Source organism: Musca autumnalis, unplaced genomic scaffold, assembly GCF_047663935.1.
Source record: "Musca autumnalis isolate F117 unplaced genomic scaffold, ASM4766393v1 scaffold_2, whole genome shotgun sequence".
NCBI classification, from domain to species: domain Eukaryota; kingdom Metazoa; phylum Arthropoda; class Insecta; order Diptera; family Muscidae; genus Musca; species Musca autumnalis.
Window position 1 is genome coordinate 69,320,062 of NW_027411755.1, and position 288,358 is coordinate 69,608,419.

General features: G+C 38.0%; 8 protein-coding genes, 1 long non-coding RNA gene and 1 pseudogene across 20 annotated transcripts in view; 6 read left to right on the forward strand and 4 right to left on the reverse strand.

Annotated features, from left to right (window-relative positions):
* NTPase (ectonucleoside triphosphate diphosphohydrolase NTPase) overlaps positions 1–4,667 on the forward strand; it is a 12,412-nt gene extending 7,745 nt beyond the window's left edge. For 2 of the 3 annotated variants that reach the window (XM_073967861.1, XM_073967862.1), the window contains exons 3-6: positions 2,740–2,890; positions 2,952–3,095; positions 3,155–4,140; positions 4,210–4,667. In XM_073967861.1, the coding sequence (XP_073823962.1) occupies positions 2,740–2,890; positions 2,952–3,095; positions 3,155–4,140; positions 4,210–4,299 (1,371 nt within the window). In that variant the 3' untranslated portion in view covers positions 4,300–4,667. Of the gene's footprint in view, positions 1–2,169; positions 2,583–2,739; positions 2,891–2,951; positions 3,096–3,154; positions 4,141–4,209 lie in introns of those variants that run through there. The other variant, XM_073967863.1, reaches the window with a different exon arrangement.
* A 3,361-nt stretch (positions 4,668–8,028) lies between these two features.
* Positions 8,029–10,027, reverse strand: RabGGTb (geranylgeranyl transferase type-2 subunit beta). The gene is made up of 2 exons (XM_073965785.1): positions 9,234–10,027; positions 8,029–9,170 (listed from the first exon to the last, which is right to left on the reverse strand). The coding sequence occupies exons 1-2, from the start codon at positions 9,850–9,852 to the stop codon at positions 8,743–8,745; spliced, it is 1,047 nt and encodes a 348-aa protein (XP_073821886.1). The 5' UTR covers positions 9,853–10,027; the 3' UTR covers positions 8,029–8,742.
* Positions 10,028–25,614: 15,587 nt separating this feature from the next.
* Positions 25,615–30,024, forward strand: LOC141394053 (uncharacterized). Of its 4 annotated transcripts, XM_073967866.1 has the most exons (5): positions 25,617–25,776; positions 25,848–26,059; positions 26,110–26,467; positions 26,528–27,075; positions 28,689–30,024. In XM_073967866.1, exons 3-5 carry the CDS (start codon positions 26,414–26,416, stop codon positions 29,341–29,343), a joined length of 1,257 nt encoding a protein of 418 aa, XP_073823967.1. In that variant the 5' UTR covers positions 25,617–25,776; positions 25,848–26,059; positions 26,110–26,413; the 3' UTR covers positions 29,344–30,024. The 4 variants fall into 4 exon arrangements, with proteins under 4 accessions (XP_073823965.1, XP_073823967.1, XP_073823966.1 ...); XM_073967864.1 differs by having other exon boundaries at positions 25,615–25,776; positions 25,848–26,467; XM_073967865.1 differs by having other exon boundaries at positions 25,637–26,059.
* Positions 30,025–56,105: 26,081 nt separating this feature from the next.
* Positions 56,106–113,829, forward strand: Gart (trifunctional purine biosynthetic protein adenosine-3 Gart). Its single transcript, XM_073967873.1, has 10 exons — positions 56,106–56,836; positions 106,434–106,681; positions 106,744–107,393; positions 108,120–108,342; positions 108,434–108,596; positions 108,672–108,930; positions 109,009–109,260; positions 111,462–112,265; positions 112,327–113,435; positions 113,513–113,829. Exons 1-10 carry the CDS (start codon positions 56,657–56,659, stop codon positions 113,690–113,692), a joined length of 4,068 nt encoding a protein of 1,355 aa, XP_073823974.1. The 5' UTR covers positions 56,106–56,656; the 3' UTR covers positions 113,693–113,829.
* On the reverse strand, positions 79,188–80,094 carry Pcp (Pupal cuticle protein). Its single transcript, XM_073967875.1, has 2 exons — positions 80,023–80,094; positions 79,188–79,846 (listed from the first exon to the last, which is right to left on the reverse strand). The coding sequence occupies exons 1-2, from the start codon at positions 80,032–80,034 to the stop codon at positions 79,274–79,276; spliced, it is 585 nt and encodes a 194-aa protein (XP_073823976.1). The 5' UTR covers positions 80,035–80,094; the 3' UTR covers positions 79,188–79,273.
* LOC141394057 (dnaJ homolog subfamily C member 28) lies at positions 113,719–116,648 on the reverse strand. Its single transcript, XM_073967874.1, has 2 exons — positions 116,310–116,648; positions 113,719–114,875 (listed from the first exon to the last, which is right to left on the reverse strand). Exons 1-2 carry the CDS (start codon positions 116,403–116,405, stop codon positions 113,898–113,900), a joined length of 1,074 nt encoding a protein of 357 aa, XP_073823975.1. The 5' UTR covers positions 116,406–116,648; the 3' UTR covers positions 113,719–113,897.
* Positions 116,649–125,084: 8,436 nt separating this feature from the next.
* LOC141392816 (uncharacterized) lies at positions 125,085–128,177 on the forward strand. 2 transcript variants are annotated; one of them, XR_012409884.1, is made up of 6 exons: positions 125,085–125,274; positions 125,328–125,665; positions 126,872–126,991; positions 127,076–127,258; positions 127,840–127,878; positions 127,945–128,177. It is a non-coding gene; the product is annotated as an uncharacterized lncRNA (long non-coding RNA). The 2 variants fall into 2 exon arrangements; XR_012409883.1 differs by having other exon boundaries at positions 127,840–128,177.
* Positions 128,178–131,297: 3,120 nt separating this feature from the next.
* On the forward strand, positions 131,298–160,632 carry Trp1 (translocation protein 1). Of its 6 annotated transcripts, none has more exons than XM_073967880.1 (4): positions 131,298–131,501; positions 148,545–149,384; positions 149,448–149,737; positions 158,870–160,632. In XM_073967880.1, exons 1-4 carry the CDS (start codon positions 131,469–131,471, stop codon positions 158,949–158,951), a joined length of 1,245 nt encoding a protein of 414 aa, XP_073823981.1. In that variant the 5' UTR covers positions 131,298–131,468; the 3' UTR covers positions 158,952–160,632. The 6 variants fall into 6 exon arrangements, with proteins under 6 accessions (XP_073823981.1, XP_073823984.1, XP_073823979.1 ...); XM_073967883.1 differs by lacking the exon at positions 158,870–160,632 and adding an exon at positions 149,819–150,080 and having other exon boundaries at positions 131,327–131,501; XM_073967878.1 differs by lacking the exon at positions 131,298–131,501 and adding an exon at positions 143,635–144,038.
* A 13,480-nt stretch (positions 160,633–174,112) lies between these two features.
* LOC141392268 (sodium channel protein Nach-like) lies at positions 174,113–193,297 on the reverse strand (annotated as a pseudogene).
* A 21,055-nt stretch (positions 193,298–214,352) lies between these two features.
* Positions 214,353–216,388, forward strand: LOC141394059 (uncharacterized). The gene is made up of 4 exons (XM_073967876.1): positions 214,353–214,626; positions 214,681–215,110; positions 215,741–215,865; positions 215,933–216,388. The coding sequence occupies exons 2-4, from the start codon at positions 214,881–214,883 to the stop codon at positions 216,232–216,234; spliced, it is 657 nt and encodes a 218-aa protein (XP_073823977.1). The 5' UTR covers positions 214,353–214,626; positions 214,681–214,880; the 3' UTR covers positions 216,235–216,388.
* Positions 216,389–288,358: the final 71,970 nt, after the last annotated feature.

The following is a 288,358-nucleotide window of genomic DNA, read 5'->3' on the forward strand; positions in this document are numbered from 1 at the left end:
TTTGTGTAATTGTGCTATTTCGAGAAAAAATCCGTTTTGAGTTTCTATGTTACACACAAAACACAACTATTTTCCATTCCGGTCGATTTGCAATTTTTACTTTATGCTACTATACTACTTCAAAATAAAGCAAATATTTTTTCTGAATTTTTGGAAATTTACTAGTGGGTGTTACCCATGAACAGCTGGTTGTTAAGACGAGGTGTTTCTATTTCTCTCATTTACAATATTTGACATAAAACAATCAAATCAACACCAAATAAGCTTCGTTCCCGTGCTTTTTAATAGTAAAACTCGTAAAAGAGAGAAATGCAAAAACTTTGTTCTCAAACACAAGTTTTTTGAAATAGTTCGGGAACGGATAAATGGAAAATATGTCAAAAAACTGGAAGAAATGACAAAGTCTGCGTATCAGCCAATCAGACGCCTGCAACCATGTTACAATTTTTTTACTCGCCCAAATTTGTCGTGTAAGAACCCGCTTCGAGATGGGCTAGTTCGGCATCGGAAACTCTTCGATACTCAGCGTTACAGTAACTAGTTCCACTTCTGAAGAAGAGGGCGATTTGCATATTTCCTTCGTATTCCTTTTTTATACCAATATGAATAATATGTATGAAGATAGTCAGTCCATCAACACTAGCTTCTGTTATTGGATACTTCATTTATATTAAAGTTATGAAGAAAATGTAAATGTGAATTATTTATACAACTCGTCGTTTAAGTTAAGTTAATTAAGTCGCAACTGAGGCCTCCTCGTTTACTTGGGGATAAAAAGGTGACAATTGATTCCCTTCGCATTACTTAGGGGACAATATTTGTACTAGTACTGATTAGAACTAGTTCTGGACTACTTAAATTGCGACAATTGGAATTTTCGTCGCAAGCGACGAACGCTTTTTCGAGTAAAATGTGTAAAAGTGGTAAAAATTGTAAGAACTTTTTAGTTCTGGAACAAAGCTATAGTGTCTAAACAACTTTCACACCTTTTCGTTTACCCAACCTTTACTAGGCGTTTACACACAGACAGTATTGGCAAGGCAATAGCAAAGTTACAAACCATTTTCAGCAACACGTTCATACTTTTCTCTATACATATTTAAACATGTATAAATGTATTTGTGAAAAAGGTTTGTATTTTTGCTATTGTCTTGCCAATACTGGCATTTGTAAACACAGGGTAACACATGCTAGTGACAGTTCGAAAAATTCAATACATACACAATATTTTACTACCACAATTACATTTTTTGAATTGTCGACTCCACTGGCACTAGATTTTTCATGCCAGCAAAATTTTGAGCTGGCTGCCAGCATGATACAATAAGAAGGTAGCATTATCAGCCCAGCTGATGGTAACATAATGTGTCAATTGCATTGAATTTATGTCAAATTTTGACATCTTATGTTACCAAAAACGGCAGTTGCTGCTACCTTCTTATTGTATCATGGCTGCCAGTGATATGTCGAAAATGAAAAAAGAGTTGCCAAGACTATTTTTTAATCCATGTACATTTTTGTTTCTTTTAAGAATGCAAAGATTTAATGCATAATTTCAAAAAGATTATGAAACACAAATAATACATTTCGGTAGCTGCAATATATTAGTGGCAAATAAAGTAATAATTTTGATGTTTTTCATGAAAATATAGGTTGACAAATAATTTCCCCTCTGGGATTATACAATACTGAAAAGACGGCAATACAAGATTCACTATGTTTATGATTGAAAACAATCTTTTTAAAACGAAATAAAATATGTTGTGAATTGTGTTTTAAATCTGAAATATAATGCAATTTTGTGTGTTATATGCGGCTTAAAATAATTTTGAAATTGAACTTGCACTGGCTTGTGTAAACACACAAGAAAACTGCATGCCAGTCGAACACTTTTTCGGCATTTTCGAGTATAATACATGTACTCAATTGGCACCAATTTACTGGCATGTGTAACTGCAGCGTTAAACACAAAAATCGCCAAAGTATAAATAAAACCAACGAATTGACATCATTGTTTTGAATGGCAAACGAATCAATGTTTTTATCTCTCGTTCTCCGATGCTCTCCGTCTTTCCGACGGAAACCAGAAAATGAGATTGTTTTTGCAGAGATGGATATGATGTAATACATAACGAGGCAACATTTTGTTATTGACACTATTTACCTGTTATTTCTTATTAGAATTCAGGCTTAAACAAAACATTTGAATTAATATTTGTTTAGTTTTAATTTAAACCCTGCTCACAATTGTTTAACGCATTAAAATAAATTACTTTTATTCGTATATGAAACGTATCAAAGCTCCCAACTCTGTTTTAATAACATAACATCGCAAAATAAACACTTGACATAACATGGGAAGTAAAGTCGTCGATAAGAGCAGAAAGACGGCGGACCATCTTTTAGTTTTGACGTGTTAATATAACGAAAAAAGTACATTGTTTGTAATTTTTGGTACAAGGAAAAACTTTTAAATTTAGTAAAAAGGTTATACCAACGTCATGATATTTTAAAATATAAACCTAGAGACGAGGAATAGACCAAGAAGACGCAAACAGAACATGAAATTTGACTACATTTTGGTAAGATGCAAAGAAGATATCTTGAAATGGAGAGGAGGGGATGTTGAGACAAATTGGAAATAGAAGCTGAATGTTTGAATTTTTATATACATATCTTTTTCAATAAAAAAATAATTAGATTCGTTTGTAGCTTATACAAATATTTTTCTCATTTTAGCTAAGCTCCGGCGATGACAAAAGTGCTTCAGTTACCACAACCCGCCGTAAGTCGCCCAGCAGTGGTAATTCTGGTGGAGGTTTACCCAGTGGCCTCAAGCTATCTTTCTTTTGTTTAATAATATCCGTTTGCCTGCTTTTGGTGGTGTTTGGTAAGTTGAATTCTTGGGAAAATATATTTGATTGGACTAATGTTTCATTTTCCTTCTTTAGGTTTATATATTGACACAACCAGTCCATTTTTAGTGCAATTAGCGTCCAAACTAGGCTACAACAAAAATCAATATGCTGTGATTATTGATGCAGGTTCGACTGGCAGCCGTGTATTGGCCTATAAATTTGATCGTAGTTTTATAGGTAGCTAAAATTCAATTTTTTTGCCTGAAAATAGCTTTGTTAATATAATAATCTTTCAGATAATAAATTAGTGCTTTCCGATGAACTTTTCAAAGAACGTAAACCTGGTCTTTCATCATTTGCTGATGCCCCCGAAAGAGGTGCCCACTCCATTAAGTTGCTATTGGACGAGGCCAGGGCTTTTATACCCAAAGACAAATGGGCTTCCACACCATTGGTACTTAAAGCTACAGCCGGCTTACGTCTTTTACCCCACAGCAAAGCTGAAAATCTACTCAACGCCGTAAGAGATCTTTTTACCAAATCCGAATTTAGTGTTGATATGGATGCTGTTGAAATAATGGATGGTACAGATGAGGGCATATTCTCATGGTTTACCGTGAACTTTTTGCTGGGACGTTTATCAAAATCAAATCAAGCTGCTGCATTAGATTTGGGTGGTGGCAGTACACAGGTTACATTCTCACCCACAGATCCCGAACAGGTTCCAGTATATGAAAAATATATGCATGAAGTCAACACACTTAATCAAAAAGTTAATGTATTTACTCATTCCTATTTGGGATTGGGTTTAATGGCAGCCAGACATGCTGTCTTTACCAAAGGTTATGCCAAAGATGAAACTAATTTAGTATCGATTTGTGTTAATCCCATTATCTCGAATCGTACATGGATCTATAGCAATGTTGAATATAAGATCTCAGGCAAGGATCATGCCAAATCTACACAAGAAAATCCAATTGTTGATTTTGATGCTTGTTTGGATTTGATAAAGAGTAAGGTGATGCCATTGGTAAAACCCAAACCATTTACACTGAAAGAACACACAATTGCGGCATTTAGTTATTACTTTGAAAGGGCCACGGAATCCGGCTTAATTGATCCATTTGCTGGCGGGGAAATTACCGTTGAGGCTTATCGTAAGAAAGCGCAAGCTGTGTGTGCCATACCAAATGATGAGCAGCCATTTATGTGCTTTGATTTGACCTATATCTCAGTGTTACTACACGAGGGCTTTGGTTTGGGAGAAGGCAAGAAAATTAAGGTATGTTTTTTTTTTTCTTCTAAGAAGAGATTTCAAATTGTGATTAAATGTTTTCTTTCTTTTTTATAGCTCTACAAGAAAATCGATGGCCATGAAATCTCTTGGGCATTAGGCTGTGCCTACAATGTTTTAATGAGTGATGATAAATATAATTCATAGACATTTATTTGTTTTAATTTAATTTGTTTGTAGAATAATTTTTAGTATTTCCCTCCAAACTTTTTTGTTTTGTTGTAGTAGTATGGTGTGCTAATATGCTATAGTGCCTTAGATCTTAGCTTTTTTTATTTGTCATTCTTGCACATATCACTTCTCTCGTTCATTCTAAATTCTAAAACTATTGGATATTAAGATATTTTGCGTTTTGAGCTGCAAATATAGTTCAATTTGTAATGATATTATTACTATATTATTGTAAATATAGTATTTGAGTTTTATTTTTAAACAAATCACAAATTTTGTTTGTAAACAAGTATTGGTAAATTAATTTAATTCAAGAAGCTAATAAATTATTATTGTAATATAAAGGTGTTTGTTTTTTTGGAAAAACCACAAGAGGATTCCTAAACAAGATGAATGCGTGGATTTTTTAAAGATGTTTAAGACGTTCCCAAACAAGATGGAGGCGAGGATTTGTTTAAGATTTTAAAAGGTTCCCAAACAAGAAGGAGTGGTGGATTTTTTAAAGATTTTTAGGAGGTTCCGATACAAGACGGATGATTGGATTTTTTTAAAGATTTTTAAGAGGTTCCCAAACAAGAGGGAGGCGTGGATTTTTTAAAGATTTTTAAGAGGTTCCCAAACAAGGTGGATGCACCGATTTTTTTAAAAATTTTAAGAGGACCCAAACAAGATGGATGCGTGTATTTTTAAGAGGTTCCCAAACAAGATGGTTGCATGGATTTTTTAACGATTTTTTAAAGGTTCCCAAACAAGGTGGAGGCTTGGATTTTTTTAAAGATTTTTAACAGGTTCCCAAACAAGATGGGGCGTGGATTTTTGAAAGATTTTTAAGAGGTTCCCAAACAAGATGGAGGCTTGGATTTGTTTAAAGATTTTTAACAGGTTCCCAAACAAGATGGGAGCGTGGATTTTTAAAGATTTTTAGGAGGCTACCAAACAAGATGGAGGCGTGGAGTTTTTAAATATTTTTAAGATGTTCCCAAACAAGATGAGGGCGTGGATTTTTTAAAGATTTCTAAGAGGTTCCCAAACAAGATGGAGGCGTGGATTTTTTAAAGATTTTTAAGAGGTTCCCAAACAAGATGGAGGCTTGGATTTGTTTAAAGATTTTTAATAGGTTCCCAAACAAGATGGGGCGTGGATTTTTAAAGATTTTTAGGAGGCTACCAAACAAGATGGAGGCGTGGAGTTTTTAAATATTTTTAAGATGTTCCCAAACAAGATGAGGGCGTGGGTTTTTTAAAGATTTTTAACTGGTTCCCAAAGAAGATGGAGGCGTGGATTTTTTAAAGATTTTTAACTGGTCCCCAAAGAAGATGGAGGCGTGGATTTTTTAAAGATCTTTAACAGGTTCCCAAAGAAGATGGAGGCGTGGATTTTTTAAAGATTTTTAACAGGTTCCCAAAGAAGATGGAGGCGTGGATTTTTAAAGATTTTTAACAGGTTCCCAAAGAAGATGGAGGCGTGGATTTTTTAAAGATTTTTAACTGGTTCCCAAAGAAGATGGAGGCGTGGATTTTTTAAAGATTTTTAACAGGTTCCCAAAGAAGATGGAGGCGTGGATTTTTTAAAGATTTTTAACAGGTTCCCAAAGAAGATGGAGGCGTGGATTTTTTAAAGATTTTTAACAGGTTCCCAAAGAAGATGGAGGCGTGGATTTTTTAAAGATTTTTAACAGGTTCCCAAAGAAGATGGAGGCGTGGATTTTTTAAAGATTTTTAACTGGTTCCCAAAGAAGATGGAGACGTGGATTTTTTAAAGATTTTTAACTGGTTCCCAAAGAAGATGGAGACGTGGATTTTTTAAAGATTTTTAACAGGTTCCCAAGAAGATGGAGGCGTGGATTTTTTAAAGATTTTTAACAGGTTCCCAAAGAAGATGGAGGCGTGGATTTTTTAAAGATTTTTAACAGGTTCCCAAAGAAGATGGAGGCGTGGATTTTTTAAAGATTTTTAACTGGTTCCCAAAGAAGATGGAGACGTGGATTTTTTAAAGATTTTTAACTGGTTCCCAAAGAAGATGGAGACGTGGATTTTTTAAAGATTTTTAACAGGTTCCCAAAGAAGATGGAGGCGTGGATTTTTTAAAGATTTTTAACAGGTTCCCAAAGAAGATGGAGGCGTGGATTTTTTAAAGATTTTTAACAGGTTCCCAAAGAAGATGGAGGCGTGGATTTTTTAAAGATTTTTAACAGGTTCCCAAAGAAGATGGAGGCGTGGATTTTTTAAAGATTTTTAACAGGTTCCCAAAGAAGATGGAGGCGTGGATTTTTTAAAGATTTTTAACTGGTTCCCAAAGAAGATGGAGGCGTGGATTTTTTAAAGATTCTTAAGAGGTTCTCAAACAAGATGAGGGCGTGGATTTTTAAAGATTCTTAGGATGTTTCCAAACAGGATGGAGGCGTGGAGTTTTTAAAAATGTTTCCAAACAAGATGAGGGCGTGGATTTTTAAAGATTCTTAGGATGTTTCCAAACAGGATGGAGGCGTGGAGTTTTTAAAAATGTTTCCAAACAAGATGAGGGCGTGGATTTTTAAAGATTCTTAGGATGTTTCCAAACAGGATGGAGGCGTGGAGTTTTTAAAAATGTTTCCAAACAAGATGGAGGCGTGGAGTTTTTAAAAATGTTTCCAAACAAGATGGAGGTGTAGATTTTTTAAAAATGTTTAAGATGTTTCCAAACAGGATGGAGGTTTAGATTTTTGTTAAGACTTCCAAACAAGATGGAGGCGTGGCGTGGAGTTTTTAAAAATGTTTAAGATGTTTCCAAAAAAGATGAAGGTGTAGATTTTTTTAAGATTTCTAAGAGGTTCCCAACAAGATGGAGGCGTGGATTTTTTAAAGATTCTTAAGAGGTTCTCAAACAAGATGAGGGCGTGGATTTTTAAAGATTTTTAAGAGGTTCCCAAACAAGATGGAGGCGTGGATTTTTTAAAGATTTTTAGGAGGTTCCCAAACAAGATTTAGGCTTAGTGTTCTTAAAGATTTTGAACAAGTTCCCTAACACGATGGAAGCGTGGATTTTTTAAAGATTTTTAACAATTTCCCTAACAAGATGGAAGCGTGGATTTTTTAAAGATTTTTAAGAGGTTCCCAAACAAGATTTATGCTTAGTGTTCTTAAAGATTCTTAACAAGTTCCCTAACAAGATGGAAGCGTGGATTTTTAAAGATTTTTAAGATGTTCCCAAACAAGATTTAGGCTTAGTGTTCTTAAAGATTTTTAACAAGTTCCCTAACAAGATGGAAGCGTGGATTTTTTAAAGATTTTTAAAAGGTTCCCAAACAAGATTTATGCTTTGTGTTCTTAAAGATTTTTAACAAGTTCCCTAACAAGATGGAAGCGTGGATTTTTTAAAGATTTTTAAGAGGTTACCAAACAAGGAGTGGAGGGTTTTTTAAAATGTTTTAGCAGTTCCCAAACATGAAGGAGGTGTGGGTTTTTTAACGATTTTTAAACGGTTCCGAAACAAAAAGGAATGGTGTATTTTTTAAAGATTTTAAGAGGTTCCCAAAAACGAAAAATGCTACTAATGGATAAATTAGCCCCATGACATTACAAGCATTAGGATTAGCTCGGCTTGTCGAAGCTATTCAAGATCATCTGATAACTTTGGTGACTCTTCTGAGTAAATTTGGTCTCACTTCGAGTCTGAAATATCACAAAATAATTATCATAATAACATTAGGCAGACCACCCAATTCAATTTTGATATTATAAAATGTTTTTTTATTTTGTATTTTTTTTTATACTAATAAAGTTATAATGTAAATAACTTATTCTTTGTTCATTTACTATTTTTTTGTTTAGACTTATGTTTGTAAATGCAAAAATAATAAAGCTATAACATATATGTTATTTTCTTATATTTTTCTTGTGAGTGTGTATACAATTAAAAATTAATAATAAATTGTCTATAAAATTTTACAAAATATAAATAGAGAAAAAAAGAAGAATTATAGATTTAAATAAATAAGGTATAACCTGGAGTACTGAAAATGTCAGGGCATCAAGCTCTCTCATCAAGAGTTGTAGAAAGCCCCTTGGAATAACAAAATTCCATCACACATCCAGGTCTGACTATATAAATATTGAATATAGTTTGTATATCATTAGAATTCCAAAAAAATATTGTTTATTTTGTCTGACATTCCTTGTAGAAAGAGTAGTAATAATAGGGGGAAGAAAAGCTGTGGTCATCCGTAGAGAAGTAGAGAAAAGAAATGCAAATATTGAGGAAAACGTTCTAAAAGTTTGGTGCACCAAGTTGAGATAGAGTGAGCGTGTTTTGTAAGAAAACTATTTTTATGTTTTTCGTTTCTTTGCATTTGGATTTCTTTACACTTTAAAATAAAGCTTTCTTGTAGCGTCTTTCATGTAGTTGATCTCCTACAGGGACACAGGGTTGGTTTCCACAATCTTAAGGTCTTTCCAAAATTTGAGGCTTAATTTCCAAACGATCCATAACATATTGTGGCATACAGAGAGTGGCATTAATGGGTTTCAAACCCTCAAAACCCAACAAGGATAGAGCTCCAATACCAAACAATGTATGGAATATATCTGGCAAATTGCCAGTACGATCAGCAAAGCCACCAGTTTCATTATCTTGGCAAGATAGTATAAATTGTTTGAGTTTATCGGCACTTATCCAATGAAGGCGTCCCATAATTGTCAGGGATGCCAGTACCCACCAAGAGTAACATACATCGGGCAGTTTTTCAGGACGACCATTTAGACCACCAGAAGGCAATTGACGTTCGCACAGCCACCAACCAAGTTTATCAACATCCAAAAGATGCAAACGATGTGTCAACGATAAAAATCCCACACAACAATATATAAGACCTGTAAGAAAAAAACTTTGTTCAATTTTTAGATCTTAGATATGTAGAATTAATTTCAATTTACCCGCATGTGATTCTGCCCCAGGCTTAGAACCAAAACCTCCATCGGTTTGATTACAGCACGACATTACAAACTGTACCGCCTTCTCGACATCAATTGTTGCGGCCAAATCTTTTTTCAACAGCGTCAATATGGCAACAGCACAAAATGAGAATCTCGTATCCACTTCACCCCAACGATCACCAAAGAAACTGCCGTCATGCTGTTGCAGTGACATCACATATTTAACTACGGCCTCACAGTCAATTTGTTCTAAGGCATCATAAATACACAATATCTGCACTGCAGATAAAGTGTATAGTATATGGGGGTCGTGACCTTCACACGGCGCAAAACCACCTGTCGTCGGACACTGGCAACGTTTAATAAACTCAATTATGGAGTTGCGGTCAAGGCGTTCCAATTGATTCATAATATCCAGCGCCGTAACACCCCAATATATTCCAGACATGCGTAAAAATTCCGTCATACAATATTCATAATCATCCTGATCTTTTCCATGATTCTCTATATATTCGACATGCTTCCAGAAGTGTAATTCTTCGGTCTTGGAATTATCTGCTGCTGGTGTACTGTTTGTATCCGATGAATTTGTTGGCTTTGCAAACGATGCGAAATCCATGGCTTAAGGGTAAGGTATGGTTAAATTTTTCTTTTGGAGGGGAAGGATATAGTATTAAATCACAAAATCGTCTCTTTGAAAATTGTGGCGTTTTATTATTGCAAAAAAAGAATACAAAAAAATGACACTTCTGTCCAACCAATTAATCAATTGAAATTGAGTTAATGACACATACGGGGAGAACAGCTGATGTTTTCACAATACTCGCAGCGACCTAATAAAGAGCGTTGCGTATTGCGTTCATACGGAATGCGCATGGTACAATAATACAGGTAGCATTATCATGCCAGCTGATAGTAACATAATGTGTCAACTGCATTGAATTGATGTCAAATTTTGACACCCTATGTTACCAACAATTGCCGATGCGGCTACCTGTATTATTGTACCATGGTGTTTACCCTGCGTGCATGGTAGAACAATATAAGGTAAGAGCAATACCCAGCTGACTGAACTGGGCTCATGGCACAATTACCAAGGTAGTAGCAAGTTAGTGGTATCACACAGCTGTTCGAATATGAAAAGTCAAATCACTTTATAAAAAATTATTTTTGTTGCAATTTCCCCAACAACATAAAGAAAATTTTGACATAATATTTTCAAAATTTTACGATGCTACTACCTGGGTTATTGTGCCATGACTGGGCTGTAATGTTAGTGTCAAATTCCATACGACATTTTATTTTTTATTTATATTTTCGATGTATAATAGGGATATATTTTTTTTGAGGAGAAAAATATAGGCTTAACTCTAGTTTAGTAAAAACTCTCCGATTTTCTTGAAATTGCAGTAGTAGATATTGCTGCGCTGATCACGGTAATATAAAATTTTCTTGGGGGTCGGACCCGGTTACCCGGTTCTTTGACCCGAAAGTCCGGGTACCCGCTAGACCCGGTTTTAATGAACCGATGTCGTTGGAAGGCTTATGAAGATACCTATCCTGCTCAACTTATTCATACCATGTTATAGCACATACTTTAACCTTTCCAAAATGGTGCTATTTGTTGTTATATCTTCTTTGGATCCAGAGATATTGACCTTATAATCTTCACATCCCGGTTCTAATGGTTTCGTTTCTTTAGAAGATGCTCAAGTTTTGAAATGAATGTTAGAAAAACGTTACTTTGATACTTAGAAAAAATGTCGAATTTAGAAAAACTTTGGATCGCGTAGCCGGTGTTAGGTTAGGTTAGGTTCAGGATGCGTGACTGCCAATACTGACAGCCACTCCACTCGGAGACCTTGAGGTCCATTGTGATCATCCAGACTATTGTTGTTATTGGTGATTGATGGTGTTTTTGTTGTGATGTACTTAGGTGAATCCGGTTATTGTGTTGAATATATGGTGATTGTGTGCATGATGGAGATGATGATTGTTGCTGGTTAATGTGTTTGTTATGCTTGGTTTACATTCGGCGTCGTTTCGTGATTTCGAAGGCGTTTCGTGATTTCGCGCGGAATCAAGCAAAATTTATCATGATTTCGCATACAAAAATGAAATCATCTCATTTCGTGATTTCAGCGAAATCAACATCGAAATCACAGTACACATGATATACAACCTTGCTTTTGCCTAAAAAAGTACCAAAAGTGGCAACACTTTTCACGTATCACAATAAACAAGGTAGATGTGCGAATTGCTGGAACAAAAAAGTTAATATCAAAATTTGTAAACAATGTGAAAAAAATATTAAATTACATTGTTACAATGCTATTTTTCATTGTGTTCCCGTACTTTTTTAATGGTAATGTTCAAGGCAAATATAGAAGGTAGCCGATTGGGGAATTGCTACAACAAAGCAACTTTTGCCGTAACATAATACGTCAAAATTTGTAAAGAGAATCAATTCGCCTTGGCGCTTAAATTTGCAGCGATTTAGCTTCGGCCAATCAGAACAAGATGTTTGTTTACATTTCACAATTACAACAATTTTATTTGACATTTCATATTCAATCAGCTGATACGAGTTGGCTACCTTCTTTAATGTGCCTTGGTAATGTTAGAAAATAGACCGAATTGTCAAAAATTGCTTCCCCATACAAATTTCGTAAGAAATACGGGAACGGAAAAACTACGGAAATTGCAAAAACTCCAGAAATGTCAATATCAACGTATCAGCTATAATATTAGATACCAATGAACATATGAACATGCTTGCTGCTAGTTTCTACTAGGCCAAAATTTTATGGCAGAAAACAGGAGAAGAGGGTGTTATTCGGCGCTATTTTTGTTTAAAGAGAAGTGCAAGTCTTGCTAGATTTCGGAGTACGGGAAAGCATTTTTAGCACTAAATGGAAAAACTACTGCAAGTACTAATATTTTGCAGGTTCTGAGCAAAACTTTTATCTATCAAAATTTAATATTATGATGTCTCAACGATAAAATAATTTTTTTATTTCATTTGTTAGTTTCCAAATAAAGTTGTAAAGTTCTATATTGTCGTATATTTTTGACGATTAAATCAATTTACAATAAATTGTTTTGAAAATTCATGTTCGATCAGCTGCGCATATGCATCTACCTTTATCATTGTGATATGTTTGAAATCAACAAAAAATAAGTGTAAACACCGGGGTGTATTTCAGGATTTCGTGAAATCCAGTGGATTTTGGAGCGCAAGTGTAAACTTGGCATTATTGGTGATTGCTGGTGTTGTTGTTGTGATGTAGTTAGGTGAATCAGGTTATTGTGTTGAATATATGGTGATTGCGTGCATAATGGAGATGATGATTTTTGCTGGTTAGGGTGTTTGTAATGGTGATGCCAAAGATGATGATGTGAGAGTTCCAATGCTATGTGTTTGGGATGTGGTTGGTTATGTAGGGGGTTTGGATAGGAAGGAGAGGGAGAAAATGGAAATGTACAGAATAGATGAGAGGAGGGAAAAGAAAATAAAGTAATTAGTAATAATCAAGAGTAGGAGAAGAGTAAATGAAAGTAAGGAAAATATGGATATAAGTAAATATGTAAATATAGGTATACTACATACGGATGCAGATTAAGTCCGCACTGTCCTGCCCCAGAGCCACTTAAGGCTCTTGCAGTACGCTACCAAGATTTTTGGGTTGACAGAGGAAAAGTAGGAAAGAGATTCAATCACGTGTACACCAAAAAGTAAATGCCTTTTGACAATTAGTCTAGGACATTTACATAAAAGGTGCTCAATTGTCTCCGTTTCCTCCTCATCCTCACATAGTCTACAGTACTCAATGCTGTTGCCATCCCACTTGCACGTCATAGATCTAATGCCGCAGTGGCCAGTTATGACTCCTGTGGCGATCCTGATCTCCGACTTGCATAGTGAGAGAAGGGACGCAGTCCTACGCCTCGAGATAGCCGGCCAGATAGACTTTGATACCTTACAACCAGGTACGTCCTGCCATATCCTTTCGGTTTTCTCTGCGTAGAACTGGCTAAGCTTGCCGAGAAAATAGCAAAGCGGGGGTTTGACGTAGTCCTCTACCATAAGGTTAGAGGACTGGGAGCCACGTCTTGCTAATTCGTCAACAATCTCGTTTCCCTCAACATTGCAGTGCCCTGGTACCCAGCATAGCCTAACACGTGAATTACAAGTTTTTAACAAGGACCTACAGTTTTGAACAATCCTAGATTTAATAGTATAAGACCTTAGCGCCTTAAGGGCGGCCTGACTATCTACATAGATTGTGACTGACCTACCTGTTTCGTCCGTCAGTCCTACTATTAATTCTAAGGCCTTCATTACTGCGAAGACCTCCGCTTGAAAGACACTGCAATTCGTATTAAGCTTGTAAGAGCGTTTAATGTTTAGCTCATTGCAGTACACCCCCGCACCAGTACCTTCGACCATCTTAGAGCCATCAGTAAAGATGGAGAGGCTATCGGGTAGTGGCCTGCCATGCTCCCATTCACTTCTGTCAGGGATATAGACCTTCGCTACATCAAAGTCCAGCGAAGGCGAGATGTAGTCTGTTACAGACCCACCGCCACATAGTCCGATCTGACTGCTAAGATGTAAAATGCTAGCATGTCCAGACCCTGAAGTACGCCATAGATTAAGCTCCTTGAGCCTCAAGGCACTACGGGATGCTAGATACTGAACAGAAGCATCCAGAGGGTGGATGTTCAGTATTGCACTTAGTGCTGCTTGAGGGGTGCTCTTCATTGCCCCCGTAATAAGAACTGAGGCTGATCTTTGCACACTAGCTAGTCTAGACAAATTTGACTTACTATTCAGGGCCTGCCACCAAACAAGACACCCATAGGTCAAAATGGGGCATACCACTGTCGAGAACAACCAATGTACGACATTTGGTCTCAGACCCCAACTCTTACCTATCGAGTTCTTACAAGAATAGAGTGCAATTAGACCCCTTTTGGTGCGCTCCTCTGTGTTCCTTTTCCATCTAAGTTGATGGTCAAGAATCACACCCAGGTATTTCGCCTCCGTAGAGAGATTCAACTGCACTCCATCTAGTGTTGGTGGTACGAACTCGCTGATCTTTCTTTTCCTAGTAAAGAGCACCAGCTCTGTCTTAGCCGGATTCACACCCAGTCCATTGTTGTGAGCCCAGCGTGAGAGTTTAGCAAGTGCCCTTTGCATTAAATCAGATAATGTGGTTAAGAATTTCCCACTAATCAGGATTACCACATCATCCGCATAAGCAACTACCTTTGTTCCTAAATTGTCGAATTCCAAGAGTATCCCATTTATCACCAGTAGCCAGAGCAAGGGGGATAAGACTCCCCCTTGAGGTGTGCCCCTGGTGACAGATCTCCTAATAGAGCTCTCCCCAATATTAGAATTGATCAGTCTGCTTCTAAGCATACTGTCAATCCAATCTATCAAGATAGAGGGGACACCCAGTGATTCTAGAGCGAGATGAATGGATTCGAGCTTCACGTAATTAAAGGCACCCTCTATGTCCAGAAAGGCAGCCAAAGTGAAGTTCGAATCCCCCATATTCTTCTCTATACAACCTACGACACAGTGTAGCGCTGTTTCTGTTGATTTACCTTTAATATAAGCATGTTGAGAATTGCTTATGAGGTCACTGCTGAAGAAAGTTCTAATTTCTAAGTCTAACAACCTTTCCAAAGTCTTTAAGAGAAAAGAGGAAAGACTAATCGGCCTATAGTCTTTAGGCAGCGAGTGACTTGGTTTTCCAGCTTTGGGAATATAGGTCACTGTCACCTCTTTCCATAGTGCCGGAATGTGCGATAGTAGTAAACATGCCTTAAAAATCTTCTGAAGGATGGTTATCAGCACAGCCGGTGCATTCTGAAGCATCGCTGGAATGACACCATCAGGTCCAGGAGACTTATATGGCTGAAAAGTACTTATCGCCCATGAGATTTTGGGATAGCTTATTAATCTGTTGACAAGAGCCACCTCCTCGGGCGTGCGGTTCCTGCTTTCATACACACCCAGTGCACTCGAGCTGGCATCCTCACTACCAGGGAAGTGTGTTCCTGTCAGCAGATCTAGAGTCTCCAGAGCGGAGTTAGTCCAGGTACCGTCATCCCGTTTGATGCTCCCGAAGGGTTTTGGATCCTTCGAGATCACCTTACGGAATCTCGCCGCTGCATTAACCCCTTCTATCGACTCACTAAAGCTTTTCCACGAGTCCCTTTTAGCTTTCCTGATTTCACTCTTATACCGATTGAAACTCTCTTTATAGAGATTCCAGTCGGTATCAGACTTTGTTCTGTTAGCTTTATTATATGCTTTCCTACAACTTTTCATAAGCTTAGCCAGCTCCTTATTCCACCAACACAGGAGGACACGCGTGAGATCTTCAACTTGGCCATCTATTTCCTCCGTTGTACGTGGTTCGGAGAACTCGCACAACCTCGAGGAAGCAAGGGAGTTGTAGATTTCCCAGCTTGCTCTCCTTGGATTCCTATGAGGTAGTTGCCTTTTACCTCCAAAATGCACTCGAAAGTGTATCGCCCTGTGATCTGAAAAAGAACACTCATTCGATACTCTCCAGTCCATTATGGAAGTATCCTCCAAATTTGTAAGAGTGATGTCTAAGACCTCCTCTCTTACCCTATTATGAAAGGTGGCGGTGTCACCCCTGTTGCATACTCTCAGATTATTAACTAAAATAAAATCGAATATGGACTCACCCCTCGTATTGGTGTCTCTGCTTCCCCAGTGAAAGTGGTGAGCATTTGCATCACAGCCCATCACCAATCTGCAGCTGCCCGCCGTCTCCTCCACAAGTTTGCGCACCAATTCGCTAGGTGGGTCGGGTGCCTCATACGGCATATAGACTGAGGCCAAGACTAAAGCCCTATCGGTAACCTCATCCAGTCTCACCACAGTCGTATCACCATCACTGTAATTGTAGAGTTGAATAAGATTTAAACTTTTTCTAGCTACAATACAAGTTCTTACTTTATCTCCATTATTCGCATGGAATAGTGAAAAGTGCTTATTGTTTAGCCCAGAAACCCTATTTTTATACAAATAGGGTTCCTGAACCAAAGCAATATCCACAGCAGAGTCTGTGAGGGAGAGAAGGAGTTCAGCAGCTGCGGCCTTACAGTGGTGCAGATTAATCTGCAACACCTTGAGACCGTGCTGCTGAACAACCTTACTGTGACCCCGAGAACCTGAACCGAAGTCCACCGGACCCGAAGTACAGCACTCCCCCACAGTCTCTGATGTATTCAGCACTCTCACTGTCTATGGTGAAACGCATCACCATGCCGTCTCTCTCTCTGAAGCGCTTCAAAAGCCTCCAGCCGTCTACCGACAGACCCCTGTTTTGCTTCCGCAGCATCTTAACAACTCCCCCTGCGTCAGAGTCAGGAGGCGGCACCCACGTAGTGGCCACAATCCTCCTGGGAATCTCCTCCACAGGGACAGCAGCTAGTTTACAACCTTCCCAGAGGTTACCAGAATCCCCTACTAGCTGGACAAGGAAGTCTCTCGACTCCTCGTCCTGGCAGTAGATAATTCTGATTCCCCTTTGGATGACTGCTCTGCCGAAGCCGGTCTTGCTGGCGTCAACCTCATCAGAGGTGATGGCCTCTCTCAACAGGCCTTCCACTGCAATCCAGTGCGAATCGCTGATCCTCCCATCCAGATCAGCCTTGTCAATTATCGCCACCCGGAGATTCTCCGGGGCGATCACGCCTTCCCGGTTAACTGGCAACGGGGTCTTGTCCTTGGAAGTCCGTGGGTATGACATGCCTGGGTCGGCTTTACTAGCCTTCCCAGGTTGAGCCCCTTCAGACTTCCCCTGACCGGTCGTCCCTTGTGAGAGCGGTCCCATGTGGTTGCTCGGTCGACGATCCACCACCCTCTTAGCTAGTCGAGTCGACCTGTTTAATCCTGCCTCGGTCGTCGCAGACGCTCGCAAGGGATTAGAGCAGATTGACAGCACTGGTTTTGTGGTTCTCCCCATAGAGGTTGCCTTTTTCTCAGCCGCTGAGCTGGAAACTGCAGCCTCCACAGGGGTCGGGATCTGGTCAATTGGCAGGGAGATCCTTTCAAAGTGAGGGTATTTCTTTTCAAAACGCCTCACAAATCTGGCCTTCAGGCCAATTTCCCTAAATTCCGACGGGGTCACCTCGGATGGGTCCTTGCCAATAAATCTACGACAGTAGTAGATGGCTCTCCGGTAGTTATACCTGTCCTTCTTCTGCCGAGATTTATTGGCTTTGGTAGAGGGAGACATGGGGGAGGCCGTCGACGTATCCTCCTCCACAGCATCCTCAACCAAGGCGTCTTGCCTGTTCAGGGTTGGTTTGTCGGAACCGACCGACAGTTTAGCCCCTGAAGGAGAGGGAGCCTCGACCGTTAGGTTAGAGCTCTCCAAAGCACGAGAGAGAGTAGCGGTGGATGATTGAGATGGGATAATTGTGATATCCATCTCATCATCCTCCCAACTCTCCCAGTCCCATGGAGGGGGGCTCTCCTGACTGAGTCGGAGACTCTCACTGTCCCTCAGGAGCTCGAGCAATTCCCTGCTCTGCTTATTAATTGCGTCACTGACATTGTCCAAAGTCGGTTCGTTGACGTCCCCGCCCAGGGGTTGGGTGTTCGCACGAGGTGCGTCATTGTCCGGGTTCGAAGCAAGGGTCGGTAATGGAGATGGTTTGGGATTGTTGTTGTGGTTTTGTTTTTTAAAATTTGAATTATCCATAAGAAGTTGACGGTAATGGGGGAACTGAGTACAGCCATGGCATAGCCCTCCACTACTATGACTGGGGCACTGACTACTCGCTGAGGTGCCCAGGTATCAGCGAGGCTCCGTACGAATACAGTTGGTACCCTAACTGCAAACCTTGGAACACCGATAGGCACGAGGTCGCATAACACCCCGGTGTTAGGGGATCTCTCAATTACTTTGGTAGGAGATCGCTACCAAATATATGTCACTCAATCCAAGGATACACTTTGACTTTCAGTGCACTAAGTTGGTATCTGACAATGAGTGGATAACCTTTGGTCGATCACAGCCTCCCAGTTCAACACTACAGGAAGTTGAATGAGAGAGCTGCGACGTCTAGCCCTCGCATCGCGCCAAGATTGTTATCCCCGGCGAGGTGTTGGACATATCCCAGAGGAGAGAATTTCAAGCCCCGGCCGAAGGCCGGCTACATAGAAAAAGTGTCAAATTTAGAAAAACTTTGGATAGCGTAGCTGGTGTTGGACATACCCCAGAGGAGAAAATCTTAAGGCAGAAGAATTTTATAACTGGATGCAATGGTTCTAAGGTCAATATCTCTGGATCCAGAGAAGATATATAGCACCACTTTGGAAAGATTAAAGTATTAGCTATACTATGACATTATTTAATTCAGCACCCATAATGGGCCCCTTTTCGACTTTTTGAGGGTTTTATGGAAAAACCCGGGTCCAAAAATCGATATTTGCTATAACTTCTGAACCTATAAAAATAACCCAGTCATGTCACCACTTGTTGGATAGGTATTTTTATAAGCTTTCCAATGATTTGTCGGTTCAGTAGAACAGAGTCTAGCGGGTACCGGGTACCCGGAATTTCGGGACAAATAACCGGGTAACCGGGTCCGTCCCCCAAGAAAATTTTATATTCCCGTAATCAGCGCAAAAATACCTACTTCTGGAAAAAAAAATTAAAAAAATCGGAGAGTTTTTACTATACTAGAGTTGTTCCAAAATATATCATCGCAGCTAGCATTTGGAAGATTGTTTTTTTCATAACTCATATTGCGGAGTCTTTTTAGAGTCCTTTTGGTGATCAAAAATTGATTAAATCGCTTGTGTGATCAGAAAGAGACTCGAAAGTGACTCCCTGTAATTATTAAAAAGAGTTCAATCATGGTATAAGTAAAGAGGTAGATTTAAATGAAAAAAATCTATAGAACCCTTGTTTTTCTTGAATTCCTAAAACTTCAAAATAAAAGCAACAAGTGGGTTTGTTTACAATGCATTTTTTGAGCATTTTATAAAAAACGCGAAAAATTAATGAAGAGTTAAGTTTTCTCCACATAATCGAGTTGTGAATAAGATAAACCGATTGTTTCAATGCGTTTCTCACCAATTTCTTCCATACAAATGGTTTAAAAATAATTTTAAAAATCATTGAATTCGATTGTTTTTAAAATTGTTTGGCATATCCCAACATACCAAAAAAGCTTGAGAATTATATTATAATAAGCTTACCAACATAAGCCTTAAGCTTATAAAAGACTTGAGAAATCAGTTGTTAAAAGCTTATGCCATAATTTTAGAAAAATCGAAACGGAACCCTTGTTTATAAGCTTACCCTTGTAATTGTAGAACAAGCTTATGCAATTAATATTATCTTAAGCTTACCCTTGTAATACTAGTAAAACAAGCTTACATATATTTTTTTTAATTTTTTATTAAAATTTTATAAAATCAGTTCATATTTTGAGATTTAGTTATAAATTAACAATGTGTGTAGTGTATTTTATAATTGTTATTTTTTAATTTAAATTAAGTTGATTAGTGATTTAAGTTTTCACTCTATGATATAATTAAAATAATTATATTTACAGTTACGTTTTTTGGTTTTATAATTGTTTCGCATCTTTATACGATTTTTCGCGAACCGTCTTGAATGAATGTGTCGTTGGAGTTGCGGCATCTATGAAAAGTAGAAATTTAGTGATAATTTTTTCAGTTAATTTTGTAAATTGAACTTACTTTATATAGCCGTTCTTGTGCAATAGTTGTGCGCCTTGCACTCTGTATGCACGGTTTCTCAGGTCGGGCAAAAACATCATACTCTCCAACGGTGGCAAAATATCCCTCAGCGTAATGTAGACGACATTTCCTGATCAACCATAAAAACTTTTATACAAGTGGTGTCGTAAAACACTCCATTCGGATTCAGCGATAACAAGTTGGTCCCATATAATTAAGTCAATATGAAGCGGCGTGGACTGATTGATATGAGATAAATCTCCCGTGTCTATTAGGGGATGTGTATGGGAACATATGTATGAATGTCAATTATATAATTATTCAAATTTTCATCACTTTCACTCTGTTCGCTTTCACTTCTACTTTCATCAGAACCGCTATTTATGTCACCAATCCTGAAAACTTCTTCGGATTCGTAATTTTTTGGTTTTTAAGAATTCAACCGAACTTCTTCAATGACTTTTTTGTCTTTCAACACTTTTTAAATTTTTTGACATTGCAATTATATTTTAGCACAACACGGATATTTATTTGTTAACACAACGCGGATATACATTTAATTACATAAAAACTAAAAGATCACAAAAAAGTTTGATTGTAAATTGATTGTAAATTTTCTATTTTTATAATATTATTCTCAAGTCCTATTACTTTTTATTTTTATTTGGTATGTTGGGATTATTCAAACACCACACATACATACACAGTTTGTTTATATTGTTTTGAAGTTTTAGGCATACTCGAATGAAAAAATTTAAATTGACATAAAGCTTTGGCTAACCTTTCTTATTAAAACATGAGTTCAATTTAAAATACAACAACAAAAGTGTAGCAATCACAAATAAATCATTGAGGCGTTTAAAATGTGACTATTTTTTCGTTATTTATTGTCACATTTTGATCTTCATGAAGATTGAAAAATGCTTAATCAAAAAAGGGCCATGCAGGCGTTTGAAAAGTGATTATAATTATGTATCTTCTGATCATATTTTGAACAGATAGGTGATTAAAAACTGTTTGTTTTGTTTTATGTTTATTTGAAAATTTTGCCGAAGGTCATTTTTTATTAATTTTTAATTAATTTCTCGTTAGAGACGAGCTTACTGACCAATACTATATTTACATTTACGAAATACACTCGATTTCATCTGTCAATTCCTTTGTGTATACGTCAAATGAAAACTCATCTGAAATCGATTGGATTTCATTTGACGTTTGAGCAATGGAATTTACAGTTGAAATCGAGTGATTTTCGTAAATGTAAACATAGTATAACATGCTTTTTTGGTCCCGGTCCACACTAGAGTGATTTCATTGAAAAAATTACATGAAATTGTGCGTTTCTAAATCGACCTCCATGGTAGAGTAAAATCATAAAATTACTGTAGTGGGGAATTCGATTTAAGAACACCTAATTTCATGAAATTTTTTAATGAAATTCACGCTAGTGTGGACCGGGACTTGAAAAAGGAAAGCCGACGATACGAACCCACACAACCACCACTGTGTGACGTGACATGTTTCGCCTTTGGTTTAGGAAGACACATCGATAGTGGGGCGGCTTCGCTATCATCTAACTTTTTTCCTATTTCAAATGCAATTTGTTTTTTACAAAGTTAAATTTTTTGTTCAAATCTTTGTATGGCTTTCTTGACAAACGCTTAGCGTAGCCTTTAAAAGTTATGAGTTTGGCTCTGAACACTAACACGCCGTGACAACACTTTTTTCCATGTGTTTTTCAAGGACGTGGGTTCGAACCCCAGCCTGGCTCAAGCTGATTTTATTTTTATTTACAAATTTTCGAAAAAGAGTCCCAAATAAATCAAGAAATCGCCAGTAAATGATTGAAATACGACTCGAAAAAGACATTATATACCACCAGAAAATGGGCGAAAATGACTCGAAACTAATACAAAGGAAGACTCATTTGTGATTTGTTTAAAATAGTCGCCTGAGGTTACGTTTTCCTCCCGACAAAGGAGTCATTTATGATCCGAAAATGAGCTCATATTCCAGCTTTTTAATCGTGCAGCAGGATCAAAAAAGATTGTAATTTGATTAAAATTTTCAAAAAATGCTGGCTGGGATGCAGATAAAAACTATTTCCCGTAAAGACTTCTTCATATCATTTATGATCCGAAAATGAGCTAATATTCCAGCTTTTTAATCGTGCAGTCGGATCAAAATAGATTCTAATTTGATTAAAATTTTCAAAAAATGCTGGCGTTACAAGAACCACATGAAAACTTCAAGAACAAACTGGGCATCACTTACACATTTTTCATGTGGTTGTTGTTTTCAACGCGTCGCAGAACGGACCGTATGTATTAGGCCCGTAAAATTTTGTTAAATTTGAAAAAATTAAAGCCCTAAAGGGGTGAGTACATAAGCTGCCTTGCCTGCTTACCTTGCTTGCTTCTGATAAAAGAATAAAAAGGAAAAGGGCAACCCAGTTCGAAATTTGCTCGGCCTTCTTTATTCTTTTATTTTTATTATGTCAGAAATGAAGCACAAAAGCAAGGCAAACAGGCAAGGCATCTTATGTACGCAAGCCTTTAAGGCCTGGGTACATAAACTGCTTCGTAATAATATTCTGGAGCATAACTGAAGTGATTTTTATTTTTTACTCTATTTGGTACTTTTAAAACAAACAGTGAAGTCATGGTAGAACAAATACAAGGTAAAGTTAATACTACAACAAATACAACTCGAACAACAACCACAAAGGAATTTGTTTTTGTTTGTAAACCTTAGTGTCAACGTAAATGTAAACAAAACAAGGAAATGTCTATAAATTATTGGAATTTAAAAAACTAATAATTTTTCACATTTGATTGAATATTTTGGAAAACATGAATGAAAACTCGTTAGATTTTCAATTTGAATGTTTCCATATCATCCCACTAAATGCATAATTTCTCGCAGAAAGTAGAATACTTGCAAAAATGTTTCGGGTCGCTGGTAATTCATTGAAAAAAGAGAAGCTGTTTCAATCATTTGCTTTTGAAAACAAAAAAGCACATGTTTATTAGGGCTTTATTCTTTTCAAGTTTAACAAAATTCCACACATATTAACAAATATTGTACCGCCTCTATAAGCTGTGCTTTAGTGTGCGGCATGTCGTTCGGACCTGGAGGAGGTTACATGTCAATGATATGAAGCCGTCTTTATGGGAAATAGTTTTTTTTTTCTGATGAATAAATGTGTTCTTCAAAAATATATATCCCTAATATACATCGAACATAGAAATAAATACATAAAATGTCGAATGGAATTTGACACTAACACTACAACCCAGTTCAGTCAGCTGGGTATTGTTGCTACCTTTTCTTGTTCTACCATGCAGTGAAGTTCTAAATTTCATCACGGTGCGCATTAACTAAATTTAAATGAAAGGTGCTTACACCTAATGGGTACTTTACACGATATGTTTTTTACATATGAGTTGTCACTTTTCATATACATTTAGTACGGGAGAAGTGACAACTCACATGTAAAAACATATCGTGTAAAGTACCCATAAGAAGTTTTTGCGGATTCTAAATGTTCATAGATCAGAAAAAACAAAAAAAAAAAAGTTCACATACTAAATTGTATGCTAGTGTGAACGCAAAAACTAAAAGTGGTATGGACTTTGACAAACATAAAGGATGTCGAATTGATAAAAGAAGTGACATCTCATATGACATTGATAGATAGTGTAAACACCCCTTAAGTAATTGTACCATGGCCATGGCGAATTGTTTTGTTTTTCGGATTGTTTACAAATTTTACATTACAAAAAAAGTTGATTTGTTGTAGCAATTCGCAGATGCATCTACTTAGGTTATGCTTGGTTTACATTTACGAAATCCACTCGATTTCAACTGTCAAATAGGTTAAACGTCAAATGAAATCCAGATGAGATTTCATATGACGTTTGAGCTATGGAATTGACAGTTGAAATCGAGTGGATTTCGTAAATGTAAACTTATGCTTAGTTTACATTCGGCGTCGTTTGGTGATTTCGAAGGCGTTTCGTGTTTTCGCGCGGAATCAAGCAAAATTTATCATGATTTCGCATACAAAAACGAAATCATCTCATTTCGTGATTTCAGCGAAATCAACATCGAAATCACAGTACACATGATATACAACCCTGTTTTTGCCTAAAAAAGTACCAAAAGTTGCAACACTTTTCACGTATCACAATAAACAAGGTAGATGGTCAATTTCTGCAACAAAAAATTTTAGTATCAAAATTTGTAAACAATGTGAAAAAAATATTAAAATACTTTGTTACAATGCTATTTTTCATTGCGTTCCTGTACTTTTTTAATGGTAATGTTAGAAAAAAGAGCGAATTGTCAAAAATTGCTTCCCCATACAAATTTCTAAAAAATACGGGAACGGAAAAATGACGGAAATTGCAAAAAATCCAGCATAAATGTCAAAATCAACGTGTCAGCTATTATATTAGATGCCAATCAACATGCTTGCTGCTAGGCCAAAATTGTAATATTGTGCAGGTTCTGAGCACAACTTTTATCTATCAAAATTTATTATTATGATGTCTCAACGATAAAATATTTTTTTATTTTTTTATTTGTTACCCTGCGTTTACAAATGACAGGACAGTTGACTTCATGTATTGATTGTCAAAATCCCACAATTTGCCTGTGTGACGTAGGCGTCCAGACAACTGCGAAAACAGTTGTAAAATTATGAATGAAAATCACCGATTTCTTTTTGTTTTCCGTTTACATATTTTGTTTTGTACATATTCTTTTGTTTTCAGCACATTTGAATTATCATCTCACTTCTTTTTCACAAAAATGTCAAAAATTTGTCAACCCGGCTGTCTGTGACAAACTGATGGACAGCTGAGAGACAAACGACAAATGTATGCATGTGTTAGTAAATCAGAGTTGTATTTGAAGACAAACTGTCTGGTGTAAACGCCTAGTTAGTACTATACACAAATAATACGATATATAGATAATTTTACGATAATTTTCCAAAAAAAAGTTGTAGTTCTATATTTTCGTATATTTTTAATGATTAATTCAATTTACAACAACATGTTTTGAAAATTCATGTTATATCAGCTGCGCATATGCATCTACCTTGATCATTGTGATATGCTGGAAATCAACAAAAAAATAAGTGTAAACACCGGGGCGTATTTCAGGATTTCGTGAAATCCAGTGGATTTTGTAGCGCAAGTGTAAACTTGGCATTAGCATAATAGTGCCATGCATGGTACAAATACACAGGTTGCCGCATCGGCAATTGTTGGCAACATAACATGTAAAGATTTGACATCAATTCAATGCAATTGACACATTTGGTATGTTCCTTTACTTTTGAAAGTGGTAAAACCGGCAAAAGTAGCAAAAGTTGTAATCTGCTTCCATATGAATTGTATGGTGTCTGAAGTAAAGGAACGCTTTTCGAGTGAAAAGTTGTAAAACTTGAAGATTCTTGCACGTAAAGGAACAGAGCTATTATGTTACCATCAGCTGGCATGATAATGCTACCTGTATTATTGTACCATGGTGCCATGCTCTACACACTTTCCAATTCAATGTGTGACCATACAACCTCACTTCAAATTTTGGCATAACAACGTGAATGACATTTCTTTCTGTCACTACTCTTGGTGTGCAACTCTGCTAAAAATATGTAAAATTAAAAAGGTGTAAGAACATCATTTCGCCTCGTTTTCTTTTTTCACACAAAATATTAATCAAATTGTTCGTGGCAAAAGTGTGTGTGTGTTTTTTTGGGTGGTAAATATCCAAATAATAAAAAGAATTTTAATTAAACCAAAAGCAAACACTTTGATATTTTGTAACGCAAGCTGGCTCTATTATTGCATGAAGAAGAAAGAAAATACCATAACGAAGGCAGGGCGAAAAAGAAGAAGAAAGCAACAGAGACATCAGCAGTAGCAGCTTTGACGGAAAAGAAGTGGTGCTGGACTGTGATTGCTGCGATTGATCGAGAAGTTATCTGCGAACAGGAGGATACCATTTTTCGCGGACAACAAAATCATTGGCATTTAATAGATAGGTGAAGCTTGTTGACATTTTCTACTCCCACCTTTCACTATCTCTGTGTAGGTTGTGCGTGTTCTGTGATTTGTTATTGTTGTGTTGCTAGCATAAATGCTTCAACATTGATTACACAAAAGGTTTTCAAAACATCAAAGAGGAAGAAAAAACGAAGAAGTGGTGAAACTAATTTTGCCATATGGAAGGTAATTGAGTCACAAGCAAGACAGACGAAACAAAAAATCTCTGAGATTTTTGTGAACTCAGCAAAGTGTTGGAAGTTAATACAGGGACTCTACCAGCCTGGATAGTTGGTCGCGTTGAACTTCGACAAACAATTGTTGATTTGCATTTTGTGTGAAAGTAAAAGGCCATGTCAAATGGTGACGATGTGCTAGACAATTGGGAAGAATTTGACGAAGCAGGTGTAAGTATTCCCCTCATTTAAAAAGGTGTTTGCAATGAAATATATGCCTTTTCTTATTAGTTACAGACTTCTTTGAAGAACTCCAACTCCTCAACACAAGACACCTCGTCCGCAACAGAGAGAATTGCGTCCTCCAAAACGAAAACATTGCGAAGTACACAACAGAGTCAAAATTCTTCTACTGCCTCCACCACCACCACTACGTCATTGTCGCTGTTAACAAAAAATTCAACACAACAACCACAAATGAAATTATTACAGCGCTCCTCATCTCAGGCTCAGGATTCTTCCGCATCAACTCAAAATACGACTGCAGGTAATAAGAATTTTGTAAAATCACCATTGGATGATATGGCGGCAACATTTGAACCGGTCATGATGGTTTTACATAAGCCAAACGATGAATATTCATCAGCCACCTATACTCAGCCGACTGTCAATCAAACGGTAAAAATTTTACGGCGTCCCACTCAATCGTCAGAGCCTCGCAATAATGGTATGCGTCCGAAACAACCAATTAAGACTTTGAAGCAAAGGGAGCAGGAATATGCCGAAGCAAGGCTACGGATATTAGGTTCGGCGAAAAATCCCGAAGATGATGAGCAGCGGTAAGTTGGAATTTATGGTTTTCTTTCCTTTATAGATGTAAAAAATGTGAGGTTCTCCGGTCTCGGATCAGGTTGATATATACACCACAAATAGTCCTTGGGGTCCTGATCATAACGATATAAATGCTGTCTTGCTCTAGTTCATACTTCCCGAGATATGGGCTTTTACAGTTCTGTAAAAATCAACGATATTTCTCATAGTTTTAAAGCCGAACAATATTGGTATCATTGTAAAGCTCTGAAGGTCTTGATTGCAACTAGAGTGTGTTCCATTCTTAAGGGAAACATCTAACATCAAGTTAGTGAGGAAGTTCGAAAGGAATTACCCTCACGCAAATAAGAAGTTGAGTGATAATGAAATTTCTACGTCAAGAGCAGGAGCAACCCACATTGAGACTCCAAGGAGGTGACGACGGGAGAAACCTCCAGCACAAATAAGTATAACTCTTCATCCAAAGCGACAAACTCACAGCCATCAAAGAAAGCTGAGAAGAAGCCAAGAAAAGGAAAAAGACGCCATGTCCAAGTCCTTCAGTAAGGTTTTGATCGATTCGAAAGCTGTCTCAACTTCTAAACCCCAGTTATTCAGCTGATGAACAAATAGAAACCAAAGAAACCATCCGACTCAGGTGCGAACGGCAGCAGGAGGAATAATGATGGGCCTGTGGAGGCATCGACTGCTTCAAAGGACGCCGTTTCTCGGTCGACCGATCCAAAATCACAACCAGTGGTTGTGAAGAGGGTGAGGTCGTCCAAAGAACAACCTCTTGCTGCAAAAAAGCTTATCTCTTCAATAGGTGCATCTTCTTCGAAGTCTTGTACTTCTGCTTTGTGGATCCAGGCCTCCCTGTGACGTATGCTTATATTTATTCGCTCGGAGTTCATTTGTGGTAGATGTAGGATCGGGGCGTAACCGTATTCCAAGCTCCACAATAATTTTAGCTCCCGTACTACAAGATCGATTGGAGGGAGATCAAGTAGCACATTGAGGATACCCTGTGAAGTGCTCTTTATGGCACGTAGCATTTAGCAAAATATTTGAAGGAGGAGCTATTAAACCTCTCTTGGCAAGTTCCTCGACATTTCTTTTTACGTTAATTGTTGATTCAGAATGATGCCGAGGAATATGGCTTCTAAAGAGGTCTCTGAGGTTCAACTTTTTTCTTCTCCCTTAACGGAACCGCCTCTGTCACCTCATTGTTGTGTGCTCATCTCGGTAGTTTGATTAGAGCTCCTTGCATAAGTGCCCATAAAGTTTGTAGGAACGTCACGCTAATTTTGTGACTGTTATAAATGCTACGATACCTTTTACAACGATTTGTACTTCCCCTATTATGGATTTCCAAGATTTTTGGCTAAATATCGATAATCCATATCATGAAATGTATATCTCCGCAATACATAAAAGCTAATAGCATGCATTTTGGAACTGCGGTCACGCACTTGCAATCAATCAAAAAAAAAAAAAAAAACTAAAAATAATATAATCAAACTATTGATAAAGGTCCAATGTCATGGCCTTGGGATGTGGTTTTGTTTGACGTGCGATATTTTGAAATATACAAATCTGAAATATTTATACAATTCTGAAATATTTATTTTCTTCATTTTAGCACTGCATCATCACCAACTGTGGCAACATCTACCAGTAATTCAACACCTTCGACACCCACTACGGGGTCAACAGCACCCACAGCACCACCAACATCTTATCCAACAACTCCCATAAATAATGTTGGGCCAACGAAAATAAATTCACCCAAAACTCAAGGTGGTGGTGGGCCACCACCCTATAGTAATCACTATCAATATCAGCAGCAACAACATCAACTTCAACAGCAGCAGCAACAACAACAATATCAAGCGCAACCACCGCCGCCACAATATCATCCGAATTATCAGCAACAACAGCAACAAAATTTCTACTACAATAATCAGCAACCACAATCACCTGCCTACAATAATAATAATCGCACATTCAACAGTATGCCACTGTTGGGGCATGGACCCATGGGTGCCATTGGACAGCCAGCAGCACCATATCAACAAACAGCAACGGTGCCGGTCATGCATCAGCAGCAGCAAATGCAAAAAATGCAACAGCATTATCACAAGTCATCACAGCAACAACAAAAGCAGCAACAGACCTGGTCTCCCGTGGTGGGTGGCAGTGTTTCTTCAGCTTCGTTGAGACAGCAACAAAATGAAAATTTATTACGTTTACCCAAAGGCCCGGATGGTACCATTGGCTTTCAAATGCGCCGGTAACGCGATGATAGGCCTCTGGACTAACGCCTAGCGGTGGTCAAACGAATTCAAATTCAAAATCATCAACCTTAATAACTGCTAAATTGTACATTTTTAACTCAATATCTTTATTAAGCGCATGCACACCTTTTAGATGCAAACATTTGTTTTTGTGGGTGGAACTGATACTAGATAGATAATGGCGTTTAATAGATGTATTGAGATTCAAAGAAACAAAAAAAAAACAACATCTAATCTATTCCCTCGATGTCGCTGCCGTTTTTTTCTACATCTGAAAAGAAGAAACACACACACACAAGCCACTTTTTTGGGGAACCAACAGATCTAATTTTTTGGTGTTTTATAAAGAATGAAGGATGGAAGAAATTCCCTAAATAAAACGAAAAAAAAATTAAATAAAATATTTTACATTTATAAATATTTTTCTTCTAACCACTGACGCTAATGATGAGTCCCTCTTTCTCGACCACTATCCTTTTTTATGCTGCTTCTCTGTTTTACTAACATAGACCCCTCAAAACGCCCAAGACCCCAGCGCGCCTTCTATACACATTTTTGTCTCTGATATTGTTTTTTGGTGAACATATATAAACAAATTAAATTACTTTATTGATTTAATATTTGATTTTTTAACTGTATGGAGCATATTAATTATATATATGATGATATTTTACAAACAAATCATTATTTTATTGTTGTTTTTATTTATTTTTAAAGTTTTCCAATTTTCAAATTTATATTTAGATAAAACAAATTTAAGCTGTGTCATAAAGTGATCGGATATCAATGAACTATATTTCTGGTTCTAGAGTTCAAGGGCTTTTGAGCTGAATATTTAACAGGACTTTGAAATATTTATTTTGTTGAAAAAAAAAACACTCCACATGAGAGTTCAATAAGTTATTAAAGGCCAGACTTATGCAAACATGCTTGCAGTTAGAATAAAGGTAATGGTATTTATAAACAAACAATACGAAAAGTTAAATCGCTGTTATCTTGGATAAGGCAACATACATAATTTTTTTTACAAACTATTTTGACGTTTCTATAACATTTACATGTTTTGTAGATAACTCGTAAGTAAAGATAAGGTACATAGATATGTATGTGAAAGGCGTAATATGCTGGCGAATCTACATACAATATCATAATGGTTCATTCATAGAGAATAGGGAAATGTCCAGTATATATACATAGTTTGTAAATGTGCTTAACATAATCACGGCTATAAAACGTGTAAAAACAAAACAAGTGAAATTCCCATGATGTTGACGACCCAGTAAATATGACGAGATTCTTTACAGAGAAAGCACTGTGCCTTACGCGCTGGCGGATTATACCTGAAAGTACTATGTCGACCGACTTATTAAAATGGTAATAGAATGAGAAAGACATCACAACAACAACATAGTTCACGCCTTGAAATGTGACATGTGTTTGGCTGGGGATGAGTGTTAGTCGTAGTCTTAAATATCTCTATAACTCGGATAAATTCCTCAATATTAGTTATCAGCCCAATTATAAATATCATCTCACCGTGATGATTTCTCATACTAGTCTCCTCCCTTATTGTAAACATCATATCGCCGTGAGCGCTGTTCACACTCTTACCTTACTATAAACAACAAAGGGATGAGCAAAACTCACGTTCGTGAGAAAATTAGATATTATATTATATATATTATATTATAAAAAAGTGAGAAAAAGAGGCTAGTTTCTGGTGAGATTTCTCATTCAAGAAACCAAAGTGAGTTTAACAAAAATATGTAAGTATGGACCTTTTTTACAAAAACTATAAACGAACCTTTTTATATTTGTAACTAGCTGAACCCGGCGCGCTTTGCTGCCCCGACTACGATAAAATATAATGGAATGCCATAATTATATTAACGTTTTTAATATTTTAACGAATAAATATAGGAGATATGAAGGAGTTATATACCTATTCAGGGTTGTTATGGAGCTACTACGGTATTTTTTTAAGTTTCAGGAGGTAACACTCCTTCGAAAGCCTTTCCGCCTATAAGTATTCCTAATGATTTAGATATATCATAATAAAACATAAATCTTAAGAAGTCTCTCAAAGATATGATACTTAACAGACTTGGTCAATTCCTTCCCAACTATAAGTACTTCTGTAAATAATGATGACTTTTACTGACTGCTAAGTCTTCAAAATTTCATTGAAATTGAACATATGTAACAAAAACATTAAATCGACCGAAAATATATATGGGTAGCTATATTCCTATATGAACCGCTCTCGATATAATTTGTCATATTTATTTTTAGACCAAATCCCGTCTTACATTCACATTTTGTGCATTAAATACGGAAAATCAGCCGAATATATATATGGGAGCTATATTTTAATCTGAACCGATTTCGGTATAATATGTCCCATTTATTTCTAGAACGAATTGCGTCACGCTTTCCAAATTTCAGTGAAATTGGACATATGTAGTGTGTCCAAATCTGAACCGGTCTCGATAGAATTTGGCACATTTATATTTAGAACAAATTCCGTCAGACATCCCAAATTTCAGCGACATTGGACACATATAGCGTGTTTAGAGCATCAAATACAGAAAATCGGCCTAAAATATAGATAGGAGCAATATCCAAATCTGAACCGATTTCGATATGATTTGGCACATTTATGTTTAGACTAAATCCCGTTACGCATTCCAAATTTCACAGAAATTGGACATAAATAGCGAGTTTGGTTCATAAAATACAGGAAATCGGCCGAAAATATATACAGGAGCTATATCGAAATCTGAACCGATTTCGATATAATTTGGCACATTTATTTCTAGACCAAGTTCTGTAACACATTCTAAATTTCAGCGAAATTGGACATATATAGCGTGCTTGGTGCATAAACTACAGAAAATCGGCCGAAAATATATATGGGAGCTATATTCAAATCTGAACCGATCTCTATATAAGTTAGCACATTTATTTCTGGAACAAATTCCGTCAGACCCTCCAAATTTCAGCGAAATTGGACATATACAGCGTGTTTGGTGCATAAAATGTGGAAAATCGGCCGAAAATATATATTGGAGCTATAACCAAATCTGAACCGTTTTCGATATAATTCGGCACATTTATGTCTAGACCAAATTCCGTTACACAGTGTTTGGTGCATCAAATGCGGAAAATCGGCCGAAAATATATATGGGAGCTATATCCAAATCTGAACCGATTTCGATAAAATTCGGCACATTTATGTCTAGACCAAATTCCGTTACACTTTTCAAATTTCAGCGAAATTGGACATATATAGCGTGCTTGGTGCATAAAATACAGGAAATCGGCGAAAATATATATGGGTGCTATATTCAAATGTGAACCGATATCTATATAATTTGGCACGTTTATTTCTAGAACAAATTCCGTCAGACCCTCCAAATTTCCGCGAAATTGGACATATATAGCGTGTTTGGTGCATAAAATAAGGAAATCGGCCGAAAATATATGTGTATGGGAGCTATATCCAAATCTGAACCGATTTTGATATAAATTGGCACGTTTTTTTCCAGACCAAGTTCCGTCATACATTCCAAATTTCATCGAAATTGGACATAAATAGCATGTTTGGTACATAAAATAAGGAAATCGGCCGAAAATATATGTATGTGGGAGCTATATCCAAATCTGAACCGATTTGAATATAATTTGTTAAATTTATTTCTACATCAAATTCCGTCACACATACAAAATTTGGGGATTGTATCTGTAATACTTCTAAAGATATTTGCATACAAAATCTAAATTTTTTTGGAGGTACCTCCGGTTTTGATGCTATATCTTCAGATCAACGCGAAATTTCAAAAAATTATATAGCCTATTTTCATTCCAGGCCATGTAGCAATGTACCCTAAACATTTCAGTAAGATCTGTTCAGCGGTTTTCGAGTCTATAAGGCACAAACCAACAAACAGACAGACAAACAAATTTCAATTTTATATATATAGATGAAAGTTAGTTAAGTTAAGTTAAAGTTTATTGAGACTCATAAAAAAACATACAATGCAATGCATACAATTTAAAACATTTACAAGAGGACTTAAAACTATAATGTATTATTTTAATTTTAGTAATTTGGGTGAATTAACAAATTGAAATTGTGGTAAAAGTAATATTTTAGTTATTAATTATCATAACAAATGCTAAATTATGCTTGCTCCCGGCATCCACCATATTTTGTAGAGCTCTTGGTCTACAGATAAAATCCTTAAAAACTACATTTAAATTTTTACCTTACAAACTATCTTACAAACTAAAAATAACAGAAAAAAACTAACCTCTGTGTGTACCAGGAATAGTGGATGCATAAAAGGAACTGCCAGGAATGTTGTTTCGATCCACCAAAATACCAATGGGAGACAAATAATTTGTATTTGTCCAACTTAAATTTTGTTCTGCACTTAAAATATTTTGCATAACGTTTCCTTCAAAATTTTGGAGACTCTGTACAAATTTAAGAGTACAATTTTGGGCGTAATCTGCAATGCGCACGACTGATGACTTTTCATAAATATATTTATTTGAAAATCTCCTGTTTTCCGATTTGTAGTTCTTCCTTATGCATTTCCGAATAATATTTCTTTCAAAAACTTCCATTTCTTTCATAACGGTTGGTGAAATGGTGAACCAAATCGGAAAAGCATAAAGAAGGACTGGTCTTATACTAACCTTGTATAGGAGTAATTTTGTTTCAGCCGATAAGAATTTGTTATGAAATAATGTAGCAAACGATCCCTTCATTCTGTTAGCTTTTCTAAGGTTTTCCCTAGCGTGCTTATTAAATTTTAACAATTTATCGAAGTTAACTCCAAGGTATTTAAATGAGTTTTCAAATGGAATTTCGTTCCCATGAAGAAATAATTTCAAATTTTTGCTTTGTGGAACCACGAACCGTTTGCATTTTCCGGATGCGTTTCGTAAGCATAACGCTTTACTTTTCGCCACATTGATTTTAATTCCCCAATCCAAATAAAAATTATTCACTTGCTCAAGGTGAGAAGATACCTGACGGAGAGCTTCGACGGGCGATTCATGGTGCGCGTAAAGTAACGAATCATCGGCATATAATATTCCCTTCGAATCACCAAATTCGTGAGGAAAATCGGATAAAAAAATGTTAAACAAATAAGGGGAAAGTATTGAACCTTGTGGGACTCCACAGGTTATATCCCCCATAGATGACAATTCATTGTTATGCAAAACACAGAATTTCGTATTTTTAAAAAAACTTTGGACAAGCTTGTTCAAAGAATTTGGAAAACCTATTCTTATCATTTTATACAATATGCCCTTATGATCGGCCCTATCAAATGCTTTTTCAACATCAAGTGAAACCGCAATTGTACACTTACGTTCCCTCAAATGTTGAACAACATCGCTTGTAAATTTAAGAAGAGGATGTAGTGTTGAATTTCCTTTTTTAAACCCAAATTGACATTCTGGAATAAAACTACTGGTAACACTTAAGTCCAATTTTATTTTAATAATTTTTTCAAATAATTTTCCTAAATTTGGAAGCAGAGAAATGGGTCTCAATGCAGTTACGTCATTGTTACCACGTTGTTTCTGAATCGGTAGTATTTTAGCAATTTTCCATGAATTTGGAAAATAGGAGTTATTAAAACAATTATTATAAATAATAGCTAAAAATTCATACGCCTCTTCTGGAAATTTTTTAATTACAAAATTCGAAATGTTGTCTATACCTGCAGATTTTTTATTGTTCATAGAATTTACTATGCCCATAACTTCACTTTTGGAAGTAAACAAGGAACTAACAAGGTCGTTTGCCACGTCACACTCATCGTTAAATGTTGCAATTGAAAGTGGAATATTTGACATGACTTGATTAATAGTATCGTCAACAACATCAGCATTTCTGACGCGAGATGGAGAATTAAAAACGGCTTGAAAATGGTCTTTTAAAGCAACTAGCTGACGATCAGTACCTTCGATTTCTAACCCATTGACGGCTACTGTTTTAATAGAAGCGCGATTAGAACGACCAATAATATTGTAAATGTCTTTGTATGTCGAGGGACCAGGTTTAATTTTAGCAAGGCGGTTATTAAACGCTTTGGCTTGCTCTATATTTATTTGCTCTTTTATTATTACCGAAATAAGTTCAATTTGTTTTGAAGTAAGTAGATAATCAGGATGCCTGCGATTAAGGGTACGAGAATAAATATTTTTCAAGTCCTTTTGCCACCTATATTTAGTTTTTAAGAGTTTTTTAACTTTCTCAGATGGAACAAATTTTTTATTGGAAATTTCAATTTGTTCGGAGTGGCGGGAAGAAACTAAATTTACTGATGTCTCAAATTTTTCTATATAATAATCAATCTCCTGGTTAGACAAATTTCGATTTTTCGGAGGCATGATCGCTGAAATTGCGCTACTAACATCATTTTTGAAAACTACCCAGTTGGTGTTCATAAAAGAAGTAAACGTTCTTGGATTTTTATATATAAAATCAAAGTCTGGTAAGACAATATTAATACTCAATGGGAGATGATCCGAAAAAGTAGGCAATGTTGACGTTTTATAGTTTATACTCAAACTGTCAATAATGTTATTACTTATTACGAAATGATCTAAGTGCGAAGAACCAGAGGGAAAAGAAGGATGCAAATCACAAATCCTTGAAACAGAAAGGGATTCGTTCTGCAACCAATTCAACAGAATGCAACCATTGTAATTGTTATCAGCATCACCCCAGGAAATATTTTTCGCATTTAGGTCTCCTCCTAAGATTAGACCATCAAAACTCTCGGCATATCGTAAAATTGCATTCAAACCATTTACAATTTCTAAACGATTATAATTGCTGGGGAAGTAAAGAGAACCTACAATAAATTTCTTATTGGCTCCATTGTATTTGACATCCACAACTGCAAAAACGCTTAAGAAGTTATGTCCCGGGATACAAATTCTTCTAAAAGAAAGGGATTTTTTAAATGCGATCGCAACTCCTAAAGGGCTTTTATCGTAAATTACTGAGTAATTATCTAAGAGTGAAAAAGTGTTATTACGCAAGTGTAATTCTTGCAAAAAAGCTATATCTACTTTGTAGTTAGTCATAATAGAATTTAATTCAACTCTTCTAGAACGATCTATTAAAGATCTGACATTAAATGTAACAATATGTAAATTTCTACGAGCCATATTGAGACTCAATAGTCTTCAAGATTCTTATGCATTCAGCTTTAGCTTCCTCTTTAGACATTGTCTTATACTTCTTCATAAATGTCATTATCTGTTGCTCCAAAGTAGGTTCCTCAGGCTCAAGGAACTGTTTAGCAATACTCATAAAATCCGAAATTAGTGACGAATTGAGATTTTTGGACTGAGACTGGTTAGAGTCAGATTTTTTAAAAAAACTTGCATATGATTGACCTACAGCATTTTGACAAGCCTTATCTACAATATTAGTTGCTGCCAGGTTACGCGACTTTTGCTCATTTATATGTTTATTACGCATAGCACAGAAATTTTCATAGGCTTTACAACCTCTGTAATTAGAAGGATGCCCTCGTTCTTTACAATTAACACAGAATGGTTGAAGACCGCCATCAGATTTAAATGAGCATTCACCAGGGGCGTGTGATTGATCACACTTAAGGCAAGCAAAAGGCCTGTTACAATTTTTAGAAAAATGACCCCATTGTTGGCACCTCCAACATTGGGGAATTTTCGAATTTACTTTAGGTTTCTCAAAAGTAACCGTTTGACCCAAAATTTCCTTAATGCTTGTGATATTAGTAAGCAATGCTCCTGCGTTTAAGGTGATCAAGAAAAGGCCCGTGTCAAACCCTTTTTTCCTTGAATAATCGGTAGAAAATTTCGTAACTGACTCTGCAGTGTTAGGAGAAATTTCGTCGATATCTTGTTTAATATCTATAGGGTTCGTTTTATAATATAAACCCCTACAAATAACAGTTTGGCGTTTTAACTCTTTAGGAGTGTAAGAATATGAATCAAAGCCCTTTTCCTTAAGCAATTGCATCATTTCAGTGTGCGCATTGGTATCAGTTAAATATAGTTTACTTCTACCTCCTGATTTATTCTTAATCCTGAAGGCAACGTTCTTGGCTTTTAAGTTAGCAATTAAGGAATTAATATTAATATTTCGCATGAAAATAGGCGGACAAAACGATTTCGTGGCGGATCCCTTTACAATTGAGGGAGAGGTTTTTTGAGCATCACTCGTATTGGAAGTTACAGGAAGTGTGTTTTTAGCTATGTTATTATCAGATTCAATATCCATATTGCCTAATATAGAAAATCTATTAGAAGAAGTTTGACTCACGGAATTCCCCTCCATGTTAACCTTTCGTTTTCTAGAAGTAACGATTTTGCCAGCATCATCCCGTTTAAATTTCTTGTGTTTGACAGTTGTAAACGTTTCATCACCATTGATTTTCAAATTATCATGATCCATAGCTTCAGAAGACAAAATGGAAGTTATTGTATCCGTACTTCCAAAATTCGATTTACTAGACAGATTCGTTGGAAAATAATTTCCTTCTTTCATCAACTGAAAATCTCCTGAATTTTCCTTTTGCAGTGATTTAGAGATAATTGCATCTTTTTTAGCAATAAGTTTTTCCACTGATTTGCCAGATGTTAATGTGCCACATTGGGAAAGAAGAGCAGGAGAATTCTGATCTTCAATATTAGTCGGATGTACACAATTGATGGGATTTTTTGCAATTATCGATTCAATTGGGGGCCGTGCCCCCGAATGCGGGTCCTTGACAAGTTCTTCCATATTGGAAAAAAGCCAAATTAAAGAGAAATAAGTCCTTTTTGATAATTCAGAGGATTTCTAGAAATTTTTTTTTTCCACAAAAATTACAAGTTTTTCAAATTATTTTTTTCCGACTTTTCATATATAGATGAAAATGAATTGTGTTTATTTGTATTATAGGTTGAATGTAACAAATAAAAAACTATTAGAAGTTATTTTGGCATCCAAATTTTTGTTCAGTTTTTCAGCATTAAATGGTCAGTTCCAGTACTGCAAGAATTTACTAATTTTTACTATTTTTCAGCATGGTAGAACAAACCAGGTAAAGTAAGTACTACAACAAATACAACTCAACAACAACCACATAGGAATTTGTTTATGTTTGTAACGTTAGTGTCAAAAATAAATGTAAACAAAATAAGGAAATGTCTATAAATTATTGGAACTTAAAAATCTAATATTTTTTCACATTTGATTGAATATTTTGGAAAACATGAATGAAAACTCGTTAGATTTTCAATTTGAATGTTTCCATATCATTCCTCTAAATGCATTATTTCTCGCAGAAAGTATAATTCTTGCAAATATGTTTGAGGTAGCTGGAAATTCATTGTAGTCATTCAATCTCTTGTTTTTTTAAATCAAAAAACACATGTTTATTAGGGCTTTATTTTTTCAAACTTATCAAAATACCACACCATATTAACAAATGTTGTACCGCCTCTATTAGCGGTGCTTTAGTTATGAAAAAATCTTTATGGGAAATAGTTTTTTCTGATGAATATAGTTTTTCTTTAAAAAATATACATATATCCCTAATATACATCGAACATAGAAATAAATATAAAAAATGTCATATGGAATTTGTCACTAACATTACAGCCCATATCAGTCAGCTGGGTATTGCTGTTACCTTTTCTTGTTCTACCATGATTTTTCAGGAAAAAATTTTATTGTAGTAAAAAGTAGTAGCTTCTTGCAGGTTGTGGAACAGAGCAAAAATGTTATTCATACTCCGAACAAAACACCTATAATTACCTTAAAACGGTGTTCCACGTTTAAAAGCGTACTTAAAAAAATATATCCCATATTTTAGCAAGACAAAACAACTGCAACAAACTCCATCGCTATATAAATAACTTTTTACATTCAGCCCTATTCTGAACGCATGGGAGTTGTAAAATATGTCATTATAAGACTTCGAATTTTGCATATTCTTATATGATGGAAAATTATATACTATGACAATTGTTGTAATTTTTAGCGTCTTAGATCCATAAAATATCGAAAGAAACAACTTCATCATTCCGAGGACGGATTTCTTGGGTTAAAAAGAGATTTCTTTTTTATGTATTGAAATACGAGAAAAAGAGTCATGGTTGATTCTATTAACGCCGCACAGCAAATACAAACAAATCAATTTTAAAAGAAATTTTAGGCAATAATTACACTGTGCAACACTGGAAATGCAAACAACTTGTAATGGGCATTTTCTGAAAGTACATATACTTACTTACTTAGCTGGCCCATTACAGAACATTTGTTCTATAGGCCGAACTAAGAAAAGATCTCCAATTCTCTCTATTTGTTGCTTTCTGGAATACCGCGCCTTTTCATCTCATCATCCACTTGTTTGCGCCATCTATTCCTTGGCCTGCCAATTCTGCGTGAAAGTACATATTACGACTACAAAAACCTTAATTGGGTTTCGTGTTCTTAGATTTTATGGCCTCATCTAAACCGACCTAAAATGAGCCTTTTTTCCAGTGATCTGACCTTTATCTCCGAAACTAATAAGAATTTTGCTTTGCAGTCTTCAGCAATATTGTAGCCCTAATGTGTGTCAAACAGATGAACTAGGAAAAGCTGCATCTAGCGCATCAAACTAGTTAAAATATAGAAAAGTTTACATAATTTCTGAAATTCTGGTCAGTAACAACTAAACTGTTGGGAGTTGAAACAAGTAACCATTCTAAATATTTTCCAAATAATGTGACCATCAATTCTTCAGAATATTCTGAAACTCTAAAATGGTTATTTCACGTTGTTTAAGGGGTATTTCATAACATACCTTTTACAAAACTTATTTCAAACAATAGGTGTGCCTTTTTACGTGATAATTTGTAATAATTATTATAATTACTAAATGGTGTCTTTTTACACAAAAATTCAGTAAAAGAGAGCGAAGTGAGAGAACAATTTTGACAGTTGTTTGCTGAGAAATTGCTAAAAGTTGCTGAAAGAATTTTTCCCAGCAACATTTAGCAAGTTCGATCAGCTGTTTCTTAATCATCTGCTAATGGTCAGCTGCTCAATGTTTATCTTATTTTTATGGAAATATACTATAAATATTACGATTCAGGTTTATTTATTGATTATTTTATTTATATTTTAATTATTTGTTTGGTTTTGTATCGTTTGCCTTATTCATTTTGATGCTTTTGTTATCGTTTGGCTATAGGCTTTTTATAAATAAAAATCGATGTTGTGATTTTTAATGATTTCTTTTATTTCCAATATTTCGATTTTTTTTTATTTATTTTGCTTAAAATTGAAGAACTTTTTCATTGCTTTGGAGTTATGTATTTTTTCTTTCATGCATTGGCGCCAATGTTTTTGTTTTGGTTATCAACTGTTATCTTGCTAAAGTTTACTAAATGCTGTCTTTTTACTTTTTTCTCTATTTTCGTATCAAAGAGCAAAATCTCTCTTACTCTCTGAAAAGAAGTTACTGAATAATTATTACTAAAAAAGTAAAAAGACACAACTAATGTTCACACAGGCTGTTTATTCTCATGTTGGGGATTTCAATGAATTATTGAAATATTTACCAAATTGTTGTTGAAAAATTTGCTATAAACTGGGCGATAGAGGCATTTTACAACAATATAATGTTCTGAAGAGTTGTGTATTACATTCCAGAGAATATTTTCCCAAAAGTTAACGTTAAGAAGAATTTAACATTTTGGGAAATACGCTGCGAAATATACACAAATTATATAATTTTTAGATATATTATAAAATTTGAGGCAATAAATGCAGTTTTTCGAGTTCACTATTCCTCCAAATATTTTCTTCTTGCTCTTATCTACAAGTTTGCTGCAGATGTCAAAACAAGATTCGTGTTGGTTTCAGAGACACAGCCCAGATTTGTTTTAAAAATTCGATCTTTAACCATGTTTAGATGAGGCCATAAAACCCGAATCCGATCTAAGAAAACAAACCCCAAATATGGTATTCGCCTATTGGTCCTCTACTTTCATAAAATTCTGGACAAAAGTTGTTTGCACGCGATTGGCTCGAAAATGTTGCACAGTGCTATTAAAATATATTGGAAAATAGCTATAATATAAACAATTTTTACAACTTTTATTCATTTTCGTAATATAACCTTCGAGTTTTTATCAGATGCCTGATCCAGAACCTGCAAGAAGCTACTTCTTTTTAATACGATAACAATTTTTCTTTTATGATATTGAAAAAATTAGTAGATTCTTGCAGTTCTGGAACAGCCCATTGAATTAAAGGTACACAAATGATCTCTTAACAAAGATCATAAATAATTTTTAAAAACTAATGATTTTGTTTTTCATAATACCGATTAAGCGTAAAAAATATGTCAATACAATAAATATGAATATGTAATAATACACAAAAATATGTAAAAATCAAGAAAAATATTCGAAATTATCTTTTTGATTTTGTTTTTAAAAATATGCAAAATACGATAGCGATCATTAGGAATAAGTAAACTAGCGATATATTCGTTAAACCCCTAACTCAAATTATTCCGAATGGATATCAACATACAATTTTTAAATTCGTTACAAACTTCAAAAGTTCCTATTATTTTATACAAAAAGTCATGGTAGAACAAGAAAAGGTAGCAGCAATACCCAGCTGACTGAACTGGGTTGTAGTGTTAGTGTCAAATTCCATTCGACATTTTATGTATTTATTTCTATGTTCGATGTATATTAGAGATATATATTTTTGAAGAACAAATTTATTCATCAGAAAAAAAAAACTATTTCCCATAAAGACGGCTTCATATCATTGACATGTAACCTCCTCCAGGTCCGAACGACATGCCGCACACTAAAACATCGCATATAGAGGCGGTACAATATTTGTTAATATGTGTGGAATTTTGTTAAACTTGAAAAGAATAAAGCCCTAATAAACATGTGCTTTTTTGTTTTCAAAAGCAAATGATTGAAACAGCTTCTCTTTTTTCAATGAATTACCAGCGACCCGAAACATTTTTGCAAGTATTCTACTTTCTGCGAGAAATTATGCATTTAGTGGAATCATGTGGAAACATCCAAATTGAAAATCTAACGAGTTTTCATTCATGTTTTTCAAAATTTTCAATTAAATGTGAAAAATTATTAGTGTTTTAAATTCCAATAATTTATAGACATTTCCTTGTTTTGTTTACATTTACGTTGACACTAAGGTTTACAAACAAAAACAAATTCCTTTGTGGTTGTTGTTCGAGTTGTATTTGTTGTAGTATTAACTTTACCTTGTATTTGTTCTACCATGACAAAAAGTATGTTTGCCTAATAATTAAAAAAAAGCTTACACCAGTTCGAATTTTAAAGAAAATATACTTATTAGTACAACAACACACAACTTTTGACTCCATTCACTTAAAAAATCCATAAATTAATGCACGGTTGTTGAATTAGGTTTACTTACCTAATTCAAAAACCGTGAATTCAATGCAAATATCCATTTTGTGTTATAAAACAATAGCTCTGTTCCTTTACGTGCCTGAGGGTACCATTTCTTACCATTTAACCTGCAAAGTGTTCCTTTACTTTAAAAAGCATACATATGAGACCAGTTCACCACTTTTACCATTTTTTGCCACTGTTACCATTTTTAAAAGTAAAGGAACATACCAAATATTACATCCCCCAAAAGTATGCTATAATAATTTAGTGTAACTAATTTCGAATTTCGAAATTTATTCTCCCATTTTTTGCTGTTCCCACGTCGTTGAGAATATGGAAAGCGTGGGAATGGGAAATTTTGCTTCCGTGGGAAACAGCTCCCATGGGAATGTTCAGAATAGGGCTGTATGTAAAAGTTTTGTTCCTTTACGTTAAGGTTTCTTCAAGTTTTACCATTTTTCACTCGGAAAGTGTTCCTTAACCACAAAAAGTAGTAAAACTGGAAGCAATTTTAAGAGAGTGAGAGAGGAGAAAGCCAAAATGTCTTTCTCTTTTACTACTTTCTGCTCGACAAATTTCGTTGTGTAAAAAGTGGAAAATCTGTCAAACTGCTGATGTGACATTTAAGGTAAAAGGAAAAAGAAAACTACGCGCTACAGCCATGTTTGTTTTTTGACACTGCTGCCAGATCTACTATTTTCCATTTCTTTACTTTTGTGCAAAGCTTGTTACGTGAGAGCAATTTTCACAGTTTTCTGAGAGAAGAGAGAACTTCTCTCTTTTGCTAGTTTTACTATTAAAAAGGTAAAGGAACAAAGCTAAAGTTAGAAAAAGTTAGATAATAAGTCTGTCTGGTTACTTTTCCAGCAAGAATTGTCCAGCAAAAACTTTCTCAGAGAGTAAGGAGTTTTTATTCGCTTTTGCAAGAAAATTGTAAAAAGTAAACAGACACCTTCCCAGCAAAAAACCAGCAAGCAATTAGCTGACTTGCCAAAACAGAACAATAGGTGTGTCTTTTTACGTGATTATTTGTAATAATTATTACGAAATGTTACTAAATGCTGTCTTTTTGCACAAAAGTTCAGTAAAAGAGAGCGAAGTGAGAGAACAATTTTGACAGTTGTTTGCTAAGAAATTGCTAAAAGTTGCTGAAAGAATTTTTCCCAGCAACATTTAGCAAGTTCGATCAGCTGTTTTTTAATCATCTGCTAATGATCAGCTGCTCAATGTTTATCTTATTTTTATGGAAAAATACTATAAATATTACGATTCAGGTTTATTTATTATTTTATTAATATAATCATTATTTTTTATTTATTTTGCTTAAAATTGAAGAACTTTTTCATTCATGCATTGGTGCCAATGTTTTTGTTTTGGGTATCAACTGTTATCTTGCTAAAGTTTACTAAGGCCGCCATCAGACCATCTGCTTTTTCACATGTATGTTGTCACTTGGGGTATACTAATGTACAGAACAGCTGATGTCATACATGTGAAAAAGCAGATGGTCTGATGGCGGTCTAAATGCTGTCTTTTTACTTTTTTCTCTTTCTTCGTATCAAAGAGCAAAATCTCTCTTACTCTCTGAAAAGAAGTTACTGAATAATTATTACTGAAAAAGTAAAAAGACAACTAATTTGTCCGCCAATGAAGGAACCAAAGATTTTATATTTTAATAAAAATAAAAACGAAAATGACCCAAAAAAGGATTTTTTCCACTGAGTGCTGAGTCTAGTCACTCGCCACCTCAAAACACACTCGGTCACTCCAGACCCCCATGATACCCATGGTCTGCTGACCAAGAAATTCCAGCTCAAACGACTCTCCTTCAATCATGATAAGCAGGTTGTCAGCATACGCACAGATCTTAAAAGTGACCACTAACGCCCGATGCAGGGAATCAATCCATCATGAGGTTCCAAATAAATGGATCACAGATGGATCTCTGGGGGCAGCTTTGCTCCACATCTGCCCAGATCAGTATCAGTGAATCCCATGACACAGCATGTTTAAGCCGTCCGGCAAGATTAGAAGTAGAAATAAGTCGCTGGCCTGTAGTAGTTCAAAAAAACCCTTGTTGACCTCAAATAAAGCAATAGACCGGTCTGTGTTAAGCTGTTCGGCTCCAGTGTGGTATGAAAATATTAGCATTACGCAGTGGAACCTCCCTGAATGCCGAACTGAGTACTGCAACTGGGTGCCTCCCCCAAAGGCACGTCAGTAGAGATCTTCATGATCTGGAGAGGGTATTTCAAAGGTCAAACGAGAATATAGACCAAGGAATCTATCAGGCAGGCTTGGATAGCATTGACAATGGTGCAATCGAGCGGGCGGTATGCCGTACTTGGGTACCACCCCCATTCATCGCATCAGAAGAACGACAGCTGCCAAGGCAAACAGGAGTGGTTTTCGCCCAGTTAAGATCCGGATGATGCACCCACCTCGTATTAAGTCCGAATTGATTCCACTATATCCAACACATGCCCGGTATATGGACTGGGACCACACGACACTCTGCATTTGTTTAGGTGCCCAGCTAATCCCACTCACCTATCTCCTATTTCTTTATGGACGCAACAACTGCAGGCTGGAGAATTTTTGAGTCTGGATACAGAGGAACAATGAATACACGTTTACGCGACAATAATTTTCTCCGAGCCAAAGACTCATCTGCGCCATACTATACAGATGCATCACATGTTTCACAACGTGACCGCAAGACCCTTCTTACCATACCAGTAACAGCTCTCATCTTGTCCTTCAATGTATTTGACTTGACTAACGTACTGTCATTCCATGTTCACCAATTCGAATGTGAGGAGGACGACTATGGGTTAACCTGTCTGACGGTGCTGAGTCTTGTCACTCGCCACCTCAAAACACACTCGGTCACTCCAGACCCCTACGATACCCAAGACATTCCAGCTCGATACGAGTCTTACCTTCAATCATGATAACCATGTTATCAGCATACGCACAGATCTTAAAAGTGACCACTAACGCCCGGCGCAGGGAATCCATCCATCATGAGGTTCCATATAAATGGACCACAGATGGATCTCTGATTGCAGCTTTGCTCGACATCTGCCCAGATCGTATAAGTGAATCCCATGACACAAGTCCTTCCACTAAAATAAACTGATCTCTCCACTGGATTTCAAATGCCAATTCCATTGCTTAAACGTCAAATAAATCCTCATAAAGAAGGTTCATCCGACAAAGAGAACTAATGTGTATGGACCAGAACTAGTTCTGTAGTGGGATTCTCTAACGCATTTTTTGGTTATCGACAAAAATCGTTAAAATTAAAATGCTTATAATTTCGGTAATTAACGATATTATTCGGTAAGTTAGCGACCAATAAAAAGTAATCGCAAAGACCAACGAATCTATCAGGCAGGTTTGGATAGCATTGACACGAATGCAGTCGAGCAGGCGGTACAGAGATACAGCGTGAATGTGGTACTTGGGCACCACCCCCATTCATCGCAACAGAAGAACGCCAGCTGCCAAGGCAAACAGGAGTGGTTTTCGCCCAGATAAGATCCGGATGATGCACCCACCCCGTATTGGGCCCGAATTGATGACACTATATCCAACACATGCCCGGTATATGGACTGGGACCACACGACACTCTGCATTTGTTTAGATGCCCAGCTAATCCCACTCACCTATCTCCTATTTCTTTATGGACGCAACAACTGCAGGTTGGAGAATTTTTGAGTCTGGATACAGAGGAACCATGAATACACGTTTACGCGACAATAATTTTCTCCGAGCCAAAGACTCATCTGCGCCATACTATACAGATGCATCACATGTTTCACAACATGACCGCAAGACCCTTCTTACCATACCAGTAACAGCTCTCATCTTGTCCTTCAATGTATTTGACTTGACTAACGTACTGTCATTCCATGTTCACCAATTCGAATGTGAGGAGGGCGACTATGGGTTAACCTGTCTGACGGTGCTGAGTCTTGTCACTCGCCACCTCAAAACACACTCGGTCACTCCAGACCCCTACGATACCCAAGACATTCCAGCTCGATACGAGTCTTACCTTCAATCATGATAACCATGTTATCAGCAAACGCACAGATCTTAAAAGTGACCACTAACGCCCGGCGCAGGGAATCCATCCATCATGAGGTTCCATATAAATGGACCACAGATGGATCTCTGATTGCAGCTTTGCTCGACATCTGCCCAGATCGTATAAGTGAATCCCATGACACAAGTCCTTCCACTAAAATAAACTGATCTCTCCACTGGATTTCAAATGCCAATTCCATTGCTTAAACGTCAAATAAATCCTCATAAAGAAGGTTCATCCGACAAAGAGAACTAATGTGTATGGACCAGAACTAGTTCTGTAGTGGGATTCTCTAACGCATTTTTTGGTTATCGACAAAAATCGTTAAAATTAAAATGCTTATAATTTCGGTAATTAACGATATTATTCGGTAAGTTAGCGACCAATAAAAAGTACTCGCAAAGACCAACGAATCTATCAGGCAGGTTTGGATAGCATTGACACGAATGCAGTCGAGCAGGCGGTACAGAGATACAGCGTGAATGTCGTACTTGGGCACCACCCCCATTCATCGCAACAGAAGAACGCCAGCTGCCAAGGCAAACAGGAGTGGTTTTCGCCCAGATAAGATCCGGATGATGCACCCACCCCGTATTGAGCCCGAATTGATGACACTATATCCAACACATGCCCGGTATATGGACTGGGACCACACGACACTCTGCATTTGTTTAGATGCCCAGCTAATCCCACTCACCTATCTCCTATTTCTTTATGGACGCAACAACTGCAGGTTGGAGAATTTTTGAGTCTGGATACAGAGGAACCATGAATACACGTTTACGCGACAATAATTTTCTCCGAGCCAAAGACTCATCTGCGCCATACTATACAGATGCATCACATGTTTCACAACATGACCGCAAGACCCTTCTTACCATACCAGTAACAGCTCTCATCTTGTCCTTCAATGTATTTGACTTGACTAACGTACTGTCATTCCATGTTCACCAATTCGAATGTGAGGAGGACGACTATGGGTTAACCTGTCTGACGGTGCTGAGTCTTGTCACTCGCCACCTCAAAACACACTCGGTCACACCAGACCCCTACGATACCCAAGACATTCCAGCTCGATACGAGTCTTACCTTCAATCATGATAACCATGTTATCAGCATACGCACAGATCTTAAAAGTGACCACTAACGCCCGGCGCAGGGAATCCATCCATCATGAGGTTCCATATAAATGGACCACAGATGGATCTCTGATTGCTCGACATCTGCCCAGATCGTATAAGTGAATCCCATGACACAAGTCCTTCCACTAAAATAAACTGATCTCCCCACTGGATTTCAAATGCAAATAAATCCTCATAAAGAAGGTTCATCCGACAAAGAGAACTAATGTGTATGGACCAGAACTAGTTCTGGACTAATTTAATTGTGACAATTGGAATTTTCATTGCTAGCAGTCGTTCCGTCTACACCTGACGATTTTCTACTCCTGTCGATTTTCTACTCCGGAAGATCATCCAATTTCCACAAAAGCGGATTAATTGATTGAGTCTTCGTCCTTGGGAAGAATTTACCTAACAAAGGTCTGACCCATAGTTCCTTTTGGGGATATATGTACATATAATCACTTTCTGAGTCGATTTGTGCATGTCCGTCCGTCTGTCCATGTATTTTTGTTCGCAACGTACAGGTCTCATTTTTTGTCCGATTCCGCTGAAAATTGGGGATTACAATTTTTTTAGCCATAGGAAGAAAGTTATTGCTTTTGGTGAAAATCGGCCCAGATTTGGATATAGCTCCCATATATATTTTCGTCCGATTTCACGTATTTGCTGCACCAAACACGCTATATACGTCCAATTCTGATGAAATTTTGAATGTGTGACTGAATACGGTCTACAAATAAGTGTGCTAAATTATATCGAAATCGGTTCAGATTTCGATATAGCTCACATACATATTTTTGGCCGATTTCACGTATTTGCTGCTCCAAACACACTATATATGTACGTCCGATTTTGATGAAATTTGGAATGTTTGACTGTATTCGGTCTAGAAATAAGTGTCCCAAATTATATCGAAATCGGTTCAGATTTGGATATAGCACCCATATATATTTTCGGCCGATTTCGCGTATTTGCTGCTCCAAACACGCTATATAAGTCCGATTTCAATGATATTTGGAATGTGTGACTGAATTCGGTCTGGAAATAAATGTGCCAAATTATATCAAAATCGGTTTAGATCTGGATATAGCTCCGATTTATATTTTACATATGCACAGTGGTGTAGGGTATCATATAGTCGGCCACGCCCGACTTTGATCCTTTTCTTACTGGTTTTAGTTTGGCTTATGAAAAAATACGTTAGTATAAAAGCATCTAAGTAAGTAAACTAGTAAGATGTCACGGTCGCTAACGCCAGAAGGAATATCACTGGTATCCGAAGGCCCATTTAAGATATCCAAATCCCTCGCTGACACCCATTCCCTTAGATAATTTCCTCTCGTGCGATTCTGATGGATATGATATGTGGCTGATAATCTTGGAAAACCACCACCTTGGATTAGCGAACAACTACTCGCAAGGAGTAGAACCGTATCCAAGATAAGGCTCGAACGGTAAGCTAACAAATGTCAACCGACCACAAATCGAAGAACCAACTAATTCAAATTATTAATACAAGGGTCGACTATTATCATTTCAAATATGTACAGTGTTTCGCGCAAAATATCCTCTCTTAGTAGACCATAGAACTGTATTCCTAAAAATATTACTTGTGCTCCTAAATACTTAAATTGGTTTATTGACCATTTAAGTTTATTTCATGATGAAATTATTAGGTGGCGTAAAACGCCAGCTTCGTATTTTCAATCTGTCAAATTTTTTGTTTTTGTGAAAAAATTGTATGAAAACGTAAACATTTTGTAGAATTTTCGGCTAAAATAGAGCTGTGCTACTTACGTGTTTATTCTAAACTCTTTAAGAACGACAATTTGGTATTTGGATGCATATAAAAACAAGAAATATTTGTAAATTTATAGTACAATCATCTGATGTAAAAATTCTTATCAAAAATTTGCGCAAATAATACTCACTTGAAAACAAATTTTTGTGGTGGTGGTCATTGATATTTTTACAATTTTCGTTGTTTTGCCCTGCAAAAAAGTGCAATGACAAACAAACATAATCATTTTTTCCAGTCTGTAATCAACACCAGAATTTTATAGCAATATTTTTCAGACCCCCAGTCAACCCAAAAGTAAAGGTTATCAGTTGGAAACAAAATGAGCATAGCGATTGGATGCAATTACGACAAAAATGCAAATTTACATCAATCAATAAAGTAGAAAATATTTTTCAAGATTTTGAAATACTTATTTTATTAAAATGGGAAATAAAGTTTTTGTCTGTATATTTCAAAATATATTGGATCATAAGAAACCAAAGAACAAGAATTCCAATATATCCTTATTTTTGCATAAATTTAATAACACTATTCGTGTTAAATTAAAATAATATTTAAAATAAAGTATCCCAACATGTTGGTCATGTTTACAAATCCTGCGGAATCTGGCCCAATCTCCATCTATTTACATGGAAACTTTAATATGAATTTACGGTTTTATTTTTTGCAAAAATTATAATTTGTTTAAACAATTGTAATATGAGTATATAATTGTTACGCAATTTTACTGAATGTTGTCTTTTTAAATATATTCTGACAGATTTATAATTGAAAACTTGCTAAAAGTTACTGAGAGAAATTTGCTCAGTAACATTTAGTTACTAAAACCACTTACTAAATTTTAATAAGTAAAAAGACATACCTATTATCTCTCCCTCTTTCACTGTAAAAGTGTCGTGAGACCCACTTTGAAAAAATATCAAAAAAGGCTGAGAGGCCAGATTCATAAATATGTACATATGTATGTACTTCAGCATAAATGTACATTAATGGTGGGCATAGTTGGATTCTGTTGTTGTGGTTTCATATCAAGCATTTTCAAGAGAGAGTTCATAAACCATACATGTCGCATTATACACTGTCGGTCAAATTTTGTGGAACACATTTGCAATCTTTAAACAGCTTTAAAATTATGAGAAGTTGTTGGGTGAAATAGTATTGGACTGTAATTATTTTATCGTAGACTAAATACAAGACTGTATCCATTTCGGTTGGATAATAACACTTAAACCATCAAAATACAGAAGATCGGGAGGGATTTATACAACCTTCAAAACACTAAAAATCGGGAGACACGCTGCTATGGGCACTATATGAAAACGTGGACTTATTGTAGCTCTGTTCCTTTAAGTGCAAGAATCTTCAAGTTTTTACTCGAAAAGCGTTCCTTTGCTTCAGACACCATACAATTCATATGGGAGCAGTTTACAACGTTTACTACTTTTGCCGGTTTTACCATTTTCAAAAGTAAAGGAACAGACCATGTGATAATTATTTTCTGGAATATTTTATATCACCACCGAAATCTAATTACTAAATTTCAGTTATTGCAATTGAATAAATTGCCCAGAACTTTTACAATACTGAAAATCGAGAAGGCGTGGATCTATACCGACAAATTTCTGGTGGAAAGTTTTATACCACGAAAGAAGACTTAATGCCAAATTTTAGTCGCTGCGGTGGGATATTGAGGCCACAAACTTCAAAATACCAAAAATCAAGAGGTACCCTTGAATGCTTAGCATAATTGAAATTGAAAATCGTATCGAGCTGGAACGTCTTGGCCAGGAGGTCAATCTTTCGCCATACATTCGAATTGGTGAACATGGCATACTGTACGTTAGTCAAGTCAAGTGCATAACTATGGTTGTGAGGATGAACTTTCTGTCACATTTTGATCGCTTGTTTCTACGGGACTTGAACTTGTTGTCCCTGAATTTCACGTACGACTGGCGTCCACGCATATAATTGATTATCCAACGTTTCAAACTCGGCCGGAGGGTTGTCTGCTCAATGTTCTTAAACAGCTTGGAGTGCTTGATCGTATCAAAGTCCTTTTATAAGTTAAGCACCACTAACACTGTCCTCTCGCTAGGCTTGCTGTGGTTGAGTCCTTGACTAATATGTGTGGAGGTGGTGTGCAACGCTTTTGTCGTGCTGTGTTGCTTACGGAACCCATGCTAATGATCGGCAACTGGATGGCAATTTCTGACGCTACGGGCGATAAAAGCGAAATCGGTTTGCATCTGTCATCCTTGCCAGGCTTCTGTAGAGCGAACATACTGCCATTTGTCAGACTTCGGAACGATGTAGGTGGCTAGCGATAGGCTGAGAACTTTGGTGAGATACCCTATTCCCGGCTCATCCAGTTTCTATCTGGGCTGTTATTATAACTATTTCATACTGTAAACAAAATACTTTGTTATTTGAATTAATTTTATGTCATAGCTTGCCATGAGTTAATAGTTTTTGTACACATAGAAAATTTGTATTTTTTATTAGTTCGTTCAAATAAATCCAAAGAAAATATAAACTTTTTTTAACTGGTTATGGACCCAGTTTGAGAAAAAAATAAAGGATTGTTTTTCAAAAGGATATTTATGTGAAGTCCTGTGAATAATAAAAATAATATTTATTGCGGCGCCGTAGAAAATAAAATATCAAGAGGAATTAATTGTGAGAGACACCTGGAAGAACCAATAATTTATATTGCCTGGAAATTGAGCTGGAAACAAAAATTGAAGATTTCAAGATTGAAAAATTACATGGAGCTGAGAATTGGTCTTCTTGGACGTTCCAGATATGTATTATTTTGAAGTCAATGGATCTCTTCAAGGTTGTAGATTGAATTTTAAAAAATTGACGAGCCGTGTTATGCTAGAACAAGCTCGTCTGAATCGTGACAAAATAGAGTCGAATGCAGAGAAGTAAAGAAGCAAAACCAACGTAAGCAAAAGGAAAACAAACAGCCTGGTAAATGTTTTAAATGTCATCAAGAGGGACATTGGAAAAAAGATTGTCCATTGTGGAAGAAATGTGAAAACAGGAAGCCAAACAGCAATTTTAAATCTAATGCGTTCATGAGTGAGGGTAAAAGTGTTGTAAACGCCTATGTGAAATGGATTGTCGATTCTGGGCCTTGGATCATATGACATAAAATCGGGAATGGTTTTCAATTTACCAAAATTTTCAGAGCCTTCAAACATAAAAATTGGAGATGGTTCAATATTGAATGCTGTAGCTGAGGGGAACATGGACATTTTTTCAAGCAAAAATTCCTTGAAAATGCTTTGTACGTTCCAAATCTGAAAGTAAATTTATTTTCGGCGACAACAGCAATGGATAAAGGATACAAGATGGAGTCAAATAAAGAAGTTTGCAAATTTATTAGAGAGGCATTGGCTTAACGCAGTGGTAACCTGTTCGAGCTGAATGTCAAGTTAATACAAGACACGGATAATAATTTTATGGCAGATTCTAAAAACAAATTAAAATCAAGGAGCCAATAAAAGCATCAAAACAATATATGTATTGTTAATGAGTTGTTAAATACAAGTAATATTAATTATTCTGATGTACCAAATGAGATATGTGAAGGATGTTGCTTGGGTAAACAACATCAACTACAATTTTACACAAATTTTTTCCCTGGAGAAACTATTATTGCCGATATATGTGGTCCTATGGAACAAGGTAGATCCAGATATTTCTTACTATTGAAGGATGATTTTTCTCGTCAAAAATGGGTATATTTCCTCAAAAATAAATCTGAAGTTTCGGAATACCTAAAGGATTTTCTCAACATGGTCGGAAATCAGAAAATTACTATAAGAAAGTTTAGAACAGACAATGGAACAGAATTCGTTAACAGAAATGTTCAGATGATATTCAAGAAATATGGCATAGAACACCAAAAATAAATTCCTTATACACCTGAACAAAATGGATCTGCGGAAAGGTAATTCGAACTGTTGTTGAGTTGGCAAGAACTTTACTACAAGCTAAACAATTGAATAAAGTCCTTTGGGTCGAAGCTGTTCATCATGTGGTTTATGTCTTAAACAGAACTGGACCAAGCGCAGTGAAGAATAAATCACCATGTGAATTGTGGAACAAAAGTAAGCCAAATGTAGCCATTCGGGATCTTAAGGTATTTGGAACTGAAATTTTTGTCCATATTCCGAAACAAACAAGAAAGAAATGGGATGCAAAGTACAAGAAAGGAATATTTGTTGGATACGATGACAACGTTAAAGGTGTACGTGTTTATTTTGCAAATGAAAGGAATGTTGCAGTTTATAGAGATGTTATTTTCTGCAATGAGTTGAACGTAGTAAAGAGAGAGGAAGACAATGAAAATGCTGATGTGGTAAAAATATCATTTAAAAAATCTCAAGATTGCAGCACAATAAGAGCAAACCAGAATGATATTTCCCCAGAATCTAATATTCAAGAAAGGCAAGATAATCAAGATGAAATTGAATATTTTCCAGAGAATGTTGTTCAAGGGACAGAATGTTTGGATAATATTAGCGGAAGCAGATCAATAGAGTCTGAGTTGGTTTCCAATAATTCAGAATTGTCTTCATCATTGGAAATAGTAAAAAATAGTAGTGAAGTCTCCAGAGATGAGCGCACAAGATATAATTTGTGGCAGAACCCAAGGAAGTAAATAAATATTGATGAACTTTTCTTATCCGTAATGGAGGGAAGAGAACCAAGGACTTATGAAGATGCTTTAAAATCAGATGAAGCAAATAAATGGAAGGATGCCTTGAATGAAGAATACACATCGTTGGTCTAAAATAACACATGGGTTCTTTGTGATTTACCTCCCAATAGAAAATTAATAGATTGTCGTTGGGTTTATACAATCAAGACAAATTCAGATGCTTCTAATCACCGCTACAAAGCTCGACTGATGACAAGGGGATTTACCCAACAGTATGGTTTTGACTATGAAGAAACTTTTAGTCCCGTGGAAAAGTATGACTCAATAAGAATGCTATTATCTACAGCAGTTGCTGAAGGATTGTCAGTAAAACAATTTGACATAAAGACAGCTTTCTTGTACGGTGAACTCCAAGAAGAAATTTTTATGAGCCAGCCACCTGGGTACGAAAAGGACAACAATAAAGTTTGTATGCTGAAACGCAGTTTATATGGATTCAAACAAGCTCCGAGGTGTTTCAATGAAAAGTTTTTAAATATAATGGACAAATTCAATAAATTCATGTTTATATTATAGCCTTTTGCAGGGTTAACCTTCATAATAGGGATTTATTTGACGTATACGCAAAGGTATTCCACTATTTACTCGATCTTACCTAGTAGTCCATAGCAAATAAATTCCAAAAAGGATGTTATTCAGGAATTGGAACAATAAAGGTTGGTGTTAAGTGCTGTGGCTGTGTCACTGGCTGCGTTAACGTTGCATGATGCAACATAGTCTCTGTCGCATGGACGAGTCCAGAACAACCCCTACTCCCGACATCTATTGCATTTCACCGAAGTTTGAATCTGCTGGATGCGGATGTGACAAACTAAGCACATCAAAATTGGTCCTGGGTTTTCCTCCATCCCGGCACGCACCTCAAGAACACGAATCAGGCTTTCCGAGATATGCTGATCCCAACACAGAAAAACGATACACATATGGGCAGTTCCCGTACTTTATAAAGTGGTAAAAGTCGAAAACGATTTTCATATAAATTTTGTGTACGGGAACGCAAAATGTGTAAAAGTCGTAAAAATTATAAAAAACTTTTTAGTTCTGGAACAGAGCTATACAAACATGTGTACCCTGAGGTGGCAGGAACACGGGTGTTGTGTGGTTCCGGATCAATACGGTATCGTTGGACTGCGCTATAATTTTATCGACGAGGTAAAATGGCGTATGCATTTGAGCTTTTTCCCGGGTTAACCTTCTTTATGAGGATTTATTTGACGTATACATTATGGTAGTAGCATTTGAAATCCAGTGGATATTTAAATCCGATTATACGCAAACGCACTATAAGTGCTAAAATTTCAAAATATTTGACCACCATTGCAAATTTCTTTCTAGAGCGCATCCGTAAGGACTTAAGATGACTTCCAACGGACGCCAACCAACTGTTAATAGTGAACTCTCTGAACACCGTGCATTTACAGACGGTCTCCAATGCCATAAAGTAAGCGACTTCTTCCAAGGCAAACATATTCCATACAACGCAAATGATACTACCATATGGCCAACAATTTTGTTCGCAACTGTACGTTTTCCTTATTATCAGTAGCTGTTGGTGCTGCTGTTGTTATACGAGGAGTACAGTTGTTGTTGACAACATTTGTATTTGAACGATCACTTAACAGCAGCATTTCGAGTCTGTGTAACTTAAAATGTTATTTTCAGTATTTGTCTCCACAATCGGTGGGTTGCGCTCGATCGTCAATCAACCGTGGGCATATTGATTTCTATAGGAAAGCTGTCTGTCTGTCCGGAATTCTTAACAGAACTGCTACTACAGATTTGCCTGGTTAATTGACTCCCTTAGAATTGAATAAAATTTAGTAGAAATTTGAGCATTGCTCAAACCGGTACTCTCGTGCGCTAAAAATCTTTTGGAAACCGTTCCCTCTGCGACAAGATAAAACGTGTGTATCTTGCGGCGAGACTGTGTAACATAAGCACGTGGGTTTTTTGATGTTTTAGAAGCCGGTTGGTTATTTCGTAGTGACAAAATAGAAAAACTAAGTGTATTTTTTACATACGAAAAATCGTTATTGATCTCGGAAAAATCCATAAATTTCCATAAAGAAAAAAATATTTGAAATCAAAGAAAATGCCTGCTGTAGGTAAACAAGTTTTGGTCATAGGCAGTGGTGGTCGGGAACATGCCATTTGCTGGAAATTATCCCAAAGTCCATTGGTTTCGAAGATCTATGCCTTGCCCGGTAGTTTTGGCATTGATAGCTTGGATATTTGTCAAAATCTAGAGGGTGTTGATGCCAAAGATTTTAAGGTAAGTTCAAAATTACGTTAATTATGAAAGAAGTCGTCGGTGAACTTCTTCATTATTTATTATTTGTTTTTATGTGAGACCATGCTGTGCCCACTGACTGGCTGTCTGCTGTCTGGTGGCTCTCTCCACTGAAAAAAGAACCGGTTTTTTGTTGTATTCTTATTTATATGATTTTTGTTGTTGGATAAAAATGTGTCGCAGAACGTTATGAGAACACATTACGTACCGGTCTCATTCAATAACAAAAAATTGCCAATATGTGGGCAATGGCATATTTTGTTGTTGTTTAGTATGTCGGACTGTTAGCTACAATGCCCAATTTTGAAGGTCGTCTTAATGGATTTAATAATACATTTTTTTGTAAATCTTTTATGGAGTATGTATTTAAGTAATTTGTGTCTTTATGATGGTAAATAATCTTAATAACATTATTAAAGGTTACTTTAGCGAATTAAGAATCAATAAGAAGTTAATGTAAGGGATGGCCTTTAAAATTATTAATTACTTTATTTGTGATATGAGGACTTTGGTTGTGATTTACACACTTAGGGGGTCCATAATATTCCGAAATGGAAGGAATCAAAATCGAAAAAAAAACAATGTCCACAGTCCATAGCAAACCAAAATATGAAAGTTCGAACAGAATTTGGTACTACTTTGGACCAATTTCGGACGCTGGTTCTGATGTTTTTGCCAAATCCTACCCGAACTCTAAAAGAAATTTGTAATGGTATTTGGGGTTTCTTCTGAAGTAACGTCGTACAAAATTATAAATGATTATGCCAAGTATATCCGAAACTACTAGTTACGGGGGTTGGAATGGCGATCAGCCCAAATTATTCACGACTCCGAAGATACATTCTTATACCACTCAAAATGAAAAAAAATATATATGTATTTAAAAATTCCCTATACCTATATTAGAACATGTGTATCTGTTAATCTGTTGTGTTTTTCTAAGGTGTTATTTAGAAACGATGTCAGTCAAATGTACATCTTCCAAATAGTTTCTGTTGTATCTTAAATATGAAAAATAGCACAGTATTTGTACTCAAATAACTAAAAATTAATTCAACAATTGCTTTTTAATGGTTAAGCTAGCAAAAGTGCAAACTGTCTAAACTTTCTTTGTCATAGAAAAAGTACGGGAACACTAAAATGGCAAAAATTGCAAACAATCTGACCGAAATGTCAAAATCAACGTATCAGCCAATCAGATGCCAGCAAATAAGCTACTTGTTTCTACTCACCCAAATTTGTGTAATAACAAGTAAAAAAGCATCAGTTGGCTTTGCCGACAGAGATATACCCTCAGCCTGTATACGTGTATGTATGTGTTTAGGGATTTTTATAAATTTTGGGAATTTGAACCGACAAAAATGTTCATTAGGATTAGGGATCAAAAGTTTTGCGGAGGAGATACTAAAAGGAATGGATCTACATTGACCATTATGGAAGTGGATCTTCAGCCACTACATATGGAGCAATATGTGGTTTTTACACACTTCGGGATGTTTACTCAAGAAGTATGGACTTGCCCCTGAAAAAAAACGTTTACCATCGTAATTGAGGCAGAGAATGCAAGTTGCTTCAACAAAAATCAAAGTGATTCGATAGCAGGTTTTAAAGTGAACTTATCCGAAATTTTGTGTGGGAGGTACCGGATGGATTGGACAAATATAGTCCATATTTGAACCTGTAATATATCTAGTAGATATATTAGGATGTGTAAAGTATAGACCAATTCGGCCACTATCTTTAAGAGTTACCGTATGAACAAATTTTCCGAACATTTTTGAACTTTTGTGGGGGAGGTACATGAAGAAGTGGACCGATATGGCTTATCTTCAAACTTAGACTATGTTTGGCAGATCCGTTCTAGAGTTATTTTGCGCTCCAACCACCTCACACGGTGTCATAGGGGTTTTTTTTACAACTTTCAGGTTATTTTCTCAGGAAGTATGGACTTGCCCCTAATGAAACTTGTACCGTCGTATGGAGGGCAGTGAATACAAGTTGGTAAAACAAAAATCATAGTGATTCGAGAGGTGGCCCTAAACTGAACTTTTCCGAAATTTTGCGTGGGAGGTACTCGAAGGAGTGGATCGATTGAGGCCATATTGGAACCTTATCTTCCTCTTGTAGAATGTTTACGATATACAAAGCATGGACCAAATCGCTTACTCCCTTCAAGAGTTATCGTGCGGACAATTTTTCCGAACATTTTTGAACTTTTGTGGGGGAGGTACCTGAAGGAGTGGAGCGATATGGCCCATCTTCGAACTTAAATCAAATCTGGACAAAATATTTCGATACCCAAAATTTGAACCGAATCTATTGATCCGTTCGAGAGTTATCGTGCGCACCAGCCAGACAGACAGACGGACGGACATTGCTAGATCTACTCAAAATTGTCTGAAACGGATATCGTACAAACATACTTGGAGTCTAAAACCATTATTTCGATGAGGCACATTTTTGGCCGTATCAAAGTGTAAATACCCTCTTTAGCCTAAAGGCTGAGGGTATAAAAAATAGCAGAAGAGCCGCCATTTTGTTTGGAATACGGGAACCATTTTCTAGCACAAAATTGGAGAAACAGTACTACTTTGCAGGTTCTGTAACATTACTAAAATCTCATTGTGTTTTCGCTATTCTGTAAATATTAATAAAATATATTTTCGTGTCACTACTAACTGCATCAAGCTCGTATCTTAATACCGAGCAATGATAGGTCTGTCTGGTTACTTTCCCTGCAAGAATTGTCCAGCAAGAACTTTCTCAGAGAGTAAGGAGTTTTTATTCTATTTTGCTAGAAACATGGTTTAATAAGAAAGGTTAGCCAAAGCTTTATGTCAATTTAAATTTTTTCATTCGAGTATGCCTAAAACTTCAAAACAATATAAGCAAACTGTGTATGTGTGTGTGGTGTTTGAATAATATGCCAAACAATTTTAAAAATAATCGAATTCAATGATTTTTAAAATTGCTTTTAAACCATTTGTATGTCCGTGTTTACACACACGGGAAAGTAAATTCAGTTTTTAGGCAATAGGGGGTAGGAAAGAGTATTGAGGAGCTCTTTCCTCTCCGCTCTCTCCCAAAAACTCAATTTACTTTCCCGAGAAATTTGTGTGTCTAAACACAGACTAAGGAAGGAATTGGTGAGATTTGCATTGAAACAATCAGTTTATCATATTATTATGTGGAGAAAACTTAACTCTTAATTCATTTTTCGCGTTTTTTATAAAATGCTCAAAAATGCATTGTAAACACACCCACTTGTTGCTTTTATTTTGAAGTTTTAGGAATTCAAGAAAAAGAAGGGTTCTATAGATTTTTTTCATATAAATCTACCTCTTTACTTATACCATGCTAGAAAATTTTAAAAAGTCAACAGACACCTTCCCAGCAAAAACCAGCAAGCAATCAGCTGACTTGTCAAAACAACAATTTGTCCGCCAATAAAGGAATAAAGGAAGCAAAAGGTTTGTATCATGGTATAAGTAAAGATGTAGATTTAAATGAAAAAAATCTATAGAACCCTTGTTTTTCCTGAATTCCTAAAACTTCAAAATTAAGCAACAAGTGGGTTTGTTTACAACACCAATTTTGAGCATTTTATAAAAATCGCGAAAAATGAATGAAGGACAAATATTTCTCCGCATAATCAAGTTGTGGATATGATAAAATGTTTGTTTCAATGATAACCTGACGAATTATATCCATACAAATGTTCCAAAAATAATTTTTAAAAATCATTGAATTCGATTGTTTTTAAAATTGTTTGACATATTATTCAAACACCACACACACATACACAGTTTGTGTAAATTAACTTCACTACTATTTGTTTAATTAAAAAAAATATTTTTTTATTTTTTTATACGGAGCGACCTCCGTGTTTATTGATTAAGTAGCAAAGTAGAACTGACTTAAAATTAAATACAATTTTATGAATTCTTACAACTATGCACTAGTCAGTCATATCACCTGATCTTCTTCACCTGATCTTTGTTGCATTATGGGAACGGAAGTTCCAAAAGCTAAAATATTGCAAACCTATAGTCATCAACTTTATTAATTTTTAATTCTGTTACGAAATTTGTAGCATTATGGGAACGGAAGTTCCACCTGCCAAAATGTTGCAGACATATCGTCAGCAACTTTATAATTTTAAATTCTGTTTTACATTGTTTGTTATTATTTGGTATAGTTTTGCAACTATGAATGTGTTAGGTGTTAACTCCTCCCCTCTTAAGTACAATTGTCCCCAATTGTTTTCATTTTTAGAAATAAGGTATGTTGTTTATTCGAACAATTGGTGAAATGTTATTTGCAGGTTGCACATATGTTCCTGTTCCTAATTCTGAGGGGGAATATGATTGTCCCATACTTGTTTTGTGAGAGATTTTATAAAGGTGAATGATCAAGGAACCAATGGTAGCAAGGAGTACTAAATAGATCAAGGTCGACACGCCATTGACGATAGTTCCCACTCTTAATGCTCTAATTTTATGGGTGTTATCCAGGTGTGCTTCTCTTAAGCTTTCAATGGTCAGGATGTCTTCTAGGTTCTTTTCCGATGGTGTAGGTTGCAATACAGAGGGAACAGTTTTTATTTGTGGGGCTTCCAGGTTGCGGTAAATTTTGTTCTGTGCCATTATTGTAGAATTCGAAAATTTTATCAGAAACGTGCCAGATAAATGATGTGCAACTTCATCGATAAGTATGGTACCATTGTAATCATTAAGCAGGATTACCCCGGGGAATATATATTCAATTAACGGGATATGCTGACTGTTTGTGTAAGTGCAGTATGAAGATTGGCTTTTAACAATATTGGTTATACATGTGTTATTCCTTAAGTCTATTAATTGGTTGTTGTTACAAATTTGGACAAGGTTATATTTCGAACAATTACTCTTAATTCCATATATTTCATTTGAGTTCTTTACAATGTTATTATAAGATAATTTCACAATTTTTTTGTTTTTCTTAACAGGGTACAATAGCAGATTTTGATATATTTCTTCTTTGGTCATTGGGATTTTGATTACATATAATATAATTGCGTTTCGATACAAGACGTTTACGGTGGCATATTCTATAGCCTCTTCGTTTGTCGCAAATGGCATTTTTTCTGTTCTCAATTTTTCCAAAGCTAATTTAATTTCTAGTTTATCCAAAATTATAGAGTTTATTATTCCGCTCTTTGCCCATTGAATGGCGTAATGTATATTAGTTAATTGTTCTTTTATGAGTCTGATGCGATTTTGTAAAGTTAAAGCTATTTCACTATTGAAGTAATTGTTCTTGCCTATGGCATTGGAAACCTCATTAATTATTTTTGTTACATTATTCAATCTGTCATTTAACATTTGGTTAATGACGACCTGTTTGTTATTATTTTCATTTAGCTCATTTAGATTAAATTCTATCATTTCGAAGTCATCATGGTCTGGACTGCCAGCGATGTACTTCCAAGCGGTTCCAATTATGTTAAATGATCTTTTATTTCTTTTATAACTACTGTTTTCATTATTAATATCCTTATTTTCATAGTTATCATTCATATTATTATTATACTGAGGAACAATATTTTGAATTAAGTCCAAAGCTTGAATAATTTCTTCATTTAGGATGGGATAAAAGGGATTGGTTTTTGGGATGTGCCGTTCAACAAATATTTTGGTATCTGTAACAAAAGCCTCATATTTTTTTATGTCTATTGGATGGATTATTCTGAAGATTCCGTCTTGAATTTTACTTTGCCCATTATTAATTATTATAATATGAGCAGATGTATAATCAATAATTTGAAATTCCGCTTTTGAGAATATTATAATCGATCTGAAAAAGAGAAACATGAACAAATTTTATTTTTTTATAAGGCTTTTATGAACAGTCCTTCCAGACCTGGTTTTAACAGTAGAGTTTTGATTGCTAGCTACTATTTCCTTTTTGTACCTTGGAGTAAGTTTATTTCCGCGTCTTTTATTAATTTTGACATAAATGATATCACCTTCTGAATAAGTTTTCGGCGGTTCTTTTTCTTTGTTATGGTAACTGAGATCAGACACTTGCTTGTCCTGTAACTTGCGTATTGTCTCGTTACGGGAATTTTCAAGCATCTCTGGATCACTACTCACATTGCGACCAAATAAAATGTCAACGGGTTTACTATTTGTTGTCGAATGAACTGACAAATTATACTCTTTGACTGACCTCTCTAATAATTCCTCAAAGGTACGGTGAGCTTTTTCCGCCTTGAGACATCTCATGATCTCTTGAAGTGTCGAGTGGAAACGTTCCACTTGTCCGTTCGAACAACTTGTATAAGGTGGCGTACGATACACTTGGATGCCGAATTCATTTTCTATCATATGATTGATGGAAACTGAATTAAAAGATTTTTCATTATCAAACACTATTGATTCAGGAATAAGGAAGAAAAGAATGTCTTTCAACGGTTGCTTAATATCTTCAGCAGCCCTTGACTTTATTACCTTTGCTACTGCGAATTTAGAAAATTTATCAACGGCTGTCAGAACGGAATGTTTGTCTGTAATAAAGATATCAAGGTGGACAATTTGTCCAGGAAATTTCGGAATGGGAGTTGGTTGAATTTCCGGCTTAGCGGGATGGCGATCATATTTATTTTCTTTGCAAACCACACAATTCTTTACTACTTTAGCTATTTTATTTTTCATGGATGGAAAGTAGTATTTTCCGATTATTTGAATTTTGTTTTCACGAGCATTTCTATGTGCTCGATTATGTGTACGCAAAATTATATCCTCCTGTTCTTGATCGCTAATCACGTCTTCAACCATAATTTGAGTAAACCTTATTTTGTAGTTTTTAAAGTGGAATGGATATATTTCCTGAATTTTTCCCATAATGTGTTCATCAGTTTTTATACAGTTAACGACAGATGGGTTTAGGTAACGTTTTAAAATTCCTACCAAATTATCTGAGTCATAAGAGTCTTCTGTAACTATATGCCTATGGTATGTCGGAAAAACTATTTTAAATTCATACGATTTATTTGGACCTTGATTGAGAAAAATTTGACTTTTAAATGCGTTAATCGGTGCATCTACCGAATGAATCAAACAATGCGAAGAGCTTTCATCGCTGTGTTCGCTTGATGTTAGGGTGTTTATTTCTGGTGGAATTCTCGATAACGCATCGGCTACCACATTAGTTTTCCCTTGTTTGTAGTAAAGCTCATAGTTATATTCCTCTAAAATTGCTTTCCAGCGTTTCATTTTAGTATTGTTATTTATATTACTTAACGCGTACGTAAGTGGTTGGTGATCAGTATATATTTTTACTTTGGCAGTACCATATAAATAATTTCTTAGGGAATCTAATGCCCATATAATAGCTAACATTTCCTTCTCGTTAGCGGCATAGTTTTCCTCAGTTTTGCTCAAAGTTCTAGATATGAAGACGATCGGTATAATAAGTCTCGACCTAAATTCTTTAATGGATAGGTTCCTAAAGTACAAAGAAATGTTTGATAATAAATCATGCCTTGAACAATTCCTTGATTCTCCAGTTGATTCAGAGAGAAAAAGGAAGAAACCCTCTGATAATGCTGCTGGTGTTCCACAAAGTTATTCTAACTCCTTAAATATTCCACAAATTAATATTGATGACACCCCATCGAAGAGTAACTCCAGAGTAACCGAAAATAACGCTGTGTCATCTGAAATGACACCGTCATGTTCAAAATCCTCGAACACTTTTTATTCGCCTCAGGCTACTCCCAGATCTCAAAATAGCCACAGTCCTCCCAATTCCCAAGGTCTAATAAAATTGAAAGTATTTGAACCAAAACGTGCAATATTTGCTGCCCGCTTTGCTGCTGAAACATCCGCTGAACATGTAGTGTCGTACATAAAACACAAACTGAATGATGACGCTGAAATACAAGTTACTAAATTTAAATATGCCCAAAAACGAAACAAAGCATCATTTAAGATTGTTGTTCCTGAAGGTGTATATGATAGAGTATTAAATCAACAATTCTGGCCAGAAAAAGCTATTATACGTGAATATATCTTTAAAGATGTTCCGAAGACTGATATAGTGTACTTACCAAATGTCCCATCAAAAAACTAAATACTCCATCTTCTGTTAACAATTACAACACTCCTAACTTTAATATAGTGTACCAAAATGTTAGGGGTTTAAATTCTAAATTATCTTCTTTGTTCATTGATAGTTTCGACTTCAACCACAATTTGTTAGCATTAACAGAAACTTGGCTAAAGAACAATATTTACGATACTGAGATTTTATGTCACAATTTTCAGATTTTCAGACGCGATCGTGATGACATTAATAAAAACAGAGGCGGGGGAGTTTTAATAGCGGTCTCTTCAAAATATGCCTCTGAAGAAATTTCATTCCCCTTTTCGAATGATATTGAAATAGTTGGTGTAAAGGTACATATAAATAGATTGTCGATTTTCGTCACATGTTCATATATACCTCCTTGTTCAGATATAGACATTTATAAAAAGCATGTTGATTCTATAAAGTTTGCCTTTAAGGCAGCAAAACCATCTGATATACTGATTGCTCTTGGAGACTTTAATATACCAAATATTATGTGGATTCAAAATAGTGATGGAAATGATTTTCTTGGGAAAGCACGGCACCAAGAGCAAAGTTTGATGCGTCTGTAGTTAGCTCAAATTCCTTGTTGTAATTAGGATAAGCCAACACTACATCCTCAGACACAAGGGTTGATTTTAATTTATTAAAAGCTGAAATGGCTTCTGAATTCAAATTTATTTTAACTTTTGAGGATTTATTTTTGGACACGCGTCCTTCCTCCCCTCTTAAAAGAGATGTCAAGGGTTTAGCGAGATTCGCATAGTCTTGAATGAAACAACGATAATAGCCAGTTACACCTAAAAATGATCTTAATTCTTTTAATGTTTTGGGTTGTGGAAGTTTAGAAATAGCTTCTGTTCTTTTTGGATTTGTTTTTATTCCATCAGAAGAAATAACGAAACCTAGAAACTCAACAGATTTTTTAAAGAAATGACATTTGTCCAATTGGACTTTCATGTTGGCACTTTCAAGAGTTTTAAAAACTTTAACTAAATGATGGACATGATCGTCCTCATTGCGACTAAAAACAATTATATCGTCAATGTAAACGAAACAACACACTCCGATACATTCGCGTAATATATCATCAAGTGCTCTCTGGAAAATAGAGGGGGCATTTTTTAAGCCAAACGGTAGTCTTGTATATTCATATTTTCCATTATTAATGGAAAAAGCTGTTTTTTCAATATCAGATTCTTTCAACGGGATCTGATGAAATCCGCTCTTCAAATCAAGTACTGAGAAAAATTGATTATTTCCTAACTGCGCAAGAACTTCACTAATGCTCGGGATTGGATATTTATCCGATATGGTTACCGCATTTAGCTTTCTATAATCCGTTACAACTCTGTACTGCTTATTTCCAGCTGAATCTGGCTTCTTTGGCACGATCCATACTGGCGAGTTGTAAGGTGAACGAGATGGTCTTATTATGCCATCATTAAGCATCGTTTGAATTTGCTTTTCCACCTCCGATTTCAAAGCCATAGGGTAAGGATAGTACCGAGTGTATACCGGTGTGTCATCCTTAGTTCGAATTTCACCTACTACCCTTGTGGTGTAAGTTAGTTTCATATCCGGTTCCGCGAATAAGTTAGGCATTTTTTGTGTTATCTCTCTAATAATTTTGCTCTGCTTATTTGTCATATGGTCATCCTTTATCTTAATTAGATTTATTGCTTCTGACTTCATCTGATGAATTTTTATTTTAGTTCCGTTTTCAAGCAAAATGTAACCGTCTCTGGTATGAATAACTGCTCCTAATTGTTTTAAACTATCATTACCTAAAATTCCATGAAATGATTTTAAGTTCGGAAGGATGTAAAATTTTAATTTTTTGTCCCTAATGTTGAAAAGATTAAGAAATGTGTGACTTGTGATTTCTGTATCACCAGCCACTGATCTTGTAAAGAAATTTTTCTGATTTGGTATAATTGTTTTTGGGAGAGAAGGTTGAATGTAATTTTTTGTAGATCCTGTATCTATTAATATATTTAAAATGTTCCCATTTTCTGTTTTACATCGTACATAAGGTAACGATGAATCCATTAGCCTAAAAAATGTAAATCGCTAGTGTCAGCCAGTTGTTCTTCCTGATTCGCAAAATCAAGTGTTTCATCGTCCATCTGAGGATAATATTCCTGCGAATAGTCTGAATTACCATATTCAGAGTTAGTATCGATTTCTCCTTCTTCCGGTGGGTGTTCTTCATAATATGCATCATTTGGTGTATGATTATGAGCATTCAGATAAAAGTTTCTTTGCACCTTATACGCTGGGACATTGGAGGAAGCCGGCGGTGGCCTCTTGCCAAAGAAATTATTCTGCTTCGGTCGGTTCATGTAATTTATACCCTTTGATCGAAGGCTTTCATCCACGTCCATAGGCTCTGGTCTTGACTGGGGCTTAGGAGCTGTTGGTCTTTGAGGTTGGAAATATTTTTGCTGGTAGTTATTCCCGTTATACTGGATATTTTGATTTTGCATGGGTGCTTGATAATTGTGGTTATTGGAATTTACCTTTGGATGTGGCATGTGGGCTAATTGAGGGTAAAATTGTTGCTGGTTTTGATTTTTTTGGGGATGGTACCTCGGTTTTTGCCCTTTATTTTGATGGTTAAAGATTCCGTTAGGAATATTTTTGCTTCTATTAGCATAATCGGTACGGAAATTTTGATTTTCTAACTTAAGACAAAGATGTAAGGCCTGTGGCAAATCAACAGGTTCCTTCATACCTAGTAGACGCGATAAATCGCCATTAAGACCTCTCACAAACGTATCGAGCGCTTTGTCTCGGTATGATTGTGTGAAAAGTTTCAACGACTCATCCGGTAAATCCATACAACTAATCTTATTTAGGATAAGGGACAATTGCGTATATACCTGGCCATAGAATTCTTGGACAGTTTGGTTGCCTTGCACTAAGGATATCATTTGATATTCCAAAGTACGAATATCCCTTTTATCGGCGTAGTGCAACGTCAAGCATTTCGCGATAGCTTTCCAGTTTAACGGAGTGTTATACGATTCAAGGGCAATATCTGCATTGCCGGTGATTTTATTTCGTATGATGTTTAAAATTCCATAATATTTGGGAGAACCCCTTATGGGTTCATAGATCTGAAGAATTCGATCTACGCTTTTTTTCCATGAACTAAATTCTCCTGGATCCCCCGAAAAATCACGCAAACATTTAACTACATCTGGAATTTTGTCGAAGTCTGAAATATTGTTATTTAAGGAAGGATCAATCGTTTGATCAGAGTAATTTCCAAAGTCCGAATTTTGTTCAGAGTTTATTTGCAGTAAGCCTGCAAATTGCGTCTCTATTACATTTTGTACCATTCGAGCAATTATATCAGGCGTAAGATTCTGTACGGCTTGAACGGGTGGTGCTGGTACAGCAGGATTTGGGTTGGGATTAGAATTTGAGGAGTTAAGGATAGGAGGGCGGATTAAATTACTAGGATTGGACATTTTTACTGTTTTTTAATTTTCAGAATTGTGTGTATTAGATACAATTTTATTATGTTCACGAATAAATTTGGATATAGTTATAGATTTTCTATTATATTTAATTTTCAAGTTATATGCTTTAAAATATAATGTAATTAAGATAAATAGAAATACATTATTCTTACAGTATAATAATTGTCTGGAACATGATGGATGATCAGCTTCTGTTGTTTTCAAAGTGCTGCTGTCTGCTGTTTATTTGTTTCAACACGATCCAGGGGATTTCACTTTTCTGTTGTTTGTGGAATACTGCTGTCTGCTGTTTATTTGATTTAACAAGATCCGGCATATTTCAGTTTTTCTTTAGTATGGTTCTTTATTATATGGTTCTTCACTTAAAAAAATTTTTATTTAAAGCTTTCTTTAATCCTTAATATTTTTAACATTCTTCACTCTTTTATGTTTTATTTAATATTTTTCTTTTGTATTTTCTTTTAATATTTAAGTTTAGAGTTTTCATTAATCCTCTAATATTTTTTGTTTAATATTCTTCACTATTTTATGTTTTATTTAATATTTTTCTTTTGTATTTTCTTTTAATATTTTATATTTAATATTATTCTTTCTTTAATGTTTTCTTTAATATTTTTCCTTTAGGAATTTATATAAATTGTTTCTTTATTTAACTTTCACTATCTTTATAGTTATTAAGTTCACTTAACAGATTTTTAAGTCCTGTGAAGCGGCTGGTGCGTAACACCGTCCTTTTTCCTATTTTCGATAGGTACTTAGGGGCCTCGTTCTTCACAATGTTTTTCGCGGGAGTTCCAACCGCGCGGACAATTGGGACACCGATAGAATTTATTTTTTTCACACTGCGAATTTTTTTCAAACACCGTTCCAGGTACTCTGGATTATGTCCTTATTACTTTAATTCACGTTAATCTACCGGGTCCCTGCTCGGGCGCCAATTAACTTCACTACTATTTGTTTAATTAAAAAAAATATTTTTTTATTTTTTTATACGGAGCGACCTCCGTGTTTATTGATTAAGTAGCAAAGTAGAACTGACTTAAAATTAAATACAATTTTATGAATTCTTACAACTATGCACTAGTCAGTCATATCACCTGATCTTCTTCCCGGAATTTGTTGCATTATGGGAACGGAAGTTCCAAAAGCTAAAATATTGCAAACCTATAGTCATCAACTTTATTAATTTTTAATTCTGTTACGAAATTTGTAGCATTATGGGAACGGAAGTTCCACCTGCCAAAATGTTGCAGACATATCGTCAGCAACTTTATAATTTTAAATTCTGTTTTACATTGTTTGTTATTATTTGGTATAGTTTTGCAACTATGAATGTGTTAGGTGTTAACTTGTATATTGTTTTGAAGTTTTAGGAATACTCGAATGAAAAAATTTAAATTGACATAAAGCTTTGGCTAACCTTTCTTATTAAACCATGGTTTGTATTTCTTTTAAAAATAAAAAAGAAAATGGCCAAAAAAAGTATTTTTTCACTTTGCAACTTTGTTCTCCAAAAAAACAATACCATTAGGCTTGCTATTTCCACAATAAAATTATTTTTAGTTACAGATGATTGATTGTTTTCAAGAAGAAGCGTTGCTAGTAGTTGCTAGAAGAAATTTGTCCAGCAAGAATTTGCAAACTCTCAGTAAAAGAACTCACAAAATGTCTCTCTCGAATCGCTCTCTTTTGCTGACTTTTTGTGTTAACAGGCGATTTCCAGCAACAATTGGTATAAATTGTTACAAATTTTAGGGTAACCAGACAGACTTGATGACTGATTGACAATTAATACCCAGGCGAAATGGTGGTGAGGGTTAGTCTTCGGACGTTGGTGTTCGATTTGGAAATTTGTACAAGAAGGTTTCGCAAAGTATTAAAATGTACTAAAATTTTACCATTTGAGTGGCTAATACCCCGGTTACACCATTGAAGGTTAACCCACTGGGTTTAATAGATCCAGTGGGTTAATCTTTGCTGGTTACACTTAGCTTTTCGAGGATATAAACTGTCAGCTGATGTTTGTTTACGTATACATACAAAATAACTAATAAAGTCGTGTTTTACACTTTTAAAATTTCTCGTATGACAATTTCTCATATTGGAATATTTTACACACAGGGATACATTTTTGTATCATGGTATCAAGCCATGGTAGAACAAGAAAAGGTAGCAGCAATACCCAGCTGACTGAACTGGGTTGTAGTGTTAGTGTCAAATTCCATTCGACATTTTATGTATTTATTTCTATGTTCGATGTATATTAGGGATATATATTTTTGAAGAACAAATTTATTCATCAGAAAAAAAAACTATTTCCCATAAAGACGGCTTCATATCATTGACATGTAACCTCCTCCAGGTGCGAACGACATGCCGCACACTAAAACACCGCTTATAGAGGCGGTACAATATTTGTTAATATGTGTGGTATTTTCTTAAACTTGAAAAGAATGAAGCCCTAATAAACATGTGCTTTTTTGTTTTCAAAAGCAAATGATTGAAACATCTTCTCTTTTTTCAATGAATTACCAGCGACCCGAAACATTTTTGCAAGTATTCTACTTTCTGCGAGAAATTATGCATTTACTGGAATGATATGGAAACATTCAAATTGAAAATCTAACGAGTTTTCATTCATGTTTTCCAAAATGTTCAAACAAATGTGAAAAATTATTAGTTTTTTAAATTCCAATAATTTATAGACATTTCCTTGTTTTGTTTACATTTACGTTGACACTAAGGTTTACAAACAAAAACAAATTCCTTTGTGGTTGTTGTTCGAGTTGTATTTGTTGTAGTATTAACTTTACCTTGTATTTGTTCTACCATGGTATCAAGCGTACTTTTTGTTTAAAAAAGTGTCTAAAGTAAAAAATAAATAATTTTATGATTTTCAAATAACTTTAGATTTATTAACTCCATAAAATCTCATGCGACCAATCGCAAACGTGTAAAACACGACTAACTCTGTTGCAAAAACAGTTGCAACTTTTGGTACTTTTTGAGTAGAGTTGGATTTTTTTGCACAAATACCGAATACAACACTATATTTTTGGTGGATTTGTGCCGGATTTAAAATAAACCCAGTCGTGAGTGGATTTAATTTTTGTATGGCAAATCTGGTCAGATTTGACCAGATTAAGCAATAAATCCTCATGAAGTGGATTAACCCGGCAAAAAGCTGTAGTGTAACCGTGCTATAACTGGTAATCAACGCCGAGCGAAACTGCTGAAACTAGAATCATGAAATTCTGAGTGATCTATTGAAAATATAGGTCTGTACGATAACTCAAAAGTTTGTACAAATTTGTACAAACTTTTCCAAAATGTCGTTCGATAACAAACTTGTTCAGTAAAAGAGAAATGAGACGCACTTGCAAGTAGTTGCAAGAACTTGCAAATACTTTTTACTTGCGAAGTTATCGAACAGGCCTTATGTGTGTGATAAACAGTGGTGCCAAGTTGGTGGTTTTCCCGCTACTTGTGGTGATTTTTGACGTACAAAAACCACTGTTTAAGCGGGAATGTCACCTGTTTTAAGGTAAAAATCGCTACAAAACTATGGTGCGTATGTGGCTGTAGCGATTTTTACCTCGGAGCAGTTGGCATCCCTAAATTCGGTGCCGGGTATACGGAGAGCTGGAACTCTAAAATTGTGATTTATGTCACTGTTGTTGTGTAGGGTTAAGATATTAACGCTTCTTTACGAAAAAGTTAACTACAACCAGTGATGCCAGATTTGCCGATTTATCGGCATTTCGACGATTTTTAGACCAAACAAGTAAGAAAAGCGTTAAGTTCGGTCGGGCCGAACTTTTTATACCCTCCACCACAAATTTCAGCCATTTCGGTGGATTAATGTGGCCACTACCTTCAAAATACCGAAATTCGGAAGGTACCGTTCTACGGGGCTATATGATGGCGTGGACCTATACCTACAAATTTCTGGGGGAAAGTTTTATATGCCTAAAGAAGACTAAATACCAAATTTCAGCCATATCGGTGTGATAATGAGGCTAAAACGTTCAAAATATCGAAAATCGGGAGATATTGTATTATGGGGGCTATACCAACACGTGGACCTATATAAACATTTTATGGTAGAAATGTTTCTTAGCCTCTGGAAACACAAAATACAAAGTTACAACCGATTCTTTGGTCAAATGGGTCTAATACATTCAAAATATATTAAAATGACGCGTACTTTATAAGGGGTCTTATGAGGGGACTATACCAAAACGTGGACCTATATAACCCAACTTTGGTAGGAATGTTTTCTGGCCTCCGAAGACACAAAATACCAAAGTACAACCAATTCTGTGGTCAAATGGGTCTAATACATTCGAAATATATTAAAATGACGCGTACTTTATATGGGGCCTTATATGGGGGCTATACCAAAACGTGGACCTATATAACCCAACTTTGGTAGGAATATTTTTTGGCCTCTGGAGACACAAAGTACCAAATTACAACCATTTCGGTGGTAAAATGGGCCAAATATCTTAAAAATTCCTTAAAACGACGCGTACTTTATATGGGCCTTATATGGGGGCTATACCAAAACGTGGACCTATATAACCCAACTTTGGTAGGAATATTTTTTGGCCTCTGGAGACACAAAGTACCAAATTACAACCATTTCGGTGGTAAAATGGGCCAAATATCTTAAAAATTTCTTAAAACGACGACGCGTCACGCGTCATTTTGTATGGGGGCTATACGAAAGCGTGGACTTACATAGCCCGCTTTCAATACCAAAAGTCATACGTAAATATAACATATTTTCCCAAAATTTCATCAACCTACGTCAATCCGTTCGGACGCTAGAGTGATTTCCACAGACGGACGGACATGGCTATATCGATGTAGAATTGCACGCTGATCAAGAATATATATACTTTGTGGGGTCTACAGTGATTATTTCGAGTAGTTACAAACGTAGTGACAAACTTAATATATCCCCATCCTATGGTGGAGGGTATAAAAAGCGGAAGTGCCGATTTGATTTTTACCCCTAAAACACCGATTTTTAGTTATGGCAACTTTTTTACATAAAATTTGCGTTTTGTCATAGACTAATCAATTTATAGACGACGGATTACTCAATTTTTCCGCGGTCAAGTCACTCAAACCCGAAAACTCAAAAAAGTTATCTGAGAATATAGTTCCTATCAAAAACTAACCCCATGTAGTCTTTTGCCAGAACAAAATATTTATTAACTTGTATTTTTTGGCATTTTATATTGAGTTTCTTAGTACCACCATGGCAGAACTACCAGGTAGTGGTATCACACCAGCTGATCGAATATGAAAAGTCAAATCCCTTTATAAAAATATTAATTTTGTTGTAATTTCCCCAACAACATAAAAGCCCTGTTCCTTTACGTGCAAGAATCTTCAAGTTTTACCACTTTTTACTCGAAAAGCGTTCCTTTACTTCAGACACCATACAATTTATATGGTAGCAGTTTACAACTTTTGCTACTTTTGCCGGTTTTACCATTTTCAAAAGTAAAGGAACAGGCCAAAAGTTTTGACATAACATATTCAAATTTTAAAGCCTTTACCTAATCAACTGCGTGTTGCGTGTGCGTTCAAAAAAACAAAAACAAAATACATGTATTTGTTTTTGTTGTCAATTTGAAATACATGTATTTTGTTTTTGTATTTTTGAACGCACACGCAACACGCAGTTAATTAGGTAAAGGCTTTACGATGCCACAACCTGGGTAATTGTGCCATGGTTACCACACTCAATTCGAACATACACGGTGAGAGAGTTCCGACGTCTATGTTTTCATTAGTCTATGACAACAGGGCGACGCCGACACCAAAGTCCAGCGTTGATCTGTTTGCCGGCATATATTTCAAATGAATTTGAATTTTTCGGCATCATGCCGAACAGTGTAAAAACGGCCAAAACGACACAAAACTTTACTCAAGCGTTGGATGTGTTTTCAGCTTAACCCGCAAAAATTGTCTTCGAAAAATGTTGAGTAAAGCTTAAAACAGATACAACGTTTGATTAAAGTTTTGCGTTGGGCGTCGAGAAAAAAACAACAACAACAGGGCGACGACGATGCCAAAGTCCAGCGTTTATCTGTTTGTCGGCATATATTTCAAATGAATTTGAATTTTTCGGCATCATGCCCAACAGTGTAAAAACGGCCAAAACGACACAAAACTTTAATCAAACGTTGTATCTGTTTACAGCTTTATTTGGTTTGAGTCACAACGCCGCGCATGAGTATTTCTTCGTCTATACATTAATTAGTCTATTTATGTACTATAAACCAGAGCTCAGATTTGCTCGCGAGTGGACATTTGGGACAAGTTTATTAGGTGGTGGAGAGTGCCCCCTGTCATCCAAGGTTTTTCGTGGTCAGACTTGCTCTCTCAACAAAGGTTTGGTGTATTTCCTGTGTTTAGAGTTGTCAGATCGTTATTATACAAATAATCTAAAGAGGCCCATTCTTTTGTTTAATAGCCCGTTTCCACGGTACGTCGTTCGTTCTCTGTTCGTTGTTCGACCCATAACTACGAATAAATTACTTATTTCCCCACACAAAATTCTATGAACGAACGACGATTTTTCTACGTTGTTCGATTAGAAATACTCTCTGAACGACGAATAAGTATGTCCCATCCCTAACAAATGAGAGAATTGATCAACAAAATTAATTATGACATGTCTAAATTCAAAATTGAAAAATTTGTTGAAAACACAAAATATTTTAGAAAAAAGGAAAAAGATGACTGAACATTAATGAACTAAACATTTTATATAGATGCAGAAGGAAGATGGTTGAGTTTCCTTCTTAATTCCACACACATTTCTTGTCCATTAGTTCAAAATCGCGTAAAAAATCAGAAACAAAAAGGAAACAAATAACTGAAAGTTTGTATACACAAACATTGTTTTGACATGTCTCTCTCTCTCTCTTTAATTTTGAAAATAGAAATATATAAAAATATATTGAAAATACAAAATTATTCAGAATTTATGGAAAAAATGAATGAAATGGGTGTAGTTAAATGTAGAAGATACATTTGAAGGAAAGTCTATTGCTTTTCCTATTCATTTAATGTATATTTTATGGGTTTTCGGTTCAAATGTTCGTGAAAGCGAGGAAACAAAAGTTAAGGAAATTTTGTTTATGTTTCTGTTAATTACGAATGGGGTCGTGGAAACGGGTTGATTCGTGTACGTCGTTCGACAGGCGAACAACGTAATTGAAACGCTCGTGTGAACATGACATAACATTAGTACTGCCCTAGGGAATGTGGAGTGAGCAAGCATCGTTACCTACTACTATTTCGCTGAAGTTCCGACGAAGCACAGAGGGGAAACATAGGCCTAAAGTTGCTCAAAACTCAAAATATGAAAATCCTTTTTTATGAAAAAAATGTTCATAAACGGCAACCAGACTCTTTTCTACATTTGCTATAACCATCCTCAACTTTGTAAGATTAACCAATCCAATGCAGCAGTCGATTAAACTCAGCCATACTGAAAACAAAAAGTAAATTTGACATCATTTTCGCGAAAATTTATATTTTTCAAGATTTATTGTTTTTGTACAGTCTCCGAACAAGATTAGCATTTAACATTTTCAGATTGATTTTACATCTTTGCTCTTTAATAATGGTGATACATATTCTCTTTATGAAAATTTTGTATGATAATTTTTAAGATTACTACAATTTCAATAGTGAAAAAGTCTATTTCCCCGTCGTTTCCCGACCATAGTTTCTTCTAATGTTTTATGCGCTTGAGTCTCAAATAATAGATTCAATCATAAAAAATTGCGCATAATTGCGCCATTCCGAAAAAATCAAATTTTTCTCAACTAAAATATGAAATATTTTTATATGGAATTGCAAAGTTTACTCACACTAAATTTTGCTCCGCCTTATAACCGGGACTCTTATTTGTCAGACTAAACCAACACCTATCAAATATGTTTGCATTATTCAGAAACATTCACGGCTTTTCTCACTTGAATTGAGACAAATTTAATTTTAGTAAGTTTCAAAAATTAAATTTGGAATAAAATATATGTATATGGGACTATATATACATCTGTACCGATTTGTTTGAAAATTGGCTCAATTTTGTTTAGGCTAGTTCAGGTTGCATTTGTCAAATTTCAGTGATTTTGGTGAATTTTTATCTCATATCAGATGCGAATATATATGGAAGCTGCATCCAAATCTGGACCGATTTTCATTATTTTCTATAGGATTAATCCTTGTACAGAAGATATGATTTGTGCAAAATTTTATATCAATCCGACTATAAATGAGCTTTCTAGGGCTTTTGATCAACTTTTAAAACAAATTTCCCCTCTGTGCGAAGGTGGTAATGTCGACGTGTCGAACGGCAGATGTACTGATGCTTGGTATGTATTTCCATTCCCTTGATTCAGAACTGTGGCGTCGGGTCCTCTCCTAGCGTGAAAAAGTTGATAATTTAAGTGGTTTAGTCCGGAGACCATGTTCTATACTGTTCAAGGCTCCTCGATAAAACCAGTATGTATATTACCTTTATCTATTTTCTCGATTAGTCCCAATTTACATTAGGCGAGTTTACTTGCGGCAATTGTCAGTTTGTAGGTGAGAGAGGGTGTTGAGAGGCAAAGGGTTACCATATACCTCACCTCTCTCTCCGCCTAATGTAAATTGGGACTTATGGCTTGAGTTGCCGTCTCACTAAAACCTTAGTGTCAACGTACATGTAAACAAAACAAGGAAATGTCTATAAATTATTGGAATTTAAAACACTAATAATTTTTCACATTTAATTGAAAATTTTGAAAAACATGAATGAAAACTCGTTAGATTTTCAATTTGGATGTTTCCACATGATTCCACTAAATGCATAATTTCTCGCAGAAAGTAGAATACTTGCATAAATGTTTCGGGTCGCAGGTAATTCATTGAAAAAAGAGAAGCTGTTTCAATCGTTTGCTTTTGAAAACAATAAAGCACATGTTTATTAGGGCTTTATTCTTTTCAAGTTTAACACAATACCACACATATTAACAAATATTGTACGGCCTCTATTAGCGGTGTTTTAGTGTGCGGCATGTCGTTCGGACCTGGAGGAGGTTACATGTCAATGATATGAAGCCGTCTTTATGGGAAATAGTTTTTTTTTCTGATGAATAAATTTGTTCTTCAAAAATATGTATCCCTAATATACATCGAACATAGAAATAAATACATAAAATGTCGTATGGAATTTGACACTAACACTACAACCCAGTTCAGTCAGCTGGGTATTGCTGCTACCTTTTCTTGTTCTACCATGGTACGTCATGCTCTTTGTATTTATGAGACTGCCCAGTAAGAGATCGTCCAGTGCCACCACAGGGAGAGTGCCGTTTTCTTTCTCCTTCCTGTGGAAGACTGACTTCACTACCAAAGTCTCATCTTGCATGCAAAGGACCTCAAGCATGCGTTTGCAGCCGTATCCCTTGACCTATACCGCCGCTTTGGTCAGGTGAGAGATTTCATCCTTTCACTCCAGCTTTAATTTACCACCTTCCCAAGGAGTTACTATGCTGCTGACTACCTCCCCGAAAGCTGTAGAGTTTGCGTGTGGGTCCAAGTGGTACATTAAGTAGTGCCCCTTAACCTCACTACTGATCATTTTTATTGATCCGCGTCCTTAAAAGTTGTGATCAAACAGCTCATGGTTGACGATTTTTTCAATTTCTGTCTGATGACCCTTGTGTAGCTTTTTAGATACTTTACGGCGTCGATCACCGCATAACACAGCTCGTCCTTGTAGTGCGTTTTGCTTACGGCACCTCCGTGGCCATCTTCCTCTCCTGGAAGGTTCCGAACTTCTTTTCTGAGTCCCCGGTCATTCCAGAAGATTTTGCGTTCACGCTCACCATTTTCATGTCTGAGCTCACCTTGTCGACCCCTGTCAAGGATACTTTGGACAGTCTCCTCCGTGTTGTTCTTGACGAGGTTTGTTCAGGACATTTGAAAGTGGGAAGATCTCCTTCTTCTTACATAGTTTAACGGTGTTCTGTTCCTCAGGAGTTCTTATCCTCTTTACCGCTTCCGAGGAAGTAGAGGGAGTATCATCGATCTCCTTTAGAGCATGCCACTGTTCTTTATTCGGTGGATTACGGATTATTTTTAAAAATTTGGATAATGTGAAGAACAATTTCATCCATTCAAAATTAATGTGATAGCGTACAAATCAGTTCTAGAAAAGACTTTCTTAGAATTGCACGTCAAAAAACTAACAGCATTTAGTTTTTTTTTTTTCATAATAAACAAGGAACTGCGAATAAATGCATTGGCCACGATTCTCAAAATTAGATCTTAGCACTTTGATTCTAATTGCGAATGTTTTTAGTTATAATTCCATAATTTTATAAATGTGCTAATTTTATTTGCCCGCATTTTTTTCTCACAGAAATGCAGCTAACAAATTCTTAGGGTATTAAAACATCTTTTTCATTCTTAAATAAAATACTCAATCGATTATGCTGCATGTCTGGACTTGGTAGAAATGGTTTTCGGAAGTCAGATTATTGCATTTAAAGCTGTCCCCCATTCAACCCTTGTAATCCCCTTTCTGCTTTTTGTTTTCAAAATACTATCACTTTTATTACAAAAACAATTTATTTTTTATTAATATTCAATGTTAAATTATTTTACATTAATCGCTCGTTTCACTTTTTTTAGCTTTGCCTTTTTTGGTTAGGTTGCATTTCAATATTTACAGGGCTCACCCAGGAGAGCCCGACCGCCATGAACTCTGTCTGGCATCCATCAAAAACACCGCTTAGAAATTAAATCTATTATTTGAACGATATTGTTGTTGTTGCTGGCGAGTGTGTGGTGGTAGAACCTTTTCGAAATTATCAAAAGAAGCTTGTCTCAATTCACCGGTATAGTAATTTTTCTCCACATAAGGATGGGTGCGAATGTATTCCAAGGAACGTAAAATGTAGTCCGGAATCTTGGGAATATGATCACCAACGGGATGATAACCAGTTTCATCGGCTACATAGGTTGTTTTAATTTCAATACCTTCAGGAGAAATATATGAATTGGAACCTTGTTTGCTGCCATCCGGGGAACCTTGTTCGGCCTGTTTGATACCATTTGTGGTTTCGAATTCATAATGATAACTGCCATCATCATTTATTTTACTATCGCTGTAGATAATTTCGGCATCCTTATCGGAATTGGAATTGGTTTTATAATAGTTGTTGTTATTGCCATAATAATTGTCTGGAGAACGTTGAGTGCGTTTGTAATCGCCGCTGTTGGCAGCTTCAATCATTTCTTCATAAAATTTGGGCATTGCTGAATAGGCTGAGGCCAAAGCCAAGGTGGATAATAAAATCAGGCACTATAATGAGGGAACGGAACACACAGAGAGAGACACAGGCACATGAAAAAAGATAATAATTTGTAATTAAAATTCAATGATTTTCAATTTTTTTTTCATTTTTCGCAAAAAGTTTTTTATCACTACACTTAATTCCAGTTCATTTGTTTGTTGTTGTTTCATTGTTTAACACTTACTAAAGTTTTCATTTTTTTTGTTTGTTTTATTTGCTCGAAATTTCGAATTCACAAATTTTTATTCAAGTTTTGGTTGTTTCTGGTTCCGTATCCACAATGATACTGTAGTGCATATTCTAAAGTGTTAAGGTTTTTATAAAGACACCTAGTTTGGCTGCTGCCGACCGATCATATCGATTCATTCATTCCTTCATACATCCGTCCATCCATCCATTCATGCCAAATGCTTGGATGGTTTACTCTCAACATGATCTTTTTGTTCGGGCCATAAATAATCGTCAATTTGTTTGTTGTTATTGTATTGTTGTAGGAGTTGCCTAAATTTCTTCTCGCACAATTTATTTGTTGTTGTCGTTGTAGCCAAAAAGCCGCAAAACATTGTTCTAAAAGTTGCTTAATGCCATCTCTTCTTTTGGTCAAATCTGTTCTAAATGACTGACTGGGAATTTCTAAATTTGCATATTAAAGTCATCGGATGTCAAGAGTTATTATTGCCTCCATAACGGTAACACAAACCATATAACAACTCACCAACAAAGGTAAGGTGGTGTTGCTGTTTCATAGCCGGTTTCAATTTCCCCCCATAAAACCACAGCCAAACATTAAACATGAAATTCTCAAAATGCCTAAAGAATATCACCCGCACTTTTTTCTCATCTTCTGGAGTGATGCGAACTCTCGCACATTTCAATGTCACATAGAATGTTAGGCTAGTTTAGATTGATGACAGTAGATTTTATGCTGTTGATTAGAAGATGTTATTTTGCTTACCTCTTCTAGCTATTAGTCACACACTGGGATCGGAATCAAGGAACGTCTGGAATGTTGTATGGTACATTGAGAAAAAAAATTATATGAAAAAAGTTGTGGTTATGCGAAACCGAAATTTATATAGCACCCGTTATAAAGAGAACATATAAATAAAAAAAATCCATATTTAAAATTACTTACAGCCTGTTCATGTATGTCGACCGAAAGGTTTTTTGCGCTTCGGAAGTGGAAAAAAATCATTTTCTGTTCATGTAATCGCCTTCGAAACGAAAATCTATGCGACCGACAAGCCATACGAAATAACACGTAACCGTACACTTTTCCATTAAATTTGGGTTTATGTATTTCGAAAGGACTGTCTCTTATAGAAAGAGAATGTCAAAATCACTCACTTGCTTTGTAGCTGCCGAGTAGAACGTAAACTCGCGAATAACACCGAAAATCTTAAAAGAAATTTATGCAACACATTCTTGAAACAAAATAAAAATTTTACAGATACGATTCAATGGCGCTTTCATTCATTATTTTGAAGAAATCAATTAAATAAAATAATTCAAAATACCGACATTTTATTTTTCAAACAAAACAAATCACCCATATTCCAATATTTGTATGTATATGTGGATTTTGTTTTCATTTCTCATTTGGCTCTCATTTATGGAACATAGTTGTACAAATGTACATTCAAATTAGTAGTATTTCGCGTAGGATACGTAACGGCAGTCGCACGATAGTTTGCGAAATACATGAACGCATTTTTAGACGGAAGCGAGTGACTGCTTTCCTTTCGTACAGGTTTCCGTGCGACATACATGAACAGGCGGTTAGAATTGAATAGGGAGCTACAGAAAGGTTGCCACTTCAACAGATCGACACCATAGATAGGTCAATCGATTGGACGTAAGATCTGGACAGGATGAAATATGCGCTGTGTCGTGTGATCCTTACATGCACTGCGGGCAGATATCCTCAACGCCTGTTGCGAGTTGAGCATTGTTGACCAACCAGATCTCAGTTGTGTCCGAATGATTCTGGTGTCTTTGGGCGGAGACGGTTCGACGTCAGCAATCGCTGGAAGATGTTGTTGCAGGACAGGATTTACTTCATATGAGATGACAGCTTGCTAGACTGCGCGAGTATGGACATAACGCCGGATGTGCCTAGGGGATGGATCCTGTCCCACAATATTGTGGTTGGGATGCGATGGCTGATGATGGCTGCCAGCATGAACTATCGAGTGAACAATACATTATGTTGCTGCACTGACAGCATCCTTGCCTCCTGAGGTAGATGGTACCCATTCGACATCTGGACACATCTGGTGGCAGTTCCTAGGGCGTTATTTTGGATGGTTTGCAACCCTAAACAGTAAGTAAAAACGGGGGCTGAGTAATTTAGGACTGAGCAGCTAACTGCTTTATAGGTAGTAAGCAAGACCTCCGTGTCCTTGCCCCTAAGTGGTACCCGAGATGGCTTGGAACCCTAAACATTAAGTAAAAACGGGGGCTGAGTAATTTAGGACTGAGCAGCTAACTGCTTTATAGGTAGTAAGCAAGACCTCCGTGTCCTTGCCCCTAAGTGGTACCCGAGATGGCTTGGAACACCTCATTTCTCTCCTGGACTTTACTGCATGCTTCTTCATCCTCCTTTGTCCATGACGAGAATATGGTTGCCATGGATTTTTACGCTGAAAGCTGTGAGTTCCTTTCCTTCAAAAACGCAGCCCAGGTGTTCAAATAATTATTGATTTTGATCTCCAGTTCTTAAATGCATATTCTGGTGACCATATTGCAGTCATCTGCATAAGACATCAGTTTTACGCCGTTTGGAGGGGAAGGAAACTTGGAGACGTAAAAGTTAAACAGCAAGGGAGAAATTGCACCTTCTTGCGGTACGACCTGTTTAACTTTTCGTCTCTTTGACTTCTTACCTCTGAATTCCACAAGTGCCTCACTGTCATTGATGTAGTTACATAACCATTTCTTCGTCGTATTTGTCAATGTGGAATTCAAAATATCGTCTAACGACACTGACTGATCGACTGTGTCAAACACCTTTACCAAGTCTACACGGAGGAAAAGAGGTCTCTCTAACATGTGTCCCACACATATTTTGCAGCAAACATATATTTGTTTGCAACCAGTCCCAAACATAACATATATTTGGGTCCTGCAAACACATTTATGTTTGGGTGCAAACAAATATTTGTATGGATACAAACAAATTTATGTTTGGGTGCAAGCAAATATTTGTTCGGGTGCAAACAAATATTTGTTTGGTTGCAAACAAATATTTGAAACACTAGCGTTTGGCGGCATACACACCCCCAAAGCAAAGACAGGTTTTTCACCCTCTCGTCGTCGCTTCGGCGTCTTCTATTGCAGGGCTTATGTGAACCAGCTTCACAGTTGTGCATGCTTCACCCATTTCTCTCGGCGATTCTGATTGACGAGGATATTAATATCGTCAGACACAGCGGGGATTATTAGATCATCTGAATATGACTCGTCTTGTTGTTCTGCGAGTCGAGCAGCAGCTGTTGGGAAATTGGGACAGCAGCATGACAGAACTACCAGGTAGTGGTATCACACCAGCTGATCGAATATGAAAAGTCAAATCCCTTTATAAAAAAATATTTTTGTTGTAATTTCCACAACAACATAAAGAAAGTTTTGACATAACATATTCAAAATTTTACGATGCCACTACCTGGGTAATTGTGCCATGGGCAGCAGTGAGGAATTATGCCTGATGGTATGAAATGCTGTTAGGATGATGTTTTTTAATATCCTTTCTCCTTGTCTGGCACATGAGGGAGGTGGCTGTAGACTAATGCCATTGTCTATGTCATTAATGAAGCCATACCAGTTGGCTTTGTTACAGTTAATGAATGACCGTTTTTCTGGCTCCACAAAGACCTGGATTTCTCAATCGTAATCAGAATCGGCATGTTGTCAGATACAAGGGATATCGAGTTTGGGAAGATGCGAATGACAGGAGCGACGTGCTGACTATAGCTTCGTTCCAGTACTTTTTTTAATGATAAAAGTGTCAAAAGAGCAAACTGTCGAAAATGAGTCCAACATACACATTTTTTCAAAATGTACGGGACCGGAAAAATGACAGAAAATCTGGAACAAATGTCAAAGTCGGCGTGTCAGCCAATCAGAAACCGGCAAACATGTTGCACATTTTTGTTCGCTCAAATTTGTCGTGTAAAAAGTTTCTAAAGAGAAAGCTATTCAGCGCCATTTTTGTTCAAAGAGAAGTGAACATTTTGCAACTTTTTTGGTGTACGGGAACGCATTTTGGCAAAAATGTGCAAAAGGTGTTAAGTGTGTAAAAACTTTCTAGTTCTGGAACGAAGCTTATGCTGGTGTCAGGGAGCTGGAACAGTGTGCGGTGATCCTGGTTGGTAAATCCACATTGATCGACTAGAATTCTGATGAGTCGATTTGATCCGCAATGTGATTGTCACGAGAGTCAGAGGATAGTTGAGAGCTCTAAAGTTCGTGGTGGCCGTTGAAATCGCCAAGTAACATCTAAGTAATAGGATATCAAGAGCTGATAGCCAGGCCCAAAAGCCTATTGATTTTGGTGATGGTCGGATAATATTAAGGGGTCAGAATGGGCTTACGGCTTGTTTTGTTTTAGTTGAAGATTCAATCATATGATTGATTAAGTCTGGTGTATTCCCCCATTGGCTTAACTACATCATTACCTTTCTATACAGAGAGTAAAGTTTACAAAACGCACTGACAGCCTGCAAAATTTACTGATCGCTACCAATATCATGATTTCATCCCGGCGAAGGGAATTATCAATTGGCTTTTCAGTTTTTGAAATGATGATTTTCTAGTGAAAACCTGAACTCTTTAACCATCGAGTATTCTCATGTCACAGGTAACTGTGTTGATGTTACTTCAACTCACAGAAATCGGTGATTTCTTAGTTGAATCGTGCTGTCAGCTTGCATAATTTTGTTCTGGTGTTTTTTTGGGAAAGCCGAAAAGTGAGCATCATTCTCATTAACATGAGAATACTCGATGCTTAAAGAAATCAGGTTTTCACTAGAAAAATCATCATTTCAAAAACTGAAAAGCCAATTGATAATTCCCTTTGCCGGGATGAAATCATGACATCGATGAATTTTATATGAGCGTGGACCCCAAAAGATGCTATTCATTTTTGGATCCAAAGCATGTCATTTACACCAATGCTTTGTCATGTCATTTTCACCAACACTTTGCAATGACATTATCATTACGACGAGAGTTTTAACAACGTTGGTTGTGATATCGAGTCTCCGACAACATCAAGCTTATTGTAAATAATTAATCTAATGCTTGGTTTACATTCGGCGTCTTTTCGTGATTTCGAAGGCGTTTCGTGATTTCGCGCGGAATCAAGCAAAAATTATCATGATTTCGCATACAAAAATGAAATCATCTCATTTCGTGATTTCAGCGAAATCAACATCGAAATCACAGTACACATGATATACAACCCTGCTTTTGCCTAAAAAAGTACCAAAAGTTGCAACACTTTTCACGTATCACAATAAACAAGGTAGATGGTCAATTGCTGCAACAAAAAAGTTTAGTATCAAAATTTGTAAACAATGTAAAAAAAAAATATTAAATTACTTTGTTTCAATGCTATTTTTCATTGTGTTTAGAAAAAAGAGCGAATTCTCAAAAATTGCTTCCCCATACAAATTTCTTAAAAAATAGGGGAACGAAAAAATTACGGAAATTGCAAAAACTGCAGCAAATCAACGTATCAGCTATCGTATTTAGATGATAATGAACATGTAGCTAGTTTCTACTATGCCAAAATTGTATGGCAGAAAACAGGAGAATAGGGTGTTATTCGGCGATATTTTTATTTAAAGAGAATTGCAAGTCTTGCTAGACTTCATAGTACGGGAACGCATTTTTAGCACACTAAACGGGAAAACTACTGCAAGTACTAATATTTTGCGAAAAAAAAAACGGGAAAACTGCTGCAAGTTCTGAACACAACTTTTATCTATCAAAAATTATTATTATGATGTCTCAACGATAAAATCATTTTTTATTTTTTTATTTGTTAGTACTATACACAATTAATACGATATATAGATAATTTTACGATAATTTTCGAAATAAAGTTGTAAAGTTCTATATTGCTGTATATTTTTGATGACTAATTCAATTTACAACAACTTGTTTTGAAAATTCATGTTCGATCAGCTGTGCATATGCATCTACCTTGATCATTGTGATATTTTGAAATCAACAAAAAAATAAGTGTAAACACCGGGGTGTATTTCAGGATTTCGTGAAATCCAGTGGATTTTAGAGCGCAAGTGTAAATTTGGCATAATATATTTAGAAAAAATTGTAGAAATAAAAACACAAAATTCATCTGTATTGGAACGATGGAATGGGTTCAAATGCTGATGAAAAGATCGGATCTTTCACGACTTCCTTTGCATGGGTTCAAATGCTGATGAAAAGATCGGATCTTTTACGACTTCCTTTGCATTGGTTCAAATGCTAATGAAAAGATCGGATCTTTCACGACTTCGTTTAAACCAATGCAAAAGATGCGATGAAATCACGTCATCGCATGGAACCCCTTCCTTCACATTTTGCTGGGCATGGATCTATACCGATAAATTTAAGGTGGAAAATTTTGGACCCCCAGCTAACACTAAATACCAAATTTCACAAATTTCGGTGGGATATTGAGGACACTACCTTCAAAGTATCGAAAATCAGATGGTACCCTTCTATGGGGGCTATATAAAGACGTGGACCTATACCGACAAATTTCAGGAGGAAAGTTGTATACCCTCTACGAAGACTGAGTACAAACTTTCAGCCATTTCGGTGTTATAATGAGGTTAAAACCGTGGACCAATACCGATAAATTTATATGGAACCGCTTTGTAGCCCCGAATAATACTAAACTTCAAATTTCAGTCACTTCGGTGAAATAATGAGGCTAAACCTTCGAAATACCAAAAATCGGGATGTACCGTTCTATCAGAACGTGGACCCATACCGACAAAAATCTGAGGGAAATTTTTGTATCCTAGAAAAAGACTAAATACCAAATTTCAACCACTTCAGTGAACTAATGAGGCTAAAACCTTTAAAGTACCGAAAATCGGGAGGTACCGTTCTATGGGGGCTATATGAAGGCATTGACCTATACCGACCAATTTCAGGCGGAAAGTTTTATAACCTCAACGAAGGCTAAGTACGAAATTTCAGTCATTTCGGTGTTATAATGAGGGCTAAAACCTTCAAAATACCGAAAGTTAGGATACATCAAAACATGCACCGATACCGATAAATTTCTGGGAGAAAGTTTTGTATACCAAAGGAGAACTAAATACAAAATTTCAGCCATTTTCGTAGGATAATATAGCTAAAACCTTCAAAATACCGAAAATCAGGAGATATCGTCGTATGGGGGCTATATCAATATTTTTAGGTAGAAATGTTTCTTAAGCTAGGGTCACACTAGGCAAAAATTTGGTCCAGCGACAGGGAGTGTGTGTTTACTGAGAGCAAGTGAGCATACATTTCAATGCATTATTTACGCTCATTTGCTCTCAGTAAGCGCCAGTGTTCGAAAAGAAACAGTACACTAAAATAACGTACCGAACCAGGTACGGTATCACTAAAAAATATTTTAGTGTACCGTACCGGTACGCAACCACTAAAAAATATTTTAGCGTACCGTACCGGAGCACAACGAAAATCGTAGTGAACCGCAGTCGGTACACTAAAAAATCGTAGCGTACCGCAGTCGGTACACTAAAATATCGTTGTGTACCACTGGTCGGTTCACTAAAAAAATAACGTACCGGTAATGTACCACACATGTGTTTTTTAATTATGAGGAAATATGAATTGTTATATGCTTTCTTGGGAAAGAAGGCAAGTATAATAAATAAAATTCAATATTGTATAAATTAATTACATTTTAATCGTTTATAAATATTGAGAAAATTACTAGAAAATATGATGTTGTTTAAAAAAATCGTGAATTATAAAATCATTTACATGAATGAGTAGAGAATAATTTTACTATTTTGATGTCATTAGCATTTTTTGGAAAAAGATTATTCAGAAAAATTTAATATTTGCTATACAATCCACATTAATATTACCAGTACCAACAAAAATACCCATCTATTTTGTTTGTAGCGAACAGTACTGTTCATCACTAAGGTTTTTTTTCCAAGCTATGTTTATTTACACATTTAAAAGTATTTGTAGCCAATTTACAAATTTTAATATGATTTTTTCAATATGGAATGTATTTATCATAACACCAGTATGAGGTTACTAATTGACGTCATAAGGATATTTAAAAATCCCCTCGTGCAAAATCATTATTATTGGCGGCACCAATAACAGAAAATCTATTCATAGCAAGGTAATGTGGACGATCAACGAGAATTTTGCCTGTTACTTTGTGGTACTACTGAAAAGGACGAAGCAGTAAAAATTCGTAGTTCGTATTGTTGGAACAATGAAAATAATATACATATCTGTAATGTAACACACATGTGTTTTTATGAATTATGAGAAAATGTAAAATTTTTAATGGTTTTTTGTTTTATTATGGAAGACTATATAAATTGACCCCATAATTGTGTTATATACATACAGTGAGTGTCAAAAATATTCGGTTTTCAATTTCACCAATAATAACACCTCAGTATTTTAGAAGCCCATACCCAATATTCAAAAAACCAAATACTTAAAAAAATGTTGGTCCTATGGCAATTAAAAAATGTATTTAACATGGATCCATGGTAACCCTATAAGCGAGAATAACAAAGAAGAAGTTGTTAACCCTGTTTTCAATGCGTCAAAAATATTCGGTTTTTGTAACTTTTGGTAAATATTTTGGCAAAAAACCGGTCAATATCGAACTTTTTCTGCAATATTAGTATACATTTCAATAATTGCGAAGAGAATCTTTGTTCCTGTGTGCAAAAATATCATATTTCATAGCAAATTATCAAAATTTAGGGCTAGGGAAAAACGCTATCCTAGAAAAGAGAAAACTGTTTATATTTTATTATAAAAACGGCAGAAATAAAGGGAATTTTTGCTTATTTTTGAATATTTAGTCGAATATAGTTTGAATAATTTGCAAAAGTCACGAAAACACAGAAATAATCGATTTCGTGAAACACATAAGCCATCCAAACCAAGGTCTTTGAGGGAAGGTAGAGGAATCTCCTGAAAAATTACGGCTAAACCGCCCTTAATTTTCTTGAAATTAGTCACCGAGTCCTAACTGACTTTCGGAATATAGAAAATATGTAGTTACTTTCCAAAAAAATCGTTAGGATAAAGCCTTTCATGGCCTTGTAACAGATCACACACCATCGGCTTACTTACACAACCAATAATCTAGTATAAATTTCGCCTTGATGTACCTTCAAAACTTGATGTACATCTGAAACTTGGTGAAAAGGAGTTAGTTTTGAATGTCTAAGCAGGAAAATCAGTATACTACCAAGTTTCCGGCCTTTCTGTGTACTCCAACACAAAAAGTACGAAGGAGCTTCTAGGAGGCATGTATTTATCAATGACTTATGATTTGTTACAAGGCCATGAAAGGCTTTATCTTTACGATTTCTATGGAAAGTAAGTACATATTTTCTATCTTCTGAAAGCCATTAAGGGCTCGGTGACTAATTTCAAGAAAATTAAGGGCGGTTTAGCCGTAATTTTGGAGGAGATTCCTCTACCTTCCCTCCCAGACCTTGGTTTGGCTGGCTTATGTGTATCACGAAATCGATTATTTCTGTGTTTTCGTGACTTTTGCAAATTATTTAAACTATATTCCACTAAATATTCAAAAATAAGCAAAAATTCCCTTTATTTCTGCCCTTTTTATAATAAAATATAAACAGTTTTCTCGTTTCTAGGATAGCGTATATACTTAGCCCTAAATTTTGATAATTTTCTATGAAATATGATATTTTTGCACACAGGAACAAAGATTCTGTTCGCAATTATTGAAATTTACACTAATATTGCAGAAAAAGTTCGATTTTGACCGGTTTTTTGCCAAAATATGTAACAAAAGTTACAAAAACCGAATATTTTTGACACATTGAAAACAGGGCTAACAACTTCTTCTTTGTTATTCTCGCTTATAGGGTTGCCATGGATCCATGTTAAAGAAATTTTTTAATTGCCACAGGACCAACATTTTTTTAAGTATTTGGTTTTTTGAATATTGGGTATGGTCATCTAAAATACTGAGGTGTTATTGTTGGTGAAATTTAAAACCGAATATTTTTGACACTCACTGTATGTATATCCAAAATATTTGTATAAAGTAATAAGACACGTGTTGGTGTCACATTGATGTTTTTTGGGCCAAACGAACAGTGGAAAAAATACAGATATAGCGCGCCAAAACTGCAAAAAATCACATACGCCTATCTAAAAATTATTGGTGCAGTATTGATCTAAGGTGTCCACAGAATCTAACGACAGTTAAAATAATTTGTTTTACATCAGCCAAAGCGGAATAACGTTTAATTTTTTGCTCACAATTTATGGACTGGTTTTTATAATATATTTTAGTAGTAAATTTGCGATCGTCGTATGCAGTCTTCCTACAAAGTAATTTTAAAGCTTTTCGTGAAGACAGGTGAGTAAAAAATATTTTATATAATATGTTATTTATTGTAACTCGGATTTTACACATATGTAAATCACGTGACATCCGCTTTTCTTTCAAATTCTGTACTTTGTTAAAGCTATTTAGTAGGGAGTGTCGCGGAATGGCGCGTAGATTTTTTTATTTTATTTTTAGTACATATAGTTCTTACCAAATTTGTAAAGTTTTAGCTGCAACAAAATATTTTATAATTGTTTTTATTATTATTTTCTATCTAAAATTAGCAAAATTCGGGCGGTACATTTCTATGGGAGTCATATTAAAACATGAACCTGTGCAGACAATTCTCCGTCGGAATATTTTATACTCCCAACGTAGACTAAATGCCAAGTTTCAACTAATTCGGTTGGATAACGTGGCTACAACCTTCAAAATAATCAATATCGGCGGAACCGTTCTATGGGGGCTATATAAAAACGTGGACCTGTACCGAAAATTCTTATAGGAATGCATGTATAACCCCAACGGACACAAGATACCAAATCTAAGCCATTTCGGTTGGATAATGTGGTAGAAATCTTTAAAATACCGAAAATCGGCAGGTACCGTTATATGGGTAAAAGTAGAAATTTACTAAATATATTTATAAATGAAGTACCCTTGTCAATCTATAGCTGTTCTTATCTAAATTATGGACAAACGTAAACGTATTCTACCAGCAGAAAGTTTGAGTTTTTGAGGCATTATTCTCATATTCTTACCATGGCAGAACTACCAGGTAGTGGTATCACACCAGCTGATCGAATATGAAAAGTAAAACCAATTTATAAAAAAATTATTTTTGTTGTAATTTCCCCAACAACATAAAGAAAGTTTTGACATAACATATTCAAATTTTTACGATGCCACTACCTGTGTAATTGTGCCATGATTCTTACCATTTTTTTGTTACCTATTACAAACGGATTTTATGTTTTATGCAATTTTATTTTAATTAATTCAAACATATCAACATTAAAACTACAACAGAATAAACATATTAAAATTTTAAAATATATTAGCTGGAGACTCAATCTTTAGTGATCCGACTGTGGCTGTTTTGTTCGTTCATGTGGATTGGACAACAAACATAACCTTTCTATGAATTGACTTTTGCCGCAAATAAACATCCTTATGACACCAACATATTAACGTTATTCTTTTCCATTCATAGAAATGGTTTTATGATACATGCATTATCACCCCTTTTTACTTGTAAAAACTGTCTAATTATTTAACTAGGGAACAAATAATATTTAAAAAGCAGTGCTTTAATATGTACATTGACTACAAGGACCCTAATGAGCCCATAATAAAATTTTCTCAAAGCGAGTAAATAGAAATACATACATTAATAATATGGGTTTTAAACCTAATACTATAATAGAGGGTGGTTCACTAAAACTTCTTATAGAATTTATTAAAATATGTATTGGTTGGTCATTTTAGCTAATTTCATATTTTACACTAATTTTCTCAAAATTCGTATACCGACCGAATTTACCACATTCGTGCATTTAATTTATATAATCTTGAATTTTAGTTACTATTCTTGCCCTTATTCTCAAAAACATCAAACATATAATTTTTCATCACAATTTACAAAAAAACACACGTGCGGTACATTACCGGTACGTTATGTTTTAGTGAACCGACCAGTGGTACACTACGATAATCGTACTGTACCGCAGTCGGTTCACTAAAAAATCGTAGCGTACCGCAGTCGGTACACTAAAAATCGTTGTGTACCGCAGTCGGTACAGTAAGATTTTCGTTGTGCTCCGGTACAGTATCACTAAAATATTTTTTAGTGTTTGTGTACCGGTACGGTACATTTTCGTAGCGTACCTATCCACCTTGGTACGGTACAGAACGGTACGGTACGATTCCATAGTGTTTATTTTCGAACACTGGTAAGCGCACACTGCCGGTCGCTAGAGCAAATATTTGCCTAATGTGACCCTAGCTTTAGTCTCTGGATACACAAAATACCAAATTACAACCGATTATGTGGTCCAAAGGGAATTATATAAACAAATTTTAGCAGAAATGTTGTGTATCCTCGGAATTCGATAAAGGAATGTCTAACGGCCAAATAATAAACCAATCATATCTTGAGGTGGTTGGAGAGAGAGGTATTCATGACGTTCTTCAAGAGAATGATATTGTCGTTGTGTCTAATGCTTTCGAAAAGTTTTCCGCCACTAATACAGTTCTCTTATATGGCGTTTCGCTGTTTAGCTCACGACCAGAAGTGCTTCTTCGAGCTCTGAAGCCGTGAAGTACGGCAGGAGTACAGACTCAAGTGATAATAGAGTTATGGGACAAACTATTCTAATGAGAACTTAGTTTCTATCAACCTGTTGAATAACTCCCAGTCGGTCTTGTTGAAATTGACGAACGGGGAGTGCGAGCAGTCATGGTACGCGTTTAAGTATCCCAACAGAATAGTATTGTCATCATGTATGAATGAAAACGGTCCATTTTTGGTTAAACATCGAAATTTCGATTTGGCTGTTCAACATTTTTTTAAATTCATATTTTTAAATTTCCCCCGTTTAAAGACAAGATTATTAGCTACTTAAGAAGGCCACAAAAATATATAATATGCGGTCCATTCGTTTTTGAGCTTTATTCGACACTGCAAAACGCTTTGTTAAAAATGGGGGTAATCCCTTAATGATGTGGTCACTGAAAAATATAAATAACATTTTCGTCTACAACCCTCTGCAGCTGGCACCTTTATACATTTGAAGTGCTCACTATACGCAACTTAAACAACAAATAATATCGATATACACTTTTAAACAATTTTTTCCCACTCCACTAATTTTAAAATTTGCTTTACAACTTAAAAATCAGTTTTATAATGGCCGTTACTTTAAATATTCAAATATTTGAAAATAATAATTGATGTTAACTTTGGAAAAATATGGAGAAAAAATGCACATTGCCAACAACTATCGGAGTTAAACCCTCATATAGACAAAACTACTTGAAATATCAGTGCCAAAATTCAGAATCCTTTTAATTGGAATGTTTTCTATTGGCTCTTATCAATATATTGGTACTCGGAGGTACCTGGTTTTGGCAATTTTTGGCCGCTGTCGTGACATTGTGCGCGCCGCACAATGGGGGAAAAATACCGATCTAGCGTGCAGAAAATCAAAAAATGGACTTGAAAGAATACATGAAAAATTAGTACAGTATTCAACTAGAGTGTTGACTGTACTTAACGGCGTATATAACAATTGGAATTAATTGGTCAGAAGGTAATAACGGTACCTTTAACATATATATTTTTTCATTGTTCACGATGATGTTTTTCTGTTGTATATTTAATTCATCGGTATTTTATTTAATTAAATAGTTTTATAAGCCATAAGTTATTTTAATTTAGATGTAACGGGTTAATTATATGTAACTTCCATTTTATTCCATTTCTGTAATTGAAATAGGGGCTTAGTATGGAAATTAGTCCGGCTTAGCTTCCATTTTTGTTTTAATTTTTTTTTTTTATGTCTTCTCTAGAATATGTTCTGTAATTAATTCCTGCGACTTTTTGCGATTTTGAATTTTTTGCCATTTTTAAAGAAAAATGCCAATTTGCGCAGGATGCTTTTTGAAGTTCGGCCCAAATAAAATTACGGGAAAATATTTGATCTAACATATCAGATATCACTTGGAATTGGCCACAGCATAGCAGATAAGAAAATAAAAATTAAAAATCTAAAGTACGTAAATGAAAGTAGCAAGGGGTCTCCAAACAAACTGCAAAACGCAATTTTTATTTCTAAGAAAGAGCAGAATGGGGTGCTTTTGAACTCTTATTATACCCTCCACCATAAATTATGTACATATATTTAAAGTAGAATTCATCCATTGCAGTTGGATGATGTGGCTGAAATTTTTAAAATACCGAATATCGGGCGGTACCGTTATATGGTGGCTATGTCAAAACGTGAACCCGAACCGACAATTATCTGTCGAAATATTTTATAAACCAAATGAAGACAAATGCCAAATTTCAGCTACTTCAGTTGGATAATGTGGGTAAAAACTTCAAAATTACTTAAATCGGGCGGTACCGTTCTATGGGGGCTATATACGAAAACGCGGACCTGTTCCGACAATTCTCTGTCGGAATATTTTATAGTTCGATGATTACTGTAAGAATGCGTTCACAAAATAAATTCAAAGTTATTTGTATTTAATTATTGTCTTATTAGAACGAATGTCATTTATTTGTGAGAGTTTTATTTAATTGAATTAATTGAGCTTATCATGACCTAAGGAGTTTTGTATTGAAAAAGAGGTATCGAGCGAAGTCCACACACATCCAACAAATATGCTACGATCGTTTCGCTGGTGGTTTAAGTTAGCTCATCAGGCATCTTTAGATGTGGTGCTAGACAAAGGCAGATTTTGAAAACTTGTATATATACTAAACTTATTGCAAATTTGCAGTTGTGAAGTATTTTTGAAGCCTTTTTAATATCAAGTCAGCCCAGTGTCTCTGGTTTTCCTAACATCCTTCTTTAATAAACACACATATACAATCGAAGACTTTTTTCTTCATGAATTGTAATGCCTTCCAGTTCAGAAGTTTGACAGATTGGCAGTGGCTTAGAACGCTAAGACATCGACATCATTGTCTGTTTATTGGAGAGGACCCAGGTTCAAACCTCAGCCGGGTCAGCCGGGCTCATGTTATGAAGTTTTATTTAATTATTGTCTTATTAGGACGAAGGTAATTTATTTGTCAAGCTCCTGTTGGAAAACCCGTTATTGTGGGCGAGGAGAGCGCTGTTAAAGTCGATAGAAAATTCTAGCTCTGTTCCTTTACGTGCAAGAATCTTCAAGTTTTACCACTTTTTACTCGAAAAGCGTTCCTTTACTTTAGAGACCATACAATTCATATGGTAGCAGTTTTGCCGGTTTTACCATTTTAAAAAGTAAAGGAACAGGCCATCTATGTCTGCCTTGGAATGATTAAGGTGAAAACAGAATACCTCGGCTTTGGAGAGAATAGGTTCTAATTTCCATTTGTGACAGTATTAACAAATTTTAGCTTCATCGGCTTCGAGAACCTTTTCGCAAAATAACGAATTTCGAGTTTTGAGCACTTGCGGGAAACAGTTGTAAGTTGGTTAAGTTTTCTTGTTCTGCTGGAGATGTCGTTTAGATGGACTGCAAAAAGTCTCTCGCTGTGCATGGCTTGGACTATATTACATATGTACTTGGGTTTATTTTGATCAATTTTAATACGAGACACTTTTTACTGACTGTGTCGTAGCACCTTTTAGGTCCATGAACGACACTATGTATGTATATTGTGAGCGTAAGTCGGTGGTGCTCAAAATATTTTGTGCATTAGTCTCTCCGAGCGAGTCTTCCCTTTGTTCACCACGACAGATGAGAATAAAGAGAAGATATGTTGTTGTTGCAGCAAACCAATCGTACCGACATCGTAACGAAATCTGAACAAAATTCGGACGATACGTCCGATTTCGGATCCGAAATCGTAACGATATCTTAACGAAAGTTGTATGAAGTGGTTGACATAATTTCGGAACGAAATGTCGGAGCGAAATCGGATTGATTTCGGTCAGAATTCGGAACGAAATCGGAAGAAAATCCTTGGGAATTTCGGAATTCGAATTATTTCTTCCGAATTTTCGTACAGATTTCTGAACGATTTCGTAATAATATCGTATGAAAATCTGATGTATCTTTCGAATCTTCGTAAAGGTTTCTGAACGATATTTGGATATTGTAATTTCAAACGTATCAATGTAAACCTTGTGTACGAATATGTTGAGTCTATCAGCACTAGGTCCCAATTTACATTAGGCGAGTTTACTTGCGGCAATTGTCAGTTTGTAGGTGAGAGAGGGTGCTGGGAGGCAAAGGGTTACCATATGCCTCACCTCTCTCTCCTACAAAATGACAATTGCCGCAAGTAAACTCGCCCAATGTAAATTGGGACTAGCTTGGATGATTATTTATATTTAAAATATTTAAAAATTGTATATGCGAATTTAACCAACCATTATTTATTTATTTATTTATTTTTTTTTTTTTTGACAACAAACTAAAATGTTGCTTGTTAGATATACAGTGAGTCAATTAAGTATTTTGCCTGTTTAGAAAATTGAAAAAATTTCAATAAATTCGTTTGAAACCATCAAATTAGTGGTCAAAAAGTCGAATATTTGTGTGTAGTATGTTTGTGGATAGTTTAGTATCCAATATCTGAAAGAACCGCTGCAAAAGGCTTAATGGTCTTCTAGATATTGACAAAAATCTATAACAACACAAAATATTTTACCTCAAAAAAGTATTTTGCCTTTTACATATTTTTTGGGAAAAATACATTTTTGTTACGCGCTAAAGATTTTTATAGTAACCGTTGGAGATTATCACATTATACAACTGTTTCGGCACCAGTTCCACCATCTTGCGACATGTTTTCGCGGTTATTTTCTCCAATTTTCCTACATTAATTTCTTTGACAATATGTTTTATTAATATTGGTCATTACCGACATTAATCTCTAAGAAAATCAGTGAAAAATGATTCGCCGCTACCTTCTAAACCTAACAAAAGCGTAAAAAATAAATAAAAAGCTAAGATGCGTCGCAAATAGTGAAAGAAATTACAGATTGGAACTATGAAAATCAAGAACAGAAACAAAAAATTATTTAAAAAATCGCGAAGATTCTTCCTGACCGCTTCCAAAAATGAATCGTGTCTTCAATATTAATTTCGGAACCAAAGTCTTGGATGAAGTGCCCACAAGGTTCCTAAATCCAAAGATATTGACGGTATTATGGCAAGAAAAAACCATATTATTTTGTAATAAATAAGACAAAATAGATCACTCTTTATTGATATTTTCCCGCAACATGTGAGGGTCATTCGATGCAAATATATTTAAATACCTTCGCCACTAAACCGCACCATTTTTAAATCCAATTTTATAGCTTCAGAGGTCTTGGCAAGGGATGATTGTTTCTCTATAAGTTCCAATAATTTTCTAATGTTTTATTTGCTACATAACCATCAATATCTCTGGATTTTGGAACCTTGTGGGCACTTCATCCAAGATATTGGTTCCGAGATTAATATTGAAGACACTATTCATTTTTGGAAGCGGTCAGGAAGGATCTTCGCGATTTTTTAAATAATTTTTTGTCTCTGTTCTTGATTTTCATAGTTCCAAACTTTAATTTCTTTCACTATTTGCGACGCATCTTAGCTTTTTATTTATTTTTTACGCTTTTGTTAGGATTTGAAGGTAGCGGCGAATCATTTTTCACTGATTTTCTTAGAGATTAATGTCGGTAATGACCAAAATTAATAAAACATGTTGTCAAAGAAATTAATGTAGAAAAATTGGAGAAAATAACCGCGAAAACATGTCGCAAGATGGTGGAACTGGTGCCGAAACAGTTGTATAATGTGATAATCTCCAACGGTTGCTATAAAAATCTTTAGCGCGTAACAAAAATGTCTTTTTCTCAAAAAATATGTAAAAGGCAAAATACTTTTTTGAGGTAAAATATTTTGTGTTGTTATAGATTTTTGTCAATATCTAGAAGACCATTAAGCCTTTTGCAGCGGTTCTTTCAGATATTGGATACTAAACTATCCACAAACATACTACACACAAATATTCGACTTTTTGACCACTAATTTGATGGTTTCAAACGAATTTATTGAAATTTTTTCAATTTTCTAAAGAGGCAAAATACTTAATTGACTCACTGTATACAAAAGGTGGTTGCTGTGCGAAGGGAAATTTGTTTCCCACATATCGATCCGAAATTGTACCGAAATCGGAAAAAAACACTAGCATATTCGAAGAGAAATTTACTTCCGACATTTTCTCCGAAATCGGAATGAAATCTGAACGAATTCTCCTACGAAAAATCTTTTAGAAATCGGAACGAAATCTGAACGATTTTGCTTCCGAAATTTTTCCGATGTGTCGGACATCAGATATTTGGTTTGCTGGGTACTTAGTCAGAGCATCTTTGTCTTTTCAAAAGCCGCCTTGTTCTTTGGAGATGGTCTAATACCCTAGACAGACGGCAGCGTTAACTTGCATTAAGATCTGCATTTAATTTTATCCTGACAGACGACCAGCTGATTGCTGGTAAACAACTGTTTTGTTGTTGTTTGCAATGCAAATTGTATCTCAGAGCATGAGTATGCTCTCTCTCTCTTACATGAACATAGGGTCTCTTTTACAGCATTGTCATATTAAAATACCTAAATTCAGTTTGATTTTGTCCATTAAGAATGTGGATAATGCACGAATTAATTTAAATTAACTTTGAACAGCTTCAAACACAGCGAGAGAAGGGCAATATAAAGCTCGGTTAATTTCTTCGCGTGTATTATTTGTTTTATGTTTTTTGTTGCTATTTTCTCTCTTTACTGGTTCAGGTTAGCATTTATCATTTCTTCAAATGCTTCATTTATGGGTAACAAAATAAAATTAAATGTTCTTTAAATAAATTTTGGCTTGAACGTTTTTGTGGTTGCGGAATAAAAATGAAATGTGGAATTCCTTTAAATGTTTTCTTCAGATTAAAATCAGAAAAAATGAAACATAACTTCTTAAAAAAGGCTTTAATATCTTAAAATGATGGTATGAACACTCAAATTAAGAAACAAAATTTAGTTGGAGTCAAGCTAACATATGGTTAAGGTAGTACTAAAATAGCTATCAGTTATCGAAATCTACGAAATGTCACTCAGTAGTTGCTGGGAGCCTAATATGGTAAATGCAGTGGAGGCGAAAGCAGTTGGGACATTAATAGATGCGAGTTTAGCTAATAGGTATCACTTAAAGTTATAAAAATAGTTTCTAAGCAAGACAAATAAGCGAAATGTATTTAAAAAGACATAAACTTCATAATGAAGAATAATTTTTTAGAAAATCGTAGGATTGCAAAATCACTGATTCAAATTTTCTATTGGATAGTGTTTCACATTTTTACTTAGTTTACGACTAATTATTTCATTGCTTCAATAAATTTCGTATTTAGTAGAATACTTTCAAAACAAAGGTGTTAAAAATAAAGTTGTTAAATTTTTTAGAAGCATCTTCAATTGGTTGTGAACGACATACTTGTGTGTATATGTACATTTGTTTCGAAACAATTGACTGATACAACCAACATGAATTGTTTTATCCGAAATTGCATCGGAAATTCCGTAATAAAAAAATAAAAATTAAGAAATTTTATGTCACTTTGTCATCAAAAGACAAACGACATTCACAAATAAATTGTAGGATTATAATGGTAGTAGAGCATAATAGAAAAGATGGTGACAAACAAAAGAAAAAAAAAAAAACAATGAATGAAATCATCTAAAAAATAATATGATTTTTTTTTAATTTAGAATGTCGCCAAATTAAAAATAAAACTTATATTAAGCCGATTATTTCAAAACTAGCTTTGAACGAAGAAAAAGAAAGTTCTTTTGGAAACAAAATTCAATTTGAAACTAATGCAACTGAATTTAAATTATATTTAAATTATGCAAATTGTGTGTTTTAACGACTCAAGTTCAGGGTTTTATAGACTATATTTTCTTTTATATGTTTTGTGGCATATTTGGCTTAAAGTGTGTAATTTGTTATGCTTGGGCCATAAATCTTTAGTGTGTGCCTTTTTCTCAGATATCATAAAAAGTTCATTGGTCTTTTGTTTAAAATTTTGTCTCGCTACTGCTACCATTTTGGAACTTCCGTAAAAGTTTTGTACATACCTACTATCTAAACATAAATTAGATTGAAATTCGAGATGATTATGAACTGCAAAAAAGGGTTTGTAAATCAAATAAATATAAATTGTGTACACATTTATATGAATGTATGTATGGTAGGTTCCACTCCCAAATACATACCAAAAGAGATCAATCAACGCTAAAATATTTTCAAAAACAAAACATTTATCACAACAACCATCTATCAAAGAGTGTTGATGTTGTTTCTTTTTTCATTAAAGTGAGGGATTTTGGAGTTTTAAAGAAATGGTTTTATGAATTACGAAGATGACATAATAGTTGGGCATGAAACATTTAGTGTGTTCCCGCACTTTTTTTTGGTAACAGTAACATAACGAAGTGGTAAAAATGAATTCCACATAAAAATTTGAAGAAAAATGAAAGAAAAATGAAAGAAACATTTATAGAAAATAGGCCTGTTCGATAACTTCGCAAGTAAAAAGTATTTGCAAGTTCTTGCAAGTTGTTGCAAGTACTTGCAACTACTTCTCATTTCTCTTTTATTGAACAAGTTTGTTATGGAACTGCAATTTGTAAAAGTTTGTACAAACTAATGTTTCTAATGAGAACGCTATTCAGCTCCATTTTCGCTTAAAGAAAAATGAACATTTTGCAACTTTTTGGAGTAAGGGAACAACGCTTTAAATGTACAAATATCATCAAAATTGTATAAACTTTTTAGTTCTGGAACACAACTAATGTAGAAAAATTAAACACTTTTAAAACACGTGATTAAGGTTTCACCTTACCTTCACGCATCCTTAAATACTCTTGTCCTTGAGTGTCTTTTGAGATCCTGATTAAAAGACCCCCCATTCTCCGTATTGTGACTGATCATTTTTCATGAGTGTGTCTCGAGGTTGGGATTCTATCTACCGACTACTGTTAGTATGAGTGCAGCATCCACAGGGGACGGTGGCATCCACGCTAACAGTACCCTTCACATCCATCCTTACCCTAAGTGCGAAGAGGTAACTACTGTATTTACAACGGCGTCCGGTTCTATGAATTAACTGTGAGGAATCTTCGACCAATGGCCGTCTCCTAAACAATTATGTGTTTATGTTCGCATATTGTTTTCATCATGGGAGTGGCATTATATCAGAAAGCTGTCCATACCTTCGGAACCTCGGGTAGCTGAGAAAAATTTCCGGAACATAAACTCAGCAGCGGCCCAACAGAGGCGATGGGACTAGGGACTACGATCCCTGAGGACCCAAGAGTTTTGGAAGTTACTTTCGAAGTCAAAAAACTAGCATAAGCGGAAAAGTCGCTAGACCACCTGAAGCAATGCAATATTGGTACAGGATTAACTAAATTGGGAAAGTAAGATAAAAGAACGGCTGTTACTTTCAATGGCGTGAGAATGGCAGATCTATAGAGGTATGCGTGTTATTTGATCAGCAATTTATAGATCACACCGAGAGAGGGACAAGACAATTTTCCTTCTGTCGACAGTAGCGAAGATCCTAGAGAGACTACTCCTCCCAATTATGAGAGGCTCCCCCTGAACATATTGGTCGATGGTGCTCTGATTCCGACCGCAAACTACCCCAAAATATTGGGTGTAACGTTCGATAGCATATTTAAGTCGTCCGTTTAAACCATTTGCGACAATATCAGAATTAGGCACAAGGGTTTCCAAGTCGCTGGCCGGCAGCTCTTGGCGTGCTCACAAAGAAACCCTGCTGACCTCTTATAAAGCGACAGACTGGTCTGTGACAAGCTATGTGGCACCAGTGTGTGGTATGCAAATGTTAGCGCTACGCAGTGGAAGAATATTCAGACCTGGCAAAATGCTGCCTGAGGACTGCTCCAGCGTGCCTCCTTAAGAGATCACTGGACCATTTTCATGAGGAGACGAAGGTTTTACCGGTACACCGGTACCGCTCTGAGTATACCTGCCACGTTCTGGTGTTTAAGCTTCCCCACGAGGGCTATCTTCTTCATGATGTTGAGAGGTCCAAAGGTATAAGCGAAAACCTCTAGACCAACCTAAGCCCTCCTGTCAACCTTTCAGAAGTCATATAGTTCTACATTCCACCAGACTGGCTGAACTCTCCTATCAGAATAAGTTAATGTGCAAAACTTCTCCTAGCAACCCGAGCTACCTCTATACGATACCTGAAAATGTGATCTGATAAGGTCCATTCCTCCGATAGACGTATCTTCCATATTTGTAATTGTAAGGTCTATAACCTCTTTGGCCGTATCTTTCTTATTGCATACTCATAGATTATTAGTTATAGTATATGGTGTCACTGCTTCCCCAGGGGAAGTGATGACCATTTGCATCGCAGCCCATTAATAAACTGCAACTGACCGAGGTCTCGTTCATTAGTTTGCTCACCAATTGAGTTGGTTGGTCGGAAATATAGGCCGAGTTTATCACCTAGGCTATTCCCGAGCCTACTTCCAACCTCACTACCGTCGTGTTGCCATCACTGTAATTGTAGAGTTGAAAAAGATTTAGACGTTTCTTCTCTAAAGCAAGGAGAGAAGGAATTCGGTAACCGCCGCCATACAATGGTGCAGGTTGATTTGCACCAAGCAAAGACCCTGCTGCCTACACTCCTTACAGCGACTACTGGATGAGGAACTGAAGCCAAACCAATCCGAAGTTCATCTCTCTCTTACAAACCTTAATATAGCTTCCATTGCCCGTTGTGAACTTCATCACCGTACCACCCCCATTCTATCCAACTATCAGTCTGGAGGGCCCTAGTTTGTTTTCGGATCAGCTTCAACACCTGTTGCACATTCGATTCGGGAGTTGGCACCATGTCGTAGCTGCAACTCTGGATGGGATCTCAGCAATAAAAATCGCGGCCAGTTCTCGGAAATCTCGCGATTCCTTATCCTGTCAATGCTCGTCTTTCTTTCACACACGTCACCAGAAATTATCACCTTCCTCAGAAGACCTTCTGCCTTCCTCAGAAGACTTTCAGGATCAGACTTATCAATGATTGCTATCAGAAGGTCATCTGGGGCGATCAGTTTCGCAGATATGAGTGGTCATGTGGAATCTCGCCGCAAGAGATCCGGACAGCTTGAGACCACCGGTTTTTTATCTTGATTGGCTCCGGTGTAGTCAAAGAAGTCTTTGAACTGGTGACTGCATCAGGGACAGAAAACGGAATCTGTTCGACAGGCAGCGAACGCTTCAAGGTGAGGGTTCTTCCTTTCAAAGCGCTTGTTGAAGCAATGCTTCATCCTTATCTCCCGGAATTCAACCTGTGAGATTTCTCATGGGGATTTTTACACAAATTTGGGGCAATAATTCATAGCTTTTTTATTGCAGTGTCTATCCTTTCTCTCCCGGGCCTTACTACTCTTGGCGTTTGGGGATATGAGAGAATGATCCATTTCTTCATCCACAGCATCATCCACCAAGGCGTCCTGTCTGGGAAGGGCCGGTCTTATGGTACCGCGACCGACGTTCCATCCCCTGAGGGGTTTCTCCCTCATCACCTGTGTTAGTTCTTCCTAGAACAAATAAGGAGGACATTAATTGCCGCTTTTTTTCCTCCAGGCTATCCCTCACCTAATGAAGGTTGGGTACCTTATCAACTTGCACTCTCTTATCGTGATGGACGAGGGTTCCCTGCCGATAATCTTACTGAGGTGTAGTACATTGCCCTTAATTTCTCCAATGTTCACTCAGATTTTTTCATGGTACTCCTCAGACTGGGTTTCGTTAATCTCTGCAATTGCTAATTTGATGTTATTAAGAAGTCGCTCTATTTCATCTTCAATTTTTGCTGCCTTCTCATTCTGACGCAGCATGATTGAATCTTCTTTTCCTATATTCCTAAAAAGACAATACGTCTTTCTTCTCTGAGTGATTGTAGTGCATTGTTTGCCTCCTGGGCATCTTGTGAACCTTTTTTTGGTATTTCCTTTCCACATCTTCATAGTTGTACACATTTTTCAAAATTGGGCGCTGCATTATATTTTAAACTGTTTACGCCGTAGATTTATCCGCACAAGGCTTAGTTCTTGATACCTATATCCTACTGTTTTGGAAGGATTTGGAACTTTGCAGACAAAAAGAGAACAGTTTAATAATGTACTCTGCGCGAAGCTGTATAAGCTATGACAGCCCAGGAAGAAAGGTCCATCTTTCAACTGAAGCCGAACGAGATAAGTTGGCAGCCGAAGGACCGGCCAATGAAAAACAGATATTAAGATCGGATGTAAGATCTTTATCAGTTATCTGAAACCATATTATAACGGTCCGATCTGACTGCATTATATGTATACAAATGTTTACGCCGGAGATTTATCCGCACAAGGCTTGAGCAATGGAAGACTTCATGGGAAAAACCGAGAAAGAAGATACCAAGAAAGATAAAGAATATGCATCCCATCTTGCCATGAAAAAGAAGAGCTCTGCTTGAAGTTGAAGAAGCTAGGTCAGTCCAGGAAGGAACACTAACAGTCAAACAAGAAGCTTTTAAGAAATCGAATAAGGCCCTTTTTTCAACTGAAACCGAACGAAATGAGGTGACAGCAGAAAGTTCGGCCGTATCTTTTTTTATGTTTGAACCAGATGTGTGGAGGTTGAGAAATGATGCTAGTAAAATATTAGGGAAACTTAAAGAAGCCGCATAGTGTTACTTAAATTGCAGCGAGGGTATCCAAATGTCGCACAGAAAGCATGTGGCGGAAGAAGGATTTTCTAGTGCAATGGACGCCAAGCAAACCAAAGAACCAGAGAAAGAAAGCCTTTTTCGAAGCCAGAAACTTTATGACAAGTTTATCGTTCTTCTGTCCTGCTTCACGTCTAACTTCAGAAGTCTGTGGAACTGCATTGAATTAGGTGGAAGAAGGATATTCTAGTGAAGTTGGCTGCAATGAAATCCAAGCAAACTAAAGAACCAGAGAAAGCATGACTTTCTTCGACGCGGAAAGGAAACGAACGAAGCCCAAGGCGAGAAACTTTATAACAAGTTCATCGTTCTTCTGTCCTGCTTCTCGTTTAACTGCAGTAGCCTATCGAACTGCATTGAATTAGGTCGAAGAAGAGCATTCTAGTGAAGTTGGCTACAATGAAAGCTAAGCAAACTAAAGAAAGAATAACTTTCTTTGCCGGGAAAAGAAGACGAAGCGCGAAATCAGTAACTTTATGACAAGTCCATCGTTCTTGTCCTGCTTCTCGCCTAACTTCAGTAGCCTGTCGAACTACATTGAATTAGGTGGAAGAAGGATATTCTAGTGAAGTTGGCTGCAATGAAAGTCAAGCAAACCAAAGAACCAGAGAAAGAATGACTTTCTTTGACGCGAAAAGGAGACGAAGTCCAAGATCAGAAACTTCTTGGCAAGTCAATCGTTCTTCTGTCTTACTTCTCTTCCAACTTCAGTTGCCTGTCGAACTGCATTGAATTAGGTGGAAGAAGGATATTCTAGTGAAGTTGGCTGCAATGAAAGTCAAGCAAACTAAAGAACCAGAGCAAGAATGACTTTCTTCGACGCGGAAAGGAGACGAATTCCAACGCCAGAAACTTTATGACAAGTCCAGCGTTCTTCTGTCCTGCTTCTGCATCTGCCTTCAATAGTGTGTCGAACTCCATTGAATTGGGTGATTCTCATAATGAGATTATCAGATCGAATTGTATCTCAGCAACTGCACGGTTGACAGTTTTCTGCCCTTCGCAAAGAGCTAATTATTAAATTAACTAATACAAAATGAAGTCACTGAAGCGTGCGTTGCTCTGATCCACCTCGTCTGGAATCAGAATGTCCCTGAGATTACTTTCATTTCTTGATTCTTTATTCTCGCAGTTAAGGCCCAAACTCAATTAATTTTTCGTTTGCTTTCTTCACATTGCAAATGTCAAATTATAATGGAATCCGATAACCTTTTTGCACTTCCGACGGCGTTTTCCTCTATAATTTGGAAAGCGATCACGGGAAGAGCTGATTGAGTTTGCGCCTTTAACGACTTTAAATGCTTTCTAAAGTATTGAGACGACCCTCGATCAAAAACAAATTATGAAACCATTAGGGTGAGGCTTCTCTCAGGTCAGTCGCATAGCATTACAATTGCAACACTTAGATATCCCAGATTTCAAGATCCTATTAGGAAATTATTCTCATTTTTCCGATTGTAATTCCAACCTCAATAATTTTTCCCCCTCTTTCAGGCAATTGCAAAATGGTGCAAGGAGAATAAAATCGATTTGGTTGTTGTGGGTCCAGAAGATCCCTTGGCCAATGGTTTGGGCGATGTCTTACAGAATGCTGGTATACCCTGTTTTGGACCGGGTAAAAAGGGTGCACAAATTGAATCGGATAAAAAATGGGCTAAGGATTTTATGATACGCAACAATATACCAACTGCACGGTATGAATCCTTCACCGATTGCGCCAAGGCCAAGGAGTTTATTAAGAAGTAAGTAGTAACTGTGATTATTTCAACAAAATTTTGAATTAACATCTCTTTTTTACCTCTAGTGCCCCCTACAAAGCTTTGGTAGTTAAGGCCGCTGGTCTGGCAGCCGGCAAAGGTGTTGTAGTGGCCGCAAATGTCGAGGAGGCCTGTCAAGCTGTTGATGAAATTTTGGGTAGCAAAAAATATGGTTCGGCTGGTGAAACTTTGGTAATTGAAGAGTTGTTAAGCGGCGAGGAGGTATCCGTCTTGGCCTTTGTCGACAATCATGGTGTCCAGGCAATGTTACCGGCCCAGGATCACAAACGTTTGAAGGAGAAAGATGAGGGACCCAATACCGGTGGTATGGGTGCCTATTGTCCATGCCCCTTGATTACGCCCGAACAATTGGAATTGGTTAGAAATCGTGTTTTGCAACAAGCCGTCGATGGTCTAAGATCAGAGGGTATTGATTATAAGGGTGTTTTGTATGCCGGCATGATGTTAACACCCGATGGTCCAAAGGTTTTGGAATTCAATTGCCGTTTTGGCGATCCTGAAACACAAGTTATTTTACCTCTCTTGGATTGTGATTTATATGAGGTTATGGTTGCCTGCTGCCACAATAAATTGAAGGATGTAAACTTGAAATGGAGGCAGGGTGTTAGTGCTGTGGGTGTTGTTATGGCCAGTGCGGGTTATCCGGAAACATCGACCAAGGGATGTGTTATTGAGGGTAAGTATAAAAAGGTTGAGATCTTCACTGAAAACTTGCTTCTGAATAAAACTTAAAACCAAGTATAGTTGTAGAACAACTTTTTGTGGCTTCAGACAAGTCTGACGAAACTCTGAAATAATTCTGAATGACTTATTAAATAATTTAATTGACATTTGCTTCTCTGAAAAATTGCTTTTAAATAAAACTTAAAACAAAGTATTGTTCTAGAACATGGTTTTTGTGGGTTCAGACATGTCTGATGAAATTCTAAACTATTTCTGAATGGATTTTTTAAATAATTTAATTGACATTTGCTTTTATAAAAAAGTATAGTATATTCTAGAACAACGTTTTGTGTGTTCAGACAAGTCTGACGAAACTCTGGACTAATTGTGAATGACCTTTTTAAAGAATTGAATTCACTTTTACTTTTTTCAAAAATTGCTTCTAAATAAAACTTTAAACAAAGTATAGTTCTAGAACAACTTTTTTGGGTTCAGACAAGTCTGACGAAACTCTGAACTAATTCTGAATGATTTTTAAAACAATAGAATTGACATTTGCTTCTTTAAAAAATTGCTTCTAAATAATACTAAAAAAGTATGGTTCTAGAACAACTTTTTGTGGGTTCAGACAAGTCTGAGGAAAATCTGAACTAATTCTGAATGTCTTTTTAAATAGTATAATTGTCATTTCCTTAGGACGTATTTGTATTAAAATAAATGTTCTGTCTTTTATTTTCAGGCATTCCAGCCAACACCTCAGATCAGATTATATTCCACAGTGGTGTGGGTGTAAATGCTGATGGAAAATTTGTCACCAATGGCGGCCGCGTATTGATTGCTGTCACCCTACGCAAAGACTTGAAGCTGGCAGCTCAAGATTCCACAAAAATTTGCCAGAATATAACATTTTCCGGAGCTGGAGCTCAATTCCGTACTGATATTGCTGAGAAAGCCTTTAAATTGTAATTATTTCAATGAATTTTGAAGAAGAAAAAACATGAAAATAAAATTTTTGTACTAATTTTTTAAAAATCTCTTCATCTTTTCATTTAGCCAAAAATCTTCCCAACCATCACTGTCTTATAAAGACAGCGGTGTGGACATAGATGCGGGTGATGATTTGGTACAACGCATTAAGCCATTGTCACGTGGTACTCATAGGCCAGGTGTTATTGGGGGCTTGGGTGGTTTTGGTGGTCTTTTCCGTTTGAAGGAGGTAATACGAAAGGGGCAAAGAGGGAGAAACGACCATTCACATTTCTTTTTAACATTCCACTTGACCTTCTTCTAGTTAAGCTACAAAAACCCCGTGCTTTGCGAGGCCACAAATGGTGTGGGTTCTAAAATCCAACTATCCTTGTCGTTGGGAACCTATGAGAATTTGGGTTATGATCTCTTTGCCATGTGTGCAAATGATGTTTTGGAATGCGGCGCTGAACCAGTGGCCTTTTTGGACTATATTGCCTGTGGCAAACTACAAGTACCGGTGGCTGCACAAATAGTCAAGGGTATTTCGGAGGGTTGTCGTGCTGCCAAATGTGCCCTTGTGGGTGAGTTAGATTTTATGCATTGTTTTGGAATTTATTTCTGAAAGTTCATTTCTCTTTTTCTTGGGTTGCAAAATAAAGGTGGTGAAACTGCTGAAATGCCTTCCGTTTATGAAGTTGGAAAATACGACATTGCCGGCTATTGTGTTGGTATCGTGGAAAAGGGCAAGGAATTGCCAAAATATGAACTTTACGAAGAGGGCGATTTGTTAATCTCTTTGCCATCATCTGGCCTCCACTGTGGTGGCTATAATGCCGTTTTAACAAGTTTACAAAATCAAGGTTTTGATCTGACGGCAAAATCGGAATTTGGTGATAAGGAAAAGACATTGGGTAAGCGAGAAATTTTAACACAAAACATTTTTCAAGAAGCGATGGTGGCATCTAATTTGGCAAAAATAGTTCTTAGCAGTTGAAATAGCTCATAAGAGGACAAAAACAGGCTAAACCAGAATAGTAGGAGCTCAAACGAGCTCGTCTAGAATAGAATCAGGGCCAGATTATTAGAAGCTAATGAACTAAACTATAATAGAATGAGCCTTTGAAGGAACCTACGGGACAGGAGAATTCTTAAAAAAGGTGCGATTGCAATAGGGGAGTCTTTAAAGGTCCCGAAAGAACAGGAGGGAAAGGAATCGACTGCAACAGGAGGAGATTTTAAAAGCCCCGTCCACAGTAGGAGCCATTAAAAGAATATGAAGAGGCCTTAAAGGACCCGACTGAATACATGGATTTTATAAAAGAGTTCGTTTAGAAAAGAAGCAGTCATTAACGGATCCAATAAAAACGGAAGATCTCTAAAGTGTCTGCCTAGAATATGAAAAGGTCATAAGAGGTCTAAATAGGTTACTCGGGGCTCATAAGTGGGCTCGATTAGAATAGGTGAAGCCTATGAAGAATTCTTTAAAGGGCCCGATCAGAATAGTATTCTTTAAATCGGCCGACTGCTATAGGAAGAACTTTTAAAATGTCCCGACCACAATAGAGGTGGGAGCTCTTAAAATAAAAAATATATAATAAACGAATAAGTGGAGCTCATATGAGCTCAATTAGTAAAGAAGGCATGCTATAGTGTTCGGCTAGATTATGAGAGCTCATAATAGGTCCAAATAGAGTATTTGGAGCTCATGGGGAACTCAATTAGAATGGAAGGAGCCTTTAAAGGGACGGTAAACGTAGAATCCTTAAAAGAGTGTGATTACAATTAGTAGAGCCTTTAAATGCCCTGAAAAAATAGGAGGAGCCTGTAAAGGGCCCGAAAGAATACGAGGAGCCTTTACATTAACCGACGAGAAAAGATAACCCCACGGCGGCAGTTTCTTCGACACCGGATTAACCTGAAAGGATGCCATTACAAAAGGAGAGCATTTAATGAGCCCGAAAGAATAGGGGAGCCTTAAAACGCCCCGACTGTAATAGGAGGAGCCATTGAAAGGCCCGCCATGAAAGCTAATCCCACGGTGGCCGGTTCTTTGACACCGGATTTACTCCGAACCACACAACTACAGCGTTCCTGCCAGCGGTTCCCATTGTTTTTCTGTGAGAAACCGGAATGTCTGCTCCGGATTCTTTATTGGTCCCTGCCGAAAAGGAGGAAAGCTCTGGATGTGCTCGGCTTTTCACATCCGCATCCACCACTCTCAAAATTCAGTGAAATGCAATACTTGTCTGGAGTGGGTGCATCTCAGGGGTTGCTATGGTCTGGTTCATTTGAGCGACTATGTTGCTGCATGCTGCGTAAACACAGCCCCCAGTGAATCATCATCGTCGTCAGAATCCACTTAACACCAGCCGTTTCTGTTCCAATCCCCGGAAATGGAACATCACCTAAGATCGTCAGCTGCCACGACAAACTAGAGTAGTTTTGGCTCAACTACATTTGGGTTGTCCCACATGCGGTACTGGGCCGCACGAAGCACTGCACCTTTTAAAGTGCCCTGCCGACCTACTCAACTAATTCCAGTAGCTTTGTGGTTCCGAATCCTCCACATTTCTGCATTATGAGAGCATTTTTATGGCCCGACCAGAGAAAGTGGAGCCCTTAAAATTATTAAAAGAAAATTTAAAGGACCCGATTTGAATATGTGATGTTTATAAAAGCGCGACTGGAGAAGTAGAAGAAGCTTATTAAAATTTCTTATAAAAGATATAGAGCCTTTAAAATACCAGACTGAATATTTGGAGCTAGTTAAGAGCTCTACGAAAATAAAGGTAGGAGATTAAATAGTCTTTAAATGGTCCGACCAGACCTTAAAGTACCCGACCGGAATATGAAGAACCCTTAAAGCACCCGAACAGAATATGTGGAGTACATAATAGAATTGGAGGGGCCCAAACGAGGGCACCCCTCAAATAGAAGAAATCTTTAAAAAGCCTGGGTAAAATAGGAAGAACACTTAAAGGACCGATTAGAATAGTAAAATAACTTAGTGGGCCCGAATAGATTAGAAGGAGCTACTAAATGGCTCTCGTAAAATCAGTCAGGTACAAATTACAACAATATTTCTATTTTATGTTTTATTAACATTTTTCAGGAGAAAATTTGGCTGAACCCTCACGCCTCTATGTCCAAGAAGTCCTACAACTACTACAGTCCGATACCGTCAAAGCCGTAGCCCACATAACATCCGGGTTAATTCCAAATGTTGCCAGAATTCTACCCTCAAAATATGAAATTGCTTTGGACTTTGGTGATCTTACTGTACCCGAAGTATATGCCTGGCTGGCCACAAGACTCCAACTTTCGCCCGCAACTCTTTTGCAGACTCTCAATTGTGGCATTGGTTTGGTTATGATAGTACACAAAGGTTCGACAGCGTGGAAGAGTCTAAAGGGTGCCAAAGTGTTGGGTGTTGTTAAGCGTCGCATTAATACATGTCCAAAAACTTCACAAATTGAGGTGAAGAATTTCGTTGAAGTTTTGGAAAAACACACCAAAACTCTATTTGATGAGGTGGCAAATGATGGTGAACTTTCGGAACCCAATTTTCACGAAATGCAAGGATTGCTGATAGTTAATGCTGAAAAGCGAACCGAATCGTTTGTGGCCCAGAATGGTCGGCGTTTAACGGAGGTGCCCAAAACATTTAAAGATCCCATTTTAATTATGGGCACCGATGGTGTGGGTACTAAGATTAAAATTGCCCAGCAGACGGGGCGTAATAGCACAGTGGGTATAGATTTGGTGGCCATGTGTGTTAATGATATTTTATGCAATGGTGCAGAGCCGTTTACATTTGCCAGTTACTATGCCTGTGGTCAATTGGATGAGGAACTGGCTGAGGAGATTGTGGATGGTGTAATGGAGGGCGCCCGCCAATCGGGGGCAAGTTTAGTGGGTGAGTTACATAAAGTATTTGTTGAAGTCCCACAAAATTTAAGCTCCTTTCTTTGTTACAGAGTCCCACATTTCGGAGGTTCCTTTGTTGTATAAACCCAAAGTCTATGATTTGGCTGGATTTTCCTTGGGCATTGCTGAGCATGATCGCATATTGCCTTTAACTGATAAAATACAACCTGGTGATGTTTTGATTGGCCTGCCTTCATCCGGGGTACACAGTAATGGTTTTAGTTTGGTCCATGCAGTCATGAAATTGGCCGGGGTAACCTTTGATGACAAGGCCCCCTTTAGCAATCTAACGTTTGGCGAAGAATTCTTAAGGCCCACAAAAATTTATGTAAATGCCTTAAAACCTCTGATACAAAAAGGTTTGGTAAAGGCAATGGCCCACATTACCGGTGGTGGCTTAACGGAAAACATACCTCGTGTCTTGAGAAAAGATTTGGCGGTTCAATTGAATGCCCAAAACTTTACCATACCACCAGTTTTTGCCTGGCTTGCCCAAGAAGGTAATGTCAAACCGGAAGAAATGCAAAGAACCTATAATTGTGGTTTGGGTATGGTTTTGGTGGTGGATCCTAAACATGAACGACAAGTAATGGAGTTGATAGAATTTTCGGAAAGAGCCAGTAAAGTGGGTGTTGTAAAGCGCCGGGAATCGCCTACGGCACCACAAGTTGTGGTGGATAATTTTGAGCAATGTTTGGAGCATACAAAGCGTGTTATTGCAGCACCACGTAAGAGGGTAGCTGTTTTAATATCGGGTTCGGGTACAAATCTTCAAGCCTTAATTGATGCCTCCCGCGATACATCACAAGGTTTAAATTCAGACATTGTTTTGGTGATTTCAAATAAGGCAGGAGTTAAGGGAATTGAGCGGGCCCAGAAAGCTGGCATTCCAAGCATAATTATTAGCCATAAAGACTTTAAGACTCGCGAGGCGTTTGATGAGGAAATGTCCAAACATTTGATGCAAATGAAAGTTGATATTGTTTGTTTGGCCGGTTTTATGCGTGTGCTAAGTGAGCCATTTGTTAAGTTATGGCGTGGTAAATTGTTGAATATTCACCCGTCCCTGTTGCCCAAACATCCGGGGTTACATGTGCAGAAGAAGGCTTTGGAGGCCGGTGACAAGGAATCCGGGTGTACTGTACATTTTGTTGATGAAGTAAGTTGGAATTATGTTTGTTTTCTTTTTATTTCATTTTACTTATGTTGTTTGTTGTTTTTATTGCTTGTTTCTAGGGTGTGGATACTGGTGCCATTGTGGTACAATCTTCTGTACCCATTTTGCCGGGAGATACTGAGGAAACACTTACCGAAAGAATCCATTATGCTGAATACTTTGCTTTCCCCAAGGCCTTGCGTTTGGTTGCCAATGGCTTGGCCCGCCTAAACAAAGACGGCAAAGTGGTATTTGCCTAACACGAAAAAAGACAAATAACAAAATATGTTGCTAGAAATTAAGTTGAAATGTTAATGTGTATAACAATTACAAAATTTAATAATAATAAATAACAATTGTTTATATTTTCGAATTAAGTAAGAAAGAAAACTAAAAATATCACATGCTACATTTTTCTGTAGGTACAACTAATTATCACATTCAAGATGCCATATAGGCATTCATTCAAAACCATGAACCAATAAAGGAGAAAAAATCTGATTTTCCATGGCTGCTGGCATTGTGTGATGACTCAGACAATGATTGGGGTCTTTTTTGATTACACGCCAATGTGGAATCTTTGAGTATTTTTTCGCCCAGCTTTTGTAAATTAACACGAAAGAATTGATGATCAAATATGGGAACAATTAAATTGTACTTATCAATATTCTTATTGATCTGTTGCACTTCGTAGCTAAAGTTTTTCAAAAACTCTTGCCATTGATTCTCTTCAGCTTCATTGAGTGGGTATTCTCCATAATAAATACGTTCTTGCTTCATTTTATTTTTCAACTTTTCCAAAGCTTCACGTACGTCACGCTGTAACATTATCCATTCCGGTGTGAAACCATTATCAATAAGTATCTTATTTAATTTGTGGGTGGTAAAATCTAAATATGGATTTTGTGTTTGAGCCTGTGTCAAAGGCTTACCAGCACAACTCAGATTGTTGAAATCACCCCTCGACATTGCCTCTTGTATATAGTCCTCAACCAAACGATCAAATCCATATTTAGTTTTAATGTCGTGCTTCTTGAAGAATGTGCCCTTTTTCATAACCGTTTTCTCATCGGCTTGCGACTTATCGATGCGATGTTTAAGCACCCGTTCTTGTGCCTTCATGGCCTTAATTTGTTGATATTGTTTTTGTCGTTGAAATGGATTACCCACTCCCAAACCATCAAAACTTAAATATTGACGATGTTGAGGTGCTGTGTGACGTATATCGGGCACCTCCTCCTCATCATCTTCATATATGCCACGTCGATTTTTGGCAAATTTCTCTTGCAGAACTTTGAAAGCTTCATCTACTTCTTGGAAACGTTCAGCAGAAGCTTCTGGCAGGCCAGAATCAGGATGAACCTTCTTTACCAATTCTATATAGGCTCGGCGGACAGTGTTTTGATCAGCGCTTTCTTCTACACCCAGGATAAAGCAGCATTTCTAGGGAAAGAAGAAAAGAAGGAACAACTCTAGTTTAGTAAAAACTCTCCGATTTTTTTTTTAAATTTTTTTCCAGAGGTAGATATTGTTGCGCTGATCACGGAAATGTATAATTTCCTTGGGGGACGGACCCGGTTACCCAGTTATTGGACCCGAAAGTCCGGGTACAAAACCCGGGTTGGACCCGGCTCTTCTTGCTACAGAATTGGTATCATTGGAAAGCTTATGGAAATACCTATCCAACAAGTGGTCATATGATGGGGTTATTTTCAGGTGGTCAGGTGATATAACCCAAAAACTGATTTTTGGACCCGGATTTTTCCATAAAACCCTCAAAAAGTCGAAAATGGGTCCATTATGGGAGCCCGCTTAATGTATGTCAGATTATAGCTCGCACTTTAACCTTTCCAAAATGGTGCTATATGTTGTAATACCTTCTCTGGATCCAGAGATATGGCCCTTAGAATCTTCAGAACTCGGTTCTGTAGGGCTCGTTTCTTTACATTATATGTAGGTGTCTATGAGAAATTTTAAATTTCTAAATTGAATAAAATTTTCTTTTAACTTATAATTTTTTTTCAAATAGCCGGCCTTCGGCCGGGGATTTAAGACTTTCTCCTATGGACAGGCGCAAATCTCGGGAACGGGAACAAAATTTTCTTTTAAATTATAAATTTTTCTTTAAGTAGCCGGCCTTCGGCCGGGGATTTAAAACTTTCTCCTATGGACAGGTGCAAATCTAGGGAACGGGAACACATTTTTCTTTTAAATTATAAATGTTTCTTTACATAGACGGCCTTCGGCCGGGGATTTAAGACTTTCTCCTATGGACAGGTGCAAATCTCGAGAACGGGAACAAAATGTATTTTTAAATTATAATTTTTTTCTATAAATAGCCACTTGGAGAGACCGGGTTTTCGAGATTCTAAGAGCCGTATCTCTGGATCCAGAGAAGATATCACAACATATAGCACCATTTTGGAAAGGTTAAAGTGGGAGCTATAATCTGACATACATTAAGCGAGCACCCATAATGGGCCCATTATCGACTTTTTGAGGGTTTTATGGAAAAATCCGGGTCCAAAAATCAGTTTTTGGATTATATCACCTGACCATCTGGAAATAATCATATGACCACTTGTTGGATAGGTATTTCCATAAGCTTTCCAATGATATCCAACCCGGGTTTTGTACCCGAACTTTCGGGTCCAATAACCGGGTCCGTCCCCCAAGAAAATTATACATTTCCGTGATCAGCGCAACAATATCTACCTCTGGTAAAAATTTCAAAAAAATCGGAGAGTTTTTACTAAACTAGAGTTAAGCCGAAAAGAATTATTAAAAATGCATTGAGGGGTAGATTATTTTTAGTTGGTGTTATTTACCCAAATCGCTCAGAAATAACTTATCTTTCCATGTCCTTCATTTACTTACCCTATACAGATCAGCTCTTTTGATGTGCATTTGCCTCATTTGTTGTTGGAGATGTGATCCCCCCAATCTCGGGATTAGGAATAGCTTTGTAAACATTGATTACGTTTATATAATCGATTTTTATCAAATGGAAACAACAATGAACGACAAATTCTATTTGTTTTTATTAAATTACGTTGTCATTGGGACATTACCGTTTTAAAGTTTAAATCAGAGATGGTGTTATTTTAAATGTAATTTTTATTCAATGGGGAAGGGAATCCTGCTTACGTCGAATCCTTCGAATCTTAAACCCCGTAAATTAGATTTTGAAATCAAAACAACGAACAGCTGTGTGATGAAACAACAGGGTGATAAAAACAGCTGACTGATGTTATTTGTCAGAGCCGGATGTTTTAATGCACTAAATATATAAAATGTGTGAAATATGCAAAATATTACTTTACAAGTGTTTTTGCAGTTGTCGGGACGCCTACGTCACACATGCAAGTTTTGAGTTTTTGAAAGCAATACATGAACTAAACTGTCATGTATTGATTGTCAAAAACCCAAAACTTGCCTGTGTGACGTAGGCGTCCAGACAACTGCAAAAACAGCTGTAAAATTTTGAATGAAAATCGTCGATTTCTTTCCCGTTCACATATTTTGTTTTTGTTCATGTACTGTTGTTTCCTACATATTTCAATTTTTTGCTCTGTTCCAGAACCTGCAAGAAGCTACTATTTTTCACTACGATAACATTTTTTCCTTTATGTTGTCGGAAAAAAATAGTAAAAATTAGTAGATTCTTGCAGTACCGGAACAAACCAATTATCTCACTTATTTTTACAAAAATGTCAAAAATTTGTTAACTCTACTGTCTGTGAAAAATTATGGACAGCTGGGAGACAGCCGACAAATGTATGAATAGCTCCGTTCCAATACTTTTTTAATGGAAAAATGTGCAAAAGAGAGAACCGTCAAAAATGAGTTCAACGCACACGGGAACGGAAAAATGGCAGAAACGTCAAAAAAGTGGAAATAAATGTCAAAGTCGGCGTGTCAGCCAATCGGAAGCCGGCGAACACGTTGCACATTTTTGCTCGCTCAAATTTGTCGTGTAAAAAGTTTCTAAAGAGAAATCTATTCAGCGCCATTTTTGTTCAAAGAGAAGTGAACATTTTGCAACTTTATTGGTGTACGGGAACGCATTTCGAGTAAAAATGTGTAAAAACTTGTTTGTTCTGGAACCAAGCTTATGTGTTAGTAAATCAGAGTTGTATTTGTATGGTTTGATTTTATTCGACTACAATATTTTTAATAATGTTATGCGATCAGCGTTGCTGGCTCTTAAGGCCTGCTTACATAAGCTGCTCTGCCTGATTGCATTGCTTTCCTGCTTCATTTTTGACATAATAAAAATAAAAGAATAAAGAAGGCCAAGGAAATTTCGAACTGGTTTGCCCTATTCTATTTAACTGCCTGTTTCCATGGTTTAATAAGAAAGGTTAGCCAAAGCTTTATGTCAATTTAAATTTTTTCATTCGAGTATTCCAAAAACAATATAAACAAATTGTGCATCCGTGGATGCAGTTTAATCAGTACAAGTGTACAGTACATGTGCCGTTGGAGTACATCTTTTTCTATGAATTCACTTACGAATTTTACAAGAGAGCGCGCAGCTAGGACGCTCTCCATTTTGCTTCCACAGCACACAGCTAGGATGAACTCCATTTTCGATCCAAATCACAGCTTTTGAAGTAGTGTTTTGAAATGAATTTAAATGCACTCTTCGGATCAATCTTAAGATGCAGTAAAAATGCAAGCCATTGCAAAATATCCCAAAATAAATAATATTAAATTTTTTAATTTGTTTAAAACAAGAATATTATATGCTGTTTATATTAGAGCGTTTGCGGGGTTAACCTTCTTTATGAGGATTTGTTTGACGTATATGTAATGGAATTGACATTTAAAACCCAGTGGGTTTGTTAAGACCGGTTATATATAAACGTACTATTAAGAACATTATTACATTACTACAAATTATAAAAATTCGTCATTAAAAAACAACTAAATGTACTTCCTCTTTCTCTGCATTTTATACAACCCCAACTGAATTTGCTTCATATTTCAAAAGGTTTTTTATGTTGCCATCCCATCACTAGTTCAGCTTTCGATATGGACTCCAAATCCACTCCATTAAGAATTTCCGTCTCGTGAATTACCGCAAAAATGTTCGTGTTTAGCTTGTATTTCTTTATTTTATAACAAATTCTTAGAATTTTTAATATTCTTTTTTGTTGTCTTTAGAAAAAAAATGCTAGCGCTCTAGAGCAACTGCTTAGTCCCGGTCCACACTAGCGTGAATTTCATTATAAAATTTCATGAAATTAGGCATTTTTAATTTTTTATACCCTCCACCATAGTATGGAGGGTATATTAAGTTTGTTTTTCCGTTTGTAACGCTTTGAAATACTCATTTGCGACCCTATAAAGTATATATATTCTTGATCAGGGTAAAATTCTGAGTCGATCTGTGCAAGTCCGTCCGTCCGTCTGTGGTAATCACTCTAGCATCCACAAAAATGGAGATAGGACGCTGAAATTTTGGGAAAATGCGTCTTTTGTTTGCAGGCAGGTCAAGCTCGATGATGGGCTATATCGGTCCACGTTTTGGTATAGCCCCCATATAACGGTACCCCCGATTTACGGTATTTTGACGTTTTTAGCTACATTTTCAGACCGATTTAGGTATAATTTGACATTTAGGGTTCTTAAGTGTCAATAAACTTATATAACAAAACTTGTGGGCATAGGTCCACGTTTTAGTATAGCCCCCATATAACGGTACACCCCGATTTACGATATTTTGACGTTTTTTGCTACATTTTCAGACCGATGTAGCTATAATTTGATATTTAGGGTTCTTATATTCCAATAAACTTACATATCAAAAGTTGTGGACATAGGTCCACGTTTTGGTATAGCCCCCATATAACGGTACCCCCCGATTTGCGGTATTTTGTCGCTTTTAGCTACATTTTGAGACCGATGTAGCTATAATTTGACATTTAGGGTTCTTTAGTGTCAATAAATTTATATAACAAAAGTTGTGGATATAGGTCCACGTTTTGGTATAGCCCCCATATAACGGTACCCCCCGATTTACGGTATTTTGCCGTTTTTAGCTAAATTTTTACACCGATGTACCTATAATTTGACATTTAGGGTTCTTAAGTGTCAATAAACTTATATAACAAAAGTTGTGGACATAGGCCCACGTTTTGGTATAGCCCCCATATAACGGTACCCCCGATTTACGGTATTTTGACGTTTTTAGCTACATTTTCAGACCGGTTTAGCTATAAATGGACATTTAGGGTTCTTAAGTGTCAATAAACTTATATAACAAAACTAGTGGACATAGATCAATGTTTTGGAATAGCCCCCATATAACGTTACCGCCCGATTTCAGGTATTTTGAAGATTTAAGTCGCATTTCTGGACCGAATTAGCTATAATTTGATATTTAGGGTTCTTAGTGACAAAAAACTTATATTCGAAAAAATTATGAACATAGCCACATGTTTTGGTATTGCCCCATATAACGGTACCACCTGATTTTCGGTATTTTGAGATTTTTACCTACAAGTTTTAACCGAATTAGCTGTAATTTGAACATTTGACATTTGAAGTTCTTAGTGGTCACCACACCTCTCCACCAAAATTGTCTGAAATTTTGGGAAAATGCGTATTTTGTTTGCAGGCAGGTCAAGTTCGATGATGGTTCACGTTTTGGTATTGCCCCCATATAACGGTACCCCGATTTATGGTATGTTGACGTTTTTAGCTACATTTTCAGACCGATGTAGCTATAATTTGACATTCAGGGTTCTTAAATGTCAATAAACTTATATGACGAAACTTGTCGACATAGGTCCACGTTTTAGTATAGCCCCCATATAACGGTGCCCCCCGATTTAGGGTATTTTGACGTTTTTAGCTATATTTTCAGGTCGATTAAGCTATATTTTGACATTTAGGGTGTTGCGTGTTGGGTTTAAAACCTGGTTTAAAGTAACAGTTTGAAAATTGCCAGGATTGCCAGATTTGTAGAATAGCTATTGTTAGTGGCAACATATTATATGAAGCTATGTTCGGTTGGCTTTCACTTTGACAGTAGCAAGGTGAATAATTTGGCTACAACTAAAAAAAAAATCTCTTTATTTACTCGATGTAAATAATGGTTTGGCGGAAAAGAAATGGCGAATTGGTCTGATCCGAGCTTATAAAAGGAGCAGCGGCTAGGAAAAGGGCCATTTTTTATAAATCAAGCCGGTGGAAACTTCTATAAAGAAACCTAAACATTGTGTTCGAAACACCACAAATATTATCCATAGGTGATAAACAACGCCTGGTGGCAAAAAAAAGGTTTATTATATTTGCGTGGAATTATCCATAAAAAAAAATAAATTTATTATAAATACATTGGGGTGTTTATTACACTCTATATTAAAAAGTTTAAAGAGTCTATCACTAGTCGACAGTAATCCTGGAGTCGTATCGAAGAGGATCATATCCAGATGTAAGTGTGTTGGTGGTACAGATGGAGAGGTTTAAATTCTTATGTGCATGTTGTCTGTTTGTTCTGTCTCACGTAGTCTTCTGTAGATTACCCTCCCACAAACGTTGGTAACAGGAGGGCGGAATAATTTGCTGGGAAGGATAATAAGCTATATGTGTGCGGTCATATCCGTGAGCTGAGTGAACCTGCAAATAAGAAAAATATTGAATTAGTAAAGAAGGAAAAAAAAAATTAAAAATCATATAAAATAATTTAAATAATGCAGTCGAGATATGTTCATAAAATGTAGTGATTAGGTTTTATTTTATATTATCGTAAAGTATTATTTTGTTTGTAAGGGATTAATACCTGAATTAATGAAAATTTGACAGGCGAAAGGGAGTTCTGGTAGATTTCTTGATGAACATTAGTCTTTTGGAATGCGAGCAACGAAAGAATTGGAAATAGGTTGCTATTAAAGGCCGATAAGAGAGCTCTTTTATAGGTAGGATACACTAAGAGAAAATCAATTGGAAGCAGTAAAAAAGAGAAATCCACGAGACCATCCTTTAAATTGCGTCTAATTCTTTGTTAGAAAAATATTCTGGTATTATTCTCCAAAAGAAAAGAAAGAGGCAACTTTGATCCTTAAATTATTGTTATTACCTTTTATAATAAATTATGGATGTTTTGTGATGTACCATTAATATAAAAATGATGTGTTAGATATTGGAAAAGGGGGCAATGTTGGATTGAGGTAAGTGGGTTCTAGTGTGTGGTATGCGGGGGCTTGATCAAAATTTAAAGAAAGGAGTTTCAAGCTCAGGAAGGGTGGGCATAGTGCGGGACTGTCCATCAAGGTCCTAGTATAGTGAGTGGGTCCGGTTAAGATTAACATATCAGTTGAAGATTACATTATTTTCTGTTACCCTTTTGGGTTGTAGCCCGGTGGGTTGAGAAGCCACCCCCCGATCAATGAGTCCTGAGCTGCCGGAGGACCGGGCTCGATGCCGCAGCAGGAAGGGGTTCGTAACAAGGGTTCTTAAGTGTAAATCATGGTAGAACAAATACAAGGTAAAGTTAATACTACAACAAATACAACTCGAACAACAACCACAAAGGAATTTGTTTTTGTTTGTAACGTTACTGCCAGTTGTATTTGTAAACAAAACAAGGAAATGTCTATAAATTATTGGAATTTAAAAAACTAATAATTTTTCACATTTGGTTGAATATTTTGGAAAACATGAATGAAAATTCGTTACATTTTCAATTTTTATGGTTCCACATCATTCCACTAAATGCGTAAATTCTAGCAGAAAGTAGAATTCTTGCAGAAAAGTTTGGGGGTCGCTGGAAATTCATAGAAAAAGGAGAAGCTTTTTCAATGTTTTGTTTTAGAAATCAAAGAAGCACATGTTTATTAGGGCTTTATTTTTTTAAATTTTAACAAAATACCTCACATATTAACGAACGTTGTATCGCCTCTACAAGCGGTGATTTACTGCGCGGCTTATCGTTTGAACTTGGAGGAGGTTACATATCATTGATATGAAGAAGTCTTTCTGGGAAATGGTTTTTTCCGAATGATATATTTTTTTCTCAAAAAACATATGTCCCTAATGTACATCGAAATAGAAATGAATGTATAAAATGTCATATGAAATTTGACACTAATGTTTGGTTTACATTCGGCGTCGTTTCGTGATTTCGAAGGCGTTTCGTGATTTCGCGCGGAATCCAGCAAAATTTATCATGATTTCGCATACAAAAATGAAATCCTCTCATTTCGTGATTTCAGCGAAATCAACATCGAAATCACAGTACACATGATATACAACCCTGCTTTTGCCTAAAAAAGTACCAAAAGTTGCAACACTTTTCACGTATCACAATAAACAAGGTAGATGGTCAATTGCTGCAACAAAAAATTTTAGTATCAAAATTTGTAAACAATGTGAAAAAAATATTAAATTACTTTGTTACAATGATATTTTTTATTGTGTTCCCGTACTTTTTAATGGTAATGTTAGAAAAAAGAGCGAATTGTCAAAACTTGCTTCCCCATACAAATTTCTTAAAAAATAAGGGAACGGAAAAATGACGGAAATTGCAAAAACTCCAGCATAAATATCAAAATCAACGTATCGGCTATCATATTAGATGCCAATGAACATGCTTGCTGCTAGTTTCTACTAGGCCAAAATTGTATGGCAGAAAACAGAAGAAGAGGGTGTTATTCGGCGCTATTTTTGTTTAAAGAGAAGTGCAAGTCTTGCTAGATTTCGGAGTATGGGAACGCATTTTTAGCAATAAACGGGAAAACTACTGCAAGTACTAATTTTGTGCAGGTTCTGAGCACAATTTTTATCTATCAAATGGCCTGTTCCCGTACTTTATAAAGTGGTAAAAGTTGTAAAAGTCGTAAACGATTTTCATATAAATTTTCTGTAAGGGAACGAAAATGTGTAAAAGTGGTAAACATTGTAAAATCTTTTTAGTTCTGGAACAGAGCTAAAATTTATTATAACGAAGTCTCAACGATAAAATCATTTTTTGATATTTTCATTTGTTAGTACTATACACAATTAATACGATATATAGATCATTTTACGATAATTTTCCAAATAAAGTTTTAAAGTTCTATATTGTCGTATATTTTTGATGCTTAATTCAATTTACAACAACTTGTTTTGAAAATTCATGTTCGATCAGCTGCGCATATGCATCCACCTTGATCATTGTGATATGTTTGAAATCAACAAAAAAATAAGTGTAAACACCGGGGTGTATTTCAGGATTTCGTGAAATCCAGTGGATTTTGGAGCGCAAGTATAAACTTGGCATAACACTACAACTCAGTTCAGTCAGCTGGGTATTGCTGCTACCTTTTCTTGTTCTACCATGAGTGTAAATAAACTTATATAACAAAATTAGTGGACATAGTTCCACGTTTTGGTATAGCCCCCATATAGCGGTACCCCCGATTTATAGCATTTTGACGTTTTTAGTTACATTTACAGACCGATTTAGCTATAAATTGACATTAGGGTTCTTAAATGTCAATAAACTTATACATATAACTAGTGGACATAGGTCCATGTTTTGGAATAGCCCCCATATAACGTCAGGTACTTTGACGTTTAAATTCACATTTCTAGACCGAATTAGCTATAATTTGATATTTAGGGTTCTTAGTGACCAAAAAACTTGTATTCGAAATAATTATGAACGTAGGTCCATGTTTTGGTATAGTCCCATATAGCGGTACCTCGGTATAACGGATTTTCGAATTATCTGTAGTTTGAACATTTGACATTTCAAGTTCTTAGTGGTCACCACACCTCTCCACCAAAAATTGTCAAGAAAGGTCGATGTATTGATAATGCTCCCATATAAAAGTACCTCCCGATTTTCAGTAATTTGATGATTTTAACTACAATATTAAACCGAACTAGCAGTAATTTGACATTTGAAGTTCTTAGTGGTCACAACACCTCTCCATCAAAAATTGTCAACATAGGTCCATGTTCGGATATAGCTCCCACATAACGGTACCTCCCAATTTTCAGTAATTGGCAATTTTAGCTAAAATTTTTAGCCGAACTAACTGTAATTTGACATTTGAAGGTTGTAGTGGTCATCACATATCTGCATCAACAATTTTCAACATAGCCTCAATATAACGATACTTCCCGATTTTCGGTACTTTGAGGATTTTACTTAAAATGTTTAACCGAACGTAGGTCCATGTTTTTGGTGTAGCCCCAAAACAAACCTCCCGATTTTCCGTACCTTAGCTTTATTTTTTGGGCGAACTTTCTGTAATTTGAAACAAAATTTGTTTATTTAAGTTCATATTTTCGTATAGCCTACATACCTCCGAACTAGCTGTTAATGACATTTGAAGTTCCCACGTTATGTACCGATTTTCGGTATTTTGAGGATTCTAGGTACAATTTTTAACCGAATTAGGAGTTATTTGACATTAAAGGCTCCCATCAAAAACTGTCAACATAAGTCCATGTTTTATTATAACCCCTATATAACGGTACCTCCCAATTTCTAGCCCACCAAAAATTGTCAACATACATAGTTAGATATATGCACCATAAAAAGGGCCTAGCGAATGAAACATTTTAGCTTTGTTCCAGTACTTTTTGAATGGGAAAAGTTGCAAAAGAGAGAACTGTCAGAATCGCTCTGAGAATACTCATTTGGCAGAAATGTACGGGAATGGAAAATAGTAGCAAAAAATAGTAATTGTAGCGTCCAAGCAAAACTTGTCAAAAAACTGACACAACAAAATATTCTTTGTGGATACAGAATAAAAAAGTCATAAGCTGCCCTTAAATTAAATAAAATAGATACAAACGAAGCGAATTTTGGGAATTAAACTGAAAATGGACTACTTGGCCGGTAAGTGGCAAAAAATTTATATTAATGCTTAGTTAAAAATTGTTTGTTTTCAGAAAATATAATTAAATACGTGGAGGTTTATTTTGATGAAAATTCAAGTTCGGGAAAACTATCCTGTTTGCAGCTTCATTTTGCAGAAAGTTCAACTTCGGGAAAACAATCCTGTTTGGCGCCTGATTTTGCAGAAAGTTCAACTTCGGGAAAACAATCGTGTTTGGAGCTTGATTTTGCAAAAAATTCAAGTTCGAAAAAACAATTCTGGTAGGAAGCTCCAGTAAAATTAATGCTATCGCTGTTGGACGTGCTCTTGCCAAAGGTTGGTAAGAGCGCTTATTTAAAAAACAAAAAGAAACTTTGGCAAGTGATTGCCGAAAAAACTACAAGATGATGGGTAAGTTGAAAACCCATATATTTGTCATATATCCTTCTTCCTTAGGCAATTAATAATCGCGGCATATAATGAACTTGTAATATAACAATCTTTGGTTATGTCAGATGATCGTAGATAGGTGGACTGCTATTACTTTTCATCCGACGTCGCCATGCCCCAAAGGCATCTCTCAATAATCTTATTCATCTGTACATGAAAATGTGTCTGCTCTTCATTCTGACACCCGTATGGAGCCATGGCTTGTGTTTCTGTTATTAATGTACGGATTTTGGAGCTGTTGCTATGGAGTCTGCAATAATTAAGTTCAAAATAACTCTCGAAGGGAGTAACCGATTGGGTCCGAACTTAGCTCGTCGAAATATTTCATACATATATCGGCTTCGAATGTGGACTATATCCGTCCACCTCCCTCACAAAAGCCCAAGTGCAGTTTAAGGGTGCATTTTTTTTCAAAGTTCTTCTTGTTCCTTTCTACTGCGTTAAAATGTTTTTCTTTGGGCAATTTCATGCTTCCCGACATAATTGCCCAAAAGCTCTATAAAATCCACGGTAACCAACTGAAGTGCATGATGGGCACGACCACTATACAAAGGAGTGATTGACATTGGGCTCCAACCTTTGCGCATTGTAATATTTCTTTCACACTTTATCATGTTAGAATATTGATTATATTAGTCCACTACTTCCGGTACCATACTCACAAAAGTTCAAATAGTTGGACTTAAGAACAGGTTCAGAGCTGTTCGCGGTTAATGTATCGAATAGTTTTCGCAGTACTCATTACAACCGTAATAGTACATTTACATTTACGAAATCCATCGGATTTCAACTGTCAATTTTATTGTATAAACGTCAAATGAAATCCAATGGATTTCAGATGAGTTTGATGTTTATGCAAAGGAATTGACAACTGAAATCGGGTGGATTTCGTAAATGTAAACTACTATAACTTAATAAATGTATTAAACACCTTAAGGCCTCTACACATAAGAAGCATGGCTTTCTAGCTGAAGTCATATCTGTAAAAGACTAAAGACCAAGTTCGACCTAATTCAAATGTGGTTCCTACATTTCTTTATTCCTTTGCCAGAAAACCAGCTGCTTATGTGTCGAGGTCTTTGCTTCTTTTCATTATTCCAGAACCTGAGGGTATATCTCTGTCGACAAAGCCGACTGATTTTTTACTTGATTATTGTCTAATTACAGGTACGTATTTTCTGCAGAGCAAGTGCAGACGAAATTCCGCACAATGGAAAGGCGTTATAAAAAGGCCAAGTTACACAACTCCCTCACAGGTCGAAACAAAATGACGTGTCAGTTTGAGATGTAAGTTTGTTGTATAAAATTGCAGAATTTTAATATCGTTTGTTTCCAATCAATAAAATAAAACTTTCTTTCATTATGATACAGGCTGTGGTGTAGATTTAATATGGTAGATTGGCGACATGAGCTTTCCTTTACTTTTTAATAGGGAACTGGTTGGTCTTTTCGTCGAAAAAAAATCTATTAACCCAGAATATGTCCTGGGGAACGAGAATCTTGAGGGGAAGGCAGGCAAAAGTGACAATATGAACGAGTATTCGGATGACAGCGGTAAGAAATGCATACTAAAGTTAATAGGCCGCGGGCCGAAAAAGCATTAGTAGCCACGGTTAGGTCAGAATACACTAATTTTTTGATTTTTGACCAGGTTTTTTGGGAAATCGGGAACAGTGCAAATGTGAATTTACTTAAACGTATTTTTCTACCCTCCACTATAATATGGAGGGTATATTAAGTTTGTCATTCGGTTTGTAACTCATAGTATGTATTTATTCTTGATCAGCGTAAGTCGATTTAGCCATGTCCGTCCGTCCGTCCGTCTGTTGTAATCACGCTATCGTTCGAACGAGTTGACATAGGGGCGCTGAAATTTTGTACACATATGTCTGGTCTGAACTTAGATCAAGTATGAAGATGGGCTATATCGATCCACGTTTTGGTATAGCCCCCATTTAACGGTACCGCCCGATTTAAGCTGTTTTGACGTTTTTAGCTACATTTTAAGACCGAATTAGTTATAATTTGATATTTAGGTGGAGAAAGAAAATTATTTACTCTATATTAGCTCATGGTGGAGGATAAAAAAATCCCGCCCGTCCGAACTTAACGCCTTTTTACTGGTTATTTTTCAGATACTCCAAGTCCAAAAAAGTCTACCAGCGAGAAAATATGTAATTAAAACAATATACAACAATTTATTTACTTTAAAAATTGCAACTACATATATCAATTCCCAGGTATAGAAAAATGCAACCCAAAGCAAAAGGCATTGAAGGTGCTCCAGGAAATAGCGGAGGAAAAAAAGAATTTTCATTTTGGGGTGATGCAACACTTGGAGGCCAAAGAAAAAAATCTGATAGAAAATTAGAATTGCTCGAAAAAATTGTATCTCACTTCTGCAACAATAACTATTAAATTTAATTTTTTTATTTATTTTAAATAATCATTCAATTTAATTATACTATATACATATTTGTACCACAAAATAATACTACTGTGTAAATAATACTTTTTGTGTTCCTTGAAATTATATGCCAAATGCTTACTCTTCATTGATCAAAATAATAGAACATCTATATAATACATAATAAAGGATGTCCCAACTAGAATGCAATTTTAAAATAAATTTGGCGCCATTCGGAGTGTCATTGTTTGACATTTGAACAATTATAATAAAGTTTCACGATTGTAATTTTGTTTTTTCCAAAATAGTCTGGCTTAATCCCATTGTTGTTGTTTTAATATTTTAAAACAACTATTTTATTAGTGGAATAGATTTGGCATTGTTCGCCAATGGGTAAGGCAGGGAATACTATAGTTTCGATCCACGCCACTGGATCTCATCAGTTCCCTTGTTTGTGGATATTCTCCACCGAAGTTATTTTTCAATAACTTCTTCAACAAGAAACTTTTTATACCCAAACATCAATCGTCAGCTCGAAGTATAAAGGTAAGCAAAGAAAAAAGTTCAATGAGAAGTTTTTTCCTTGGCAACCTCATACAACTCCGACGAAAGTGTCTGCGAAAACAATTCAAACCTCTTCCACTTGTATGTATCGTCGAATTTCGACGAATGCACACACCAAAATTTGGTTGGTCTGCTTTACAGCAAAAACAACACACGTCGTGCCAGTGTCTTCAATTTGAAGCATTGTGGTGTTGCCTTACCCCTTGGCGAACAATGCCAAATCTTTTCCACTAATAAAATAGTTGTTTTAAAATATTAAAACAACAACAATGGGATTAAGCCAGACTATTTTGAAAAAAAAAAAAAAAACAAAATTGCAAACGCTATCCCAATAAAAAAACGCCACAATGCTTCAAGTTTCACGATTGTTTTTAAATATCTGTGTTTTATTTAAAATTTAAAAATTGCGTTCTAGTTGGGACACTCGTTATAAACTCGTTATAAGACTGATACTATGTAATTTAAAATATAAATAAAATTATTATTAAAATCAATTTAAGTACATGGAATTTAAAAATAATCAATGGCAGTACATAAGTTTTTTTTTTAATGGTTTGTGTTCTTAAATTTCCCACATTATGATCAGATTTGCAAATTTTAAATGAATCCTTTAATAAGACCTAAAAATGAATAGAAATTAAATAATGGTGGTATAAAGCAATTTATAATCAGATTGATTGGAAAACGTTGTATAATAATGCATGGACTACTAATAAGTCTATTAGCAAGGGGTTGTAAGATTTAAAAGCTTTTGACTTACTTATCTGAAGACATATCAACCCAGCAAAATAAATAACGACACAGAAAATGATTGAGGAAAAGCCACTTCAAAATTAGCGGATAGTATACACCGCTCTACTCTTTTTGTCCTCGAAAAGGCCCTTAGAACAGACCTTCCTACCGGTGACCATAGCACCAAGTTCTCCCAAAATGTGCACACACATGTCAACAGCACTCTACGGTGTGGACTGTAAATATTGGTCTCGTATGAATCATCATCTATACCAGCCTTACAACATACCAATTATAAAATATATTGCATATATGCCCCGCGAGCCTCATCGCCAAGCAGTTTTTTGCATTATATTCAGTAATAAATTGTTCTTACCAATGGCGCCTGTAAACCACACTTAGTTTTGAAAAACTGACTAGATGCAGCTTTTTCTTCATCGGTGGGCCACTTTATAACTTGTGGACTGAGGCGGCTCAAAAAGTTTGTTACTCGAGTTATCGCCCTGCTTACAGTTGATATGGTTATGTTGAACCGATCCGAAATGTCCCTAACACGGCAGGCTTCGTGTCCAGCGAACCAAAGAAAAATTGCAACATGGTCCTCGCTGGACATCCTTTTGTCAGCACGGAGATTTTTAAAATATTCCCTGTCCGCAAACATTGAACTTAGCGTGTTAAACATGGTTCTGGATATGCGAAAGTGCATTTTAAGCTCTTCCGTAGTGTATTTGGTGATAACCGAAGTCCTATAGTTGACAATTGAGTTTCGTCTTCCTTAAAATCTTAAAATTTCGAAAGTCATATTACAGTTTTCAACTTACCTTTTACCGACCACACTAAATTCTCTATTATCTCCCCGTCATCAGATTCCTCAAACAGGAATTCACTTTCGCTGCTGGAATCTTCCAGAAGCTACACAAATAATTCTCTATCCATTCAGTCAAATTTAAAAATTAATCAATTAATTGAAAATAACTTTTTATTTTTTGTTTTCAAATTTGTTGTATTGCTTTTAATTTTTTGTTTTTTTGTTGTTTTTATTCTATCAAATAAACGTCAAATAGCATTGCTACTTTCTACTACACGAAATTTGTGTAGTAGAAAATAGTAGAAGAGAAAGCCATTTTTGTCTCTGCTCTCTTAAATTTGGGTACAATTTTTGCTACTTTTTGGGGTACAGGAACGCTTTTCTAGTAAAAATTTTAAAAATAGTACAATATAGTACTATTTTGCAGGTTCTGGAACACAACTTTTATGTACATTATCTGACATTAGGCCTGTTCGATAACTTCGCAAGTAAAAAGTATTTGCAAGTTCTTGCAACTACTTGCAAGTACTTCTCATTTCTCTTTTACTGAAGAAGTTTGTTATCGAACAGCATTTTGTAAAAGTTTGTACAAATTTGTGCAAACTTTTGAGTTATCGTACAGAACTATTTTAACGTACCCACTTAAAGTTGGGGACAGGAATGAAATTTAATTATTCCATTTTAGTTCAGAATATTTTATGGTGGAGGGTATGAAAAGTTCGGCCCGGCCGAACTTAACGCTTTTTTACTTGTTTAAATTAAATATTTTGCTGGGTACGTGTGGACTGCATCGAAGGATGTTGTGAAATCATAACTCCACATGCACAACTTCCATTTGGTTTACATTTACGAAATCTACTCGATTTCAATTGTCAATTGCTTAAACGTCAAATGAAATCCAATGGATTTCAGATGAGATTTCATGTGACGTATACACAAAGGAATTGACAGTTGAAATCCGCTCGATTTCGTAAATGTAAATGTACTATTAGATTCTTGGAGTGCTGGAACAGAGCATTCGATTTTGTCCATGATCAAAAGTCGTCTTCGAATTTTTGAACTATTCATGCAAAAAATCGATTAATCGAAACTCGATTTACTAATACCTATTATCGTCAGTCGCACTAATACAATCAAACCATAACTACGAAACAGAAACACGCAGTGAAAAATTGTTAAAAAATCACTTCAGAAAACTAATTGCCGAATAAAATATTGAAAATTGAATATTATTGAATTGAAACAAATTAACAATGTCGGAGAAGAAACGTTCCCGTAAACGTAAGGTAAAATTCAGCGAGTGTGAAAAGAAAATATAAACAGAAAAAGCAAAAAAATATGTTACAGAAAAGAATTTCCACGAACCAGAAAAAATTGATTGTTGGTGGTGATGTGGTGGGGGAAAATGTTGTTTTGCATTTTATCAACTAAATTGACATATTGACATGGAATGGAATTGACAACGCAATTTTGTTTTTGTTTTAATTAAATTTTAAATTGGCCGAAAGGCTGATGCTTCTTTTTTAATTATTGCAAAAGATTGAAAAATTAATATTGTATTTTGTTGGAGAAATCAAAAATGTATGCAAAACAATGAAAATTGAAAATTTTGGATGCTTGTGAGTTAATTACGTTTTGTCTCTACCTACCATTTTTTCATTAATTGTTGAAAAGCAGAAGAAGAGAAAGAGTTGTAAATGGGAAAACAATATTTGTCTTTTTGTTGTTATGGTTGGTTGGTTGAATGCCGCTAATGTTTTTTGTTGTGGCTTTCATTAACAAAACAACAACACCACCAACCGACTATTCAGCCAGCAGCCAATCGCATGTGGTTTGGTGTGTTTGGTTCAAGTATGTGTCCACTAAAAACAGTTTTTTAATTGTTTTTATTTTTTGTTTGAATCCTGTTTATCAACAACCCAGCCATCCATACAGCCTGCTCTCCACTTTTGCCTCCCCGCAAGGAAAACTAATTAAGGTTTCTTTGTTTGAGGTGACACTCAGATTTTGGGGACATCATCGTGTTTATATTTAGAAAACATTACATACACACCATCCCATTGTCATAAAAAAGTTGAGGTTTGATTTAATTATATTTTTATGAAGGCCGGCATAATTTGGAGTGATGAAGAAGAATAGAAGTGCTGACGTTGAATGAAAATGTCATGGATTTGCGGATATGTTCTGTTTGTATGAATGACACAGTGGGAGAGTGTGATAAAATAAACCCATGCGACGATTTTATAGTGTGTCCTACTTTCATTTTGTTTTATGTTATCAGTAAGTGGTAGGTAATTTCGAATTTTTATTAGGCAAAGCCAATGCAGGTTCATATTCAGATATATTTTTCATGCAAAGATAATCCGATTAGTATATGTTAATTATCGAATAGTTTCCCACGTTTTTTTTTTTTTTTTTTTTGCCTTTAGAGAAGTCTTGTTATTTTAGAAGTTCGATGCCGAGCCGGGTCGTTCTTGTCAGTTCATAAGTACCCATGACTTTTCCCATATTTTTACAATCAACCAGGGCAATTTCAAAAATTAATTTTTTAGGTCAAAGTCCACATTTCCCGAAATAGGAGTCTTTAAGGGAGTTTTAAAAGCCTAGCCGGTGTTGGTCCCGGCCCATAGGTGAACAAAATTCCGGACGAATGCTTTCCACCCACACACGTAATTTCTAAAGGAGATTGCACAGCGTATCTGGCGATAGACCCTTTCCCAAAAATAGGTACTTATGGAAAATTTAAGGTCCAAGAAAAAAATATATATCGTTGTATTCAGGAGGTTGTATTCGTTGGTTAAGTCTACGCATTTGAGACCACGTTTAGAGCCTTGAACTAAACATTTTGGCATACTTTTTAGAAAACTCGCCACAATAACTTGCTGTTGTTGTAGCAACGCAAATAAGTTCTTTCGTGTATTTTTTCAGTTATCGGGTTCTGGTTCCTCCATGTCCAGATTAAAATTCTGCAACCTGGACCGGTTGCGTCCATAAAGAATCAGGAGACAGGTGAGTGGGGTTAGCTGGGCAGATAAACAATTGCAGCGTGACGTGTGGTCCCAAACCACATGTAGGGCATGTGTTCGGTATCGTGCCAGCAATTCGGTACCGATAGAATTGGCATTGTCTGGATCTTAACTGGGCTAAAACCATTCGTGTTTGCTTTGGCAGCTTGTGTTTATCTGCTGCAATGGATTCGGGTGGTCTTCGAGTACAGTATTGTACATTTATACTGCATGCTCCACTGCATGGCTGCTTTATAGGCTCGTTGATCCAGAGGTTCTCGCTTGTACCTTTGGACCTATCTTCTCTAGCCGGTCCACTAGATTCTGACAGGGATGCTCACGGCGGTAACTCCCAAACGGGTACTGCATCTATAACATGTTATTGTGATGATGCACTGGTAGTCCTCAGGTTGGCATTCTGGAAGAATTGAATATTCTTCCACTGCGTAGCGCTATTATTTGCATAACGCGCTGCCGCCGCATAGCTTACCACAGATCGGCCTATTGCTTTGTGGTCAACAAAGTGTCTATGTCAGCACCCTGCCAGTGTTGCCGGCCACAAATTTGAGGACCTTGTTCCTATCTCCATCTTGATGTAAATAGCTGTGGTTTACGCGGACGACTTAAACAAGCTGTCGAACGTTACACCCCAATATCTTGGGGTAGTTAGTGATCGGAATCAGGGCACCATCGACCCATATGTCGTGATCAGTATCAGTATGGCAGTGGATTTAGCGACGGATTTTTTAACATTTAATCTATCACATATGTACTCGACGATATGACCCGACGTCTGGGAGGTGTGGAATTTTAGAAAGGTAGAGGTTAAACAGTTCAGGAGATATCACCATACCTTGGGGAGCTCCCTGTTCACTCTACGGGTCTTGGCAATATTTTTTCTGAATCCTACAAGGAACTGGCGTCCACTCATATACTAAGAGGTCTGAGCCAATCGTTTCAAAGTTAAATAACAGGTGATCTATCCACTTTTTCCGCTTATGCTCACTTACAAGCCTGTTGTCTTCAAGAGTTTGTTCCCTAACTCTTGGGTATTCAGGGTTGGTACGACGAAGCTCTTCACGCTCATTTGCTAATCCTGTCGCCTCTACTAATTTGGTCGGGAATTCGATTATCAGCGAGCGGATTCTCTCAGCTACCTGCGGATCTGAGGAAACGGACCGCTCTCTGAAGTGTTGATTGCTAAATTCTCTGAATCCTTGCCCATCTGCTTTCACATGATTCAGAAAAATACAGTTGGCGGTCAGAGGTTGTGAATTCGGGTTGTATGCTAACGGAGACGATGGATGATGAGAAAATGGTTTGATGGACCACTCTTCATACACCACTATAGTTCTTCATACACCACTATAGTTCAAACTCCCCATAAATGTATTCAGCATTTCAGCAACCCATCTCAATAAGGAGGGAAATTAATAATTTTACGTGATTTTATCTACTTTGCAACCATGTCTAGAGTGTAGTAGAATAACGAAATATTGCCGTTAAAAACCCTTGAGAAAATCTTCACCATGAATGCAAAACATTGGGTCGGAAGCCACTTATCCTTGGAACCAATACCTAACTAAAATTCTCCAAACACATCCATCAAAATAATCAGTTTTCTCCAAAACCTACTGACTACACATATTTCAAAATCTAGTATCAACTAAAAAATGGTGAAATTACTCACCAAAAAAACGTGGCCATCTTCCCAAAGAGTACACACTGAAATGTAATCGTGATTTACATATTATTGACCTTTAGTTTTGATTTCATTTCTTTACCGGCTTTCAACCACACCGAGATACTGGACAACGGTTTAATTATCAATCAAAATTCTTTAGTATATTTACTATATTATGTGGCCCATACATGCACATACACACGCGAACACACCACAACAGCGTTTACCCCATTATCAGTTGAACTGCTGTAGGCAAATAATTCAATGCTAAAAATATGACGTTTTTATCAATTTTATTTATTCGGAAAAAAGCAATTCAAGTTTACGTATATTACCATATTCGATTGAGAAAATATGTATAATACTAAATTGATTATACACTAAGCAACAAGAAATCTGTGTGGAGGGTATTTATGTATGCATTCGTCATGAATGATGTGGAGTTGACTTGGGGAGCTTCTCCTGTAAAAAAGTGTACTGGGCAGTTCTATTTTAAGCTATATGTAGGACCTTAATTGCTGTTTTAAGCTTAATTTGTCTAGGTTATAACGTTATTTGTTCTTGGGTATGTATCTTCATCGTCACCAATATTTTTGATACCGAAAGTTTTCCCTGAGATAATTAGATATCTATGATTTCCACCAGAAGGTGTAGTCATAGAGCAACGTTTTGGTATAGCCCCCATATAAAGTTACATCCCCATTTGTGGTTTTGAGACTTTTAGATAACTCTCCTGAGCGAATTAGCTGTAATTGGATATTTAAGGTTTCCAGTGACTACAAAACTGCACCTCCAAAAATTGTTCTCATGGGTCGAATTTTTGGAATAACCCCCTCTATAACGGTACCTCCCAATTTTATTTATTTATTTATTATTCATACATTGTAATGCCAATAAGTCCATATTGAGGATTTTAGCTACGTTTTCTGGTTGTAACTAAAGTAGCTAAAATTTTCACAACCAGAAAGTTTAGTAAAAAAGAAACTTCCCAATTTTGGGTATCAAGAGGATTTTAACTACACTTTCCCAGTGTCTACAAAATCTGCCAAGCCGACTTTTAGAGTTATTTGTGGTCAAAAAGGCTTCTTTGTCTGCATCCCAAATGCTGCCGGCCAGGGTACCTTGGATATGCTGCCGAACGTGACCCCTAAAATATTGGGGTAGTTAGTGGTCGGAATTTTGCTACCATCGACCATGAAATTCAGTTCAGTGCTGACCTCTGCAGTCCATGTGGTGAACAGAGTGGCCGTAGATTAAGTGGTGGATATTTGCATATTCCTCGTGTGGGATGACATCAGAGAAGGTATCTGTAGCCAAGATCGTACAATCATCCGCATACGTTACCATCTTAATGCAGTATGGAGAGCGTGGAATACAGGAGAGGTAGGGGTTAAACAGTTCCGGAGATATCATCACACCTTGGGAACTCCCTGTTTCACTATATGGGGCTTGGATTTCTGGTTCCTGAATTCCACGTACGACAGGAATCAGTCAGCTTAACGTCACCAAATGTGACTGAGGTCCTATCTTCTTCTTCCTAGGGTTCAAGGGTGACTTGGCCGTTGCCCACGATTCACTTATACTGGCCTCAATGTTACAACACTTCACTTATGCTCATCGAGCAACCTGTTTATTTCCTGTGTCAGCTCCATGTTAACGTTGTTGTCTTAACGAAGCTCATCAAGGTTATATGTTAATCCCGCCGCCTCTGCTGGGAAGTTTGGTCTCACTTCGTGTATTTGACCAGCAGGTGCGAATATAACGAACGACTGTAGCAGTAATTACCCAGGAAAATGTTCGATGACAAATCATGAGTTGAATCATAGGTGCAAGTGACATGTCATAGGTGAAAATTTAGGTGAATCACCAATGACATTTACAAGGGAGTGACACATGATTTCACGAATTCATTGTCATAGCATTTTGCACCAGTTCATTGTCATAGCATCTTGCACCAGTTCATCGTCATAGAATCTTGCACCAGTTCATTGTCACAGCATCTTGCACCAGTTCATGGTCATAGCATCTTGCACCAGTTCATTGTCATAGCATCTTGCACCAGTTCATTGTCTTGGCTTTTTGAACCAGTTCATTGTCATGGCTTCTTGCACCAGTTCATTGTCATGGCTTCTTGCACCAGTTCATTGTCATGGCTTCTTTCACCAATGCTTTGGATCCGGATTTTCGCCAATCAGAAATAAAATTCGCAATACAATTATGTAATTTGTTGAATTAATAAGAATACAATGCGCAGATGATTTGTATCGCCAGATGTTATTTTTCTTTATTTTGTATGTAATTTTCAAAATTATGTATGTATATATTATATTAAGATGCAATATCATATTTACCTTTTCCGATGGCTGCAAGATACTTCTTTCAACTTAAGGGTTCCGTTTTTCCAATATTTGATAAATTATGTGTCAATCTCTGAACCAAGCTCATCGTTTGGGAAATCTAGTATAAATTTGAATTCTGTTATTTTATTTCAAAGAAAAAAAGTTTATCCTGTAATAGTTACCATGTTATGGTCTCTAATTTTACCGAACTTCTACTTCGCTTCTCTAACTTTGGATGCCATGTTTTGTGATATCATATTAAACTTGATCCTTCCATTGGAGTTTTGTTCTTCCCTCGGATGGCGTAACGTCAAGTGGCTCGTACTAATATACCGGTGGCATCTTTATCCATCCTGTTGACATGGCACAGCCAACCCAATAATTGCAGCACGATATGTTTTCCTATATCGGTCTTGGGGTCGGCTGGTGGAGCTCGTGGTTTATAGATCGTGTGTTTTTCATACTTCTTTTTAATATCCACAAAACGAAACAGGTTTCCAAACACAAAATATATCTTTCTTTTGTTTTATATCAATTTACATTGTATTTTTAATTAAAATATATAAATTTTGCCACTATCGATCACTTTCATCTGACTTTTATTTTCATTTTAACAATTACTTTTGCAAGTACACAATTATTCGCGTACATGAGTATTTGATAACCCAGCAATATTTGAAGGAAGGGGTTCTATGCGATGACGTGATTTCATGGCATATTTTGCATTGGTTCAAAGCAAGTCGTGAAAGATCCGATCTTTTCATTGCATTTAAACCCATGCAAAGGAAGTCGTGAAAGATCTGATCTTTTCATCAGCATTTTAATCATTTGTACAGATCACTAGAAACAAACAAGTCGATTTGTACATCCCTACATGTAGCGACATCAAAACAAAAGGGTATACATTTCCACAATTTTTGTAATAAAATTACAAAATTACAAATTAAATGTAGGTTCACGAACTAGAAATTCTTAAAGGAGTGCTGTTGGAGTCCATGTCGAAATCTGAACTGGTTATGAGAAAATAATAGAAAAGCTTTTGTAAGATGAAACAAAATCAGTGGCTGAGAGTGGTGCAGCGGCGGTGATAAAATTGAAATTTTGGTTGTAAACTTTATGCTGATAAATTAGTCCTAGTTATTTCATGAATTAGTTTGAGTCAATAAAGAGTTTGGTTTGTCATGAAAATCAAATTTCAATAAAGAATTTTCCATTTTCCAAACAAGACATGAAAATGTCATGCCAAAGGGTAGGTGAAAATGACATGTTAAAGCATTGGTCAAAATGCTTAGGATCCGACAATGAATGTCATCTTAAGATCCGAAAATGAATGTCATCTTAAGATCCGAAAATGAATGTCATCTTATGGTGGTCACGCTCATATAAAAATCATGAGTGAAAATGCTAAAAAGATGACATGCCAGATCACTTGCACCCATGATTCAATAGCATCCTTGGCATTTTTGCTGGGAATTTATTGTGCGGGTACTTATCAATTTTTTTAAACTCATGACAATATTATGACAAAGATCGGATCTTTCACCACTTCAATTTCACTCATGAAAATCCGATGAAAAAGATCGGATCTTTCACGACTTCAATTGCACTCATGAAAATTCGATGAAAAAGATCGGATCTTTCACGACTCCTTTCGCACTCATGCAAAAGAACCAGTGAAATCATGATTTCACATGGAATCACTTCCATTTAATTTTACTGGGTATGGCTCTCTTCCGTATTGTCAATTGCTTTGTATTTTGTAAACTTAGTTAAAATATTTCAGTTGCACACTCATGCATTGTACACAACAATGCAACTGTCAACATTATTAACATTGACGATGTGGAACAGCTGACAGATGTTATTAGGGATAACAAACATGAAAAACACGGCCGCACAAATTTCGTTTGAACATTTTTTTTAAATTTTTGTACATAATTGCTATTACTTATTGCTTATATATACTTATCAAAATCTTATCAAAATTATCAAAATCAAATGCGAATGCATCAAAAAAATAAATCGGCGATAAGAAACAGAAAACATTATATATTATTTGTCATTTGTAAAGCAATTGACAATACGGAAGTTAGCCCATATCTCGGAACGTATTCTCTGCTACCCGAACATCATCGAGGGAAACGAGACAGCCGACGAACTGGCACGATGCGGATCGGAGTCACAAAACATTGTCCTATGCTCACTTCGAGAAGACTGCGTATCGTGGTCGTACACACCGCCCAATCTCTAACAGTATTCTGCCAAACAGAGCCGTCAGATCGCTACACCTTGCCAAGAACCTGAGATGGCTTCAACGAACGGAAAACACGACATGCACCACCTCTGCACAAAGCAACGTTACTCAATCTTAAACCGGAAACCGTACTCATCACAACAATAATCATCTCTACAACAACTAATGAACACTACCACAGTCTTGAAACACCAATATCCATCATCACGCTATCAATAATCATCAACACCTCAGTCATCAAGTTATTACCCCCCTGTCTACATAATCTCACCAATTATCATTTCATCAACAGCAATCTTCAATAAACATCTCCCCAATCAACACAACCCCGAACAATCGCGATTATCACAATGGACCATAAGCCGAGTGGAGTGGCTACCAGCATAGCAGCCGCGCATCCTAAAACCTACCCGAACATCTTAAGGGTTGGGCAGATATTTGAAGCGGTGATTTTTTAAACGGATGATATTTATAAGTTGTCGAATGTGACACCAGAACTTTTTAGTAATTAGTGGTCGGAATTATACCTCCGCAGCGATGTTTACCCTCAGCGTGACATTTACGTCTGTTACACCATGAAGACTAAACTTGTCGATAGTGGATACAAGATTGCCTTCATTCTCCCTAGCAATTTTAGCATTCAAATCCACTTGTATTTTTATCTGCATGTAGTGACCAAGGTAGCAGCAATCACGGATCTCTTTCGCATGTCCGTTGGGAGTCTTTGGACCCTGATTACAAAGAGATATATTGGTATACGCATTATAACTTTCCGAGTCAGTAACAGGTTTTTACACATCATAAAATTTCCACCAGCCATAGATCAGGTTCGAATCCTACACAAAATTTCGGAAAAGATCAGTTTAGGGCCTGCTCTCGAATCGTATTAATTCTTTGTGCAACAACTTCTATTCGCTACCTCAATTACGACGGTATAAGAAAATGGTCCGAAGAGAGTAAGCGAGTCACGATGGATATTTTATATATCCGTCCACTTCTTCCGATGCCTCTCAAAAGTCCTTATTTCTTAAGAGAATGGACCAAAAGCTGCAAGAAAAAGTTCAGCTCTAATTAAAACAAGTAAGAACGGCGTTAAGTTCGGCCGGACCGAACTTGTTATACCCTCAACCACAAGTTGTATTGAAGTAAAATGGAATAGTTTCCTTTCGTGTATGAAGAAGACTTAATACTAAATTTCTGCAATTTCGGTAAAACAATGTGAGACACCGTTCTGTGGGGCTATTTCAAAACGTCGATCTATACCGACAAATTTCTGACGGAAAGTTTTCAGACTCAAAGAAGACTAAATACCAAATTTCATATATTTCGGTAAGAGAATGTGGCTAAAACTTGACAAATACCGAAAATCAAGATGTACGCTTCTATGGGGATATAGGAAGACGTGGACCAATGCTGATAATACTCTTCTGGAATATTTTATAACTCTTGGAAGACTAAATAACGAATTTCAGCCATTTCGGTGGGATTTGACGTCACAATTTTCAGTATTACGAAAATCGGGAGGTACCGTTCTAAAGAGCTTTATCGAAACGTGGACCTATACCGACGAATTTTATTCGGAAACTGGGCCAAATTTCTGACGAACAGTTTTATATCACATTGAAGACTAAATATCAATTTTCAGCCATTTTGGTGGAATATTGAAGTCACAACCTTAAAAATACGGAAAATCGGGAGGTACCTTTCCATGGGGGCTATATGAAGGCATGGACCGATACCGATAAAGTGCTTGGGGAAAGTTTTATACCACCAAAGTAGACTAAGTAATAAATTTCAGTCATTTCGGTGTGATAATGAAGCTAAAAACCTTCAAAATACCGAAAATCGGGAGGTACCGTTCTATGGGGGCTATATAAAGGCGTGGACCGATACCGACCAAATTCTGAGGTAAAGTTTTATACCCCTAAAGAAGACTACGTACCAAATTTCGGCCATTTTGGCAGGAGAATGAAGCTAAGACCTTAAAAATACCTAAAATCGGGAGGTACCGTTCTATAGGGAAACGTGGACCGATATATCCCATTTTCAATACCAACCATCCTGCAAGTAATGGAAACTTCTGTACCAAATATTGACTCTCTATCTTTAAAATTGCGAGCTGTATCTTGATTTCAACAGACAGACGGACGGACGGACATGGTTAAATCGACATAGAATTTAATGCTGATCAATAATATATATACTTTATAGGGTCTCCGACGAATGTTTCGATGTGTTACAAACGGAATGACAGGGGTAACAACCCTCCATATGGTGGAGGGTATAATGACTGATGAGCACGATGACTTCCGAAATGAGTATCCGATTTAAGCAAAACTTTGCACATGGAAATTTGTTCTTCCAAATGTACGTCATATATATATATATATATATATATATATATATTATATCGGATAACATCTTATGATACCTCCCTCACAGTTCAACATTTCGCTTAAGTGCAGTTTAGGGGCTGTGTAAAGATTGTTTTGAAATTTTTACCGAATGCACACTCGGTGAACCTTTTTTCAGCGATATTATGGTTTTCGTGTGCAACTCAATGTTTCCTGACATAATCGGCCAATAGTTCTAAATCCTTGGTGACAAACGTTAAGATAAATACCTAAAAAGTCTCGTTTTTATCGGCAAGTTCATACGTCAAAACAAGCCCACAAAATTCTGAGAACCCTATATATATTTCTTTCAGAGAAAGATATAGGTTGTATGGCCGGTATTCGATCTGTCCATAGATCTCTTAGTTCATACAGGCTGTGGGTATATCAGGGTGATTATGAATGTAAACTCCCCGTGAGTTTTGTTTTTCTGTCGTATCAACTTAAAGGAAAAAGTGAGAAAACTCACGGGGAGTTGATATTCATAATTGGGCTGTATATGTTTCGGCCAGTTGCTGCCAACAACAACCTTTTTACTTGTTGTTACGAATTTCCATACTTTCCGAAATATAGGCCTTCACATTTCCGTAAGTAACCATGATTTGATCTCTTTGTTTTGTCCATAGGTGGAAGTCTTTAATTCCCGGAAAGGGCCATCCATCCAATAAAACTTTTAATTTTGGACTCCAATAGTTTCGAAATCGTACCCTTTGGTTGTCTTTCAAAACAAAGCCCTTGTATCGGGAAATATGGATTTCTACAACAAAAAAAAATATATACATTAATCAAGACTCCATGGATTTCAAGAGAGAGGCCCTAAACTAGATTTGCTTCTAGAATATATCCTTGGTCTTTTATCATTTTTCTTCAATCGGAACTTTGGAGCAGGTGGGACTGGTTTTAAAGAAGTTTAATGCTCATTATTGCAATTATTTTATCAATTCCATGTTCTAAAACAAAAGGTACATATTATTATAACATTAATTCTTAATACTTTCCAATACGAAGTCATCTATGTTCCATAATGGGTTAAAATGTGAACATATTCATACATTCACTCTTTCTCTCACTCTCTAACATATGTTTACCTTACTACGTCATTTTCGCTGTGGCACATTTATTTCCTCCTTTCCCCGTTTTCTGATTTGAAACTAACTCAAAACTAACCCAAAGACATAATAATATGATTAAATCTGGGCCCAAAAGTATTGTTGTTGCGTTCGTTGCTTGTGCTTTGATTTTGACCACGTCATTTAAAACTAGTTTCCACACAAAACGTCAACGTCGTCGTGCCTCGCCTCTCTCCAATGGCTCACTTAACTAACTACTGCTGTTGGTATGAAGGCAAGTCATTTGTTCTCTCTGGAGGGGATTTCTATGGCGATCTCTCTACTTAATAGGGAGACACAAATGTCATTCTCTGTTACGGTCAGGTGCTCCACCATATGATCTTTCACAATGGTAATAACAACAAAACAAAATATGAGCCACTTGTTTAAGCCTTGTTTCTTTTTTGTTGTTGTTGTTGCTATATTTGTTTGGTTGGTATGGAGAAAGGGGAAGTTATTTTGTGGAGAAAGTTTTTTGGTTTTGTGTTGGTTGGGTGCAATGCCAATGGAGTTGCATTGGTTTGTTTATAGAGAACCGTATCCATCCATGAGAGCAGCAGAGAGTGTAGATTTCTATATGAAGAGTAAACATCAATTCTGATTTAAGTACCCACACTTGTGGTTACTATTTTTTTGCTATTGTTGTTTTTTTTTTTTCAATTGTGGTTGTATTTTTGAGAAAGTGGGGTTTTTTCTGTTTTGTTGGTTGGCTTGCTGGGCTGGCTGGTTGCTGGTCATGATTCAGTGATTACTTTCAAACAATACAAAGCGCTCAGTAGTAGTTCCATATTACGTTTCAATATTTTTCTGTAGTTATTTTGTACCAATAATAATACACAAAAAAGTTAAAAAAATACGTTTACTTCTCCAGTCGTTTGGATGTTTCGCGATCATTGAAGTTTTTGTTGGTTTCCTTAGGGCAAAACATTCAAACAAAAAAGTACTTGAAATACGAAGTAAAAAAAAATAAGAACACATCATGTCTGCCGAAGAAATCATGGATGAAGATGGCTATAATGTGGTACCTGAAGATGAACCGGTTAATATCACAATTTTTTTTGTATAAACAACAATTTTGAGAACTGTGCAACAACGACTTGAAATAAAAAACCACTTGTTCAAATAGAAATTGAAATTCGTTATTGTTTTCTGGTTTTTCAACTAACAATTGCTTGAGAATTTCCTTCATATCATCGTGGTGGTGTATTATTATCAAGCAAGACTACAACGTGTCATTTGTTTAAATTTAACCAACCAGCCAACACCAGGTTTTTGCTTTAATTTTTTTTTTTTAACAAAACGTTATTGTCTTTTGTTTGAATCCTCCCTTCCCGTTTTAAGCCATTTCAAGTGCAGTGAAGTTTTTCTGTTGTGGCTGGCTGGCGCTTTTGCTTCTCATTACCATAACTTAATTTGTATTCTGGGCGTGTGTTTCGATTTTTTTCATAACGGCTGGATTTTGTAATAACTTTTGGTGACTTCAAAATATATTTGAAAATTCAAAATGATGGAGGAGGATGAATTGGAAATTGACTTGAATGTGGAAAATGAACTTGACGACGACGACGATGAACAAGATGTAAGATTGATTAAGATATTGGAAAAAATATTGTAAATTTGATTGCGGTGGAGTTGTGGGATTTACAAATTGTGTTGTAAATTGCATCAGCTTCTTGTTGATAACGAAAAGAGTTCATTCTTTTCGTTATCTTAGGTGTTTCTAACTCGAAACAAATATCGTACACATGAAGCTTGAAATGCGATTGACAACTAAAATCTTAAAATAACTACGTGACTTCTTGAGTAAAGTAAAATAACAACGAAGCTTCTGGAACATCTGGTTTTTAATAAAAAACCAAATATATTTCATATTGTTATGAAGTATCGAAGAACCCATCTGCATTAATGCTTAAGTCTGGTTTTAGATCTCCTCGCGGATCTCTTTGATATGTCTACACTGTCGAAAAACTGGGGCCCTGATTATAGCGCCATATATTTTTGTTGCGGAAAACTAATTCTTCGCGATATGGAGCCTTGAATTTATTCCATTGTTTGGAAAGACTATCAAGACAATATGGGAGATTTTATCGTGTAATCGATGTTGCAATTCGTCCCTTGATAATATATATAAATATTCCACCAACATTCCAGAAGTGACAAGGGAGACTTCCCACAAATCAATGAGTGCACCGGTTTCATATTAGCTCAATGATATGGGTGGGACCTACTGTTTATTGTCGAGCCCGCAAACGTCGTGTCTTAAGACACCACTTGTAGAGAAGTTTTACATGGCTGAAATGCTAAGTAAGTGTCGCCAATATTACACTGAGCGGCATTTTGAAACCTAATAAATGAAAATCTTAAATTCCCCTTCGAAGGCCGGCCATCATCAAAAACTATACTCGTTAATGGGAGATTCTATAGTAAAGTCGGTGTTGGAATCTGTCCGGTCGACCTACTATAAAAACTTGTTAAAGGTGTAGCTCCTTTTGGACTTTGAGTTTTAAGTTGTACCTAATCTCTAGGATATCTTCTAACACAATGCAATAAATTCAAGGATGATGCCTACGGATCTTTGAAGGCTTAGTAAAGGGAGATTTATCGCAAAGTCGGTGTTGGTATCTGTCCATAGATAAAAGTCAAAAACGTATACTTTTTAATGGAAAATTGTTTCGCCTAGCCGCTGTTGGTATTCAAGAGCTTTCGTGGGTTTCTTTCAAAACAATGTGAAATCAATTCAAGGATGCCTGCCAAAACTTTGAAGGTTTGTTAAAAGGAAATGTTGTCGCGTAGCTGGTGTTGGAATCTGTCTGTAGATAAAAGTCTTAAATTCCCGGTCGAAGAGCGGCCATTAACAAAAGCTTATAGTTATTACTGGGGTTTACAATATTACCCACATTGCCTTGGTTTCTTTCAAAACAGTTCAATAAAATCAAGAATGACTGCCGAACTTTAAGTGAGATTTTATAGCTTAGCTGGTGTTGGGAACTGTTTACAAAAGAAGGTCTTAAATTATCAGAAGAAGACGGGCCATCAACAAAAACTTATACAATTATATGTGTATGGATGCCAGTCATATTCAGGAACAAAAATGGTTACCCTCTTCGCGGATACCCTCTACAGATGCGGATGTTTGTATGATATTGGTGATTGTAATGATATTGCATTAGGGAAGCCTAATGTGCCCACATTCCTAGACCTAGAGATAGAGTCTACGCCAGATTAAGAAGGAAACTGAACCTAAAACCACATTATATGCTGTTACAACAAATCCAACATACCACAGCAACTCGCGACGGCCGGTTCTATGTACCCGGTCACTCAGCAACTAGATGTTCTTTTTCGTCTTTATTTTTATTTTGGGAGAGGTATGCCCGGAATGTCTGCTCCGAATTCTTCTGGTCCATGCTGGTATAGAGAGTAACCCCATTTGTCATCGTCTCATCCACCATAGATCGGTGACGGTGAGATGCAACAGATGCCACATACATTTAATGAATCGTCCAGGCCTGACCTTCCTCAGGGAGTATAGCGATTATTGTGCATCGTGCTGCGCCAACTTGATTCCCAGTGAGTTTTAGGGAATTACCAGAAAGTCATAGCCCTGGCTGAGTAAATAGATAGCCCCACATTTTGTCCCCTCAACGGCAAGCACACCCTAGGATTAGATGAGATTATCATAGTTTGCCTGACATATCCGTCACGTCTTAGGAAATTTCAATGCGCATCATTAGTTATTACATTCAGAGGAATTAGCGAATGAGCGTGATGAGCTTCGCCGTACGAACCCTTGCGATCCCAGAGTCAGAGAATTGACAATGGAATTGCAGCATTGAAACCGGCAGTAGTAAATAGTGGGCAACGGTTAAGCCGTTAACGAACCCTGTGAAAAGGATTATCGGACATCTGTCATGTTTACCGACATTGTTGTGACAGATCCGAAGAGCTGCGCGGGTTATTTTAGACACAATTTATTGAGCAGCCAGATAGCGACCGGGCAAAGAGCGTTTTACGTGGTTTGCGATCTCTTCTAGCCCAGAAGGAACCACCACAATTTACGATGGATGATATTGCAGATGTTATCCGAGGCGCAAAATCATCCACAGCGCTTGGATCTAACGTCATTTCAATGGTGATGCTAAAGCAGCTGGATGAACCAGTAGTCCAGTATCTGATCAATGTGCTCAACCTAATAGTTTCCGAAACCTGACAAATTGGCAGAGTGGTGCTTTCCAGGTTCGCAAGTAGCAAAGATACTTGTGGTACTACTCCCCATCAGAGGGTGTTGTCCAGTTGCCGATCATCAACACGGGTTCCAGAAGCAGTATAATACCACAACACTAGTGAACGTCATTTCCACACATATTATCCGAGATCTTAACAAGAACAGACCGTGCCACAGAACAGTGATGATAGCATTGGATCTGACTGAAGCTTTTGATACAGTTTAGTCATGCTAAGCTGTTCGAGGATGGCGAGAATACTAACCTCCGACCTTGTTTGAAAAGTTAGGTCACCAACGATATGTGTGGTCGTTACTCATACGTGGAATTCAGAAACAAGAAGTCCAAACACCGTAGATTGAAACAGGGAATTCACCAAGGAGAGGCGATTACTCCGGATGCCAACTGTTCCGAGGTAAAAATCGCTACAGACCATAACAGGAGAGGTTCTCATGATTTGAAGAGAGAGGTCCAAAGGTATATACGAGAAACTCTAGATCAACGAGCCTATTATGAAGGCTTGAATAGCGTTCGCACTGATGCAGTTGCGAAGGCAGTACAAAGGTCCACTGTGAATACCATACTCTGTGTCCACACCTTCCCACCCCATCCATGGCATCAGAAGAACGCCAGCTGCCAATGTAAACACGAGTGGTTTTAACCCAGTTATGATCTGGACATGCCCTGCATGTGGATTGGGACCGCACGTCGCTAGGCATGTGTTTAATTTTCCAGGACGCAGCGAGTCCAGGTAGCAAATTTTCGAATTGGATGCACGTTTGGAAGTGAACTTTGACAATTTGCAGTGTTTGGACGAAATATGGTATTTCCTTTGGGAGATATCTTGAGCACTATCCATTTTATTTAGTGGTTGTAGGTATTTTATCAGGAATGTAGGTATTTTCCCAATTAATTCAGGTTTTTTTGTGTGAGAGGACCCGGAAGGATGGAACCGATATAGTCCATATTCGAACTTATCCTGTGTCTGGTAGAAATATTAGATGTGGCAAATCGGTTTCTTCCTTCGACAGTTATCATGACCACCATTTTAGCAAAAAAATTGTAAATTTTTGTGGGAAGGTATCCAATGGTTTGGATCGATTAGCTTCGATAAAATATTATAAGATTTGGATCAAATCATGATTAGATCACATAGACCCTCTCGTGATGAAAATTTCAGAACAATCGGGATGGAAACCCTAAACTAGAGTTGTGCCCACATGTGTTGTCATTTTCTCAAGTGGTCTTCAAGTCTTTTTTCAGTGTCACATAAAATTTATTCAGAGAAATTAATTCCCCTCTTCGCTTCCTCTTTCTTTAAGGAATATACTGGCCCTGGCGAAGAACCGCAGGTGGAAAAACCATCCAAAGATGAAATAAAAGTCGCCAAATGGATGAAGAAAAATGTCAAAACTAAGAAAACCAAATTCTTAAGTCACAATGTAGAATATTTCACATCAAGCAAAGCCATCGATGCCCTAATGAAATCGAAATTTGCCGAAGGTTCTGCCCCATTGTTTACAACACGTGAACAGATTGTGGAGTTCTTGGATATTATGTTGGAGCACAAATTTTTCCATCGAGCCAAAAAGGTACCAATTAGTATAGAGGCAGCATCAGCGTCTGGTTCCAAAAACAAAGAAGAAAAAAAGGAAGTGAGCAGTGAGAAAAAGGAAACGAAAAAAGAAGAGAAAAAAGATGCTGCTGTAGATTCGGCAGATGGTGGAGAGTTGAGCGGTAATAATGGTGCCGGTAGTGATGAAAATGGCGGCACTTCGGCAACCGGGGAAAAGAAAGAGAAAAAGAAACGTAAAATCCGCCTGGATATGCATCCAGAGCAGGTGTTTGTTGATGGCTCCGAGGCATATGTGTGGATCTTTGATCCCATACCCATACATTATTGGATTTATGGTTTGGTATTGCTTTTGGGAGCTATTGGTATTTGTATGTTCCCCTTGTGGCCACCAATGTTGCGCAAGGGTGTCTATTATCTGTCTGTGGCGGCTGCCGGTTTCTTGGTCTTCATTTTGGCTTTGACAGTGTTGCGTTTAATAATTTTCACAGTTGTTTGGGCTGTTACTGGTGGCAAATTGCATTTGTGGATATTCCCCAATTTGACAGAGGATGTTGGTTTCTTTGCCTCTTTCTGGCCTTTGTATGAGGTAGGTGTGAAATAAGTATTTAAAAGAAGCATTAATACTAATTGTTGTTGTTTATGGGAATAGAGTAAATATGTTACCGCCGAAGAAGATGAAAAATCCTCGAAATCTAAAAAGGGTTCCAAATCAAAATCCAAGAAATCCAAAGAAAAAGATAGCGACAATGAGGATAATGATGATGTGGCTCCTGACACTGAACCCCTCGAACCAGAGAAAATTGAAGAAATCAAAGAACATGATGCCGATGTTCTGCTAAGACATCGCAATGTTGGCGGCGGCAAGCATGATGATGACGAGTCACACAGTGGCAGCAGTAGTGCCAACGAGGCCCAACAAGAAACAGAATCTGCTAAATGGTGAGCATTTTTGAAACAGTTAAAATATCAATATCCAATCTTACTTTTTTAATATAATCATATTTATTTCCCTTAATCTAGAGTTAGAAAAATGCAAATTTTTTAACCCGCCCCTTCCCCCTGCTTATTCATTCACATGGTCCTGTGTTCCTTTTGTTTTCAATTTAAACTGATATTTCGTTTTCTTTTTTTAATTATAACTGTTTTCGAATTTTTGTATTTATTACTTAATATTATTCTTAATGAATGCTGCATGACGACTATTGTTTTAAACTAAAAGAAAATATATTTAAATTAATATATTTATTAATTTTTTTGAATAAATGCTATGCTTTTTTCAAAATATTTTTAATAATAACTTTATTTATTGGCTAATTAACAATGCTTTATTGTTTATTGAAATGTTTGTTGAAGAGATTCTTTGGAACTATTCCGTTATTCTATTATAATGTGAATAATATTACATATTGATATGTATATAAGTTTTCAATTTGTTCCGGTCTAAAAACGTTCATCGTCGTTAAGTATGCATAATAACGTATCTCAAATTTCAATAAATCCCAATAGAGAAACTAGTTCACATTTCCAATCTATTTTACACCCATCAACATTGAATGAAACAAGTGCAAACCTGGCGTCTTCTCGAAATAAAAAAATAACTAACGTAGATGTCTATTAGCGAACGTTTATTCTTGAGGCCGAACTCAGGATGACTCCTGTACACCTCAGTCTTCTTTTCTGCTCCAAATTCTAACATCATATTTCGTTTTGTATTCCTTCACTTGAGATTTCGCCATGAGATCCAGCCTATTGGCTAAAGAGAGTATACCCAGCAAAATTTTAAGAAAGGGGTTCCATGCTATGACGTGATTTTGTGGCATCTTTTGCATTGGTTCAAACGAACCCATGCAAAGGTAGTCTTGAAAGATCCGATCTTTTCATCAGCATTTGAACCCATTCCATCGATCCAATAGATATGAATATTGGGTTTTTATTTATACACATTTTTCTAAATATATATGTACATATGTATGTAAGATTAATTATTTACAATAGGCTTGATATTGTTGGAGACTCGAAATCACAACCAACGTTGAAAAAACTCTCGTCGTAATGGTAATGTCATTGCAAAGGGTTGGTGAAAATGACATGCCAAAGCATTGGTGGAAATGACATGTCAAAGCATTGGTGAAAATGACATGTCAAAGCTACACCAGTGCTTGCTTTGACATGCTTTGGATCCAAAAATGCATAGCATCTTTAGGGGTCCATGCTCATATAAAATTCATCGATAAAGATGCTAAAAATATGACATGCCAGATCACTTGCACCCATAGATGAATGGCATCTTTGGCATTGAACATTTTGCTGGGTATATACATACATACATACATATACATTCATACGATCAAAAATGTGACTCATTAAAATAATGGTTTTAAACCAAATCCGTTTCAGACAATTTGGAAACAATTTAGCCCTGTCCATCCGAATATCTGTCTCTATCGAGCAGCGTGATCGATTGTGTTGGTCCAATGGACAAGGTTTGAACTTTTGGGAGTATAATATACAAACAAATTTCTAAAAAATGAACCTATAACAAAACTTATTTACTGTCCTAGGCTGTGTTTTTACTTGTTAATTACGCGTTGATATCATGTACTTCGTCTAAGCGACGTTAACTTCCAGAATCTGTTTTGTTCGATATATTATGTCGATGACATCTACGCAGACCTTTAACATGATTCCTTTAGAACTCCCACGGCAGCGGATTCTTTCGTACCGGATTGACCCGAAAGCAGAGGGTTTCGGCCAGTGGCTGCCAACCCATCATCGAACCTATGCTTGCTTCTACGTAGGTTCCTATGCTGCTACAACAACAACATGATTCCTTTAGTGTATAGTATAGGCTATTTGTGTCAGTATTTGTATACACATGTCACCTTCTCGGAATCATAGTTTGGTATTGATGGGCACTCTTCCCTGTTGTAAATGCTTATCTTGTATCACTTAATGTATTCCTGCGTAATCGTACGGGTTCCAATCATTGTGTAAGTGTTAGTTCATTTAAGTACTCATTCTATCCTAGGAGGATCCCTATTCTTCCTCCTATTCTAGCAGAGTTTCTTATGAGCTCCAAATATTTTAGTCGGACATCTTATGAGCTTCTCATATTTTAATTGGACTTATTATAGGATCTTCATATTCTAGTCAAACACCCTTTTAAGGGCTACTTGTACTGTAGAAGAGTCTTTTATTCTTTTCTGGACTCTTATGAGCTCCTCTTATTCTGGATTCGCAACTCTAGTATTGGTCGGACCTCTTTTGATTCATCTTATTCAAGTTGGACCTATCCTTATTTTAGTCGAGCCTAATATAAGCTTCGTCTAAGAGCTTTTCCTATTATTTTAACGTTTCCTTCTATTCAGGCAGAGCCGTTTATAAGATTCAAATATCCTAGTCGAGCCTCTTACGAGTTTTTCACATTCTAATAGGACTTCTTATGAGTTCCTGATATTTTAGTCGAGCCCATTAAGGAATCCTTCTATTTAAATGTTGCTTTATTCTAATCTGGGTCCTGTAAAGTCTTTAAAGGACGAGGCTTGTTTTTCTTATCGAAACTATTAAGGAGTCCTTCTATTTAAATGTTGCTTTATTCTGATCGGGGACCTGTAAAGTCTTTAAAGGACGAGGTTTGTTTTTCTAAACGAACCACATATTAGTTCCTCATTTTTGTAGTTGCTGTAACAGTATTTTGATATGTTTGTAAGTTCGTTTTTTCCTGCTTAATCTGGCATTCGCACGATAGTTATTTATGGCAAATGAATCTAGGGGTTCTCTCTTGTTCCTTTGATCATGAAAATATCTCCTGACATGACTGCATACATGTCGCAGGTTACTTCTGAGCAAGTACTAAACAAGAGCATGCCATTGTGTTGCCCTACTGGAATAATCTTTGTCTCCTCATGTAGATGGTCCACTGACGACACGAGAAGGCACCCTTTTGCAGTTATCAGGGCGGCATTCTGACAGGTTAGAATATTTTCCATCGCGTTGTATTTATATTGGCGGACCAAACTGGCGCCGCATAGCTTACCACAGACCGATCTATCGCGTTATATGTGGTCAACAAAGTTTTTTATCTGCACCCCAAGTGCAGCCGCCTAGGGACTTTGAGGACCTTGTTCCTGAATTTCACCTTGTCGCAGACAGTTGCGATCTCCGTGCCATCTGGAGAGGGCGGAATACAAGAGAGGTAAATGTTAAACAGTACCGAAGACAACACCCCACCTTGGTGACAGGTTTGAATCCATTTCCAATTCGTGACGTAGGGGATGGAAGATACCAAGGAACGGTCCTGACCGGTTTTAACATGGCAAAGCCCAGGATTTATCTTGGTCCCTCTTTCATCCCAAGTGGACACTGACCTCCCCGTGGTGTCACCTGGGGAACTGCCTTTAACACCCGTTAAAGGTAGTGAGCTAACATGTGCCGCGCGTTCACCCATAAGAACGTTAAAAACTTGGGTTTGGGCGTCGGGTTAGTAACCCTCCCCTAGAAAAAACAGCCTACTATGAAAAAACGAAAGAAAAGAAAAACAAACCCCTCTAAAGTTGACGAACCCCGCAAACGTTTTAAGGACCATGATCTGCGAATCTGCACCTGGAATGTTCGCACTCTTTATAGAGAAGGTGCAGTCTTCGCATTGGCAGACGTACTTGAAAAGTACAAGACCGATATTACTGCCATACAGGAAATACGATGGATTGGGAAAGGCGTCACAACAACACCTAAAGGTGACGCACTGTATTATAGCTGCCATGACGTAAAGCATGAGTTTGGTTGTGGATTCGTAGTTAGTCGGAGACTAAAACATCTGGTATCCAGCTTCACCCCAGTGAATGAAAGACTTGCTGCAATTCGAATAAAAGCTAAATTCTTCAACATCAGCTTTATCTGCGCTCATGCTCCCACTGAAGAAAAGGATGAACAGACCAAAGATATATTTTACGAGCGCTTAGAAGAAACATATGACCGTTGCCCTGCCCATGACATTAAAATCATTCTAGGCGATTTTAATGCCAAAATTGGAAAGGAGAATATCTTTGGCCCAACAGTCGGGAAATTCAGTCTCCACAGTCTAACATCTGACAATGGTATGAGACTGATAGACTTTGCAGCTGCAAAAAACATGGTAGTTAGCAGTACCAGATTTAATCATCTCGATATTCATAAGGGCACCTGGCTGTCTCCAGATCAGAAAACAAGAAACCAAATTGATCATGTTGTGATAGATGGAAGACATTCATCGAGCGTGTTGGATGTACGATCGTTCCGAGGCGCAAACATTGATTCGGACCACTACCTTGTTGCAGCAAAGGTACGCACCCGCTTAAACGTAGCAAACAAAGTACGAACAGACACAACACGAAAGTTAGACATCGGTAAGCTGCAATCACAACAGATAGCCACAGCATATTCCACTCAACTAGCCCAATTGCTTAATCAAAGCCCTCCTCATCCCGATAACATATCAGCGCAATGGCAAAGCATTGCCCACTCCATGCAAACAGCCGCAAAATCCATACTTGGATACCAGAGACCTCCACCAAGGAATCCATGGTATGATGAGGAGTGTCGTGCTGCCACCGAAGAGAAAAATGCGGCATATAAGGCTACTTTACAATCCGTAGCAACGCGTAGCGCACGAGAGAGATACAGGGAGAAAAGGAGAGAGGAGAAACGTCTTTTCCGCAGGAAAAAGAGAGAGATGGAAAAGCGGGAGTGTGAAAAAATCGAGATGTACAGGAGCCAGAATGAAGTCCGAAAATTCTACCAAAGAGTCAAGCATCAAACTGATGGCTTTGGTACAGGCACATCCTCCTGTAGAGACCAGCAAGGTAATTTGGTAACTGATACAGATAGTGTACTCAGGATATGGAAAGAACATTTTTCAAATCTGTTGGTATCCAATAGCAGCGAAGACGACGAAGATACCACAGTCCCAATCCCAGAAGATGGTATTGAATGTATACCGCCCAGCCAAGATGAGGTAAAGACAGCAATAAATCGGCTGAAGAATAATAAGGCAGCAGGGGCCGATGGCTTACCAGCCGAGCTGTTCAAAACCGGAGGCGACACGCTGATAAGGTGTATTCATCAGCTAGTTAGCACCATCTGGCAGGAAGAACGAGTACCCGACGATTGGAACCTGAGTATCCTGTGCCCCGTCCACAAGAAGGGAGATAAGACTGTATGCTCTAACTATAGGGGCATAAGTCTACTCCCTATTGCCTACAAGATCGTGTCAGGGATATTGTGCGAACGACTAAAGCCAATGGTCAACGAGATTATTGGACCATACCAATGCGGCTTTAGACCTGGCAAGTCCACCATTGACCAGATATTTACCCTGCGGCAAATCCTGGAGAAGACCCAAGAGATGCAGATCGACACCTACCACCTTTTTGTCGATTATAAAGCAGCCTTCGACAGTCCGCTGCGCTCAAAGGTATTCCAAGCCATGTCTGAATTTGGTATTCCCGCAAAGCTCATCCGGCTTTGTAAAATGACTTTAACTGACACGAGGTCCTCAGTTAAAATAGGAAAGAACCTCTCCGAAGAGTTTGGTACCAAAAGAGGTTTCAGACAAGGAGACAGCCTTTCGTGTGACCTCTTCAACATCCTGCTAGAAAAGGTTATACGAGAGGCAAACGTCAAAAGAAGTGGCACAATCTACACCAACAGTCACATGTTACTTGCTTATGCTGATGATATAGACATCATGGGTCGATCAGTAAAAGAAGTAACTGATACCTTTATAAAGGTCGAAGGAGAATCTGCTAAAGTGGGTCTGGCGGTAAACGGTGAGAAGACCAAGTTGATGGTGTCGACGCGCAATGCGTCCATTGAGCTCGGACCGACTGTGGAAGTTGGTTCCTATAATATTGAAGTAGTAAAAGACTTCGTCTACCTCGGCACCTCCGTCAACACAACAAACGACATCAGTTGTGAAATAAAAAGAAGAATTGTATTGGCCAACAGATGCTACTTTGGATTAAGTAAGCAGTTTAAAAACAAAGCCACATCTCGTCAAACAAAAATAACGCTCTACAAAACACTGATACTACCCGTGCTGATGTATGGCTCCGAAGCCTGGGTACTTGCGCAAGCAGACATGGCAGTGCTTGGTGTGTTTGAGAGAAAAATTCTTCGAAAGATCTATGGACCAATCTGCGTTGACGGTGAATATCGACGTCGCATGAACCACGAGCTGTATCTGCTATACAACGACATGAATATTGTTAAACGTATCGAGATGCAGCGATTGCGTTGGCTAGGCCATATCAAAAGAATGAGCGATGATGAACCCGCTAAAAAGGCGTATGAATACATGCCACATGGCGGTGCACGCAGAATTGGCAGGCCAAGGAATAGATGGCGCAAACAAGTGGATGATGAGATGACAAGGCGCGGTATTCCAGTGTGCAAAGCAACAAATAGAGAGGAATGGAGATCTCTTCTTAGTTCGGCCTATAGAACAAATGTTCTGTAATGGGCCAGCTAAGTAAGTAAGTAAGTAAGTAAGTTACATAATCTCGGGGACCGACCTATAGCGTTATATGTGGTCAACAAGGTTTCTTTATCTGCACCGCAAGTGCTGCCGGCTAGGGACTTGAGGACCTTGTTCCTACTTTTCAGTTTGTCGCAGATAGCTGAGGCGTGCGCGCACGACTTGAAAGTAGTGTCGAATGTAACCCCTAAAATTTTGGGACATTTTGTGGTCCGAATTCTGCTACCGACGACCACGACATTCAATTCTCTTCCAAACTGCGCTGTCCATGTGGTGAACAGAGTGGCTGTTGATTTTGTGGCTGAAATCTGCATATTCCTCGAATGGAAAAAGGTGGTAAGATCGGTTAAACAGTTGTTCAGTCTCTTACAGGTGTCATCAGGATAGGTAGCTGACGCCAGGATCGTGCAATCATCCGCATATGTTACGATCTCTATGCCGTCTGGAGGGGGCGGAATACAGGAGAGGTAGAGGTTAAACAGTTCCGGAGATATCACCCCACATTGGGGAACTCCCTGTTTCACTCTACGGGGATTGGACTTCTTATTCCTGAATTCCACGTACGACTGGCATCCACGCATATAATTGATTATCCAACGTTTCAATCTTGGGCGTAGGGTAGTCTGCTCGATGTTCTCAAACAGTATCAAAGGCTTATGTTAAGTCAAGCGCCACCGTCATTGTTCCATCACACGGCTTGCTCTGGTTGAGATGCGTGCAGCGCACTGCTCTGTGGAGATGGCGTGCAGCGTTGTTGTCGTGTAGTTCTGCTTACGGAACGCATTCTGATGATGGGCAACCGGATAGCTATTTCTGAGTCCGCAAGAGACTTAGAGGATACGATTTACCTTTGTTGACATTCTTGCGTGGCTTCAGTAGCGAGACTACCCTTCCCTTTTTCCAGACATCAGGTATGGTGAGGTTGGCAGGTTGAGAACTGTCGTAAGATACTCAACTCCCGGCTCACCCGTCTGTTGAAGCATTATCATGGAGATTCCATCAGTTTCCAACCCTTTGGATGATTTAGTGTTCCTGATGGCATTTCCAATATTATCTATTGTAAATTGTGGTGGTTTCTCCTCGGTAGGAAGAAATCTAATGCAACGTAGTACTCTTCTCTTCGCAATGTCAATACGGAGATGCTTTAAAATTTTTCGTTTAAAAATGTGCGCAGCTGTTTGCATCGGTCAGCGTAACGTCGACTTAACTCCTATATTCTTACCGGGTTTGAATGTGAGTTAACCGTTGCTGACAATTAATTTAATGCGACTCCAATGTTGCAACTCTTAAGATTATTTAACCACTTGTTCCGCTTATGCTCAACGACTCATAAAACCCACTATTTTCTCGATCCTACCTCGGAGTTCATTGCAAAAAGGATGCATTTTCAGGGATTGGATCAGCAACGACTGGGTTAAGTCTTGTAAGTCTTGTATTCTGATGAAGACAGAGATGACACACTGGGGCTGTGTTCATGCAGCAACATAGTCCCTGTCATAGTCCCTCACATGGGCGATTCCAGAGCAACACATGCGAATCTTTTTTTGTTGAATTTTATAAATGCCCCTGTCCTGCCCTTTGTGTGTAGTGGAAGAGGATGTAAAAAACGGATCACAGCCATATTGGTCTTGGGTTTTCCAAGAGTTTCTTTCTGTAGAAGACCCCTTTAGAGGGGCTTCAATTTATAGAAGACCCCTGTACAGGGGCTTTTGTTTGTAGAAAACACCTTTAGAGCTGCGTCTATCTGTGGAAGATACTCTTTGAGGGGCGCCTATCTATTGAAGCGTTTCTAGTTGTTGAAGACGCTTTTAGAAGAGCTTCTATCTATAGGAGGCCTCTTTAGAGTGCTTCTACTTGTAACCTTTAGAATGCTTGCTATCTGTTTTAGAAGGGCTTTTTATCTATAAAGGATCCCATTAGAGGGGCTTTCATCTGTAGAAGTCCCATTTATAGGAGGTTTAAACTATAGAGGGTTTCTATCATGGAGGGGGTTTCCATCTGTGGACTTCTATATGCATTTATCTGTAGAATATCCTTTTATAGGGACATTTATCTGTATAAGACCTTTTTGAGGGGAGGCGTATTTATCCGTAGATGATCTTTATACAGAGGGTTTTGTCTGCAGAAAACCCCTTTAGATGAGACTCTATCTGTAGAAAACCATTTAAGATGTGCTTCTATCTGTAGAAATTTCCTTTAGATGGCTGTCTATCTGTTGTGTAGCTCCTTAGAGGGGCTTCTATCTGTAAAAAAATGAAAGACCACATGGTTCTATCTATAGAAGACCCCCTTAGAGGTGTTAAGAAGGAATTCTATCTGTAAAAGAGCTGTTTAGAGCGAATTTTCTCTTTAGAAGAAATCTGTAGAAAGTAGAAAACCATTTAGAGGGGAATTTATATGACGCCGTGGGATTGTATTGAATTTCAAACTTTAAGAAGTCACTTTAAAGAAGTCAAATCACAAGTACTGTGGAAATGTTTACGATTTGTTTTTTTTTTTATTTAGATCAAATGTTTATAAAATATTTAATAACAAATTATTTTTGTTTTTATTTACAGTTCACACAACGAATCCGAATCAGAATCGGATGGCAAAGACTATGAAATAATCAATTCAAGTGAGGTTGAAGTCAAAAACTAATGACGAATGGGCAGCGCAATAATAACCAGACTCCAGATATGAAATGAATGGACGTTATTGGGGGTCTCCTTAGATTACTCCATACAACAGACAACACAAAGAAAGAAGAGCGACCATTGAGAAACATCACTAAAATATTAGTAAATATACAACTTGTAGAGAATAAAATAAAAGTCGTCGTTGTCATGCATATTTACAAGAAAAACAAATATATAGACACCCATTCTGGAACACACAGACACACCCATACGCATATTACAACCACACATTCGTATATGTAATTGTAAATTATTTGGCTTAAATGTAATACATGCTATTTTTAAGCTAAGCTCGCTCCTCTAACCTCTACACTCACTAATTTTTTAACTCATTAAAAAAACTTTCTATTGTGCTCTCACACACCCACTCACTATTCCCCTTCTCTCCCCCTTTCGATATAGTTGTCTAATATTCTTCTAGTTGTCTATGCAAGTAAGAAAAAAATGGTTTAAAATTCTTTAAACAAAAAAATTAAGACAGAAATTCAATGAAAATTATTGAATTATTAAATAAAATTATTGGTGAAAAGAAAATGATGATATTTTTATGAAGAGCTTTGTAAGTGAAGACGAATTATATAGTAGAAGAATTAAAAAAAACAGCGAAACGCAAAAAGTGATTGATTTATCTATGCAAATTTTACTCTTTATTACTTTATTAAAATAAATTAGGGAATTCAATTTTAATAAAAAAAGAAAACAAAAACAAAAGATAATAAAAAAAAATATTGAACTCTATCAGAAATTGATCTAAATAAACAATGAAAATGCATTTCTTGTAGAGCAGCAAGCATTTGTATTTTTTGTTGCATTGTTTTTTATATAAAAACGGAAGATTGAAACACATGGGTTGAAAAGTTGTGGTCCTTAAAAATATGTGAAAATTATCTCTATTTAATGTAATTTCCAATTAAAGGAGCACAAACTAACTCCAAAACATCAATACCTTGTCATTAGTTAGGTTCTTCTTGCTAATGCAAAATTGTCAGTAATGCAACAAACATCATCGTCATCTTAGAGTACGTTTTAGCTGGCGTTTACTACCATCATAAACTATCCCAACTCGATTTACTTCGCGGTAAAGTATATTAAATCACCCAACAAATAAATCAAAATGGCTTACCTTTATCATGCTAACACTCGCTAGTGTAAACATATTCCCAAAACTCTTCAGCTCATGTGTTTAGTTCGCAGCCAACCAACCACTCAACTAAACGATTTTATACAATTTTTTTCTTCACAACTTCCTTCCCTCCCATATTTATTATCGTTGTTGACATCTTCCCCTATTGAATATGGGATATTAGAACTTCAAAAATTGCAATATCTTTTTTTGTTAACATTTTTTTTATTGTTTTTCAAAGATATTATTTTTTATTATAGAAAAACACACACACGTTATATTTTCTAGTTTAAAAAACAAACAACCACAATAACAATACATGATGAAAATCTTTTTTTTTTAGTGAAATATATCAATGTAATTTAAATGATAAACATTAAAACTATTTAGCAACACAAAACTAAATAAGAAAAAAGTATTTCATAAAGAAAACTATAAACTTTGTTTATATAAAAAATGTAATGGAAAAAATATTGAAAAAAAAAAAACAATAAAATATTTACAAAAATAAAGAAGAAAATGTTTTATTTTTTCCTCGAAAAACAGCAGCCGGCCGAGCTTGTCATGACCTTAGTTTAGACAATATCGTAACGGAAAATGTGCTTAAAAGTGTAAAATTGATCCGTATGGCCTGAACACATAAAAACTGAGCAGCACAGGCCACTGCGGTGGATTCTTCGATATCTATACCACATCTGATTTTCGACCAGCGACTGTCACTTCAGTGTACATACATACATATATTTTTGTTTGTATCGGTTTTCTGTGTTGGGAGCAGCATATCCCGGTATGTTTGCTCCGGATTCTTTTGGTCCAAGCCGGACGGAGGAACACCAAGGACAAATATGAATGTTTTTACAATTTTTACAACCTTTGCACATTTTCCCCAAAAACCGTTTCCGTACGCCAACAAGTTGTAAAATATTCGCTTCTCTTTAAACTTGGGCATTTGTTCCATTTTAGACGTTCCTTCAATTTTTTCCGTTTTTGTACTTTTTTTGAAAGTTTGCTCTTTTGTTACGTTTACCATTAAAAAAGTGCGGAAACACACATTATATGTCGGGAGTGGGTGCATAGCAGAAATTGCTCTGTACTCGAACATGCGAGGAATTACGTCATGGAATATGTTGCTGCATGCTGCGTGGTCACGGCCCCCAATTAGTCGTCGTTGTGGAAAATAGTGGGCTTCCTGAGTCGGAAGTATTTCATATATCATCAACGACAGCTGACAACATAGCAGAACAGACCCTCTCAGACCCTCAGAAGATCTACAAAGATCAGTAATGAGGCTCCACTTCGCTTCACCACGGATGAGGTTAATGCAGCGATTTTCAAGGCCAAACCGTCTGAGTTAGGTTTTGATGGCCATGCTCAAACATTTCGATCCAGCAGTAAAGTGTCAATATCCTGACACTATCTGTAAATCAATCAGTGATTCCAGGGGTATGGAAAATGGCCACAATTATTCATCTGCCAAAACCGGATAGAGCTACCAACTGTTGAGAATCATAAAGACCAATCACCCATCAAGAATTTAGAGACAAAAAAGTCAAAGATTAGAAAGGTTAAAATGGGTGTATAACAAGGCGGAGCCTTTTTGAACTTTTACTTAACCTTTCAAAGCTACCTGCACACCCAGATGGTCTTATATGTAGACGATTGCGCCGTAATGGCGAGGGGAGTAAAATTGAGCAATTACCTTGCCAAGATCATCAGCATTCCTGCAGAGCTACCACTCTCACCACAAAAGTCCAACGCAACAATCTTCAAATATTGGATTAAAGAAGTAATGAAGTAAACATAAAGATCGGAGACTTGACAATTCCAACCTCACACTCAAGTCAACTTCGACAATCTCCAGAAGTACATTCGATGATTCAGTTCCATCTGCCAGGATGCCATACCATCTGACATCGACAGACTATTAATGGCTGCTTGTCAGAGAGCGATTCATAACATAACAAAAAGTCCAGCAAACGCGTATGAATCTAATCATGTCATACAGCAGCATCCTCTGGCGGCTTCCGATATCGAGATATTCCTACTCAGACGCACCAAAACCATTCTCGCGCAACTAAGTTCATCCATTCTTGACACATCAAGCCAGAATAATCCAACGTATTGAGAACATGTGCCCACGGTGTAGGCAGGTCACTCATTCTCATGTCCAGCCTGGTTCAGGCTATTACTATTTGCGGCATTCCTGCATATATCATTATGGAGATACTACGTGAATATGACTCTAATGACAAGGGATATATGGAGGTTGCAGTCAGGTGTGGAGCCGCCGGAGTAGATTTCCTTAGTGTATACATCCCGATGAATAGTTGTACTCCTGGTTATAGGCTCATCATTATCCCTCATTTGCAATTTCATAACCGACTGGTCATAGGGGTCTTTAATGTACATCACAATGACATGAGGGGTATGAGCAGATTGATGGCTCTACTTTTAGTGGAGAGTGTCACAGTTCGGCAGACCCAAATCTGACAAATGACGTAGCTGGTCGTTTCATTTGGATTAGATCATCTCCCAATAATCGTCTCCATCAGGACGCCGGACTTTCATCAATCAATCGAAAGCTAATTGCACTAAATCTGGAGAACTAACTTCCCCACCCTTCTTATGTTCGGGTAGCATCATTACGACCTGTTGGTCGAATACTGGGAATAAGACCGAATATCACAGCAATCATGGCCTGTCTAGCAAATGGGCTTCGTCGAGCCAACCCCAGAGGCAGGGTGCTCAATGACTGAAGTAAGAAGTTACTTTATTCGACAATTTGTTGAGCACCCCCGAGGAGGAACCACTACAATTCCCGTTAGGAACGATAAATCATCCATAGCGTTGGGTCCCGACGGAATCTCCATGGTATTGCTGTAACGAGTCCGAACTCTGAAAAATCGGCAGGGTGGTCCCCTTTCTGAAGGCACAGTGGGCCCGCTTCTGAAACCAGCCACATCATACCAGATGTCTGGACATGGTGTTCCCGCTACTGAAGGCAGGCAAGGATGTCAGCAATGGTAAAGCGTACAGACCGATTTCGCTTTTGTCGCTCGTAGCAAAGATTTTTGAGGCTTTACTCCCTGCGTCAAAATAACCGTTCTTCAGCCTGGGGTTTACAAGTAGCACAGCTCACTATCTCCACATATTAGTCGAACACTCAATAGGAGAATATTTTGGTAGCGTTCAACTTATCTAAAGTCTTTGATATTGTCAAGCACTTCACACAGTTTTAGAACATCTGGCAGACTACCATCCGACCAAGATTGAAACAGAGAGTTCCCCAAGATGGAGTGATATCTCGGGAAATTTTTTAACCTCTACCATTCCTATATTCGACCTCTATAGATGGCAATTAGATCGTTAGGCATGCGGATGATTGTAAAATCTTGGGAAGATACCCCCTAATGTTACAATGTGACACAAAATGGAGGTGAAAATCTGGGGCAGAGATAATTCCTTTTGGAATTTCGATCTCGTCTTCCACTTCTTTACACCATCGAAACGTTCGCCTTTCAGTTCTGCATATACCGCCAATGCGCCCGTATTTAGCGGGTTCATCATAGCTCTTTCTTATGACATGGCCCAGTAAAATCGTTAAAAAGATTGTAAGTATCGATCTGCATCTATTGGGTCTTTTCCAGGATTTATCGCAGGGAAAATATCTAATCAATGGTGGATTTGTCAGGTCTAAAGCAGCATTGGAAGGACCCAATTATTTCGTTGATCATAGGCTTTAATCGTTCGAACAATATTCTGACACTATCTTTCTTATAAAAGAGAGCAGACATCTTATCAGCCGGTCGCTTCCGGGTTTGAACAGCTTGGCTGGTTAGCCTTCGACTGGTAAGCCACTCTCGTGCGCTACGCGTTGCTATTGATTGTAGAGTAGTCCTATATGTCGCATTTTCCTCTTCGGTAGCAGCAAGACACTCCTTGGGTTCCATGTTCCTTGACGGAGGTCTCTGGTATCCAAGTATGGACTTTGCAGCTATTTGCCCACTCCTCATACCATTGTCCGGTGTTTCACTGTGGAGACTGAATTTCCAGACAGTTGGGCCAAAGATATTCTCCTTTCCAATTTTGGCATTAAAATCGCCTAGAATACTTTTAATGTCATGGGTAGGACAACGATCTGAGGTTTCTTCTAAGCGCTCCTAAAATATATCTTTGGTCTGTTCGTTCTTGTCTTCAGAGCATGAGGCCAAATAAAGCTGATGTTGAACAAATTCAATATTATTCGAAAATTTTAGCAAGTCTTTCATTCACTGAGTAAAGCTGGAGCCAGATGTTTTAACCTGCGACCAACTACATAATTGTCTGGTTTTGGGGGACTATAATGCGCATCATGAGATGTAGCATTCGGCCCTCGGAAACGACCAGAGTGGTACAGCGCTGGCTGAGCAGATTGATAGCTCTACGCTTTGCTCGGTCAATGAGGACGCTGGATTCACCAATCACCGCTTCAGAGGACTGCCCAATCCTTCTGATGTTCGGGTAGCGTAAAGGACGTTCCGAGACATCATCACTGCTGCAGCCGCTCGCCATATACCTGCTGGTCGAATACCCGAAGTTAGACCAAACTTCCCAGCAGAGGCGACGGGATTAGCAAATGAGCTTCGTCGAGTCAACCCCAGTGACCCCAAAGTCAGGGAGCTGAAACTGGAAATTAACAGGCTGGGCATAGGCGGAACAAGTGCTTAAATCATCTGAAGAGTTGCAACATTAAAGTTGTTTTAAGTGAATTGTGGGCAACGGTTAAGTCACTCTCGAACCCCAGAAGGAGGGAAGATAGGACCTCAGTCACGTTTGACGACGTTACGCTGGCTGAACGAAAGACGTGCTCAATTTATTTTAAACGACAGTTTGTCAAGCACTCTGGGATTGACAGGAAGAAGAGAAGAGTACTACGTCGCATCAGATCTATTCCGGCCGAAGATGAACCACCACAGTTTACAATGGATGATGTTGCGAATGCCAACAGGATCGCTAAATGATCTATTGGGCCCTGATGGAATCTCCATAGTAATGCTGAAACAGCTGGATGCGCCGGGAGTGGAGTTTCTCACTAATGTTCTCAACCTGTCGCTAGCCACCCTCATTGTCTAGAAAATGGGCAGGGTGGTCCCGCTACTGAAGCCAGGCAAGGATACCAGCAAAAGTGAATTGTACAGGCCGATTTCGCTTTTGTCGCCTGTAGCAAAGACTCTTGAGGCCTTAGTCCTCCCTTGCGTCAGAAATAGCTATCTACTTGCCGATCATCAGCATGAATTCCGTAAGGAGCACAGCACAACAACAGCGCTGCACGCCATCTCCACATATATTTGTCGAGGACTCAACCAGGAAAGGCCGTGTGATAGAACAGTGATGGTGGCGCTGCACTTATCAAAAGCCTTTGATACTGTCAGGCTCTCCACGCTGTTTGAGGACATTGAGCAGCCAACCCGACGGCCAAGTCTGAAATCAATTATATGTGTGTACGCCAGTCGTACGTGAAATTCAGGAACAAGAAGTCCAAACCCCGAAGAGTGAAACAGGGAGTTCCCCAAGGTGGGGTGATATCTCCGGAACTGTTTAACCTCTACCTTTCCTATATTCCGCCCCCTCCAGACGGCATTGAGATCGTAACGTATGCGGATGATTGCACGATCCTGGCGTCAGATACCTACCTTGATGAAATACTCGTATCTGAGAGACTGAACTCCTATTTTGCTAATCTTACCAACTTTTTCCACGCGAGGAATATGCAGATATCCGCCACTAAATCTACGGCCACTCTGTTCACCACATCGACGGCGCAGTATGGAAGAGAGTTGAATGTCGTTGTCGATGGAAGCAGAATTCCGACCACATACTGCGGAAAAAATTCGAAGGGTCACATTCGACACTACGTTTACGTCGTCTGCGCATGCCTCAGCTTTCTGCGACAAACTGAAATGCAGAAACAAGGGCCTCAAGTCTCTAGCCGGCAGCACTTGGGGTGCAGATAAAGAAACCTTGTTGACCACATTTAACGCGATAGGTCGGTCTGTGTTAAGCTATGCGGCGCCAGTTTGATCCCCGAATTTAGTTTATACGCATTGGAAAGAGATCCAAACTTGTCAGCATATCATTCAGGTCTGAATGGCATTCACACGGACGCAGTTGCTAAGGCCATAAGCAAATACAGTGTGAATAAAGTCCTCGAAGTACATCCTCCATCTATCGCAGCTGAGGAGCATCAGCTGCCACGACCAACCAGAATAGTTTTGGCTCAACTACGCTCAGGATATTGTAGTCGCTTAAATACCTATTGGGCAAGTATCGATAGCACCGTGCAAAACATCTGCCCAGTATGCGGCACGGGTCCGCACGACTCGCTGCATCTTTTCAACTACCCTGCCAAACCTACTCATCTAACTCCAGTAGATCTGTGGTTACATCCCATCGAAACAGCCACTTTCCTGGAACTGGAGATAGATCCAGAGTCAGATTGAGCAGAAGAACGAACTCACAATAATAAACACTGTTACAACAACAACAAATCCGCAACCAAACTCATGCTTACGGGCCAAAATATATGGATATGGGCTAAACTCACTAATGTGCTTGGTTGTGCCGTTTTTCTGGTTTATTGATAGTATGAATACTACATGTGCGGAATTCACATTGATTCGCTGTATTTCCCCGGCCTCTGCGACCGTGTGAATGCTATTCCAGTCTGCCCGATAGTATTTTTCATGTTCATGTTAGGGATAGGTAATGGAAAGCAATAATCGATTTTTCGACTTTTCGATTTTGGTCTAAAACTAAAAATGTGATTTTTCTGTCTTGCGATTATTTCAGTTGTCTTAAAACTCGACTTTCGACTTTTTCATAACCGCAGAAAATCGATTATAATCGACTATTTGTCGATTTTCGAGTTTTCTTTTGAAACTGTAAAACCGCCAAAAGTGTAAAAGCGCCAAGTCCACAATCTATGGACAAACACGAAAATCGATCACAAGATAATCGATTATGCGATTTTCTCTCCACACAGAAGTCGACTAAGATTTTTAGATTTTTGACTACAAAAAGTCGATTAATCGATTAACCGAAAGTCGACTTATCTATCCCTAGTTCATGTTTGCACCTTTAGACTTCTTTCTCTACCTCGTGGATAACCTTTACACACGACAGTGACATCGTTGGCGCCCAAGTAGGTACTGCTCGAACAAAGTCATGATGTGACAATGTTCTAGTATATGAACATCGTCACATCATGACTATGTGAGAGAAAATCTGATTAGACAGAAACTCGTTTTATCACAAAATAAAACGAATTAGGCCCATATTTTGCATATCGTGTATATTTTGACATATTTGCATAAAATTGGCATATGCAAAACGATATGCAAAAATATATACAAGCATTTGTGGTCCAAAAATCGCACAGAAATGGCTAAAATGTGGTATTAAGTCTTTGTTAAGGCTATGAAACTTTACACCTGAAATTTGTCCGCATGTGTCTACGTCTTCATATAGCCCCCATAGAACGGTAACTCCCGATTTCCGATATTTTAAAGGTTGTGGCCTCAACATCACACTTAAATGGCTGACATTTTCTATAAAGTCTTCTTTGGGAGTATAAAACTTTCCACCTGAAATTTGTCAGTATAGGTCCACGTCTTCATATAGCCCCCATAGAACAGTACCTCCCGATGTTCGGTATTTTGAAAGTTGTAGCCTCAATATCCCAGAGAAATTGGTGAAATTTGTTATTTAGTCTTCCTTGGGGGGTATAAAACTTTCCACCTGAAATTTCTCGGTATAGGTTCACGTCTTCATATATCCCCCATAGAGCGGTACCTCCGGATTTCTGGTATTTTGAAGGTTGTGGCCTCAATATCCCTCCGAATAGTTTCAGGCCTTCATATAGCCCCCATAGGAATAAACCTCCCGATTTTCGGTATTTTGAAGGTTGTGGTTATACATTTCTCTATTTTATTGACTTGTCTGAAAAGAATTTTAAACAGAAAAATTGTACATACAAACATTTTTGTACCTATTATTGAAATATTTGTTGCATAAAATGCAACATGCATAAATTTTGCATATACAAAAATTTATTCATTTTGCATTTGTCATATGTTTCGATTGCAATTTAATCAGAAGTCAAAAATATGCCCAGTCCCAAAATTTGACATTAATCGGACCAAAAATAGGGATTGCATAAAATTCCGCTGTCTAATCATGACTCACCTAGATGTGCTTGGGTGGGGAAAGCCTTTCCAAACGATTGTGAAAGCGGTGGCGCCCAACCGGATGCTGCTTTGAGTACACCATGATGTGCCATTGGTGCTTGTGGTAGCCAATTATGCCTAAAGGTGTGAACAGGATGAAATACGCCGCTTTTGTCACGCTCAGTTTCATGTAAAAGATTAAAGGCCAAGTACTACCTAATTCAAATGCTGCCTAATTCATTTGAATTAGGTAGTACTTAGCCTTTAGTCTTTTACATGAAACTGAGCGTAAAAAAGCGGCGTATTTCATTGTGTTTCTACCTTAACTGTTGGAGGATGCCTAGTAAACAAACTTCGGATCTGAATTTAAACCTTACGATTGTTTTATTTTTAAATATTCATTTTAATAAGTTTAGTTGTTGTTGTTTATTCGACCTTTTTGGTTTTATTAAAACAGTTCTATTTGTTGTTGAGCTTTAGGCCATATTGTGTATTTTATTTACTTTCCAATATTTCGCAATTGATTAAATTGCATCTTCAAGGGGATCTACAAAACATACTTAATATTAATATCACGGGTTTTTATTACTAAAGATACAAACACTGCACACAAGGAAATCGCTTACATGTAAAACTTAATTTAGCGTCAAAATTACTTAAAAACTATGACAGACTTCACCGTCATCGTCGAGTGTAAATATTGCACTGAGTTGCTTTACATATTGCATGATCTCTTCTGTGTTAGGTGTCGGTAGCAATAGGCTGCATTATCAGTATCGCTATTAAAATTAATTCTCTTTGATGTGTCTATGTTGTTTATATGCAGCATCTCCAACGTTAATCTTTTGTTGTAATTATTCTCTGTCTGGATTATTTTCACTTGTTCAAAGTTTGGTAATGGGTACTTTACACGATATGTTTTTTACATATGAGTTGTCACTTTGCATATACATTTTGTATGGGAGAAGTGACAACTCATATGCAAAAAACATATCGTGTAAAGTACCCATAAATGATTAGTTTTCTTGCAATGTTCAGCAAGAGCTGTTTTTTGTGTTGTATTCATGTTTCTATGTTTAATATCTGATTTGTGAGCAGACATCCTGGTTTTTAACTTATTTTTGGTAGTGCCTACATATATTTTGCCGCATTTTTCATCCTTATTGCCATCACATTCTATTTTATATATTACATTGTGTTTGTCTGCCTTGCTTATTTTATTTTTTGTATTGGTGAAAAATCGTTTGAGGGTGTTATTCGTTTTTTGTGCTATCGTATATCTGCTTTTATCATATAAGTCTGATTTTTGAAATCGTTCGGAAATCTCCGGAACATAGATCATAGATTTGTATGATTTTTCCGTTGCTAATTCTCCACATCGCATGTTTCGCGGTACTTTATTGTAATTGTTTATGAGATTACTTATAATTTTATTTGGGAAGACCAAATACCAGTCTATTTCCACTTTCCCAGTTTTTCTGTATACCAGAGTGTCTAAATATGGTCATTTTCTTCTTCCATCGTAAATTGTATATTTTTATTGAAGCTGTTTAGTGTGGTCAAAGTATCCAGTATTGCATCTTTCTCAAGTATCACAAAAAGATCGTCAACGTATTTAGTCAGTATCAGAGACTAAATACGTTGACGATCTTTTTGTGATACTTGAGAAAGATGCAATATTGGATACTTTGACCACACTAAACAGCTTCAATAAAAATATACAATTTACGATGGAAGAAGAAAATGACGGATGTTTACCATATTTAGACACTCTGGTATACAGAAAAACTGGGAAAGTGGACTGGTACCAAAAACCGACGGCCTCGGGAAGACTTATAATTTTTTATTCTAAACACCCAAGACAGATGATATTAAACACAGCGAAAAACTTGGTGAACCGGATATTAAATATTAGTGATACAAAATTTCACAACGACAACAAAAATAAAATAAGAGATATACTGAAGAAAAATAGCTTCCCAAATAATATTATAAGTAATCTCATAAACAATTACAATAAAGTACCGCGAAACATGCGATGTGGAGAATTAGCAGCGGAAAAATCATACAAGTCTATGATCTATGTTCCGGAGATTTCCGAACGATTTCAAAAATCAGACTTATATGATAAAAGCAGATATACGATAGCACAAAAAACGAATAACACCCTCAAACGATTTTTCACCAATACAAACAATAAAATAAGCAAGGCAGACAAACACAATCTATATATATAAAATAGAAAAATGTTTGTATGTTTGTTTGTTTGTTTGTTTGAAATTTATAGACTCAAAAACCGCTGAACCGATCTTGCTGAAATTTTCAGGGTATATTACTACATCGCCTGAAAGTAACATAGGCTATAAAAAGTTTCGAAATTCCGCTCCGATCCGGAGATATAGCATCAGAATCGGAGGTACCTCCAAAAAATTTAAACTTTGTATGCAAATATCTATAGAACGGTTACAGATACAGACTCCAAATTTGAAATGTGTGATGGATAAAAATAAATGTGCCAAAATATAGCGAAATAGGTCCAGATTTGGATATAGCTCCCATATATATTTTCGTCCGATTTCAAGTATTTGATGTACAAAACACGCTATATATGTCCGATTTCCATGAAATTTGGAATGCGTGACGGAACGTGGCTTATAACAAAATGTGCCAACCTATATCGAAATCGGTTCAGATTTGGATATAGATCCCATATATATTTTCGTCCGATTTCAAGTATTGGATTGGATGTATGTCCAATTTCAATGAAATTTGGTATGTGTGACTAAATTTGTTGTAGAAATGAGTATGCGGAATTATATTGAAATCGGTTCAGATTTGGATATAGCTCCTATATATATTTTCGGCCGATTTCATGTATTTGATGCACCCAACCCACTATGTATGTCCAATTTCAATGAAATTAGGAATGTGTGACTAAATTTGTGGTAGAAATGAGTATGCCGAATTATATTGAAATCGATTCAGATTTGGATATAGCTCATATATATATTTTCGGCCGATTTCAGGTATTTGATGCACCCAACACACTATGTATGTCCAATTTCAATGAAATTTGGAATGTGTGACTACATTTTTTGCAGAAATGAGCATGCCAAATTATGTTGAAATCGGTTCAGATTTGGATATAGCTCCTATATATATTTTCGACCGATTTCATGTATTTGATGCACCCAACCCACTATGTATGTCCAATTTCAATGAAATTTGGAATGTGTGACTGTAGAAATGAGTATGCCGAATTATATTGAAATCGGTTCAGATTTGGATATAGCTCCTATATATTCAATGAAATTTGGAATGTGTGACTAAATTTGTTGTAGAAATGAGTATGCCGAATTATATTGAAATCGGTTCAGATTTGGATATAGCTCCTATATATATTTTCGGCCGATTTCATGTATTTGATGCACCCAACCCACTATGTATGTCCAATTTCAATGAAATTTGAAATGTGTAACTAAATTTGTTTTAGAAATGAGTATGCAAAATTATATTGAGATCGGTTCAGATTTGGATATAGCTCCTATATATATTTTCGGCCGATTTCATGTATTTGATGCCCCAAACACGCTATGTATGTCCAATGTGTAACTAAATTTGGTGTAGAAATAAGTATTGAAATCGGTGTCGATTTGGCTATAGCTCCCATGTTTATTTCAATGAAATTTGTGCGGTATCTACGAGTATATCTATAACGGAGGAAAATGTTTGTACGTTTGTTTGTTTGAAGTTTATGGACTCAAAAACCGCTGAATCGATCTTCCTGAAACTTTCAGAGTATATTACCACACGGCCTGAAAGTGTCACAGGCTAAATAAATCTTAAAAATTCCGCCCCGATCTGGAGATTAGCCTCAGGATCGGAAGTACCTCCAAAAACTGTAGACTTTGTATGCTGATATCTAACGAACTATTATCGATACAGTCTTCAAATTTGGTATGTGTGACGGAATTTGGTCTAAAAATAAATTTGCCAAAGTAATTTGAAATCGGCTCAGATTTGGATATATGCCCAATTCCAATGAAATTTGGAATGTGTGACGGAATTTATTGCAGAAATAAATGTTCCAAACTATTTTGAAATCGGTTCAGATTGGGATATAGCTCCCATATATATTTTCGGCCGATTTCTTGTATTTTCTACACCAAACACGCCATGTATGTTCAATTTTGACGAAATTTGGAATCTTTGACGGAATTGATCCTAGAAATTAGTTTGCCAAATTATATTGAAAGCGGATCAGATTTGGATATACCTCCAATATATATTTTTGGCCGATTTCATGTATTTTATGCAATAAACACCTTATGTTTGTCCAATTTTAATGAAATTTGAAATATGTGGCGGAAATTTATCTACAAAATTGAAATCGGTTCAAATTTACATATAGCTCCCATATATATTTTCGGCCGATTTCATGTATTTGATGCACCAAACACGCTATGTAAGCCCATTTCAATGAAATTTGGAATATGTGGCGGGATTTGGTCTACAAAACAAATTGGTAAATTATATTGAAAGAATTTCAGTCAATAGAATTTCAGGAAATGCACGAACGTACAAATCCATTGATACTGTGGCAACTGAAGACGACGCGGTTAACTATCCAGTTGAATTCCTAAGTTCGTTGGATCTTCAGTCTTTCCACCACATAATTTAGTACTATAAGTTGGTGTTCCTATTATTTTATTAAGAAACATAGACCCACCTCGCCTTTGCAATGGTACAAGGTTAACAGTAAAAAACTACATAACTATTTAATTGAGGCAGCCATTATTACTGGGAAGTATATAGGTTCAGATGTAATTCTACCTCGAATCCCTCTAATAGCAACAGAAACGCCCTTCAATTTTAAAAGATTGCAGTTTCCTGTACGTTTGACATTTGCATTGACTATAAATAAATCCCAAGGGCAGACTCTTCGTGTATGCGGCCTAAATTTAGCATCTTTCTTGCTTCTCATGGTCAGCTCTACGTTGCATGTTCACGTGTTGGTAGACCGGCCGATTTGTTTGTTTACGCTCCTGAAGGAAAAACAAAAAACATTGTATATCCTAAAGCATTACAATAAATACTTTACTTTAAATTTTTGAATTTATTTCTATCTGATTTTAAAAAATCCGTAAAATTTCAAATGCATATCAATCTAAAGGGGTAGCGAAACGCACCGGGTTCAGCTAGTGTAATATATAAAATAGAATGTGATGGCAATAAGGATGAAAAATGCGGCAAAATATATGTAGGCACTACCAAAAATAAGTTAAAAACCAGGATGTCTGCTCACAAGTCAGACATTAAACATAGAAACATGAATACAACACAAAAAACAGCTCTTGCTGAACATTGCAAGAAAACTAATCATTTACCAAACTTTGAACAAGTGAAAATAATCCAGACAGAGAATAATTACAACAAAATATTAACGTTGGAGATGCTGCATATAAACAACATAGACACATCAAAGAGAATTAATTTTAAGAGCGATACTGATAATGCAGCCTATTGCTACCGACACCTAACACAGAAGAGATCATGCAATATGTAAAGCAACTCAGTGCAATATTTACACTCGACGATGACGGTGAAGTCTGTCATAGTTTTTAAGTAATTTTGACGCTAAATTAAGTTTTACATGTAAGCGATTTCCTTGTGTGCAGTGTTTGTATCTTTAGTAATAAAAAACCGTGATATTAATATTAAGTATGTTTTGTAGATCCCCTGAAGATGCAATTTAATCAATTGCGAAATATTGGAAAGTAAATAAAATACACAATATGGCCTAAAGCTCAACAACAAATAGAACTGTTTTAATATTCATTTTAATTTTTTCCATAAAATGTTTTCATAACATAAAAGAAAACTCTTAGGGTAAAATAATAAATGACCTCCACCAAACACAATACACTAAATCCCAAGAAGAAGCCAGCTGTCCCGCCAATGGAAACTGCAAGGAAACAATTATTTAGAAATAGGCTTTATGAAATGAACACAATCTACTATCCTCACCCATCAAATCGGTAAATGAGAAGATGATTTGGCGCTTCAAGCGATAGGTGGGTAAATTGATCATGGCAAAGAGTAGGCTATTGCCACCCACCAAGTCATTTGTCTTTTGCATGTGCTGAAAGGAAAACAAAAATATCTAGTCGTTATTGTATTCCAATGAAAATCGGGACAGTGGAGCTTCGATGGGACGAAAAACTTCGAGAATTTAAAATTAAATTTTTAGTTAGGCCAATTAGCAATGATTTCGGATATAGGGTAACATGGTACCGCTTCGCTACTGGTGTGTCTCTGCCTTCGATAAACTCACAACTTTCCCTTGGACGATCTTTATGTAGCATCAACAAAATCGGCGTTGGCAAAGGCACACTAGTAGCGCCCAATGTTACCTATGAAAGTTGTTTGAAACTTCTAATAATAGTAAGTTTACATTTACGAAATCCACTCGGTTTAAACATTCAATTCCATTGCTTAAACGTCAAATGAAACCAAATGGATTTCTTATAAGTTTTCATTTGACGTATTAATTAACAGTTGAAATCGAGTTGATGTCGTAAATGTAAAACAAGTATAAGTGTCTAATTAGAAGTTTTAGCAAATCCTGAACTCCACAGCCCCGAATAATTGCATCGCTTACATATTTTGCTCTCTTATTGACAATGGCATCCCGACAATTCTGCACACAATGACACGGAACTGTATCTCTTTCGCCATCCTTATTTATTTTATACATTTTAATGAAATAATCTGAAAGGAATATTAAAAAAATAGTTACCATCTATGGTGTTGCAATGAAACTAGTCAGGTGACAGGGATGTGGGAGTGTTTACTTACCTTCATGTTGAACAAAGCATTCAAGTAGAATGCGATAATCGCATATTGGTTTGGGTTTGGGAACTGAAATTAAAATACAAAACAATTGAAAATTAGAACGTTTTTTTGAAAGTCGCAGCAACAACCTGCGAACTAGGGAAATAACTTGTGATACGATTTGCTTCGGAACAGTGTGATATGATCACTTGCCTTCGAGTTTTTAGCCGATAACAGACTGAGTTCCAGTAAAGCAAAAAATATGAAAGAGGGAAATATGAATAATGTTATGATTCAGGGACTCTGGCTGCGAGTCACACGTCGTCGCTACCCAATGATCGTGAGCAAACCTCTCCCACATATGTGGCTGCTTTGGTATCTGTTGTCGAAGGTACACAAGGGAGGAAAATACAGATAAGGTCATAGAGTTCAATCGTGACCTAATCGGGAACAGACTTTGAATCCAATAGCAACACAAACATAACCGTTTGGAAAATCCCCACTAAGGAGGATCCTCACAAGATGCTGGATGATGTGAGAGCATCTCAAAGTTCACAACAAATAAAAAGCACATACTACACAAGTTCAAGAGGAACCAGCCGTGGCTAAAAAGATCAAGAACAATATATCCATTTCCCTGTAAGTGGCGACGTGGACAATATCTCCCGAAAAGCAGAACACCGCGAAATCACCGAAGAAAAACAGAGTTTCCCATCTTCAAATGCTTCGAGGAAACCTCGTCAAAACCCACGAAAAGAGACTGTTCCAAGAATCATTTGGCTGAAGGCGACACAGTTTCTGACATGAAAAAAGGTGAGCTCGAAGCTGAAAATACAGGGGATTCTGAAAAGAAATCTCAGACCTTTCAGAAGATAGCAACCGTCAACTTAAGCCAAAACATAATTGAGGGGCGAACTGTGTTATGCGGTGGTCGAAGACGGTAAGGGTCTACCGTCCCTAGTGATCTCCTGCCCATATCTCCTATCACGTGGCCAGCGGTGTTCTCATGTTTTGCAGTTAGAGTACCAACTGTATTTGAACGGAGCCTCGTTGATACCTGGGCGACTCAACGATTATTTGGCTTAGCTGTCAAGCCTTGGCCGTGGTAAGGAGACTATGTCACGGTGGACCTCAGTCGCTCCACAAATCTATATATCATGGAAATACGAAAGTTAATAACAAACCATCAAAACCCCAAAAATAAACCTTCGACTGATCTAGGTGTGGATGCCTTGGTACCCTCAGTCTTCACTCCCACGAATGCATCAACCTCTTTATTCCTGACCAACATTAATATGGAAACTGACAACGAATCGTTGCTATCAGCAACTCAAACTTTGGTGTTGCAGAGAAACGGACTGTTACTAAGGGCAGGGAAAACACTCCGGAACTGGGCCAAATAAATGACAGCCTAAACAGACGTGGTGTGTTACTCTTCAATCTTATTGAGGGAATCATCGCATCTCCTTGACTCTCAAGGAGGAGAGCATCCCGGATGACATTTGGGAAAATTTATCGCTAACTGAAGAGGAGGATTCATCTCCCAACCTCTAGTCTCGATACATCGGATGATTCACTGATTCCACAAACCTGAAAAGATGCCAAAACCGAAGAAGCAAAGGAGAAAAAGCATACCGAAGGGCAATTAACTACTGGTACGACCTTACCTCAAGTTCGTGAGGAGATTCGAAAGAGAATATCCTCGCGTAACTAAGAGGGAACTGCGGGTCAGTAAAATTCCGACGTCAACGAATGGAGGAGGCTCCAGCTCAAAAATGCGGCAACGTCACAGTTCTCAAAGAAGAAGCTGAGAAGAAGCCAAAAATTAAGAAGAAAGTGTCCATATCCTCTGGGAAGGTTTCGACCGACTCTGTAGCTGTCCCAACTTCTAAACCCCACCAAAGGGTGGTGGAAGTAAGTCAGCTGATGAAGAAGCAGAAACCATCCGACACAAGAGCGAACGCGAGCGGGCGGAATAGTGATGGGTCTGAGATGGCATTTCAAAGGAAACCGGATCTCGGTCGACCGATCCAAAATCACAACCAGTGGTTGTGAAGAGGATGAGATCGTCTGAAGAAGAAGTCCACGTTGTCACAGCCGGTCTATCCATCTGCATCGTTTGCTTCGGTGACGAGGAAAGCTAGTCACAAGATCAAAGTTCAAAAGGTCAAAACCTCTTCATCAGTTGCATCTTCTCCCAAGCCTTGTACGTCTGTAAAGGCGAGTAAGGACAACGCGAAGCTTAGTGTTTTGCAAACTCCTAGTTCGTCTGTGAAGGCGAGTAAGGGCAACGCAAGGCCTAGCGCTCTGCAGACTCCCTGTTCGTCCACGAAGTCAAGTAAGGACAACGCGAAGCCTAGTGTCTCGTCTGTGGAGGTGAGTAAGGACAACGAAAAATCTAGGAATCGGCAGATTTCCTTTTTAAAACAGTTAAGGACATTGGCTCCCTTTGGGAAGGCAGCAATCTGGTGGTTGCACCTCTGGCCGAAATACCATGTGGGATGGTGACCTCAGTATGGGTCCCTCCTACTTCAATGGAGCTAGGACGAATACTGAAGTTGGTTGAGAAACAGAACGTCGGTCTTCAGATGGGGAATTGGAGGATTCTTAACTCCTTTAAGAAGAATGACGGACTGGTCAACAAGTTTGCCACTGACAAGTCCGGAGAGGACTTTTTAAGAAGTCAAAGCTGCTGCTGCTAACCTACTGAAAACCCTATCGACCCTAGATATCGACATCACCCTAGTCCAGGAACCCTGTTTATACAAAAATAAGGTGAGCGGGCTATGCAACAAGAACTATACTGTGTTCGCAGCCTCGAATCGGGACAAGGTGTATTATATTCCACGGAATATTTTTCCAAAAGAAAATATTCAGAAAAAATTAACGGTTTTGGAGATACGGTGCGAAATGTATAAAAATTGTGGCATTTTTGCATATATTTTGAAATTTGAGGCAACAAATGTAGTTTTTCGAGTTCATTACTTCTCCAAATATTTTATTCTTGTCCTTACCTACAAATTTGCTTTAGAGGTCAGAAGAAGATTCGCATTGGTTTCAGAGTTATAGCCCCGAATTTGTTTAAAAACTCAATATTTAACCATGTTTAGATGGGGCCACAAAATCCGAGCTGGATGTGACACAACAAAACCCAACTAGGGTTTCTTGTTGTTTGGGTCCGTACTTTAAAAAGGTGAAGTATTTGGATACATCAACACTTCCCGATAGTAGTTGAGCCAAAGCTAATACGGGTTGCCGATGTGCCTGATGTTATTCATTTACGATACATTCACACAATAGTTGTTTATGACATCCGCGACTACATCCCTGTGAATGCTATTCGAATCTGCTTGGCAGGCTTGCTGATTTAGAAGTTCTGTCTTATATCGTTGGTCCTCTATCTCTAATTCATGAAGATCCCTCCCATCCTGGCGATTGGGATGAGTCTGTTTTGTTTTCGTAGCAGCTGACGCTCCTCATATGCTAAATATGGGTGTGTACACCGAGGACCGCATTTACCTGATAGTTGCTGAGGGCATCTGCAACTGCATCTATGTGAATGCTATTCAAACCTTCTTGATAGGCTGTTGGGCCTCTCCCTCTATATTATAATGATCTCTCCAGACATGCCTGGGTGGGGGGTTCTATCCACCATATGATGATTAGGATGGCTGCCACAGTAACACCCGGACAAGTACTGCAACGAAAGCATACCATTGCGTTGCTGTGCTGGAAGAATCTTTATCCTCTCATGCAGATGGTAGACTGAAGATAGGAGGCAACTTGTTGCAGTCCTCAGGGCGGCTTTCTGCCAGGTTTAAATATTTTTTCATCACTTTGCTCTTATATTCGCGGACCACACGGGTGATGCATAGCTTACCACAGACCGACCTATGACGTTATATCTGGCCAACAATAAGGTTCCTTTATCTGCAAAGTGTTGCCGGCTAGGGACTTCAGGACTTTGTTCCTACATCTCAGTTTGAGGCAGGCGCGCACGGCTTGAATATACTGTCGAATGTGACCCTAAGAATCTTCGGGTAGTTAGTGGTTGGAATTTTGGCGCCTTTGACCATGACATTCCGCTCAGTACTCATCTCGGCAGTCAATGTGGAAAACAGAGTGGCTGTAGATTTATTGGCGGATGTTTGCATTTTCCTCGTGCGAAAGAAGGTGGGGAACTCATTTTTCACTCTACAGTGCTTCGACTTCTTCTTCCTTAATTCAAGGTACGGCAGGCGTCCACGCATATAATTGATTGTCCAACGTTTCAAACTTGACCGGAGAGTAGTCTGCTTAATGTTCTCAAACAGCGTGAGTACTTGACATCATCGAAGGCTTTTGTTAAGTCGAACGCCACCGACAATATCCTATCGCACGACTTGAAGCGGCAACTGGATAGCTATTTCTGACTCTGGGGAGGAGTAAAGACTTAAGAGTCTCTGCTATGGGCGTCAAAAGTGAAATCAAACAGTAGGATTCATCTTTGCTGGCTTCTTTGTCTGGTCTCCATAGAAGACCAATAAGGCCGTCATACAGAAGACTAATAGGGTCTTCCAATAGAAGACCAATAGGGCCTTCCTATAGAAGACTAATAGGGTCTTCCTACAGAAGAACTCATGTGGATGATCGGCAACTGCATAGCTATTTCTGATGCTTGGGAGAAATAAACCCTCACGAGTCTTTGCTACGGCCGATAAAAGCGAAATCGGTCTACACGATTCACTTCTGATGGCATCCTCGCCTGGCTTCCGTAGCGGGACCACCGTGCCCCTTTACCAGACTTCCGACACGATGTGAGTGGCTAACGACAAGTTGAGAACTTTGGTGAGATACTCTACACCCGGCTCATCCAGCTCATTAAGCATTACCATGGAGATTCCATCAGGACCCCAGACCTTGGATGTAGGGATATGTAAAATCGATTTCGGTTAGTCGATTAATCGATTATTAGCAGTAAAGTTTCTAAAAGTCGTATTCGACTATTGACTGTGCGAAAACCGGATAATCGATTATTCTTAATCGACTTTCGAAAGAGTCTCTTATTATTACTAGTCGTATTCGACCAGTGGGTATATGGCGAGCGTCTGCAAAAGTTTTGATGTTGAATCTGCTACTAGAGCATTAGAAGGGTTGGGCAGATCTCTGCAGCGGTGATTAGTGAACTCTCTGAATCTTTACCATGATTGATGAAAGTGCGTCGTTCAGAGATGATGAAACCGCCCGATGGAGATGGTTTGACACAAGGGATTCGATTGACTATCAGGTGACGTCATTTATCTTATCAATTATCCGTTAATTCTGGTAAGTGTGTCTTGATTGACCGTGGAAAACGTAAAGCTATCAATCTGCTCACACTGCACTACCTAGGACCAAACGACAAAACTTATGAATATTAAAGTCCCCTAAGACCAGTTCGTTATGATCTTCAAAACGCGGGCTAATGTTGGGTGTTTAACCTGGAGTAGGTTTATTAATCGGCAAAATATATACGTTAAGAAAAGCTACCTCAGCAGTTCCACACCTGTGGATATAGCGTTTCGGCGGGTAGTCAAAAATCTATTATCGACTCATAAAAAAGTTCAACCTCGCAAAAAGCTTTAATATAAACATGGCATTATACTTACTTCGGTTCGGATAGAAATGTGGTATACATTTGCAAATGTCAAATACCAAATTTAGGCGGCATTCTTGTATGCAAATATTCTTCGAATAGACGGGGTAATGGGTCAAATTTGATTCGTGTTGGAAACGGCATTTGCGTTGTTCAATGGTGGCGTCCCTAGAAACAGATTAAAAAATCACAAATGAATATTTAAATATAAATCGGAAGGGTCCAACTTACTCCTCAAAACCATCTTCGGTGATAATTTCCATACATTCCACATCGACCTGCAGCGGTTCATTGGTATAACCCAAATTATGATCTACTTGCATTATTTCAAACGCACTGTGAAGAAAACCCTGCGGAAAAACGAACTTATTGCCATTTTAAGTCCACATCTATTCTCTTGTCGCATACTTACATCAATTGGTTTATTGCCGAATCCAAGAAAATTATAACTTACATCACTGTCAAAATAGCTGCTATGTTTTACCTCCAAAACATTCTCCGCGCCTTGAACTTCATTGTAATTTTCGGGCACCCCAAATGAGATATTGTGAAGTGAATTTTTCCGATAACTTGGTATTGGTCATATAACATAGCCCGTATTCGGTTAATATTTGTCGTGTTTGGATAATAATATCTCCGGAGGTACCACGAATTTTATCAGCAGCTATTTCTAGATCAGCTTTAGTTCGTATAGCATTATCTCCCGTTAAATTGTAGATTAGTTCTTGATAGATATTCGGTGTAATTTTGATGCGGTCAAGCAGTACATTAATGCTGCGATTGCTGGGTATATTACGGAAATTATGATAGGTCGCATTGGCCAAGTGTTCCAAAAAGTTATAGAGCTCTTGAAATTCACGTTCGTTTAATTTGTGCTGCCTGGAAGGATATAAGAATTGATACAAAGGGATCAAGAAGCTGAGCTGAGATAACTCAAGGATGGTAGCCGCCCATCAGAAGATGGAGGTTTACTGCCTAAAGAAGACCTATAGGTTCTTCCTATAGAAAACCAAAAGGATCTTCTTATAGAAGATCAATAGGGTCTTCTATAGCAGACCAATAAAGTTTTCCCATACAGAACCAATAGATTCATCTTATAGAAAACTAATAGGGTCGTCTTATAGAGGATCAATAGGGTCGTCTTATAGGGTCTTCTTATAGAAGACCAATAGGGTCTTCTTATAGAAGACCAGTAGGGTCTTTTTATAGAAAGCCAATAAGGTCTTCCACCGTGGTGCAATGGTATGCACGCCCGCCTTGCACGCAGAAGGTTGGGGGTTCGATTCCCCGGCCAAGCAACATCAAACATTTTTCAACGGTGGCAAAATACCCTCAGTAATGTTGGCGACATTTCCTGAGTATTTCAGCCTTGAAAAACTTCTCCACAAGTGGTGTCTTAAGACACGCCGTTCGGACTCGGCGATAAACAGTTAGGTCCCATATCATTGAGCTAAATATGAATCGGGGTGCACTCATTGATATGAGAGAAGTCTCCCTTGTCCCGTATGGGATGTTGTGGAACAATGTTTTTTTTTTTGTTTGTTTTTTTTCAATAAGGTCTTCTTATAAACAATGAGGAGGCAGCACGTAACAGGAACTCTCTAATGGTTCGTACATGGTATGTAGGGAGTAGCTGTCAGGTGTCGAACTACCGTGGTAGAGTTACATAACGTATACATCACGCCGATAAATAGATGTAGTCCAGGTTATAAGCCCAACATTATCCCTCTTTTGAAAGGTCATAACCTATGATCTCTTAGGGTCGTTAGTGCTAATCATATGTTGTGGCATTCATTTGGTCTTCGGTAGTAATTGTTCCACAAACATCCCAGAAGGGACGAGGGAGACTTCTTTCATATCAATGAGTGCAATCCGATTTATATTAGTTCAATCATATGGGAATCCGAAAGGCGTGTCTTACGACACCACTTGTAGAGAAGTTTCATAGGGCTGAAACACTCAAGAAATGTCGTCAACATTACTGAGGTGTATTTTGCCACAGTCGAAGTTGCCTGGCCTGAGAACCGCTTCAGAGATCTGCCCAACCGATCTCATATTCGGGTAGCAGAAGGGACGTTTTGAGGCATCAACACTGCTGCAGACGCTCGAATACCCGAAGTGAGGACAAATTTCCCGGTAGAGGCGACGGGATTAGCAAATGAGCGTCATGAGCTTCGTAGTTTTCACCCCCAAAGTTTAAAACGTTGGATGATTAAGCCCCGCAGAGTGAAACACCTCTTTTGTATTCCACCCCCAACTCCCCCAGAATTCTAGGGGTCAAATTTGACAGCCTCCTATGGAGGACTTCTTAATCCCACGGCAGCAGGTTCTTACGTACCGGATTGACCCGAAACCATAGTGTTTCAGTCATGGGCTGCAAACTCAGCATCAAACCTATCCTCCTAAATAGATTTCATGCATCTACAACAACAACATGGAGGACTTCTGTTCTATAGAAGCCGTCTGTGGTGGCCTTCAATTCTAAATAAGCCTCCTTTGGAGGCCTTCCATTCTACAGAAGTCTTCTTTAGAGCCATTCTATTCTGAACAAGTCTCCTATGGAGGTTTTCTATGCTATAGAAGCCTTCGATATAGTCATTCTTTTCAATTGGAGCCTTCTATGGAGGTCTTCTATTCTATAGAAGCCTCCTATGGAGGTCTTCTATTCTATAGAAGCCTCCTATGGAGGTCTTCTATTCTATAGAAGCCTCCTATGGAGGACTTCTATTCTATAGAAGCCTCCTGTGGAGGCCTTCTGTTCTATAGAAGCCTCTTGTGGAGGCCTTATGTGACATAATAACCTCCAATGCAGGCCTTCCTTGCTATAGAAGCCTCCTATGGAGGCCATTTAATCTGTAAGGCCTCCTATGGAGGCTTCTATTCTATAGAAGCCTCCTGTGGAGGCCTTCTGTTCTATAGAAGCCTCCTATGGAGGCCTTCTATTCTATAGAAGCCTCCTATGGAGGCCTTCTATTCTATAGAAGCCTCCTATGGAGGCCTTCTATTCTATAGAAGCCTCCTATGGAGGCCTTCTATTCTATAGAAACCTCCTATGGAGACCTTCTATTCTATAGAACCCTCCTATGGGGGCCTTATATTGTATAGAAGCCTCCTATGAAGGCATTCTTTTCTATAGAAGCCTCCTATGGAGGCGTTCTATTCTATAAAAGCCTCCTATGGATGCCTTATATTCTGTAGAAGCCTCCTATAGAGGCCTTCAATTCTATAGAAGCCTCCTATGGAGGTCTTCTATTCTATAGAAACCTCTTATGGAGGCCTTCTATTCTATAGAAGCTTCCTATGGAGGCCTTCTATTTTATAGGAGCCTCCTATGGAGGCATTCTATTCTATAGAAACCTCCTATGGAGGCCTTCTATTCTATAGAACCCTCCTATGGAGGCCTTATATTGTATAGAAGCCTCCTATGAAGGCATTCTTTTCTATAGAAGCCTCCTATGGAGGCATTCTATTCTATAGAAGCCTCCTATGGATGCTTTCTATTCTGTAGAAGCCTCCTATAGAGGCCTTCAATTCTATAGAAGCTTCCTATGGAGGCCTTCTATTCTATAGAAGCCTCCTATGGAGGCCTTCTATTTTATAGAAGCCTCCTATGGAGGCATTCTATTCGTTAGAAGCCTCATATGGAAGCCTTCTATTCTATAGAAGCTTCCTATGGCCTCTTATGGAGGCCTTCTGTGCTATAGAAGCCTCTTATGGAGGCCTTATGTGACATAATAACCTCCAATGCAGGCCTCCCTTGCTATAGAAGCCTCCTATGGAGGCCATTTAATCTGTAAGGCCTCCTATGGAGGCTTCTATTCTATAGAAGCGTTCTATGGAGGCTTTCTTTTTTTATAGAAGTCTCCTATGGAGGCCTTCTATTCTATAGAAACCTCCTATGGAAGCCTTATATTCTATAAAATCCCCCTATAAGAGCCTTTTATTCTATAGATTCCTCCTATGGAGGCCTTCTATTCTACAGAAGTCTTCTAAAGAGCCATTCTTTTCTGAAGAAGTATCCTATGGAGGCTTTCTATGCTATAGAAGCCTTCTATGTATTCATTCTATTCAATTGGAGCCTTCTGTGGAGGTCTTCTATTCTGTATAAGCCTCCTATGGAGGTCTTCTATGCTATAGAAGCCTCCTATGGAGGCCTTCTGTTCTATAGAAGCCTCCTATGGAGGCCTTCCATTCTATAGAAGCCTCCTATGGAGGCCTTCTATTCTATAGAAGCCTCCTATGGAGGCCTTCTATTCTATAGAAGCCTCCTATGGAGGCCTTCTGTTCTATAGAAGCCTCCTATGGAGGCCTTCTATTCTATAGCAGCCTCCTATGGAGGCCTTCTATTCTATAGAAGCCTCCTATGGGGGCCTTCTATTCTATAGAAGGCTCCTATGGAGGCCTTCTATTCTATAGAAGCCTCCAATGGAGGCCTTCCTGTGGAGGTTTTCTGTTCTATAGAAGCGTCCTATGGATGCCTTCTATTCTATAGAAACCTCCTATGGAGGACTTCTCCTATGGAGGCCTTCTATTCTATAGAAGCCTCCTATGGAGGCCTTCTATTCTATAGAAGCCTCCTATGGAGGCCTTCTTTTCTATAGAAGCCTCCTATGGAGGCCTTCTATTCTATAGAAACCTCCTATGGAGGACTTCTATTCTATAGAAGCCTACTAGGTAGGTCTTCTATTCTCTAGAAGCCTCCTATGGAGGACTTTTATTCTAAGGGCTTTCTCTTCTATATATGCCTCGTATGGAGGCCTTCTGTGCTTTTGAAACCTCCTATGGTGGCCTTCTGTGCTATAGAAGCCTCTTATGGAGGCCTTCTAATCTGTAGGAACCCCCTGTGGAGGCTTTCTGTTCTATAGAAGCGTCCTATGGAGGCCTTCTTTTTTATAGAATCCTCCTATTGAGGCCTTCTATTCTATAGAAGCCTTCTATTCTATAAAAGCCCCCTATAAGGGCCTTCTATTCTATAGATTCCTCCTATGGAGGCCTTCTATTGTATAGAAGCTGCCTATGGATGCCTTCTATTCTATAGAAGCCTCCTATGGAGGCCTTCTATTCTATAGAAGCCTCCTATGGAGGCCTTCTATTCTATAGAAGCCTCCTATGGAGGCCTTCTATTCTATAGAAGCCTTCTATGGAGGCCTTCTTTTCTATAGAAGCCTCCTATGGAGACCTACTATTCTGTAGAAGCCTCCTATGGATGCCTTCTATTCTAAAGAAGCCTTCTATGGGGGCCTTATATTCTATTGAGGCCTCCTATGGAAGCCTTCTTTTCTATAGAAGCATCCTACGAAGACCTTCTATTCTATAGGAGATTTGAATAGCATTCACACAGATGCAATTGCAGATGCCATAAACAACTGTCGTGTGAATGCGGTCCTCGGAGAACATCCCCTATCTATCGCAGCTAGGGAGTGTCAGCTACCACGGCAAACCAGAGTAGTTTTGGCTTAACTACGCTCGGGATGGTGCAGCCGTCTAAATTCCTTTAGGGCACAAGGATCGATGACACCGTGCAAAACATCTACCCAGCATGCGACACAGTTCCGCACGACACACTGGACCTCTTCTTTCAAAAGCATTCAACTAACTCCAGTAGCTTTGTGGTTACAACCTATCGGGGCAGTTACATTTGTATAGGTGACCTTTAGGCCTTTTCATTAATACTTAAATCCATCGAACCTCGCACCACTGCATTTTGTTAATGCCAACTGTCTGCAGCAATTGCTACAACAATTAGACGGTAAACAATTTCCTACACCTCAAATAACAATCATAGGTCCACTGTTGTGATACATTATCAAACAAAAAAACATTCATTATCACATCATCATCGTCAGCAATACCATCATTCACAGCATTGCAATGACCATCATCATCATCTTCACCATCCGCATGGGCATCGCCGCCATGGTTATCGATGCCATTTTATTTTGTTGATTAACACCTACCGGCTATATGCTCGTACTCGTTCCTCATCTAAACGTATTAATGGACATATGGTCACGCTAGGCATTGTTGTGTTCCAATAATAAAAATCTCGCTCGAGGCCAACAACGGTACTCTTTGTATAATAACGATCAACAGATTGCAAACCGATTTTAACGCAAAAAAACATCGATATAATTAAGAGTGTCAACCAGAGGCATCTGTAATGGAAACAAGAAAAGGAGAGAGGATGGTAGGTGGGGGGCGATGATAAGAGGAAAATTTTTGCAAATATTTCAGTTTATAGTTAATGGAGGAGAGTAGTAGGAGGTAGGCGTATGTATGCTTGTAGGTGGTAATTTGGTTAGTATTGCGTGTGTTGTAGTATGGGAAATGAAAACAAATATGTAGAAACATTAAACTACATTACGGGTAAATGAGGGTTTCCTATAACAATGAATGAATGAAGGGTCGGCTTCGAATGTAGGTAAGTTATGCTGTATAACAAAATGATTATAAAATAATATTAAACTTATTTTTAAACCCACCTGTAGTGGAATTCTGTAACTTATTTTTGAGTTACCGACAAAAATCGATAAAATGAAAAAGCAAACTTATGAATGAAAAGTTTTAATTAATGTTGACAATACTCCTGATATCGGTAGGACATAACGACAGCTATATTTGGGTGGCTATCTTAGTGAAAATTTTCGTTAAATACCGAAATTATAAGCATGTTAACTTTACGGATTTTTGTCGGTAAATTAAAAAATGAGTTACCGAATTCCACTACAGGTACAATACATTCTCTGTAGTAATTAAGAACATTGCTATATCCGGGCCGAAGTGGTGCCAAACGGAACGTGTTTGCCTGAGAAGTTGCCGATCAGTATCAGAAATTGCAGGAGGATGTTTATTTAACATTTAATTGCATCTATGGCTTCCAAGACTGCTGCAAGATACCACCTGAAATCCTTATGGAAGGTGGATCTTCAATAAAAGTGAGATGGTTGGGATGACGCGGCAGATTGGAACAATATGAACGCCTAATGCAATGATGGAACATTCATTTGCATACGACAGCATATTTGTTCTTGGGTTGGGGAGTTTCAAAAAATAAATATGGAGCAAAATGGGTGAAAGAACTCTGCCTTACGGCACTTCCATTTTGATCTTGCGATATTTGGACTTTTGGCCTCGGAATTCAAAGAAGGCTTGTATACCATTAAGGTAATTAGTAAGACAATGCGTGACAACATTTGGAAGTAAGGAATTAATGACTGGTCCAGATCTATCACAATGGTACATTCTGGTAGCCGCAGCTGATTTAAGCTGGTTGCAATCACTTGTAAAGCTGTTGTTCTGCTATGCGCTACCCTGAATTCATGTTGGTGGGTATCAAAATGGATGTGCCTTTTCAGGGATGGGAGAAACAAGGATTCTAAAACTTTTGCTACTGAAGAAGATCAATCGGGAGGAAACATTTTCCATTGGTAGCAGATTTATCGAGCTTCCGAATCGGAATAACTTGGTCGATCTTTCAGATGTTCCGAATCTACAATTGAGTAATTTATAATTCCAACAGCCCAAGCCTGTTGCATCATGAGACTTCAACATGAGTATTCAGAATCGGTCTTAACCAAAGATATTCGAATGGCATGGGTTTAGAGATAATTGTCTGAAATTCACTGGATGGATGTGAAGTCGATAGTTTGCAAATATAATTAGAGTTTCTTGCGTATCCGAACGAATCGCTTGTCCCTGTTCGATGATGAATATTCCATACATTTACGGCAGAACTGGGGTTTTCATTTATTTTTTTCAACCGCATAAGCTCTTTATTGGCTAAGAGGTTCCTTCCGACCATTTGAAGCGCCTGTGCTCAAGAACAAGCACGTCTTTGATGACACTTAGCTTCTCAATTCTATCATCGGCTGGATTTTCAAAGATGGTGGCTTTGTTGTGCCAATCTTGGAAAGTTTGGTCTGATAAGAAGAATTGGACCCGCTGGTATAAAACGATTAACTGTTTTGAAGAATATTTCCCTGAATATTTTCTCTCCATCTACTGTTGAGAGTAAGATCGATCGACCCAGACAGCTCCAACGAATTTGGCACCGCATGGCTTACCACAGACCTTTTTATTGGTTTATAAAAAGTTCCTTTGTTAGCACTACAAGTGCTGCCGGCCAGCGACTTCAGGATCTTGTTTCTAATGCTGATCTTATCGAGGACTATTAAAAATTGATATTGAACGTTGTAGGCGTCCGTCTCGACAACTCGCTTAGGGGATGAGCGTTGCCGATAGACCCATTCTTCGCAGGCAGGATGTTCTGAAGGATGAGCTTCAGAGCATCCCACTAAAAGTAGCAAGATCGAGTAAAGGATAATACCCCAGATAATGTTTCGCAAGCGAAATTCCATAAAATTCGGCTGAAACTTTGATTAGTAAGGTGTTTCTTAAAAAAATACCCTCAGGCAGAGAATCGTTTCTTCCCAATCGAACGGATTCAAATTGCAGATTCTGTTGTGGTCACCAGCCCAAAGGGGTGCTGAACTACCCCGGTTCCGGAAGAATACAAATAAACGATCGCTTTAAATTGTTCAAGTCCCTCAAAACATTAGTTGTGTCTGGGGTACGATCAGGCAATTTGACGCGATCTACCGCGACGAAAGCAATACGACCGGTACTACCAACGCACCTCCTGTTTAAAAGTCGGAGAAGCTGATGGGACTGATTTCAAATTGCTCGAGTCCCTTGCGGACACCAGTGGTTGGGTCACTCAATTTGACGACATCGATCCCGACAACAATAATACCGATGGTACCTAGCAAGATGCCTCCCGTTTTTTTGAAGTCGGAGAATCCAAGGGGACAGACGCCGACTAACCACCCACACAATGTGTACCTAATGTGACTGCTTCTTTTGTTTATGTCACAAAAGTTGCAGGGGAAAAGAAGTGCGGGTTCAGGAACTTCGATCTTGCAGAGAACTCTCACATGTAACTGCAAGGTCGGAGGAGGAGATGATGTTATAAGGAGTTAAGTGGCTGCAACGAATGGCGGACCATCAACCTCGAAGCAGTTAGGTGGTCCGAAGTCGTTTGTACCCAATTTATAGCGTCTGACGCAGAGGGTTCGATCTTCTGAGGGTCCACATCTAGTAATAAAGAGGTTGTCTGGAGCGTCAGTCATGTAATCATTAGATTTCCTGCGCGAAGGAGAGTGGGCTCAACTTGCCCAATAGGAAAACACGAACGACATCAAAAATTGCGCGGATTATTATCTCAGATTACCTTTTAGTGGTAGCCATATATAAGTTCGGTCCTAAAGATAATATCAGTTAGGATCGTTGGGTATGACTGTCTATGGAAAATCATAACTCGGACGATGTGGACAACAGCATGACCGAATTTAGAAGGGCAGCTATCTACAAAGTCATTAACGTAATCAATTGTCAGGATGGAGAATCTAAGGACTTCCTCATCCAGAAAATAGAAGCACCTTGGTATGACTGCATGTTAGCCACGGTCTCAACTGAAGAAAGTACCTGCATAGTTGCATATATAACATGAGTGCCACCTCTTGATTTGGATGTGCCAGAGGTGTGAAAGCAGTCGGAAGAAGAATCGCGGCCTTCAGTGGTTGGAAACAAGTTAATTCCTTCCAGAATGGTGTAGGAACTGTGACGAAATTAACGACAGATAGCGAGAAATTGAGCGATGGATATCAGGGATTTTAAGGGAGAGCTATACTTCTGTTTGGGTTGGTTTCGGTTCCGCATTCTGTCGTCACAGTAGAGAACGTGGGCAGCATGGTGTAGATAAATATGCAAAGAGGTGTCTACCGTGCTTCTACTACATCTCACAAGAACTTATGTCGATAACAAACTGGATGTTATCGAAGCGGTATCTTATAAAGTAAAAGGCGACCGCCTCATATGAACTCCAGAAGAGCCAACTGAGAGAAATTAAAATTATCATCTCTGGATGAAATCCCAAAACTTCACACAGCGAAGGAGGTTGATAAGCAGGAAAATTATCTCATTCGTTTTTTCGGGGGTGCTACAAGAATTAACCTAGAACTTAGTCTAAATTTGGTGTTTGATGGAACATAGAACTAGCTAACCTCAGTAAGGGTCCTCCTGGTAGCTAGTATATAATAAGGTCAGTACGATTAAATTTAATATGGATAGTTTCAATAAGTACACGAGTGAAGAGTGAAAGCTAAGAGATAAGCTTAAGCACGGCAATAGAGAGAAATAGAATTAACACAAAGGCATGATTTCGCAAGGCGACCTCATGTGCATTTTCTAAAAATATTTTTCTCAAGCGTGGATTTTTCTAAAAATTATTTTCTCAAGCGTAGATTTTTTACAAACATTTTTCTCAAGCGTGGATTTTTCTAAAAATATTTTTCTCAAGCGTGGATTTTTCTAAAAATATTTTTCTCAAGCGTGGATTTTTCTATAAATATTTTTCTCAAGCGTGGATTTTTCTACAAATAGTTTTCTCAAGCGTGGATTTTTCTACAAATATTTTTCTCAAGCGTGGATTTTTCTAAAAATATTTTTCTCAAGCGTGGATTTTTCTTAAAATATTTTTCTCAAGCGTGGATTTTTCTAAAAATATTTTTCTCAAGCGTGGATTTTTCTTAAAATATTGTTCTCAACCGTGGATTTTTCTTAAAATATTGTTCTCAACCGTGGATTTTTCTTAAAATATTGTTCTCAACCGTGGATTTTTCTTAAAATATGTTTCTCAAGCGTAGATTTTTCTTAAAATATTTTTCTCAAGCGTGGATTTTTCTTAAAACATTTTTCTCAAGCGTGATTTTTTCATACCACATTTTTTTTTCAAGCGTGGATTTTTCTAAAAACATTTTTCTCTAGCGTGGATTTTTCTTAAAATATTTTTCTCAAGAGTAAGTTTTTCCTAAAATATTTTTCTCAAGAGTAAGTTTTTCTTAAAATATTTTTTTAAGCGTGGATTTTACTTAAATTTTTTTTCTCAAGCGTGGATTTTTCTAAAAATATTTTTCTCAAGCGTGAATTTTTCTGAAAATATTTTTCTCAAGCGTGGATTTTTCTTAAAATATTTTTCTCAAGCGTGGATTTTTCTAAAAATATTTTTCTCAAGCGTGGATTTTTCTTAAAATATTTTTCTTAAGCGTGGATTTTTCTAAAAATATTTTTCTCAAGCGTGGATTTTTCTTAAAATATTTTTCTTAAGCGTGCATTCTTTTAAAAATATTTTTCTCAAGCGTGGATTTGATGCCCACTGAAGTAGCTGTCTACAATAATGGCAGCAGCGAATCCTATAACCTAAATTAGGCTTCCAGTTGCATATTTTTCGGTGCTTTTCTCATTCTCTAATGCAATACCATATTTTGGGGTAGCACTTTCCACTTGGCCTTCCCGTCGAAGTTATTCGCTTTCGATTAATATCCAATATGCGTTCCCGTCATTTTTGAGGTTAATCCACATTATCCACCCACCCTTCGTTTAAATTTCTAGCCTACACCCTTTTGGGGTTTTTACCAAACTTTAAATTGAGTTATTTGAGTTTGGCTATACATTCATGTGGTTAAAATTTGTCCGAACATTTTTGGGGTTTCGTGTCGGAGTTCAGTGAAGCGGACTTGTAACAAAATTTTACAGGCATACTGACCAAAACGCTTGTAATTGTAGTATGACCAACTATTTACGCAACAACGTTTGTAACGGAATAGCCGTTACAAAGCCACAAATGTATCTACACAGACATAATGGTCCTTTTAGCAGAAAACTAACACAAACACTCACACACGTACACACTCGCATTTTTGAGGCTACATTTATATAAAAGAGCTGTTGGTTGTACTTACTTTTCAATTGTTGTTAGATCTCCTTTGACCACATATTTTAGACCGTGTATGTTACCATTCTCGAAATAGGCCGCTATAAAAGTGATAATGGTTTTTGTGGTTTTATTCGATTTACTGGCCATTTCTGGCGGCGGTTGGTTGGTTGGTGCCCGGTGATAATGTTGTTCAAAACCAAACTCTCTAGCCAAATATTTTGGGGGTGATGCGTGAGTGGGAGGAGGGTGTGCCCCTAAGTGACCAAAAGTACAATATTGAGTTTTGTTGTTGGTGTTGTTATTGGATTGCCAAATTCTAGTCCATTTTACACACAAAGTTGATAAATGTCCATTTTCGCCGGGTAATAAATTTTCTTGTTGTTGTTGCTGCTGTTTGTTTTTATAATTCCTCCATATGAGATTTGTTGACAAATCGCAGATTTGTTTGATGTCCCAAATGATTAATGATTAGCAAAGTGGTTCGAGGAAACAGTAGACCTAAAATAATCACCAAATACGACAGCTGTCAGGAAAATTAATTGAAATTCTAAAAAAAAAGAAAAATCTTTAAGAGTTTTGTTCGCAACTTACCTTTATAATAACCTGTAATAGGTTTACCACTGACCAGAATATTATGGCGGCCAATAAGTTTACAACACTAAAGACCGCATCCTTAAATGCCACCCTTATATAGGGCATTACTTTAGCTTAGAAATGCAAGCGCCAATACTAAGAATAACCACAATTTCTGTGACATTTGACAACCATCCTCCATGTCTAGGTTCAAATAATTTAATAACTTTTTGCCTCTTAGCCTTTTTGGTAGACATGCATGGCACTCTGTTCTGCAACAGTAGTCCCCCACCCCCCCTGGACTAATAAACACAAATATTTATGGATGTTGGAGGCCAATTGTTGCCATCCCCTGACATGTGTCTGACATGAAAATGTCATAACATAACAGTAATAATTGCTCATATCTATTATTGTTATGATTATGGCCTCCGCCGCAGCAATAGCCATTGCTAGTAGTCGTAACAATAGTGGTAATGTTTATTTTTTGCTCAATTTGTGAGTAATAATTGTTTGACAATATTTGAAATTAGCCTCTATTAAACGAGGTGGACGGTGGTTGTCATATGATGTAAATAATTGATTAGGACAAAATTTTAAAGTCAAAAGTTGTGTCGGATTTTAATGTTTGCCACTAAATTTTTATTTTATAGACAATTTTTAGAATTAATTGCAGGTTGGTGCGTATGAATGTTATTAATTACAGAATCAAATCGATTGCACAGTGGTGCGTATACTTAATCAAAGGCATTTGGTTTTGCACTTTACTGAATTAACTATAAAACGAGAAGAAAATAAAAAGCAATCATCTAAATGTTGATGGCACCTGCAAATATTTTAAGGGTCATGCATGAGCTGCGAATGTGAAAATGTAATGCCCGCACCCCAATGCAAATACCGTCGTTCGGGCATTGGCTGATGTTCTTGAAAAGTACAAGGCATTTTTTTGAACATGGGAGAGGTTTTATATCCCTTCTTTTTTGAACTCTTTCGTACCGGCCATGGATTTGTTCCGCTCGCCAGATGCGCATCCACCACATGTCAATATCAGTTAGATGTCCTAGCCGCCTACAGGACTAACGCGATTGTAGTTATATTGCTGTGTGTGAACACCTCCCAGCGTGGCTTCAACTTCGTCGTCGGATTCATCATTGTCGTGGGAAATCGACGAAGCAGCAACCCCTTTTAGCGCCCCGGAAATGCATCGATCCTTCAATTTAATTACAGCGGTCTCCGCAACAAACTCTGCGGTTTTCTATAAGAAGACGTTGTCGTCGACTATAAGAAGACCTTGTAGTCTTTCATATGAAGACCTTGAAATCTTCTAAAAAAAGACGTGATGGTCGACTATAAGATGACTTTGTGGTCTTCTATAAGAAGACCGTACGATATTCTGTAAGATCACCTTGTGATCTTCTACTCGTATAAGAAGATTTTGTGGTCTTCTATAAAAATATCTGTGGTCTTGTGTGAGAAAATATTGTGTGTTCTTCTATTAGTAGACCGTCTGGTCTTCCATAAGAAGAACTTGTGGTCTTCTATAAGAAGACCTTGATTTTAATTGTTCCACAAACATCCCAGGCGGGACAGGGGAGACTTCTCTCCTTCTCTCCCAATAAGTAAACCTTATGGCCCTCTATGGTCTTCCATAAGAAGACCTTCTGCTTTTCCATATGAAGACATTCCGGTCCTCTGTATGAAGACTTTTTTGGTCTTCTATAAAAATATTTTGTGATCGACTATAAGACGACTTTGTTAAGAACTCTTTCTGGTCTTCTATAGGAATACCGTCTGGCGTTCTCTCAAAAAGCTCACCATCGCCTGTAGCTAGTAACGTTGTGATGGTTACAGCGATTTGCGAAAGGATCGTACAAGAATCGGAAGGGAGTGCCTGTGTTATATGCCTGATAAAAGTTCGCTTTGCACCTTGTGGTCTTCCATAAGAAGACCTTCTGGTTTTCCATATGAAGACATTCCGGTCCTCTGTATGAAGACTTTTTTGGTCTTCTATAAGAATATTTTTTGATCGACTATAAGACGACTTTGTGAAGAACTTTTTCTGGTCTTCTATAGGAAGACCGTCTGGCCTTCTCTGAAAAAGCTCACCATCGCCTGTAACATAGAACGTTGTGATGGTTAAAGCGGTTTGCGAAAGGATCGTACAAGAATCGGAAGAGGAGTGCCTGTGTTATATGCCTGATATAAGTTCGCTTTTGGAGGGAAATAACCCTATAGTGCCAGGGGAATTGAATGCTCGTCATGAACTTTTGCATTCTGTCTTACGCAATAACCTCAATGACATGAGTGGCACAGTCCTTGCCGAGCAATTTGATTGATAAGTATTCAAAGAATTTACCAAACAGCTCATTCTTTTGGACCATCATATAGCTGAGAGAATTTTTTGGGACATCATCAGAGCTGCTGCCACTCGCTACACACTTACTGGTCGAATACCAGAAAGTAGACCAAATTTCACAGAAGAAGCGACGGGACTAGCAATGAGCGTGATGGCCATCGACGTACGAACCCTGAAGACCCATGAGTAAGGGAACTATATCTTGAAGTTAACAAGCGAGACCACCTAAGTAAATTATGGGCAGCGGTTAAATCACTGCCGTTTCCGGGAAAAAAGAATGGTAGAACAGCTGTTACTTTCAACAGCGTGACATTGACTGATCCGAAGCGTTGGGCCGGCAATTTATGGGGCATCTATGGGGTGCCATCACAATTTACAATGGGCGATCCTGAACACGAAATCATCCAAAGTGTTCGGCCCACACGGAATATCAGTGATAATGCTTAAGCAAGTGTCCTCAACCTATTGTTAGCCATCCATATTATACCAGAAGCCTGGAAAGTTGGCAGGACGGTCCAGCTACTGACACCAGGTAACGTTGCCAGCAGAGGTGAATCGTGCAGTCCGATCTCCATCCTGTCGCCAGTTACGAAGACTCTTGGGACACTCTTCCTCTCCATGATGAGAAGCAGATTCAGAGTTCCCCAACATCAACATGGATTACGGAAAATGCACAGTACCACAACAGTATTAAACTCCACAGTATTACAGTATTACATATCCACAAGTCGAGAACTGATCCAGATCAGCCCGTGTGACCGAACATTAATGGTGGATCTTGAACTGTCGTAGGCCTTCGATACCGTCAACCGTGCTGTTCGAAGATATAGAGAATAATTTCCTCCAGCCGTGTTTAAAACGTTGAATAATGAACTTTTTGTGTGGACGTCCGTCGTTGGTGGAATTCCGAAATAAGTAGCCTATGTCCCGTAGAGTGAAACAGTGAATCCACCAAGGCGGGGTGATATCTTTGGAATTGTTTAACAGGAGCCGTGAATGTAACAAATTCATCGTGTTCGTAATCATCTACAAATAGTGGACATCCGAACGCCGAATATATTGATATCCCGTTGGCCTGCACCTAATACGACGTGTTCCGAACTATCTGATCCTCGAACTATACATCAGTTCTTTAGCACCATCTTACGTAGGAATACATGCTCGATGATTAGAACAAGAACATCCTATGCCCGGTACATAAAAAAGGCGGTATGTATGTATGCTCCAATTACAGGGACGTAAGTCTGCTCCCGGGAGACGTCGGGAATGAAAGATACCAATGAACGGCCTGGACCGGCTTTAACATGGCAAAGCCCAGGATCTATCTTGGTGGACAGTGGACACTGACCTCCCCGTGGTGTCACCTGGGGAGCTACCTTTAACACCCGTTAAAGGTAGCGAGCTAACAAGTGCCGCGCGTTCACCCATAAGAACGTTAAAAACTTGGGCTTGCGCATCGGTAACCCTCCCCTAGTAAAAGAGCACCCTACTATGAAAAAAACGAAAGAAAAGAAAAACAAACCCCTCTTAAGTTGACGACCCCCGCAAACGTTTTAAGGACCATGATCTGCGAATCTGCACCTGGAAAGTTCGCATTCTTTATAGAAAAGGTGCAGTTTACGCATTGGCAGATGTACTTGAAAAGTACAAGGCGTAAAAGCGTCACAAAAACACCAAAAGCATGATTTTGGCTGCGGATTTGTCGGAAGTTAAAACATCTGGAACTCCAGCTTCACTCCTGTAAATGAAAGACTTGCTACTATTCGAATAAAAGCAAAATTATTCAACATCATCATTATTTGTGCTCATGCTCCCACTGAAGACAAGGACGAACTGACAAAAGATATATTTGATGAGCGTTAAGAAGAAACATATGACCGTTGTCCTGCATATGACGTTAAAATTATTCTAGGCGTTTTTAATATCTTTGGCCCAACAGTCGGGCCATACAGTCTCCATTGTGAAACATCTGACAACAGAATGAGGCTGATAGACTTTGCTGTGGCAAAAAACATGGTAGTTAGCAGCACCAGATTTAAGCATCTCGACATTCATAAGGGCACCTGGCTGTCCCCGGATTAGAAAACAAGAAATCATATTGATCACGTTATGATAGATGGGAGACATTCATCGAGCGTGTTGGATGTACGTTCGTTCCGAGGAGCAAACATAGATTCGGACCACTACCTTGTTGTAGCAAAGGTACGTACCCGGTTAAACGTAGTGAATTAAGTACGATCAGGCAAAACACGAAAGTTAGACATCGGTAAGCTGCAAACACCAGAGATAGCCATATCATATTCCACTCAACTGGCCCAATTGCTTAATCAAAGCTCTCCTCGTCCGAATAACATATCAGCACAATGGCAAAGTATTGACCATTCCATGTAAACAGCCGCAAAATTCATACTTGGATACCAAAGACCTCCACCGAGGAACCCATGGTATGACCAGGTGTATCGGGCTACTTTACAATCCGTAGCAACGTGTAGCGCACGAGATAGGTATAGGGTGAAAAGGAGAGAGGAGAAACGTCTCTTCCGCAGGAAAAAGAGAGAAATGGAAAAGCGGGTGTGTGAAAAAATCGAGATGTACAGGAGTCAGAATGAAATCCGAAAATTCTACCAAAGAGTGAAGCATTAAACTGATGGCTGTGGTACAGGCATATCCTCCTGTATAGACCAGCAAGGTAATTTGGTAACTGATACAGATAGTGTGCTCGGGATATGGAAAGAACATTTTTTCCAAACTGCTGGTATCCAATACTAACGACGAAAACGAAGATACCACAGATCCGATCCCGGAAGATGGTATTGAATGTATACCGCCCGGCCAAGATGAGGTAAAGACAGCAACTGGACTCTGTCAGTGGGGCTTTAGACCAGGCAAATCCACCATTGACCAGATATTTACCGTGAGACAAATCCTGGAAAAGACCCAATAAATGCAGATCGACACCTTCCATCTTTTTGTCGATTATAAAGCAGCCTTCGACAACTCTATACGTCCAAAGGTGTTCCAAGCCATGTCTGATTTTGGTATTCCCGCAAAGCTCATTCGGCTTTGTAAGATGATATTAACTGATGGTTAGGTTAGGTTGAAAAGAGAATCGCCACATGCCCGTATGGACATACACTTAAGCCAGGATAGGCCTGTTGTGCGCTCTAATTGCGGAAGCCTAAGGGGAATAAATTTTTATTGCTTAATTTATTAAAAGAAAATAAATTTATCAGTTAAGAAATTCTGTGCCATTGACATAATCTCTTAAGTTTTTGAACTCGCTTGCCCTAATTTGGTGGAGTTCTAGTATAGTGTTATTTCCTAGAAATTGGTTTTTCAGCGTCGCGAAGCCTGGGCAATGGCAGAGATAGTGTTCCAACGTTTCGTCTCCCTCTCCGCATGCTCTGCATTCGCCACTTTCTGCACAACCGATTTTGTGCAGTTGTGCTTGTAGCCCTAGGTGTCCTGAAAGGATGCCTTTCAGTCTACTAATGTCCTTTTTACTCATTAAAAGGAGATCCTTTGTTTTATCCTCGCCTGGGTTTCCCCAGAGGATTTTTGTATTTTTCCCTTTCTATTCAGTGTTCCATGCCTTTAACTCTAGACGCGCCGCTTTTAAAGGCTTAGCATTATCTAGGCTTATCGTAGTTTGCTCCCTGGCTGGCCTTGCCAAGGAGTTAGCTATCTCGTTACCCCTAATCCTTTTATATCCTGGTACCCATATAATGTTAACCGAACCATGGTGGGAGTAGTCGTTGATTGATTTTTTACACAGTTTTTGATTTCACCGTCTTGCTTGTTATTGCTTTAATTGCTGCTTTATTGTCCGTTAGGATGTTTACAGTGATTGGCCTTGTGTTAGATTTAAACCAGTTCAGACACTCTGTGATCGCTCGGATTTCGGCCTGTAGGATAGTATTATGATCCGGCAGTCGAAGGGAGATTATAGTTTCCTGGTCTTCGATATATAGATCCAGACCCGTTCTCCACCCTAGAACGGCCCCATCAGTGAACCCACAGCTTCCAGTTGGCATCCGTTCCAGGGTTCTATCGATCCACATGTATCTGTCCGGTATTAAAATTTTACACAATGCGGATTCAATTGTTTCAGGTATACGGTCTGATACAATATGATCTATTGACTCACCCGTCTAGCCCTTCTACAGAATATATTTGGATTCTTTCCCCTAAGAAGTATTATAACGTCGTCTGCATAGCAGATGGTTTCAAATCGCTCGTCGGTTAAGATCCTTAGTAGACTATTTATGGTGGTAACCCATAGGAGAGGTGATAGTATTCCTCCCTGTGGCGTCCCCTGACCAAATTTATCTCTTTTTGTTACGTCTTGTAGCGCGCAGCTTATCCGTCTATTCCTTAGCATGTGGTCTATCCAGTGCCTCAAGGCCCGGTTTACCTGAAACTCGTCTGAGGAGTGGATTAGCGTTTCGGTGCTGACGTTGTTGAACGCTCCTTCGATGTCGATGCAAACTGCGAGTGTATACAACTTAATTTCAAAGGTTCTCTCTATATGGTGTACTACCTCATGTAATGCTACTGATACTCGGTCATCAGTTAAAATAGGAAAGAACCTCTTCGAAGAGTTTATTACCAAAAGAGGTTTCAAACAAGGAGACGGCCTGTTGTGTGATCTTTTCAACATCCTGCTGGAAAAGGTCATACGAGACGCGAAGGTCAAAAGAAGTGGAACAATTACACAAACAGCCAAATGTTACTTGATTATGCCGACGACATTGACATCATGGGTCGATCGGCAAAGGAAGTAACTGACACCTTTGCAAAAGTCGAAAGGGAATCTACTAAAGTCGGTCTTGCAGTAAACGGCGATAAAGCCAAGTTGATGGTATCGACGCGTAATACGTCCACAGATCTCGCACCATCTGTGAATCTTGGTACCTAAAATTTTGAGGTAGTAAAGGAGTTCGTGTACCTCGGCACCGCCATAAACATAACAAACAACATCAGTTGTGAAATACGAGGAAGAATAGTGTTGGCCAACAGATGCTACTTTGGGCTAAACATGTGCAATAGTATAACAATAGACAAATCAATTGTATAGACAAATAAATGATAAACAGCCTTCAGTATGACCTGTCATTTGCTGTTGCTGTTATTTCGCTTCATGATTTTCCGGTGGATTCAATTCCTTCAGACTTTTCATGCTTTACCTTTTTAATTTAATCAGGGCTCATATGGACATGTGATTGATTTGACACATCTTACCCTTGTATTTCTTGAGACTTGGATGCTTCTGCATCTATCTTCGGAACGAAATTCGATAGCATCATATAAACTGCATGGATTGTGTGTCAAGGTTTGCTTAACAAACGACGTAAGAAACGAGACTGTAGACTTATGGAATGCGATATTATCATCTAAATTGCGGAACGGAATGCGATATTATCATCTAAATTGCGTGGATTGTGTGTCAAGGTTTGCTTAAGAAACGATGTAAGAAACGAGACTGTAGATATTATGGGTCATGAGATATTTGCTCTCATATGGACATGTGATTGATTTGACACAGCTTACCCTTGTATTTCTTGAGACTTTTATGCTTCTGCATCTATCTTCGGAACGAAATTCGATACCATCATATAAACTGCATGGATTGTATATCAAGGTTTGCTTAACAAACGACGTAAGAAACGAGACTGTAGATATTATGACTTACTACTTGTTCATAGCTTTTCAACGGTTGTCATAAGAACGGCGTTTGAATTCCGAAAGGGTTTCAAAAAACATTTTTGTTTGTAACATCTTCTGAGTAAATAAATTTTTGAAGAGTTTCTACAGCTAGACACGCCTCTGACACTTACAGCATTTGAAACTCTGTTCATTAAAATTGCCTCCATCTAAAACTTCCAATATTATGTTGTCGTCATTATATATGGCAGATGTGAAAACTTTGTCATCGATGGCAAATAATTAATGAATATCTTCTACGTGTTGGGAGAAATTAGAACAAAGATAAACGTCTTCAGAAACTTTTAAATGTCCATTAACAATCCCGCAAGATGAAGAAAATCATCAATGACAAAAGACGACAACACATTTAATTTCGTACTTTGATCCTTTTCTATTCTTGACAGGATAGTGGATATTTGATTATACGACATTGCTATTTTAATGATTTTATTCCACCTTAATCCATGGGTTGTAAAACAGATGTGACATTGGGTGACAAACATTCAAGCTTAATTGACTTGAGACCGCCATCCTCGAACATGTTGTGGATAAGTTTAGTATTTTGTTGTTGTTTGAGTTTGAAAAAATATACATACAACAGATTATTAAGAGACAATTTCCTTCTTCGTATGATTCGACGTTATAACCGATAGCAAAATTCAAATATTTCACCGACGTTACAACCGATATGACGCTATAAGCGATGACGTAATAAGCGATATTTATTTGTGTGGAATATAAAGGGCGGAAATTCGGAAATTCGTCGTTATAAACGACGACGTTTCTATATTTTTTACGTGATGTTTGGTATTATATCGGTCCACGTTTTGATCTATGGGGGCTGTGAACGGTAACTCCCGATTTTCGGTATTTTGAAGGCTTTTGCCACATTTTCTCACCGAAATGGATGATATTTAATATTAATGGCATGTTTCAGTAAGACGATTCGTTCTTTCGAACTACTACCAAATTTCTGTTTTTTTGAAAATTATTTGATTCCCGATTTTTGGGTATTTTGAAGGTTTCGGCGTCGTTATCAGAACCCCATTGTAAGAAAGTTGGTATTTAGTCTTTGATGGTGGTATACAATTTTCCAGAGGAGAATTATCAGTATAGAAGGGTACCACCTGATTTTCGGTATTTTCAAGATAGTGGCCTGAATATGTAATCGAAATGGCTGAAGTTTGGTATTTAGTATTCGTTAGGGATATACAGCATTCCTGAAAAAAAATTGTCGCTAAAGGACAAGGTTTTGATATAGTCACCATAGAACGGTATCTTCCGATTTACGGCATTTTGTAGGTTTTAGCCAGATCATTTTACCAAAATGACTGGTATTTAGTCTCCTTTGGGCCTGAAAAACTTTTCCCCCTGAAATTTGCCTGCATAGCTTCACGGGTTGATATAGCCACCGTAGAATGGTACATCACTATGCTGACTTGGGACTACCCAAAGGGTTGCTTACAGCAAAGAAAGTCGAGGGAACTGTAAATGTCTTGAGCAAGACTCTCCTGAGATGTTATCAGGATCCCTGCACAATCACCTACTTTGGAAAAAATCTCAGCCGGTATGGTTGAATAATGACCTGGCTGATTTTCGCAAGACAGCCAGGAAATCATATAATAAAGCCAGTAAATCTGCTCTCAGTACAGATTGGGATACCTATAGAGCTGACTTCAATAAGTACAAGAGCGAAATTGAGAAGGCTAAGCGAAGGTCATGGGTCTGCTTCAGTGAGTCTATAGAAGGATTTTATGAAGATGTCAGATTTCGCAAGATTATATTCTAGGATCCTAAATCTATAGGTGGCATCAAGCGGGAAAACGGCACGTGGACAAACTCCGACTGTTATCAGAAGTGCACTTTCCGGGATGTATTGACTTTGATGGTAATTTGCAGACAACCGATCAAAATCGGGGTTGTATAGGGGAAGACGAGCAACAGATATATAGATTGACCAGCATCCCAAGACTTAGATGGGCGATAGACAGCTTTCAGCCTTACAAGTCTCCTGGACCGGATGACATTACACCGCCTATGCTGCAAAACGTGGCAGAACCGGTGTTGGTAATCCTAAAGGAGACTTATAGGGCCTGTTTGCATCTGTCGTGCATACCTAATTCATGGAAGTATGTAACGGCGACGTATATCCCCAAGGACGTTAAGCCAAGTCACACATTACCTAAAGGCTACAGGCCTATTAGTCTTTCTTCCTTTCTCCTAAAAACTTTGGAAACATTACTTGACTATGAAATTAGGTCTCAATTAGACCCAACAATAATAAGCAAATGACAACAAGCCTACATCAAAGGCAAGTCAATAGGTACTGTCTTACACGAGGTGGTTGGGCATATTGAGAGACATATGGAAAGCTCGGGCTTTACGCTTGTAGCCTTCCCCGACATAGATGTGGGTTTCAAAAATGTAAGGCTTGAATCCATCCATAATGCACTCAACAACGCAGGAATTTGCTCTATTCTTGTTAGGGGGGTTGATGAAATGCTGAAAAGCAGAATTATAAACTCCCATCTAGGCGAGAGTTCAGTGAGGAGAAGCTGACACCTTCTTTGGCTTCTGGTAATAAATTAAATTCTTGTGAACTTCAACCGTCCAAAAACGAAGGTGGTAGCTTATGCTGACGACGCGTCGTCGCGACTTTGTTATTCTCATTAGCGGAAAGTTCTTGCCTACCCTATCGGACCTGATGCAAGGTGCTTTAGTACACCTGTCTTGCTGGACTCGCGCCAATGAACTTGGAGTCAACCCAGCTAAGACGGAACTCGTACTTTACACCAAGAAGCGCAAACTTCCCAAAATTCAGCTACCAGTCCTGGATGGGGTCGCCTTAAGACCTTCTTTAAAAGCCAAATACCTCGGTGCAATCCTAGACCACCGCCTAAGCTGGAAAAGGACTTTTAGACTTAAAGAGACGGGGGTGTGGCAATGCTCACACCTTGGGCATACAAAGGTTTTAAATCCTTTTAATGGACTACCTGAGTTCGGTGGACGCAATCATACCAGTGATTACATAACCACTTCACTCAACTTCAACTATCTATACAGACGGTTCCAAGATGGAGGAAAGTACGGGAGCCGAAATCTACTGCGAGAAGCCACTTATTAAAAATCCTTCAGAATCAATGATAATTGCAGTGTCTTTCAGGCGGAGATTCTTGCCATCAGGAAATTAGTGGAGTTGGTCAAAGGACTTTAATGCAGTCTTAAGCGGCTCTCAAGGCCCACACGTCATGGACTATGAACTCCAAAGCGATCCTCGACTGCACTGCTTGATGAGTTCGACTGAACTAGCACCTGCTGGCTCTCTGTCGAGAAGGCACACCAAAGATGGCAAACGGTACCTGGTTGCAGAATATCCAACGTAATCTGGCCTACTAAATCTCAACGTAAAACCACTTCCCTGTTTTCACTAAATAAGTTAGGCATAAAAACCTTTGTGGACTTATTACCGGTCACAGCATGGTCAGATCCCTAATTTCAAGATGAAGATCCAGAGATCCAGAAGAGACAGACACGATCGAACATCTACTATGTAGGTGCCCCTTGCTATATACGAGGAGATACCGATTTTTTGGTAGATATGAGATAAATACTCTGACCTTCTTCTCTGACATAGATCCCATCTCTATATACCAATTTGCCAAAAATCTTACATGACTTGGCAAACATATCTAATCTATTTTCATCTTCTTCCCTTCATAGGCGGATAACCCAAACATGACCATCATCACACCAACACCACATACTATGCTCACCACATCAAACCACAACCTATACAAATAAGTAAAAAACCCCAATGGCACCATATGTAGTGGCTGAAGAGCACGATAAGTCTCGAACTGATCAGCCGCTTTAGTCCACAATTTGGCCTTCGTCATATTTTGATGAAGATGGACAATACCGGGCCACAATTTCCGATACTTGCCCCCAATATCCAAAAAAATCACTAGAAGAGTATGCATGATACAACTTGAACGGGGCAACCAATTTGGTCCAAACTTTGGATCTCCTAATATTTTGTCTAAATTTAAGTTAACTTCTAAAATGGCTCATATCAGTCCTCACCTTAGGTTAGCTCCCCCACAAAAGTTCAACATTTGTGTTTAAGTGAAGTTTAAGGGCTGTTCGAAGATCCTTTGGAAATGTATACCGATGATGTACGTTGGGGTCCAGTTTACGGCGATATTATGTTCTCCGTGGACAAGTCCATGCTTCCTGACATACTGGTCCAGATGTTATACGATGACCCACTGAAATGACTGGTGGGCGCGATATCTATCAAAAAGATATGGCTTCCAAAATAAGATCCACTTCCATTCCTTTAAGTACCTCCTCCGCAACACTTTTGAACTCTAATCCGAATCTACATTTTTGTCGGCAAGTTCAAATGTACAAAAAGGTCCACAAAATTCTGAAAAGACCCTAAATACATTCGATCTGTCTCTAGATGAAAGTCTCATTCACATAGGCTGAGGGTACACTTTGCCTTTTTTACTTGTTTTAGCTAATTTTTCATACAACAAGTAAAAAAGTATCAGTCGGCTTTGCCGACAGAGATATACCCTCAGCCTGTGTATATTAAAACAATTTTATACCCAAAAAACGTATGTATTTAGGGGGTTTTAACAATTTTGGGCGTTTGAGCCGATAAAAATTTTGATTAGGATTAAAGATCAAAAGTTTTGCGGAGGAGATACTAAAAGGAATGGATCGACATTGACCATTATGGAAGTGGATCTCCAGCCACTACATATGGTGCCTATGGGGTTTTACACCCTTCGGGCTGTTTGCTCAAGAAGTATTTACTTGCCCCTGAAAAAAACTTTTACCATCGTAATTGAGGCAGCGAAATTTTTCCGAACATTTTTGAACTATTGTGGGGGAGGTACCTGAAGGAGTGGACCGATATGGTTTATCTTCGAACTTAAACTATGTTTGGACAACATTTTACTAAGGCCAAATGTTGGACCGAATCGGCAGATCCGTTCTAGAGTTATCTTGCGCTCCAACAACCTCACACGGTGTCATAGGGTTTTTTTTGCAACTTTCATGCTATTTTCTCAGGAAGTATGGACTTCCTGATGAAATGAAATAATGAAACTTGTACCGTCGTATGGGGGGCAGTGAATACAAGTTGCTAAAACAAAAATCAAAGCGATTCGAAAGATGGCCCTAACTGAACTTTTCCGAAATTTTGTGTGTGAGGTACCCGAAGGAGTGAGCCGATTGAGTCCATATTGAAACCTTATCTAAGTCTGGTACACATTTCAGGATGTGCAAAGTATGGACCAAATCGGTTTCTCCCTTCAAAAGTTATCGTGCGCACAAACTTTCCGATCATTTTCGAACTTTTGTGGGGGAGGTACCGGAAGGAGTGGACCGATGTAGCTCATCTTCGAACTTAAACTTAGTTTGGGCAAAATATTACGGAAGCCAAAATTTGAACCGAATCGGTTCATCCGTTGGAAAGTTATCGTGCGCTCCAGCCAGCAGGACAGACAGACAGACGGACGGACATTGCTCAATCGACTTCAAATTGTCTGAAACACATTTCGTCCAAACATACTTGGGGTCTAAAACCATTATTACGATGAGGCACATTTTCATTGTATCAAAGTGTATATACCCTCTTTAGCCTAAAGGCTGAGGGTATAAAAATAGCAGTAATACAACATCGACAAATTGGAGCCATATGTCCACATTTGAGGACTTTACGGAACATTTTCCTACCAAAATAGCTCTAATTTGCCACTTAAGGTTTCTAGTGGTTAAAAAGCTTATCCACAAAAGATATATGTATATATACATAGGTCCACATTTTGGTGTAATCCCCATATAACGGTTCTTCCCGATCGATGTTGCTAAAACTTCATACAGCGAGTTCTCTCTCTGGAAGGTAAACGATACTACCCGATGTGAAGTCTATTTAAGAGTTTTTCTACTGAAGTAGCATTTTTTTATTCTTCGAACTTCTTCAAAATGTTGAAATTTTCCAAGTGAAAATCATTCGCATTCCGTTAAAATAAGTATGGATTTAAATGGAATGTTGAGGAAAATAAAAAATCTAAGACAAAATTAAAATTAATGACTGATGGTTGAAACTGCACCGTTTATTAACAAATATTATCACTTTAATGCACACATAACAGCTTATTACAAATATACCTACAGATTTACAGGATTTCACTAGAAAAACGCAAAACAATCTTAATGCATATCCTTCCTGGTTTCACTCAACTTGACATACACATATACACAACCCCCGACAATGTCATGTTGTGGCTTTTATACATGGCAAGGTTATGCAGCAACTATAATATTCAAGCGTCTACATTAATGTACAGGGAAATTCTCCCTCCCACACATACTGATACACAAAATACTGGTTGTCAGAAATGAAGATGTGTGGCATTATGGCAATAAATAGTTAAATGGGATTTTTGTGTGAATGCATCAACTTTCTACGCGGTAATTCTGAGAAGTAAAATATGTCATATTTTGTTTGTGAGAAATGTAAGTAAAAAATGAAATTTGTTACAAAGCACTGAAATGAATACGATCGGATGTTCTACTGCTCTTAATTGGCTTTATTACACTTTCAGTGCACTTAAAATGTGTGTGTGTGTTAATTTTATGCAGCTGTTTTATGCTAAATTTCTCTGTAAGTCTTCGACAAAAGCCTTAAATGTGTAAACAAAACAGGAAGATTTAAACGCAACGGAAACCTTGGGGAAATGATAACTTGCGAGAATTACGCTTACAGTTGGTTACATTTCCTAGCAATTAATAACGTTGAAGGTTGCAATTAAGTTATTGCCGTGAATTTATTAAAAATGCATTCGATTTTACGTGACAGATTTTCAAATCACTTGAATTGATACTCTAGGGATAATTTGAAAATGAAATTGATTTTGTTTTTTGAATTTCAAATGAGTTTCATTAGAAATCGATATGTATATATTTTTGGAAAATTTCCCAAAGGGTTGGTGGAGGAGATAAGCTTGACAGGAAATATAGGCAATTAAATAAATGAAATTAATGTTTTGTCACATCAACTGAAGTGGATGTTGAAAGCGTGAACATTGATGTTTATTGTCAATGTCATAAAAAAGCTATATTGCCAAAAATTTTAGTTAGGTCCGATGTGAATGGAGTAACATAGGGAAAGGTGGATATTAAGCAGTGGTTTAGATGGGCTTTGATATTTTCCCGATAATTGAAATCTAGAATACCCCTCAGCGCATAGTATGGTAAATTAAATAATGCGGCTTTAGTGCTTTCAAACCCTTTATTTACTTACTTAGCTGGCCCATTACAGAACATTTGATCCATAAGCCGAACTAAGAAAAGATCTCCATTTCTCTCTGTTTGTTGCTTCGCTTTTTGGTATACCGCGCCTTTTCATCTCGTCTTCCACTTGTTTGCTCCATCAAAGCCTTGGCCTGTCAGTTTTGCATGTACCGCCATGTGGCAAGTATTTATACGCCTTTTTAGCGGGTTCATCATCGCTCATTCTTATGATATGGCCTAGCAAACGCAATCGTTGCATCTCGATAATTTTATCTATACTAATGTTTTTGTATACAGCTCGTGGTTCATACGACGTCGATATTCACTGCCAAAGCAGTTTGTCCCGCAGATCTTTTGAAGAATTTTTCTCTCAAACACCAAGCACTGCCTTATCTGCTTGTGCAAGTACCCATGCTTCGAACCATACATTAGCACAGGTAGTATCAGTGTTTTGTAAACCGCTGTTTTTGTTTGACGAGATGTTGCTTTGTTTTTTTTTTTAACTGATTACTTAAGCCAAAGTTGTATCTGTTGCCAACACAATTCTTCTCTTTATTTCACAACTGATGTTGTTTGTTGTGTTTATGGTGGAGCCGAGGTAGACGAAGTCTTTTACTACCGCAAAATTATAGGAACCAACTTCCACTGTTGGTCTGAGCTCTATGGACGCATTGAGCGTCGACACCATCAACTTTGTCTTTTCGCCGTTTACCGCCAGACCCACTTTTGCTGATTTTCCTTCGACCTTCTTAAGGGTATCAGTTACTTCCTTTACGGATCGTCCCATGATGTCAATGCCACCAGCATAAGCCAGTAACATGTTGCTGCTGCTGTAGATTGTGCCATTCCTTTTGACATTTGCATCTCGTATAACCTTTTCCAACAGGATGTTGAACAGGTCACACGAAAAGCTCCTTGTCTGAAACCTATTTTGGTACTGTATTTTTCGCAGAGGTTCTTTCCTGTTTTAAGTGAGGACTTAGTACCAGTTACAATCATCTAACAAAACCGAATGCGCTTTGCGGGGATACCAAATTCCGACATGGCTTGGAATGCGCTTGGGCGTAGGGGGCTGTCGAAGTGGGCCTTTTCCAGGATTTGCGCAGGGTAAATATCTGGTCAATGGTGGACTAAATCCGCATTGGTATGGTCCAATTATTTCATTGACTATCTTGTAGGCAATAGGGAGAAGACTTATGCCCCTAAAGTTAAAGCATACAGTCTTCTCTCCTCAGGTTCCAATCGTCGGGTACGCGTTCTACCTGTCAGATGGTGCTATCTAGCTGATGCATACACCTTATCATACTGTCGCTACATTTCAGGATTGTAGGGCATCTCTAGTGTCAGCGAACCACTGTTCTCTTCCACAATCCATTCCTTATTTACAGTCCACACTCGCAGCCTTTAAAAGCTATCCCTAATACAGGTTCCACTTACTCAGCAGCGAAACCTGCCCACCGCACTAACCCGCCGGTACACCAGTTTATTGCTGTCTTTACCTTATCTTGGCTGGGCGGTATGCATTCAATACCATCTTTTGGGATTGAATCTGTGGTATCTTCGGCGTCTTCGCTACTATTGGATACCAACAGTTTGGAAAAATGCTCTTTCCATATCCTGAGCACATTATCTGTACCAGTTAACAAATTACTTTGCTGGTGTCTACAGGAGGATGCATCAGTACCAAAGCCATCAGGTTGATGTTTTACTCTTTGATAGAACTTTCGGACTTCATTCTGGCTCCTGAACATCTCCATTTTTTCACACCCGCTTTTCCATTTCTCTCTTTTTCCTCTTTCCTTTTCTCCTGATACCTCTCTTGTGCGCTACACGTTGCTACGTTGCTATATGCCTCATTTTTCTCTTCGGTAGCAGCACGACACTCCTGGTCATACCATGGATTCCTTGGTGGAGGTCTCTCGTATCCAAGTATGGATTTTGCGGCTGTTTGCATGGAGTTGGCAATACTTTTCCATTGTGCTGATATGTTATCGGGACGATAAGTGCTTTGATTAAGCAAGTTGAGTGGAATATGCTGTGGCTATTGCAGCTTTCTGTTGTCTAACTTTCGTGTTGTGTTTGTTCGTATTTCATTCGCTACGTTTAACTTTATTGCAACGAGGTGTTGGTCCGAGTCTATATTTTCTCCTCGGAACGAACGTACATCCAACACGCTCGATGAATGTCTCTCACAACGTGATCAATTTGATTTCTTGTCGTCGAGATGCTCACATCTGGTGCTGCTAACTACAACGTTTTTTGCCGCTGCAAAGTCTATCTAAAGATATTCTCCTTTCCAATTTTGGCATTAAAATCGCCTAGAATAATTTTAATGTCATGGGCAGGACAACGGTCGTATGTTTCTTTTAAGCGCTCATAGAATATACTTTGGTCTGTTCGTCCTTGTCTTCAGTTGTAGCATGAGCGCCGATAAACCTAATGTTGAAGAATTTTGTTTTTATCCGTATTGTAGCAAGTCTTTCATTCACTGGGATGAAGCTGGAGACCAGATGTTTTAACCTCCGACCAACTACAAATCCGCAATCAAACTCATGCTTTGTGTCATGGGAGGGTTACTAACCCGAGAGCGCGGCACATGTTAGATCACTACCTTCAAAGGGGGTCAAAGTCAGCTCCCCAGATGACACCACGGTAGGGCAGTGTCCACTTGAGATTAAATAGGGACCAAAATAAATCCTGGGCTTTGCCATGTTAAAGCCGGTCAGGACCACTCCTTGGTACGTCACCAAAAACCATTACCTATAAAAAATCTGCATGAAAATAGAAAAGTATCTCTACGAACCAAAACCAACTTTTTAAACCCTCCACCACGAGTTGTATTTAACTAAATTGGAACAATTAAAACCTTCAAAATACCGAAAATCGGGAGCTAACTTTCTATATTATCCCAGAAATTTGTCAGTATATAGAGTTTTCTAGCCCTAAAGAACACAAAATACCAAATTTCAACCATTTCGGTGAGAACATGTGGATAAAGCCTTCAAAATACCGAAAATCGGAAGGTACAGTTCTATGGGGGTCATAATAAAACATAGACCTTGAAGTCCCAAAGAAGACTAAATACAGAATTTCAGCCATTTCGGTTAAATATTGAGGTCACAACCTTCAAAATTACGAAAATCGGGAGTTACCCTTCTTTGGGGATATATACAAATGTGGACCTATACTGATAATTCTCTTCTGGAATATTTTATACCCCCATCGAAGACTAAATGCCAAATGGAATCCATTTCGGTTTGATAATGACGCTGAAACCTTTCAAATACCGAAAATCGGAAGATATCGTTCTATTGGGGCTATATCAAAACATGGACCTATACTGACAAATGTCTGGGAGAAAGTTTCATAACCTCAAAGAAGACCAAATGCCAAATTTCAGCTATTTCGGTAAGAAAATATCGCTAAAGTCTTCAAAATACCGTAAATCGGAAGATACCGTACTATGAAGGCTATAACAAAATGTGGACCAATAAAGCTCATTTTCAATACCAAACATACTAGGAACAATAGAAACGTCGGTATCAATTTATAAAGCTCCATCTTAAATATTTCGAGCTGTATCTTGATTTCAATAGACAGACGGATGAACCGGCGGACAGACGAACATGGTTACATCGACTTATACTTATATACTTTTTAGAGTCTTCGACAATTTTTTTACACGTCTCCCATGGCGGTGTCGACTCCAAAGATAAATTTTTAGCTGGGAATAATTTCCTTTATTCCTAAGTATATTCGTTACCACCGTATCTAACACAAGTCAGTTTCTGTGTGATGTGTCCTAACAACAGACTATGTCAATCTCACGGCGACAGTCAGGTCTATGTTACCGGATTGACCCTGATTCACACAACACCCGTGTTACGGCCAGCGGATGTCACATTGGTGTACACCCGTTTGTATTTATATCATTTTTCGTTGTTGAGAGCAACATATCCGTGATTACCTACACCGGATTCTTTGGTCCGGCCGGAACGAAGGAAAACCCAAGGCCAATATGAATATACTCGGTTTGTCACATCCGCATCCATTACACTAAAACCTGACGGTATACGACAGGGATTTGTTGCTGCATGCTACAACAATTCAGTAGTGGTCGGCCACCAATCAGTAGTTGTCGTCGTCATGAGATTAAGAGACTCCCCTGTAGTTCTAATCCCTGAAAATGTATACTTTTTGCAATTTAATTGCAGAAGTGGTAGTAGGGGATTATCTTGTCTATTTCACTAGTCTGTTCAATACAGACCTATGTCGCTTGAGCCTGGATCTAATAACCAGTACACAGAATGTATGGGGTTAGCAGTCAGGCGTGAAACTACCGAGGTAGAGTTGCTTAACGCATACATCCCACCGTTAAGTAATTGTATACCAGGTTATCCAGGAAGGTCAAATCCGACTGATCTTGGGGGACTTTAATGTTCATCGTGCATTCGGCCCTCAACAATGTCCAGAGGGACATAGTGCTACCTATGCAGAATTAGCGGAGAGTGTCACAGTTCGCCTGATGTAACCATCGTGTCACCTGGTCTGGCAACTGACGTCACCTGGCAATCCGTCGTTTCTCTTGGATCAGACCATCTCCCCATAATTGTCTCCATTAGCAGACCGGCCGATTTCATCACCTCTGAGCGCCGCAGTTTCATCAATCATGGGAAAGATTGGGTTAGTTTCAGAGAGTTCAACACTCACCGCTCCAGAAATATGCCCAACCTATCTTATGCCTGGGTAGCAGAAAGGAAGTTTCGAAATATAATCACAACTGATGCCGCTCACTATACGGACGAATACCTGAAGTGAGACCAAATGTTCCGACAGAGGATACGGATTTAGCAAAGAGTTAAGGATGCGGGCATTCGGAGTTAACAGGTTGGTCGGTGAGCATAAGCGGACAAAGTAGCTAAATCATCTGAAGAGTTGCGACATTGGATCTGGAATAAGTGAATTGGCGCAACGGCTAAGTCACTTTCGAAACCTGGAAAAAAAGAAAGATTGGACCTTAGTTACGTTTGGCGACGATACGCTGACTGATCCTAAGAGGTGCGAAAGTTATTGTAATCGATAGAGAAGAGAAGAGTACTACATCACACTAGATCTCCCTCTGCCAAGGAGGAACTACCTCAATTTACAATGGATGATTGCATCACCAACGCTAAATCATCCCAAGCGTAGGGATGGAATTCCATGGCAATGCTGAAACAGCTGGATGAGCCAGGAGTTGAGTATCTTACTAAATTTCTCAACCTGTCGTTACTGAAGGCTGAACTCCGATTTGACTGATCTTATCACCTTTTCCACTTGAAGAATATTCAAATATCCGCCACAAAATCCACTGATACTCTGTTCACCACATGGACTGCAGAAGTTAGCACTGAGTTGAATGTCATGGTCGATGATGGCAGAATTCCGACCACTTACTACCCCAACATTCTAGGGGTCACATTCGACAGCATGTTCACGTTGCCTGCGCATGCCACAGCTATCTGCGACAGGCTGAGAAGTAGGGACAAGGTCTTCAAGTCCGTTGTTGGCATATAACGCTATAAGCCAGTCTTTGGAAAACTGAGCGGCACCAGTGTGGTCCACAAATATAAGCGCAACGCGATGAGAAAATATACAAATCTGTCATAAAGCTGCCCTGAGAACTGCATCTACAGTGGACCATTTACATAAGAAGACAAAGATTCTTCAGTACAGCAACACAATGACATGCTCACGTTGCAGTACTTGCTCGGGTGTTACCGTCAGAGCTATCCTAATCACCATTGATGCGACGACTCCTAGCCTCATCACAAAGTGTAAACTAAGACACCTACGGGAAAAAACCCCAAACACACGGGCTGATGTGTCTTCTTCTTTCGCACGCAAATAGAGAAAAAAGTAAAAAGACAGCATTTAGTAAACTTTAGCAGAATAACAGCTGATTTCCAAAACAAAAGCATTGGCGCGTTAAAAAGCAGAACAAATTGTACGCAGTAGAATATTTCTTTTTTATTTTAGTGCATTTAAAAAAGAAGAATAAATCGAAAGCCGGAGAATATTTTATATTTTTTGGTTAAATAACAACATGAATAAAAGAAAAGTAGACGTGGTTTGTTCTCCAGGAACATATAAACGGGTTACTATTGGTAAGTATGAGATAAAAAATGTGGAATCAAATTGATGCATTTTTCCGATTACAGTTCCACATTACAGGGAGACAGTTGCCGCAAATAGTGTACCTGATCTGGAAAATTATGATGAAATAATTTTCAGTGAATATACCCAAGCATCTACAGATGTAGACTCGATCACAGAATATGTGAATGTCGATGATCCCTATGATTCCTCAACTTGACTGCAAGATCAAAAAAAGTTTGTGTGGCTGGATGCATCCACAAAAATGCTCATTGCAAAAGTAAAAGAATATAGGCCTTTGGTTGGGAAAGTTGGGTCGCTAAAAAATAAAAGTCAAATGTGGAACAAAATTTCACAGGATCTCACAGCTTGCGGACATGAAGTTAATACATCTCAGGTGCAAGCAAAGTATTTTAACTTGGAGCGCCAATACAAGAAAGTACAACTGCACAATTCTAAAACTGGCCGCAATAGGCTAACCTGTCCCTATCAAAGGTAATTATACATATATTAAAGAGTATAGTGATCATTGAATAAAAGAGTCCTGACGAAGCGATGTGAATTAGGCTGGATATATGTATGTCAGCGTGGTCTGTTTCAATATATAACTTAGTGCAAATTGTGTAACCCTTTTGGGGGTTTTCAGATGTTTTATGTGTATTATGTAAAATTGGTATTCTTATTTTTTAACTCTAAATATTTTAGTTGATAGTAGTAAATCCAATAAATTTGAAGTTTGTTTGAAAAAAGGCCTTGGTAGTATCCAAAAACAGACTATTTAGAGTTTTGGTCGTAAATTTGACTACAAATATTTTTATTGTCCTTTTCTTCCACACTCCTATTTTTTTGAACAACAAATTTTAAGACTATTTATAATGTTGGTGTAAACAGTAAATAATTTAAAACATATTGCCACATTTCTGTTAATGAATTAACATTTGAGAAGTCAACAATGTTAAACAAATACATAATTGACCAAAATAGAGAAGTTTAACCATGTTTTTTGGACCACTCCATTTTGTGTATGAGCACTCCTATTATTTTGAACACAGCTGTAAATCTAAACATTTCATTTTTGGACTTTTATTGTAAACGTAATAACTTTGTTTTTTTTTATATATTTAGTGAACTAGATGAACTGCTTTTAGAAAAAAAAAAATCAATAAATCCGGAGTACGTCCTTGACAATGAAGCTGATGTATCAGCGGATGACTTTTCAAATAATGATTTCACAAATTCATCTGAAGCAGGTAAATAGAAAAAGAATGCATTTTTTATTTTCATACATAAAATTAGCAGTTATTTTTTTCTTATTAGATAAATTCGATTCAACACCTTCGAAATCCAAAAAGAAGAAGACGTCTCTGCAAGAATATATGGAAAAGGTTGAAGACCATATGAAGAAAAAGGAGGAAAATGACATAAAACTTATGGAAGTTATAGAAAAGAGTATCAAGAATAGAGAAGAAAGAGCTGAAAGGAAAAGTGCAGCTATTGGAAACTCTGGTAAATTTGTTGAAAACGTGGAAAATTTACATTCTGAATACTATTCATTTTGGTTGTTGTACATATATATGTACGTAGTTTTTGTATCGTCATTTAGTTATACATACATATGATAAATATATGTATGTGTATATTAAAAACATTTTTTTAATTTTAAATATATAAATTGAAATCTGTTTATTTTCATTTATTCTGTAATGTATTCCACAGCGTTTACATTAAATCTAAATACATATAAATAAAACAATATGTGTTTCAGAAAATGCATCTTAAATCATTTTATTTCAGCACAAAGTGAAAAGAAGGCAATAGATTCAAAGAATGAAGCGAATATTTAATAATAACATTTATTCATTACTTCGCAATTGGTCTTGTATGTATACGCAAATGGGGTCTCGTACTTTATTGCCTTGAGACATATTCCCATGCTCGCTCAAATTCTCACACTCTTCAGTCTCCAAATATTCGCTTTCGGAATTGAACTCTAGATCGTCCTCGTCCGCAAAATTGTGTAGCACACAACATGCTCTTACAAAGTGGCAATTTTTTTTCATGCCACGTAATTTGCAGTAGTACAACTGCCTAAAGCGTTGTTTAAGCATTCAAAAGGAATGCTCTATTCGTACTCGTCCAGAACTCAGCTTTATGTTAAATGTTTTTTGTGGCAGAGTTAAATGACCATTATCCTTGTATGGAGTGATTAAATTTTCCGTACAAGGATATGCCGAGTCACCCAGTAGATAATAATCTAGAAACAAGGAAGAAAGGCGTCAAGTTCGGTCGGACCGAACTTTTTATACCCTCCAGCAAGAGTTGTAATGAAGATCACATAATACTTCTATTATGGGGGCTATATTAAACCTCGCATCTATACCCACAACTGTCTACAGGCATGTTTAATAGAATAAATGTCTAATTTCAACTATTTCCGTAAAATAATGTGACTATAACCTATAAAATAGTGAATATGCGGAGACACGATCCAGGGTATCCAACGTAAATATGTATAAATTTTTTATCTTCGTTACAAATAGCCTGCAGACAAACTGAGACATTACCCTTTCGGTCGATGTAGTCATCTTTTCCGACACGAGGTGGGTCGATGACAATATGGGTTCCGTCAATGCAGCCTAAAATTAGATGAGAATGATAGTATATCGTTTGCTTTACAAATTGCCCCAAAGCTGAATTTGGTGGAGAGTTAGACGTAATGTCGTAAAAGTCCCCATGTGACCCCATGGGTGCAAAAAATTTATTCGGGGTCAAACGTAATTTTTGAAGGCATCATTTAGCTATTTCATTTTGACTACAATAATGGTCTTTATGTCTTTCAAATGGGAGTAATCGTTCTTGAGATATCACGATCTAAGAGTCAAAATACACATATGGAGGTATAAGCCGCGTAAATCAATTATGAGATCCGCATAAAATGAATAAATAAATCTGGTTACTTTTTGATTAAATCCACCCTTTTTAATAGTACGTTTAGACTTACAAAGGAAAGACACTCTCAGAGAGACTAATGCGCAAAATATTTTGAGCATCAATGTTCTAATGCCAAACCCCATCTGTCCACCAAATTTCGCTATGTGGGATTTTTTTCCAATTCAATGTCTACTTTGACTGAGCTTAATGAAAAACTATTTTTTTAAAGAATGAAATTCAAGCCGTAAGTCCACAGGGGAATTTAAATTTTGAAAAAGTATTATGACTGATGTAGTTTAGATATAATGTAATAACATATATATAAGGCATTAACTCCAAGGCAATAACCGAGGGTATACCGCAGCAGTTGTTACCTATTGCCTTATTAAAACAACACTTCTTGCCAAAAAAGGTTGCAGATTGCAATTTTATGGCATTATTTGGCCATTTGATTATATCGGGACTTAGGGAACTCAAAAACATTGACACCCTTGTTACTATTGAACCTATTGCAAACAACGATAAGTTGAAGCGGTCACTTATATCCCTGTAACTACAGGCCTCGTGACCCGCGAACCAAAGGAAGACAAGCATGTGCATTTTTGCCGAGTACTTCTTGTCCAATCGCATTTTTTGATATGGCTCCCAATTCAATAGACGCTGGCAGAGACTTTCGCACAGCGATCTTGAAATACGAAAATGTGTTCGAAACTCTTTTCCTTGTATGTTGGAACAACAGATTCAACATAATTTTGAATGGAGTTTCGGGACTGTTTTTCCAAAATCATTGGTATAAATTCTTGGTATTTAATGTCAATCCGTTTTAATGTCTGCATTTGCGTTTCAATGTCTACGTCTTCACTTTCTGATGAGGAAGATTCAATTAACATAATTGCTGCGGTCATGATATCGCTACGGTCTGCTTGATATCCTTAAAAATGAAATAATAAAAATTTATAAAATAGGTTCAAGTCAAGTTTAATTAATAATGCATACCTGCGCTTTTTACGAAATTATTGCATGCATTATGGGACTCCGTGGACACACTGTTGCAAGTAATTATCTGAAAAATCCATATTTTTTGTTAATTACTAATAAAACACATTACTATTAAAAAATACAACACAAGAGCCAGTGCAAAGATGAAGGTCTTTGCAAATGCTTTACAGTTGATGAGCTACGAATCTAGACTTGTAATCCCGACTATTTAGTATTTAGAAAGAAGATGCAGTTTACGCTCTATACGATATACATTCAAACTACAATCCCAATATTACCGATGAGCGTAGCATGGATAACGTGTAATAACGTTTGTGCCGTCCAGTCAGAATGATGTTAAAACAGCAGTGAATGGCCGAATAGTAATAAGCCAAAATGAGGAAATGAGCAAACATCCATGCTGTTCAAGACCGGATGCGATTGTTAAGTGTACCTCTACCATAGACCACATATTCATCGGATGAAAAATTCAGGAAGTGTCATAATTTTGACACAAAATTGCGTTTAATAGAATATGTCCAAAGGCATGTATTCCATTATTAGAGGGTGGTAAGAGATGCGACAATTTTTGATGCTATTGTATTTAGACATCGGAAGACAGTATATAGAGAGTATATCTAGATGGAAGGAAACAAGATAGATAGATAGATGATATAGGCAAATGTGTGGAATTGTACATAAATCATTTTGATAAAGAAATGTTGGTACCCGAGGCGGCAGCTTACAAAAATAGTCGTTTCCACAGAATTGCAGTATGGTACAACGGTGATAGTATGCACCAATGATGGCACTGCACCAGTTTAGTTGCCCAGGTATCTCTAAATCTGATCTAATAAACAAAAGGAGTTGTAAATTTATCTTAGTTTTAAGGACAACATTTCTCTCTTTCGGACCACATTTTTATACCCTACACCACTATGTGGTAAGGGGTATTACGTGTTAGTGAATTTGTATGTAACATACAAAAGGAAGCGAGATAGACCCATAGTTCCTTCTAGGGATATACATAGAATCACTTTCTGAGTCGATTTATGCATGTCCGTCCGTCCGTCCGTTCGCAACATACAGGTCGCATTTGTTGACCGATTTCGCTGAAAATTGGGGAATACCATTTTTTTAGCCGTCGGAAGATCAAGTTCGAAGATGGGATATATCGGTCCACGTTTTGGTATAGCCCCCATATAACGGTACCCCCCGATTTACGGTATTTTGACGTTTTCAGCTACATTTTCAGACCGATTTGGCTATAATTTGACATTTAGGGTTCTTAAGTGTCAATAAACATATATAACAAAACTTGTGGACATAGGTCCACGTTTTGGTATAGCCCCCATATAACGGTACCCCCCGATTTGAGGTATTTTGACGTTTTTAGCTACATTTTCAGACCGATTTAGCTATAACTTGACATTTAGGGTTCTTAAGTATCAATTAGGGATAGGTAAGTCGACTTTCGGTTAATCGATTAATCGACTTTTTGCAGTCAAAAATCTAAAAATCGTAGTCGACTTTTGTCTGGAGGGAAAATCGCATAATCGATTATCTTGTAATCGATTTTCGAGTTTGCCCATAGATTGTGGACTTGGCGGTTTTACACTTTTGGTGGTTTTACAGTCTCAAAAGAAAACTCGAAAATCGACGAATAATCGATTATAATCGATTTTCTGCGGTTATGAAAAAGTCGAGTTTTAAAACAACTGAAATAATCGCAAGACCGAAAAATCGCATTTTTAGTTTTAGACCAAAATCGAAAAGTCGAAAAATCGATTATTGCTTTCCATTACCTATCCCTAGTATCAATAAACTTATATAACAAAAGTTGTGGACATAGGTCCACGTTTTGGTATAGCCCCCATATAACGGTACCCCCCAATTTACGGTATTTTGACGTTTTTAGCTACATTTTCAGACCGATGTAGCTATAATTTAACATTTAGGGTTCTTAAGTGTCAATAAACGTATATAATAAAAGTTGTGGACGTAGGTCCCCGTTTTGGTATAGCCCCCGGTGCCCCCCGATTTACGGTGTTTTGATGTTTTTAGCTACATTTTCAGACCGATATAGCTATAATTTGACATTTAGGGTTCTTAAGTGTCAATAAACTTATATAACAAAAGTTGTGGACATAGGTCCACGTTTTGGTATAGCCCCCATATAACGGTACCCTCCGATTTGCGGTATTTTGACGTTTTTAGCTACATTTTCAGACCGATGTAGCTATAATTTGACATTTAGGGTTCTTAAATGTCAATAAACTTATATAACAAAAGTTGTGGACATAGGTCCACGTTTCGGTATAGCCCCCATGTAACGGTACCCCCCGATTTACGGTATTTTGACAGTTTTAGCTACATTTTCAGACCGATTTAGAAATATTTTGACACTTAGGGTTCTTAAGTGTCAATAAACTTATATAACCAAACTTGTGGACATAAGTCCACGTTTTGGTATAGCCCCCATATAACGGTACCCCCGATTTGCGGTGTTTTGACGTTTGTAGCTACATTTTCAGACCGATGTAGCTATAATTTGACATTTAAAGTTCTTAAATGTCAATAAACTTATATGACAAAACTTGTGGACATAGGTCCACGTTTTGGTATAGCCCCCATATAACGGTTCATTTAAGTTCATATTTTCGTATAGCCCAGATACCTCCGAACTAGCTGTTAATGACATTTGAAGTTCCCACGTTATGTATCGATTTTCGATATTTTGAAGATTCTAGCTAAATTTTTTAACCGAATTAGGAGTTATTTGACATTAAAGGCTCCCATCAAAAACTGTCAACATAAGTCCATGTTTTATTATAACTTCTATATAACAGTACCTCCCAATTTCTAGCCCACCAAAAATTGTCAACATACATAGTTAGATATAGGCACCATAAAAAAGGGCCTCCCGAATGAAGCATAAATGTGCATAAACATTATCTGACATTTTAACGTACCCACTTAAAGTTGGGGACAGGAATGAAAAGTAATTATTCCATTTTAGTTCAGAATATTTTATGGTGCAGGGTATGAAAAGTTCGGCCCGGCCGAACTTAATGCTTTTTTACTTGTTCATTATATATACTTACGGTATTGCTTTCCATTGTTTGTATTTGGAATGATGAATCCGTATTTTCAGTTTGTATCAGAGGTTCGCAAAATGCCACTCGCTTTTAATGCATATTCGCGATTTCGTGCTTTTTTCATTGCTTGCTATTGCCATCTCTGTTTAATGCTATTGCTTGCTTTGCCTTTACTTTCATGAGTGTGTGCCAATTGCACACACACAACACACTACAAGAGCTCGTTGCCTTTTTTTTTTGCACGCTGCCTTCGAAAAAGCACGTTGCATTACAAAAAGCAGTAGATATTTCTGGTCAAATTTACATGTTAATAAACATAAAAAAAAAATAATGTTGAGACAATAAAACAATTACCAGTTTAGTTTATCCTATTATTAAAGAAACTCAAAGAAAAAGCGAAATTTGGCAAATGTGTTCATTTATTCAAACAGAAGATGGTACAATACTGTGTGGTGGTATGCAGTATTGTGCATACTGCATTTGCGAATCGTGTGAATACAAATGTAAAAGCAAGCAAGCATGCACTAAAGCAGTGAATCATTTTTTGGGGTGAATCTGCTTTTTGCACATTCATATTTTTTATATGCAAGGCACTGCACTATTCGCTTTTGGGAAAAGGCAATAGAGTGTGCCTTTTATATGCATTTTGCGGACCTCTGGTTTGTATCGAACTTTTTTAACCTTTTTGTACCACAAGAATCACATGAACTATTCGTATCTTTAGTCGTTTTACCACAAAAACCAAATCAATGCACATGCATTGTATATATTAAATAGTGAATTGCCGTACTTTTAGGCTTTTTAAAACAAATAAATCAAAGTGGTTTTCACAAAAATCAGATCAACGTATTTTCTGTTTGTATCCTTTTCAACAAAAAGTAAATAAACTTTGCACAGCTGACCGTCGACAGATGATTGAAAAACAGCTGATCAAACTTGTTAAATGTTTCTGGGAAAAATTCTTCTAGCAACCTTTAGCAAGTTCTCAGCAAAACAACTGTCAAAATTGTTCTTTCACTTCGCTCTCTTTTACTGAACTTTTGTGTAAAAAGACAGCATTTAGTAACATTTCGTAATAATTATTACAAATTATCACGTAAAAAGACAGATCTAATGTCGCAAGAAATAGAGAATTATTTTCCAGCAGGACGGTTCTCGTGGCACTAGATTCGTTGAAGGCATTCAATACTGCCGGCAAGCCTGCTGGGGAAAATTACTGCCACATTTTAAAGTCTGAATTTTGTATGCGCATTTCATTTAAAATATATTTAAAAATTGTGGCATCACCCAGGTTTAACGACCTTTCCCATTCACCAGGGCGAACAAAAAAACCGTTTAGAGTAATAAGTCGTTTTGTCTGCCACATTTTTGCAATGCAATAAATTTTGTCAAATTCATTTTTATGATAGCGATTTTTACATTACTTTTAAACATGTTGCATTTGGACGACGGTTTTTTGAGCATTGTTGCTGGTCCGTTTTTTTGTAGTCTGCTTTATAACCCTACTTCGTTGTGGTCATATTTTGTCCAGGACTTTTTAAGTGCATAATGTTTTTTCTTCTTCTTGTTGTTGTTATAGTTGTTGTCTGAATTTTATGGTTTTATAGTCATACATTTGTTGAAAATTTATATTGTCACTATGATTTAGCAGCTCATAAAGTTTTATGACTATTATTTTTTAAATATAAACCTCGAATGTCCAAACGGAGGTTGTTTTTTTTTCTCCGCTACGACTACTCAACATGAATAATTTGGTGAAAATAAATAGTTAGCCACTGGAATTTTGTAGCTTTCGTCAATGGCGTAGGGTTATTGCTTTACCCTCGAATCCCTCGGGTCATTCCCATAAAATAAAACATTGCCACGGAAGATATTGGGTGGGTGATACTGATCCTCCGATACTTATGAATCGAATAAAGCTATAGTAGATGGCAATTTTACAAGATAATGAAGAACTTCCCATAGTGACCACGGTGCCTTAGTTCAGTACACATGCCTAGAAGAATGAGGAATATGTGGCTTCTTGATCTTGGGTTCGGACTACTTAATCCTGTTTAAAACCAGTTTTGGTGTCTCCCAGCTTTTCCTTTATATCCCCAGATTTTCTGGCCCAATAAGACCTTTTGTCTTCTGGCGTCTGGCTTTATTATAGCTATTGCCTTAACATAATTTCCGAACATCTTATCTGAATTCAGACTGAGAACCTTACCTCTTCTCATGCCATGCGGCTTGAAGTGATCCTTCTAGGCCAAGAAATTTGAAGAGTCCAACTTTCTTACCACTAAAATTATTAAATTTACGAATATTTGATTTTCCCAATGTGTCCGGTTTTAAAATATTCAGGACGGCGGTCGTCACCTCCGATGGCTTGAGTCTATGAAGAACTCACTTCATATAAACCAATTTGTGGTGTATAATCATACTCTGGCGTTCTCATAGCTAAACATCAATGCTTCCTCACAGCCATCTGCAACAGATGAAGCTTTACGGAAGCCTTCGGGCCCTAACAGCCTAATGCTTTGACACCTCACATTATTAGCATCCACATTTGTTTTATTGATGTCCAAATGTTTTTATTTTTAAGACTTTGCTGACAGCTTCTTCACTCGCAGACCTTTTGGTCCACAGTGTTCATCCTATAAAGTGCTGAATAAAATTATAGAAATAGGACATTAATGGTATTTTTCCCTCGTTGTAGCCACCTCACACCCTTAACAAGGAGAAGCAGAATTTTAGGCTCAGTTTGGCGGAAGTATTTGATTCTGCAGTGGCTTGTGATTATTCCTTCTGCTAGTTTCAGGGTGGACTTCTTCAGGATAAATAGGGAGATGGTTCTTTGTTTGGAGATGGATTGTATTGGTAACCTTGCAGGTGGGTTCGTTGTACCAAAACTAACTAGCCTCATCCCGATAATTTTGTTTTAACTGAAGTGGTGCAGTGGTTGCTTGACAAAGATCCGCGACATATAAGGTTATCCGCTATTTAATATCTTCCGCTATTGTAATGACCCGGGACCCAACACAAAGTTACAATTGATTTTAGGGTAACAATCTTGACGCGATGCGAGGGCTTAAGGCCACAATCTCCCACACCCAGTTTTGGAAACTCGGGCCGAGGCAATTGTGGCCGACCAAAGGTTACCCACGTAGTGATCTCCTACGTAACAGAGATCCCCCAACGCCGGGGTGTCAGGCGAACGCGTGCCTATCGGTGTTTAAGGTTTGCAGTTAGGGTACCAACTGTAGTAGAACGGAGCCTCATTGAAAACCTGGGCGTCTCAATGTAGTATAGACTTAGTCGTCAAGTCCTTGCCATGGTGCAGGAGGGCTATGCCATGGTCCACCTCTATTCCCCATCAATTCAATGACTTATAGATCATTATAACAAATCAAAAACACCAAAAACCCCAAAAATTAAAGATGCCAACAAAACCGCAACGCCCATGGACTATGATATGACCACCATACCAGACAGGACATTATCTTCGGGAGGGGACGGACTAGAGCCACCAAGCATAGGACTAGTTGAGGACAGTCTTGCCGAGCAGAGTAGGCAGCTCCTGGCCATGCTGGAGCGGATGGTTTCCCCAGGCCCTAATCGGAGTTGTGTTTCTGAAGAGACCGAGGAGAGTGTATCTGACGACGAACTAAACAACACAGTTGTTCCAGCAACTGCAGTCACAGACAAACTGTCCTCGGGCTCAACTGAAACTACAATTCTTGCGGACACGGGACCATCACTAACCCGGGATATTTGTGCATCGGCAGAAGCCGATAAGCCAACCTTACATAGACAGAACGCCACTGAGGAGTATACCACGACCAAGGCCTCGGACGACAAAGTTCCGATAACGACCAAGGCTTTGGACGACAAAGTCCCCACCACCTCAGGCAACACAGCAGGTCGACTGACGAAGGATAAAGGGGCTTATCGAAGGTCCATGAACTACCTTAGGAAGTGCATTGGTATGGAATCTTCGGCCATCTCGGTAAGGGACTGCAAGTTAGTCAAGATTAATCTCAGGGTGGTGAGCAAATTCGAAAAGAAATACCCTCACCTACCCAGGAGAAATCCTGAGATTGATAGGCTCTCCCTTATCCAGATGGTCGACAAGATATTGCTGTCAACGTCATCATCCACTCCCACTACCTGTAAAGGTCAAATCACCACGATATGGTGATAAGGATGGCTCTCACGGTCACATCCGAGCAAGTACTGCAACAAAATCATGTCATTGTGTTGCTTTACTGGAAGAATCTTTGTCTCCTCATGTAGATGTTCCACTAAAGACATGAGGAGGCAACATGTTGCAGTTCTCAGTACGGCTTTCTGACAGGTTTGAATATTTTTTCCCATCGCGTTGCGTCACATAGCTTACTACAGATCGAGTTCTCGCGTTATATTTGGTCAACAAGGTTTCTTTATCTGCACCCCAAGTGCTGCCTGCTAGGGACTTGAGGACCTTGTTCCTACATTTTAGCTTGTCGCAAATAGCTGTAACATGGGCGGACGACGTGAACCTATTGTCGAATGTGTCCTCTAGAATCTTGGTCGGAATTCCGCTACCTTCGAACATGACATTCAACTCAATGCTCCCACTGCAGACCATGTGGTGAAGAGATTGGCCGTAGATTTAGTGTTGGATATTTGCATATTGAAAAAGGTGGTAAGATCGGTCAAATAGGATTTCAGCCTCTCACAAACGACATCAGGGAAGGTACCTGACGTACAATCATCCGCTTACATTACGATTTTACTGCAGGCCGGAGGGGGTGGAATACATGAAAGGTAGGGGTGAAACAATTCCGGATTTAGACTTCTTATTCCTGAATTCTACGTACGACTGGGGTTCACACATATAATTGATTGTCCAATGTTTCAAACTTGGCAGTCTGCTCAATGTCTCCAAACAGCGTGGAGTGATTGATAAAATCAAAAGCTGTTGATAAGTCGAGTGTCACCATCATTTTTTTGCTCTAGTTGAGTTTTCGATAAATATGTGTGGATATGGCGTGCAGCGCAGCTGTCGTGCTGTTCGGCTTATGGAAGCTATATTGATGATCCGCAACTTGATAGCTATTTCTGACACTGGGCAGGAATAAAGCCTGAAAAGTCTTTGGTACGGGCGACATCAGACTTTAAGAATCACCTTTGTTAGCAACCATGTCTGGCTTTAGTAGCGGTACACTTTTCCAGGCTTCGGGCACGATGTGTGTGGCTAGCAACAAGTTGAGAACTTTCGTAAGATACTCAACACGAGGCTTATCCAGCTGTGTCAGCATTACCATGGAGATTCCATTGGGGCCCAACGCTTACGATGATTTAGCGTTCATGGTGGCATTCACAATGCATCCATTGTAAATTGTGGTGGTTCCTCCTCGGCAAAAAGAGATGTATTGCAACGTAGTCATTCCCGGGCATGCTCAACACACTGTCGATTTAAATAACTTATGCACGCCAAACTTGACTAAGGTTCTACCTTCCTTCTTTCCAATGTTCGAGAGTGAAATAACCGTTGCCCACAATTCATTTATTCTCGCTTCAATGTTGCAACTCTTCAGATGATCTAACCACTTGTTCCGCTTATGCTCACCAACCTACCTTTTAACATCCTGTGTCAGCTCCCTGACTCTATGGTCACTACTAGTGGCTCGACGAAGCTCATCACGCTCATTTGCTTATCCCGTCGCCTCTGCTGGAAAATTAGATATCACTTCGGGTATTCCACCAGCAGGTTTATAGCGAGCGGCTGCAGTTGAGATGATGTCCTGGAACGTCCTTTCTGCTACCCGAACATCATAAGGGTCTGGCAGATCTTTGAAGTGGTGGTTAGTGAACTCCGTGAAACTAGGCCCATTAGCTTTCCGCTGGAGGTGCCTGAAGGAGTGGACCGATATAGTCCATATTCTAACCTGGTACATGACTTGATAAAATAATACGATGTGCAAAGTCTGTACCAATCAGAAACTCCCTGCGACAATTATCTTGCGCATTTGCCATTTTGATTGGTGCCGTCAGGGTTTCATGGAACTTTTAGGCTAATATTTCAGGAAGTATGGACTTGCGAAAGAAAAAATTGTACCGTCGTAAAGGGAACTGCAAGGACAACCTGATCAATGAATCCGAGAGGAGCTCTTAAAATTCACTTTATCCGAATTTTCTATGGGAAGTACCCTTAGGAGTGGACCGATATAGTCCTTATTCGAGCCCGATATATATCTGGAAGGAATAATACGATGTGCAAAGTTTGGACCAAATCAATTGCTCCCTTCGAGGGTTATCGTTCACACCATTTTACAGAAAAATTTTTCAACTTTTGTGGGGGAGGTACCCGAAGGAGTGGACCGATATGGCCCATCTTCGAACTTAAACTAAGTGTGGACAAAATATTACGATACCTACTATTTGGTTCGAATCGGTTGATCCGTTCGAGAGTTATCGTGCGCAACAGCCAGAAAGACGGACAGACAGACAGACAGACAGACAGACGTACGGACATGCCTAATTCGACTCCAAATTGTCTGAAACGAATTTTGTCCAAACATACTTGGGGTCTAAAACCGTTATTTCGATGAGGTACATTTATGGTCGTATCAAAGTTTATATACCCTTTCTAGCCTAAAGGCTGGGGGGAAAAAACGAGGACTAATGTTGGGCCTATAATCTGAAGTACAGCTATTTATCGGCGGGATGTATACGTTTAGCAATTCTACATCGACAATTCCACACCTGACGGCAACGTCGATACATTCCTTGTGCGCATAAATACAGTCAGGTTCAAGCGAGATATATGTGTATTGAACAGACTGGTGCCATAGGAAAGCTAATACCCCACGTCCACTTCTGGTGCGATTTTTCCCAGTACGTTGTAACCATCACAACTGCGACCAATGTTATTATTCCGGCTCATAAAATCCACTATTTCCGCAGACTTACCGCAGACTCCATTGCAATTAAATTGCAAAACGGATGTATTTTCAGTGTTTGAAACAGCAATGGCTGGTGTTAAGTGCGGTGGGCGGTGCTGTTGGTGTGAGGACTGTGGGTGAGTAGTTTGATGCCGACGACGACTTACTGGGGGCTTTGTTCGCGCAGCAATCGTATTCCCTCAAATGGACGACCCCTATGATGCACCCACTCCCGGCATCTATTCAATCTCACCGAAGTTTGAGTGTGTTGGATGCGGATGTGAAGCACATCTCTATTGGTTATGGTTTTTCTTCCGTCCCTGTTCGGATCAAAAAAATCCAGCACAGAAAAATGACATATATATATATATATATATATATATATATATATATATATATATATATATATACGACATATATATTGGGTGACGTAGGGGATGGAAGATACCAAGCAACGGTCCTGACCGGTTTTAACATGGCAAAGCCCAGGATTTATCTTGGTCCCTCTTTCATCTCAAGTGGACACTGACCTCCCCGTGGTGTCACCCGTTAAAGGTAGTGAGCTAACATGTGCCGCGCGTTCTCCCATAAGAACGTTAAAAACTTGGGTTCTGGCGTCGGGTTAGTAACCCTCCCCTAGAAAAAACAGCATACCGAAACCGAAAGAAAAGAAAAACAATCCCCTCTAAAGTTGACGAACCCCGCAAACGTTTTAAGGACCATAACCTGGAATGTTCGCACTCTTTATAGAGAAGGTGCAGTCTTCGCATTGGCAGACGTACTTGAAAAGTACAAGGCCGATATTACTGCCATACATGAAATACGATGGACTGGGAAAGGCGTCACAACAAACACCTAAAGGTGACGCACTGTATTATAGCTGCCATGACGTAAAGCATGAATTTGGTTGCGGATTCGTAGTTAGTCGGAGACTAAAACATCTGGTATCCAGCTTCACCCCAGTGAATGAAAGACTTGCTGCAATTCGAATAAAAGCTAAATTCTTCAACATCAGCTTTATTTGTGCTCATGCTCCCACTGAAGAAAAGGACGAACAGACCAAAGATATATTTTACGAGCGCTTAGAAGAAACATATGACCGTTGCCCTGCCCATGACATTAAAATCATTCTAGGCGATTTTAATGCCAAAAATGGAAAGGAGAATATCTTTGGCCCAACAGTCGGGAAATTCAGCCTCCACAGTGAAATATCTGACAATGATATGAGGCTGATAGACTTTGCAGCTGCAAAAAACATGGTAGTTAGCAGTACCAGATTTAATCATCTCGATATTCATAAGGGCACCTGGCTGTCTCCAGATCAGAAAACAATTCGGAACACTACCTTGTTGCAGCAAAGGTACGCACCCGCTTAAACGTAGCAAACAAAGTACGAACAGACACAACACGAAAGTTAGACATCGGTAAGCTGCAATCACAACAGATAGCCACAGCATATTCCACTCAACTAGCCCAATTGCTTAATCAAAGCACTCCTCATCCCGATAACATATCAGCGCAATGGCAAAGCATTGCCCACTCCATGCAAACAGCCGCAAAATCCATACTTGGATACCAGAGGCCTCCACCAAGGAATCCATGGTATGATCAGGAGTGTCGTGCTGCCACCGAAGAGAAAAATGCGGCATATAGGGCTACTTTACAATCCGTAGCAACGCGTAGCGCACGAGAGAGATACAGAGAGAAAAGGGGAGAGGAGAAACGTCTCTTCCGCAGGAAAAAGAGAGAGATGGAAAAGCGGGAGGGTGAAAAAATCGAGATGTACAGGAGCCAGAATGAAGTCCGAAAATTCTACCAAAGAGTCAAGCATCAAACTGATGGCTTTGGTACAGGCACATCCTTCTGTAGAGACCAGCAAGGTAATTTGGTAACTGATACAGATAGTGTACTCGGGATATGGAAAGAACATTTTTCAAAACTGTTGGTATCCAATAGCAGCGAAGACGACGAAAATACCACAGTCCAAATCCAAGAAGATGGTATTGAATGTATACCGCCCAGCCAAGATGAGGTAAAGACAGCAATAAATCGGCTGAAGAATAATAAGGCAGCAGGAGCCGATGGCTTACCAGCCGAGCTGTTCAAACCCGTAGGCGACACGCTGATAAGGTGTATTCATCAGCTAGTTAGCACCATCTGGCAGGAAGAACGAGTACCCGACGATTGGAACCTGAGTATCATGTGCCCCTTACACAAGAAGGGAGATAAGACTGTATGCTCTAACTATAAGGCAGGGTCGAGCTTCTTTGCTTAGATCGTATAGTGAGGGCGCCCACTGAGTTGTTTTTGCATTTGCTTCTCTCTCTCACGTACAGTGTAAATGAATGAAAACAAACAAAAACATAATGTGGTTGTTGTTTTTTTCACTCATACGTTCATTCATGTCTTCGCTTTGGTTGTATTTCTGTGGTCGTCGCTGCTATAAGGGCATAAGTCTTCTCCCTATTGCCTACAAGATAGCGTCAGGGATACTGTGTGAACGACTAAAGCCTATGGTCAATGAAATAATTTGACCATACCAATGCGGTTTTAGGCCTGGCAAATCCACCATTGACAAATCCTGGAGAAGACCCAAGAGATGCAGATCGACACCTACCACCTTTTTGTCGATTATAAAGCAGCCTTCGACAGCCCGCTGCGTTCAAAGGTATTCCAAGCCATGTCTGAATTTGGTATCCCCGCAAAGCTCATCCGGCTTTGCAACATGACTTTAACTGACACGAGGTCCTCAGTTAAAATAGGAAAGAACCTCTCCGAAGAGTTTGGTACCAAAAGAGGTTTCAGACAAGGAGACAGCCTTTTGTGTGATCTCTTTAACATCCTGCTGGAAAAGGTTATACGAGAGGCAAACGTCAAATGAAGTGGCACAATCTACACCAATAGTCACATGTTACTTGCTTATGCTGATGATATAGACATCATAGGCCGATCAGTAAAAGAAGTAACTGATACCTTTATGAAGGTCGAAGGAGAATCTGCTAAAGTGGGTCTGGTGGTAAACGGTGAGAAGACCAAGCTGATGGTGTCGACGCGCAATGCGTCCATATAGCTCGGACCGACTGTGGAAGTTGGTTCCTATAATATTGAGGTAGTAAAAGACTTCGTCTACCTCGGCACCTCCGTAAACACAAGAAACGACATCAGTTGTGAAATAAAAAGAAGAATTATATTGGCCAACAGATGCTACTTTGGTTAAAGTAAGCAATTTAAAAACAAAGCCACATCTCGTCAAACAAAAATAACGCTCTACAAAACACTGATACTACCCGTGCAGATGTATGGCTCCGAAGCCTGGGTACTTGCGCAAGCAGACATGACAGTGCTTGGTGTGTTTGAGAGAAAAATTCTTCGAAAGATCTACGGACCAATCTGCGTTGACGGTGAATATCGACGTCGCATGAACCACGAGCTGTATCTGCTGTACAACTACATCAATATTGTTAAACGTATCGAGATGCAGCGATTGCGTTGGCTAGGCCATATCATAAGAATGAGCGATGATGACCCCGCTAAAAAGGTGTATAAACACGCGATGGCGCAAACAAGTGGATGATGAGATGAAAAGGCGCGGTATTCCAGAAAGCGAAGCAACAAATAGAGAGGGCTGGAGATCTTTTCTTAGTTCGGCCTATAGAACAAATGTTCTGCAATGGGCCAGCTAAGTAAGTAAGTAAGTAGTATATACAAACATATTTACTCTAAGGTGGCAGTCGCTGGCCGGAACACGGGTGCTGTTTGGTTACGGATCAATCCGGTATCGAAGAACCCGACGCGTGGGATTGAGCAGTGCACTAGAACTAGAAACACCGTGTTGTCATGGAGGTGGTTGTTAAGATACTGCCTTTACCTTAATAAGAATTCTACAGTGACCTACCTACTGCAAGGACTGGTGGGCACGATAACTTATGAATTGAGTATCCTATTTGGCCAAAATTTGCACATTGTAAAATTTTTTGCAAATTCACATCAAGTCCCAAAAAGGTCTATATTAGACAACTCCCAAAAATTATTTATTTTTTGCTTAAATGCAGTTGTAGAGCTGCTCGATTCTCATTCTGAAATTTTTACCGAATGTAGTACTTGTGGTCCTATTTATAAGAAGTAGTTCCCAAAGCATTGAGATAATATGAATCGGCGGGCACTTATTGATAAGGGAGAAGTCTTCCATGTCTCTTCGGGGATGTTGTGGGAACATATGTATGTATGTAAATGTGAACTTCAAAGATATGAGAATATCCGCACCACAATCGTGGATAATCTACGCTCCTGTCTCCTCTCAATGATATTAATGGATTTTTTAATAAAGTTTTTTTTTTTTGTTTGATAATTGTTTTAGTGATGTGTTAAAATAGTCATTGTTTAAATGAATGTTCCATAACGCCGAATACTATTGTGGCACAAATGGATTTTGTGAATTGGTGTTGTTCATTTGTCACACAACTGCACACACACACACACACACCACAAACACACACACGTATGTAGCTCTTATATTTGGCATGTATTTTTCAACAATTTCATTACAATTTCAAAATGCCATTTATATTTTGGAAAATTCAATGAAACGGAAGCGTCGATTTTTATGCATCATAAATTTGTTAATGGGTTTGTTGACTTTTACACCCAGTGACGGTGCCGCACCGCCGGATGTGCACGTAACTGTGTGCATTGCCATTTGCGATGTGGACGATGAGCGCTCGTTATGTTTTTGTTCTACTCTGTGGGGAATTATGTTGGAGCTTAACGGTTTGTTTATTGAAAATGTTTAGATATTGATAAGATATGGTGGATAATGTATTTTCAATTCAATATATAAAATAATATCAACAACAACAACAATGTTATCAGATATGCCAAATGATAGTTGTCGTTCGTTGTTTGCTAAACAAACAAATCAGTGGATTAATGGATATGTTCGGAAAATGGTCATTTGGGGCATATGGATGTGTGTAAATGACAAATAAAATGTGAAAATTATTTTCAGTTTTAGTTTTGGAAAGATAAAATGGCAGTTTATTTTTTGTTTTTTTTTTTTGCTTTATGGAAAAAATTTGGATTAAATTTAGAAAAATTGTGTATTTTTGTGAATTGAAAGGTATTTTGAAACTGACCATACGCCACCTCGCATATTTGAGTCTTAAACGATATATATATAAATCATACGCCACCAAGGTTACTTACTTAGGTGGCTATAGCAAAACGTCGGGTTTACTGACGTTATGTTGAAAATGTAATACTGTTTCAAGCGCCTCTACCGTCTGCGCTAATCAAACCGACAACAGTTTTAAAGGTTTCATTGCTTTACTTTTAATTTAATTGTTCCACAAACATCCCATACGGGACAAGGGAGGCTTCTCTCATTTCTTTACTTGAGTTTCCATAATAATAAAGGGGATTAATTCTTAAATGTCATAACATAGACAAATCCCTTGTCATTTGCCACTGAAAATCTTCAAGTTTCCCTCGTACAAATCTTTCCCACAAATGTAGGAACCTTGGCCTCTGTGGTCGAACATTCTGTGGAGGAGACAGAGAAGCTCAGGGGAGTTAAATCTTGCCCAGCTATCAGATGCATGCAGGGAAATTTGAAATGAAAAATATTTCCTTTATAGATTTTCATAGAAACGGAATTGAGCTTCACGAAATAGTGAGGGAGAGCAGTGCAAAGCTCAAAATAAACCAGAAACAGTAGTCAAGGGTACAATGGCGCAAGTTCAAGAAAAACCCGGCAAGGTTAAACATTTACTGGAAAATAGCAAAGAGGATCCGATCTCGGCTTTGCCGACAGAGGTACACACCCAGCCCGAGTAAATTGAAAAACCTTTTTCCTAAAAAACGTATGTATTTAGGGGGTCTTCAGCATTTTGGGCGTATGAACTTGCCTACAAAGATATGGATTAGGATAAAATCTCAAAAGTTTTGCGGGAGAGGTAAAGGAATGGACCGACATAGTCCATTTTCAAAGTGGGTCTTATTTTGGGAGTCATTCATCTCGATAGGACCATTATATCAGGACTTGCCCACGAAAAACATCATATTGCTGTAAATAGGGCTACTAGGAGTATCTTCGGTAAAACACCAAGTCGGTTGCTCCGTTTATGAGATATTGTGCTTACAATTTAGCGAATATTTTCGAACTTTTGTGGGAGAGGTACCGGAAGGTCTGGACCTATAAGCACCATGTTCGAATTTCATCTAATTTTCGAAGAAACACAGTATTCGGTTCTGGAGTTGTCGTGTGCACCACCACTACGCGTGCTAGCCGTAGGTGTTTTTTACAGTTTTCGGGTAATTTCATCTCATGAAGTATGGTCTTGCCACTGAAAAAACTTGTATCAAAACTTGAATGCAATTTGTTGCACAATATCAATACGATTTGAGACTTTTCCGAAATTTGGTGTGGGAGGTATCCGAAAGAGTTGGCATATATAGTCCACATTCTAACCTAGAAATATTACGATGTCCAAAGTATGGACCAAATCGGTTACTTCCTTCGAGAGTTATCGTGCGCACCAGTTTAGCGAAAGGTTTTGAACTTTTGTGTGGTAGGTACCGTTGAATTGTCTGAAATGCCTGGGCGTTTTGAGAAACCGGTAAGGAGTCACCACGATCTTACACGGCGTTTATATTATAGACTTTTGCAGGGTTAACCTTCTTTATGAGGATTTATTTGAAATATAAGCAATGGAATTGACATTTAAAACCCAGTCGGTTTGTTAAATCCGGTTATATATAAACGGGGTATTATGCTAAAAAAAAAAAAAACAATTAAAGGACGTACTGAGCTATGCCGTGATTGAAACCAACAGGGTCTAGTAGGCTACACAAAGACTATCGGCAAGTTATTGAGGACATGATCAACAAAAAATGTGATTGCAAGGGCGTGGACCAACTGAAATCATCAGCAGTGAGTTGAAGGATCACTTGTTTACATTCCACTTCGACACGCATGCTAACATTGATACTCTCGGCGAAATAATCAACAGCATTTGAACTCCATGAAGGGTTCTAAACTTAGCTGGTGCGGAAAGTTGAGAACCCTTCCCTGAATAAAATGATGATCTACGTCACGGGTTACTCCTGTGGTTACTATATAAGCAGTTTATTAACGACCTTTAACAATGAAGATTGCTGAACCCGATTGCCCCATTGCTATGCAGACGCAGACACTTCTTAGACAGACACATCCTAGATAGGATTTAGGTTGACTGGGCCACCGGATGTAGACAAGGTGTGGTTTACACGAGGTAAGCATAAGGGGGATCTTATCATTTGTCCGGTATGTTACTACCATACATTTTCTATAGCCAAAAAATTCTCGGAACTGTCACTGTTTATTACGATATGGACGTAGTGCTCAACCCCAGCTCAGCTTTAACTTAATTGTGTCTAGACTCCCAACGATCAAATAAATTTTCGGATTATGTCCTCATTTGACATAGGATTTGGAATTTATGTTGGCTTATTCGCCTTATCTTCAAAACTTTGTGGATGAGTCAGGGTGATGTTCAACCATAAGAACGTTCAAAACTTAGATAGGGCGTTGGGCTAGTAACCCACCCTTCAAAAATCAACTTACTATGAAAGCATGTAAGAAAGTCAGCTGTGCTGACAGAAATACACCCTCAGCCACTGACAAAAAAAAAAAAAAAAAAAACAAAACCAAACCGTAAATAAAATATATTGTTTTTGTATTATGAGTTTGCTTTAAAAACTGTAGGCACCGTAATGTGGGGCTATACCAAATCATTGACGTATACCAAACATTTTTAGTAACCAAACTTCTTCATAAAAGACTCGAAATATTGAATTACGTTAAACTATGTTTGGAAGAAATTTTTGAAAAAGTTTTAGAGTTATCTGGCACAATACCCATTCCAGTCAGGGTTTTGGTGCTTTTGGGTCATTATATCAGGAAAAAATTTTACCGTTGTAAATGAGGCCGCTGGAACAACCTACTGAAAAAAGAATCAAAACGATGCAAGAGGAACTCTTAAGCTTCACTTTTTCCGAATTTTGTGTGGGAGGTACCCGAAGGAGTGGACCGATATAGTCCATATTCTAACCTGATAGATGACTGGATGAAACTGTTAGGCTAATAGCTCAAGAAGTATGGACTTGCGCAAGAAAAAAATTTTACCGTCGTAAAGGGACACGCAAGGACAACCTACTGAAAAAAAATTCAAAACGATCGGAGAGGTGGACCGATATAGTCCATATTCGAGTCCGATATTTATCTGGAAGGAATAATACTATGCGCAAAGTTTGGACCAAATCAATTGCCCCCTTCAAGAGTTATCGTTCACAACATTTTACAGAAAAAATTTGAACGTTTGTGTGGGAGGTACCCGTAGGAGTGGAGCGATATGGCCCATCTTCGAACTTAAACCAAGTTTGGACAAAATATTACGATATCCAAAATTTGGTTCGAATCGGTTGATACGTTCGAGAGTTATCGTGCGCACCAGCCGGCCAGACAGACGGACGGACATGTCTAAACTGACAGCAAATTGTCTGAAGCTAATTTCGTCCAAATATACTTTGGGTCTAAAACCGTTATTTCGATGAGGCACATTTTTGGTAGTATCAAAGTGTATATACCCTTCCTAGCCTAAAGGCTGAGGGTATAAATGTTTAAGGACAAATGTTTTAAGGACCATAATCTGCGAATCTGAACCTGAAATGCTCGTACAGGGAAGGTTCAGTTTACGCAGTTTCAGATGAAGTTGAAAAATACAAAGCCGAAATACCATGGATTGGGAAGGGCGTCAAAACAACACCGAATGGTGGCCCACTTGTTTGTCCACACTTGGTTGTTCCATTAATCCGGACGTTTTAGCATCGGAAAAATCCGAAAAGCCATTGTTTTTTAGTCAAAAAGCACTGCAGTAAGAACCGCAAACCTCCAAAAATGCCCCAACCATGCCGGAGTGCAGTCAATTACTGCAATCGATATGCAAACAAAGATCCAAACACCATCAGTGTAAGGGAATTTCATCTGATAAGATCTTACCTCAAGTTTGTGAGGAAGTTGAAGAGGAACTATCCTCTACTAAGAGGGAACTTCTTGTCAGCGAAATTCTCGCTTCAAGAAGAGGAGGCGACCCTATCGGAACCCCTAAGAAGGTGACGACGCGAGAAACTTTTTGTTCGAAAAATGATACTCCTTCTTCAAAAAGGCTGAGAAGAAGGCAAAGAAGGTGTCCAAAACCTCCGACAAGATTTCACTTGATACGAGCAGCATCAGAGTCAGCAATGATGGATGTTCAAAGGTCGCCGGTATATGAGCCATATCGATCCTTTCCTTGGGTGTCACCCCAGCAAAAGTTCAAAATTGTTCATAAAAATTATGCGCACGATAACTTTCGGAGGAAGTAACCGATTTGCGAATCTTAGATAAAATTCGAAAATTATGCTTATAAGTCCACTCCTTCTGGTACCTCCCCCGCAAAAGTTCAAACATTTTCCATGAAATGGTATGCTTGGTATGAAGGGTGCAAACGATTTGGATCTCGTAATATTTGGTCTACACTTAGTTTAAATTGGAAAATGGGTTAACTCTTAGGTCTCTCTCATTTGCGGAATATAGATTTTATTCTCCAGTGGCCCGCAATTATTCCTATCATTAGTTTCACGTCGGACTTCCTCGGGGAAATTAGGGATGTGGTTCTTAGTTTTGAGAGGATTGGCCAGATTGTCTTACAGCTGTGTTTATTGTGCCATGTCTGACTTGTCTTATCCCGATAAAATTGTTCTAACTGCTACATGAAGCGGCATAGCCGTGGCATGATCGATTTATCGATTTCAACATCGGTTGACAATGATCCCCGACGTGTCACTTCATCCGGTATTTCATGTTGTAATGCCATGTGACCCAACACAATGTTACGATTTAATTTAGGATCTCCGAGGCGTTCTTGCAATCAAAAACTACCGAAGAATTGATAGAGTAGGACCTGAATGCCTCCACACATAAGAAGCAAATGACTAAAGACCAAGTTCGACCTAAATCAAATGTGATTCTGGAATCTTTTTATTAGGTCGAAGTTGGTCTTTAGTCTTTTATCACATATATCTTCAGCAAGATGCCATGCTTCTTATGAGTCGAGGCCTTGAGTGATTCAAGGGCCGCCTGACTATCGATATATATAGTCACCGTCTTTTTTGATTGCAAATTCTTGGAAGATACTAACGTTTTCGTGAAACTTATATGAGAGTCTTAAGTTGGGCGTCTATAGCGAAGACGCCAACTCCTGTTCCAGTTTCCATCTTCGAGTCTTCGGTATAAATTTCTATATCGTCTAGAGATGTGGAGTTGGGAGTCCAGGTATCCTGGTATGCACAATTTTATTAATTTTAAGTTCATTTATGGTGATATATTATCACTAAAAGCTTTTATTTAAATATCTGGTTCTGGTTCCTCTATATCCAGATTCAACAATTCTGCAACCTGGACTGGCTGCATTCTTAAAGAATCACGAGAGGGTTAGCAGGGCAGCTAAACAAATGCAGCGTGTCGTAGCATCATTTCGAGTCCAATATGAATTGAGGCGGCTGCATCGTCCGGATCATAACTGGGCTAAAACCACTCGTATTTGCCTTGGCAGTTGGCGTTCTTCTGCTGCGATGAATGGGTGATGGTCTCCGCTTACGGCATTCTCATTGTACCTTTGTACCGCCTGCACAACTGCATCATTATGAATGCTATTCAAGCCTTCATACCTTTGGACATTTCTCTTCAGATCACGTATTCCTCTCCGAACGCACCTGGTTTGGGGAAGCCTCTCCACTAAATAATGGAAGGGATGTTCACGGCGGTAACATCCAATCAGGTATTGCATCGACAACATCGTGTTTGGGTACCTCACCGGTTAGGAGGGCTCTTCTTATACAGTGTTGGGCATTCCTTTTCGCCCTATCACTCTGAAGGTGCTCTATAAACAGTCGAAAATAAATTGCACGGCCAGCACTGTACCCCTCTGGCCATTGCCTAAGATGGAATGCCAAAGCTCATGATAAGTATTGAAGTCCCCTGGCATCAAACGGTTATTGCCCTCCAATAGCAAACTAATGTCGGGAATATTATGCCAAGCACAGTTATTCATCGACGGTATGTACACATTCAGCAACTCTACCTCGACAGCCCCACTCTGTTGCTTCTTGTACGATCCTGTAGGAATTATGTATTCCCTGAACAACAACTTGGGGTGTTATATACTGCGTATGTTGTTATTGAGGAGACTGTGGTGGTGTCTCGTATTCCGACGACGACGATGATTACGACGACGAAGCTGGAGACACGCTGGTAGATGCCACAACATCTAGCAGCAGAGGAGATAAATCAGATATGGGAGATCGCTCTCGATGCGGTTTTTAGGTACTATTGAGGCCAATGCTGAAGTTGGGCTCAACTTTGAATCTGTGGACATTGTGATGAGAAAGCACTTTTGATATCAGGATTCCTCTTGGGTAGGTGGGGGCATCTTCTTTCGAATTTGCTCATGACCTCCTGTTTCATCCTGATCAACTCTCTTATAGTTATAGGAGTAGGGTTCCCTGTTGGCGATTTTCCTTAGGTAATGCATCGACCTACGGTATGCCCTCTACTGGAAACACTCTCGGCTAGTGCTTTGTCTTTGAGGGCTTATTCTGTCGGCCCCGGCCGATTAACTGTCCTTCTGGATACTAGACCGTACTGGTTTCGTAGGGCCAGCGCTTTACACTGAGGCAGAGTCCAGTTTATCGACGACTGTGGTCTTTTGTTCAACCTATGATAAATTATTCTCAGCCTCAGCAGAACAGCCACCCTGACAGAGATTCAGGGCCACTGTTTGCTGTACAAGTACTAGGAATTATGTGCTTTGATCAGTCCGTCTGAGCACTGAGTTGAATGTCCAGGTTCTAGAGTTCACATTCGACAGCATGTTCACGTCATCCGTACATGCCTTAACTATATGCGATAAGCTGAAATGTAGAAACAATGTCCTAAAATACCAAGCCGACAACACTTTGGGTATAGATAAAGAAACTACATATGATGCGATAGATCGGCGGTAGTGTGATCCGCGAATATAAGTTCAACGTAATAGAAAAATATTCAAACCTGTCAGTGAAATTTCAGTGGACCATCTCAATGAGGAGACAAAGATTCTTTCAGTACAGCAACACAATGCCATGCTTTCGTTGCAGAACTTTTTCGGGTGTAACCATGGGCGGGTGCCACCGTGGTGCAATGGTATGCACACCCGCCTTGCACGCAGAAGGTCGGGGGTTCGATTCCCCGGCCAAGCAACATCAAACATTTTTCAACGGTGGCAAAATACCCCTCAGTAATGTTGGCGACATTTCCTGAGTATTTCAGCCTTGAAAAACTTCTCCACAAGTGGTGTCTTAAGACACGCCGTTCGGACTCGGCGATAAACAGTAGGTCCCATATCATTGAGCTAAATATGAATCGGGGTGCCCTCATTGATATGAGAGAAGTCTCCCTTGTCCCGTATGGGATGTTGTGGAACAATGTTTGTTTTTTTTAACCATGGGAGACATCGTAATCACCATATGCTGGATAGGATCCATTTACCAAGGCAAGTCAGCAGCGATCTTCATGATCTAGAAAGAGAGGTCCAACATTACAAGAGAGAACACATAGATTAGCAAGCCTACCTAGCAGGTTTGAGTTGCATTCACATGGTTTCCATAAAAAACTATCGTGTGAATCCGGTTCCCCATTTATCGCAGCCGAAGAGCGTCAGCTGACACGACAAACCAGAATAGTTTTGGCTTAGCTACGCTCGTGATTGTGAAGCCGTCTTAATTCCTATGGGATTGATGACAGCGTGCAAAACATCTGCCCAGCATGCGACACAGGCCCGCACGGCACACGGCACCAATTCAACTGCCCTGCCAAACCTACTCAACTAACTTCAGTAGATTTGTATTTTCAATCCATAGAATCAGCCACATTCCTAGAACTGGAAACTTACAAACAACAACATCGTTTCCTATTCCATTCCATCAATAAAATAGAACGTCGTGGGTTTGAATCCCCACTCAGACAACATGAGCTACAATATTAGGTTTTCTACATTTCCCGAGTATTTCAATTATGTTTTACTGCCTTCCATAAGTGATCAACATGCAGTTTGGACTCGGCAAATAATGGTGTGAGAAAGTGGTCTCTATCCCTTTTACGGGATGTTTGTAGAATTTATTAGTCTTCAGCCCACAACCAATAGACAATACTCGAATTTCTCTACAGTGAATACATCCTTATGTGTTTTTCGTTATTCCACATCATTTTATGTTATGAATAAATACATGCTTGACCTTCAACATAATCTGCTGCTACCATCCTACTTGGCAACTCAACGTTTTGATTAATAGTTATGCAATCGCCTTCGCAAAACTTCCTCATGTTGTTGCAACAAAATGCAACATTTCAGATGCCTTAAGAGAAATTAATTGCAACAATTTGTTAAAAGTTTTGTAATTTCATAATTTGCATTAAAGTTTTGATAATGTTAAAGTTATCGAAACATTTTCAAAAGTTTTTTTCCGTTGTTTCTTTATAACAACAATACTGAAGTCCGGAATGGAATCTTTTGTAAAATGTTCGTAAAGAAGGAAATAGCGTTCTATTTAAAAACAAGAACTCGACATTGAATATTTTATAATTATTTTTTTTCAACATTTTGTTCTGCCTCATTTCATAATGAAGCTACACTTTTCGGTGGCCTTTTGGCTTCAAAGGCTAGAAAGAACTTTGCGAAAAAAAATATTGCGTGTCTAAGGGGAACATAATTATGTTCCTCCGCTTAAAGTATGGGTAAAGAACTAAGGTTTACATAAAAAAAAACTATTTGTTGCTCACCTCCGGCATTATTCAGTATTGAGTTAAATACTTTTTGTAAGAAAAAGGGAGTGGGAGTAGTACAAAAACAACAACAACACAAGGTTATATTTAAACTTTACTCCAAAACAATCAGAAAACTTCAAGGATAAGTAAGCGTATATGAAAGTATGGAACGAACGTATTGAAAAGGTTAAAAGAAAATGTGTTGCTGTTCATTGTTAACTCGCCAGATAAAGGGTAATGTGGAAAATATGGAAATTGTTGGCGAACATATTGAAGGAGAAGTAATAATAGTTGTAGAAGTAATCATAAGTGTTTTCCAGGTAATACAAAAGTTTATCGCACATGATTCAGTTATCAGAGTTTACAAAGCAAAAAAAAAATTGTTGAAAATAAAGGCAGGGGAATTTATATTTAAGGCGTTTCGGAAGGTGTCTGAATATGGCGTATGGACTCAAATACCAGGAGTTGGTGTCGGTGAGATGCTACAGATGCCGTGAATGGTTGCATTTTAGGATCAGGCCTGATCATCCTGAGGAAGTGGGCCGATATAAATTAAGTTGCTTCCAACTTGATCAGTGATTCATCGTCTTCAGGCCATGAAGCCTCACCGCAACCTCACAGTCACTGACACCGAGCATTGCTGTTCCAGTTGTAATCTCCTACAGTTTTACTACGATAATCTTCGTGGGAAGATCGATTAGATTGTGGATCGTATGCGATGTGGAGGCGGTGGAATTAGTGGTGCATATTACATTAGTCTGTCCAGTACAGATTTATCTCACTTGACCTCTGAACGACGTACTTTCCTTACCCATTGCAAAGGCAGTTAACAAGGAATCAGAGAATTCGCCAATTAACTCTTGAGAGAACTGCTCAATCCCTCTGATATTCGGATAGCAGAGAGGAATTTCCTCAACATAATCACTTCTGCACCTGCTCACTAAATACCTGTTGTCGAATATCTATATAAATAAAAATCAAATGTCGTTCGTTGGTAATGGCATCAGTTGAGAACGGCTGGACCGATTTCGATAAATCTTTCTGTAAAATGTGCGCCATAACCCGACTTTTACGCACCCACTTTTACGCCCACTTTTTTCAATTTTTAATTTTTGTCATTTCTACAAAAAGTACTGTACCGATTTTCCTGAAATTACCAGGGAATGCACAAGGATGGCCCCCGGTTAAAATAGGCTACAAATTTTATTGAATTTCAGAAGGGGCGGGGTACTTCCACTATACCCTATTTCTTTAAAAATGCTTTATCTATGGTGAAAATAGGCTATATATATTTTTTTAATTTCGGAGAGGGCGGGGTACCTATTTTTTATAAAAACCCTATTTTATCACGCCCACTTTTTAAATACGTTACATACCCAAAACTACTGAACCGATTTTCCTGAATGTACAGGGAGGACCCGTGGTTAAAATATGCTATACATTGTGTTGAATTTCGGAGGAGTTTGGTACCTCCACTATATCTGATTTAATAAAACCGCTATTTTAGCAAAAATGAAACGAGTGATTAAATTAATTCTTCCGAACAACCACCCTCTGAACCACCCTGCTGCGGACTTGCACTCTCCGAACCACCCCGCTCCGAACTTCCACCCTCCGAACCAACCCGCCCCGAACTTCCACCTTCCGATCCACCCTGCTTCGACCTTCCACCCTGCTGCGGACTTCCACCCCCCGATTCACCATGTTTCGAACTTTTACCCTCGGAACCAACCCGCATTGAACTTCCACCCTCCGATCCTACCCGCTCGGAATTTCCTCCCTCCGAACCACACCCTCGCATCCACCCCGCTCCGAACTTCTACATATCGAACCACTCTGCAACGAACCACCCTGCTCCGAACTTCCACCCTTCGATTCTTCGACCCTAGGTACTCATTTTGGGGCTTTAAGACCCGACCACGCCTAATTTCTATCTCTGAAACTTCTGAGCCGCTTTTCCTACAAATTTCAGGGAATGTACCGGGATAATCTAAACTATATATTATGTGGAATTTCGGTTTTGTCTCCGACCCGAGGGAATTATTTGTGGCTTTAAGACCCGGCCACGCCCAGTTTTTTAAATGTGTTATATATTAAAAACTTCTAAACCGATTTCCATGTAATTTTCAGATAATGTACAGGGATGGTCCTTGGTGGAAAAATGCTATAAATTTCGGAGGTGCTGCTTATACCCTGCGTCCTATTTTTTTAAATGCGCTATATATGTAAAATTTACAAACCATAAGACCTGACCACTCCTACTTTCTTAAATATGTTACAAATCAATGGAAATACCAGATGTTATGCATAGCGAAGCTTTGGTCTTATTGGAAAGCAAGTATTTAAATTAGAAGGCAACATATCGATACCTATAGCTTCAACAGGTATATAAGATGTACATTATAAGAAGGTGGAAGGACGACACAGTTGGTCATTAAGCCACTGAACATTCATCTGAATGAAGGGCACATATGCAATATTAAATATAAGTTATTACCTGGAACGAATTTACAATGGCACATAATAATTTAAGAAGCAATTCACCTTTAGATTTCAGACAAACACTTCCTGTTATACTATTCCAGTAAATGAAATAAATGCATGCCTCAAGTCATCAGCTTTTTAGCGGTATGTTAAAATTACATATCGACACAAACAAATCTGAAGAACATGATGTGCTTTGTTTTTCGAAACCATGCGTCCTCAGAGTGAGGGAGCTGACATTGAAAATCAATAGGCTAGTCGATGAACACAAATTTAAAAAGTGGCTGTATCTGAAGTTCAAGTGCCACATTGAAACCGATATTAGTAAAAGGAAGACAACGTGTTAGGCGTTATCGAAATCTAGCAAAAAGAATTATATGACTTTTGTCATATTTACCGTTATGGTTCTGACAGATCCAAAATGTGCGCAGGTTATTTCAGCTAACAATTTATTGAGAATTCCGACAGGTAGTGCGATTTCAATCTTTTCCAGCCTAGTAGCAACCACCAAAGATTGCTGTAGGTGGTGGCAACACCACCACCAGACGAAAAATCATTCAAAGCCCCTGGAAGTATCAAGTATATGATCAAAGTCCTTAGCATATGGTTAGCCAACCTAATAGCTCCCGAAGCCTGGAAATGGATGGTAGTCCCTCTGTTAAAGGCAATGAATCAAACAGGCTGATCTAATTTTTTTCGGTGGACCACTTACCTGAAGGGGCTAAGATATTGCCGGTGACTCAAAATGTCGATGCAGTATATGTTTACAAAGCATGCCAGAAAATATCTTAATTATGAAGAGAGAGGTAGGTTTAAAGATATAAAAGAGAACAGGCAAAAATGGGTACATCTGCGTTGCTCAAGGCTTAAAAAGACAAGTGATTACTCCGATGCCTACCGCTGATCAACCTGCATTCAATCCAACTCAATGGCAAACCTCAACTCACCAGCAAATTCGTCAACCAAAACTGCATGATGGCCAATCTGCACCTACTACATGCACTTGATGCTCAGGCCTTAGAAATTCCGGTAATTACGCCCCAAATTTTGTTGGCCCCTGCTGTTGCAGAACCCAGCCAAGAAACCTCTCTTCCCCTTATACCCATCAAACAATAAATCAGAATTTAATAGGACACAACTCAGCAATCATCTCAGCCCCACCCGCAAAATCGCAACGTCTCAGTTAAATAACCGAAATTACGGACTGCATGGACAAAAAGTACATTTTATCGCAACGGTGCAGGAAACCACAGCAACAAATAGCAACACTCTGCCAAGATCTTCTTTCTACACAATCATTAGGCAGGAACGCTAAGAACGCAGGCGATGGGATTGCCTTTATTGCCCATAACTAGGTAACCTACAGTCTCAATACCCTACAAAAACCAGAGACACGTATATCTATTTAGGGCATCAAGATAATTTAAGATAAATCTAACATCTGTATGTAGAGTGTGCTTCAAACCCGACATTAGAACTTGATGGATACAACGCCCTTCTCCTCGGAGATTTAAATGCCCATAATGTGTATGACTAAAAAAGCAGGTGGATAACTCAAACTTCTGTGTTATCAATGAAAATCTAACCACGCGCTTTGCGGCACCATGCCGAAACTTAATCGGCCTCTTTATTGTTAGCCCTGACCTCGCTACATTTACCTCCTAGAATGTAAGCATAGCACTTAATTCCAAGTATCTCCCTATCACCCAAAATTTAACAAACCTTTTAAACACCACACCCTCATGTTAAAAGACGTCCAGAAACCTAATCCAAACGTATGTAAGAAATGTATCCCCTCAGCAATATTAGACCGATTTTCCCCACAGAAGCTTAAAAGGGTACGATTCGAAAAATCGGTCTAGGTGATTCAAAATACCAGACCTTAATAAAGAAATAAACAGACACGTATCTAACCACAAAAGGGACAAGCCGCGAAAACACCTTGTGGAAGCCGACATGACTGTGAACAACCATCAAAAACCTATCAAACCCTATGAAGAAAAATAAGATAAACATAAGCTTCGATAACACCACTTCCCAAAGCCATGGGAAAACTGCTGCTTTTTTTGTCGACAATTCGTCGAACATCCCAGAGACAAAAACCACTTAAAAAGGGAGACTAAAAAGACAAGTCCAGATAAGGACAGAAGCAACAGCAAGCGATATCAAAGCTGTCAAAGACTCAATGTTGGTCCAAAGGGTATCCACTTCTTAGTCCACACCTCCAACATCTTATACATGTTACCTACCTGGAGATCACAGGTATGTGGAAGTATGAAAAATAACTTACTTACTTAGCTGGCCCATTACAGAACATTTGCTCCATAGACCGAACTAAGAAAATATCTCTATTTCTCTCTGTTTGGTGCTTCGCTTTCTGGAATACCGCGCCATGTCATCTCTTCGTCCACTTATTTGCGCCATCTATTCTTTGGCCTGCCAATTCTGCGTGCACCGCCATGTGGCTCGAATTTTTACGCCTTTTTAGCGGGTTCATCATCGCTCATCCTTATTATATGGCCTAGCCAACGCAATCGCTGCATCTCGATACGTTTAACTATATTGATGTCGTTATATAGCAGATACAGCTCGTGGTTCATATGACGTCGATATTCACCGTTAACGCAGATCGGTCCGTAGATCTTTCGAAGAATTTTTCTCTCAAACGCGCCAAGCACTGCCTTATCTGCTTGCGCAAGTACCCAGGCTTCGGAACCATACATCAGCACGGGTAGTATCAGTGTTTAGTAAAGCGTTATTTTTGTTTGACGAGTTGTGGCTTTGTTTTTAAAGTGCTTACTTAAGACAAAGTAGCATCTGTTGGCCAATACAATTCTTCTTTTTATTTCACAACTGCTGCCGTTTGTTGGGATTACGGCGGTGCCGAAGTATACGAAGTCTTTTACTACCTCAAAATTATAGGAACTAACTTCAACAGTTGGTCCGAGCTAAATGGACGCATTGCGCGTCGACACCATCAATTTGGTCTTCTCGCCGTTTACCGCCAGACCCACTTTAGCAGATTCTCCTTCGACCTTCATAAAGGTATCAGTTACTTCTTTTACTGATCGTCCCATGATGTCTATGTCATCAGCATAAGCAATTAACATGTGGCTATTGGTGTAGATTGTGCCACTTCTTTTGACGTTTGCCTTTCGTATAACCTTTTCTAGCAGGATGTTGAAAAGATCACACGAATGGCTGTGTCCTTGCCTTTTCGGAGAGGTTCTTTTCTATTTTAACTGAAGATCTTGTGTCAGAGTCATCTTAAAAAGCCGAATGAGCTTTGCATGGATACCAAATTCAGACATGGCTTGGAATACCTTTGAACGTAGGGGCTGTTGAAGGCTGGTTTGTAATGAACAAAAAGGTGGTAAGTGTCGATCTGCATCTCTTGGGTCTTCTCCAGGATTTGCCGCAGGGTAAATATCTGCTCGATAGTGGACTTGCCAGGTCTAAAGCCGCATTGGTAAGGTCCAATTATTTCGTTGACGATGGGCTTTAGTCGTTCGCACAATATCCCTGACACTATCTTGTAGGCGATAATGAGAAGACTTTTGCCCCTATAGTTGGAGCATAAAGTCTTATCTCATTTCTTATGGACGGGCCACAGGATGCTCAGGTTCCAATCGTCGGGTACGCGTTCTTTCTGCCAGATGGAGCTAACTATCTGATGCATACACATTATCAGCGTGTCGCCTCCGGTTTTAAACAGCTCGGCTGGTAGGCCATCAGCTTCTGCTGACTTATTATTCTTCAGCCGGTTTATTGCTGTCTTTACCTCATCTTGGCCGGGTGGTATACATTTAATACCATCTTCTGGTATTGGATCTGTGGTATCTTCGTCGACTTCGCTACTATTGGATACCAACATACATACATACATACATACATATGTTCCCACAACATCCCTGAAGGGACAAGGGATTGGATACCAACAGTTTGGAAAAATGCTCTTTCCATATCCTTAGCGCACTATCTGTATCAGTTACCAAATTACCTTGATGGTCTCTACAGGAGGATGTGCCAGTGTCAAAGCCATCAGTTTAATGTTTCACTCTTTGGTATAATTTTCGGACTTCATTCTGTCTCCTGTACTTCTCGATTTGTTCACACTCCCGCTTTTCCATCTCTCTCTTATTCCTGCGGAAAAGACGTTTCTCCTCTCTGCTTTTCTCCCGATACCACTCTACGCGTTGCTACTGATTGTAAAGTAGCCCTATATGCCGCATTTTTCTCTTCGGTAGCAGCACGACACTCCTGGTCATACCATGGATTCCTTGGTGGAGGTCTTTGGTATCCAAATACTGATTTTGCGGCTGCTTGTATGAAGTGGGCAATATTTTGTCATTGTCCTGATATGTTATCGAGACGAGGAGTGCTTTGATTAAGCAATTGGGCCAGTTGAGTGGAATATGCTGTGGTTATCTGTTGTGATTGCAGCTTACCGATGTCCAACTTCCGTGATGTGTCTGTGCGCACTTTGTTCCCAACGTTAAATCTGGTATGTACCTTTGCTGCAACAAGGTAGTGGTCCGAGTCTATGTTTGCACCTCGAAACGATCGTACATCCAACACGCTGGATGAATGTCTTCCATCTATCACAACATGATCAATTTGATTTCTTGTTCTTTGATCTTTCGACAGCCAGGTGCCCTTAAGATTATCGAGATGCTTAATGGGTCAATTTCGTATTGCGACGCGAGTCGTGTCGTGTTGCTAGTTCCAATATTTCCACTACGTATGTCAAAAGTCGCCCGACGACGTCAAATTCTGTCGCCATAAAGTTCATTTTCCGGCGACAACAAATTAGCTGTCGCCGTGCATTTTTGCAAACGAATAAAAACGAAAAAATTAAACGTAGATCACATTTTCATTTATTTTAAGTGAATTAATTTAATATTATATACGTTTTTGGGTTTTCAGTACTTATATTGGTAAAAATTACTAAAAAACAGCAATTTGAAATGCTGCTTGAAAAAATGGAAGCCCATCGAATCGTAGCTCGTGGAGTTAGACTTTTTGACGAAACTAAAGCCACTTTTGCTGAGGTGTGGAAGGATGTTGTGGAGCAATTAAATAGTTGTGTGCGTACACCAGATGAATGGAACAGAGTATGGACTCATTTTAAATCGAAACAAAAGAAAAAAATTTCTTAAAATAAGAACATTACAGCTACAGGAGGTGGACCATCACAAGAAATATCTTTGTCGTCGATGGAGCAAGCGGTAGCAGACTTACTGCAAAATAATATGGTTTCAAATCCTGCATGTGCGATCTACGGAATTGAAGAGACATGGGATGATAATAACAGTGAAATTGGACAATCTGCTGAGGTAGAAAATGAAAAACCTCAAAATGAAGTAGAAATTGACAACGTACTTGCCAACAAAACTGTTAAACTGAAATATCCTTTTCTATTCAGATATAAATGGCGAACATCTTCCTTTGGTCGCATTATATGTACATACGTGTGTTCCGTCAATGCATCCGACAACGCCCGGGAAATTTGTTTTTGAATAAAAATAATTTTTATTTTGACGCTTTTCCTCTTCTGTTAATTTGGAAACAATCCAAATTGTTCACAGTTTTTCCTCTATTAACTCCAGAACTTCGCTTAATACCTTTGACAATGTGGGTTGAGCCATCCCGAGGTTAAAGTCATTGCCATGAGATTTTTGAAAGCTTCCTTCTGCAAAAAACCTTAAAGCAGCACACACTTTAAGTTGTGGCTGTATTGCTGTTGATCTGTGGGTTTTTTGAAGTCATTTTAATGCCTCCACTATATAAATAACAGCGTCTTTTGGAAACCAAACAAACTCGCAATACTGATGACAATTCTAAAGAATTAGATTTATCTCTTAAGTGTCGTCTGATAGATGCTACGTTAACATATCTTCTTCACTATCATCAAAAAATAGTTCCACTGAGCTTATCATTTTAGAAAACTATAACTTTTGTGTACAACTTGTTCTGATATTTTTTTCTAATTTATTGAAATCAAAACAAAAAACGCTCCGCTACATCACCGATAACTTGTTATCGACGATTATTTGCTATCGCTTTACGTAGTGCGTTTTTTAAATTTTGTCACAGAGACGATAGACGACGCGACATGACTCGCCTCGCGATACGGAATCGACCCATAAATCTGGTACTGCCAACCACCATGTTTTTGCAGCTGCAAAGTCTATCAGCCTCATACCATTGTCAGATGATTCGCTGTGGAGACTGAATTGCCCGACTGTTGGGCCAAAGATATTCTCCTTTGCAATTTTGGCATTAAAATCGCCAGGAAATTTTAATGTCTTGGGCAGGGCAACGGTCATAAGTTTTTTCTAAGCGCTCAAAAAATATATCTTTGGTCTGTTCGTCCTTGTCTTCAGTGGGAGCATGAGCGCAAATAAAGAATTTTGCTTTTAATCGAATTGCAGCGAGCCTTCCATTTACTGGAGTGAAGCCGGAAACCAGATGTTTTAACTTCCGACAAACTACAAATCCGCAACCGCAGTAATGTCGGCCTTGTAATTTTCAAGTACATACATCTGCCAATGCGTAAACTGCACCTTCTCTATAATAAGTGCAGATTCCAGGTGCAGATTCGCAGATGGTGGTCCTTAAAACGTTGGCGGGGTTCGTCAACTTTAGAGGGATTTGTTTTTCTTTTTTTCATAATCAGTTTTTTTTTCTAGGGGAGGGTTTAAACCGGCGCCCAAACCCAAATTTTTAACGTTCTTATGGGTGAACGCGCGGCACATTTTAGCTCACTACCTTTAACGGGTGTTAAAGGCAGCTATCTTAGGCGACACCACGGGAAGGTCAGTGTCTACTTGAGATGAGAGAGGGACCATGATAAATCCTGGACTTTGCCACGTTCCTTGGTTTCTTTCATCCCCTACGTCACCCAATTACAAAATTATACCAATTACAAAATCCAGGAAACCTACACAGTTTGACTCCTTTAAAAGACCCATAACCTTACAGGATTTCCGGTCATGCGAAAATTGTAAATCAAATTTAAGTCAAAGGGGCATGATATCGCCGACTTTTATAGTGCTGTAATACCTATATAGTCGGGTCAAAAAGTTTTTTTCTGTTCACAAGTCATGAAACAAACACGAATAAGTACAAAAGAATGGACTACTGAGGTTATACAGCACTATAAAAGTCGGCGATATCATGCCCCTTTGAGTTAAATTTGAATTACAGTTTTCTACTTTATTGTCGTCGAAGAAACATTCTTCCAGACCAATTTTCGAACATTTATGATACATGTGGTCAACTATGGTGGATTTGTGAGCATGATAATACTTAAATTTGTACTGCAAGGATAGTTAAAAATGAAACTTGAGCTAAAATACCAACTATTTTCAATGACCTTTCTAATTTATCGATCCTAATAATATGGCCTGGCAAGTCCACCATTGACCAGATATTTACCCTGCGGCAAATCCTAGAGAAGACCCAAGAGATGCAGATCGACACATTTCACCTTTTTGTCGATTATAAAGCAGCATTCGACAGTCCCCTCCGATCAAAGGTATTCCACGCAATGTCTGAATTTGGTATCCCCGCAAAGCTCATCCGGCTTTGTAAGATGACTTTAACTGATACTAGGTCCTCAGTTAAAATTGGAAAGAACCTCTCCGAAGAATTTTGTACCAAAAGAGGTTTCAGACAAGGAGACAGCCTTTCGTGTGACCTATTCAACATTTTGCTGGAAAAGGTAATACGAGATGCAAATGTCAAAAGAAATGGCACAATTTACACCAATAGCCACATGTTACTTGCCTATGCTGATGACATAGACATCATGGGACGATCAGTAAAGGAAGTAACTGATACCTTTAGAAAGATCGAAGCAGAATTGTGACGGCAGAAACATTTCTTTGTTTATTTTCTTATATTTATTCCGGTTCATTTGCAATTCGTATCAATTTGCAAACACCTAACTTGTCAAATAGACTACAGTAACCATTCACAATAGCAGCTCAGCTGTCAGAGAAACAAAATCCACAAAATTGATGTTGCCACATAAATGAAAATTGCAAACACATAAAAAAACTTTCACTCTTTCAATTAAGTTGGTCGTGGCTTCAGGACTTTCTTTCTGTTCACCAATTGACACGACAAACAACATCTTGGAGCGGAAATTATTTAAGGAAAAAAGTCAAATTAAATCTTTGTAATCCTAAAGTAAATTTAAAATACGCTAATTATTTCAAACAATGAACAATATTTTCAAATAATATAACAAAATATTATTTAAGCCTGCAAATTAAAAAAAATTGGAGGTAAGTCGGAGTGTTCAAGTGAAATTTCAGAAACAATTAATTAATTTTTGTTTGAAAGAAAGAACATATATTTGGTAAAATTGCTGACTTAAAATTTAATTAAATGGAGATTGACCCATATATTTCTGGCGTTGAACATTTTGTCTAGCAATTTTATAATGCTTATGAATCTGACGATTATCATAAGGCATAAGAAAATATCAGACACAATATGCTCCCATATGGTGATTCCATAGTTTATTGGTAAAATAAATATCGATGGAAAATCGAATTATTTTCAATACATATATCTCCCAAAAACGTGTGTGTTAGCCCATGAAAGTGCTCGTGCCCGACCAGTAAAATAAATCTAATTTGTCTAAAGAATTAAATTAGTTGAGTTTGTACGCTTCGTATTTAATGAAGGCTTTATGTCACAAGTATGTGCACAAGTTCCCGTTCGCCACGTCAGGTGCTTTATTCTTCTATTCTGTCACATGTGATATTATTCCAAGTACAGTAGACATACGAAATACGAATGCCTGCTAATTTTAATCATTTTGTCGTAAATTCATTTCATATGAGAAAACTGCTTTTTACTACCGTGTTGAGGTTATATTGTCTTAAGTACATAGTGTGACGACGTATTTTCACTTTGAAGCTGGGGTAGTTCAGTGGGGGCCAGGGTCGTCACAAGAATTTATTTGTTGGGAACTTCAGAGAGAGAGAGAAAACACAAGTTTAATTTTTTTTCATAAACGTTATAATCTTTAATACAATAACACTTCACACTACATGTCATTAAACATATTATCGCAATCTTATTATTTGGTTTCGTTTAGGTACAGCACATTTGATCAATCGTAGTTTTAATTGTTTACAGGTCTGGGAATCATTCTTATTTTCCGATGGCAGCTCGTGGTTTGGCGAATAACTATCTCTGTTCACTATCATATGCTGATGGCTTAATAACCATTCGTGAGGGCCGTGCCGTCAATATCTCCAACTGTCGAAGAAGGTTAAGAGATCGGTACGTTGATTGCTCTCAGTACCCCAATTAACCGCCGCACAGAGTTAAGAGATTGGTACGTCGATTACTCTCAGTACCCCAATTAACTCGCACACCACACTAAAGAGTTAAGAGATTGGTACGTCGATTACTCTCAGTACCCCAATTAACTCGCACATCACACTAAAGAGTTAAGAGATTGGTACGTCGATTACTCTCAGTACCCCAATTAACTCACACACCACACCAAAGAGTTAAGAGATCGGTACGTCGATTACTCTCAGTACCCCAATTAACTCACACACCACACCAAAGAGTTAAGAGATTGGTACGTCGATTACTCTCAGTACCCCAATTAACTTACACACACAACACCAAAGAGTTAAGAGATCGGTACGTCGATTACTCTCAGTACCCCAATTAACTCACACAACACCAAAGAGTTAAGAGATCGGTACGTCGATTACTCTCAGTACCCCAATTAACTCACACACCACACCAAAGAGTTAAGAGATCGGTACGTCGATTACTCTCAGTACCCCAATTAACTCACACACCACACCAAAGAGTTAAGAGATCGGTACGTCGATTGCTCTCAGTACCCCAATTAACACACACACACAACACCAAAGAGTTAAGAGATCGGTACGTCGATTACTCTCAGTACCCCAATTAACTCACTACAATAACTACACTACAGAGTTAAAAGATTGGTACTAATCATACCCCAGTTAACTCACTACTATTCCACAGAGTTAAAAGATTGGTACTTAGCATACCCCAGTTAACTCACCAGCGGTCAACAGACAACTGTCCCGAGTGACGGCCAGGCATCTCCTTTTATAGCGTGGCGGTGGTGGCTGCGCCAACCAACTGCAGTCAACTTCAGTCGTAGTGCTGTTGTTTATTGTCTTTTCCGCTAGGGGTGGCGCTAATATGGCAGTACCATCCGTTTGCAGTAGAGGTCGTCGTTTTGCCGTTAATTTAAAGTTCGATTGCAACCATCTTTTGGCTTCAGTGACTATTGACACATTACAATTTTTTTTAAATTAAATTTTTATTTTATTAGCGTAAAATATAACCAAAAATTCTATTTCTTTTTATTAATTCATTTTTATCAAACTTAACAATAATTCTTTCCAATGTAGTATATAGAATAAAGATATGTAGTATATAGAATAAAGATGTTTTCACCCTGTACCCAAAAACGATGGGTTCGCACACCAGACTTTTGGAGCGTTACAGTGCCTCCCTTCCTCCGATTTTTTTTCCCGATTGTTGCTGACTTTCAGCTGTTGCGAAAGGAACGGCTAGTAGCTTTCTGAAATTCTATTGTCGAGTTTCGCCCCCACTCTCTCTTTTACCCTTTGATTGTAGCAAAGGGGCTGGAGCTTTCGAGGCTCTGGCGGAGGCTTTTATGGCAACTCTAATGGCTCCTGATGCACTAATTATAATTCTATCTTGTTTTTTTCCTATTTTTAGTAACTGCCGTGGTTTCTGGTCACTCCCGGGTTGGCTCATTAATTTTTCTAGGGCGGTTTTCAATGAAGCGGGATATTCATTGGCTTCTAAGTCTTCCCACTGTGGCGTGGCAGGCTTGGGAAATTCTTGTGTTGCAGTTCCCCCTGCCTGGTTTGTTTTTTTTATGTTTGGTTGTCCTATTTCTTCATTGGGGGTGAATATTTCCGCTAAGTATTTATCTCCCGAGCTCTCAGATCGGGCATCAACAGTGTCGGGCTGAGTTTCCGCCGCTGTGGAATTGTGAGTGGATGGCGCTAAAGGAGAAGCCTGAGGTGCTGGGGATGCTGAAACGGATGAAGATGATGATGATGACGACGATGAGGATGATGACGACGATGATGATGATGACGATGATGATGACTTAGGTGTCACAGAGGTCGTCCTCACAGTCGCCGCCCCTGGACTAACGGTCATATTTGGCCCGGGTATTTTGAATATATCAGCTTCCATTTCCGGGGATCCTACGATCGGACTCCGTATAGGGGGTGACAAGGTGGTACCAACAAGTGTCTGCCATTGTCTCAACCATTCCTGGTTGAGCGTTTCAGACACCGCTATGGAACTAACCACGGAGGCTATTGAACTCTCTTCCTCATGGTCCGGGCTAGAGTCTTCTGTTGGTTCTACTTCCTTAGTTGTTTTATCCACTGTGCTTGGCTTCGGAGGAGATACCTCCAACTGTGGTTCTGCTATTTTTCGTACTTTTGTAGGTATGTATGGTACTTCATACTCTCGGTCCATGATTGCGGATACCGGGATTTCGTCATTATCGGGTATCAACAGCCGAACCGTAACAGTTCTTTCAAAACACTTGTGTCCCAAGTACTTATATTTCCGATCGGTCTGGGTAACTAGCCCCAAACCCCTTCTTGGCGGGGGTGTTGGTGGATTAGAGCTGTCCGATGAGTCGATGGACGGTGGACTAGGTGGTGAGGTCATCCGTGGCTCGAGCGTTTTTTCAGCATGCCCATATAAATTTCGCCACATATCGTCGTCCAATTCGCTCTCTGATACCGATCCGTGGGACGTTTCCGACCGGGGAAGGGTGGTCTGGTCATCGGACTCGTGGTACATTTGCTTCCCTGGGGTTATGGACAATTCACTCTGAATGGATGCGCCTGATGGGGTTGATTTTATGGAACTGCTCTCGTCCGACTTACCATCGGGTATATTTGTTGGTGTTCGTGGGATTGAACCTTTCGAGGTGGCCTCATCTTTTGGTGGTGTCAATGTTGGTTCTTTTCTCTCTGGAGCATCCATCTCATCGTTAGCCTTTTGGCTCCTCGGGTAGGAATTAGGGGTGGCGTGGCTCATACGGTAGCAGTATTGAGGTTTGGGATTGGGTTTGGGCTGAGAACTACCCCCTCGTAGATTGCGGCTTGTGGTTGGATATTCGTCATTGATGAAAATCGTCCTATGCTTCTGTGCATCTAATCGCTCGTAGTGATCTCGCAGCTTTTGTTTTGCGGCCTTGAATTTTTTTGAGTTGGGACTATCGAGGTCCATTTTTTTTATGTTGGTGTGTGTTGTAGTGTTGATTGATGTTAATTTTATTTATTTTTAGTTGTTCAATGTTATTTTAATGGCTCGCCCTTATCTCCCTGTCGTCTGGAAATACACAAAATATAAAATATAATTAAATAATCTGAAGCAATAAGAACAATGGGCAACGATATACGATGCGAACCCTGCTACAGTGGCTCTACACAGTGATCTATGTTTTATTCGTAATATTGTTTGAGCCCACTGAGATGCACAACCCGTGTCTCCTTATTGTTTCCTCTGACAACTACGATGACTGGGGATTTGTAGCTTTCGACAACATAAGGACCACCGTATTTCGGTGCTAGTTTGGCAGCGAATTTATCTAATGCCTTTGATTGTGGGTGTAACCGCAATAGGACTTTTTCACCAATCTTGGGTTTCCACACTCGTCGTCGCAAATCGTAGTGGCGTTTCTGTTTTTGGGCTGCCTTGGCTAGGTTACGTCGTACGATTGTAAAAATTTCTTTTAATTCTGTTGCTCGATCTTCGGGTTGGACTACCCTCGCCCCGGTTCCCACAGTGACCTGATCATACAATGCCTGTGGTAACCGTGGCTCTCGACCTTGTGTGAGATAAGCTGGTGAATATCCGGTAGACTCGGATGCACTCGTATTTATCGCCAGCATCACCTCTGGTAGCGCGTCGTCCCACTTATTGTGTTGTTGGCGTGCGATTTGTGCGATCATGGTCTTGACTGTGCGATTGGTCCTCTCGGTCGGGTTTTCTTAGGGCGTGTACGGGGCTGTCAATTGATGGTTTATGCCCATTTCATGCAGGAATTTTTTGAACTGTGCACTTGTAAATTGTGCGCCATTATCGGTGATGATTGTCTTCGGGACGCCATACCTTGCAATAATTCTCTCCCGGCATCCTTTAATTAACCCCTCCGTGGTGGCCTTGCGTAACGGTATTAGTTCTGCCCATTTTGAGAAACGGTCCACTATAACTAGGAGCATGGAGTTACCGTGTTTTGACCGTGGAAGGGGCCCTACAAAATCGGCACATATAGTGGCCCAGGGCTCTTCTGGAACTCTAGTGAGCATTTGACCTGGTGGTTGCTGTTGGCTGGTTTTATATTTTTGGCATGATTCGCATTTCTTCACATACCTTTTCACGTACTGGAACATTCCTGGCCAGAAGTATCTATTGGCAACCTTATTACCGGTTTTTCTGACTCCGAGATGACCACCAGCCAGACTGTCGTGCGTTTCCTTCAGAACCTGTTCCCTTGATGGTGTTGGCACACACAGTTTCCAAGGTGTACAATCTTCGTCGCTGACCTGGTGTGGTAAATGCCGATAAACCTGGTCGTTGATAATAGTGTAATCCGGATAATTTTCAGGGTATTTTTCAATTCCCTTTTTTAATTTCTGTAGCCAAGGACATTTCTTTTCGTTTTGTGTAATTGCTAGTTCCAGCCTCTCTGATGGTTGTCTTGATAGTGCGTCTGCAATCACATTATGTTTTCCCCGGCGGTATTTGACATCAAAGTTATATTGTTGAAGTTCCAACGCCCATCGTGCTAGTCTTCCAGAAGGACTTTCTATAGAATTAAGCCATTTTAAAGCAAGGTGATCGGTGATGACGACGAATTTGTATCCTTCCAGGTAAGGTCTCATTTGCCTAATGCCCCAAATTATAGCGAGACATTCTTTCTCGGTTGCCGAGTAATTCTTTTCCGCTCCGTTTAAATGCCTGCTGGCATAAGCTATAACTCGTTCTTCACCGTCTAGCTCCTGTGTGAGAACGGCCCCAAGACCATAATCACTCGCGTCTGTTTGGAGTACAAATGTTTGGTTAAAGTCCGGACACGCAAGTACCGGTGCCTCCGTTAGTCGGGCTTTTAGTGAATCGAACGCCTTCTGTTGCTCTGGTCCCCATTTCCAGTGTTTTCCTTTCTTCAGTAGGCTTGTCAGTGGCTGCGAAATGTTGGCAAATTGGGGGACAAATCTCCTATACCATGATGCAACACCCAAGAACCGCCTCACTTCTTTCACTGATGTTGGGGGCTTCATTTCGGCGATTGCCGCGACCTTGTCGGGATCAGTTTTGATTCCTTCACTGCTTACTACGTGCCCGAGATATTTCGTTTCGTTGCGGAAGAACTCACACTTATCGACGTTTATCTTTAGATTTGCAGCGCGCAATCTTCTGAATACTTCGCGTAAGTTTTCCATGTGTTCTTGTACGGTTTTTCCCGTGACGATAATATCGTCGAGATATGCAAAGGCATGTGGCTCCATCTCCGGACCAATTACCGTATCTAATGCTCGCTGGAAGGTAGCAGGTGCGGAATGTAATCCGAAGGGCATCACCTTCCACTGATATAGACCTTTTCCTGCTACCGCAAAAGCTGTATATTTTCGGCTTTCGGCTGCCATCGGTATTTGCCAGTACCCGTCTTTCAGGTCCAAGCTGCTCACATATTTCGCATTTCTCAGGCGATTCAAAATGGTGTCCACACGTGGAAGAGGGTAAGCGTCTGGCACTGACCTTTTATTCAGTTGACGGAAGTCCATGCATGTGCGCCAGCTTCCATTCTTTTTCCTTACTAGCGTGATGGGGAAGCTATATGGACTTGTAGAAGGTTCCACACACCCTCTATCGATTAGTTTCGTTACCTCCTCATCAATGATGGCTTGCATGGCGGGATTTCGTGGTGCATATCGCAGTTTCACGGGTCGATCGTCCGTCATGACAATGGTATGTTCCGCAATATGAGATGGTCCTCGAATTTTGTTGAACAGCTGCAGTTCTTTTGCAAGAAAATCCTTGATCATGCTGTGTTCGTCTTCGGTCAATTTAGTATTAATGAGGTTAAGCTTTGGACACATTTTATTTTGCGGCAAAGCCACTTCTCTTACCTCTTCATGGTCGTCGCTGTCTTCTCTCATTATGATGCAGTATTCGGCTCGTTGAGTGGCCTCGCTTAACTTTATGCTGACTCCAGCACACTGAATGGTCGTTGGGAACCTTTTGAGGAACTCTAACCCCAGAATGATATCCTCCTTAAATTGCGGCATGATTAAAAATGGCACGTCCGTATGTTGGTTCCCAAAGGCAACATTTAACGTGGTTGCCTGGGTTACATTGACTGCGGTGCCGTCTGCAAGAATGACGTTTATGTGCTGCCGGTTGTATACTAGATTTTTTCTTAGTTTCTCGGCGAACTGCTTTTTAATGAAGCAACTCGTGGCACCGGTATCCACTGTGGCAATTATTCGTTGTCCTTCTATCATCACAGCAGCAGCAAGGCGATGTTCTTCGCAAATAAACGTCGTTCCATTTCCACCATTACGTTTCATCGGGTGTTCTACATTACATGCAGTGTCTTTTTGAGTTCCGTTATCCCTTTCCGTGCGAAACAAATTATTTCTTTGATGATCCGTATTTCGGCCGTAGTTCGACTGGTGGCGAGGCTGTTCATTCCGCCCTGGGTTCGGAATACTTTCTAAGTCGTCTGCGAGTTTTATCAATTCCGCCAATGTTTTAAAATCGTTTCGTCGAATGTACCACTGATATTCTGGGAGGGAGTTTCGGAAGATCCTTTCTAGCTTTTGCTCTTCCGTCATCGTGGTGTGCTGCATCAAGTTTTGTGTCGCTAGTACAAATTCTTTAAATGCTTCCCGGGGTCTCTGTGTTCTCTTCCGGATTTCATCATCCAATTTTTCAAAATATCTTGGCGGTAAGAAGAAGTTCAAGAAATCCTTCTTAAATTCCACCCATCCTTTCCTGTGTATATTATTATTCCTATACCAGATTAATGCTTTATCACGTAGAAGCTCTGGCATCACTTTTATTAATTGGTCGAGGTCCACACCGCACATTTGGGCCAGTTCCTCGACACGCTCCATGAATTCAATTGGGTCTCTTCCCTTGTCGAATCGGATGTTCCACTTATGAATCTGATCCAAGATAAGTTGTGGGTGATTATCCTTTTTATGTTCATTATCTTGTTGGTTGCTCATGTGTGACATGTTTTCTGGTATTATTTTGCTCGGAACTGTAGTTCGGACAACAGGTGAATTCCGGTTTGGATGGTGTTGTTGGACTGGGTACTCTTCGCTTTTGCGTTTGACAAGTTTTGCCGAAGGTTGATTGGGATGCAGTTCCTTTGCCGAATTTGAAAGTGTCTTCATTTTCTCCACTGGTCCCGCGATGTTTTCTGTTTTGACTGGAGTCGTAGTAATTTTTTCGCCGGAATCGATCGTGATTGCTGGTAATTGGACTGGTGATCGACCATTTGCCGAATTATTTTCGCTTTCGTGTTTATTTTGTAGTTCTAATAATCTTTCCTTTACTTCTTGTTCATGATCTTGGTGCATGAATCCTGCCAATCGTTTACGGAGGTCGTCCACCTTACCGGTAGTATCAAGTTTAAATTCGGCCAGATATTCGACCAGATCTTCTTGCTTCAGGGTGTATGCCCACGATATACGCAACATTTTCGTCATTTTCTTTAATATTTTGTCTTTGATAGTTCTTTATATTTTGCGTGTGTTTTTGATATTTTTTTTTTCACTCGATCACTGATTTATTTTCCGCGATATTGGTGTTAAGGTTTCACAATGTTTTTTTTTTTTATATATGCTTAGTATTTTCTTTTTTTTTACTTTTCTCTCTCTTTTTCATGTCCCTGCTCGGGCGCCATTGTGACGACGTATTTTCACTTTGAAGCTGGGGTAGTTCAGTGGGGGCCAGGGTCGTCACAAGAATTTATTTGTTGGGAACTTCAGAGAGAGAGAGAAAACACAAGTTTAATTTTTTTTCATAAACGTTATAATCTTTAATACAATAACACTTCACACTACATGTCATTAAACATATTATCGCAATCTTATTATTTGGTTTCGTTTAGGTACAGCACATTTGATCAATCGTAGTTTTAATTGTTCACAGGTCTGGGAATCATTCTTATTTTCCGATGGCAGCTCGTGGTTTGGCGAATAACTATCTCTGTTCACTATCATATGCTGATGGCTTAATAACCATTCGTGAGGGCCGTGCCGTCAATATCTCCAACTGTCGAAGAAGGTTAAGAGATCGGTACGTTGATTGCTCTCAGTACCCCAATTAACCGCCGCACAGAGTTAAGAGATTGGTACGTCGATTACTCTCAGTACCCCAATTAACTCGCACACCACACTAAAGAGTTAAGAGATTGGTACGTCGATTACTCTCAGTACCCCAATTAACTCGCACATCACACTAAAGAGTTAAGAGATTGGTACGTCGATTACTCTCAGTACCCCAATTAACTCACACACCACACCAAAGAGTTAAGAGATCGGTACGTCGATTACTCTCAGTACCCCAATTAACTCACACACCACACCAAAGAGTTAAGAGATTGGTACGTCGATTACTCTCAGTACCCCAATTAACTTACACACACAACACCAAAGAGTTAAGAGATCGGTACGTCGATTACTCTCAGTACCCCAATTAACTCACACAACACCAAAGAGTTAAGAGATCGGTACGTCGATTACTCTCAGTACCCCAATTAACTCACACACCACACCAAAGAGTTAAGAGATCGGTACGTCGATTACTCTCAGTACCCCAATTAACTCACACACCACACCAAAGAGTTAAGAGATCGGTACGTCGATTGCTCTCAGTACCCCAATTAACACACAACACCAAAGAGTTAAGAGATCGGTACGTCGATTACTCTCAGTACCCCAATTAACTCACTACAATAACTACACTACAGAGTTAAAAGATTGGTACTAATCATACCCCAGTTAACTCACTACTATTCCACAGAGTTAAAAGATTGGTACTTAGCATACCCCAGTTAACTCACCAGCGGTCAACAGACAACTGTCCCGAGTGACGGCCAGGCATCTCCTTTTATAGCGTGGCGGTGGTGGCTGCGCCAACCAACTGCAGTCAACTTCAGTCGTAGTGCTGTTGTTTATTGTCTTTTCCGCTAGGGGTGGCGCTAATATGGCAGTACCATCCGTTTGCAGTAGAGGTCGTCGTTTTGCCGTTAATTTAAAGTTCGATTGCAACCATCTTTTGGCTTCAGTGACTATTGACACATTACAATTTTTTTTAAATTAAATTTTTATTTTTTGATTTTTAAGTTATTTAGTTCGACCTTTATTTTAATTAATCTTAATATGTTTAATTAAACCGAGCTCGAGGTCTTTGTTTTCTGTTGTTTTTTATTTATTTATTATAATCGATATTTCGTCTTTCTTCGAAAGACATCATCAGGATCTATTGGAAAAAACATTTCTATTATTGCTGCCTACATGATATTGTTTGTTGTTGATAAACTTACAATAATACTTAAATATATTACAACAATAACAATAACTCCACCAAGCGTAAACGTCGACCTTGTATCGTTGTCATCTCTTTCGTCACTGCAGTGCTTTCTTCTTATTTGACTTTGTTTATTTTTCTGATCAGATGTCTGTAGCTGTGCGCCAAATTCTCCGTGTCTGTTTTGTAGTTTATCCGTTGTGATGTTGGAGTATTCATTATGTGTAGAGTTTCCAACATTAGTCTCTTGTTGTAGTTGTTTTCGCACTGTAACACTCTCACTCTCTCTAGTTCTGGATGGTGTTGTTTGGTGGCACAGTGTGTAGAAAGTGCGGTCTTAGTTGCCGTGTTAGACGATCTGTTTTTAATATCAGATTTGTGTCCGGATAGCCTTGTTTTAAGTTTGTTTTTTGTGGTCCCGATATAATATTTGTTGCATTTTTCGTTTTCGTTGCCATTGCATTTGATTTCGTAGATTAAATTCGATTTGTCCATAATGTCAATTTTGGATTTTAATTGTGTGAATAATTTTTGTAGCGTGTTAGAAGTTTTTTGTGCAATTGCATAATTGTTGTCGTCATAACATTTGGAGTTTTTAAACCGTTCCGAAAGGCCGGGTATATATGTAACCGATTTGTAAAATTTATTTGGTTTTTCTGTTTTTTCAATAAAAATCAACAAAAAACAGAAAAACCAAATAAATTTTACAAATCGGTTACATATATACCCGGCCTTTCGGAACGGTTTAAAAACTCCAAATGTTATGACGACAACAATTATGCAATTGCACAAAAAACTTCTAACACGCTACAAAAATTATTCACACAATTAAAATCCAAAATTGACATTATGGACAAATCGAATTTAATCTACGAAATCAAATGCAATGGCAACGAAAACGAAAAATGCAACAAATATTATATCGGGACCACAAAAAACAAACTTAAAACAAGGCTATCCGGACACAAATCTGATATTAAAAACAGATCGTCTAACACGGCAACTAAGACCGCACTTTCTACACACTGTGCCACCAAACAACACCATCCAGAACTAGAGAGAGTGAGAGTGTTACAGTGCGAAAACAACTACAACAAGAGACTAATGTTGGAAACTCTACACATAATGAATACTCCAACATCACAACGGATAAACTACAAAACAGACACGGAGAATTTGGCGCACAGCTACAGACATCTGATCAGAAAAATAAACAAAGTCAAATAAGAAGAAAGCACTGCAGTGACGAAAGAGATGACAACGATACAAGGTCGACGTTTACGCTTGGTGGAGTTATTGTTATTGTTGTAATATATTTAAGTATTATTGTAAGTTTATCAACAACAAACAATATCATGTAGGCAGCAATAATAGAAATGTTTTTTCCAATAGATCCTGATGATGTCTTTCGAAGAAAGACGAAATATCGATTATAATAAATAAATAAAAAACAACAGAAAACAAAGACCTCGAGCTCGGTTTAATTAAACATATTAAGATTAATTAAATTTTTATTTTATTAGCGTAAAATATAACCAAAAATTCTATTTCTTTTTATTAATTCATTTTTATCAAACTTAACAATAATTCTTTCCAATGTAGTATATAGAATAAAGATATGTAGTATATAGAATAAAGATGTTTTCACCCTGTACCCAAAAACGATGGGTTCGCACACCAGACTTTTGGAGCGTTACAATAGAACAATAGCATTTTCACGTGCATAATATATTTTGATTAATGCCCTTATAAAAAAATGTCTCTATAGAGAATGTAAAAAAACGCAAGACGATGTTTCTAAAATGAAACTTTCATACATGATGTAGCGATTTTACCAAAAATGTTAATCATATACAACTTAAAAATGTCAAAGTCAATTCTAATAAGAAATATATCACTAGGGACAGGAAAACGCATAGATGAACCTAATACCATCTATATTTGGATCAAATACAACCACATACTGTACAACAAACAATTATACAGTACGACAACTTTTAGGCAAGTTCATCAACCAATTGAGCAGCATAGGAAAATACGGCAATACCCAAATTGGATTTTGGAGAGAAAGAAAGCGATTACAGTATTTCCTGGCTAATGCCTACAATCTATCAGTAGTAAGACTGTAAGTTGAGTGATGTTTTGTGTTTGTCCCTCCAATTAGTTTTTATGTATAAAACCTTATAAAAATACATATATATATAATAAGATGCTGTTGAGTTATAAGAATATTACATTCATCCAATAAAATAAGGATCATAAGACCTTATTTAGTCCAACTGATAAAACAAATATAAAGATCTTGTGACTTTATTTTATGAATTTTCTAAAAAGTATATTTAAAAAAAAGATCACAGTCAGAACAGTTTTTCTCTCTATATATAATGAGTTAAATGTTTCAATATAAACATTTATATAAATATTAATATTATATTGTAAAATAAACTGCGTGTGCAAAACGTATAATGTATATGCCCCAAAAACACTTAAAATAATTAAATTAACTGTAAAGAAATTACACGAAATATTAAAAAAACTTTTGTCAACTATTGTAATAATTTTCAAAATTGAAATAATTCCATATATAAATTAGTTTTTTTTTGTTAAAAAAAAAATTAATAAGTAAATACGTTTAAAATAAAATCGAATATATCTATAAAAACGGATATGAAGCCTCTTTATGCAAAAACTATAGAAATAAATATTTAACTATGACAGTATAAAGTATATTTATATAAAATACTCTCATAGTCATGTGCAAAATATATTTCTTTTGTCTTATTGGTATAGGTAACCATATCCATTTTTATACAAGAATGTTCATGATAAATGTCTAAGAAATTTATTAAAAAAATACAATAACAAAAAAACAAACCCTATCCCATTATATATATTAATGCATTAATATAGCTTTATTTTCATTTTTATAAAAATATAAGAATTACAATAATTAATATACCTTTTCTTCCATTCCGTTTCAAATCCGTTTATATTATATTAATGATTTTGTAAGAACCAGAAAATTAGTTATAAATAAATATTGTAATTTATATGGATATACATGTGTAAAAACAAAATGTGTTAGATTATTTGTTCAAAAAGGCTGAAAATGTAAAGGTCAACCAAAAGCAGTGTAGAGATTGGGACATTTTTTTTATAAAATTTGATGGCTAAAAAAAAATGTCACGGATGACTGAATAAGTCATATGGGGGCGGGCAGCCAAGGAAGCAAAACACCAAAGCTTCCAAAGCGAGATTTGAAATAATGATTTTAATCGAAAAGTTAAAAACGAATATGATTACAAGAGTCAAAAAGAATTACCGTCACTGTAAAATAATAAAAAAAACATTTTTTTTGTGTATAAAGAGGTACAGAATCTGCGAAAGTGGGTCTGGCGGTAAACGGCGAAAAGACCAAATTGATGGTGTCGACGCGCAAAGCGTCCATAGAGCTCGGACCAACTGTGGAAGTTGGTATCTACAATATTGAGGTAGTTAAAGACTTCGTCTACCTCGGCACTGCCATAAACACAACAAACAACATCAGTTGTGAAATAAGAAGAAGAATTGTACTGGCCAACAGATGCTACTATGGTCTAAGTAAGCAATTTAAAAACAAAGCCACATCTCGTCAAACAAAAATAACACTATACAAAACGCTGATACTACCCGTGCTAATGTATGGCTCCGAAGCATGGGTACTTGCGCAAGCAGATAAGGCAGTGCTTGGTGTGTTTGAGAGGAAAATTCTTCGAAAGATCTACGGGCCGATTTGCGTTGACGGTGAATATCGACGTCGTATGAACCACGAGCTATATAAGCTATACAAAGACATGTATATAGTTAAACGTATCGAGATGCAAAGATTGCGTTGGCTAGGCCATATCATGAGAATGAGCGATGATGAACCCGCTAAAAAGGCGTATGAATACATGCCACATGGCGGTGCACGCAGAATCGGCAGGCCTAAGCTTCGATGGAGCATACAAGTGGATGAAGAAATGAAAAGGCGCGGTATTCCAAAAAGTCAAGCGAAAAACAGAGAGGAATGGAGATCTTTTCTTAGTTCGGTCTATGGAACAAATGTTCTGTAATGGGCCAACTAAGTAAGTAAGTAAGTAATAATATGGCTACACTTGGTATTTGCTTTCAGAGAATTTTCGAAGCTCAAAAGAGATCTAACGAAATCAAAAAGTCATTTAAAGCAAGTTTGTAAAACGTTTTTGTTTGAATATTTCTTGATTTTATCTGAAAGTTCTTGGTAACTGTTCCATGTTGAGAATTGAACCCACGTTCCAAATAAAGCGGGTCAAATTTGTTGTAGGATTTATCAGAATGTTCCATTTTACTAAACTAAACCAAAAAACTGCGCAATATTTGCATGGGTAGTACAATTTTTCAATTTTATTTGATTCAAGCCTATTCTGATGATCGCAAAAATTGGACACTTTTTTTGTACATTTTTATTATAATTGGGATATTTTCCGAAAATATGGCAACACCGTCAAGTTTTTTCTTGGGAATGTTGGCATAGTATAAGACTCCCAAAAACTAAATAGTATGGATCTGTAATACTAGCACATCAGAAGATACCTTAACATATAAAAAGTAAAAAATTCAAACATATTCACATGATCGCTAGTGTATGTCCAATTAAAAGTAATTCAGCATAAAATGTGGCTAAAACCCTCAAAATACCCAAAGACGGGATGTACCGTTATATGGGGGCTATACCCGGTCATGGAACTATGTTGACAATTGGAGAAGTTTCGTGACTGCAGAAATCTCAAATGAGAAATGACGGGCAATTCAGTCAAAAAATGTGACTAAAAACCCCAAAATACATAAACGCGGAACGGAGGTACCGTTATATGGTGGCTATACCAAAACGTGGATCTATGTTGACCATTTTGGTGGAGATGTTTCGTGACTTTAGGGAACCTCAAATGTTAACGGTTAGTTCAGTCAAAAATGTAGCCAAAAACCCTCAACATACCGAAACTCGGGAGGTACCGTTATATGATGGCTATACCGAAACATGGATCTACATATGTTGAAATTTTTTGATGGAGACGTTTTGTAACAGCAGGGAAATTCACATGTCAAACTACGGGTAGTTGAGTCGAAAAATGTAGTTAAAACCCACAAAACACTGAAAATCGGAAGTTACCGTTATACGGGGCCAAACTATAGACCGATATAGCCCATCTTTGAACTTGACCTGCCTATGGAAAACAGATACTCGGGAGTAAAATTATAGTTGTTGCGGACATTGTTACTTAGAGGTTTTTGTACTTTATTTCAGGATACAAAAAAAATTGTATCGTCATGAAAGAGATTGCGAGCATAACCTGCTGCAAATTCTTGCCGATATAACAAGAGTCCTCAAACTGCACTTGTGCCAAAAATGTTGAAAATTTGTATGGGTGTTACTCAAATAAGTGGATCGTTATACCCCATACTCGATCTATGCCTGAAGGAAATATTACGTCCTGTTAAGTTTGGATCCAATCGGTTACTCCCTTCGACAGTTATCGTGCGCACCATTTTAGCTAAAAATTTTGAACTTTGGTGGGGGAGGTACCCGAGGGAGTAAACGGAGGCGGTCCATTTTCGAGCTTTATCTAAGTTTGGACAAAATATTAAGAGAATGGACCAAATCGGTTGATCGGTTCAAGAGTTATAGTGCGCACCAAACAGCTAGGCAGACGGACAGGGCACCAAATTGTCTGAAACTAATTCCATCCAAACATACATGCGGTCTAAACCATTATTTCGATGAGGTACATTTTTGGTAGTATCAAAGACATATCTATTCATGACTCCTGTAACGACAAGTTTACTTCCGGTTGCACTGTGGTCGAACTTGTATGGGAAGAGCGGCCAAAAATACTTCCTGAGCAGATATCAATACGAAAATTTCAGTAAAGGCTAGTGCAGCAACACAAATAAAAAGAAGCAAAAAAAAAATTCAACTTAGGTCCAACTTTACGTATGGCCCCCATAAAACGGTACCCCGTGATTTCTGGCATTTTGGGGGTCTTGACCACATCTTTCAATAAAATTGGCTACACTTTGGCTATCGGTATTCCCTAGTGTTAAAAAACCTTCTCGCAAAAATTTTTTGAATTTGGTCCATTTTTTGGTAGGGTCTCCATATAATTGTACCGCCTGATTTTCGGAATTTTGATGGTTTTATATAAGTTATTAATTCGAAATGGCCGAAATGCCACTTAATCTTTCGTGAACGTAGGTTACCCCCAGAAAATTGTCGATTAATGTAGGTCCCCCCCTTTGATGTTGTCCTCATAAATCGGTACCGCCCAATATTCGGTATTGTTAGGGTTTTAGCCGTAATAATAAATAACAAGTAAAAAAGTATCAGTCGGCTTCGCCGACAGAGATATACCCTCAGCCTGTGTATATTGAAACAATTTTTTCCCAAAATACGTATGTATTTAAGGCATTTGAACAGACAAAAATGTTGATTACGATTAAAGATCAAAGTTTTGCGGAGGAGATACTAAAAAGAATGGATCGACATTGACCGTTATGAAAGTGGATCTCCAGCCGCAACATATGGTTCCATAGGGGGTTTTTACACTCTTCGGTCTGTTTGCTCTAGAAGTATGGACTTGCCCCTAAAAAAAACTTTTACCATCGTAAATGAGGCAGCGAATGCAAATTGCTTCAACAAAAATCAAAGTGATTCGATTGTAGGTCTTAAAGTGAACTTATCCGAAATTTTGTGTGGGAGGTACCGGATGGAGTGGACAAATATAGTCCATATTTTAACCTGATCTATATCTGGTAGATATATTAGGATGTGTAATGTATAGACCAATTCTGCGACTCCCTTCAAGAGTTACCGTACGAACAATTTTTCCGAACATTTTCGAAATTTTGTGGGGGAGGTACCTGAAGGAGTGGACCGATATGGCTTATCTTCGAACTTAAACTATGTTTGGACAAAATATTACTAAGGCAAAATTTGGACCCAATGAGCAGATCCGTTGGAGAGTTATCTTGCGCTCCAACCACCCCACACGGTGTCACAGGGGTTTTGTGAAACTTTCAAGCTATTTTCTCAGGAAGTTTGGACTTGCCCCTGCTGAAACTTGTACCGTCGTATGGGGGGCAGTGAATACAAGTTGCTAAAACAAAAACCAAAGCGATTCGAGAGCAGGTCCTAAACTGAACTTATCCGAAATTTTGTGTGGGAGGTACCCGAAGGAGTAGACCTATTGAGTCCATATTGGAACCTCATCTAAGTCTGGTACATATTTGACGATGAGCAAAGTATGAACCAAATCGGTTACCCCCTTAAAGAGTTATCGTGCGCACAAATTTTCCGAACTTTTTCGAACTTTTGTGGGGGAGGTACCGGAAGGAGTGTACCGATATAGCCCATCTTCGAACTTAAACTAAGTTTGGGCAAAATATTACGAAAGCCAAAATTTGAACCGAATCGGTTCATCGGTTCGAGAGTTATCGTGCGCTCCAGCCAGCAGGACAGACAGACAGACAGACGGACATGGCTAGATCGACTCCAAATTGTCTGAAACACATTTCGTCCAAACATACTTGGGGTCTAAAACCATTATTTCGATGAGGCACATTTTCATCGTATCAAAGTGTATATACCCTCCTTAGCCTAAAGGCTGAGGGTATAAAAATGGCTGAATTTTCCAAATTTTACATTGGGGACCACATTTTGACGTATCCTTCATATAACTAAATCGCACAATGTCTCTTCTATATATTTAAAAAGTTGAAATGTATCATATGCACATTTGAAAAAATAACAAAAACACCCTGAAAGGTGCCCTCAGTATTTTGGGTACCATTTCCAAAGTCGCAGAAAGACGCAGCTGATAGTTGGAAAATAGAATTTTTAGACTACTACTGATTAAAAAAAAAAAAAAAAAATTCATTGGGTTTTTAGACCCCAAGTATGTTTATGTAATTTGGAGTTGATTAAGCCATGTCCGTCCGTCTGACTGTCTGGCTGGCTGGAGCGCACGATAACTCTCGAAAGGCTCAACCGATTTTGTCCAAAATTTTGCTTTCGTAATATTTTGTTCAAACTTAGTTTAAGTTCGAAGATGGGTCATATCGGTCAACCCCTTCCGGTACCTCCCCCACAAAAGTTTGAAAATGTTCGGAAAAATTATATGCACCATAACTATTGAAGGGAGTAGCCGATTTGGTCCATACTTTTCACATCGTAAAATTTCTGCCAGACTTATATGAGGTTCCAATATTGACTCAATCGTACCACTTCTGCGGGTATTTCCCACACAAAATTTCGGAAAAGTTCAGTTTAGGACCTGATCTCGAATCGCGTTGACGTTTGTTGCAACAGCTTGTATTCACTGTCCCCTATACGTCGGTACAAGTTTCATCATAGTCCAGTCCATACTTCCTGAGAAAATAGCCTGAAAGGTGCAAAAAATCCCTATGACACCGTGTGTAGTGGTTGGAGAGCAAGATAACTCTCGAACGGATCTGCCGATTCGGTCCAAAATTTGGCCTTTGTAATATTTTGTCCAAACTTTTTATTTTGAAGATAAGCCATATCGGCCCAGTCCTCCATGTACCTCCCCCACAAAAATTCAAAAATGTTCGGAAAAATTGTGCGCACGGTAACTCTTGATGGTAGTGACCGATTTGGTCCATATTTTACACATCCTAATATATCTACCAGATATAGATGAGGGTCGAATATAAACTATATTGTCCACTCCTTCGGGAACCTTCCACACAAAAATTCGGATAAGTTCACTTTAAGACCTCCTCTCCAATCACTTTCATTCGCTGCCTCAATTACGACGGTAACATTTTTCAGGGGCAAGTCTACAATTCTTGAGAACACAGCCCGAAAACCCCTATGGCACCATATGTAATGGCTGGAGAACACGATAACTCTTGAACTGATCAACCGATTTGGTCCAAAATTTGACCGGTCCACAACTTTCGGTTCCAATAAAATGGTATGTACGATATATTTTGAACGGGGCATCCAATTTGGTCCAAAATTTGGACATCCTAATATTTTGTCCAAATTTAGTTTAACTTCTAAAATGGCCAATATGGGTCCTCTACTTAGGGTACCTCCCCCACAAAAGTTCAACATTTGTGTCTAAGTGCAGTTTATGATCTGTTCGAAGATCCTTTGGAAATGTACACCGATGCTGTCCGTTGTGGTCCTGTTTAATGCGATATTATGTTTTCCGTGGTCAAGTCTATGTTCCCTGGCATACTCGTCCAAAAGTTATACGATGACCCACTGAAATAACTAGAGGCCGCGATATCTATCGCAAGGATATGACTCCCAAAATAAGATCCACTTCCATAATGGACAACGTCAGTCCATTGCTTAAAGTACCTCCTTCGCAACACTTTTGAACTTTAATCCTTTAAGGGCCACAAAAAACTAAAAAGACCCTAAATACATTTGATCTGTCCGTAGATGAAAGTTTCAAAGCTGAGCGTATATCTATGTCGACAAAGCCGACTGATACTTTTTACTTGTTTTTTTTTTATTCTTTTTAAACTAATTGTTAAATTTTGTAGATGAAGTTTCTGGCCTATGTAAAATTAATAAACGCCGATTTCCAAGCGAGATATTCTTAGCTATGTATGGGACGTGCCTACGAAGAATTATGTTGAGCTTCCAGAGCTTAAATTATTACGAAATTAGACGAACGAACAAAATTTGCTTACAAAAACAGAGGTTTAGAAAATCAGAAAACCCGAAAAACTGTTTTTGAAAAAAAAAAAACATAATATTTCTGTTAACCGAAACCAGTTTTATTTAAAAACTACGATTTTTTCTGTTGTTATTGGGTAAATATGTTACTGATATTAATGCTTAAACTACTGCATTAATTTGCCCAAAATATGCCATTGACATTGCTCGCCTTGGTTTATGGCATAAATACCCCCACGAAAATATAAATCAAATTTAAAATACATGCGAATAAAATGTATTTATTTATCATTAAAGCAGTTGTGATTTAATTTATTATATTTTCTACGAACCTTAACCGAATTCAATTGTCTGTGCATTTCTTACATAATTTGTTCTTTTATTTCGCATTTATGGTTTCCCTTCAATTTAATAACGAAGAAAGGATATCCTTTTGATGTATAGAGACAGACAGGCAGGCGAGCAGGCGGGCAGTCGGCGGCAGGATGCTTAGACAACAGCGAACAGAATGGTGAACAAAACGCATCTTCCTCCTTGGATGAATCAAAGAAGGGAAAAAAAGAAAAAAACAGAAAATGAGATTCAACCATGGAAATAATAACTTCCAAGGAGTGAAACGAAATACCAGAGAGTGGGAAAACAACTCACCAAAAAGCCACAAGCATGATGCAGTAAAAAAGGCGAGCGGTGATTTTCCATTTTATTATTACGTGTATTTTGCTTTGAACTGCTTTAAATCGTTCCGCTGCGCAAAGTCATAGCAGAAGACCAACCAACCAACCAACCAACTGTCACGGTTGGTGCAAAACAATAAAAATGCATAAAAACGACAAATCTCCGTTGTTCGTCTAAAGAAAAAAGAAAGAAAAGAAATTCTTGTTTGGTCGCCGTCTCAACTCGGCGGAGAGGCTAATGCTGCTGCTGATGCTCCCGACGACCATTATGGTATTTACAGCAGCAGTTCTAAATGTTGACTGTTTTGAGTCTAAAAAAAGATTTGTTTGCGTTGAATTTAGATTTCATTGGTATGGCTGGCTGCTGCCGGCGCGATGATTCTTTTTTTATGAGTTTATTCGCCTTTGGCCGCTAAGTCAACAATAAACATGCAATAATTTCATAAAACCACAGCCATAAGGACAATTACAACAATAACAAGAGAAGCTGCAGCAACAATGGCTTGTCTTCTAACTGGAGACATGGAATAAAAAAGTTTCTAGACAAAAAATATCCATTCACCACTTACCACTAACCCATGATGGCATGTTGCGACTCTTATTCTGCGTGCGACTATCCAACAACTTCCGCTTGCATAAAATAGTGAAATGGCCACAACAGCCATGAATATAAACAAAATTTTAATTTTCTAAAAAATAATTTGATAAAGCCGGGAATTGAATTAACCGAAAATGAATATTTGTTGGAAAACTAATTTACCACACAATAAAGTTTTTAATTTATATTTCATTTAAATTTAAATAAATAATAATTATATGAACAAAGTCATGAAATTAACAATAATAATTTGCCTCACTGAGGTAGGAAATCAGTTACTGAGCACTAAAACGGTCTGCCCAAGGCATCTTACGGGTTCTCGTTCATAACAAACAGAATATTAGCTTGTACAGAAAACAAATAAATTACTGGACATAAAAACCTGTAAGGAAAGGATCATAGTCGGGCGGGGCCGACTATATAATATCTTACACCACTGTGAATATGTAAAATATATATGGGAGATATATATAAATCTTAACCGATTTCGATAAAAAAAGATACCTTTATTACTAGACCGAATTCAGTCACACATTCCAAATTTCATCAAAATTGGCGCAGCGCGCTTTCACCCATAAGAACGTTAAAAAATGGGTTTCGGCGTCGGGTTAGTAACCCTCCCCTAGAAAAACCAACCTACTATGAAAAAACGAAAGAAAAGAAAAAGAAAAGCAAATCCTCTAAAGGTGACGAACCCCGCAAAAGTTTTAAGGACCATGATCTGCGGATATGCACCTGAATGTTCGCACTCTTTATAGAAAAGGTGCAGTTTACGCATTGCCAGATATACTTGAAAAGTACAAGGCCGACATTACTGCCATACAGGAAATGCGATGGAACGAGAAAGGCGTCACAACAATACCTAAGGTGACGCACTGTATAATAGCTGCCATGACACAAGGCATGAGTTTGGTTGAGGAGTTGTTGTTTGGTCGGGGGTTAAAACATCTGGTCACCGGCTTCACCCCAGTGAAGGAAAAACTCACTGCAATTCGATTAAAAGCAAAATTCTTCAACATCAGCTTTATTTGCGCTCCTGCAAGAAACATGGTAGTTAGCAGTACCAGATTTAAGTATCTCGATATTCATAAGGGCACCTGGCTGTCACCAGATCAAAGAACAAGAAATCAAATTGATCACGCCGTGATAGATGGAAGACATGCATCAAGCGTGTTGGATGTAAGATCGTTCCGAGGTGCAAACATAGACTCGGACCACTACCTTGTTGCAGCAAAGGTAGGTACCAGATTAAACGTAGGAAACAAAGTGCGAACAGACACAACACGGAAGCTGCAATCACAACAGAGGACCACAGCATATTCCACTCAACTGGCCCAATTGCTTAATCAAAGCACTCCTCGTCCCGATAACATATCAGGACAATGGCAAAACATTGCCCACTCCATGCAAACAGCCGCAAAATCAGTACTTGCATACCAGAGACCTCCACCAAGGAATCAATAGTATGACCAGGAGTGTCGTGCTGCTACCGAAGAGAAAAATGCGGGATATAGGGTTACTTTACAATCAGTAGCAACGCGTAGCGCACGAGTGAGGTAGCAGGAGAAAAGGAGAGAGGAAAAACGTCTTTTCCGCAGGAAAAATAGAGAGAGATGGAAAAGCGGGAGTGTGAACAAATCGAGATGTACAGGTGACAGAATGAGGTTCGAAAATTCTACCAAAAGAGTGAAACATCAAACTGATGGCTTTGGAACTGGCACATCCTCCTGTAGAGACCAGCAAGGTAATTTGGTAACTGATACAGATAGTGTGCTAAGGACATGGATAGAACATTTTCCCAAACTTTTGGTATCCAACAGTAGCGAAGTCGACGAAGATACCACAGATCCAATCCCAGAAGATGGTATTAAATGTACACCACCCAGTCAAGATGAGATAAAGACAGCAATAAACCGGCTGAAGAATAATAAGGCAGCAGGGGCTGATGGCCTACCAGCCGAGCTGTTTAAAACCGGAGGCGACACGCTGATAAGGTGTATGCATCAGCTAGTTAACTCCATCTGGCAGGAAGAACGCGTACCCAACGATTGGAACCTGAGCATCCTGTGTCCCGTCCATGAGAAAGGAGATAAGACTTTATGCTCCAACTATAGGGCATAAGTCTTCTCCCTATCGCCTACAAGATAGTGTCAGGGTTATTGTGCGAACGTCTAAAGCCCATGGTCAACGAAATGATTGGACCATACCAATGCGGCTTTAGACCTGTCCTGGAGAAGATCCACGAGATGTAGATCGACACCTACCACCTTTTTGTCGATTACGACAGGCAATGTCTGAATTTGGTACCCCCGCAAAGCTCGTTCGGCTTTGTAAAACGTCTCTAACTGACACAAGATCTTCAGTTAAAATAGGAAAGAACCTCTCCGAAGAGTTTTGTATCAAAAGAGGTTTCAGACAAGGAGACAGCCTTCGTGTGATCTCCTCAACATCCTGTTGGAAAAGGTTATACGAGAGGCAAACGTCTCAAAAGAAGTGGCACAATCTACACCAGTAGCCACATGTTACTTGCTTATGCTGATGATATAGGCATCATGGGACGATCGGCAAAAGAAGTAACTTATACCTTTATAAAGGTCGAAGGAGAATCTGCTAAAGTGGGTCTGGCGGTAAACGGTGAGAAGACCTAGTTGCTGGTGTCGACGCGCAATGCGTCCATTGACCAACTGTGGAAGTTGGTTCCTATAATTTTGAGGTAGTAAAAGACTTTGTCTACCTCGGCACCTCCGTAAACACAACAAACGACATCAGTTGTGATATAAAAAGAAGAGTTGTATTGGCCAACAGATGCTACTTTGGCTTAAGTAAGCACTTTAAAAACAAAGCCACAACCCGTCAAACAAAAATAACGGTTTACAAAACACTGATACTACCCGTGCTGAAGTATGGTTCCGAAGCCTGGGTACTGGCAGTGCTTGGCGTGTTTGAGAGAAAAATTCTTCGAAAGATCTACGGGCCCATCTGCGTTGACGGTGAATATCGACGTCGTAGGAACTACGAGCTGTATCTGCTATACAAAGACATCAATATAGTTGAACATATCGAGATGCAGCGATTGCGTTGGCTAGGCCATATAATAAGAATGAGCGATGATGATCCCGCTAAAAAGGCATATAAATTCGGGCCACATGGCGGCGCATGAAGAATTGACAGGCCAACGAATAGATGGCGCAAACAAGTGGATGAAGAGATGACAAGGCGCGGTATTCCAGAAAGCGAAGCACTAAACAGAGAGAATTGAAGATCTTTTCTTAGTTTGGTCTATAGAACAAATGTTCTGCAATGGGCCAGCTATGTAAGTATTTATTTCTAGATCTAATTCAGTCACACATTCCAAATTTCATCGAAATCGGACATCGAAAATATATATGGAAGCTATATCCAAATCTGAACCGAATTCGATATAATTTGACACATTTATTTTTAGACCGAATACAGCCACACATTCCAAATTTCATCGAAATCGACATCGGTAGTGATATAAAAAAATACATATGGGAGCTATATCCAAATCTGAACCGATTTCGATATAATTTGGCACATTTATTTCTAGACCGAGTACAGTCACACATCCCAAACTTCATCGAAATCGGACATATATAGCGTGTTTGGAGCAGCAAAGACGTGAAATCGGCCGAAAATATGTATGGGATCTACATCCGAATCTGAACCGATTTCGTTATAATCTTACACATTTATTTCTAAATCGAATTCAGTCCCACATTCCAAATTTCATTGAAATCGGACATACATATATAGCGTGTTTGGAGCAGCAAATACGTGAAATCGGCCAAAAATATATGTGGGAGCTATGTATATCCAAATCTGAATCGATTTCGATATAATTTGACACATTTATTTCTAGATCGAATTCAGTCACATATTCCGAATTTCATTGAAATCAGACATATATAGCGTGTTTGGTGCAGCAAATATGTGAAATCGGCCGAAAATATATATGGGAGCCATATCCAAATCTGAACCGATTTTGATATAATTTGACAGATTTATTGTGAGACCGTATACAGTCACATATTCCAAATTTCATAGAAATCGGACATATATAGCGTGTTTGGTGCAGCAAATACTTGAAATCAGCCAAAAATATATATGGGAGCTATATCCAAATCTGAACCTATTTCGATATAAATTGGCACGTTTCAAATTTCATTGAAATCAGGTATATAAAGGGTGTTTCGTGCAGCAAATACGTGAAATCGGCCGAAATTATATGTGGGAGCTATATCCAAATCTGAACCGATTTTCACCAAGAGCAATAGCGTTCTTCCTACGGTTAATTATATTCCCCAATTTTCAGCTGAATCGGACAATAAATGTGACCTGTACATTGCCATCGGACGGACGGACATGTATAAATCCACTCAGAATGTGATCCTATGTATATGCCTAGAAGAAACTGTGGGTCAATCTCGTTTTGTTTTGTCAATCTCGTTTCCCCCTTCCACAGGGCATTTAAACAGGAGTTGTTGATTACGAAGATCGATATAAAACATTTCCAAAGTTAAATCAAGTTTAGAACTTTGCACGCCCTCTTGTGCACCCCAGAGGAATTCCCTCCGACCGCGACAAACTTTTCAATTCAAGGTAACAGCAAACAATGATAATTCCATCCTCCACTCTCAACAAAGGCAAACACAGCAGGTTGTTCTTCGATTGAACCATAAATGCGGATTTTAGAGAATTTTCGTGAAAATTAACCTTTGGCCGGGTTAACTTTAACCGATCGCCATAAAATTTCATATATAAGATTTTCGGATCAAATGGAAAAAATTAGGAGTATCAAAGAAAAAAAAAACAAGATTCAAGATTCAAGATATATTTATTGAGACTTATATAATGTTTGAACAGTTACAATTAGCATGTGACAAGGAAATCTTAAAACTATTTTGTATTATTTTAATTAATGTGTAATGGCATGAGCTACTTGCTTTTGTGATTAGTTATAACAATTATTGTGGTTTATATTGAAATCCAATGTTTGCTCCCGACATTTTGACAATTTTGTTGTGGAAATCTCCATAAGTTAAACTTAAAACTAAAAACAAAAACTAATAAAAACTAACAATATATATATATATATATATATATATATATATATATATATATATATATATATATATATATATATAGATATATACACATATATACATACATATACACACATATACTAATACTATACTAATGTGCTAACCTCTGTGAGTGTTAGGGGTTGAAAGGGAATAAAAATCAGACGAAAGCGAAGCTGAATAGTCAAATTCATGTGGAATGTTTTCTCTTAAAACACCAACAGGTGACAGATAATACACATCTGACCAGCCAAATTCTCGTTGATTAAAATATACGTCTTTAACTAAACTGTTTTCGTAGTTTGACAATGTCTCAACAAACCGCTTAAGAAGATTTAGAGCATACAAACCAATAGGTATAATGGAAGATTCCGAATAAATATGCAAATTGGAATACCTTTTTGTTGGATTCTGGTAATTCTTATTCAAACATTGCCTGAGCACCTTTCTTTCACATATCTCAAACTCTCGAATCACCGTAGGAGAAACGCTGAACCAAATTGGAATAGCGTACATCAAAATTGGACGTATACATGTCTTATATATTAAAAGTTTTGTCGCAGTAGGAGTAGATCTGTTACACAAAATTACTGACAACGACCCCTTCACTTTATTAGCTCTCCGAAGCATTAATCGAGCGTGTTCGTTAAATTTCACCAACTTATTAAAATTGACTCCTAAATACTTGAAATTGTCTTTAAATGGAATTTCGTTTCCATTTAAAACTAGCTTCAACAACTTGCTTTCCGGAACAACAAATCTAGCACATTTGCCGGATGCATTTCTAAGGCATAATGCCTCACATTTCCCAACGTTAATTTTTATACCCCAGGAAACATAGAAATCGTTTACTAATGACAGATGTCGCTGAACTTTGGATAGAGCAACGAAGGGAGATTCTGCATGCGCATATAATAAGGAATCATCTGCGTATAATATACCTTTCGAATCATCAAAAGTGTGTGGAAAATCGTGAATAAAAACAGTATACAAAAAAGGTGCCATAACTGATCCTTGTGGAACACCACAATCAACATTTCCAAGAGAACTACTAAGACCATCAAACTCCACAAAGAACTTTCTGTTATTGAAAAAACTGTGAAGAAGCTTTATAATGTGTCCATTAAACCCAATGTTTATTAATTTGAAAAGTATTCCATTATGATATGCGTGATCAAAGGCCTTCCCAATGTCAAGGCAAACAGCAACTGTACATTTACGATTCTCTTAGATTCTCTATAACGTCATTAAGGAATTTTAGTAGCGCATGAGTAGTTGAGTGACCTTTTTTAAACCCGAACTGGTATTCTGGAATAAATTCGTTTACCACATCGTCTTTCATTTTTTGCATAATTATTTTTTCTAACAATTTACCAAGGAAATTGGTCTTATATTGTTAACATCATAGTTTCCGGTTTTCTTTACGATCGGAACTATTTTTGCCACTTTCCAAGTATTGGGAAAGTAACAGTTGTTAATACAGTTATTGAAAATTATGGTTAAAAATTCCAAAGCTTTAGTGGGTAGTTTTTTAATTAAATAATTTGATATGTTGTCAGGCCCTGAGGATCTCTTATTATTTAATAAGCTAACTTCATCCTTAACTTGATTTAAAGATGTAAAGTAAGAACGCGTTGAGTTCGGCCCTGCCGAACTTGTTATACCCTCCACCACGAGTTGTATTGAATTAAAATGGAACAATTAGTTTCCTTTCGTTTATGAAAAAGACTAAAGACCAAATTTCAGCAATTTGGGTAAAACAATGTGGCTAACCTTCAAGATATCGAAATTCGAGAGGTACCCTTCTATGGGGGCTATATGAAGGCGTGGACCTATACCGACAAATATTGACGCCACAACCTTCAAAATACCGAAAATCGGTAGTTACCGTTCTATGGGGGCTATATAGGCGTAGAATTATACCGATAAATTTCATATTGAAAGTTGTATACCCACCCCACGAAGACAAAATTGCAAATTTAACCCATTTCAGAGGAATATTGATGTCAAAACCTTCAAAGTACCGAAATTCGGAAGGTACCGTTCTATGGGGGCCATATTAAGACGTGTACCCAAATTTCTTGGGGGAAAGTTGTATACCCACAACGAAGACGAAATACACAATTTTAGCATTTGAGTGGAATATTGAGGCCACAACCATTAAAATATCGAAGATCGGGAGGTACCGTTCTATGGGGCCTATATTAAGTTTTATACCCCTATCTAAGAATAAATCCCAAATTTCGGCCATTTAGGAGGAATATTGACTCCACAACCTTCAAAATACCGAAAATCGGGAGGTACCGTTCTATGGGGGCTATATTAAGGCGTGGGCCTATACCGACAAATTTGATATGGAAAGTTTTATAACCTAAATAAAGACTAAATACCAAATTTCAGCCATTTCGGTGAATATTGAGGCCACAACCATCAAAATACCGGAAATCGGAAGGTACCGTTCTATGGGGGCTGTATGAAGGCGTGGACCTATACCGTCAAATTTAGGGGTGGGGTGAGTGTTATACCCCTATAGAAGAATAAATTGCAAATTTCACCCATTTCGAAGGAATATTAACGTCACAACCTTCAAAATAACGAAATTCGGGAGGTACCCTTTTATGGGGGCTATATTAAGGCATGGACCTATACCGACAAATTTAGGGGGGGGGGGGGGGGGTTTATACCCCTATTGAAGAATAAATTCCAAATTTCACCCATTTCGAAGGAATATTAACCCCACAACCTTCAAAATAACGAAAATCAGGAGGTACCGTTCTATGAGGGCTATATTAAGGCGTGCGCCTATACCAACAAATTTCATATGGAAAGTTTTATAACCTAAATAAAGACTAAATACCAAATTTCAGCCATTTCCGTAGAATATTGGGGCAGCAACCATCAAAATACCGGGAATCGGAAGGTACCGTTCTATGGGGACTGTATCAAAACGTGGACCGATATAACCCATTTGCAATACCAAACATTTAAGAGTTATAGAAATTTCTGTGCTAAATTACAAAGCTCTATCTTCAAAATTGCGAGATTTCTCTTTATGTCAACAGACCGACGGACATGGTTATATCGACTTAAAATTTTACCCTGATCAAGAATATATATACTTTATCAGAGACCGTATGAATATATCGATGTGTTGCAAAAGGAATGACAAATTTAATTATTCCCTCTTTATTATATACACTTCATACTGGCATCGAAATAATGATTTTAGACCCCAAGTATGTTTGGACGAAATCCGTTTCAGACAATGGAATCGATTTCGCCATTTCCGTCCATCTGTCTGGCTGACTGGAGCTCACGATAACTCTAGAACGGTTGAACCGAATCGGTAAAAAAAAATTGGCTTTCGTAAAGATTTATGTCGGTCCACTCCTTCAGGTACCTCCCCACAGAAGTTAAAATTTTTTCGCTAAAATAGTGTACACGATAACTCTCGAAGGCAGTAACCGATTTAATCCATACTTTACACATAATATTTCTACAAGGTACGAATATGGACTGCATCAGTCCATTCCTTCGGCTACCTCCCACCCAATATTTCAGGAATTGTAGTTTAAGATCTGCTCTCGCTTTTATTCTTTTTGGAGCTACTTGTATTTGCTGCCCTCATTACGATGGCACCATATGCAGTGGCTGGAGAGCACGATACATTCGAACGGATCAATCGCCTAAGTCCAAAATTTGGTAATATTTTGTCCAAACTCAGTTTAAGCTCGAAGACGGTCCACTCTTTCGGATACCTCACACACAACATTTCGGAAAAGTGTTGTAACAAGTTATATTCCCTGGCCCCCTCGCACGCCCCCTCACGGTACAAGTTTTTTCAGGGTCAAGTTAATTCATACTTCCTGAGAAAATGGCCCTAAAGTTGTAAAAAGGCTTACGGCATCATGAGTAGTGGCCAGAGTGCACGATAACACTTGAACGAATCAGCCAATTCCATCCATAATTTTGCCTTTGTAATATTTTGTACAAACTTAGTTTAAGCGGTTGGCAAAATCACTTTTGCAGAAACTGATGTTACCTGAGAAGATGCTCAAGTCTCATCTCAAATCGCAGCTGGACACAGCAATTTATAGCCCGCAGCTGTTAGCAACCAATAACATCAAACAATTCCACGACAGCCTGTTCTATACACCGGTCGTCAGCTCAACAATTATATTTGGAGTTCTTGTATTTATTTACCATGGGCGGCAATACATCCCGGTATGTCTGCTCCGAGCTCTTTTCTTCTTTACCGGGAATTAATCTGTTTCGTTTGTTAGATCCGCATCCGCCGTATGTCAACACTGGTGAGATGTAATGGCTGTAGAGAATGGCTGCACTTCCAAGGCTGTTCTGGTTTTAGCCGCTTCCAAGACTACTGCAAAGGAGTAAAGTTGCTGCTTTCTGCGCCAGAATATCTCCAAGGGTGTCTCGGAATACGAAACATCCCACAGTCTCCCCAACAACAACAATAAAGACAGCATCTTACACCACACATTATTGTTTAACGGGTAGCAAAAAATTTTTTCTAGGACATCATTACTGCAGCCGCTCGCTACATACATCCTGGTCGGACACCCGAAATTAGACCACATTTTCCAGCAGAGGCGACAAATGAGCTTCGTTGTACGAATCCGGAAGACCCAATAGTTAGGGAACTTTTTCTGGAAGTCAACCGGCTATTAAGCGAGTATAAGCGGAAAAAGTGGCTAGACCACCTGATGCATTGCAATTTTGTTTAAGTAAATTGTGGGCATGACTAAGCATCTTTTTCTATACCTCTAACACATTTAGGACCAATTTAAAACCCAGAAGAACTACTTAGGTATTGGTCACCTTTGTTGAAATCAGCTCCATCAAAACACTGATAATTTAAAATTAAAAAAAAAAACAACAACAGCAAAAAAGGTGACCCTTGCACCCCCAGGATACATTTATTTACTTTTATTATCACACTTTTTTCCTAGAATACCGGAGGTAATCGCATAAATATAAAAAAGATTAATGGGCAACAGTTTTTGCCCATTCCGACCCTGAATATTATCCAATGTATTGCTCTCCAAAAATGTCATCATGATCCCATCAAAATCGTGTATTGTGATTACAAGTTTAGATGGACAGACTGGCATACGTAGCCAGATCGACTCTTCGAGACATTGATTTTGGTCGACGTCCATTATTTAGATGTCAAGTTTTTTTTAGCGAAAACCAACTAAAAATACCCTACTTAATAGTGGTACCGTTGTAATTATGATCATTAGGACTACCAACAAATACACACTGGATTTAAGGGCAAAGTATGTAGGAGGTATTTGAAGGAATGGGTCGATATATTCCATATGAAACTTGATCTAAGTTTAGCAGCCACTACTTTCGAAAGTTATCGTGTCAGTAGGCCGGGGCGATTTGTATGGATGGAAAAAAACATTAATGGCCGAGTCGCGTGTCTGATTCCTGGAATTGTACTGAGCAAAAAAGTCTACTAGAGCATATGTCTACCGTGAAAATCGAGCCTCCCGATTTTTACTTTTTATCCACGGTTTTTTTTTTGGATATTTTAGCATATAACAGCCAAACCATTAACACTGAGACAAAAATTGTAGCCAAGACAATAATAAAGAACTTTCTAGTACATTGCAGAAGCATTGGAACGATTCTTCAGACAGTTTTGACCTTGAGACAGTGCACATTTTTCGTAAAATATCGATAAATGTCACGATGCTACAAAAGTTGACCAGAACAAATGTTGAAGCGATATGGCGCAAATATTCTGTCGTGTTGTGGTGCATGCACAGCGATAATACTGTTGGTTCCTTTGGACTAAACAAGTAAGAACGGCATTAAGTTCGTCCGGGCCGAACATTTCATTCCCTCCACCATAATATGTGTTGATGTAAACGGAGCAATTAGTTTCCTTATGCTTATAAAAGTACTAAGCTCTTCCGCCACTCTAACGGAAGAATGTCGCTTTCTTTTAAAAAGGTTTAATACCACTGAGATATTGAGGTTTTCTACCCATTTAGAATCCTAAATTCCATGTCGCCGTCATGAAAATCTGGAGGTAGCTTCTTATTGGAAATATACAAAAACATTAACATATATTAAAATTTTCTTCGTGGAGCCATTGGAAAATCCTAAATACCAAGTTAAAGTCCTTTCAATCTGAGAACCCGTACTCCAAAATTTCGGACATTTCGGTAAGATAATGTGACTAAAACCTTCAAAATACCGAAAATCAGCAGGGTCCGTTCTATGGGGTGCTATATGAAGACGTGGACCTATACCGACAAAATACTGAGGGAGAGTTTTATACCCCCAACGAAGCCTACATACCAAACTTCAGCCATTTCGGTAGGATATTGAGGCCACAACCTTCCAAACACCGAAAATTGGGAGGTACGGTTCTATGGGGGCTATATTGAGAAGTAGACCTATAACGACAAATTTCAGGTGGAAACTTTTATACCCACAGCAAAGACTAAATAACAAATTTCAGCCATTTTGGTGGGATATTGGGACCACAATCTTCAAAATACCGAAAATAGGGAGGTATCGTCCTATGGGGGCTATATGAAAATGTGGACCTATACCGACAAATTTCATATGGAAAATTTCATATCCCCAACGAAGACTTCGTACCACACTTTGGACATTTCGGTGGGATATTGAAGCCACAATTTTCAAAATACCGAAAATCGGGATGTACCGTCCTATGGGGGCTATATGAAGACCCAGACCTATACCGACAAATTTCAGGTGACAAGTTTTATACCCCCAACGAAGACTAACTACCAAATTTCAACCATTTTGGTGGGATATTGAGGCCACAGCCTTTAAAATACCGAAAATCGGGGAAGGCGTGGACCTACACCGACAAATTTCTGGTTGAAATTTGTATACCCCCAACTAAGCCCAAATATCAAATTTCAGTCATTTCGATGAAATAATAAAGGCCACAACCTTCAAAATACCGAAAATTTGGATGTACCGATCTAAATGGCCTATATATGGAGGCGAGGGGAAAGTTGAATACCCCCAACGAAGTCTAAATATCAAATTTCAGCCATTTTGATGGATTATTCTGGCCATAACCTTCAAAATACTGAAAATAGGGGGCTATATGAAGGCGTGAACCTATATCGACAAAATTTTGTGGGAGAGTTTTATACCTCCAACGAAGACAAAGTACCAAATTCCAGCCATTTCGGTGTGATAATGAAGTTAAAACATTTAAAATACCGAAAATCGGGTGGCTATAGCAATACTAATTGTACAACTCTTTTAACAGAGTGACCATATTGCCGCCTGCGCTTTCACTATGTCACTTGTCACTATGTTCAAATGCAGTACCCTGCCTCTGGGAGCATTAGGACTGGCTCGACTGACTGATTCATTGGCATTTGCTGGAAATTTCGGCCTTACTTTGAATATACGATGAGTATATCAGCGGCTGTCCTTTTTGGCACCCATACATCATTCCTAGGAAGCAGTGATTGGTAAACTGTCTGTCTTAGCTTTTTCGTGATTAAAAGTGATGAAAAGACGGCTTTAAGGGATGAAGTCAACGGTTTGTTTATATAGACGATTGTCGAGTTGTCTAGGCCATGCTATGAGTACGAATGAAGAGATTTATTAAAGTCATTTGCATTTGATTCAGCCGAATTAAGTTTTTTGTTATACATACAAATCTCCAATTAAAAAAAAATATTTTTTTAACTCTTGTGAATTATTGTAAAGAATTTTCAAACATTTTACTACCAAGAATAACCGAAACCAATTTCAAGTTATTATTATTGGCCATAAGAAAAAAAAACGAAACAACTACAGATTGAAATTTCCCCAGTGACATCAAAACAGAAAATTTGTGATTTATAACAGCATAGAAAAATGCTAACAGGAACTTGTAGCTGTTGCAAGTTACGCATGATATGAATGCGCTTACAAAAGAACATTATAATGCATACTCTGATGACGCTCTTGTTGCCCAGACATGTTTTAGTTGTCATATTTTTTGTTTGTTATAAACATATTTCACAAATCTTAACCTTATTTCCTTGAAATGTAAATGCAAAAAAAAAAACATATCCCTGGAAATTTAAAAAAAAAAAACGAAATATGTTTTGTGTTTCAAAACTGCATTACAAAAGAAAAATGATATGAACAGACAATATGCAGCGTATGAGTGATGTACAATATACGGAGAATAAATGCAATTCTAATTCAGGAGAGGAAGAAAGAAAAATGGTTATTTGTTGTTTACACAAAGGATTAGTAGTAATAGCTGAGAGTAACTCTAATAAATGATTTGAATAGAAAAATTAAACAACTTTCACGTCAGTGATCCTCTATTGTTTAGAAACTAATAAGTCTCTAACCTACTTACTTACTCAGATGGTTTTTATACTAAACAGAACGCCTTGTTCCATAACCCGAACTAAGAATAAATTTCCAAAAGCAGCGATCTTTTTTTACTTCTTCAATTTTGGACGCCATGTTTTGTGATATCTTCATCAACTTGGTCTTTCTATCGAAATGTTGGCCTTCCCTTGGGGCGTATACCGTCGAGTGGCTCGTAATCAAATTCCTTTCTGGCTGGGGCATCATTATTCATCCTGCTGACGTGGCCCAGCCAACGCAATCGTTGTAGTTCGATACGTTTTACTATATCGATGTCGTGGTTCATACGACGTCGGTATTCATCGTCAACGCATATTCGTCCATAAATCTTTCGAAGAATTTTTCTCTCAAA

Bases quoted from the DNA above. Each gene is read 5' to 3' on its own strand.
- LOC141394059 (XM_073967876.1), top strand. From the start codon at position 214,881: ATGCTCATTGCAAAAGTAAAAGAATATAGGCCTTTGGTTGGGAAAGTT. The intron at 215,111-215,740 runs GTAATTATACAT...TTATATATTTAG, and splicing joins CTAACCTGTCCCTATCAAAG to TGAACTAGATGAACTGCTTT. The intron at 215,866-215,932 runs GTAAATAGAAAA...TTTTCTTATTAG, and splicing joins CACAAATTCATCTGAAGCAG to ATAAATTCGATTCAACACCT.
- LOC141394053 (XM_073967864.1), top strand. From the start codon at position 26,414: ATGTCAAATGGTGACGATGTGCTAGACAATTGGGAAGAATTTGACGAA. The intron at 26,468-26,527 runs GTAAGTATTCCC...TTTTCTTATTAG, and splicing joins AAGAATTTGACGAAGCAGGT to TTACAGACTTCTTTGAAGAA. The intron at 27,076-28,688 runs GTAAGTTGGAAT...TCTTCATTTTAG, and splicing joins CCCGAAGATGATGAGCAGCG to CACTGCATCATCACCAACTG.
- RabGGTb (XM_073965785.1), bottom strand. From the start codon at position 9,852: ATGGATTTCGCATCGTTTGCAAAGCCAACAAATTCATCGGATACAAAC. The intron at 9,171-9,233 runs GTAAATTGAAAT...TTTTTCTTACAG, and splicing joins TGGGGCAGAATCACATGCGG to GTCTTATATATTGTTGTGTG.
- Trp1 (XM_073967877.1), top strand. From the start codon at position 144,504: ATGATGGAGGAGGATGAATTGGAAATTGACTTGAATGTGGAAAATGAA. The intron at 149,385-149,447 runs GTAGGTGTGAAA...TTATGGGAATAG, and splicing joins CTTTCTGGCCTTTGTATGAG to AGTAAATATGTTACCGCCGA. The intron at 149,738-158,869 runs GTGAGCATTTTT...TTTTATTTACAG, and splicing joins GAAACAGAATCTGCTAAATG to TTCACACAACGAATCCGAAT.
- Gart (XM_073967873.1), top strand. From the start codon at position 56,657: ATGCCTGCTGTAGGTAAACAAGTTTTGGTCATAGGCAGTGGTGGTCGG. The intron at 108,343-108,433 runs GTAATTATTTCA...CTTTTCATTTAG, and splicing joins GCTGAGAAAGCCTTTAAATT to CCAAAAATCTTCCCAACCAT. The intron at 108,931-109,008 runs GTGAGTTAGATT...TGCAAAATAAAG, and splicing joins TGCCAAATGTGCCCTTGTGG to GTGGTGAAACTGCTGAAATG.
- LOC141394057 (XM_073967874.1), bottom strand. From the start codon at position 116,405: ATGTTTACAAAGCTATTCCTAATCCCGAGATTGGGGGGATCACATCTC. The intron at 114,876-116,309 runs GTAAGTAAATGA...TTCTTTCCCTAG, and splicing joins AAAGAGCTGATCTGTATAGG to AAATGCTGCTTTATCCTGGG.